This window comes from Chenopodium quinoa, unplaced genomic scaffold (assembly GCF_001683475.1).
Source record: "Chenopodium quinoa cultivar QQ74 unplaced genomic scaffold, ASM168347v1, whole genome shotgun sequence".
Classification (NCBI taxonomy): domain Eukaryota; kingdom Viridiplantae; phylum Streptophyta; class Magnoliopsida; order Caryophyllales; family Amaranthaceae; genus Chenopodium; species Chenopodium quinoa.
Window position 1 is genome coordinate 348,983 of NW_018744460.1, and position 284,815 is coordinate 633,797.

The 284,815-nt window shown below is 36.5% G+C and overlaps 31 protein-coding genes, 1 non-coding gene and 3 pseudogenes across 39 annotated transcripts; 19 read left to right on the forward strand and 16 right to left on the reverse strand.

Annotated features, from left to right (window-relative positions):
* Positions 1–17,082: 17,082 nt before the first annotated feature.
* On the forward strand, positions 17,083–21,454 carry LOC110697055 (oxalate--CoA ligase-like). The gene is made up of 4 exons (XM_021874391.1): positions 17,083–17,366; positions 17,980–19,030; positions 20,052–20,155; positions 20,895–21,454. The coding sequence occupies exons 1-4, from the start codon at positions 17,166–17,168 to the stop codon at positions 21,111–21,113; spliced, it is 1,575 nt and encodes a 524-aa protein (XP_021730083.1). The 5' UTR covers positions 17,083–17,165; the 3' UTR covers positions 21,114–21,454.
* A 1,567-nt stretch (positions 21,455–23,021) lies between these two features.
* On the forward strand, positions 23,022–31,003 carry LOC110697335. Its single transcript, XM_021874717.1, has 9 exons — positions 23,022–23,890; positions 24,196–24,337; positions 26,024–26,115; positions 26,246–26,336; positions 27,028–27,228; positions 27,332–27,408; positions 28,565–28,807; positions 30,010–30,269; positions 30,591–31,003. Exons 1-9 carry the CDS (start codon positions 23,579–23,581, stop codon positions 30,739–30,741), a joined length of 1,569 nt encoding a protein of 522 aa, XP_021730409.1. The 5' UTR covers positions 23,022–23,578; the 3' UTR covers positions 30,742–31,003.
* Positions 31,004–35,082: 4,079 nt separating this feature from the next.
* On the forward strand, positions 35,083–37,533 carry LOC110697403 (caffeic acid 3-O-methyltransferase-like). The gene is made up of 4 exons (XM_021874779.1): positions 35,083–35,568; positions 36,168–36,478; positions 36,609–36,673; positions 37,018–37,533. The coding sequence occupies exons 1-4, from the start codon at positions 35,150–35,152 to the stop codon at positions 37,321–37,323; spliced, it is 1,101 nt and encodes a 366-aa protein (XP_021730471.1). The 5' UTR covers positions 35,083–35,149; the 3' UTR covers positions 37,324–37,533.
* A 7,423-nt stretch (positions 37,534–44,956) lies between these two features.
* Positions 44,957–47,445, forward strand: LOC110697336 (MDIS1-interacting receptor like kinase 2-like; the record flags this gene model as incomplete). Its single annotated transcript, XM_021874719.1, has 2 exons — positions 44,957–45,073; positions 46,705–47,445. Coding segments are annotated over 2 exons (858 nt in total), but the record flags the coding sequence as incomplete, so codon positions are not given.
* A 49-nt stretch (positions 47,446–47,494) lies between these two features.
* Positions 47,495–49,138, forward strand: LOC110697337 (probable LRR receptor-like serine/threonine-protein kinase At4g36180). The gene has a single exon (XM_021874720.1). It carries the CDS (start codon positions 47,495–47,497, stop codon positions 49,136–49,138), a length of 1,644 nt encoding a protein of 547 aa, XP_021730412.1.
* A 3,010-nt stretch (positions 49,139–52,148) lies between these two features.
* Positions 52,149–55,197, forward strand: LOC110697056 (exocyst complex component EXO70A1-like). The gene has a single exon (XM_021874392.1). The coding sequence runs from the start codon at positions 52,703–52,705 to the stop codon at positions 54,716–54,718; it is 2,016 nt and encodes a 671-aa protein (XP_021730084.1). The 5' UTR covers positions 52,149–52,702; the 3' UTR covers positions 54,719–55,197.
* A 1,673-nt stretch (positions 55,198–56,870) lies between these two features.
* Positions 56,871–59,123, reverse strand: LOC110697338 (pentatricopeptide repeat-containing protein At3g54980, mitochondrial-like). The gene has a single exon (XM_021874721.1). It carries the CDS (start codon positions 59,121–59,123, stop codon positions 56,871–56,873), a length of 2,253 nt encoding a protein of 750 aa, XP_021730413.1.
* A 2,962-nt stretch (positions 59,124–62,085) lies between these two features.
* Positions 62,086–67,231, reverse strand: LOC110697057 (pentatricopeptide repeat-containing protein At3g54980, mitochondrial-like). Of its 3 annotated transcripts, none has more exons than XM_021874395.1 (3): positions 64,340–67,231; positions 63,051–63,238; positions 62,086–62,398 (listed from the first exon to the last, which is right to left on the reverse strand). In XM_021874395.1, the coding sequence occupies exon 1, from the start codon at positions 66,976–66,978 to the stop codon at positions 64,417–64,419; it is 2,562 nt and encodes an 853-aa protein (XP_021730087.1). In that variant the 5' UTR covers positions 66,979–67,231; the 3' UTR covers positions 62,086–62,398; positions 63,051–63,238; positions 64,340–64,416. The 3 variants fall into 3 exon arrangements, with proteins under 3 accessions (XP_021730087.1, XP_021730086.1, XP_021730085.1); XM_021874394.1 differs by having other exon boundaries at positions 62,485–63,238; XM_021874393.1 differs by having other exon boundaries at positions 62,086–63,238.
* Positions 67,232–67,815: 584 nt separating this feature from the next.
* LOC110697058 (O-glucosyltransferase rumi homolog) lies at positions 67,816–74,767 on the reverse strand. Its single transcript, XM_021874396.1, has 6 exons — positions 74,188–74,767; positions 70,961–71,577; positions 70,036–70,228; positions 69,740–69,804; positions 69,419–69,629; positions 67,816–68,489 (listed from the first exon to the last, which is right to left on the reverse strand). The coding sequence occupies exons 1-6, from the start codon at positions 74,359–74,361 to the stop codon at positions 68,127–68,129; spliced, it is 1,623 nt and encodes a 540-aa protein (XP_021730088.1). The 5' UTR covers positions 74,362–74,767; the 3' UTR covers positions 67,816–68,126.
* Positions 74,768–76,357: 1,590 nt separating this feature from the next.
* LOC110697060 lies at positions 76,358–80,513 on the reverse strand (annotated as a pseudogene).
* Positions 80,514–81,477: 964 nt separating this feature from the next.
* On the reverse strand, positions 81,478–84,883 carry LOC110697059 (probable proteasome inhibitor). Its single transcript, XM_021874397.1, has 9 exons — positions 84,582–84,883; positions 83,896–84,067; positions 83,629–83,775; positions 83,135–83,203; positions 82,414–82,491; positions 82,288–82,319; positions 82,142–82,211; positions 81,953–82,030; positions 81,478–81,804 (listed from the first exon to the last, which is right to left on the reverse strand). Exons 1-9 carry the CDS (start codon positions 84,757–84,759, stop codon positions 81,708–81,710), a joined length of 921 nt encoding a protein of 306 aa, XP_021730089.1. The 5' UTR covers positions 84,760–84,883; the 3' UTR covers positions 81,478–81,707.
* A 14,625-nt stretch (positions 84,884–99,508) lies between these two features.
* Positions 99,509–103,033, forward strand: LOC110697404 (heavy metal-associated isoprenylated plant protein 31-like). The gene is made up of 3 exons (XM_021874780.1): positions 99,509–99,890; positions 100,418–100,496; positions 102,421–103,033. Exons 1-3 carry the CDS (start codon positions 99,885–99,887, stop codon positions 102,744–102,746), a joined length of 411 nt encoding a protein of 136 aa, XP_021730472.1. The 5' UTR covers positions 99,509–99,884; the 3' UTR covers positions 102,747–103,033.
* Positions 103,034–105,404: 2,371 nt separating this feature from the next.
* On the forward strand, positions 105,405–106,449 carry LOC110697062 (heavy metal-associated isoprenylated plant protein 39-like). The gene is made up of 3 exons (XM_021874398.1): positions 105,405–105,547; positions 105,665–105,743; positions 105,879–106,449. The coding sequence occupies exons 1-3, from the start codon at positions 105,539–105,541 to the stop codon at positions 106,094–106,096; spliced, it is 306 nt and encodes a 101-aa protein (XP_021730090.1). The 5' UTR covers positions 105,405–105,538; the 3' UTR covers positions 106,097–106,449.
* Positions 106,450–107,928: 1,479 nt separating this feature from the next.
* Positions 107,929–112,991, reverse strand: LOC110697063 (pentatricopeptide repeat-containing protein At1g55630-like). Of its 2 annotated transcripts, none has more exons than XM_021874400.1 (2): positions 110,806–112,991; positions 107,929–108,496 (listed from the first exon to the last, which is right to left on the reverse strand). In XM_021874400.1, the coding sequence occupies exon 1, from the start codon at positions 112,370–112,372 to the stop codon at positions 110,900–110,902; it is 1,473 nt and encodes a 490-aa protein (XP_021730092.1). In that variant the 5' UTR covers positions 112,373–112,991; the 3' UTR covers positions 107,929–108,496; positions 110,806–110,899. The 2 variants fall into 2 exon arrangements, with proteins under 2 accessions (XP_021730092.1, XP_021730091.1); XM_021874399.1 differs by having other exon boundaries at positions 108,803–112,991.
* Positions 112,992–113,896: 905 nt separating this feature from the next.
* LOC110697064 (low-temperature-induced 65 kDa protein-like) lies at positions 113,897–129,692 on the reverse strand. Of its 5 annotated transcripts, none has more exons than XM_021874402.1 (10): positions 129,464–129,692; positions 119,338–119,517; positions 118,216–118,653; positions 117,377–117,619; positions 117,000–117,251; positions 116,562–116,822; positions 116,139–116,408; positions 115,493–115,927; positions 114,289–115,296; positions 113,897–114,177 (listed from the first exon to the last, which is right to left on the reverse strand). In XM_021874402.1, exons 1-10 carry the CDS (start codon positions 129,549–129,551, stop codon positions 114,092–114,094), a joined length of 3,261 nt encoding a protein of 1,086 aa, XP_021730094.1. In that variant the 5' UTR covers positions 129,552–129,692; the 3' UTR covers positions 113,897–114,091. The 5 variants fall into 5 exon arrangements, with proteins under 5 accessions (XP_021730094.1, XP_021730095.1, XP_021730098.1 ...); XM_021874403.1 differs by having other exon boundaries at positions 114,046–114,177; positions 116,139–116,393; XM_021874406.1 differs by having other exon boundaries at positions 114,046–114,177; positions 115,493–115,768.
* Positions 129,693–132,120: 2,428 nt separating this feature from the next.
* On the forward strand, positions 132,121–137,174 carry LOC110697339. Its single transcript, XM_021874722.1, has 4 exons — positions 132,121–132,196; positions 134,994–135,225; positions 135,609–136,581; positions 136,674–137,174. Exons 1-4 carry the CDS (start codon positions 132,121–132,123, stop codon positions 137,172–137,174), a joined length of 1,782 nt encoding a protein of 593 aa, XP_021730414.1.
* Positions 137,175–137,254: 80 nt separating this feature from the next.
* On the reverse strand, positions 137,255–138,385 carry LOC110697340 (protein FAR1-RELATED SEQUENCE 5-like). The gene is made up of 2 exons (XM_021874723.1): positions 137,828–138,385; positions 137,255–137,713 (listed from the first exon to the last, which is right to left on the reverse strand). Exons 1-2 carry the CDS (start codon positions 138,383–138,385, stop codon positions 137,255–137,257), a joined length of 1,017 nt encoding a protein of 338 aa, XP_021730415.1.
* A 1,279-nt stretch (positions 138,386–139,664) lies between these two features.
* LOC110697341 (protein SHORTAGE IN CHIASMATA 1-like) lies at positions 139,665–145,396 on the forward strand. Its single transcript, XM_021874724.1, has 5 exons — positions 139,665–140,253; positions 141,362–141,523; positions 141,620–141,688; positions 142,492–143,901; positions 144,891–145,396. Exons 1-5 carry the CDS (start codon positions 139,957–139,959, stop codon positions 145,371–145,373), a joined length of 2,421 nt encoding a protein of 806 aa, XP_021730416.1. The 5' UTR covers positions 139,665–139,956; the 3' UTR covers positions 145,374–145,396.
* A 2-nt stretch (positions 145,397–145,398) lies between these two features.
* On the forward strand, positions 145,399–147,941 carry LOC110697066 (protein SHORTAGE IN CHIASMATA 1-like). The gene is made up of 2 exons (XM_021874409.1): positions 145,399–147,487; positions 147,567–147,941. The coding sequence occupies exons 1-2, from the start codon at positions 145,895–145,897 to the stop codon at positions 147,660–147,662; spliced, it is 1,689 nt and encodes a 562-aa protein (XP_021730101.1). The 5' UTR covers positions 145,399–145,894; the 3' UTR covers positions 147,663–147,941.
* Positions 147,942–148,442: 501 nt separating this feature from the next.
* Positions 148,443–155,185, reverse strand: LOC110697065 (uncharacterized protein PFB0145c-like). The gene is made up of 8 exons (XM_021874408.1): positions 154,228–155,185; positions 153,730–153,927; positions 153,516–153,638; positions 153,288–153,325; positions 153,066–153,180; positions 150,655–152,742; positions 149,049–149,185; positions 148,443–148,948 (listed from the first exon to the last, which is right to left on the reverse strand). Exons 1-8 carry the CDS (start codon positions 154,297–154,299, stop codon positions 148,729–148,731), a joined length of 2,991 nt encoding a protein of 996 aa, XP_021730100.1. The 5' UTR covers positions 154,300–155,185; the 3' UTR covers positions 148,443–148,728.
* Positions 155,186–158,998: 3,813 nt separating this feature from the next.
* On the forward strand, positions 158,999–163,046 carry LOC110697067 (transmembrane ascorbate ferrireductase 1-like). The gene is made up of 4 exons (XM_021874410.1): positions 158,999–159,325; positions 161,455–161,503; positions 161,618–161,817; positions 162,436–163,046. Exons 1-4 carry the CDS (start codon positions 159,182–159,184, stop codon positions 162,742–162,744), a joined length of 702 nt encoding a protein of 233 aa, XP_021730102.1. The 5' UTR covers positions 158,999–159,181; the 3' UTR covers positions 162,745–163,046.
* Positions 163,047–164,717: 1,671 nt separating this feature from the next.
* LOC110697068 lies at positions 164,718–167,421 on the forward strand (annotated as a pseudogene).
* A 138-nt stretch (positions 167,422–167,559) lies between these two features.
* LOC110697343 (transcription factor MYB41-like) lies at positions 167,560–168,357 on the reverse strand. Its single transcript, XM_021874725.1, has 2 exons — positions 168,257–168,357; positions 167,560–168,202 (listed from the first exon to the last, which is right to left on the reverse strand). The coding sequence occupies exons 1-2, from the start codon at positions 168,355–168,357 to the stop codon at positions 167,755–167,757; spliced, it is 549 nt and encodes a 182-aa protein (XP_021730417.1). The 3' UTR covers positions 167,560–167,754.
* A 1,133-nt stretch (positions 168,358–169,490) lies between these two features.
* Positions 169,491–169,561, forward strand: TRNAG-GCC. Its single transcript has one exon. It is a non-coding gene; the product is annotated as a tRNA-Gly (tRNA).
* A 4,538-nt stretch (positions 169,562–174,099) lies between these two features.
* LOC110697069 (25.3 kDa vesicle transport protein-like) lies at positions 174,100–175,932 on the forward strand. The gene is made up of 5 exons (XM_021874411.1): positions 174,100–174,434; positions 174,562–174,725; positions 174,856–174,999; positions 175,090–175,157; positions 175,239–175,932. Exons 1-5 carry the CDS (start codon positions 174,241–174,243, stop codon positions 175,344–175,346), a joined length of 678 nt encoding a protein of 225 aa, XP_021730103.1. The 5' UTR covers positions 174,100–174,240; the 3' UTR covers positions 175,347–175,932.
* A 23,666-nt stretch (positions 175,933–199,598) lies between these two features.
* On the forward strand, positions 199,599–204,117 carry LOC110697405 (transcription factor LAF1-like). Its single transcript, XM_021874782.1, has 3 exons — positions 199,599–200,140; positions 202,084–202,213; positions 203,402–204,117. Exons 1-3 carry the CDS (start codon positions 199,999–200,001, stop codon positions 203,997–203,999), a joined length of 870 nt encoding a protein of 289 aa, XP_021730474.1. The 5' UTR covers positions 199,599–199,998; the 3' UTR covers positions 204,000–204,117.
* Positions 204,118–217,210: 13,093 nt separating this feature from the next.
* LOC110697406 (transcription factor LAF1-like) lies at positions 217,211–219,498 on the reverse strand. The gene is made up of 3 exons (XM_021874783.1): positions 219,204–219,498; positions 218,433–218,562; positions 217,211–218,005 (listed from the first exon to the last, which is right to left on the reverse strand). Exons 1-3 carry the CDS (start codon positions 219,337–219,339, stop codon positions 217,420–217,422), a joined length of 852 nt encoding a protein of 283 aa, XP_021730475.1. The 5' UTR covers positions 219,340–219,498; the 3' UTR covers positions 217,211–217,419.
* A 3,765-nt stretch (positions 219,499–223,263) lies between these two features.
* LOC110697070 (pre-mRNA cleavage factor Im 25 kDa subunit 2-like) lies at positions 223,264–227,608 on the reverse strand. The gene is made up of 7 exons (XM_021874412.1): positions 227,262–227,608; positions 226,841–226,886; positions 226,157–226,250; positions 225,973–226,046; positions 225,699–225,785; positions 225,474–225,584; positions 223,264–223,766 (listed from the first exon to the last, which is right to left on the reverse strand). Exons 1-7 carry the CDS (start codon positions 227,381–227,383, stop codon positions 223,695–223,697), a joined length of 606 nt encoding a protein of 201 aa, XP_021730104.1. The 5' UTR covers positions 227,384–227,608; the 3' UTR covers positions 223,264–223,694.
* Positions 227,609–229,230: 1,622 nt separating this feature from the next.
* LOC110697071 lies at positions 229,231–237,277 on the forward strand (annotated as a pseudogene).
* A 90-nt stretch (positions 237,278–237,367) lies between these two features.
* LOC110697072 (V-type proton ATPase subunit C-like) lies at positions 237,368–243,636 on the reverse strand. Its single transcript, XM_021874413.1, has 11 exons — positions 243,348–243,636; positions 243,178–243,246; positions 242,963–243,090; positions 242,767–242,866; positions 241,052–241,119; positions 240,825–240,966; positions 240,574–240,690; positions 240,250–240,375; positions 238,412–238,495; positions 238,252–238,331; positions 237,368–237,863 (listed from the first exon to the last, which is right to left on the reverse strand). Exons 1-11 carry the CDS (start codon positions 243,459–243,461, stop codon positions 237,764–237,766), a joined length of 1,128 nt encoding a protein of 375 aa, XP_021730105.1. The 5' UTR covers positions 243,462–243,636; the 3' UTR covers positions 237,368–237,763.
* An 854-nt stretch (positions 243,637–244,490) lies between these two features.
* LOC110697344 (uncharacterized mitochondrial protein AtMg00810-like) lies at positions 244,491–245,042 on the reverse strand. Its single transcript, XM_021874726.1, has one exon. The coding sequence runs from the start codon at positions 245,040–245,042 to the stop codon at positions 244,491–244,493; it is 552 nt and encodes a 183-aa protein (XP_021730418.1).
* Positions 245,043–247,800: 2,758 nt separating this feature from the next.
* On the forward strand, positions 247,801–250,010 carry LOC110697345. The gene is made up of 4 exons (XM_021874728.1): positions 247,801–248,423; positions 248,525–248,584; positions 248,952–249,891; positions 249,984–250,010. Exons 1-4 carry the CDS (start codon positions 247,801–247,803, stop codon positions 250,008–250,010), a joined length of 1,650 nt encoding a protein of 549 aa, XP_021730420.1.
* A 12,588-nt stretch (positions 250,011–262,598) lies between these two features.
* Positions 262,599–270,075, reverse strand: LOC110697073 (flap endonuclease GEN-like 2). The gene is made up of 14 exons (XM_021874414.1): positions 269,765–270,075; positions 269,131–269,288; positions 268,564–268,625; positions 268,342–268,469; positions 267,847–267,898; positions 267,695–267,767; positions 267,534–267,607; positions 267,397–267,456; positions 267,121–267,289; positions 266,286–266,385; positions 265,838–265,920; positions 264,640–264,740; positions 263,818–263,948; positions 262,599–263,700 (listed from the first exon to the last, which is right to left on the reverse strand). Exons 1-14 carry the CDS (start codon positions 269,830–269,832, stop codon positions 262,971–262,973), a joined length of 1,989 nt encoding a protein of 662 aa, XP_021730106.1. The 5' UTR covers positions 269,833–270,075; the 3' UTR covers positions 262,599–262,970.
* A 781-nt stretch (positions 270,076–270,856) lies between these two features.
* Positions 270,857–275,366, reverse strand: LOC110697074. The gene is made up of 4 exons (XM_021874415.1): positions 274,606–275,366; positions 273,525–273,703; positions 271,392–271,728; positions 270,857–271,099 (listed from the first exon to the last, which is right to left on the reverse strand). The coding sequence occupies exons 1-4, from the start codon at positions 275,014–275,016 to the stop codon at positions 271,019–271,021; spliced, it is 1,008 nt and encodes a 335-aa protein (XP_021730107.1). The 5' UTR covers positions 275,017–275,366; the 3' UTR covers positions 270,857–271,018.
* A 1,559-nt stretch (positions 275,367–276,925) lies between these two features.
* Positions 276,926–280,296, forward strand: LOC110697075 (membrane steroid-binding protein 2-like). Its single transcript, XM_021874416.1, has 2 exons — positions 276,926–277,494; positions 279,704–280,296. The coding sequence occupies exons 1-2, from the start codon at positions 277,187–277,189 to the stop codon at positions 280,047–280,049; spliced, it is 654 nt and encodes a 217-aa protein (XP_021730108.1). The 5' UTR covers positions 276,926–277,186; the 3' UTR covers positions 280,050–280,296.
* Positions 280,297–284,815: the final 4,519 nt, after the last annotated feature.

Here is a 284,815-nt window from a genome sequence, read left to right on the forward strand (position 1 = left end):
AATTTAGTTTATTATAGACTAAAAGTGGGATAAGGTAGTCAATTTTACAAGTCAATATACATATATTTCCATAAACATTCACAAGTAAAGTGAAAATCTAATGGTTTACAATAATATTTATTAAAAAATAAAAACAGAAGAAAAAAATCTAATGCGTGATGTTGACGAATTTCACCCATTCTACCGGAGTACTAGGTGCTTTCCTCTTTCATTATCATTTTTTCTGTTTAAAAAATTCAAGGGGTGGGTAGCCAGCAATTTGACTGAGAGACATAGATCATATTTTCACCGTTACTTCTGGCAATTGTGCGATACACTACTATTTTTCTCCTAATTCCGCGTAAAACATTCCTTCATTTTCTCCGTTATTACATGTTACATTTTCTTTGAACAATACATGTTGCAATTGTGACAACGATATTGGAGTGCATTTTTGGACTCCTACTTGTGAATCGCGGACCTGACTATCTATTGTTAAACTAATATGATACTAAAGGCAATAAAACAGTAAACTTATCTCTTGATGCCCGTGTCATGGTGAACCACTGACCTAAAAGACGATTCCGCGCTACCTCCCGGTGCAGTAGACAGGAAGCGGTTGCCCTCCAAGATAAGCACGGCGCCGAAGTTTATGTGCACTCACAAACCCGGATGGAATTCAAAATACTTGCCCAAAAAATTAAGAACAGTGATTTTGTAATTTTGAAGAGAGAAGAGAGAGCTGTGTTTTTGCTGTGTTGATCGAAGAAGCAAACATGGGTTTATATAGAGCATCACTAGTAGAAAAAAAGAAATAGGCAACCCCCCTATGGCAACGGTTCATAAAAACCGTTGCCAACTTAAGTGAGCGCCATTTAAAATATCAGAGTTGGCAACGGTTAACCGTTGCCAATTTTTTATTTTTTTTTAAAAAATATTGATTAACATTGGCAACGGTTAACCGTTGCCAATTTTTAAAAAAAAAAAATAAAAAAAAAATTGATTAACATTGGCAACGATTAACCGTTGCCAACTGCGTTTTTTTTAAAAAAAAAAATTGCGGGTTTAATTTTGTCACTGTTCATCAACGTCTTCAATTCAATTCATTCATTCATTCTAGCTGCGTTTTCCCTCCTCCTTCCTCATTCAACTTGCTCCCCTCTTTCTCCATTGAAGTGGCCTGGTGCGAGGTACGAACCTCCATTGAAGAGCTAGCTGTGCGAACTTGCTCATTCCTCATTCCTTCTGCGTTTTCCCTCCTCCTTCCTCGTTCCTTCAATTCTTGGTGTCTTCAACTCCCACGCAATCCCTCTTCTCTTCTCTTCTCCCTCCATCTCCATTGAAGGGTTGTGCGAGCTTTCTCACCTCCATTGAAGGGCTGTGTGAGCTTTCTCACCTCCATTGAAGCAGCTTCAAGGTAAGTAGCTAGCAAATTAGGTTTTTGTGTGTATTTTATTTGGGTTTCTTGTTTTTTGAATTACTATGCTGATTTGAGCTTGCATTGTGATATTCAATAATGTTTTGGGTTATTCTTTGTTGGCTTTTGCATAGATTGTTACCACCAAGGTTGAATTTACAATTAATTAAGTTCAAGTAAGTTTAGGTTAGTTTAGATAATTGAAGAATTATAGGTTAGTTAAGATAAGTGAAGAATTATAGTTTAGTTTAGGCTAATTTACAATTAATTATAGTCCCTTATTAGTTCAATTAATGGATGTATACATACTTACTAACTTTTAATGTGTTTTTTGTCTTTGTGTTTTTCTACCAATTGCAATACGTGGTATTTTGCCAAAGCACGTGAGGGAAGCTATTACAAGCCTCTGTTCGTTTTTCAATACAATATGTAGCAAAGTGCTTGATCCTTGTACCCTTGATGCTTTACAGGCGGATGTGGTTGTGACTTTGTGCAAATTTGAGATGTACTTCCCGCCCTCGTTTTTCGACATAATGGTGCATTTGATTCTTCATTTGGTGCGTGAGATTAAGTTGTGCGGTCCAGTGTTCTTGAGGTGGTGCTATCCTTTTGAAAGACACATGGGTACATTGCAAGATAAAGTTAGGAATCGGGCTCACCCGGAAGGAAGTATGATTCAAGGGACCGTGACCGAGGAGATTGGTAATTTTGTGGCCGACTATGTAGCCGTTTCTGAACCTATTGGTATTCCTACTTCTCGACATGAAGGTAGACTTGATGGTCATGGAACAATCGGGTCGAAACGAATGTCACCTGATCGAGAGAAGTTCTTACAAGCACACCTATATGTGTTGCACCATGTTGCAGATGTTCACCCATATTTAGATGAGCACATGGCTAGTTTGCGTGATGAGTTTCTGCCGAAAGGTGAAAGGGCACTGATGCAACTGCACAATAAGAAGTTTGTGAGTTGGTTTCGTGATCGAGTGATGGGTGGAATGGATGAGAGTGTCACAGCTACAGTAAGGTGGCTTGCTTATGGTCCTAGGGATGATGTTCGCTCATTTGAGGGATATGACATAAATGGGTACACATTTTGGACTGAGCGTCAAGATTTGAAATCGTCCTCGACCCAAAACAGTGGTGTAACGGTTGTGGCATCGTCAAGGGAGTTTGCAAGTGCTAAGGATAAATCACCCGTTGATGCAGAGTTGTCATACTACGGTCGAATTCAAGAAATATGGGAGCTTGATTATTGTGACTTCATGATTGCTCTTTTCCGGTGTAAGTGGGTTGATAATATCAGGCGTAACGTCAAATTTGATGACTTTACTCTTGTAGATCTTGGCAACCTGAATGATAGTGCGGAACCATTCATCCTTGCATCTCAAGCTAAGCAGGTGTTTTACGTATCTGACCCTGCCGACTCAAAATGGTCTATTGTGCTAGCCGGAAAAAGAAGAATCATTGGCGTTGGAGATGTCGAGGATGAGGAAGAATATGATGCCTTTTATGACTCGGCACCTTTCACTGTTCCTAGACCTGTTGTGCCAAATGAGATAGACGACCAAGCCAATTACATGATATCAGACCACGATGAAGGAATATTAGATTGAGGTACTGTATATTTTTTGTTAGTTTGAATTGCAGGCGTAGAAAGAATAAAAAAATCACATTTTAGGTGAAAGTGAATGAAAGTGTTGAATTACTTGCCCATTTTTCTTATATTCTTTTAAATAAATAAAGTTACTTGCATCACCATTTTCAGAGTTTATGTGTATTATAATTCAGCAATTTATATATGATTATAAGTTTACCTTACAATTCAGCAGCTAATAACGTGTTATGTTTGTAATGACAGGTTTTAACAGCTAATGGCGGACGATCGATTCCGTGTTCGAGTTGAGGATGTTGAATCTAACTCAGATGATTCATCTAATGATGGGGACCAGCCGTATGATGTGAACAAGGAAACTGATTTGGGTGAGCCATAAGATCACGCGCAAGATGTATTGGAGAGAATGATATATGACTTTGAAATTGCAGCTGAGCAAGCGCCTCCAATCGATAATGCCACTATGGAGTCGTTTCATGAGGATCAAAGTGGAGCGGGGATGCAGGCACCAGCGAAGAAAAAGCAGAGGGGTCCGACGACAACTTTCAAGAAACCTGTCGGTCCTATGGTCTTGGAGTATGACAGGGTAGGGCAACCCTCAGGTAAATGGCGTCGTCAGTATGCTGGTCAAGTTGGGATTTGTGCGCGCAAAATCCCCATTACGCTTCGTATGAGCGACGTACCTACAGGTTTGATTGACACGTTTTGGAATGATACCAGGGTAAGTTTGATTTGCTGTGATTATTTATAAACAATTTCAATTTATTGTTATGTTATGGGCAAACTAATAATGTTTGTTATTTGTGCTTGCAGAGTCTATTTAACATTCCAAATGAGTACGCCAAGCGAAGGGTGTTTGAATCCTTACTTGCGGCAAGATTCAGAAGCTTCAAGTGTAACTTAGTTCGTCGGTTTATCACAAAGAAACTTGTGAGGAAACCAAAGAACAAGAAAGGAGGTGGCAGTGATGATGATGTCATCGATGAAGAGAAACTCCCTTGGCAAATATGGCCTAGCATATCGAAGGATGATTGTGAGGCTTTCGTTCATCAAAAATGTAAAAAAGAAGAAATTGTAAGTTTAAAGAACTCTGATGAAAATTGTGTTGTAATTTATCGTCTTTTTTATTAGTAATGAAACTAACATATATATCTTTTTATGTAGGAATTGAGGGAGCAGAATTCCAGGAATGCATTGCAAAAGCAATACCACCATCATATGGGAGCAATGACATATGATGAATGGAGGGATACGTGGGTGAGTGAAGGAGTATACCCCACTGCGCTTCTAGGGTCCTCCACAGCGCCGTCTGACTCCACGACAAGTACTTTGGTGAGTCGTGCTGGGGATTTCTTTTGCTCTATGCATTCGCGGGACAAGAAGACCGGAAAATAGTCCATCAAGGCTCCGGAAACCAAAGAAATGACAGATAAGCTAGTAAGCAACTATGAACTAGTGAACTAACTTATTCATTTGCATGTTTATCACTTTATATAAACACTGACTTCATGTTGCCATTTTGTTTTTGCTACAGCTTGAGTACACTGGAGAGCTTGTTTAAGGCAAGCTCGTCCCGACGGTAGAGAATGACCCCTTCACCTTGGCTATGGGAAAGCCCTACCATCCGGGACGGGTATTAGGTGCTGGGGGGGCTTTCTAGGATGGGAGAAGGTAATGGGTCCCGAATATACCAAATCTGGAAGATCCCGAGCAAGTGTGAACTCACCACAGAACTTCGATGCCACAGTGGCTTCAATTAAAGAACAAGTGCGCAATGAGATGCGCGAAGAGTTCAATGCATGGGCGAAGCAAATGAATTTGCCGACCTTGCCCTTTTCCTCGACAACACCGGCCGAATCAAGTAGCCACCCACGAAGAGAAGGAAAACAGGAGGTAAATGATTAGAATTCAACACTATAAGGTTTGATATGTTGAGTTACGTGGGTACGGTTCTAATTAATGTTTCACTATCAATACACTGTTGCAGATTGGTACTCCTTCACATGCGAACTCAAGGGGGCTTGATACTCCGACACCTCATCATTTTCCTATTCTCAAGGTGATTTTGTGCTTACTTGTTTGGATAATGATATTTGTTTTTTTATTGTGTTGTGAAATGGTTAAGTTGGCTGTGAAATGGTCAAGTTCGCTGTGTTGTGTTGTCAGTATGCTTTGTTGATGTCATGTGTTGTTCTTGTTTGCTCTTCCTTCTCATTCTCCTCTTCCTTCTCCTCCTCCTTCTCTTTATCCTCCTCCTTCTTTTTCTCCTCCTCCTCCTCCTCCTCCTTGTCTTTCTTCTCCTTCTCCTTCTCCTTCTCCTCCTCCTCCTCCTTCTTTTTCTTCTCCTTCTCCTTCTCCTTCTCCTTCTCCTCCCCCTCCTTCTCTTTCTCCTTCTCCTTCTCCTCCTCCTCTTTCTCTTTCTTCTCCTTCTCCTCCTCTTTTTCCTTTTCCTTCTCTTTCTCATTGAGAAGGTAGGAGAGGCTGCCGGAAAGGCTGCAGCAGCTGCCCTTCGCGCTCGGGTTTTTTTTTTTTCTTTTTTTGGACTCGTTTTGTTTTTTTTTTTTCTTTTTTCCTATATTACACCTAAGATACTTAGTGATGAATATGTATGGCTTGAAACAACCTTTAAAAAGCAATGTCACAAGTTTGAGATTCATTTACAGTATTTACGGCTCGAAATGGCCTAAATCAGTTCTAACTTGCCCATTTTTCATGATTTTAGCTCAATGCTTGATTTAACTCATATATTACACCTAAGATACTTAGTTATGAATATTTATGCCTTGAAACGACCTAAAAAAAGCAATTTCACAAGTTTGAGGTTCATTTACAGTATTTACGGCTCGAAATAGCCTAAATCAGTTCTAACTTGCTCATTTTTCATGATTTTAGCTCAATTCTTGATTTAACTCCTATATTAAACCTAAGATACTTAGTTATGAATATTTATGCCTTGAAACGACCTAAAAAAAGCAATTTCACAAGTTTGAGGTTCATTTACAGTATTTACGGCTCGAAATGGCCTAAATCAGTTCTAACTTGCCCATTTTTCATAATTTTAGCTCAATGCTTGATTTAACTCCTATCTTACACCTAAGATACTTAGTTATGAATATTTATGCCTTGAAACGACCTAAAAAAGCAATTTCTCAAGTTTGAGGTTCATTTACAGTATTTACGGCTCGAAATGGCCTAAATCAGTTCTAACTTGCCCATTTTTCATGATTTTAGCTCAATGCTTGATTTAACTCCTATATTACACCTAAGATACTTAGTTATGAATATTTATGCCTTGAAACGACCTAAAAAAAGCAATTTCACAAGTTTGAGGTTCATTTACAGTATTTACGGCTCGAAATGGCCTAAATCAGTTCTAACTTGCCCATTTTTCATGATTTTAGCTCAATGCTTGATTTAACTCCTATATTACACCTAAGATACTTAGTTATGTATATGTAAATGAAGTATCTTCGTAATTGGTGCAGGAAGAGACCCGTTGTGAACTTTTTCACCCGGGCGAATCATATGATGGACCTTTGCATGTTGTTGCCTATGGTAGTGCACAACCGGCCGAACAAGGTACGTTCCATCTTCGACCTCTTCTGCCTGAGCATTATTCTGTCGGGATCCATTTTGTGGTTCCCGGGTCCGAGGACCTCTTAATACCTGTGCTCGTGGAGGATGAGGAGTTCACTACACTCTGGGCAGCAAAAGGTAGTTTTGTGCAATGGCCATCTGCTTGGATACGGTTGATGAACCAGGTAATATAGATTTAGATTTCACGCTTTAATCCTTTCTTCCCGAAAATTGTGATGAAAATCTTTTCTAACCATTTGTGTGATCATACTTATTAGCCATCGAGGAAAAGCCAAACGCCAAAGAAGAGGGTGGAGGGGCCAAAGAACAGAAGTGAACATGGCTCGGTGAGTGGAAAGGCGTCGATGAAGAGCCCTTCACTAGGTTCAGCTACGCAATCTACTCCATTAGTTGAAGACACGGTGCTTCAATCGCTGTCCCAGGAGCTAGCTTATTTGCACAACCGTGTTTGCGTGTTGCCTGATGACAGCCCCATCCAAATTCAACTTCCTAAGGAAATGTTCCACTACGATGATGATGCGGTAATTCAACTGGTACTCAATTTATGTGAAGGAATTTCTAAGCGGTGCAATGCTTAACATTTCCCTCATTCAAATATGCATGAGGTAATTCAACTGGTACTCAATTTATGTTATTCAGTTTAGTGTTATTCAATTTCTAAGCGGTGCAATGCTTAACATTTCCCTCATTTTTTTTATCATGCATGCAGAGCACTCCAGGAGCAAATATGGGAGCTTGAATCTCCTTGTCAAGTTGGGTGGTTATGCCCTGAGCAGTTGTCCACTGCTAGAATCTTAGGCAACTCCGTTGACGTGTTGTACTATGCTGAACGGGGTATCAGACAATCAGTGAATGCGGGAGCCAAGTTTATATTCGTCCCGTATTATGAGAAGTACGTCTGATTATGCTAGTCAAGTTCATTTGTTTTTCCAGTTTATTTGTTGTAATAGGCTAACTATTGATTTGTTTGTCTCGTGTGTAGTTATCATTGGACCCTACTTGTGATTTGTGTTTCCAGTAACACAATCTTCTACTTTGACTCTGCTCGGTTGCCTCAAGTAAGAAAGCGCCTCGTGAGGTCCATACTACAAAAGTAAGTATCTAGTTTGTTTCAATTCTTGTTATTGATTTTCATATCTTAACTCATATGTATTGATTATACTAGTCAAATTTGAACTTATTACTTTGATTTTTCGTAGTACCATGAAGAAGATAAATCCTCGATCTCCTCGAGGTCCTACATGGAAAGCACCCAAGGTAATTCACCCATGATGTTGTGATTTTCTTACTTTACAATGCTTAAGATGTCGCTTATTTGCTATGCATTTTGATTCATGTGCTTTGTTCCTCATGCTAGTGCGCACAACAGCAAAACGGAGTTGACTGTGGCCTATACGTGATGAGATTCATGTATGACATAGTGATGAGTCATTGTACAGACACACGTCAGCTTGAAGAGGTATGCCATTTTGGTTTAAATTGCGTCCCATAACCTCTTACTTGCTCTTTTCTTGTAATATCAAGCATTAGTCACCTATAACTAAGTGATAATGACATGTTTTAACTAGTTATGATTTCAATAGACATGAATTGTAGAAAATAGGCATCCTAGTAGCCAAAATGGCCTTACTTGAGCCATTTTGGTTGAAATTGCGTCCCATAACCTCTTACTTGCTCTTTTCTTGTAATATCAAGCATTAGTCACCTATAACTAAGTGATAATGACATGTTTTAACTAGTTATGAGTTCAATAGACATGAATTGTAGAAAATAGGCATCCTAGTAGCCAAAATGGCCTTACTTGAGCCATTTTGGTTGAAATTGCGTCCCAAAACCTCTTACTTGGTCTTTTTTTGTAATCTCAAGCATTAGTCACCTATAACTAACCCCAATTATTATTATTTCACTTCTACTAACTCACGTTTTGTGTATTCTAAGTTTTTCAAGGGGCAAACGGGACTTCCATACACGAGCAAGGAACTCCATGTAATTCGGGAGATGTTGGCGACCTACATCACATTTAATTTGTAAATATCGTCATACATTTTTGTACTATATCATCTCTTCATCAGTCCTAGGCTTAGCTTATTAATTATGTAGTATACATGAAACATTTTTCTAATTTATATCATCTCTTGCATGCGATTGTTATTATTAATTATTTATGTTTTGTTATTAATGTTACTAATTATTGTTACTATTATCATATATAATAATAATAGTAATTATTATTATTATTACTATTATAATATTAATAATAATAATAATTATTATTAATATAATAATAATATTGCAGCAAAAAAAAAAAAAAAAGGTCAATATTAGTGCAGCCAAAAAAAAAAAAAAAATACAGGTCATTGGCAACGGTTAACCGTTGCCACTGTTTAAAAAAAAAAAAAAAAGGCGCGCCATTGGCTTTGGCAACGGTTAACCGTTGCCAACTCAATTAATTGGCAACGGTTTTGAACCGTTGCCAATTTTTTTGGGATTTAGCAACCCTCAAATACTCAACGGTTCAAAACCGTTTCCTTTAGGGGGGTATGAACCGTTGCCAATTTGCTGGTTTCGTGTAGTGCATGGAATGGTAACGGGCAACAGGGTAAATGATGAAACCGCCATATGATTAAGGCCGAGAATCAGGTAACGTTCAGCGAAGATCAAGCAAAACGGCTGACCGTTATTCCCCACAATCAAAGGAAGAATGTTGGTCAATAATCAAGGTGTAACAGTTAGCTGTAATCAAGGGATCAACAGCTAAACAATCAGGGAATCCGAAGAGTAAAAAACGGCTAGAATAAACAAGGAATATTTTGTCAAATAAAATTCCTCCAAAAAGATAAAAGGACTCACGCCCGCGCATAGCATTCCCCAAGTCCCAAGGCCCAAGCCCGACCCGACCCGGCGCGCGAGCGCACGTGTGTGGTACAACACCCACCTCCAAGTCACTCAAATAAGTAGTATTAACATACTACAATATATAAACAAGGAAAATACCTTTCCCTCCACCAATGTGGGATTTTTCCCTTTTTCATTTGTGACTCTTACCCTCTCTTGATTTCTTTCCTTCACTCAACACTCTTTTTTTTTTTCTTTGTATATCAAGAACTTCCAACATCTATCTCATACCAAATCGACAAATCTACATCAAATAAATGTAGAAATCACAAGTAAAATATCAATATACACTTTTCTAAATGTATTTTTTAAAAAAAAATAAAAAATAACTAAAGAAAAGGAATGTCAAACTCTAGATTTATACATTGTGCAATGCATGAGGTTTGTTTTTGTATTTGACTTGTCAATTATTCTTAATAACTCATTTAATTTTGAGCATATATAAAATATTGATACTCCGTATGAAAGAGAATGTAAGATTGTAAGATTTCATTTACAATGAACATAAACCGTTTACAAGAGAGGCTTATTTGCTCTTACTTGATATGAACTTAAGGTATTTTGAAGTCAAGTTTTTGTTAGTGGCAATGCACCATACAATGAGCAAACTTCAAATAAATTGATGTTAGAACATTACAATATACGAAGTATTAAGGAGGTTCGAAAATGTAGGGAGGGGTTAAATTATTGTATTTTTTACAAAGAATTAAAACCAACCCTTTTTTTATTCCCTATTAATTAATTTGTAGCTTGTAGTGAAGTTATTACAAAAATGAAAATCATCACTTATGCAATCGACTTTATTGTCATATAAACTCAAATCACCAATTAACAAATTAAAAGTGTTAGATTTCACGGGGTTCATAGATTGGTAACTCCATTCTTTTAGTATGATAGAGATATTTTCCTAAAAAAAAAAAAGTATGATAGAGATATTGTCAAGTCTAAATTGTATGGCATATTGGCATTATTGCACATTTAATTTGCACCATATTAGATGTGACAACCTTTAATTAATTAGATGGACAAGGTAGGGTTAACATATGATGGACCATTGTTAAAAGTCAGACATTTTAAAAGAAATATACTCCGTATAAGCGTATACATGTAAAATATAGATGAAGAGGCTAAAGTATCCTATAATAGGGATGATAATTGAGTTTAAATAGATGCCAATTAAATCCAACTTGATTCAAAGAAAAAGAAATCATAGTACATGAGTATGAATATATAAGAACAACCTTCATTCCTTTCATTAATTAATTGAAGGGAAATGCATGAAAAATTTAAATTTTCTGATATTTTTTTTCATATATAGTCATTATATACTAAGCCAAGTCTTTATCAGTTATGATCCATGAAGGAGAAAAATGCGTTGAGGCATTAACTTAGCTAATGTGTATGGCGGGTCTTTCTACTAACAGCATGTTTGGTAGGGTAATTTTTTGTTGGAAGCGAATTCAATTACCAAGGGTTTGGTTATAAAATTTATGTATTAATCACCATTATCAAAGGTTAATAGTTTATACATGCATATTTGTTAGCTCTCTAAAACCTAAGGTAACAATTTCCCTTGCCTCCCTCAAACAACAAAGGAGGGGGGAGGAGGAGGAGGAGGAACGACTTGAGTTTTAGTGATTTATTTTCATGGTTAAACACTAAAACCAAACAAATAAATGGATACAAAGTTAAGAGTTAAATAATCCTTTTTCTCCTTTTTGTTTGTTTTTTTTTCATCCCGTTTTCAATATTTACATACCAAACGTCCTTTAAATAGTAATAAGTACACTCTCATAAATGTATACATACCTAAATGAAAGTAAACCCTAGGTGTATACCACTCCTTAATATTTATAATCCACTAAACTAGTTGATCAATAATAAAACTTCGTTATGCCTACTAATTACATCACGTACATGCATGTCATGAATCGAGTGCTCTAAAAGATTGGTGAACGAAAACTCTTAAAGACGTAGACCTAAACGAAATTAAACCCTAGATGAATACCACTCTTTAATATTTTTAACATGTTAAATAAACTAATTGATCATATACAAAACTTGGTTATATTTGCTAATTTCATCACGTACATGCATGTCATGAATCGAGTGCTCTAAAAGATTAGTGAACGAAACTCAATCTCAAATTTATGGACTATTTATGAATTGGGGCATGCATACCACTATCTATATAATTGAGCTACAACCCCATTGTCTCAACAAAAGAGAGATTGTTATATACATCTGGATGCACGGTATACCTATGAGCATTTTATTCTCATTTTGATGATTGTTTTTCATTTATTCAACAAATGAATAACAAAAACTAACTTAGGGTTAGTTAAGTACACGGTATACTCGAGTGTGTATAAAATATTTCATCAACAAAGTTCTGCGTAGATCAAACTAGTTATTAGAAAGGAGTAAAAATGAGAATAGTTCAATAAAGATATTTTCCAACCAACACTTATGAAGCTAATTAATATCTAAATAATTAATAGTAATGTGATTGACATATCCAGTATTTTGGGCCATAAAGCCATTTGCCCTTTCATTTCAACATACTTGAATTCTCAAAGTGAATAATTATCATTTCGATCTAATCTTAGAAATGTAGACGTTGGATTAAATCTAAGCCACGTTTCCATGATTCTCCCAAACACGTACACATCTATTGCATTAAATTAAAATCAGAAAGTACAAAAAAAAAAAAAAAAAAAAAAGAAATATGGCGGGAAGATAGACTATGGTGGAAGATGTTAAGTGGTGGTGTAATTTTCAAGGCCAGCGGCACTCGTGAGTTCCCCTACACCCAATCTCTTCAAATCAATGGCCTACACGTGGCATACCTCCCCCAATTCTCCCCTCCCCCTTGCAAAACCTTTAGAAATTGTTACTTTGGCTTCATCCCCTTTGTTTTCGTTTTTGTGATATATCACGCGCTCGATATAATTATATAATGTAATCTAGCGAAAAATAGACTCAAATAAAGGGAAAAAAATTTGAGTTTATTTACTTTACTCTCTATCTCTCTTTATTTTTCCTGTTTTATTTGATTAATAAAAAATTAAAAAATAATTGACAAAAATAATCCCCACTTTACTTAATTCGCTCAAAATAATCCTAACTTTCGATTATTTTTTAAATAATCGAACTTTAATGTAAAATTGCTTCTAATGGTCCCAACCAATTATATAACTTGTTATCACAAGTCACCTAACACGTGTCAGCATGTGACTGATTCAAATAAATAAAATAAAATAAAATTTAAAACAAAATATAATTAAAGGAAATTTTTTTAAAAAATAATTGTTAAGAGAATAAAACCACCACCCCTCCCTGACCAGCCATACCTCCCTTCTCGCCGCTACCCCTATTGGAGACCAACCACACCGGCGACCAGCCTCCCCAACCTCCAATGCCAGCTGAGACCCATTCCCACCATTTTTCAACGCCAGTTGAAATTATTCTTATCAATTTTTTCAAATATTAAATGCGACAAATAATTAAGAACAAAGTGAGTGATTATGAGTGATAGGGAAGGATTTGTCTATTTCTAATTTATATACCAAAGTGGTGAATCGACTCCCAACATAGATCATATGCTAATATGAAATTGCTACCTTTTTTAATTTTGTAGCTTTACTTTTGCCTTTTTTTAAAAAAAAAAATCTTGGTAATTCTTATCCATACTAGTTTATTGCCAATTAATAGCGGTGTTAGTCTTTTGTGAATTTATTATTTCAAATTTCCAACGTGCTCATATACAAGATTACAAGGAATATGTTCATTGAAAATTGGAGACGGTTTTAAACTTTTTAATATAATAATATGGAACAATTGAACAAGTTTTTAGCTCTTTATATGTAATGAAACTGTCTTTTAAACTCAAAGACATTGTAATTTTTTCTTGTAAGCAAAGGTAAACAAGAAGTTAGAGTAGGGTTGAAGTATACATCTTCCAAATAACACAAGTAAGTGTTCCACATTGTGAAAAGAAGAGAAACTTAAAACACTCCTCATATTGCTATATGGTTTTGGAATGGAGCCTCTTTTGATCTTGTGAAGTGGACTATCTTTTTAAAGTAAAATTGGATGAATGTAAGGGCTCCAATATATTAATACTCTTCTCTCACCGTCACGTCATACCCACTAAAAAGGAAACCAATAAGGTAATTACATCTTTAATCATCATCCAATCAAACTAAAAAGGGATGGTGAAATCTTATTTATTAATAGTAATTCATAATGCCACGTCATACACACTAGAAATGTAACTAAGATAATTATATCTTTAATCGTCATTCAGTCAAACTAAAAAGGGATGATTAAATCTCATTTTCTAATATAAATGGAAGAATTAATCTCTATCTAGATTAATACACATTTAAGTTATTAAGTTTATCATTATCTTATTACTATAAGGGTTAATCCCCCATCCCTAAGTTATACTCACATAATCTCTCTTTGTCAAAATTTAGTATACATTTATATAGTCAAATTACCAATAAGAGGAAGCATTTACTTCACATCTTCAATCGCCATCCAATCAAGCTACAAAAGGGAAGATTATGTCTTGATAAATCATACACACTAGAAAGGTAACCATGCAAGATAATTATATTTTCAATTTACATTATAAAGCACAATTGGATGAATGTGAGGGCTCCAAAACCTAAGCACGCTTCTCTTATATCGCCATGTCACACCTACAAATTAAAAAGAAACTAAGTTAATTACATCTTTAATCACCATCTAACCAAACTAAAAAGGGGTAATAAAGTCTTATATATTGATAATAAATTATACACGTCATACACACTCGAATGGTAAGATTGGTAACCAAACCAAGATAATTATATACTTCGTATTTGATTGTCATCCAGTCAAACTAATAAGGGATGATTAAGTCTCATTTTCTAATATAAATGAAAAATTAAATCTCTTTCTATATAGGGGATGATTAAATCTCATTTTCTAATACACATTTAAGTTATCATTATCTTAATTTTATAGGGGCTAATCATCATGTATCTCTAAGTTATACTTACATCATCATAGTGAATGCCACATCATCCCTAACCCCTCTCCCATCAATATTTGGTATACATGTATATAGTCAGATTTTAAAATAAAGAAATGTACTATAAAATATATTGACACAATAAATAACATGCTTGAAAATTTACTTCACGCAAGAATGAAAACATCGAGCACTATAAATGTCAAGATAAGAAACATTTCATGATACTAGCAAATAAGAAAATTCTAAGTATCATAATCTAAGAGAATAAAATACTCCAATATTTTTTTCTTTGACTATATACAGGGATTAAAAACTGAAGTCATGATATGATGAAGATAATGGTGATAGGAAAGAGTGAAGGCGGGAGTGTAATTATGTTGTAAAAAGGTAGTAATAAAATTAAAATATTATAATTTAAAGACAAAATCAACAGTTAATTTTAAGAAAATATATTCTAATTCTTTTTATGTTTAAAGACACGTACATTGCAAAAGCTTTAGTGCAATTTTTAAAACCTACTTTGTATTTTCTAATTTTAACCAAATGTTCACAATAAAAAGTCTTGAAAAGTCAATTCTTCTCATTCGCATCAAACTTCTAATTGTATGTGTATCTGATATCTCAAATCTCTTTCAAGTTTCAACTAAACACCTTATAAGACTTTGAGTTTAAGTAACTTATTTCCCTTAATATATTGTGGGTGCCCAATTAGTGAGGACTAAATTGAAACTTCTGAACCACATTCCTATATTTCATTTATACTGTGCTTCCTCAAATCCAAACTTTTTGCCTCATCAGGGCCCAAAAAAGGAAAGAAGAATCAACCTTTACGTTATTCGTGACCTCAAAAAAAAAAACATTATATATTTTATTTTATTGTTTTTATTATTATTATATCTATTTATTTATTTTATTTTTATTTTTTCTGGGTAAAAAAAAAAACCATTTTTTTTTTTCATTTATTTTCTTGCTCTTAAAAGTGGCTATAACAAGTCAACACTTCAATTTTGTTATTAATTAAAATACGGAGTATTAATTACTAATTAAAAAAAATACTAGTAATTTATACACCGTTTTATTTTATTTTTTTATTTTTTTTGGTCTTTGAGGTGATTGTAAAAAATAAAATAATTGAGATGAGGTAAAAAGTTGAGTATATGTAAGAAAAAAATATTAATACATTAAGTAAGAGAGATGAGGATAAATAGGTATAAATTATGTGGAGGAGTAAAATAGTAAGAAGAGTTTTCTAGGATTAAAATAAAAGTGGCTCAATTTTTTTTAAAACAATTCAAAATTAAAATTGAGTCGAATTTTTCAGAAACAGGGAGAGTACTTAAAATAAAAACTACTCTATGTTTGCTATACTACATTTGTTTTTTATTATCAATAAATAAAGAATTTTTTACTTCGTATATTTCATAAATAATACCCCTTATTGCAAATAATAATAAAAAAAAAGAAATAGTAAAATTATAATAAATTAATATTCATAAATTTTGTATTGAAATGATTGTAGTAAATACTCATGTGAATAACTTAAAATTTAAATAAGGAATTTACTACTGCCGTTTTATATTATGAGCAAATTTTACTAATAATGGATGGTACACATAACACATTAATAAATTATGTGCACTAAATGTTTTATTTTCTCTTTAAGTAATCATATCTCTTTATCTTTCTCATCATCACATGCATCTCTATCCTTTTCTTTTCATTTAAGACTCGCACACAAATTTTTCTTAGGAATCCGTGTCAAACTATTTACGGAGTATTACACATAGGGGCGTTTGGTTAGAACAATGGAAACGAAGTGGAAAGGAAACAAATAAAAGGGGAGAAAGGAAATACTTAACTATTATCTTTTTGTTTGTTTGGTTTAACTGTGGAAAGAAATCACTTTGTGTTTGAGGAAGGTAAGGGTATTTGTTACCTTAGGTTTTGGAGAAATAACTAATGGATGGAATCCCTTACCCTTAGGTAATGATATTTGTTACTAAACTTTCTAACCAAGTATTCGATAACAGTAATGATTTAACCGAATCCATTTTAACTCAAAATATACACTAACCAAATATGCTCATAATATGAAACGAAGTTACTCCCTCCGTGTTTTAATAAGTGTTACAGTTTGACTGACACATAGTTTTGGGCAATTTAATTGACTTAAATAAAATAAACGATAAGTGGAGTAGTTGGAGTATCAAAAAATTGTAAAAGAAAGGTAGTGGGGTTAATAGTTTATTGAAAAGTAATTGAATGTGAGAAGAAGTATATAATAAAAAAAGTAATAGTGGGTTTGGGCGGGGATCATAAAAGGAGAAAAATATAGTATTTAAAGGTAGTTTTTTGCAAAAAAAAAAAACAAAGTATTACACTTATTAAAACGGGCGAATTTAATAAGTGTACCATTTATTAAAACACAGAGATAGTAATATTTTAGAACGTAGTAACTCGAGGCACGGAGGAAGTAAGCAAATTGTCTTTACTCTTCGGGTGATGCTGTGACACCCACACGCACCATCGACCGCCTATATATTCGCTTCATTCTAACCAACTCTTCTCGTATCTTTCCAATACCATCACCCCACCCCAATTCACCATTTTTTTTCTCTGTTATCAAAATTCCTAATATGGAAAATCTAACTCTCACCGGACTTCTTAAGGACGTCGCCGGAAAATTTCCAAATCGGAACGCAATTTCTGTTTCCGGCAAGTTTGATATCACCCATTCTCGCTTACACCAATTGGTCGAACATGCCGCCTCTCGCCTCCTCGCCGCCGGGGTTATTCCCGGCGATGTTGTCGCCCTCACCTTTCCTAACACCATTGAGGTATACCATTTTCTTTGATTTATTTTTCCTTCATTTTTATTGGTTGGTAAACAAAACAGGGTTCTAGTTTCCTTAATTCTCTGTAAAATTCAATGGTTTTGCCTTTTATCTAATTTTGCTAAAATCAAATGATTTTTATATTTATTTTACTAAATAAATATACAATAGTTGTAATTTTAATTCTTTCATAATACGGTAATACCAATCCACTTTATGTAACATTAACATGAATATGTTCTTGTAAAAAAAACATATGTTTTACTTTTATGTAAGTTTTGCTTTTAAAATTTTCGTGAGTTTCTTTTCTCTTGATAATATTCGCAGTTCAAACGAATTGATTTTGATTAGTAATTCATTATGTTCTTTAATATTACCTTAATGCACATTATATTTTGAAACTACAAACCGAGACGAATAATAAGATTTCACACGCGTATATTTAATTTAACTCCGTACCCATTAATACTAGGGAATAAAGTTAGTAGGGAATAAAGCGAGTGGAAAGCAAATTTATAAGAAATTAGAGTAACAATCCATGAAAAATGACTTTTTTTTTTTTTTTTTTTTCTAAAAAATTCTTGACTAATATAAAGTTATGTTAATGAATGGACAGTTTGTGATTTTGTTCTTGGCGGTAATCCGAGTTCGAGCCACGGCAGCACCATTAAACGCAGCCTACACAACAGACGAGTTCGAATTCTACCTTTCGGACTCAGAGTCAAAACTCCTCCTTACTTCCCCTGAAGGCAACACCGCAGCCGAAACCGCTGCTGCGAAGCTCAGTATTCCTCATGCCGCCGCATCTCTCGCCTCATCTGACTCCGAACTTTCTCTGTCATTCACTCACCCTGAATCAAACCCCGACTACTCGGTGTCCTCACTTGTTAACGATCCTTCCGATGTCTCGCTCTTCCTCCACACCTCCGGGACCACCAGCCGTCCCAAGGGGGTCCCACTGAGTCAGCTTAACCTGTTCTCAACTGTTAGGAACATTAAAGCTGTCTATAAGATTACTGAGTCTGATTCGACTGTGATTGTATTACCGTTGTTTCATGTTCATGGATTGATGGCTGGACTGCTGAGCTCACTCGGTGCTGGCGCTGCAGTGACTCTCCCCGCCTCGGGGAGATTCTCTGCGTCGTCGTTTTGGAGTGACATGAAGACGTACAACGCTACTTGGTATACCGCTGTTCCAACGATTCACCAGATCATACTTGATCGCCACCTGAGTAAACCCGAGACGGATTACCCGAAGCTCCGGTTTATTCGGAGCTGCAGCGCTTCATTGGCCCCGACAATTCTTGACCGTCTTGAGGAGTCCTTCGGTGCGCCTGTTTTGGAAGCGTATGCAATGACGGAGGCAACCCATTTAATGTGTTCTAACCCGTTGCCTGAGGATGGGCCTCATAAAGCGAGTTCGGTTGGGCGACCTGTGGGTCAGGAGATGGCGATTTTGGATGAAAATGGTCAGGTTCAAGGGCCTAGGTCTAAAGGAGAGGTTTGTATTCGGGGCCCAAATGTTACAAAAGGGTATAAGAATAATCCGGAGGCAAATAAGGCGGCTTTTCAATTCGGGTGGTTTCATACCGGTGATGTCGGGTTTTTTGATGAAGATGGTTATTTGCATTTGGTGGGTCGGATCAAGGAGCTCATTAACCGTGGAGGTATATATCTCTTATTTTGGCTTCTACTTGTTTAAAACCATTAATCTATTAATTGTGATTTTTAAATTAATTAACAAGGGTGTTTGTTTTAACTTTTAAGAACACATTGGAGTAGATTGACAAAGTTTGTTATCTAGTTAGTTCGGAGTTTAACAAAATAAGTAATGCCTTGGGCTGTTGGGCGCTTGTTTGTGTTAAATTTCTTATTTTCTGTTAAATTACTAAGTTTGTGGTTAATTACTATCTTTGTCGAACTTGTTACGTGACAATACTTAACAGGCATAATTGTCAAGTCTTTCCAAATTTAAGTAGTGTTTAAACCTAGTCAACTAAATAAATATAGGAATCTTGATATAACTATATTCTTTAATGTGCAATGTACATATGTGGTTAAGGCTATCCTTAGACTATGACACAAACGCTTTACATGTCTTAGACTCTTGGTTCGTAAGAAAATCCAAGTGTTTATTTTAATGGAATGTGACCATGCAGAAAAGTTAATGGGATATGGGTTTCCTAATCCTCTACCTACCTGTGACTATTTAATTTAGACGTGTCTGGTAGCTCTAGTCTCTATATCCCTATTATTCGCCTTTGTTCCTAAATAAAAAATCACATTTTGAAGGGAGTCGTACATGAATTTAAAAAAAATCTATTAATAGTACTTTGTAGTTTGCAGCATGGTCTAGAAAGCAGATCGAAAGAGGTCTATTTTTTTAAGGATTTTGGGAGTGTAAAACTCGAATCATCTTATACTGGCCTATTTAAAATAACCGCACTTGGGTAGGTGAAACCGTGATAGAACGTAGCTTTTTATGGTTGGTAAACTAAGTTTTCTTGGTCAGCCAAGGTAGTAGTCACTGTCTTTTTGTTATTCAATGGACCTGCTTTTTCTTCACCTTCGTTGGTTTGTAAATAATGCACCACTTGGTATTCCATATGTGTGATCGTATACATTCAAGTTGAGTTAAAAGTTAAAATGTCTGATATGTGAAGTTGTTTTCTGCCCAATTTTTTTCAGGGGAAAAAATATCACCAATTGAGGTGGATGCAGTGCTCTTGTCCAATCCTGACCTTGCGCAAGCTGTTGCTTTCGGGGTCCCCGATGACAAGTATGGAGAGGAGGTGTGAACTAATTTCCATCTTTTCTTGAGTTTAGATTATAAGCAAGACTAGTTGTTAGTCTCGTCCTTTCATAATTAATCACGAAATGTTCATTCAAAGAAATGTCTTGCGTATCATGCCATACATATGACTTGTGGATGTGGTAAGCTTATTTACTTGGATGTTATGGATATTACTTTTCTACACCAAAAGACGAATACACGTGTAGTTGAGTCATTACATGCCTCATGATGTGGTTGAGAGGTAAAAGGCATGAGCTGGTAGTGTTTGATGTTTCTAGGATCGTGTGTGGTTCGGTTGGATTTCCAGAACTGAAATTGCCTGATCAATGCTTTCTATTACCATTCATGTACCTGATAATGACATATGCTTCAAGGGATTTGATACTTTTATTAATATGCTCTGTTAATGATGCTTTATGTGGATAAATAATCACGGTATGCTTTTTTCATGGATAATCAACCACTTGACTAAAAAAGGCGCTGCAAAAAACTAGGGGAGGAAAGAAATTCAGCTGTCTAATTACTTGTACATTTACCATTATACAACGTGTTATACTAGTGAAATCCATGGCTTTATATGAATATCCTCTCTTTGTTGTACGTCGTTGAAGTTTTTATCATTGAGAATCTGGAATTTGTTTGCTTAAGTTTACCTGATTATGTTTGTGTTATGCTGGTTCTTGCTATGAACTTGTGAGGATTGGATGGTCGTTGATCTATTTTTGCTACATGGACAGATAAATTGCGCAGTTATTCCAAGAGGCGGAGTGGAGATTGATGAGGAAGAGGTGACAAAATTCTGCAAGAAAAACCTGGCATCGTTCAAGGTTCCTAAGAAAGTTTTCATCACGGACTTCTTACCGAAAACTGCAAGTGGGAAAATCCAGCGAAGAATTGTGGCTGAGCACTTCCTAGCTCAGATCTCGACTGCTAAAGTTCCCAAGTTTGGGGCTTAGTGAACGAAGATGCAGCGCCTTGTTTTCTAGGTGCCCTGAATTTGACGATGTTCAATGCTGTTGACCGTTTTGAGTTTTAGCTAATCAGTGCTGTCCATTGGAATGAACATTGTAATGTTATCCCTTATCCTTGTATAGGTTATGGCTTATGGATATGGGGTACTAACTACCAAGTGATATATATATATATATATATGTATGTATCAGAGATAAAACTAAGTCATATTAGGATAGAAGTCGAACCATCATAAGATAATATGTGAAGACTTGGTTGATTAATACACTTATTTTGTATTTATATTTCATTTGTTTATTCCAGAAGCAGATCTTTAGTTCTTTAATTTAAAATATCTTGTACTTTGTATAATATTTTTTTAAAAATTCTGTGATTAAAACTTCTATGTTCAAAAATAATTATCACATCACACTGTTTTAACTTACTAGTCATAATAATTGAGTTGATTTTATTATATTAGGACGGACGAATCCAACATGTCCATGCCAGTCACAGGACTCACAGCTACACAACAACATAGAATAGAGAATGGACTAATGAATCGTGTGTGTGTGGTGTAGAGAGATGAAAAATGAAGTGGACCTCTATAATAAGAATTGGATCGGAGCACAGAAAAAGATATGCAAACATGTTGAACTGAGTTTAGACCACACAATTTTATGTGCTTTGCATTGCAAACAATCGCTAGCCGTGTAGTTAATTGGCTATTGGGTGTAATTCATTGATTTGAGTTTCATTTTCACGGGTGATTTGGAATTAGGGACACAATATTTTACTTTCATGGCAGATTGGCAGCTCATAGTTATTGTCCCACAGGAAGTACTGTACAAGAATTTCTGAAGTTTTTTTGAATTTCTATTTTCCGCATAACTTGTTTATTGTATTTTTGTTAACAATTGGCATGCATTATACTTGTGATGTTGCTGTTTTCTGTGGCGTATAAACTACAGAAACACATTTAAAATATTAACATCGAAATATTTTAAAAAGTCAAAATAACCCTAAAGAATAATAGTGATGAATATTGGGAGGTCGATTTAAAATATTAACATCAGAAACACATTTATTTGAGGTTAAAAGAAAAGCCATAAGCCAATGACAATATCTACATCGAAGGAGTGACTTGTTATTATCAACTAGTGTGTGATCCGGGCTTTGTTTCGAGTGATACTTTAAATAATTTTTTTTTTACATTAGACGCTTCAAAAGACTTTTTTTTTTTTTTTTGAGTAAATTAGAATACAATGATAACAATAACTTATTTTGGATTTTTTTTTTGATTTTTATTCTACTTTATAATACTTATTATATGTATTTATACATAAATGTGGATTATAGAACATGATTTATTTCTAGCTAAGATGGTAATACATGTGAAATGACAATGTAGCATGATGCTAGTGGAAGAAGAGGCACACATGACACATAGACAAATTTAGGAACACTTTTTTAAATTTTCACTTTCGATTCTCAAATGAAGTTTGTTGGGAACTTGGGACAAAATTCCAAAACTCAAAGTCAAATCTTCAATCTATAACTAATACTAAAGTAATTACCGTTGATATCATCACTTTCCATGTGTCAATTTCTTATAATAAATTTTCCCTCCAAAACTATTATTGACATCATTTTTTTCAAAAAAAACTTTTTCGAGATAAAACTAATATTTGAAAATGATTGATTAATTATGTTCCTCATTTTAGCTCAATTAATCTAATTAGAGGGATCACGGTTTGTAATGTTTTGCTTAAAATATTTATATTACACACTTACAAGAAATTTTTATAATTAAAACCGTGTATCGCACGGGACTGACCTAGTAACTAATACTAAAGTATAAACCGTTAACATCATTCCCTTCCTAAATTGTACACACGTCATGCTCTCATAAAAAAATTTCTCGCCTAAATATATTGATGACATCATTTTATTAATTTTTTTTTCTTTTGTGTTAAATCTTTCCATCTATTATGCCCAAAAATAATATATGGGACTAACATTATAAAATGGAGAGAGTATTAGATATTTACCAATCTCAAATTAAGGACTATTTCCCATTCCCCCAAATTATTGAAACCCTTATTGCTTTTCTTCTTCCTTAATTGTGTTGTTTTGTTGCCTCTTTTTTAATTTTTTATTCCTCCATCATTATTTTAATATTTAAATTTTTGCTTATTTTTCTTTAATGTGTGCAGATATTGATTCTTTTGTTTTATAATTTTGATATTTAAAGTAATTGGGCTTGGATCCTCTTTTCAACCCCCATTGTCTCATCAGTCCAAATCTCCAATATCATGTACATATGTTCTTATTAGCAGCCCACCCAAAGTGCCTCCTTTCTCAAATCTCACTTTCTCTCCTCCCATTTTCCAACCCCTAAAAATTCACTCTTCTTCTTCTTCAATCAACAAAAGCAGCAATCAATTCTGAGTTGATTTATTAGTGAAAAATGGTGAGTAAAAGACAGAAAGAAGCTCGAAAGAAGTTTAAACAAGAAAACCCAGGTTTATTCCCAACACCTGAACCAACTCCCCCTAAAGACCCCAACAAAAAGAAGAAGAAGAAGAAGAACAAAAAACCCAAATTTAAGCGCGATAAATCTGACCCCAAAACCCTAGATGATAAACCCCGTAAATCTTCTTTTGCTAGAAGACCCTTGAGAGTTCCTGGGTTGAAGCCTGGTGATTGTTGTTTTATTTGCAAGGATTTGCATCATATTGCTAAAAATTGCCCTGAAAAAGCTCAATGGGAAAGGAATAAGGTATTTTTCTTTCGTTTTCTGAGCATTTGTAATTATAATTTTGATGAAATTTGATTTTCTTAGTGACATTGAATGGAATATGCTATTGGGTATTTTGGTAGGTTGTAAATTTTTCATTTGATTGAAATTTTGTTGCAATTAAGACTCTGTATTGGCATAAGGGTAATAGGTGATTTTTATGTAACATTTTAATTATTAATACTCGAGGAAAGAATGCAAGTTTTATCAGTTAGAATGTGAAGATTGATTATTGAATTTCTGTTCTTGATATTGGTTTTTGGTGTATGTTTTATACTGTTTTGTAGATATGTTTGTGTTGTCGACAACGCGGTCATAGTCTGAAGAATTGCCCTAACAAGAGTGAAGAAGTTGTTGAACAAAAGTTATGTTACAATTGTGGTGAAACTGGGCATTCCTTGTCAATGTGCCCCCGACCACTGCAGGACGGTATGCTTATCTGTGTCATTTGATTCTCACTGTCGGAATTGTCTTAAATTGATTATTGATATGAAATGTTGTTAAAATAACTTTCATTTATGCTAGTTAGATTGATTTATTGATGTGGAAAATTGTTTGAAATTTGATTATAATATATTGGTACACATTTTGGGCTTTCGTTTCGCAGATATTTTAGTTTTAGATAGAACTTCCTTTGGTGTAACCTGGTAAGCTGTGTTTTGGCGAAAGGAGAATGTCTCTTAAGTTGTTTGACACTTAAAAACTCTTTCATATAATCTATATTCAATATCATAGATGAGACTTGGTCTCTTGTAGTTATATGATCTGAGAGAGCTAGTCATTCCGTGCTAGAAGTGCAAAATTAGAGTCAATATTCTGTCTTTTTCTTTCATACTTTTGGAACATTTATTCTCATTGGCCTGTGTTTGTAAATAGACCCATCATCAAAACCATTTTCTGCATGGTTGATATTGGGGGTTGATGTGCACCCTATTCAGCAAAGCTCAGCTCCCTATCTAATTTAGTTAATGATCAGGTATAGAGTGAACTTTTCAATCAGTTCAACCTGGTCTAGAATTTTATCACTCTTTTCTAAAACGATTTTTCGAACTGCCAATAAATGCTCGACCCAAGATTCTTTAGATCACTTCAAGCCATTGCTTTCCCTGGCTTTTGCTCTTTGTTTCTTCATTCCAAAGTAATAGAGTTTACATGCTTGATTGTTTTTATACCTTTACGTAATTTCCTTCTTTTGATGCTGTCTGGTTTGTGGTTTCTCTCCACACGTCAACTCATTACTAGTTACAAACAAATCACTTAGGCAGAATGCTTCATCGTGATTGCTGGCTCCTGTCGCATAACTTGGTATCTTCTTGCTTTTCATGTACACTCTCCATTGCAAATTGTTTGCATAGATTAAAATTTAGTATTTGTTTCGGATGGAAACAATGAGACCTCCAGCAGATCCCTTTTTAAGGAGAAGACTGATCTCGGTCCAAAGAACACTGGAGCAATAGATTTCCTGCACGGCAAATAACACGTAAACTAGCCTCGGGGTGTGGTTGCCGAGGAAAGCCCCTCCGATGCTAAAATCAGTTCAATTAAGAGAGAATGCTATGCAAGAGATTTTATGCTTGAGGCTTTAGTTGCATGTCCAATAAATGAGACAGTTGATGGCTTTTATACCTTTGCTTGAAAGAGGAGGTTTGGGCCCTTGAAATCAAGCGGGCTTGCCATGTTGACTGGGTTTTGTTGACTTTAACATGCTTTGGAAGGTTGAACCTTGCTTTGGGCTTTACATTGAGTTATTTGGACTGGCCAATTAGGATGACTGGATTGGACCCAAACAGTATTATTGAATATAGAAGTGATTTTACCCATATCTTTAATGGTTTGTAAATTAAACAAAGTATACATAGTCTTTTAATGGTTTGTAAAGTCTTCAGTACTCGTGTTGAATCTTACACCTGATATCAGTTGGAACTTGAGATTTTGGTCCAAAGCTTTCTCTTATTTATGTTCTTTAAACTTTTTTGCTTGTAATAGTCCACACCACCTTCCATGAACTTAAGGTCATCTATACTTATTATATAGCGGTGTTATTACATACATTTCTTCGGTTTATCTTCAAATTAATTCTGTTAATTTTATTCCCTTTTCTTGGGGTTTACGTAGGTGGAACAAAGTTTGCCCTATGCTTTATATGCAATGAACGTGGACATTTGAGTAAGAACTGTCCTAAAAATACACACGGGATATATGTGAAGGTAAAACTAGCTTTTGTACATTATTGCAAACCAACATATTTGTATTTTTTTTTATTTTTTATCTAGCTTATTTATATTACATTATATTCCTGGATTTTTCTTACAAGTGTAATGTTTAATTGATGGGCAGGGTGGGTGCTGTAAAATATGTGGTGGTGTAACTCATTTAGCTAGAGATTGCCCAGATAAAGGAAGTGCTCAAGCTGCTGGAAATAAAAGAGGTAATGATCAGATTCTTCTACATTTAAATTGCTTATGCAGGAGACTCGAGTTATGAACATCCAATTGAACACATATCCCGGACCTCGTAATTGAAAGGGATGATTTACCTAAGAACGTTTGAGAATATATTTGTATGTGTTGTTTTTCTCTTATTATACTCCGCAGGTCACTTTTGATTTGGCATCATTTCAAAAGAATTTAGCTTAGATACCATATTCCGTTATTATTTAAAAAATTTCATCACCACCCCACAATTCCAAATTTACAAAGAAGGATTTGTTTTTTTGGATATAGAAGTATTTTGTAATTCTTACAAGGGTATCAATGTATTATTTGTATCGTGAAAAGGAAATAAATATTAGAATTATGAAACACAGCTTGTGAAATTCATAGGGGTAATATGTGAAATTTCAAAGTTTGACTTACCAAATCATTATGGACTATCATTATAGAATGAATTAAAACAGAAATGTAGCCATTTTCGGATGGAGTGTTGTGCTTCTTGATCATCTGTATTACCATGATGGTAATTCTAAATGCATGTCCATTTCATCTAGTTGAATGTTATGAGATATCACTTGACACTTGTTAGTCATGATGCTATTGAGTCAAAAAAAAAAATTCATTTGTGCTGCTGTATGCAACATCCCACAGCGTCTGATGTTTGCTTATATAATGTTTCATTATCAGTATCTATACTAGAGCAGTCACAATCACGAGTTACAAAGCTCTATGGTGGGGATGATCTTGAGGACGACTTCATGTTGGAGGAAGACAAAAAAGTCAAGAATGACTTCAAGAACACTGAAGGTGATCTTGCATCTGAGGAAAACCATAATCATGCAAAGGTAAAGAAGAAACAAGGGCCAAAAGTGGTGAATTTTGTAGGTTGATATTGTTGATCAGAAGTTGAGGTAATTCATTATTTTGTAAGCAAAAGGCAGATATTTGTAAAATTTGATATAAAAGTTTTCTTGTTTTTGTATCATGCTAGATGTCTCTTTCTCTTCCTCTTTCTTGGAAAATTTTGTTTCGGTGTTGAGCATTTTTGCATATTCGGCCTGTAAGGCTGTATGAGTTTTGTATTTCTATGATTATTTCTTCACGGTCTGCTCTTGTCTTTTTTTTTTTTTTTTTTTTTTCGGTTTTTTAATTAATTTTTTTTTACTCGTCAATTAGGATTACAGTTAATGTGGTATCCATAGCTTGGTCTAGTGGTGGGAGTTTCATTTGGAAATCTTGAAGTCCCAAGTTAGAGTCCTTTCCCTAATGGGTGTGGGGACTCAGGAGCTTACCTTGATTGTGTTCGTAACAACAGTAGTTTGGAAAAGAGTGCTATACATAACAAAAAGCATTTAGACCAAAATTGATTTATCCACATTTGGAAGAAAATTTGTTAAAATTTTGAGATTAATTTATTGAAAACGTGGTTAAAACTTTTAATTTTCGAACTTAGAATTGTACGTATGACGTATATGTATCATGTATGTCAACTTAAATAACGAATCAAGTATGTTCTTCTGATTTAGTCCAGCCCATATCAAGTATTGCTAACCAATTTTGATACTGTCAACATTAACATCAAAGAAGAAAATGGAGACCATTAACATTTGGGCTTTGTAATTAGAGTATAATATATCAACTTATTTAGGAATTGTTGCATTTTTTATACTCTGTAACCCTTTTTTTTTATTTTTTTTTTTTTTTATAAATTATGTGATCTAATTCGTCTAAATCCTTGTTTTCTCTTGTAAAAGTTGTGAAATTATTTACTGTAATTATTTATACATTTTGTACTTAATTTTCATCTTAGCACACAAAATAATTTATTACTTGAACCTATCAAAAAATAAATAGAATACAATTTAAAAGAATAGTATAGTTTTTTTACTACATCATTGCAAAATATTATTAATGTTGCTAAAAACGATTTTAATTATAAATTAGACAACGTGTATAAAATAAGTCATATGTTAAATTTGTAAAATTCCTAAAAACTCCATAATTGAAAAATAAAAAGTGGATTAGTAGGACAAAAATGCAAAAATTATTATAATTAAAATAGTCAAAAGGTGGTGGGACGTGACTTGTTAGCTAGCTTAGACGTGGCAACAAGAACAGTTCGTCGTAGCCATGATCAGCCCTTCATTTGCTTATTTTTGGGTTGCACTTTGGTTTTCATTAGCTGGTCATTTTTCTACGTGATTAATTTCATTAATTTATTTCTTTCAATTTAATTTTATTAATATATTTTTATCAATTTCTCTTCATTGTCCGCACTTTTCTGCCCCCCCCTCAGAAACTCACCCATTCATGGTTGCCCTTTAATCAAGGATCTCTCTTCTCTTTCTCTATCTACATTCCTCATTCTCTCTCCCTTTCTCTCTCTTCCCTTTTCATCTTCATTTCTCTTAACTCTACCTTTGTTTCTTCCTCTCCAATTGTGTGTCAATCAAACTGCAACAAAATGGTACGTTTCTTGATTGCTTCTCTTGTTTTATTTAAATTCGTGCATATAATAATGGTATCATTTGATAATCTATAACGAAGGTTATTGTTATTACAAATTAAGATTTGCCAAAATATGAATACTTAGGGGACGTGTTTAAAAGCACATACGAAGACTTAACCATCAATTTGCATGGTTATGTCCACAAGTTGATGAATATTCTCTACATTTTTAATTTTAATTCTTTATGATCATTGCCATGCATGGTACAACATGATCATATATTTGTTTGAATTTTTTTTAAAAAAAACACAATCTTAAGATGTTATTATTGTATGTTGTTGGAACTTAGCGTTGATCAAATGTTGCCTACAAACTTTTTTTTTCTTCAACCATTTTCTAGGATAGAATTTCGATCAATGTAGAAGAATCATACGATTTCGCGATTGACAAATGTCATGTAGTACCATAATCTTGAATTGTTCTTTGCTACGTCTGACGGGAAACTTGTTTATGTAATTGACTAGATCAATTCCGATTTATATTCATCTAAAGTCAAATCATGATGATAAAATGCAAAGGAAAAAAAGAAAAAACAATTTTTGTACTTGTCTTTTAAAATAGAACCTTTTGATTCAATGAAATCACTTACTCTTTGTAACTTACCTTACAACCAAAATAATCACAAGTTGACTATCATTTGTCATGTTCTTGATACTATGTACTCCCACAAAATATAGTCCGGATTAACCTTTGTTAGTCACATAAATCATGAATGATTTCATTAAATGGACGTAAAATTAGGATTATTGGAATAAGGGAAAAAAAATAATTAGAAGTTGGTATTCTTTTGGTCTACCAACATTATAGATCACAATGAACAACATTGGTCTAGGTTCAATTTTTCATAGGTTTAGTAATAGACGTCTGTCGATACTGCATAAGTAACTCTTAATGTTGTTATAGTTAGTGTGAAGCACGTCACAAAGCGTTACTATACATTTTCTGTATAAATATTTGTTACATATTCTACATTTGTAACATGAATATATGATGAGGATATTTGAGTTACTTTGGGGGACTTTCGTATCTATCAAAAATGAAACACTTACATGATAATCAACAATAGCACTTGTTACATGTAACGTTATTCTATTTTGTTGTACTATATGTTAACCATATGGTTGTGATGAAATGGGAAATTTTCGGGGTCGAAAATATAGGCGAACGCTGCGTCTGGTATGGCTGTGGATGATGAATGTAAGCTCAAGTTTCATGAGCTAAAAGCAAAGAGAACATACCGCTTCATTACCTTTAAGATTGAAGGCCAACAAGTGGTGGTGGATAAGTTTGGGAGCCCTGAGGAGAGCTATGACGATTTTACTAACTCTTTACCTGCTGATGAATGTCGTTATGCCGTTTTCGACTTCGATTTCACTACTGATGAGAACTGCCAGAAGAGCAAGATTTTCTTCATTGCCTGGTACGTATGCCATCCTTTTCATGTTCTTGCATGTACAACTATAGACAAAAGTGCTAATCATTATTACGTATTCGTGTTTTAATATAAGTAAAAATCAAATGAATAGAACATACATGACCTTAATTAGTATGCATTATATGTACAGTACAATACTGATAAAATGTTGTATATATTGTTGTTATACATTGGTTGACATCATCAGTTGATCATACAAAGTATTAAGTTTATAATATCAATAGATGCATCATTTTGACTTTTTACGTCACTTAGGTACATATCACTATAATTAATATCGAGTGAAATACATGTAATTACATATAGGTCTCCAGACACATCAAGGGTGAGAATGAAGATGGTGTATGCAAGCTCAAAGGACAGGTTCAAGAGAGAACTTGATGGAATTCAAGTTGAATTACAGGCTACAGATCCAAGTGAGATGAGCTTCGACATCATTAAATCGCGAGCATTATGAGCAACGTAACACTTTTAATTTGTTTCGATGAAAATTACTCACTTAATCGTCGGTTTTATGCAGCAATTCTGCTTTGTTGCTGTTTATTTGTGATCAACATTTGTTGCTTCAAAAGTCCTTTATTCTTAGGGAAAAAGAAAGGGATCCAAAATGGTTTTTGATTATTTTTCAGAATCGAAATTCTAAGTGTAGTGCAGAGATGTAACATTGTGCACTTTTTAATCATTTTCAGTACTATGATCGGTTGGTTTTTTGTGTGCTACTATTATTTGTATTATTGGCAACCAATTACTTAGTTCCTGTTCACGAACATGAGTTTTTTAATACTTTATAAATAATAATTAATATGTGGATATTAACTAGCTTAGTTAGATAAAGATTGATTTTCAAAGGTAATTTTTAAATAATTTAGGAATGAATCATGTGTTATAGCATTCATCCTTAATGATTCTCTCTCAAAATTGTCATTCATTATGGTTAATTGGACAACTTAGCAAGGTTAATGAGTTGGCAACTGGACCATGTTTTAAGAAGTGGGCCGGCACTGTATTGGGCTGCACATTTTTTTTTTCAATTAGGTTCACTGAGGTCTAAGATCACATTAGAAATCCATGCTAGGTTTAAGAAGGAAAAGTGGAAAACCCTTCGATGTTAAAGTACAGTAACTATGTTGTGAGAAGAATTTGGAGATAGAATATTTTTATATAATTCTTCCGTTTTTTGTAGTTGCATCACTTTTATTTTTGAAGATTTCTAGACAATTTTTTGAATATAGAGAGGTAGAGAGAAAAAAAAATAAATGAGCCGTATGTGATAGGAGAGAGAAAGAGAATTTTTTTTTTTTTTTTTTTGAACTAGTAGGGCAACAAAGACAAAATGAACAACCTAAAGACAAACACACAAAAATAAACAGTAAAAACTAAACTACTAAGCAAAGCCATAGAGGGCATAATAGACTAGACTCCTGCTAAGCTCGGCACAAGTCTTGGTCTGGCAACTCCACACAAGTACTCCAATAAAATGACCTGAAAATCTCTCGGAATTGCTGAAAATTTATTAGTTAAAAAGGAAAGTGATGCAACTAATTTAAAAACTTTCTTTTTAGAAAAGTGATGCAACTAAAAAAAAACTAGAGAAATAAGATTTTCATTATTATGCACAAGGTACAACCTGTTATATACAGTAGTAAAAAGATAAAGAGTATAATTTATTAGCAAGTGCCCTACGATATATGGCTGCCTAAAAGGGTTTTTCTCCTAAAATGTTGCCGATCTTAGCTTCTTGAATGCCAATCGATAAAGTTTTATTTCAATAAAGGTTATGTTGGGACTTGAAGATGGTATAAGATAGAAGCGAGGGCTTATTTCCATAAAATTGATGTATATACAAGTACAACCGATTGTATAATAGGAAGGTACAGCTTAGCAAGTGCTTCATGATTATTTCAAGGATTTTTCTCCACCTAACGTTGCCGGTCTTCTTGAATGCCAATCGTTAAGGTAATAAATCAACTTGGCTTTTTGGGGAGATGGAATAAGAAGTAAGGGCTTCATCATTTCATAAAATTGATATATATATATATATATATATATATATATATATATATATATATATATATATATATATATATATATATATATATATATTCTCGTGAGTCGTGAGTGAGATTTCTTAATGATCATTTACTTATTGAAAAAAAAAAAAAAAATCGGTATCCAAAAATTCAATTAGGTCCTGTTCACTTTACCTTATTTTTGCTGAACTGAAATTATTTTTACTAAAATGAAATTATTTTTGTTGAACATAAATTATTTTTACTAAATTGAATTAATTTTACTGTACATAAATTATTTTTGTTGAACCTAAAATTATTTTTACTGATTTTTTATTATATATTTTTTTTAAAGTTATTGAATTTTACTGAACTGAACTTATTTTTACTGAATTGAAATTATTTTTACTGAACTAAACTTATTTTTAATGAACTGAAATTATTTTACTATATTAAAATTAGTTTTACTTAATATTATTTTAACTTAATCACTACGAGTAATTGAAATTTCTTTCGCTGGACTTGAAGGTGGTAGCCGTGCGTGGTACTCGAGGACGAGTCATAGATATTTGCGCACAACTTGCAAATAGTAAATTTGTAATCCTGCAACAGTTATCTGGGAATCCCAAACACAAGATTTGAAGCATTGTAAATGTGTATCATCATCAGCTCGCCAGCCTCGCCACCTTTTTAAGATGACATTAAGTTCCACCATATTAATTGACTTTTCTAAATATTAAAAAAATAAAAATAAAAAATTAATTCAAGATGATTGTGCAGGAGTTTTGAGTGACAACTTCAAACTTTTTTTTATTATACAACTGGTTGTACTTTGCTGTTTATAATCAGTTATCTTATTATATGGTTGATTAGTTTAGGACTTTTGGCTGCAAAATAATGTAATTACTACCATAAAGTTATCTCAATCATAAAGTTATCTTATTATATGGTTGATGGTGCAGTTTATGTGTTAATAATGTAATTACTACGAGGTAAGACATATTATTGCTAATAATGTCATTGTGGAGGAAGGTTTGTCTTTTTTTTGTTGATAGTGATAAATAAAACATATTTTTGGGCCTCAACCATCAATTTAACTTTATGATTGAGTTGGTCATTTAACATGATATCAGGTCACAGATTCAAATCTCATCCACCCCTCCACTTTCAAGTGAAATATTTTGTGTCAAGCTTTTGGTTGAGTTGGTCCTTTAACAAATAGTTTGATTTATTAAATATTTGAGTTAATTGAGTATTTGAGGACACTAAAAAGACAATTAATTGTAGGATGGGATAGGACACGGAAAAAATGATGGTTAATTGTACTGTAAGATAGTACGAATGTTTATAGAGTTTACAATGAAATGAGAGTTATTTTGTAGCAAATGATTAACAAAATATATACATAAAATCACAATGATATACTGATCACTACGACAACATCCAAGATAATACTAGCACGTAGTATCCAAGATAATCAAAGACAATATTCCTATAAAGTTATAGAGTTAAAGATACACAATCTTTTTAGGAACACTTTATTCTCAAATATTGTTTGATTTTTATGCAAGGCGTCATTCTTTTATTAATTTTTCGGTGCCAGGGCATCGTCTCTTTACTAAAAAAAAATTATATGCACTCAGGTGCTGAACCTTATTATTATTAACAATTGATTACTTTGTTCAATTAAACTAACCACCAACTGTTAAAGGATCATCTTAAGGTTCAGGAATATGTTTTATACTCTATCACGCCCCATCATATAAGAGCCCTTTGGGCTTGAAATGTGGATGCAGCATGAGCCTCCCGCATACCCTGCGCGAAATATTCCCCTTTGAAAGGAGGGGTGGATAAGATTCGAACTTGTGACTTTTGTGTCATGCTGGCTCCAATTCGATACCATGTTAAAAGACCATCTCAACCAAAGAATTCGTGACCTTTGTGTCATGTTGACTCCAATCTGATACCATGTTAAAAGACCATCTCAACCAAAAGCTTAAGCTGATGGTTGAGGCCCAAGAATATGTTTTATACTCTATCACCAACCAGTAGGTTAATTAAGTGTACCATTTTGTCCATTTATGTTTTTTTGTAAGAAAGCGGATAATGTCATTATTTAAAATTTTAATAGAAGGGTAATTAGACATAATTTTGTTCAACATTTTTTGACCTAATTGAATAAAAAAAAAATACTACGGAGTAATAAGTTAAGTTTACTAGAAAACAAAATTTAAGATAAGTTCAAAGAGATGTTAAATTCTAAAAACATCGGTAAATATTACATTTAGATAAGGTAAGTTCAAAGGGCGTTGATAGATGCTAGTTTGTCAAAAACTTCATTACTTTATTACCTTAATATGAACTTATGATGCAATCTCAAATCTATTATCTTAAAGGATGATTTAGAATCCTATTTTATTAGATGTGATGAAATAAAAATTGACATATTATACATCCATTAAGAAACTACCCCCCACGGCCACCATGTATCATGTACTTCGTATATGTTAAATTATATAGTACTCCGTAGTAATTAAGTACCTTGATATGTATCGTTTAACCAAAAAAAAAAAAAAAAACTCTACTAATGACGTGAGTCACGAGTTTTTGGACTACCATTCTTACTAAAGATTGGTATTAGCTGGCATTTATGGCGTCATAATTAACAAGATTACCTGTGCATATGTATAAATGTATAATACACTGTAGCTACTATAAATAATCTCGTTACCTTGTAACATTGCTTCAGTTCTCATCCTAGGTATTTGAAGCCATACAATATACTACAAAGTATTTTTTTTTATACTAAAGTATACAAATCATTAGCTTCTTTAAACATATTTCTATTTGTGCAAAATGAGCTCAATTATTGGTAGCAATGAAGCACAAATTCATCCAACTACCGAGGAGGAGGCCTCTTGTATGGCTATGTGCTTGGCTACGTGGTCCGTACCGTCCATGGTGTTCAAAACTGTGCTAGAGATGCATGTCCTCGACATCATCTATAACACCGGCCCTAAGGCCCAGCTCTCCGCGGAAGAGATTGTGGCTCAATTACCCACCACTAACCCTAATGCCGCGGTAGCCCTAGACCGTATGCTACGCCTTTTGGCTAGCTTTATACTCACTTGTACTCAAAAGGTTGGTCCTGATGGACAGCCTAAGAGGCTGTATGGGCTTGGCCCAGTTTGCCAGTTCTTGGCTAAGAATGATGATGAGGTTTCTTATGCTGCTTTTGCTAATCTTATGCATGATAAGATTATCATGGACACTTGGTGAGTTTGACTCGCCTTTCCTTCTATTTCTTTTCCTTTCCTTTCTAACCATTTTGAAAAGTTTATAGCTTCTATACTTTAGGAGATATGACAAAAAGAACTCGATTACTTAATGTCTATCTTGACTCGATCCTAATTATTTGGTATGATCCGGCCGGGTATGAATTTTAACCGTAACAAATAGTTTAATCTTGACCATATTTAAAAGAGATCAAAACTCGATATGTTTACTATTGATAAATTTCTCATAATCTATTACTTTTTTTTTGTAAGATGAAAAATCAATTCATTAATAAATAATCATTAATATCTATAATAGAATTATGAATTTCACAAATACATAATAATAATTCTCCCATAACTTGAACACGAATACCATGATCCTAGCAACATAGCCAAAAGTTAGACGTACGTGCCTTAATGGCTTAATCTTGTAGCATGCTCATAAGGGCTTATACTACTCGATACAAGAGGGACTTCACATCAGAAGCCATATATATTCATAGCCTAGTTTATTTTCGTAGTACTCATATTATTTTCGTGGTGTTGATAATCATATTTTGCAACAATATCTTCTAACTTACCTCAAAATATCGCAGGAAACATTTAAAAGACTCGGTATTAATAGGTGGAAATCCTTTCGAGAAGAATTATGGTATGGGCATATTCGACTATCTAGGAACAGATTCGCGATTTTACAAGGTTTTTTACGATGGAATGGACCATCATTCTACCATTGTTATGAAGAAATTTCTAGATATTTACAAAGGATTTGAGGGTATATCATCAATTGTTGATGTTGGTGGTGCTACCGGTCTTACTCTTAAAATTATCCTTTCTAAATACCCTTCAATTAAGGCTATTAATTTTGACCTACCTCATATTATAAGAGATGCACCATCAGTTCCTGGTACGAATCTTCTTAATTAAATTATTACGGAGTATCTTTTATTTTTTATTCCGTATTAGTTACATTTAATTTAATGTACTATGTACTCACTGTAATAATCTTGATTATTGATATATGTATGTACTTGCAGGTGTTGAACATGTTGGAGGGAACATGTATGACAGTGTTCCTAAGGCTGATGCTATATTTATGAAGGTACATTTTATTTATTGAGCTTTGCTCATTTTAATAGAGTGTAAAAATCATATCTAGTTTTTAACTATCAGCGTAAACTATTAGTTGGGTTAATCGTCTTTGATACATTTTTAACTTGCCAAAAGAAGGAAAAAAACAAAGTTGCCCGTTATCTATGCTTCTTTTTTGTTATTTCAGTTGTAACTTGTAACATTCATAATCTACTTTGACTATATTTGATTATTTGTACTTGAGAAAATATATATTCGATCATGTGAGATTTTATTTAATTTGACTTATTTGCACATACTTTAACCATATATTTAATTTGATGGAATCGTAATGAATTTCCTATATATTTTCAGTGGACTTTTCAATCAGGAACCGATGAACAATGTATGAAACTATTGAAAAATTGCCATGAGGCTTTACCAGAAGAAGGCAAAGTAATAATTTGCGAGTACGTTGTGCCCGAAACACCGAAAACTAGCTACCAAGCTCATACAGCCTTCATTTGGGACGCAATCATGTTAACATTTCCAGATGGTAAAGCAAGAACCAAACAAGAGTACGAGGCCTTAGGCAAAGAGGCTGGATTTGAAGCTTTTCGTTTGGTTTGTTTCGCTTGTGATACTTGGGTCATGGAATATCAAAAGAAGAGTGCAAATTAATCGAGTTAAATTATTGATATGATGAATCTACTTGAAGAAATTTCGTTTCTAATAATCTAGCTATTGTGTAGCCAGAGGATGTTAGTCGATCTTTTATCATTTGAATGTTTTTACACTTTGAGAATTTAATTTTATTGTCGTTTGCCCTTTTATTTGACATTATGTATGTCTTGCAAATTTCATTATGAGTTTTAATAATAATTTGGTTGTTCTGTGTGCAATTATAATACTGGGTCGTGAGCCCTTATTCGATCATGATCATTATCATTATTATGAGTACTACCTCCATTATATATTGGTAAATCCATGTTTCTCATAGTGAGAAACATAACAAGTATCCCACAGGGGTATTTGTGTCATTTTCAGTTTGTAAGTGGGGTTAATATTGTAATTGAACTAAATCTGGGCTTCTCCTCCTCCATCCCGTTCTTCTTCTTCCTCCATCCTCTCACCTCCATCAATGGCAATCAGAAACCTTCGAGGAAGATAAACTTTGTTCTTAAGGGTTACCCATGCCCAAATTTCTCCATTTTTGTTAGGGTTTTTCGTTTGATTAGGCGGCGAAGCCGCCGGAAAGGTGAAAGGGGGTGAAGAAGATAGGGGACGACGATGATGGTGGTGGTTTACAGGCGAAAGGATGACGAAGAAGCCGTCGGAATATCTCATTTGTTAATGATGTCGGTCTAGCCAACTACCAAGCTATAACCCTTCTTGTGGGTGTCGATCAAGCAACCATACATCTATCATTGTGAAGTAAAGGGGTATTAAGATACCTCAAAACTTTTGTATACATTTGATGTATAATATATCGAGCTAACTTTTGTTAAATTTAGGATAACTTTTGTTGAATTTAGGTTAACTTTTATTCATAAGTTTAAATAACTTTTATTTATATCAGGATAACTTATATATATATAGGGTAATACAAATAAACATACAATTATATGACTAAAGAATCAAATCAAAAATAAATAAAAAATATTTTTAAAAAAATGACTAAAGAAAAAGATAGCTGCAGTCACATGTAACTACGCAATATTTTAATTTAAAATTTAAAAGTATTGTTCCAAATTTGGGTGTAAAGCTTTTATTTGTGTCAAAGATAGGACCATCATTTTGATAGTAGAGCTAGATAAAGCCCGTGCCATAATGCTTGGTTTAATATACTCATAAATAAATAATAAAGTTTGTAGATAATTTAATGATTTGAAAAAAAAAGAAGGTAAAGTTAGGAGGGAAAATTCCCTCTAAAAAAGACTTTGTTTAGTATTTATAATAATAACTAAAATAAAAACCGCTGACATCATCCTTCTCCAAACATGTATACGTGTTACTTTTTTATGAAATTTTTTCCCGCCTAAACGCATTTATTTTATTATTTTTTTTAAAAAAAAAAATTTAAATTAAAGTAAGCTACTTCATTTAAATTCCTTTGAAAATTGGATTATAAATAATGACTACAACTGTTTACAAAAAAAATTACAAATACGGAGTGGATGTTTCTACAGACTATCATACAATTGTAAAAATTTGCTAATCATATATAAGAAACTGAAAAAAAATTTAATTGCTTGTCTTATTAATTAATGAGTTTCTCCTTTCATTATTTCATTTTTATGTTACGCAAAAAGCATTTTCCATTCTCTCATCTCTTTCCATTCTACAAATTATTCTGTTTTTCAACTCTGCTTCAGGTACATGTTACGGAGTATTTGTTAATATTATGTGCTACATGTTGATATTTTTCTACTGATCTTTCTTCTCTTTCATGATGATAGTGGAAATAACGTGTATGGTGTTCATGTCATGGGTTGATATGCTTAACTACTCATGATTTTGGTCAAATGACTCAAAGTTAATTAAACACACATGGTCATCAAATCAAAGTGGTGCTTAACATCAGCAATGTTTTTAGACGAATTTTCTCTTAATGATTTATGATTATTTTTAAAAAATGAGTACAAAGTTGTTTGCATTGGTTTTCAATATATGCTAAAGATAATATATACATCATTATATATTGTGATAACCTAGTAGTGTAATAGAAGATAAATGTGGATTTTATTCAGAGTTAAGGGTGACAAATAGGGACTAAATTTTTTTATCTTTCACCTTTTGGGACTTGAACTAAGCCATAGTAATTTGTAACATGGATATTATTCATTAATCATTATGAAAAGATTATTACAAGTAAAATATAGGATATACCTTGTTTGTAAGTCCCATTATTCTAAAAAAAAATCTTTCTTGTACTGTTCTTTATTGATTTTTATCCTTACAGGACGTGCAAGAAGTGCTATTTTGATCTACCTTTCCAATCAATTGATATTAAGGTACTAGTCTATGCTAGCCCTCAATCACGCTAAAAGAATAATCGTCTAGTCGAGAAAGACCCTAACGTATGCCACGGGGTGAAGTCCTTGAACAACGATGTGATTTTAGCAACTAGTGAGCAAGTGCATGGCCAGCATATATATGGTCCGTATACTTTATAATTGTAGGAAACTTCAACGAGTTTGCGATGCAAAATAAACAAATTCAATGCCACATGATCATGCTATCAATTACAAGCAGACATCATTCCATTCTAGCGTTGACGTTGAAGACTTGAAAAGTATATATGGCAATATGAATTGAGATGAAAATTTCAAAATCAACTATGCTAGTGTTTAAGACTTTAAGTACATACGTCCAACTACTCTTTGCTTATAATAAATGGGAATTATAATGAACTTTAATTCTACAAACACAAATTAAATCAAAACATTGATTTCTTTTCTTGTTTTTCTCCACGATAAAATAATCTCAAAATAAAATAAAATAAATAAATAAATAAAAAACAATCCATTTTTCTTACCATCAGGATCGATGGGAAAATCATATTCTTGGTTACACTACTTATGTGTTGTGGTATGGTTAGTAATCCACTTGGTGTGCCAATGCGGGCAGTTTGCAGCTGCTGCAGGAAACTCGAGCAGTATCTGGTGCAAACAGCACGAGCGAGAAGCTTAGCTTAAGATGAAGCAAATCCTCACAACCCATAAAGGCCATAATCAATCTGTACAAGTTGGTTTATGGGTTGGTGAAGACTGTTGTCAATGGCAAGGAGTGGGCTGTGATAATGTCACTGGCAACATTATTCTTCTCAACATCGTTATTGGTCCTAAACCTGGCGTTTGTACATCATATTTGTATAGGTAAATGCTTAAGTTGTATTGATATTTTTGGCAAGTATATATAGCCTAAAAAGATAGGCTAAACAATATAAAATTCCATTATATGTAAAATCACAAATTTTGTAAAATCACAAATTTTTATATGTGGCTGGCCACAGGACTACTTGAGTTACTTAGTCAGGGGTTAGTAGAGTTACTCGGTCAGGGTTACTTAAGGAATTCGATTAGGGGTTACTCGGTTAGGAGTTACTCGAGTTACTCGCTCAGGGTTACTTAAGGGATTCGATCAGGGGTTACTTCAGGGGTTCGATCAGGGGTTACTTGAGGGTTCGGTCAAGAGTTACTTGAAGGGTTACTCGATCAGAGGTCACTTGGTCAGGAGTAACTCAAGTAACCCCTGACCGAGTAACTTGAGTAACCCTGATAACTCGAGTAACCCCTGACCGAGTAACTCGAGTAACCCCGGCCACACGGTATGACCAGCCACACAAAAAAAATCCAATATGTAAAATATCTTATTCCTACATAATATCAAATTAACATAAATCTATCTTATCATAAGATGTATTATGATAAATATATCACAATAATATACTTTCCTACATTCTTAATACCCTCCTGCAATTGTAACGGTAGTATGTACGGAAATTGCGATTGGAAATCTATATGAACATAAGTTAATTTGGGTTTAGGAATTATGAATTTCAATTGGAATCTATACTATACTAAAGTGATATCTTTTTTTGGAGGGATTTTTTTCCTCCAAATCTCTTGTTTTTATTTTTTAATTTTTTTTTGTGGTTAATTAATTTTTAGTTGATTTTAAAAATAATAAATTTATTTATATTTTCTAAAAAGCATGTATAGAAACATTATATTATTCGTCTACTACTTCTCAATTATTAATTATCGAATACGTTATATTATATACTACATCTATATTCGTTATACTCATATGACTTTATTATACTTTTTTTTTTCTTTTTACAATTAAATAATTTTTTTTAACAAGTTTTGAAGACTAAACATTGAATTACATTAGAAAATAGAAATGGAAGACTGATATAATTAATATCAATATATTTAACATATACTATGTTCATTTCAAAGCCGAGCATGACTCGAGTATTTACTAGTTTGATATATATAAAATGAACATTTAATATATTTTAAAGGAAAAATTGCTTAAATAATCCAAACTTTGCCTCATTCGCTCAAAATAATCCCAAGTTTCGATTATTTTTTAATAATCCGAACTTTAATATGCATTCGCTTTAAATGGTTCTAACCGGTCATCTAACTTGTTATAGCAAGTTATCTGACACGTGTTGGCATATGATAGGTTAAAAAAATAAAAAAAAGTAAAAAAACCTTTTACAAAAATTAAAAACCCAAACCCAGCCGTTGCCACCGTCAGGAGGCTGTTGCCGCCGGCATCCCATCATCTTCCCTGTCCCATTTCCGGCCCCCCTCCCGTTTCCTCGCCTGGTTTCCGACACCTCTTTCTCTCCCTCTCCTGAAACCACCCTTATCCACCCAAACCCGAAACTCTAACCCCCATCAGAACCGCAACTACCCTCACCACTCAATTCTTTATCCTCCAATGTCTTCTGCTGGATGCCATGCCTTTCCTACTTCCCATTCCCAGAATTTCCAAAATTCCAATTTGCAACCTCAAATTTTGAAGATGAAGATGAAGAACAGGTAGTTGGGGATTGTTTGATTTTCGAAGAGGGGGTTTTTTAGGATAGGATGTGGGACTGGTTGGGAAGGGGTGGTGGTTTCGAGTCTAGGTGAGGGTGAGAGTGCTGGTTTTGGGTCTAGGTGGCGGTAGGAGTGGTGGTTCCGGGGTCTGGGTTTGGGTGGGGTGGAGATGTTGGTGGCTGAGGTAGTGTGGCTAAGGTGGTGGTGTGTTTTTTTTTCATTGATTTTACTTTTTTTTTGTTTAATTTTTGATTAATTTTCTTTTTAAATAAAATAAATATAAAAATAAAATTTGATTTGTTTAGCCGGTTTCAAGTCACTTGGGACTGTTTAAAATCAATAAGTATAAAGTTGGGATTATTAAAAAATAATCGAAAGTTGGACTATTTTGGGAGAATGGGGCAAAGTTCGGATTATTCTTGACAATTTTTCCTATTTCAAATGAACATTAGTTTATTATAATGAACATAAAAGAATTTATAATGAATTAATATGATCTACTTATCGTTAACAATTACTATTATATAAATAAAGTTTTAAACTATAGTTTTTGAAAATGAACATATAAAATATGAACATGACACTATTAGAATTCGAACATATAATTTTTAAAAATAAACATTGAAATTTTTAAATATAATCATTACATTATTTTATAATGAGCATCAATAAATATGAACATGACACTACTCGAATTTGAACATTTATTATTTGAAAATGAACATTGAAATTTTAAATATGAACACAATACATCTTTATAATGAACATCAAATTTTTTGAAAGAAGTTTGTCTTACACGGGATAATTCAATATAAACTGAACATTTAGTGCATATAAATGAACATTTCATTATATAATGTGAATATATAAAATTGGATGTTTATGTTCATTTTTTGTGACGTGTTCATATTTTTTTTTTACTAAATATTCATATTTTTTTTACTGAATGTTAATATTATAGACGTGGTACACCTATTTCTAACGAATGAGATTTGAACCCGTGACTTTTGTTTTTTTTTTTTTTTTTTTTTTGTCATGTTGGCTCGTATCATGTTAGCAACCAACCAATCAATCAATCAATCAAAGCCTCAATCCAATAAGTGGGGTCGGCTAACATGAACCAAATTTGATTATTCCGTGTATTCATCGACATAAATCTTCCTCCTCCATCCCTTACGATCCAATGCTTCATGCTCATGCAAATCTATATACTTCATATCCTTCCTAATTCCTTCCAACCAAGTCATTTTCGGTCTCCCTCTCCGTTGTTTAACCCCTCCATGGTCCCACTCTTTCACTCTTCGAACCGGTGTACCCTCGGGTCTCCGTCTTACATGCCCAAACCAATGCAGGCGGTTTCTCCTTAGTTTATCTACAATGCCTGTCACACCTACTGTCTTGCGAATAACCTCATCTCTAATTCTATCTCTTAGAGTGTTCCCACACATCCACCTTAACATTCCGTAACCTCCATCTTTTTAATGTGCTCCTTCTTAGAAGCCCAACATTCGGTACCATAGAGTAACACTGGTCTTATGGCAGTCCTATACAATTTCCCCCTAATTGTAAGGGAATGCTTTGGTCACATAACACTCCCGTGATAGCTCTCCATTTAAGCTACCCCGCCTAAATCCTGTGGACCACGTCTTGATCAATGTCACCATTCTTCTAGATGATCGACCCAAGATACTTAAAACATTCACTCATGGTCAAATCCTTTCCATCCAAACTCACCACTTCATTGCTTGTCCCCCTCTGAATACCAAAGCGACATATCAAATATTCAGTCTCACTCCGACTTAGCTTAAACCCTCTACATTCCATCATTTTCCACCATTGCTCCAACTTGGAAAAACATAGAGGTACTTTGGGTTATGTGACCGTAACAACATCCTAAGTACTTTGGGAGATCTCCTACCCTCCCCTCTAACTCAGGATGGTTTCCCATAATGGAAATCGATTCCACAACCTCATGGTTATGAAATATAATCCTTTACCACTAGACCAAGTACTACTTGGTGTATCATGTTAGCAACCAATTTAATCAAAAGCTTAAGTTGATGGTTGAGACCCATAAATATGTTTTATACTCTATCAAAAATATCAAATTAAAAATATAAATATTAAATACGAAAATCAACTGAGGCAATAGTATTTCTACTATCAATCAAATGTTACAATCAATATCCATCATAAAATAACAAACAATCAAATGTTACAACAGTAGCATGGGCTGTAGCACGCAATGCGCTATCCCTTAAAGAGAAAACACCCCACGCATTGGTAAAACGTATTTATACGCTCCTCTCCCCAAAATACAATTGTGTGTAGAAAAAGACCCCGAACCAAATAACACTAATTCATCGTAAAATTATAGTATTGCTTAATATTGTTTCTACCACTACAAGAAAACAATCATTTTCCCACGGAAATACCCCGAATTTCGTCGGAAAGCCCGTTTTCGACGGAAGTTCGTCAAAGATGGTTGTCGGAAAATTGTTTGTAGGAAAAACGACATTTTCCGTTAGAAATTCCGTCGAAAAACGGGTTTTCCGACAGAATTTCAGGCATCGGAGAAGAATTCTCCCCACCGGGAAAGTCCGTCGAAAATTTCCGACAGACTGTTTCCGCCGGAGATTTCTGACGGAAATTCTGTCGAAAAATCCCATTAAAAAAAATTAAAAAAAAAGCCCCACTAGACACCACCACCACTACCAGCCTCCACCGCCACTAACAAAAAAAATAAATAATAACCTAAAATTAAAACGACACCACCGTCATCACCCTCCACTACGCCACCTCCCACCTCCACTCCCTGTCCACCACCACCCACTACTCCACCCCCACCCACTACTCCACCCCCACCTAAAATCTAGATCTGCCCGCCACTAACTAACCCTAACCCAGCCCACCACCACAATCCTTACCTGAATTCACCACAATCATCGAAACCCTATATCTAATACACTAACCACAACAATTTGCTTAAAAAAAACAACAAATTCAAAAACAAAATTATAAGAAAGAAGATTTGAAAACAATATACCTTAAATTCCACCATAATCCATCGAATTCAGCCTGGAATTTGGTTATATAAGGTCAAATTCGACCATTATGAAAACTCTAGATCTAGAGTTTTTTATGGTCGAACTTGACCTTCAAACCATTAATTAAATACACAAAAAAAACGTCGATAGCATTGAGCGAGGCGGCAAAATAGTGACCGGAAGGGATGCCCGGGATTGCTCCGTGGGAAGAAGAGAGAAGAAGAGGGGAAGTGAGAGAAGAGAGAGCTGCGAGATGAATAAAAAGAGTGGCGAAGAAAGAGAGCGGAAGAGAGAGGGAACCGAGAGAAGAGAAAGAGAAGATAAGAAAAGGGAAATGAAGAATAGAGAAGAAGAGGGGAAGTGAGAGGAGAGAGATAAGACCGAAAGAAGAGAAAACAAGAGAAAAGAGGCTGGCACGCTGCTAGTTGAGTTAGGGTTAGTGTTTTAGAGAGCTTCGTTTTTTTTTTGTTTTTTTTTTTTAACTAAGGTGGTACTTCGTATTTTACAGTTAGGTTATTTTATGTGTTTTTCCAACGAAAAATCCATCAGAAATATCCGATGGATTTAAATTTTGTTGCAAATTATCTACTTTATAATGGATTTTTCCGTCAAAAATTAAATAAATTCCAACGGATTTTATCTGTAGGAAATTTTTGATGGATTTTTCCATCGGAAAATAATTTCCTACAGAAATTACGTCGGAATTGTTTGAAATCCGTCGAAAATTTCATACGGAATAAAAAAACCGTTAGAAATTTCCGACGGATTGAAAATAATTTCCTAATGAAATTATGATGTCGGAAATTTTCTATGGAAAAAATATCCGTTGGAAATTTCCGACGAATTTTCTTGTCCATCGGAAATTAGCCTATTTCTTGTAGTGTACTTTGGGAATTTTGTAATCACCATTTTTTGTAAAAATATTTTGCTTGTTTCTTCCGTAGTGTACTTAGGGAATTTTGTAATCACCATTTTTTGTAAAAATATTTTGCTTGTTTCTTCCGTATTTTTGCTTTGACAAAAACATCATATGTGGGAAAGAAAAAGATAACCGTTAAATATGTTGAGGTTGTTGCAAAGAACATGGAGATTTTACTTCTATAAATATTCCTACCCCATCTCATATGCCATGCAACGTTAATGTTGCTCCTTGATTGTATGTGGTTAACAAGCAGCTTAAGCAAAACCAAACACAATAACTAACAGCTAAGCCAAAGAAGCATCCAAAGTTTGTAAACATTTTTCTTTAAATTTTACATTATAAAAAAATAGAATTTATTTTCCAACAATATATAATATCATAAGATGGAAAATATAATCATTAACACCAGCTAAGCCTTCAATTTTGTGCTCATTCTTGCTATAATATTTTCAGATGCCAGCCAAGCGTGTTTGTGTACACAATTCGATAATCACAGTTTTGCTAGGACTGAAACACTTAACTCACCTGAAATTGTACGGCCTCATTTTCGGCGGAGAAGCAAGGAGCATCTCCTTTCCAAGTCATTGGAACCATGACTCAACTGAGATATCTCAATCTCTCTTATTCTGGGTTTGATGGGGAAATTACTCCTCAAATTGGTAATCTTACCAACCTTCAAGTCCTTGATCTCTCTTTTAATAAATTACAAGGGAATATTCCTCCTCAAATTGGTAATCTTATCAACCTTCAAGTCCTTAATCTCTCTTATAATAGTTTAGAACGGAATGTTCCTCCTCAAATTGGTAATCTTACCAACCTTCAAGTCCTTGATCTCTCTTATGATAATTTAGAAGGGAATGTTCCTCCTCAAATTGGTAACCTTACCAACCTTCAAGTCCTTGATCTCTCTTTTAATAAATTACAAGGGAATATTCCTCCTCAAATTGGTAATCTTATCAACCTTCAAGTCCTTAATCTCTCTTATAATAGTTTAGAACGGAATGTTCCTCCTCAAATTGGTAATCTTACCAACCTTCAAGTCCTTGATCTCTCTTATGATAATTTAGAAGGGAATGTTCCTCCTCAAATTGGTAACCTTACCAACCTTCAAGTCCTTGATCTCTCTTCTAATAAATTACAAGGGAATATTCCTCCTCAAATTGGTAATCTTACCAACCTTCAAGTCCTTGATCTCCTTAATAATTATTTACAAGGGAATGTTCCTCCTCAAATTGGTAATCTTACCAACCTTCAAGTCCTTGATCTCTCTTAATCTCTCTTATAATCATTTAAAAGGTTCAATCCCTTATTGGCTTAAGAACATGAAGAGTCTTCAAGTCCTTAATCTAGGCGGCAATGGATTTAGCCATGTAGAAAATGGAATTTGGGAAATTCTGGGGAATCTATGCAACTTCATACATTTGGATTTATCTTACAATCAAATCCGAGAGATTTTAGAGCTTCCTGTAAATATTTCCAGGTGCATTAGTTACAGTTTAGAGTCCCTTGATCTTAGTGGCAACAATATTATGGGCAATTTGCCGTCTATTTTAGGACAATTAACTAACCTGAAACAATTAGATTTTTCATATAATAAATTAAGTGGAGAGATCCCAGATTGCCTAGGACAATTGACTGAAATTGAGTATCTAGATATTTCATCCAATTTTATTCAAGGCCAAGTATCACTGTCACACTTAGGAAGCCTCTCTAAGTTGTCCTACTTGGACATGAGCTACAACAATGTGTCTCTTGACGTTAATTCTAATTGGCTACCTCCCTCCCAATTGAATAAATTTAGGATGGCTTCTTGTAATATCAACCACTCTCCACATTGGCTTCAAACACAAACTAGGATTCAAGATTTGGACCTCTCTAATACTGGCATCTCGGGCGAGCCACATGAATGGTTTATCAACACAAGTAGCTTCCTAAGATTGAATCTTGCCAACAACTTTCTCACTGGACCTCTCCCAAAACAACTTTCTCTAGGTCGGCTGGAGTATGATGAACATGCGTCGTTTATAGATTTGTCCTCAAACCAATTCTCAGGTTCCATCCCACTTACCTTCGAGCGAGATTGTGCAATTTATAGTTTACAATTGAACAACAATAGTCTTACGGGACATATTCCTTCATCTCTCATGAATTGCCCACTGGAAATTCTTGATCTTAGTAGTAATAGACTCTCCGGAGAAATACCACCTTGGACGAGTTATCAATTATTGGGTTTGCGTATCCTTAGGCTTCAAAATAATCAACTTGGTGAAGTCAATCCTAGAGATGATAGTGGCAATAGTACCACCATCTTAAAGTCTCTGTGTAAGCTCTCATTGCAAATATTAGATCTTCAGAAGAATAAGTTATCCGGCACAATTCCAAATTGTTGGGAATATTCTGAGTCGCTGCAGGTTATAAATCTTTCATCCAACAATCTTTCCAGTGTCATCCCTTGCTCTCTTGGAAATCTTTTCAGCTTGAAATATTTGCATTTGAGTGATAACAAACTGTATGGTCACATTCCTTCATGCTTGAGCAACCTCACACAATTGAAAATTCTCAATCTCGGTGGAAATGACTTATCAGGGGCTATACCGAAATGGTTTGACACAAGTTTTCCAAGCTTGGAAGTACTCAGGCTGCCACAAAACAAGTTCAATGGCCTCATTCCTAAGAAATTTTGCAACTTTTCTCATCTTCGTGTCATGGACCTTTCTAACAATCAATTGACTGGAAAAATTCCTCCCTGTTTTGGCAACCTTGTAGGTATGAATTTACCAGTTAACACTTCAGATGATGACCTTCTTGTTTCTTCAGATATGATTCCCGATAACAATATTAGAGAGACCGTGGCAGGAATTGCACGAGAATATAGCAGCGTCCTCAACTACTTGGTAAATATTGACCTTTCCAACAATAATCTTGTTGGAGTCGTACCTAAGGAGCTTACGAAGCTATTTGTGTAGTAACATTAAACTTGGCTAACAATAGTTTCACAGGCACAATCCCAGGGAATATTGGTGACATGAAAGCATTGGAGACACTTGATTTGTCAGGGAATAAACTATGTGGAGGATCCCGGCAAGCTTGGGTAAGATAGACTCCTTATCCTACCCCAACTTTTCTTTCAATAACCTGTCGGGGCCAATCCCAACCACAGGGCACTTTCAAACCTTTAATGACCCATCAATTTACGCGGGAAACCCATATCTTTGTGGAGATCCCTTACCCAAGTGCTTGGCCCATGACGAGCAGCCTAATCATTCTGACAATCAGGATTATAAGGAGAAGAAAAACAAGCTAGAGATGATGTGGTTCTACTTGTTTGTGATGTTAGGCTTTACAACCGAGTTTTGGGGTGTCGTTGGAACTTTGTTGCTGAATAAAAGGTGGAGATATGCTCTTTTTAGGCGGGTTGAGGATGCCTCGGACTGGCTATACGTGGCCATTGCTCTCAAGGTGTCCAAGCTCAAGAAAATGATGATCAAGCACGACAACTCGAATTAGTGAGATCTTGATAGTTGAGGATGTGGTTTGTTCTTTGTGATGATGGACCTATGTAATTGTAAGCCTTTCATGTATGGAATGGTAGATTATGTTAAGCTGTCTTCTTTCTTTGAGTGTGATATTGGGTTTACTGTCTTTGTACTTCCATTAGTGAAGAACAATGTAGACGTCTATCTTAATTGGTTAAATTCTTGTGGGCGGTACATCTAGGATTAAATCCCGCGCATCTAAAGTAATCGTTATCCTTTGTGGCTCTCTCTCTAAAAAAAAAATAAAAAAAAAATATATGAATGATGAATAACAGAGAAATATATTCTACATTGCAAAACTGATTGTTCCCTTCCGTCAACCTAAAAATCAACAAAACAAAGACCAAGGGATATTGAATTATTGATAATGGAAGACAAATATTTTTAAATTAGGCTAATTTATTACAGTAAAGATTATATTTTTCTGATTTTGCGCATCATTATTGATTAAACTGATATTGGACTGGCTAATTAGGCAATTAGACATTTTTTTTTTCTCAACAAAAATTCAAGCGCAGCAAAAACACTAATTACTCCACAAAAATAGCTTAAACACAATTACACAAGTAATGGAAAACCAGAAAACTATATAATAATCATGATAATATGAACGAATTTATCAATTAATTAGCAAAAAAATTTAAGTATATATAGCATAAGCTAATTGCAATTGCAATTGTAATGGGACTCCCCAGAAAGAAGAGAGAGAAAAAGAGGCAAGTTGGTACCTATAGGAAGCGATTTCCGGCCACTTGAGCTCCGGCAACTCCCAAAGACGGAATATTTTTATATTTTTAACTTTTGTGAAAGTATGAGAAATTTAGAAATGACTATACTTTTTGAGGAAAGAATGACGACCACACCTTGTTCTTTGCATACAAAAATGAAGTCTACAATACGACGTATTAAAATATACAAGTATTGATAATGAGGTATACCTTGTTCTTCGCATATTAAAATAAACTACTCCTTATAAAAATGAAGTATAAAAAGTGAATTCATACAAAGTATATAAATGTAGTATTTCCTCTATTTCTATTTGTTTACCACGTTATAAATATTTGGATCAAAATTTATAATTATGACCATAAGTTTTTATAAATTTATAAGATGTAATATGTAGTTTTATGCGTATAAAAGTGGTGTTATGGAGTACATACATTTTAAAATGCACATTGAATACCTTGATCAGTTGAAAAAAAAAATTGGGACAAATCTGTCATGTATCATGTTATGGCATGTTTTTTTGTTCAATTTGTATTTTGCATACATTCCAATGAAATATTTTTATCTATTTTACAAAAAAAAAAAAGTAAAAATTAAATTTTTGTAAACTGAAAATCAAGACTAATTTAGTAATGATTATGTTATGGAAAATGCTATACATAGCCCTAAGGGCTATATATAAGCATTTAATTTACTCTTGAAAATTGTTTAAATGTAGAAAATCATGACAAAAACACACTAATTACACCGATTTGCGCGTGTTTTTGTCATGAATTTCTAACTTTATATATTTTCCAAGAGTAAATTCAATGCTTATATATAGCCCTAAGGGCTATGTATAGCATTACCCTTATGTTATAAGTATAAAAAAATCAGGAATTTGTTAGCTTCCATTTTCCATAGAATTTCTCAAAATTCTAAATGTGACAAATTTGTAAGAATGGAATGAGTAAATAGTAGAAGTTCTTTTTGTTTTTTTTTTACCCTAAAATGAATGACCAAGAGATATGAGAAAGGATTGATAACTACGCACTTTTACAAAAAAAAAATGATCGACAACCACAAATGACCATAGAATAATAATCTCATATCATAAAAAAATACGTAGTATTTCTTTAGAAAAACGGTGATGTTGATTTTTGGTTACTCTGTTTCATTTCTTATAAAAATCAACAATATCTTTAAGACAACGCAATTCAAATTCAAGTTTTTAAACACTACCCTAAAAGTCAAAAACATATCGTAAAAAATATTCCTCCGTCCTTTTTTACTTGACTCATTTTGACTTTTACACCATTCACCATCTCTCCTTTGACCGTCTTTTGTGAATAATAGGTAAGGAAAAATATATTCATATGAGATCTTTTTGAATTCGTCTCAATAAGTAATATCATAATATATAACTTTTATAATTTTAACTTATAGAGAATTAAAGTTATTGATCGTTAAAAATTTTACATTAGCAAGCGTGATTAAAGAAACAGGTCAAGTAAAAAAAAAAGAGGAAATACAATATAATTGAGCAATAGAAGAGAAACTTCAAGTTTATAACAGCGATATGCATTCTCAAAATTACCCCATCTTATTTTTCAAAATCTACAAATTTAACCTCGATAAGTTCCCAAATGAGAAACTAGCTTTATGGCTTTACAAGATGCAAGTAGTGATAATCAGCCAAAAGTTGCAGCAACCCACATTTTAAGGCTCGTATGCATTTAATTTAAGACACAAAATAGAAAAATCAACGGTAAGTTGGAGCTAACTCATACCTAAATACGGAGAATTTTCAACAACAATTCAACAAAATTAAATAAAAATCCAAACTTTAAAATTCCCATTTTCACACACTCTCTTTCTCTCTCAAAACTCAAAAGAGTTTGTCCAAAAGATATCACCAGCTTTTGCCCAGATTCTCTTTAATAAAACCTTTCATTTTTGCTGTTTTTCTCTCTCATCGCCGCCGTTCAGTTCGCCTCCGCCGTCTCCGCCACCGTTGATTTGGTACTCTGTTTACTTTCTCTCTCTCTAGATTCTTTCTATTTTCGATGTTTTCGAGTTGTTTGTTGTACTGATTCTTAGCAACTGTAAAACCCATTAATTTTATGTAGAGTGTTGATTGTTTGAGCTGAATCTCAATAAATTTCAGTTTGGTTCTTGATTTTTTTGAGTTGGGGTTGAAATTTTTGAAAAAAGTAAAGAAATTAGAAGAATCCCATTTTGAATTTGATAGTTTCTGATGCAAGTAGGTTGGTCAATTGTGAATAATCTATGGGTAGTAATAGCAGTGAAAGATTGTTGTCAGCTAGGAAATCACTAAACCTAAGCTTAGAAAAGTCGAAATCTTTAGGGTTAGCTCTAGAGAAAGCTGGGCCTAGATTGGGGGAAATTAATCACAGGTTGCCTTCTCTTGAGGCTGCTGTTAGACCTATTAGGGCAAATGAGGAAGCCCTTGTTGCTGTTGTTGGCCACATTGACCGGGCTGTCGGCCCTGCTGCCGCGGTTTTGAAGGTGTTTGATGCTGTACATGGACTTGAGAAGTCGTTGTTGTCGAACCCCAGGAGTGATCTTCCGGGGTACCTGGCGGTTCTTAAGAGACTTGAGGAGGCATTGCGGTTTTTAGGGGATAATTGTGGGTTGGCCATTCAATGGTTAGAGGATATAGTAGAGTATTTGGAGGATAATGTGCTTGCTGATGAGCGGTATCTATCAGAATTGAAGAAATCGTTGAAGGGTCTTAGAGAAATTCAGAATGATGGGGGGAAGACATTTCTTGATGGTGGACTACTTGAGGCAGCCTTGGATAAGTTGGAGGAAGAGTTTCGAAATCTAATTACAGAAAATAGTGTTCCGCTTCCTATGTCTTCTGTTGAGGATCAAGCTTGTATTGCCCCGTCACCTCTTCCTGTAGCAGTGATTCAGAAGCTCCAAGCTATTCTTGGAAGGTTGATTGCTAATAACAGGCTTGATAAATGCATATCGATCTATGTTGAGGTCCGAAGTGCAAATGTACGGGCGAGTTTGCGGGCTCTTAACTTGGATTATCTTGAGATCTCAATAGCTGAATTCAATGATGTACAGAGCATTGAGGGGTACATAGCTAAGTGGGGGAAGCATTTAGAGTTTGCTGTGAAGCATTTGTTTGAAGCGGAGTACAAGCTATGCATTGATGTATTTGAGAGGATAGGATTAGATGTATGGATGGGTTGCTTTGCTAAAATTGCAGCTCAGGCTGGAATCCTGGCGTTTCTTCAATTTGGGAAGACTGTGACTGAGAGCAAGAAGGACCCCATCAAGCTTCTAAAGCTGTTGGACATTTTTGCATCATTGAATAAACTAAGGCTGGATTTCAACCGGCTGTTTGGTGGAGCAGCTTGTGCTGAAATCCAAAATTTGACTAGGGATCTTATCAGGAGGGTCATTGAGGGTGCATGCGAGATATTCTGGGAACTTCTGGTTCAAGTTGAATTGCAGAGGCAAACGCCACCCCCTATTGATGGGAGTGTTCCAAGGCTGGTTAGTTTTGTTACTGACTACTGTAATAGATTGCTTGGGGATGATTATAAACCACTTTTAACGCAGGTTTTAGTCATCCAGCGTAGTTGGAAAAATGAAAAATTTCAAGAGAAGCTCCTTATTAATGCCATCCTTGATATACTAAAAGCCATTGAGCTAAACTTAGATGCGTGGTCCAAGATGTATGAGGATCCCATCCTTTCATATCTTTTCTTGATGAATAACCACTGGCACTTGTATAAGCAATTAAAGGGAACAAAGCTGGGGGGTTTGCTGGGTGAGACCTGGTTGAAAGAACACGAACAGTATAAGGAATACTATGCTGCTATTTATTTGAGAGAAACATGGATGACGCTTCCAGCTTTGTTAAGCAGGGAAGGTCTGATCCTATTCTCTGGTGGTCGTGCTACTGCTCGTGACCTTGTTAAACGCCGTCTAAAGAAATTCAATGAGACTTTTGATGAAATGTATAAGAAGCAGTCCAGCTGGGTTGTGTCAGACAAGGAGTTGAGAGAGAAAACATGGCAGCTTATAGTACAGGCAATAGTGCCTGTATATCGTAGCTACATGCAGAACTATGGTCCTCTGGTAGAACAAGATTCAAGTTCTAGTAAGTATGCAAAGTATACAGCTCAGTCTCTGGAAAAAATGATTATGGCCCTATTTCTTCCTAAACCAAGCAGATATAGCAGCTTTAAAGGAAGGCAATATAGTGGAAAATTCAACAATGTCCCAACCGATCAACAACAACCATCTCCTACTGCTTCATAGTGATCTGAGTGCTTTGGTATTTGTGTCAGCTAGTCGTTCCTCAGGTGTCCAATCAAGTATGCAAAGGCTGATCTTTGTATATAATTTATATCCTTGGAGATCTTAATTTGCAGTCTGATATGGCCTTGAATTACTGCTAGACTTCAGTGGTTACTGAGAGTTGAGGCCAGATTTTGGCACACAATTGAGGGCTTTGAGGCGTTCAGAGGTGAGGCCAGGCAAGTAAAATTCTACCTCCACCTTCATCAGAGGTAGTATAATGTATAATTTTTGTCAAAGGTATTTAATGTTCCAACCGTAGCTAAATTATCATCTAGAGGAAGCGTCGATTCCAGGACCTTGATGTACACCCCTTCCCCCAGATAAAATCATTAAGTGTATTAGACAAGTGCGTTGATAGAAAACTAATAATAGAACATTCATTCTGTAATTTGTTAGATTTTTCATTTTTGTATGCTTTCTGATTGTGTTGTTTTGGATCCCTTTGTAGAAATATGCAGTTAGTCCATAAGTTTTGCTGATATCCAAAACCACTTGTAAAAATTGCTGAAATATGTAGTTTGGATCTCTTTGTAGAAATATGTCGTTAGTCCATAATTTTGCTGATATCCAAAACCACTAGTCTCGGGTCTTGCGTGCTTTTTTTCTGAAAACAAGTTAAACGACGTTAGTCTAGGTTAAGACCAATAACTTGGAATCAGGACTTCTGGGTTTGAAGAACAAATCCATAGATTGTGTATGCTATGTTACTAGATTTAAATGCTATTGATAAATCTTTAAATTGATCTGAAAAATCAGAATGGTTCTGATGTTGAATTCCCCTGTGATTAAGCAGTTATGTCTAAGATAGGGAAAATTGATCAAGTCCGCCTCAGTAAATTATCATTTATAAATCACGTGAAGCACCTATTAAGAGCAGCCATAACTAAAGTTGGTTCTCCAATTCAAGTGGTAATGAAATAGACTTATGTTCAGCAAGGCAAAATGAGATAAAAGAACATGTCAAAGGACTCCCGCAAAGTTTTAGTGCAGGAAGACAATGCAGTATCCCGGACACCTTCCTTGTAACTATTGTCTGTCAAGTGTCAACAATAAGATGTTAACTCACTGAAGCTCGTATAATACCTTGTCTGGTAGCCATCAAAATCCTCCGCCATCTTCCTTATCTGAAATAGTCAGCCATTTTTGCAGAATTCAAAAACGAGGATGTTGTATAATCCTTTAGTCCTTATTTGAATGTTGGTGTTAGTTTTAACGCTCCCACGACAGTCACAAGTTATCCCTGTATGCCACTGTCAGTCACAGCTCTGCAGCAGTAATCTCTTCCCTGCAATAAACAAGATACAGTGTTTATAAATCTGTATGTTCCAATCGGTTTGATCAAGCAGCTCAAGTCCTTTAATCTTTTGCCGGAAGTCCATCCTCTGATTATAGTAAAACCTAAAAATCTCAAATTACTACCCAGTCCTTGATCACACATTCACACAATACAGAGTGACACTTCAATGTGCATATTCAATTACCAAGTTCATATGATCCTCCCTCATCTCCATCAGCAGTTCACGAGCTTCACTCAAATTACATTTCTTGCAAACAACTTCAGAAAATAAATAAAACTTTTTTAACCCCAAATTTTCCCGTTTATAAACCATCACTCAACCTAATCAAGCTCCTCTCAAACGAGCATCCATCATGACGCGTATGGTTGCTATATCACCAGCAATCCCATTTGAAAACATCTTATTCAATTCCTTGCTGAGCAATCTACAGAGTACTATTGCAAGAACTAACATTCTTGCAATACAAATTTTTGTACTCCCTTCACCCCTAATAATAGTCTAGTTTGCTCAATATGACTTGCATCAAAGAGTTCCTGAATAACAAAGATTGTGAAATTCAGTTACTATAATAAATCAAAATTTTATTTAGAGATGGAAGAAGTAATTGGCTTTAATATGTCCAATTTAATAATATTTCATTGAAAAGTATTACTCCAAAAAATACCTGGAATTTATCATAAATCTAACAGTACAAAAATTATTAAAAAAAAAACAAAATCATCATATTTGACAGAAATTAATAATCAAAGCAAATTCTCAAATGCAGTGATTCATGGATCTTGTAAAAGAAATTACAAAAAAAGTGAAATCTATTAATCTAAGCAGAAAGAATTTTTTTCAGAATTACAGGTAATCATCTGCTCTATCCTTTTCTTTTTCCTATTCATATTCCTTTTCTTCGGAGGAAGAGCTATTTTCGGTAAAATATCGTTTTTTCCTTCTTTCTGATAACCTTCAACCATGCAATTCATAATATGTTGGCTAGGATACAATCCTTTTTCAAGAAGTTCTAAATAAAACATCAAGGCAAATTTCATCCATCTTCTACGGCATACACCACTGATAATTGGCTCGTATGCAGGAACTTCCAGTTCGTAACCCTTGTTTAACTTCTCCCTTACCATTTTCACAACACACTCAAGGCGTGTGCTGTTGCACAACATGTCAACTTGATATTTCTTCAACATAGTCTCCCGAAAAATTCCTTTTTCTCTCATCTCAGCTTCTACAGATAATGCAGATTCCATGTTACCTTCTCTGATAAATCCTTCGATGATAAAATTGTAAGTTGAGATAGATGGGATGAACTTTCCAACCGCTGTGAAACTCTCCAGCATCTTCCTCGCCTCAGAAGTTTGTCCATTGAGGCACAATCCATGAATGATGGTGTTGTATGTGTAAGCCTCACAAACAATCTTTCGGTTCATTATCTCATCAAACAATTTGAGGGCTTGTTCCACTTCGCCCTTCTTGAAATGCCCCCACATTATAGCAGTAAAGGTGGCAGCATTGGGTCTAAGCTTCTTGCCAACCATATCCTCTGAGTTACCAGCATTCCTTTTCTTTTTAGAACCAAAATATTGATCAGACATAATAGTTGGTAAGCTTTCGGTTTCCAGTATCTTATCCCACAACTGCCGAGCTTCATCAACCTTACCCTCAAAACAGAGCCATGTCATCAGAAACCTGTATTGGAAATAGTTGATAGAACCAGATTCCACAGCAATTTTGAGCTGTTCATAAGCTTTCTCCCATGATTGAACACCCAAGAGCCCTCTGATTAATGAAAAGGTTATATTGGGTCCTGGTTTGAAGCCCTTTTTAATCATTAGGTTGAACACCTCGATTGCTCCCTCCATATCACTCTTATTAAGGTATCCATGGAATAACACCGAGAAGGTAACCCTATGAAGAGAAAGTTCATCCTCAATGCTTTTTTTGAACAAACTCAAAGCACTCTCGAAATCACCCAATTCACAATACCCCGTTATCAAGCTAGTCATAACATTCAAATCCACCGGTATATTACACAAAACCATCTCATCCCTGATCCTCAGAGCTTCCTCCATGTTCCTTTGCTTCACACACGCGACTATAACATTCGAGAAGGCAGAAGCAGAGGGCACATATTTCATACCTCTCATCTCCTTTAACAGCTCATAAGCTGCATTCATGTCAGGTTTCATACAAACAGTTCCAATAACACAATTATATATATTTGCACCTAATACATACCCCAAATCCTTAAACATCCTAAACAATTGCTCAGCTTCCTCGAACTTTTTCATCACAACACAGTATTTTATCAGCACAATAGGGGTATTGACATCTTTAGTTACCCCATTCGAAATCATCTTATTAAGCAACTCCTCAACTAACTTCAAACGACCCATTTTAATCAACACTCTCAATAGAAAATTTGCATATGATGGTTTTAAATCAGCACCAAAATACTCAACCATAGCATCAAAACAAACAAGTGCATCATCTATTCTATGATTTTGAACATATTTACGCATTAACAACTCAAAAGTTGAAGGTTTAATACGATAATCGAACCTCTCGGCGGTTTCCACCAGACCTTGCACGACAATGGCAGCATCTTTGGGGCATTCCTGACTTGAAATCAACTCAATCATATTCCTCTTCCTAAAATTAAAATCAGCATCTGCCACAATTTGAAGTATAACACAAAAAGCTTGAAATCCAGAATCAAACCCAGGTATTTTCTGAACCCAATTGTAGTAATTTAAGGCATTCAAAGGCTTAACTTGTTTGATCACTAAAGTGTTGATTACTTGCGATTGAGTAAGAGTCTCGGGATCTTGACGAATTCGTAAATTGGGTATTGGTAAATTTGCAGATTCAAGATCATTTGAGTCATTTGAGATTGAAGAATCTGAAATGGGTTCTTGGGATTTCTGGGGATTTGAGGAAGGAAGGGTTTTCAGTTTAGAGTAAAGAATTGAAGTGAGAGAGGTTGAAGATGAACAGAAATGTTTATGGGTAGTTGTAGATTGATGAAGCAATGAAGAAATTGAGAGAGATTTTTTCAAAGTTTTCATTTTTCAGTGAACTCTCCCAATCGCAGCAACCATGGGAGCGACTTGTGCGAAGGAGCCGAAAGTAAAACCCTATTTCACTACTTGTTTTTTTTTTTTTTTTTTTTTTTTTTTTTTTTTTTTTTTTTTTTTTTTGAAGCCAATTTCACTACTTGTTTTTTTTTTTTTTTTTTTTAAAGCTAATTTGAGTACTTGTTTTTTTTAAGCCAATTTCACTACTTTTTTTTTTTTAAGCCAAATTCACTTGCACGGCTAGCCAAAACAAAAGCACTAAATGAATTGGCAAAAAATAGTACACATCCGATTGATCGATTAATTGAATCGGTATAAAGCTTTCATAGTGGCATATAAATTGCAAAAAAAGTATGCATTTGATTAGTCAATTAATCAAATCGGTATAAATTTAACATTCTGTCATATTGGTATTTAAGTTGTTAATTGTGACAAATGAGTATAAAATTTTGATTTGTATGAAATTATTCTTTATTTCTTGGATGAGGCGTTTAAGGTGCAAGTTAATTTTTATTTTATTTTTTTTTAAAAAAAATTGTTTCCTTTGTTATTATATATTCACAATTTGTTGTGCGCGGCCTGCTGTACCGTACGGTAGGGGTTACTTGACTTACTCGATTAGGGGTTACTCGAGTTTCCGGGGTTACTTGAGTTACTCGGTTAGGGGTTACTCGAGTTTCCGGGGTTACTCGAGTTTCTCGGTCATGGGTTACTCGAGTTGTTGGGTTACTCAAGTTACTCGGTCAAGGGTTACTCAAGTTGTCGGGGTTACTCAAGTTACTTGGTCAAGGGTTACTCAAGTTGTCGGGGTTACTCAAGTTACTCGGGCTTAAGTTACTCCTGACCGAGTAACCCCTCAAGTAACCCCTAACCGAGTAACCCCTCAAGTAACCCATGACCAAACCCCTCAAGTAACCCCTAACTGAGTAACCCCTCAAGTAACCCCTGACTGAACCCTTAAGTAACCCCTGACCGAACTCCTTAAGTAACCCCTGACCAAATTACTCGAGTAACCCCTGACCGAACTCCTTAAATAACCCCTAACCGAGTAACTCGAGTAACCCCTAACCGAGTAAATCGTGTAACTCATGACCGAGTAACCCCTGACCGAGTAACTCGAGTAACCCTTGACCGAGTAACTCGAGTAACCCCTGACCGAGTAACCCCTCAAGTAACCCTTGACCGAGTGAACCCCTCAAGTAACCCTTATCCGAACCTCTCAAGTAACCCCTGACCGAATAACTCGAGTAACCCTGACTGAATAACTCGAGTAACCCCTGCCACACGATGTGGCCTGTTGCACCAAAAATTTGCTGTTATATATTCTCTTTTGTATTGAATTCCTATTTGTTCTAACCTAGAAATAAAATGGCATAACTCTACTCTATAAATGAAGCTACAAGCTGCTACAACTATCATGATTTTTTTTTTTTTTTTTTTTTTTTTTTTTTGTGTGTGTGTGTTTGAAGAGCCACAAGGGCGGATGATGAGAATCGATCTAAGAAACCCTTAAAAACCAGGAAAGAAACTCTAATTACTTGAGTTATCCCTTCACTCTCACTATCATGATAATTTGACTTATGCGTTTGCTTCCTATAACAAGAAGGTAATGCAAATGAGGCCATATTACTTTATTTTATGACAGTGTAATTTATATTTGAGATCAACAAGGAAAATAAGATAGAGTTTAGAAGAGTGAATCACAAAAGGAACAACAATAAGATCAACTGATCAAATATATATAAAAAAAAATGTGACAAAAAAAGGAGGCAGAATGACAATTTGCAACCAAAGGATAGTGGTTAGTATTGAGGGTATGTGTATGATAGGTCACAAATTCAAAACTCTCCATCTCATTTGTAACTTACAAAAATTTATAATGCCTTGTAATTCATTTGCTCAAAAAAAAAAAAAAAAAAAAAAATCACAAAAGAGGAAGGAGTAGGAGAGAAATAGAACAGTGAATTAGAATGGTTTCTCACTAATTAATTTCCTATCCTAACTATGGTTGCAAATATAAAATGAGAAAGTTTCTCGTTGAGATAAACGAATACATTTATCTCAGTGGCAATATTGTAAATATTATTACATTCTATTTTTTTTTTTTTTCAAAAAAATATCATCTTCATCTTCCTCCTCCCTCAGATCCTGAATTCATGATCCACCATCATGGTTTCTTCCTCCTCTTTCCTTCCTTCCTCACCCAGCTATACCTTCGTTCATCTTCTTCTTTCTCCTCCAATCTCAACCCACCCTCATCTTCTTTGTTTCCTTCTTTAAGTTGCTTCAACGGAGAACACCAAATCCAACAAATTCTAAAGAAAAAAAAAAAAAAAAAAAAACCTAAGGGGAATAATAGCTAATCCTAAAGAGAAGGTGTTTGTCGTTTGTTTGTGATTTTCGTCCTTTATTGATTTCACCATTGACGGTGCTCATGAGCTTATTCATCTTCTTGCTCCAATCTCTATTGAAGCGGCTATGAAGCTTCAATTCCTTTCTTGAACATGGCTAAAGGGCCTTATTTTAAAGGTAAAATGACTAAAACACCCGCTAATATATTTTCAAGTTTATTACAGTGAGAAAGTTGGATTTCCTCATATAAAATAGAGTTAAATGACCTTTGAACCTAATGCTAAGCTTAATTTTGTACTTAACTGTTATAATCTTGACAATGTGACAAAGGGATGTTCAGTATTACACTTATCAATGCACAATTTTGACCATGAGTAAAAAATAAAGGACAAATTAACATATTTGTCTGAATTCCACCTCCTACAACATGTTTTAAATACCCCCCTTTTTTTTAATTTTTTTATTCCTTTTTTTTAATTTTTTTCTAATCAACTTTTTTATTATCTTAATTTTTATTATTAGCTTTGGTTTTTAATTCATCTATGATTCATATGTATCCTTTGTATAAGAAGAATGGACAAAATGACATACTAATTTATGATGGAAAAAAAAGTTTACTCAAAAATCAAACTTTATATGGAGTATGTGAAACAAGAAGTGAAGTGAACAGCAATACAGTAAAACAATTGAACACAACTTTGAAATTACAAATATCTCATATCATTTACATTGTACACTTTTCTGCGCAAGACTTGCAGATTTGCAGCAGGTAATTACAATAATATCTAACCAGCATTATCTAATAATCATTTTCTGGTGTAGAGAGAATCATATAGAGCCTGTAACACCTTCAGCTAATAGAGTATAGGATAATACCAGGCCAAACAGAAACGTCGTTTACCACCAGAAGAAACCTGAAACAAGTACACTTCATTTCATCAGCTTGTAATCGAGTATATTCACAGAATTAAGAATACTAGTAAAGCATAGTACCACTTACCATCTAAAATTAGCCAAATCCCTCCATTGTTGGAAAGATTTAGAAGGAAAATGGGAGAGTTCCTTTCCTTCCATAATATCAAACCAAAGTGAAAGTTTCCATAGTATTAAAATTGAATTGCAAAATCAGTGTGATTAACTATACCCCTGGAAGATGGTAAGATTCGATTGACCCCGCCATCCAGCATGATGACATACAATTGTTTTCAAGATGAATTTTGAGGTCTGTTAGCGTTTCTTTTGTGTGTCTATTTTGAGAAGGGTTGGTACCTACTAAATGACTAGTACTTCGGCAGAGCTAGTCAATAATTCAGCACAATCAACCAGATCAGGGTAGAAATTTGGAATTGAGATGGGGCAATTTATTTAACTATAGGTTTATGGATCCAAGTCAAGAACTACTTTATTCTGGTCATGTTATGTTTTTAGATAACCTTGACCAATGTTAACTCAAAGCTGAGGTAAAAATAGACCATATAGTAGCAGTCAAACTGTAAGGCAAATGCAGCAGCAAATATGTCTTGTGAAGAAAGTTCTTAAAAGGCAGACAAAACATAAACATCGCACCTCACTTAATGAAGATAGCTGTCTGCCAGACAAAACAAAGCATGCCCATATCTTTTTATAGTAGTCTGATTCTCCGGTTAGTCAATTACTTGTGCTTGATCAAGCTGATGGGAGTGTAAACTTCTGTGATATCTCTCCATCTTCATTCTTCTCGTACTTTGCTGATGTGAGTTTCCAATTTACTTTTCCTACAGAGTCAGCATACAGGTCATTAATTTTAATATTGTTAAGATGGTGCATCATATGTAAACTGGAAAGGAATTTAGCAAAAGACTTGCAGAATTTTTATAACAAGTGATTATGATTTCACATAAAAGCTCTGAAAACTTGGACATGAGGGAGCTACAAAAAGTGAGGAGGGGTGGAAGGTGATACTTCAACCAGGTAAATTTGCACACATATTCCAGGGTTAAGGACTCAAATTGTATAACATTCCGTGAATAACCCTTAACAGATGGGCTCAGAAAGATTCGACTGAAAGATTCTAGTACAGGATCCAGGCTGAACAATTATGCACTGAGCAACAAAATGGGAATTTGAGTCAGCAGCACCTGTGTATGCAAGCCTGACGAACAGCTTACTAAGCATGAATCTGGCATGTTATTTTTTAAATAAATCAATTCGTAGCTATTAGCTAAGAAATCGTACATGTAATTGTAGGGACTTAAAAATAACATGTCTAGATTTGTCTTCATAGTCTATGCAATTCAAGTAATTAATTCATTCATATGTAAGCAGATTAGACTAGCACACATAATAGAATTGCCTTTGATTACAATATACAGAAGTCAGCAGAGTAGTGAAGAATTAGTAATAGGAGCAGGAAACCTTTGAAAAAGTGAACACAATCTGCCTTAAAATTTGAATCAACACTATATCTTCATCATTATAATCAAATAAGATACGATGGAGATCCTAAATGACAGAGATAATCTAAGAGTTGCACAATCCTCACACCCATAAAAATATATAAAATGACACTTCCTAATAACCAGTAAAAAATCAACTCTAACCGCGAGGCTTTAGACTTTTCTAGAGCAGCTATGACACAGAGCTCGAAAAATGGCATTCCCTCCACCCATGGTGGAAAAGATATACCTGGGTAATTGTACAGTCTAGCATCAATATAATAATAGGATTTATTGAAACAATTGACAAACAGTAGCTATTTTGTTCAACCTCCTATTTAGTAATTTACCCTTATGCAAAATTTTTATTATTACACTAGTAATGCAATGATGCTAAAATGCAAGGCTAATAATAGTAAGCAGAATATTCAAGCACATTACCTGTCTGCAAAGTCTCCAAAAAGCTCATGCAAAGCAGACCACATGGCCTCTTTGCAGAATATAGGTATGTCTGACGGCTAAGAAATTGAAGTCTTTGATAATTGGTAACTTGGTTTGAAATTTGCGTTCATGAGAAAATCAAGAGTCATTCTATCTGGACTAAGACCTCTCTCGAGCATTTCATCGTACATTTTGAAAGCTTCAGGCAAATTACCCTCTTTAAAATACCCGGCAACCAAAGCATTATACATAAGGGAGTTAGGAGTCGCTCCCTTTTCTTCCATCTCTTTGAAAAATTCACGTGCATTTTCCAGCTTGCCTTTCTTACACAGGCCATTCACCAAAACTGTGTAAGTGATTTCATCAGGCATGATGCCTTCTGCTACCATCTCAGCATAGAATTCTAAAGCTGATTGCAATTTATCTTCCTTCAGAAGTCCATCTATTAAAGTGGTGTATGTTTTCAAATCACAAAATATCCCTTGTTCAGTCATTTTCTTATGAAACGAGAGAGCCGCTTCAATGTTATTTATATTTCTATAACCACTGATCATGGAAGTATAAATATATATGTTTGGAGACAACCCTGCTTCACAAAATTCATCAAAAAGTTTACACGCACTCTTCATGTCCCTTCTTTTGCAAAAAGCGTCAATAAGTGTGCCATATGCGGTAATATCCAATTTAAGACCCTTGCTTATCATCTCATTGAGCATTTTCAAAGCAAGATCAAAATTATTGCTCTTGCAGCATGCATTAATTAGAATTGTGTATGTGAAAACAGTTGGGTAGACTCCTTTCTCGCTCATCTCATTATAAACAGAAAATGCAGAATCCAGATCACCTTCCTTCAATAATCCATCAATAACCATATTGTAAGTCATGCAAGATGGTATGAAATTATCTTTCTTTATAAAATTCTCTAGTAGATTCCTCGCATACGATGTTTGGCCATGTTTGCACAATCCATCAATAACAGTATTGTAAGTGTAATCTGTACAATCAATCCTTAGGTGCACCCTCTCATCAAACAACTTCAAAGCTTTCTCTACCTCGCCTTTCTTGAAATACCAGCTTATTAATATTGTTAAGGTGATAGCATTGGGTTTCACACCCTTAGCAATCATCTCAACATACATGCTATGTGCCATAGCGGCGTTTCCTATCTTACAATAACCATAAATTAGGTTGTTATAATTAACTACATTAGGTCTGATTCCACATCTTATCATCTTATCCCAAATCTTTTGAGCTTCATCCACCTTGTCATCTCTACAAAGCCAAGATACTAATATGTTAAATGTGGATCCATCAGCCAAACCAGATTCAGCCGCCTTGTTAATCGTATCATAGGCTTTCTCCAATAACCGACCTTTCAGAAACCCTTTAATCAATGAATTAATATTATAGACACTGGGTTTGATACCCTTTTCAGTCATTTGATCAAAAAGCTCAGATGCTTTCTCCATATCCCCCTTCATACAACATCCATCAATTATAACTGAATAAGTGGCTATATTTGGTGTAAGTTCATGCTCAGCTAATTTAGCAAACAAGCCTAAAGCACTCTCCAAATCACCCGATAAACAATACCCCTTTATCAAGTTCGTAGCAACGACCAAATTCATCGGTTTTCCATCTGACATCATTTCATCTTTCAGTCTCAAAGCTTCCATCAAATTCTGCTGCTTCACACACGCGATAATAGCTTGGTTGTAGGTACCCGCAGAGGGCACAAAACCTTTCTCTTTCATCTTCATCAACAGCTCACAAGCTGCATTACAATCAGGTTTCTTACTAACAACTCCAACAGCACAACTAAACACGCCCGGATCTAATTCAACCCCCTTATCCTTTGCTAATCTAAAATATCGCTCCGCCTCACTCAGCTCCCCATCTTTCAAGCAAGCCCTCATCATCAAACGAACAGTAGCATTATTCCCAACAAAACCTCTACAACACAACTTATCATACAACTCCCTAGCTTCTTTCATCATATTCTTCTGAAACACTAACACTTGAATAATATCATTCACATATGACACCCACACATCAATGTTATTATCAAGCATCCAATTAAAACAACTAATTGCATCATCAAATCTATCAGTTGCAAGATATCCAAATAGCAAGTAATTAAAATCTCGCGAATCTAATTCGAAATCAAACCTTTTGGAGCAATCATTGAGGCCTTGAATCATAGTAGTAGCATCAGGAAATTTCGGGGCTGAAACCAATTCTTTCACCGCCGATTGCTGAAACTTTAAACCCCTCAAATTGTGCAGCAATAAACAGAAAGACTCAACCCCATCACCAAAACCAGGTTGATTTTCAGCCCATTTGTAGTATGACATTGCAGAGGGTTGGTCCTTTGAGCTCAATAATTCAGTTGCATCATCAGACTGAGAAAGATTTGTGGGATTTTGATGATTTTGTGAGATGGGTATTTGGGAATTAGCCTCGTTTAAATCATTTGAGATTTGGGATTGGTTTAATGATGAAGATTCTGAGACTGGTTCCTGGGTAATTAAGGGTTCTGAAGAAGATAAGAAGGTTGAAGATGAAGATAATGGTTTGTGGGTTATTGAAGAACGCCATAGATTTGATGAAATTTGCAGAGATTTTGCTAAATTTCTCATCTTTTTGCAGGATGTTGAGCAACGGAGAAAATTAGTGGTTTTTATGAACCCTACTCTTTTTCAGGGAAACAAAATTGAAGCAGTGCTGTTGTAGTGCTATTGTGAGAGTTGCGAGTGATGAAAAGTAATGGACCGGGTCTACCCGAAAAGGAAGTGATGGACCGATTCTGTTATCCTGCTTTACCTTTTTGGTTTTTATTCCCTATTTTTTACGAGCATATGTCATATGATACGAGTAGGTGTAATAAAGATGGTTGTGACTTGTCGACCTCGCATCAATTTAGCCTAATCAGCTATTCAACTAGCCACTTGACGTGTTGAATTACAGTATTAAAAAATGAATTAGGCACGATTGAGGTCCACTTATTATCGGGTCATGTAGTATTATATTTGCATGGTTAAGTCAAATTTCACTTGCCTTACTATAGTTTATCATGTATTCATGTTGGTCTATGTCTTACCAAGCATATCCAAAACAAATGTGGATTAGGCATGGGTTACAACCCTACATGCACAATACCATTCCTAACCTAGGCTTATGATGTGCCGAGTATTTTTCTTGTTAGGTTGTGTCATATTTAATTCATTTTTTTGGTGCAAGTGTCATGTTTAATGCATACCATGAACATCAATCTTTCTTTTATAGTGTGTGAATAACTAAAGGTTTACACCACAAAAAAGAAAATAACACAAATTAGTCATACAAGTATTAAACAAACTTCTTTACTTAGGCACTTTGAATATCAACTATTTCTGTATTATGTATTTATGTATGTCCATATAACTTTCTCATCTAAAACCTTCTGGCGTACCATCCAAATTTGAATACAAAAAAAATAAAAATAAAAATAAAATCATAATTTCTACTTTTATTTTACCTACATTTCGTAATAAGCTAAAGTTATGTACATCTGAGTGTATCATCTGATTCGTTGAATCATTTTATATAGGTAGGAAGAATAATATGGAGGAATAAAATTTCCAGTCTCACTAAAATCTCTACATATATCTATCTAGTGTCGTGTATAGTCTGTAAATACACTCCGATGATAATAATAACAAAAAATTTGAGCATAAAGCGCTTGGTCTAATAAATAACAAGAACTTTTATGATTTTCTTTTTACCTATCTAAAGCGTAAAGACCTATCTATTGCTGTTGAGTTCGATTAGACCAGTAATCTTTCTCCCACTTTTCTACCTGTTTCACTGCATTGGTTTTTTTCCTCAGAAAACCTTGAAGAGCAGCCAGGTCATAAGGGGGCGGCATGCTGCATGGAGCTGTATCTGAAGGACCCTTCACCAGAGATTGCATCATAAACTTCTTCTCTGATCCCACTGCAGGGCACGCCATAGTCTCTGAACAAAGCTCGACAGCATTTTTGGATATTGTGGGCTTGAATTTTAAGAGCTTAGAATATTCAGTAAGCAGATGCAACATGTAATCATATACATAGTCCATCTTCAAATCTTCTAGAATGAAATTGCTGGCAGTCTTCCCAATGGCCTGGGCCTGATAAATACATGAAACATTAATTAAACAGATTTCGAGGTTTAAACTAATGCATTTTCATCCAAATTCATTGCAGCACATGACAACCTCACTAAAGACTGATACATTAGTTTTTTTGGGGGGAGAACGTGATATCAGGATTAAGAAAGTAGCGAAGTCTGCTTAAGCAATTAGCAGTCTTTGCTCCTAGTTGAATTCTAGTAGTTAATAACAAAAGCTGAACTGTTAGTTGCAAGAATTACTCAGATGAGTATTTGATCCATGTTTAAGGTCTCAGTTTCATCAAGCAATGACAATTTCTGAATTTTGTGTAAGATACAATAGTTATGCTCCCTACATCAAGATGGAACACTAATGATAAAAAATAATAATAATAATAATAATAATAATAATAATAATAAATAATTAAAAATAATAAAAAGAATAAAAAAAAAAAAAAAAAAGTGGGGTTGCTAATGACCTTTGGTACATCATCTTGCATAGTGTAACAGGTACGTAAAGAGAATATATTGTGATTACAGATTTTCTAGTTGTATTATGAAACATTCTTTCCTATCTTTGTCAGCTCTAGCAGTTTTAGGTATCTTAGATGGTTAACGTAAGTCCCAGGTCTAGGGAGTAGTGTATATTGTTGCACAACTCTGCATAATAATCCAAGTCAATTGACAAACTTTCCTATGAGTTTACCAATATTGGAAATGAAAATTATGTTAAGACTGTTGTTCAAGGTTCTTTTAATATGCTTGGAGGACACGCACACATCTCCCCGACTCCACTATCTTTCTATCTAATTACTCTGCTCAACGAGATCCCCCTTGTGCAACATTTCTGACTCCTATCACATAGACACCAACTCTGCCATTTATATTAAGTTTGAAAGTCCACATCAAAGGCCAAGAAATTAATAGAACTTTGTATAGAAGGTTTACCTTTTGCATGTGATTATTCCCCCATTCAACAGCGAACTTAATAGACCTACACTTGTCGTCCACACTGATAGGCCAATAGTGCTCCAAAGGCATCAAACTTCTCGAGAAGAAGTCATAGTACAGTGGCTTCATTATCAAAGCAACAGAATCACATGCGAGGATATACTTCTCGCTGACTGACCATGCTGATCCTTCAATGTAGATCTTGTATCTAGTCAAGACATACAAGATATTCACCAAATTTGAAGATAGTAGATTCTAGTAAAGCAAGATCATTCTGAGAAGCTAGGAAATCACTCATGAAATATGCATGGCATGTACCTGTCTACGCATTGGCTTGCCAAGTCTGACTGTTTAAATCCTTGTTGTGCTTCTTTACCCCAATCCTGCACATTTGTTTTTATGGAAAATTGTCAGTAGGATGTTAATTCCCATTCTGACTGGTTGAGAAGTAAGATTAAAATCCTATTACCACTATAGAAAGCTATCCTATGATACAATTATCAAAACTAGCACTAGGCACCAAGAATCAGTAATAACTCGGAGTAATTGCTAGTGTGGAATAGTGAAAGAAACTTACAGCTCCTAGAAAGAACAAGACATTGGAAATGTTTTACCTGTATATACAAGCGAGCATTCCAGTCCTGCCTGTCAGTGACATTACACTTGAGAAGGTCCATCCTGTGTGGAGCAACAAAGGGATTTCCTTTCCAGAAAGCATAAGGCTCTCTCTCCTCAAACTTCATTCTCTTGTTTCCTTCTTCTAGGTCCTTCGATAAAAACTCCCATGGCTTCATGTGAATCTCGGCCCTACGTACAGATAATGTTCAGTACTAAATTTCATGTGAAATAATTAAGATATGAAATTGTTACTGCAATTCTGGATTTCTGGCTACCCACATTTCTTGTGTATCAGCAGCAAACTGGCAGCTGTTATGCTTATATGAGGATTGAAATATATTAGTGAAACTAGGATATGGCTAATCAGCCAGTATCACTCTAAAAAGCATTACTGCTAAGTTTCACCAAATACTAAGAAAATTTCTTGATGTTAGAACTGGATTGTACAAGAAAATTTCATCATCTATTTAATTTATCTTGAAAAATGAACATTGAACCAAATACTAATTGAACCAGAGGCAACCTAATTGGCCGCAGCAAAGTGTTGAGAAGGTAACAAGATAAATAATTGCATGATTGTAGACCTTACATAATGCAATATAGCTGTAAAAGAGTCTAATGAAAGTATGCAGCAGGTACCAACCTAAGGTGGTTTAAAATATAAAGATGTAATGACAAAGATATTAATGTTTGCCAAGGTGAAGCCATTAGGCTCTGGGAATGTGTTATTGAGCATCATAAATTAGGTCAAGGTCAAGTAATACAGCCATCCTGCCCAATCCCTCAGGAAGTGAAAAAGGTTTCCAACTCAAAATAAAAAGTCAGAGAACATATATTCACCACATGGAAAGTAACTTCTATATTGAATCGCAAGCTTGTATTATAGCAACATAAGCAGCTATGGAAAATTTGTAAACTTACCATCCCCAAAAGGACCAATCAGGGAATACGATGTCCCATGTTCTATCATCTCCGCAATAACGAAACAGCGGAGGAGGAGCCCCATTATTGGGATGATGAAAGCGTTTAGCTATTACTGGCCAGTCAACACAATCAAACATGAGCTCTAAATCTGGCACTCTACCAGGGTACCTCCTTAACAGCTGTAAAATTCCCCAGAGGGTGAAAACATCTCTGGTCTGCCATGACTTTTGATATCTCTCAACATAGGCCTTTCCACTAGATATCACCAATCTGAAATTGGCAGTTCTTTTAGCTGCCTCCACCATATCTCTTGTTATACCGTCCTTCTGCCAAGGCCGAAGATCTTCATATATCCATCGAAAGTATTCAGGGCATGTGGGAGGAGGAGGAGCATCAGGATCCAACTCTAGTTTTTCAGGATAACCTGCTGGGCAGGTTTGTGTCATGTTATCATCAGAACATTGAAGTGGAATTACAATTTTTTTGTGAGCCTTTTTGGGTGTCTCAGAGGTCGTGTTGTTAGAGTTGGTATATTGTGAAGTATCTGATGTTGCCATCTGACTACTTGAAATGACAGATGAAAAAGCTTGCTGCGTGGATCTTTCAACATTAGACTGCAATCAAAACCAAGATAAGATACATGTTAACAGTAAGATACTGGGTAAGTTCAGAATGAGAAAAATATCAACCATAATTAGATTAGAAAACCATCACCAAGCTAGTGCATATAGTAACATTAGCAGAACTTTCATTTACGAAGAAATATACACTAGTCACTGGACTCACTGCAACTAGTTTGATGAATTGGACATCAACAAATAATTTATCTTCAACAGGAGTGAAGGCTTTTCCATATGTTAGCTTAGGCCCTTAGGGGGCCTTGCACCATGGCACTTGAATTCAATATTCATACATTCCAAGTGGGAAAAATGAGGTTCATGAATAACTATAATATGCGAAATCTCCATCTTCAACACCAACTTTTAGTTTTACAGATTGACACTACAATTCTTGTTTATCAAAATATGTATAAAATGAAATGCAACTTGTACCATCAGACAATCAGTTACAGATTTACAGCCACTTAACATATTTCTAGTTTGTGATAGGGGATTCACAGCGGAAGCTAATTCGTGGCATTTATATCATATAAATGTGATGAAGTTACTGTTGGATGAAGATGATTAGGTACCATATGGTATGCACAAAAGGTAAGCTATGAACACTATTTATAATTCTAATTGACCTTTGCAAATATTAATTCTTTGAGTTCTTTTATCGCTTTTAGGTTTTTGGGAATGCAAGGAATCCAATCAATCCAGTCATGTTTAGAGCTCCAATCTTGGCTACTTATAGACTAGCAATAGAGTGAGTTAATTTGTATTTATTCAATTACTTGAATACGTTAAATAGTGTTGGTTTACCAGGACACAAACAAGGGACAATTCTAAATCAGAGCTTACATACATTTGCATTGATTTTGTCTTTTATATGTACTTCACACAAGAAGCATGAAACAATAGTCATACAGTACCATGTTCCAAATCTAGAAAGTGTTAACCATAAACCACCCCATGTTAAGTAAAGTTTAAAATACAAATTAATCAGAGTAAAATAAACCGACACTGTTTCAGACATCTTGTTTATGTGCTAATCATGCGTAAACTATTCCATTTTCTCTCAAAAATACGCTACTAATACTGGAAATTTCAAGATAATGTCGTTATGTATGAGTTCTAGAGTCAATGATCTGTGCACACTGCACAGTACATGGCCTCCATCGGTTCATGACATCACACTCTAACTAAGAAAATAATTGTCCAGATCTTTAGAGCACTAGATTATCAAATGTCATTACTATATTTGACTATCAAATATAGTTAAAAAAGATGTGGAAGCATTATTAATAATTGAGGGTCTTTTGGATCACTACTTTCACTAGATTGTCAGGAAATAATAAAAATACAAAACTTTGGGAATCTGTGAACAAGAAATCAATTAAGAAATGTAGGGAATAAAAAAAATAACCAACCACTGTACTTCCTAATACACCCTCATGAAATGCAATTTTTGCAAAATACACATGGGTGCTTTAGTATGTACTCATACTAACCAACAAGTAATTTAACTAATCTCATTTACGTCATTGCATTACATAACTTACACCAGTCCAATTTTCGTAGTGATTTAGATTGTACTCGTACTAACCTACGAGTAATGTTGTCTTAAAAAATATGGAGTAGGTAAGAAAAATTCAACTTTTATTAGTTTGCATTCACGCTAACATACGAGTAACTTTCATCAATCCCGTGATTCTCGTTTTAGAGGTGTTTGGTACCCGAAACAACCCAACCTAGACTAAAGTAACCCAATCCAAAATGCTTTAACCCAAACCTGATCGATGACCCAAATTAACACCTCGACCCGTCTACATCAATGCATTTAATAACTTCTACCCGTACTACAATGTTACGCATGCTAGTGTGTTGAGTGTTTGGTAGTTTGGTACTCCGTAATTGGTTTATTACCGTTTAACGCAGTACAAAACAACAAAGGGGTAATAACTATGAGTCCACGTGGAGTCAAACTAGCTAATTAAGTTTTTTAAAAAAAATTGGAAGATCCACACTATTTGTCCACGTGTTTCATTGAGTTCCTCATTGTGGACCCCAGTAACCTACTCCACGCAGCAGATCTCGGCCATCTTCTTCCCTCACCACATTCTTCTCTCTCTTCCCTAAAAAAAGTACTCCTTCCTATTTTTAAAATTAAAAAATTCTAAATTTTTATACGACGTCGTTTAACCTCTACAGTCACTAGTTCACACCGTTTTGGGTGCAACTTCTTTAAAACGCAACTCCAGATTCTTCTTCCAATCCAATTTCAGGTTTTTCCAACATTATGTTTACTAACACACTTGTACGAAAACTACAATTTTAATACAAAGTAAACAAATACGAAAACTACTCCCGTTTTTTATTAATTGCAACATTTACATGTTCGGGATTACATATTATAGTATTACTATTATCAAGTTTTTTTTTAAAGAAATATCAACTTTTCATAATATATCTTTCTACATTAAAAAAATAAATAAAAATCATACAGAGTAATTTAAATGTTTTTTGACAGAGTAATTTAATTAAAATTTCGCACTAAAATCCGCCAAACAAAAACGTTTTTAATCAAAACAGATAAAAATAAAAAGAAAAAGAAAGACTTACAGAGTAATCAAGGAGACGAGTAGAGAGGAAAGCACCGACGAGAAGAGAGAGAAACAAGAAAACAACGATCGAAGATCTAGCAGGAGAGTGGATCAATGGCCGAAAAAACATCTCGAATATCTGCCCAAAATACCCCGATTTACTCGATTTATTCACAAAATTGCCATTCATCATCTTACATTCGAGCTGAAGAGCATCAATCCCAGAAATCAAATTGAGATTCAATCAAATTACGATTAAGAAAATTATTTGAAAATAATCAACCAGATCAGAAGAAACACAAATAAAAATGAAAGTGATTGATTGATTGAAAGAAAGAGGAAGTCCGTGAAGAAAAGGGGTGGAGTGAAAGAGTGTAATATATTTGACGAAAAAATGGAAAGGAGAAAGAAACTGTACTAGAGTGGAAGAACGTGGAAGAGGAAAGAAAAGAAAGCAGAAGTAAAAAGACAAAAAAGAGTGAGAAATTGAAAAAAAATGTAAAGTGGGGTATAGTTTTTGTAATATGGTTTGTCTTTTTCCTTAGATGTTTTAGTATGGGTTGTTAGTGTCAATTATTCAAGTTATTTTGGGGTTAATCAATTTGGATACTAATGGGTTTGTTATTCACTCTTTTCACTTGTGTGCTAGTAGGAAATGTAATTTATATGATATGATTTTAGTTTAATTGATTGGACTTGTAATTTTATGTCTTGGTGATCACAATAAATATATGTGAATAGATACAAACGGAATTGATTTAAGCTTAACTTGCTTGATTTAATTGGAGATTAATTATGATTGGTATTATCTTATCTTCCCCTGCCACTAATCACTATCAAACATTTTCTTTGATAGCTTGACTGATTTGTGACTAAAAAAATGAATCTATCTCATTTAAAGTAAAAATGAAATCTCATGCGAAGTATTAAATTAAATAATAGAAAAATAAATAAAACACACTTATATACAAGGGTAATTATATAAGTTCAGTTCTTAGAGAAATAAAGTATACGCGTTAAATATATTTTAAATCGATATAACTTCAAAATCAATGTCAAAATCAAGTACTCTGATTAATGTTTGATTATTTTCATTTTTGGTTAGTTTTGTTATTTGCAAATTTATGAAATTTACATACAGAGTATCATTTTTCTAAATATAATTAAAGCCTTTAGTATAAATTTTATATAGTTTAGCTTGTTAAGATTGTTGTATAAAAGAAGTTGATGTAAATGCACAAAAGGTCAATCACCGCACCCCAATTCTACGAAGATATGTCATAACCATTAATGTTGGAAGCATTCTAACATGTTTTGTTACGTTACTAATGGAAGAAATTGATTTAAGTATGTGTTTTCTGGGTTTTTAGGGAGGTGTTAAATAGTTTAGTAGTAGTAGTAGTACATGACCTAACTACATGCTACATGTAGCCATGTAGTGGCATGTAACGGGTTTATTCTTAGTTTAAGAGCAGCATTAAATTCGATCGGTCAGTTGAATACTCGATCGATCAATCACAACCCCAAATTCTAAGGAGTTAAGTCAAACAATAAATCAATGTTATTTGTTGTGAGGGGAAGAAAGCTTTTAGGATTGAAGTTAATAATATGGTGTACAACTAGTCAATTATGGCTAATTGCCTAGTTGGACTACATTGGTCTATTGTGTGCTGCCAAAAAAGGATTTAATATGAGTTGGTTGTTGGGTTTGGCAATATAATGGAATTCTTCCCTTTCTTTGAATGTTTGATAATATTTCATTTTCATTCTTGTTGTTTATAAGTCTCTCTATTTATAAATACTTGTAAGTTGTAACATTTGAGTTTACAAATACTTCTGAATTTAGGAAGAATTCTGAGTTACAATAAATATAAATACGGGGTAATTAGGCATATCTTTATTGTTTATGTGATAGAAAAACAATAGAGAATCAGTTCAATTGGTGTTAGCGAAATAGAAACAATTCAATCATTTTGGTTTTATGCTAATAAGAAAAGTGTTGCAAGTATACGAAAACAATAAGCAAGTGTTGTATTAATTTGTATGTATAGTGTCAGTGGTGTTTGACAATGTGTATCTATCTGATATTGCAAGTATTTGGAATTTCAAGCACAAGGATCTATATCAATGTACTGTATAGTCTTCTATCAAATGAATAAGTATGAAAGTTTTTTAGTGATTATAAAGTTGAGCTTCATGTGAGAATCATGAGATGAATTAGACATTTAAGGAGTAGAAACCTTCCAGGTCTCTTTTAAATGCAACAACGTTTAAATCAAATAAAACAATTAACAATTAAATAAGTAAAGATTCAATACGATCACAATAAGTCAAATCTTATCAAATCAGTTAGAATAATGAAAACCAATAATATTCTTAATCCAACGGGCGGAGACAAATCAAAAGGCATGCAAGTTAGCACCGATTACCCTACAATTATCATCATTATATGTACTTTTTCTCTAATGATAGACCCACCCCAAAAAAAACAGGGACTTATCTTCGTAATATTCAAGCCCCACAACAGCAAATTGTCCTAAGTTACGTTCATTATACGTTTACATCACTACACCTCGTGCAAAGTGGCCCCTATAAATCACAAATTGACAATACAAATGACAAGCAACCTGTTTTAAATTCACTGGCTAAGCTAGTTTTATTTGGTCCTGCACCACTTAGCCATCTAGCTAGATGAGAGTCATGAGACTTCTATTGGAGAAACTGGTTTTGGAAGGAAGACGTAATGGTCTAGAACGTACGGGGACAAGCGTATTGTAGTGTTATGTCTCGGGCTTATATATCATGGCGACGTGGCTAAGGAGCCTAGTAGCTGATCAAAATGGGGTCAATCTATTTGTCCTCAGTTGGATGAAGCTCTCCTCACCAGATATTATCCCATTCTGACCAGCACAAATCATTCAGGGTGAACCATAAAGATAAAAAATGACCGTGCTCAAAACAAGGACTGGTGTACCACAAGGATTGAACCGAGCATCTGATGGCATACTGGCATACTAGTACCACTATCAGAAGACTCAGAGCATAAAAATATTGTTGTGATGATCATGAGAAAATACCTTAATATTAAGGTAAACAAGCTAAAGATGCATCAGGGAAACAGCCAGTCTACCTCCGCGCTTAACCATCTAGGATCATCAGGGCCTGCAAACACAATAATGCTTAAGTAGGAGATTCATACAAACTGCTACAAGGAAAAATAACTAAATATGTGTAGTCAGAAAAGTATACATGTATGTTTATCATGACTTTATGAGCATAAAAATAGGACCTGCCTATTGCAACTGAGTTTGATTAACCCAATAATCTTTCTCCCACCTTTCCACCTGTTTCACTGCACTGTTTTTAGTCCTCAGTAGGGCTTGGAGAGCAGTCTGGTCATAAGGAGGAGGCATGGTGCATGGACCTGTATCTGAAGGACTCTTCAGCAGTGATTCCATCATAAACTTTTTCTGTAAACCCACTGCAGGGCACCCCATGGTCTCCGAACAAAGCTCCACTGCATTTTTCGGTATCTTGGGCTTGAATTTTAAGAGTTTGGCATATTCTGTGAGCAGATGTAACATCTAATCAAATACATAGTCCATCTTCAAATCTTCCAAAATGAATTCACTGGCCGCATTCACAATGGCCTCAGCCTGATAAAATTATGAAATTGTATCAATTAAACAGCTTACTAGACTAAAACTAATGCAAATCACCAAATGTGAAGTTGTGAACCTCATTACTGATTACCCTGAAAAAGAACACCTTGAATAAATTTAATGAAAAAACTTTGAGAGTAACAACTCTTAAAACACTATAAACTACGAACAGCAAAAAGTTGCACTTCCTTCATCCCAATGTAAAATTTCAAAACTTGGGTATACAAGACTACCAGCAACAGATGTAATAGCTTTGGTTTGCAGGAGTTAAACACTTTCCACCAACAAGAACAAGATGTTTCAAATACTGAGAAGAACTAGGAAACTCTGTTACCTTATCCATGTGTTTATTCCCCCATTCTACAGCGAGCTTAATAGACCTACACTTGTCATCCCCCCTGACAGGCCAATAATGTTGCATAGGCATCAAACTTCTAGAGAAGAAATCGTAGTAAAGTGGCTTTACTAGCAGGGTAACAGAATCACATGAAAGGATGTAATTCTCGCTGACTGACCATGCTGATCCTTCAATGTAGATCTTATATCTAGTCCAAGCCATACAAGTAAGAATCTATCAGATATTGGTATAGCTTTAATAAGGCAAAGATCAATTGAAGAAACTAGGAAATCACTCCATGAAACATGCATGTCATGTACCTGTCTAAGCATTGGCTTGCCAAATCTGAATGCTTAAATCCTTCTTGTCTTTCTTTAGCCCAATCCTACATTTGTTTTTGGAGGACAACTATCAGTATATATTTTGGCTGTTACTTTCCTTTCTGATTGGTTGGAGAAGATCGGATGACTTCCACATCCTATCTAGCACCACCCTCTTGACACATTACCCCCAATCCAATCATGCCCATAGCAGCAGAATAGATATCAACTGGTATATTTCTACACATACTGAAATACTGGAAAGACTAATAATGTTGGAAATAACAAAGTAATGAAGAGCATTTTACCTGTTTATATAAGCGAGCATTCCAGTCCTGCGTGTCAGAGACATTACACTTAAGAAGGTCCCTCCTGTGTGGTGCAACATTGGGATTTCCTTTCCAGTAAGCATAAGGTTCTCTGTCTGCAAACTTCACTCTCTTGTTGCCTTCTTTAAGGTCCTTCGATAAAAACTCCCATGGCCTTATATTTACATCAGGCCTGTGAACAGATATTCTTCAGTGAGCAATTACATGTGAGGTGATATGACAGATGAATTGAAACATCTACTTCTCTTCTTGCTACCTACATTATATATGTACAAACATATAATTTTAACTTGCATCAAATCCAGGAGTTAATAGCAGCATAACCATATATGAAACCACTATAACCTTACCATCCCCAGAAAGACCAGTCAGGGGAAACGATATCCCATGTTTTATCATCTCCACAATAACAGAACAATGGAGGGGGAGCTGCAGTACTGAAGGGCCAATGATGGTTTTTTTCAATTCTCGGATAATCATTGCAGTCAAACATGAGCTCTAAATCAGGCACTCTACCAGGGTACAGCCTCAACAACTGTAAAATCCCCCAAAGAGTGAAAATATCTCTATCTTTTTGCCAATACTCATGGTTCTTCTCAACATAAGCCTTTCCATTAGAGATAACCAATCTAAAATTGGCAGTTGGTTTAGCTCCTACCACCATCTCTCTTGTAATACCATTCTTCTCCCAAAGCCGTAGATCTTCGTATATCAATCGAAAATACTCGGGACGTGTAGAAGGAGGTGGAGCATCAGGATCCAACTCTAGTGTTTCAGGGTAATCTGCTGGACAGGCTTGTGTGATGTTATGATTGTTATCATTAGAGCATTTAAGTGGAATTTCAATTTTTTTCTGAGCCTTTTTGGCAGTCTCAGTAGTTGTGTTGTTAGTGACAGTTAAAACTGTTTGCTGCCCGGACCCTTCTATAGGCTGAAACCACAAACAAGATAAAAGAATTTGTTAACAACAGTACAGTTTTGACTGTAAGGTACCATACCAAGCCTTATTTCAAACACTGTATGTGAAGTATGTGGACAAAAAGACAATGTAGTGATTCTTGTGAACACAGTATATTCATTCTATATGCTCTCCTTAGAATGTCTTTACTTTCTTTCTTATGGGGACAATAAGTCCTCTTACTAGGTATACTAGATTGTTTGGTTCATGCGCATTACATTATGGGACTATTATGTCTCGTAGGCTCATAGAGCCAACTAGCAAAATAAAGCCTCAATGACAATGATCCACACACGGTTCTTTTTGGACCTTCACTTCCTACTATACGCAGGCACACAGCAGATCTCATAATCTTTTCTCTGCCAGTTTTTCAAAATAAACAATTTCGGTTAACCTTTTTTTTTTTTTTTTTTTCCCACACAAACTCGTTTGGACCACAGCCTATTTTTTGTGTGTGTGCATAAGGAGATTTGAAAATAAGCTACTCATAATTGGCACTTGGCATCCAATTTGCTATTAGAGTTCACGTATATGAGTATCATTTTTCTTACATCAAACTTGTACTGAATAAACTGATGAAGTATTAATATTAATAAGAAAGAGGAGAAGGAAACAAAGAGCATCAGAAGGAAAACAGACTTACAGAGAAATTACGATAATGAGTAGAGAAGAAAGCACCAACAAGAAGCGAAAGAAAGAAGAAAACAACGATTGCAGAAGTACCAGGGAACTGTATCAATGGCCGCTAGATCATCTCATTAACTCGACGTAAACATCTGGAATTACTCACATAATTACAATTCATCATATTCTGTTAATCGGTATTCTCTCTCTCAAACGTACTTCAGCTCAAATGCTCAAAAACTATATACTACTACGCATGCAATATAATCAACCACTTAAACTTAACCTATTGAAAAAACAAGGATGTATTTAAAAAGAGGCCAAACAATAAACAAACAGATAAGTTGGTTCAACCATAAGATTTAAACCTTGTTTATTGGCTGACAATCTTACTTTTGGTTATACGAACAAAAGCACTCGATTATTAAAGTTTCATTCGGGTTTTAATTACGCTATTTTGTGTTCTTACCACTATTATTAGTGCTAGTCTAGTAAACTACTTCATATAATATTGCATCACTTTTGTTTTATCGAAATTTATACAGTATTACAGACTTACAGTATACGGAGTACTCGTGTTAGAGCAGTTACAATGTTATCATTATTGAATATTATCTCTATCTCGTTCCTCGTCAATTAGTCCTTTATATCTCTCTTCCTCACCCTGATAATTCACTTAAAGAGAAAAGTGTACATTTGAGCATAAAATATTTCTGATAGGCGGTGCTTTAAAACTCAAATGGCATTTTTCTTCATTCAGACTTCAGCGTTGTAGTACTTTGAAATTTTGGATAGTTGTAGACTTAATAGTGATGCACTCTTGTGGTGCTAATTCAAAAGGTGTTGGTAGCATTTCTATCAGTGGCTAGACCAATAGATCTATCACACTCTGATCTACCAGAAGCCCCTGATAAATTATAAAGTTACTGTGTTAAGAATGGGAGAATCGCACCCCTTCATATTAGACCATACCTGCCTGGCTGCCTGCAACACCTAGATTGGTATCTGACAGCAATCAAAACCACCTTCAACACAGATAATCTGTAATTCAAGAGAGCGAAATGGTGGTATGTGACATATTTACCAGATTAAAGAACACTATGATCCTGTCAAGTAAGTGCCAAACCAAAAAAAGTGGCAAGAAAATCCATCATACTTGCTATATACGAAGGAAATAAGTATGATCACTAAAAGCCTGACAGGAGTGAAACAGTTGAAGTATTTACAACATCGTTAGATCCACATACTCACATTTTGTTCGGCATCCCCCAAACTTCCTATTAAGAGTATTGTAAATATGAAAACTTTATTATATGTAATCAAAACCACCACTTCCAGGTTGCTCTATATCTGGGTGAATCCCTCCTCGGCGACCACCGCGTCCAGGGTTAGGTCCTCGTGGGAACCTGTACAAAAATGACAAAACAAGAGATAAATATAGAGTAACACAACAAAAATATGCTTAACACAAACCTCTGAACCAGAGTGGAAGAAAGGATGATATCTCTATCAACTATCACACAGATATATTAAGGAGAAAGATAAAATCTATACCTTCCAAAACGATCAGGCTCAAAACCAGGGACTCCTGGTGGACCATAAGGATCATATCGAGCCCCAGGTGGAATGCCACTGCCAAAATACAAAAATTGAGTTGTGAATTGTGACCAAGGGAAAATCTTGAAATTAAAAAAAAAAAAGGTAAGATGCATAAGATGGATCAGGCTTTATAATTATACTCACAGTCCTCCCGGTCCTCCCGAAATGCCAGGGAAACCACCTCTGTCGCCAAGCCATCTAGGATCTTCAGGACCTTCAAACACAATATTATGTCAATCACTACAGAACTTTCACAATAGCTATAAACAGAGTGGCCATATCTGACAAACCTATGAGCATGGATCCACTGCCAAAATCACCCCTGCAAAAGTGTAAATGAGACACAGGTTACTAATGGAGCAAAAACGGAGGTATTCAAGTATATAGGATGGTGTCAAAGAATGGGAGATACAAACCTAGAGGGATACATTCCAGCACCAGGCCCTGGATACAGATCACTACCCCCAAATGGACTGACTGGAGGAACCACAAACCTAAAAAGAAATCAAAGTATAAGATAAATTAAGAGAGAGAGAGAAGGGGGGGGGGGGAGTAGATGAAAATTAAGGAAACAGCCTATAGGGTAAGTTATATATCTTCAAGATTTTCATGACCATTTTAGAGGTGGTATCGACTATCGAGTGGCAGTATGCATACGAAGTACAATACATTTATGAAAAGAAAGGGGTACTTAGGGGAGGAGAACCAATTACCATGGACCTTCCTTTATAATGTTACAAAAACATTCAAGACCATTATCACTATTTGTCACAAGTCCACAAAACATTTGATCAGAGCAAACTTTTCATTACTGCATTAAATCATTGACCTTTAGATGAAACTTCAGGGTAAAGTTTTAACAATTACAGAGTAATGTTTAGTCATTTATCAGTTTAGACACTATATTATAAATTTGTTGGAAGTTGAAACCAATCAAACCATGTAGTTCATTGTGCTACCAATGATTATAAGTTTATGTATCAATCTTCCATACAGTATATGGCATAGTTCTTACATATAAACAAAAATGCCAACAAAAACTTTGAACCAACATGCTAGCAGCAGTAGATAAATCATCAAGCCTTACTTATACTTAGCTCAAATGAGATTTAAAAATTTTGAGTGTTTAATAGTTACCCTGTCTGTGGGTCCTGAGAGCCAGTAGATCCATCAGGATACCTGTTTGCTTCCTCATCGGCAGATAACCTACAAAGTAACAAAAGAAGCAGTATAAGGAAACCAGCCTCTTATCTGCAACAAAATGCAAATCCATAGCTCCCTTCTCTGACTTCAAATAAATTTTATTTTTCACTTATGTAATAATTTAGAATCCCAAGAATGGTAAACGATTCTCACATTAAGAGTAAAAAATCCAAACACATATCCTAAATATGACCTTTTATTTTTGGATTTTGTATAACATCAAAGGAGACTTAGTTGTACAACGTATTTTGCTCAGCATGAACAATCTGAGCAACACTGCATGCCAAGACTAGCATAAGTAAAATTCAAAAGTTTAAATGGCAGTCACTAAGGGTTAAGAGTTTTAGACATTGAACTATTGAAGCAATTTTCAGGACATGAATCCACAGAATCAGATATCAGCTATATGAAATAGACAAAGGCCTTACCTTGAGGGAGCAGTCACAGAACCTCCTGGTGAAGATCCATCCAATTTAGAAAGCACATTTGACTCTAAACTGCTTACAAGCTTCCCTAAATTCTTATACTGAGCAGGATAATCACTTGCTGCAGTCTCGGTAACATAATCGTCAACACTGCCACAAACACAGCATCCATCAATAATCAATAACGAAACAGCGGCACAATACTGACCTCCAATTCAAGTAATATATCCGATGAACAGAACAAAACTTGTAGTTAGAAGAAAAGTATACCTTATCCCAAGATGCACAGGCTCAGAAGCACCATCACTTAAAGCATCAACCATCAACTTATCACCAATCACCAAGCACTTTACCAAAACCTTCTTGTTACCCTTCTTAGGATTTTTATACACAAAAGCGTACCCAATTTCCACTTCATTCCAATGATCAATTCCAACCTCATCTGAACATTCAAAATACAACTATTTTATTATTCTACACAAATCTCTCAAATTGCTACAAAGTGAAGAATCCATTGTTCAACATCATCAATTTCAACCGTCAACGAGCAGCTAAAGCTCATGAAAGTTACATTCTAGTACAAGATAAACCTCCTAATCACAAAAATAAAAACAATTTCGTACATAATTTCATTAGCATGATCAATCCCAACCTTCAGTGAACAACCAAAACCCTTAAAGATTACTTTAAAGCATATAATACAAAAATGTAGAGTATAATCATAACGAACTTAATTCCAATGACCAATCCCAACCTCCTCTAACCCACTAAAACCCAGAAAAATTACCCCACTTCAAACAAAACAGAAAAAACCGCTCAATCACAAATATCAAAACAAATTAATACAGATAATCATATTAACCATCAACTTCATTCCAATAATCAATTCCAAATTCCTCCTAAAAACAACCAATAAAAAACCAAGAAAAATTTAAGAAAATAGATAAGAATAATACCATTTGAAGAGGAAGAAGAGAGAGAATTCTCGGCGAAAGCGGGGGGGCCGGTGGCAGTGAGGACGTAACCAGCCGCAAGAAACGAAGAGTGGACGGCAAAAGCTAATTTGTCGTGATTGTTTCGGAAATTAGGTCTAGATGCTCTTATTACCAACATTACTGATTCTTCAGTCACCATCTTTATCTGCTTCGATTAGGGTTTTTATTCCTGCAATTTTTTCGATCAATTCGATTTTCTGAAGAAAATGAGCTGAGTATTGTCGGTTTTTTATCTTGTTTGTCTAAATAATTTCTTGTAAAGGAAGGAAATAGAAGGTTTTCTGGGGGTTTATTGTCGTAAACTACTAACCATCGCCCGCAAATCTTCACATAAAGCCCACAAATTAAAAGTGAAATGACCCTTTTGCTCTCAAACTAAAAAACACACCTTTATCTTCTCTCTACTCTAGTCAAAAACACACTCTCATCTTCTCTTAACTTTGTAATCTCACTTTCTCTCTCTTAAATATTTTTTAAAATGTCGAGGCGGCAAGGCAAGGAAGTGGCGGCACCGGTGGTCGGAGCAAAGGGGTTTTGAGGTGGAAAGGTATTTTTTTTTTTATTTTAAAAAAAACAAAAAAACGGAAAAGGTGGCTGACACGGCGGCGGCGCCTAGCCCAGGCGCCACCACCGTGGCACTGGCGTCTGGGGCAGGCGCCACCCTCCTTTTTTTTTTTTAATTTTTTTTTCCAATTTTTTTTTTTTTGGGTATTTTTCATTTTTTTTTTGTCAATTTTTTTTTGTTTTTTTATTTATTAGATTGTTAATTTTTTGTAATGTTTTTAATTTATTTTCCATCATTTGTATATTGTTTTATTTATTTAATTTTAATTACTTTTTTTATGTTTATACTCTATGTTTATATTGCATGTTTTGTTATTTTTTTGTATGTTTATATTGCATGTTTTATATTGCATGTTTTGTTATTTATTTTTAATTACTTTTTGCATGTTTATATTGCATCATTTGTATGTTTATATTGCATGTTTTTTATTTTTATTTTGTTTTTGTGTGTATTTTCACTTCTTTTAATTTTTTTTTCGATATTGTGTACTTTTCTTTTTAATGTCAATTCGTTAGTATTTTTTTTTTGGGTATTTTTCATTTTTTTTTTGTCAATTTTTTTTTTTATTTATTAGGTTATTAATTTTTTTATTTATTAGGTTGTTAATTTTTTGTAATGTTTTTAATTTTTTTTCCATCATTTGTATATTGTTTTATTTATTTATTTTTAATTACTTTTTTTTATGTTTATATTGTATGTTTTGTTTTGTTTTTTTTTTTGTGTGTGTATTTTCAATTGTTTAATTTTGTTTTTCGATATTGTGTACTTTTCTTTTTAATGTCAATTTGTTAGTATTTTTTTTGTTTATTTGATATTTTTGTTGTTGATACTTTTGAAAATAGATTATTAATATAAATAATAATAATAACAATTGCTATTATTTCTCGTTATTTAAATTGAGTTAGGCATCGTATTTTCGTTCTAGGGCTGGGAAGAGTATGGACATTATGAGAAGTACGATCAACTCAATGGAGAGCTCGGAGCCCAGACACGTTAGATCTCGTGGTATTTCGGCCTCGGCTCGTAGAGAACGGGTGCACTATTCTGAGGATGATGATGATGGTGATGAGGAGGAGGAGGAGGAGGATGCGGTTGGGGATATGGACGATCAGAGTGGACCATATGATGATTACGGTCCATTTAGTCAGAGGCTTGATGATATGTATGAGATGCATAGGGTAGATGTGCGTAAGGGTAGAGATGGTAGATTTGTTAGTAGATCTGGCACATCATCTGCGTCCACTGTGTCTGCGATTAGCAGAAAACGGTCGAGGACCGTTAATGATTCTTGGGTGGTGAGGGGTGAGGTGGCTGGGGGACCTATAGACGGGAGTGTGATTTCTAGCTTTCTAGGACACATCGATACCCGTACCTGGGAGGACCAGGAGAGGGCTTTGGATAGCGGCATTTTAAAATTCCAAACCTGGGAAAAGACTTGTAACTTTTTGTGTAGTTGGGCTGGTGCTTGGTCGGAGGAGAGCGAGATGGTCGGCCGATTGAGGGCCACTGGAGTGAGTCACCTTCCTGCCACCATGCATGAAAGGATTGACTCGACGCTAATCACGGCTTTCGTTGAGCGATGGCAACCGGACACAAACTCTTTCCACCTTCCGTTCGGTGAAATGACGATCATGTTGCATGACGTCGAGGCCATCCCTTGGGATTCCCGTAGAGGAAAACCGAGCATCTGTTGTCACAGATGCGGATCAGGTAGACTTACTAGCGGAGCTGTTAACGGTGGATAGGGCTGCGTTGTACACAGCGGAACTTGGTCCTCCTTGGCTTTCTCCATCCTTTTCTTGAAAGAAAAGCAGTCCTTCTTGCGGTGACCAACTTTACCGCATTCCCAACAAGCAAACTTGTTATTGTTTGCTTGCTTCTTGGACTTTCCCTTGAAAGAGGTATTATTCTTCCTCTTTCCACTAGTGGAAGCACTAGTTTTTCCTTCCTCTACCAAATTAATGGTAGATGAGCTAGGATTCCCATCCTTAGCACTTTTCACGACTCTTATCCATTCTTCAACTTGAAGATGGGTGGCCAACTCGGACAAAGACATGTCCTCTTTCTTGTGTTTAAGCTCATGCTTAACACTTTTCCAACTAGCAGGCAACTTGTCAATTATACTTGAAACAACAAACAATTCATCCACAGAAATACCATGTTGTTTCAAGTTCCCATAGATTCGTTGTAATTCATGAAATTGGTCCATTATGGACCGACCATCAACAAACTTAAAATTATTAAAATTACTTACTAAAAACTTCTTACTTGAAGCATCTTCAGCCATATATTTGCCTTCTAAGGACTCCCAAAGCTCCTTAGCCGACTCCACATTTTGATACACATCAAAAAGATCATCTTCCATACCATTCAAAATATGACCACGACAAATAAAGTCATCGTTGTCCCATTTTGACATTTCCCGAACATTTTCCAAGGATTCTTTCTCATGTTCACTCGGCCTTGGAGTACTAATAACATAGGCTACTTTCAAAGATGTAAGAAGAAAGTACATCTTCTTCTTCCATCTTCGAAACTCCACACCGTCAAACTTCTTGAGTTTGACAAAATTTGTGGTCAATTCTTTCACTCTAGACATGCTTGCTAAGTATTAAACTCTTTAGATTGTTAGGTTTTCAAGTAATTCTAAAACAAGAACTACTATAACAATTGTGGGAACAAAACCTAACTATGTATAATTGATAATGAATTATACAAAAATCCAAATACAATTCAATGTATTACAACCAAACACCAATTTATCAAAGTAATACAGAAAAACACAAAGAAAACACTAGTTGTGAAAGATATTTTACTTGCCTCTACTCCAAGCTATTACATCCAACATGAACATGAGAATTCGGTGACCACTTGAGTCTCAATCCTTGATACACTGACTTAGGCGTATGAATACATTCCTAAAGAGTTTAATTTCCCCCACAATGGTGCTTGGGTTTGATCCGGAAATACTCTTTGAGATACAAAAGTCAGCCCAATTGTTCTTTGCACTAAGAAACAAATTGATGATGAATAATTCACAAAGAAGACTAAAATCAAGAAGATTTCTCACAAAAGTTTGCAAGATTTTTGAGAGGAAAATGGAGAATTACTTAGGGAGAATAACAGAGAAAAGTTCTGTCTATTTCTTTCGAAACAACTTTTTTCTAAAAATAGAATCAATCGTCGTATAAAACCGCAAAACGGCAAGAAGCGCGGGCGCGTGCGAAGAGGCGCGGGCGCGCCACCACAGCAGCGCGGGCGAGCCACCACAGCAGCGCGGGCGAGCCACCAGCTCGAGCAGGCGCGCCTCCTTCTTTGCCTAAAATCATTGAATTTCCAGGAAGTTAGCGCGGTTTAGGCGCGGGTCGCGCCATGCCATGGCGCGGGCGCGCCAACCGGAGGCGTGGGCGTGCCTCCAAACTTTTCCAGAAACTCATCGCGGTTTATGTGCGGTTTTGTCGCGGGTCGCGCCTAGCTGGCGCGAGCGCGATTCAGAAGCGCGAGCGCTCCTCCGACACTCTAAATTATCAACACTCCTCTCCGCCGGATATGCTGCAGAGACCTATCCAAGTCCTGTCCGTACACATGGCGATAAACAGCTCGGTTTGAGGCGATTTCACTGCACATCAACTAACGCACTAAACCGTAGTTGTCTTCACCAATCTGAAACACATCAGCCACAACCCGAAAACCGCAGTTACCATCTGCAACCACATCATTCCACCCGTCCAAGAATGGCATCATGATGTTAGGGATCCTGTCCTTATATGGAAAATGTTCAATGTCCATTTTACCTGTTATACACATCAATAAACACAGTTATCAAGTCAGCAGAAAACTAAACAAACACTCTAAAAAGTAAATTAAACTAAAGTACCGTACCGGTGCCGGGCATATTCACCGACGAAGAAGATTGGCTACCACTTGATGACGATGTACGACCACGGCCATGACCACGACCACGAATGTATTCAAACGCACTCCTGTTCCGCCGTGGTTGTCAACCCCTTGGTCGCTTGACCCCTTCAGGTTCCTCATGATCCAACACGACGAGTTGAACATGTCATGAAGTACGTGGGTAGCACTACGAATGATTGAAGGGTGGCTGGAGGACACTTGGTCAAACATCGAACGAAACTGCTCCAACTCCTCCTGTTCACGGTGGACCGTTTGTGGAACAACATGCTCTCCGATAACGAGCGTCCGCCAAAATGGATGAACCTGATCAACATGTAACGACGCCCTATCTTGCGTAATTACGCGGTGAATGGTGCACGCACAAGGTAGTCCATGAGTCACCGATATAGCACATCCGCACCGAATAGCCACTTCATCACCCAACTCCATTATCCTGTTGTGCTCGCTCAGAATCAACCCCAAGCAGTAGTGTGACACACGACCATGGAGAATCTTAAATATGAAATGGTTATACATCATGCCATGTCGCCGTCTGGAGTCCTCGAGAGAGTTCTTGATGCCGTTTTTCTGAGTATCAATAGCCTTGTTTATTCTCTCGAAAAGTGTATCCAGAGCAGAGGTGGAAGAATCAATCCAGTCCTTCAGAGCTCTATGAGCGCTCTCAACTTTACATGTGGTAGTGTTTCCAAAATGAAGAACTTGGTTTGTCCAACATTTGACAAACTTTTCCTCTGAGGCACCCACTGCTGCATAACATAGTCTACGATTGTCGGGCACCATTGGTACGCATCCTTGAAGTTATCCAAGGCTCGGTCGTACTCTGCCTCCGTGGTAGCTTGCAGGATCTTCCGCCATTTACCATTTACCAATCTCTCTGCTGAATCTAAGTTCTCGTTGAAAAGGTTGTAGGCTTTGACTTTCACGCAGTTGTTGATGTGCCATGTGCACAGTAAATGGCTCGACTCCGGAAACAGCTCCGCTATAGGGGCAAAGAGACCTCCCTCACAATCGCTGACGATGGCCGATGGCTGAACATTTGGGCCGATGTAATTTCTCAACTTCTCCAACACCCAACGGTAACTCGCAGCCGTCTCATCCTTCATGACTGCATAACCAATCAAAAAGTTCTGGTTCGTTGGAGTCATCCCAACCATCTCAACCAGTGGGAACTTGTACTTGTTTGTCTTGTACGTTGAATCAATCAGAATCACAGATGGCCAAGACGAAATCATATCAGCACAATCAGGATGCACAAGGAACAAATGAGTCACCTCCGATGTGTCTTCATCATATTCAAACCAGTACAGGTAACCACGTGCTTGTGCCTGGTGTAGAAGCTGTTGTATAGGGTTCCTTCCCTCTGACCGTTCAAACCTCAATTTCTGTCTGACGTTGTAGATGTGTCTTCGGTTTGGCTGGTCTTCAGGAAATTTCTACAACACAGATGCTAATATTTTAGCAAGTTTCACTTGAGCATCACTCATTTCTCTTACAACTAGTTTCGCAGCAGGACTTAGGTCGCTTAACTGTCGATGACCCACTTCATATATATCATCTCATGGTTGTGATACCCCCATTTACCGTAACCCTTCACTTCCCAACCGTCACGCCTTTGCTATTGTCGAACCTTTACTCTGAACTGACACCCACAACCTTTCCGCTTTGTATCAAACCGAATCGCTTGACTGAAATCTCGTTCCTCCTTTTGCGATAACAGTCGCATCTCAAAATGCGATCCATTCTACCATCCCGTTGAGATTTATGACTTGCTATTACTAAACAAAAACCTGATCTAATTGCAACCTGTTTCGCCCAATCAATCGCTTGTTGAGCATCTTCGAACAAACCATCGTGTACAAAAATCCCACTATAATCATTTCCGTCTCCACCATAATCCTGCAACAATAAAATATAAATATAATCACATAAGATTAGATTAAATTAATACATTTGACACAAAATTATTACAAAAGTAATTTCTAAACTTTAAATTTCTAAATATCATTTCCACTCTTAACGCATAATACATTTAACGTCTAAATTTACACATAATTAACACAAAACTAACACGTAATTATATATAAAAGTATTCACACACATACAAATTAAAACATACATTTGTTTATTAAAACGTGCAATATGAACTTGAAAAAGTAAATACAAAATAAATAAATAAAAGAATATACTAATAACGGAAAAAAAAAAATATAAACATAAAAAAAATTAACAAATTTGAAAAAAAAAAAATATACATAAACAAAACAATATATAAAGGGCAAAAAATATAACCAAAAACAATAAAATATAAACAACAAACAAAGAAATGAAAAACATAAACAAAAAGTATTCACACACATACAAATTAAAACATAAATTTGTTTATGTTTAGAAATAATTAACACATATTAAAACAAAATGTCAAATTAAACCATATTTTTGTTTTTTTTTTTAAATTATTCACACATTTTTCAAACATAATTTCAAATTAAATATTATTTTTTTTTAAAATAAATTATTAACCACATTTAATTCCAAATTTATCAAAATTAAAAAAAAAAACCAAAAAAAAAAACAAAAAAAAAAACACAAAAATCAAAAACATAAACAAAAATTTAAATTAAATTAAAAAAAATTAAAAAAAACACAAAAATCAAAAACATAAACAAAAGTTTAAATTAAATTAAAAAAAACAAAAAAAAAAAACAAAAAAAAAATACAAAAATAAAAAACATTAACAAAAGTTTATATTAAATTAAAAAAAAAAACAATTTTTTTTTTATTATAACGTGGCAGTGGCGCCTGGCCAGAACGCTGCCACCGTGGCGCCTGGCCAAGCGCCATAACCATGGCACTGGCTTCCCTGCCAGGCGCCACCGCCATGGTGGCGGCGTCCTGGCCAGGCGCCCCACCCAAGGTAGTGGCTTCCGGCAGGACGCCAGCCGCCACTTCGTGATTTTAAACGGCTTCGTACCTCATTTTTCGGCGGCGTCGGCGGCTCTCTGGTGCATCTAGCCGACGATGACGGCTCTTCGGTGTCCCTCGGGGATCCAATGCTGCTCCACATTTTTGGTGAGTGAAAATTTCGTTTTCGGTAAAAATTAAAAGAAGGGTAAGAATGTCATAAATTTTAGAAAATGTGGGCTTTATGTATAAAAACGTGGGCGATGAATAACAAGTTATTGTCGGGCTGATTATTCTTGGCCGGGCCGCGGGCCAATTTTCCGGGTCGATTAATCTAACTTATCTTAGGCTTTAATGAAATACAATCTTACCCTTCATTAAAACAGCGATAGAGAGATACGGAATAAAAAATATACAAGTATATACACCGTATATTGGTATTCCATACCTTTTACTCCGTATAAAGTACTTTTGTGTCCAAAAAAAAAAGAAGTACTTTGTATATTTCAATTTATCCTTGCATTTTATCAAAAAAGAAAATTATAAAAGTATATATAATTGAGATCGTGTGAGAACCTAACGTTAAAATGAAAATAAGGAATTAATCTAGACGTTTATGTTTATACATGCAAAAAAATACGAGTATTATGCTAACTGCTAAGTAAGGTTTCATAAATAATTGGAATGTTTTCTTATTATAGAAAAATTGAATATTAATTTACTAGTATTATAGTATATTATGAAAGGAATCGAGTCCATAATTGCATAATTGGTATACTTTATACGTCTTAGGTAAATTAAAGAGTTTTTACTCTTTATAAGGTAAAGTACTTGACTTCAATTGTTTATTTGTTGGTTTTAGATAAGGCTAGCTTGGATTACATGGATATTGGCCTTGTTTAGCAATTAGATGTTGGCTTTTAGCTACTGATTGTTTCTCTTAGCTGGTTTAATCAGATGTTTGTATTGGTTTATTATGTTGGTTGTCTGACTGTTGATTGTCAATAAATATATTTGATAAAGTTAGCTGTTGATTGTTTTATAAACCTTTAAGGGCATTGATATATTTTATTAATTTTATAATACATATTGCAAATAATAATAATAATAACAATAATAATAATAATAATAATAATAATTACTGCTTATTAATAAATAACAATTATTAAGTAATTTACTAATTATTTATTTTATTAATATATGAATTATTACTAACAAAAAAATAAATAGTTATTAATTATCATTGATTCGTTATTAATAATTAATAATTATTTATTAATTATTAATGAATATTTATTAATAATTAATTATTAATTATAGTAATTAACTATTAATAATTAATAATAATCAATAAATAGTTATTAATTATTAATGATTAGTTATTAATAATTAATAATTAATAATTAATTATTATTAATTATTAATAGTTAATTACTATAATTATTAATTAATATTTATTATTAATTATTCAATATTATAATTATATATTAATTAATAAATATAAATTATTAATAATTGATGATTAATTACTTTTTATTAATTATTATAATTGATAATTAATTACTTTTTATTAATTATTATAATTATATATTAAATAATAAATATAAATTATTAATAATTATTAGTTACTATTTATTATTAATTATTAATTATTCATTATTAATTATTAATTAATATTTATAAATTATTAATTATTGACTAAGTATTAATTATTAATTATCAATTACTTATTATTAATTATTAATTATTAATTAAAAATTATTAATTATTAATTATCAATTACTAATTACTAATTATCAGTTACTGACTATCAATACTAATTACTAATTATCAGTTACTAACTATCAATTACTAATTACTAATTATCAATTACTAATTACAAATTTTTAATTACTAATTTCTAATGATTAATTACTAATTAAAAATTATTAATTATTAATTATTTGGTAAAAAGCCAAAAGCCAATACCTAAAAGCTAGTAAGACTAGGTTTTTATTTTTGGCAAAAAAGCCAGCTTTTTAACCAACAAAAAAACCATTTACCAAATACTTTTTTTGGCTGTTTGACCAAGTTAAAAAGCCAAAAAGCCAAAAGCTAACCAAAAAGCCAAGCAAAAGTCATTTACCAAACAAGGCCATTGACTTCATAAATTTTGAATTATTAGGGTTTAATGACAATTGTTCACCATATAAAATCCTTGTTATACTGAGGAAATTTTTACGTATGCTAATCACTTTGTCTACATAGTGTGACAGTGGTGATGTTCCTTAGAAACATTGAAACCGCTATTAGTACCTTATTAGGATAAATGGAAACTTTATGGATAAATCTTCATTACTATGAAGCTATTACATGGTAAATTATTTCCTAGCTAACTTATAAAAAAAATATAAAAAATTATATGTTTATATTTTTATATCATTATAATAAAATATTTACGTTTTTTAAGAATAAATGTGTCTTTTTAACCTAACAAGCATAACAACAAAAAGTCGTCTTGGTAATATTATCCCGAATATTCTGTACCAAATTTCGAACACACGTAGAAATTATACTTCTACTCTGTGAACTTAGCAAACGAAGCAAGTATATATATATATATATATATATATATATATATATATATATATATATATATATATATATATATATATATATATATATATATATATATATATATATATATATATATATATATATATATATATATATATATATATATATATATATTTATTGAAGTCTGAACTCTTCAACTTTTTGAGAAAGTGGCACAAGGCCACGAGCACGGAGAACTCCTACAACAACACTGTGCATCATCCTCCTGTCTTTTATGTTCTGAAATGCACACTTGACTTGTTAGTTGTTACAAAAATAAATTACTGTACATAGTACGTATGTACTAGCTTCATCCATATCGTCCTACAAGTATGCTGTTTGTATGACTATGAAAGAGTCAACCAAACAAACGTTCATTTTGTAGGATGAATCCCATCAACATTAAGCGTGGATTTGACTTCATCATTACTTTCCACTTATTTAAATGACATCAGTAACAGTTTTTTTCGACACTAATCATTTGCAAATTTTACCATCTATGCATCAAGGATTATGTATGTCTACGTATTGAGGTGGTTAGACCTATACCCTGAAATGCTCTCAGCATAGGAGCCCTGTTGTACTGGAGTGCTTCATCGTCAAAAGAACAACAAAGACTGACGGAAAAAGAACTTCCGAAAGGCATGGGAAGACAGCCTGAGTCGCAGCATCAAGGTCTGACCCAATTTGAGCAAAGGCGCCATTCCCTGGGAGTTCCACCAGCGGCCTGGATCTCCGATTGGGAAACCGTATCCAAGCTCCGTGGCTAGTGAAAAGCTTGATTTACGTTATGCTGCTAATTTAATTACATTATCAATATGATTACTCCGTGTTACTCCTGTCACAATGTCATTTTTTAAATTTAGTTAGCTTGCTTCGTTTTTTATTATCTTTTTTTTTTTGAAAGAAATTTAGTTATGTCCATTACTTTATATTATATCGTACGAAAACTTATGACAATTCATGCATGTTAGCCGACCCCAAATTATTTTGTACTAAGGCTTTATTGTTGTTGTTGTTGGTATTACTAGAATACTAGCCAAGGAATTGAAAGATAAACTACTTTATTTGATAGCTATGTACTCCATATCTTTATAAATGTAGACGGTTGATTTACTTAAAAATGACCGTTAGATAAAAAAAATTACTTTTAAAATCACTGGGATATTGTTGAGACTTTTACAGAGGAATGACAAACCTTTTTTATTTTTATTTATTTACTCGTACATATGGACATTAAGGCATATGCCAGGACACACATTGGTACGAGACTCCTAAATTCTATGAAATTAATCAAATTTATATATAACAAAATGAGAGATATATTAAGCAGATTAGAGGGGAATATAAAACTTAGTCAACAAGTAAACGAGTGAGGCAAAATTCAAGCATCTAGACATCAATCCAGGTTGTCCCAAACTACAATGCATGGAATTAGAAAGCCATATTACACTCCGTATAATTTAATCAAAAAGAAAAGAAACCAGGAACCAGCTAACACTTTGCTGTTCTGAGAATACGAAGAGTGTGAAAACAATGACGCAACGTTCATAAAATGAAGTACATAAAATACAAAGAAGAGTTTAAGCAGTCGTAGTAAAACTATAGGTGGTGGGGAGGGTGGGTTCGGCGCTAGGTATATTGGGCTGGGCAGAGTGCATGGAAGAGGCTGGGGAAGAGTGCGCTGGTGGGGTTGAGATAGAGGAGGAATGCGGAGTTGGGCTGTGTGGTGAGGGGCTTGGGCTAGACATGTGGGGCTGGGTAGAGGGCGTGGAGTCAGCAACTTCGGTGACAGGTTGATGTATTGGGTTTTGTAGTATGGGCAGGGAGATTTGACACCATGTGCTTGGGCTAGGAATAGGGGTGGAAGAAGCATTGCTAGTGAGCTTGGAGATTGGAAATTCATCTTCAACAAAACGCACATGACGAGAGGTGTAGACACGGTTAGAAATGGGGTCTAGGCAATGATACGCGCTTTGTGTTTTAGAATAGCCTATGAAGATACAAGGTTTGGATTTTGGCTCTAATTTGTGAGAGGTGTACGGTTTTAGCCACGGGTAGCATAGACAACCGAAGGAACGTAATTTTAGGTAATTAGGAATTGAGCCAAACAGACAGTGATATGGAGATTTCATAGACAGAGTGGGTGTGGGGAGCCTATTTATCAGATAAGTGGCAGTGGAGAGGGCATAAGACCAGTAGGAGAGAGGGAGATGAGAGTGGGTTAGAAGAGATAAGCCTGTTTCAACAATATGACGATGTCGTCGTTCGGCAAAGCCGTTGTGTTCAGGAGTATGAGGAGGGGAAGTGAGATGAGAGACGCCATCGATAGTTAGGAAAGATGCTAGGGCTTCATATTCCCCACCATTGTCCGAGTATAGAATTCTGATTGTTTTAGAGAAAAAATTTTCAACTAGAGCCTTAAAGCGAATAAAAACATGTTTGGTATCGGATTTGTTTTTGAGAGGATAGAACCAAATGTACTTAGTGAAATGATCTACAAATATAACATAGTATTTGAAACCATCAAGAGAGTGAACCGGAGAGGTCCATAAATCGTATAAATAATATCAAGAGGGGGCGTTGGAAAGTAAGGTAGAATGAGCAAAGGAAAGTTTATGACTTTTATTGCATTGACAAGCATTACAACTGAAATTTAAAGTGCTAGAGACATGTAGATTAAAATCAGAAACAAGATGCTTGAAAATTGATGACGAAGGATGGCCTAGCCTATGATGCCAATTTATTGCCGGTGCTTTAAGGGTAGAGTAAGCTGAAATATTTGAGGAAGAGGGCCATTCGTAAACCCCATGATTAACTGGCCCCTTCAGGAGTTGTGCCCCCGTAAGTCGATCCTTCAAAACGAAGAAATCAGATGAGAATTCAATAGTAAGATTATTGTCAGAACACAATTGAGATATAGAAATAATATTGCGAGACATAGAAGGAGCACATAAGATGTTAGATAACATAATAGACTTTGATGAAGAAACAGGTAAGAAAAGAGACCCAGTGTGAGTGATAGGAACACCAAGACCGTTACCTATAACTATTTCTTCTGTGCCATCATATGGGTGATGAAGGGACAGTGTGGATAGGTCTTGTGTGACGTGGTGGGAAGCACCCGTGTCTAAAAGCCACGAGGGAGAGGAGTTTGATGGAGCAGCAGTGGCGACATGCGCCTGAGGAGAAGTTGAGCCACGGTTCTGGGGTGGCAGCGTGGGTTTTGCGGAGGGGAAGCGTTAGTGAAAAGTGGGGCATCTATATAACGAGTGCCCATGAGTGTGGCACCATTGGCAGCGACCTTTGTAGCCAGTGCTAGAAGGTTTATCACCGACTGGTTTCTTAGAGTGATAGGTAGCGTGATTATGGTAGGGTGGCTTGCGAGATGAATCATGAGGATGGGCTGGAGGGGGAGTGCTACGAGTGGAAGTAGCATGAGCAGAGGCAGGAAGTGGGGATGAAACAGGAGTATTTCGGAGACTAACTTCTTTGATGAGGAGTTTTTCATGGAGCTCATCAAAGGAGATCAAGGTGTCACGGTTGTTAGTGGCGTCAATGACAGATTGGTAAGCCGAGTCTTGAATTCCTTCAAGAACTCGTTCAATAAGATCATCCGGTTTGCAAGGGTCCCCTAAAACTACTAGTTGGTCAGCGCAAACACGGATAGCATTCATGTATTCTGTGATACTTTGGGTGCCTTTTGTAATGGACCTAAGATTGGCTTTGAGAAGTTTAGCATGACCACGAGTGTGACGTGCAAAGGTGTGGGCTAGAATGTCCCAAGCCTCTTTGGTAGTTGTGGCTCGAGAAACTAACGGAGAAATATTCGATTCTAGAGTACCTAGGAATGCACCAAAAAGGAGCTTGTCTTGACGAACCCAAGTGGTGTAGGCCGGGTTTGGGGAGGTATCATTGTCAGTGGTAAGGGTGGGTGGCGGTGCAGGGTGAGAACCATCAATGAAATGCGAAAGGCCGTGGCCAACAAGAATGGATTCAAGCTGGAGTTTCCATGATAAGTAGTTGAGGTTGGTGAGTTTGATTACATTGGTTAGGTTGACAATGATGAGTGGGTGCGATGGTTGGGCATCATTGGGAATAATGGAGTTGGAAGCCATGGGAAAGGAGTGAAGGGAAAGATGCGTTAAAAAAAAAATAAATTAGGAGGTTTGATCAACCTGCTTTGATACCATGAAGGAATTGTATATTCTTGATTAATTAACAAAGATGAGTATACAGCCTATATTATATACAAGAAGCTCTACGTACAGCTACAAGAAGATAAACATAAAGCTACAAAGAAGATAATAATACAATCCTATAAATAAGTGATAAGATAACTATCTTGCTAAGCATAGGATAATTATCTTGGTAACTAACGTGTGACTCTATCACTTAATACAATTGATATCGTCTTTTTTTTTTTTCCATACAGAGTACATGCAAGCATGAAAAAATTAACTTCAATAATTATTTTAAATACTAAGGATTTTATATTTGTAATATTAACTATTGATAAAAAATGGATATTCACGAGTCCATTCACGACAACAAAATAAAAGACACTCTAAATTATTCTACATTAACAATACATACGAGTAACATTATTACAATGTAATGATCCTTAATTACCTCGTAATTTTCTAGAGAGTAAAAGTGCTACTCTGTAAAAACACATGGGCTTAATAAAGCTAAGGATGTACTTTAGGCCTTTAGTTCTACACTCAACAATGTTCACCACCATTGCAACATATAGAATGGTGATACATAGACATGAATAGACAAAAGGTTTTATCAAAAGGGTTAGCACTTTGCAGTTTGCACCTTTGAGGCTTTGAGTTCCTTGACTTGAATATACATCTACACTCGATCATTTGATATGATAATACTCTAAAAATGGAACCCCCAAAAGAGATACTCTCACGGATTTTGAAAACACGCGTGCCTTGAAATATTTTGATATCTCTTTTTCCAAATTTCAAAACCCAATATTATTAATTCTCTCATACTAAGAAAGTACAGCTAGTCAGCTAGACTCTAGCTAGTGAACTTGTAATAACTTCATATTATTGTCTAACCCCAACTACCATACTACCTCCATAAATACTGGCCTATTTCTCTCTATAAAATAGCTACTCTTTTTGCTTCTTTCTTCAACTCTTTCTCTCTCTTAATTCTCTTATTAATCTCTCTTCATATTGTTGAATTAATTAAGCAACTAATTAACAAGGTTTTTATTTGGTGTTCTTAGCTTTTGTCTCTCTTACTCACATTATAATTTAAGGATGTCTGTAAGTTTGTTTCTGTCTCTCTCATTTTAGTTTTTGCATGCTCTAGTTTGCAAGCTCTTTCATTTATGCATCATGCATGAGCTTAAATTCCATGTATTTCAAACGTCATTGATTTGGAGAATAATCCCAAATTAGTTTTTTTTTTTTTTTTTTTTTTTTTTTTTTTGTGATTTAGAGATAGTTGCAGAGTATAATCATATAGACGAGATTTGATTTTAAGTCATTGATAGTCAAATATCATCTAAAAGACTTTAACTAACTAATTAATCCGTAATTATGTAGCTAATGAGGACGTGACACAATTTTGTATTTGCTTGTTCCAAGAAAATAAACTAAGCTCAGCTTTTTTAGCGTGGTCCAAATCTCTTCATTTTGTTCTCTTGCTAGTGTGTAGTGTCCACCTTTATACATTAATCAAATTTTTTACTTGTGACATAAATTAAACATGCAACTCATGAATATTAAAAATGGTTAGTTATTACATAATTGTCTTCTCATATTTCTAACATTGTTGTTTTGGTGAGCAGATGGTGGAAGTTTTAGTGCCAAACCTTGATTGTGAAGGATGTGCATCTAAATTAAAGAAGGCTCTTTACAAGCTCAAAGGTACTCCATTTTGTTTTTTCGTGAATTTCAATACAAAGATTTAATTATAATTGTAATTTCTATTACGCGTATAAATTTGTGAGATCTTTGTCTTGTACTGTACTTGGTATGAAACGTAAATTGGAGCACTAAAAACAGGTCATTATAGTAGGGGCCATTATTGCCATTTGCACATACATTTCCCTTCTTCCTGAATCCAGACTACATGATGGCCTCCTTTTTTTTTTGTTTGTCACCCTTATATTTCTAGAATTAGATCATAATTATGTTTGAGTAAGTATCCAACTTTTTTAATTAATCAAGTAATTAATATTAGCCCTGAGTTTTGTTTTCCCAAATATTATGTGCTTAGAGACTCTATTCACAATGTGGTCACATACTCACATTTGCATGTATTTTAAAATTAATACTGAAAAAAATACGAAATATCATTATATCTGATTAATTTATCACAGAGCAAATTAGTCTTAAATATTATTTTAGGATCGAGGGAGTATGTAATTAAGTATCATCTTCGATGTGGTGTTACTATTTCTTCATTCTATAGCTAGGATATATCTTTGATTAATATATTCAAATTATAGTAATGATTCATAAACTTAATTACATTATAAAAACTGAAATTATTTATATGAATGTGCACTAATAAATGGTCATAATTTTTTTGGCGCCGGAAAGAAAGTTTGACCAAGACCAAATGGAAATGTGTTGGGCTGATGGCCCCCCCTCTCGCAACGTAACAAATGGAAATGCATGACAGTTGAAGAGAAAAGCTGTAATTAGGTGACCAGCATTCTGTTGTTAACTGGCAATTTCTTTTTTCATTTTCTTGCTTTTATTTTTCCGTGTATTCGGAAATTTTAAAAATAAAAGGGGTACCAACATAATTATGATAATAAAAAAAAAGTATGGATTATAAATTAATATAGTGGTAATTATCCATGGTTCATGGACCATGTCAAATCATTGAGTTTACAAAGTCTATCTAGCTAAGTCATAACTTTCAACTCTTTTGAGACTTATTTTTTTCAAAATGAGAAAGCAAGATCATAATTCAATGTGTGTGTATGTTGCATATCATGTCAATGTGTGTGTATGTTGCAATAATGCCATGCTAATTAAATATGAAGTAATTAATAACCAAGTGTATAATGTATCACTTGTTAGAATTATAGATGGCAAATAATGAAAAGCACGGAAGATGTATTGGGTGTATTTTGTGACTTTGTGTAGATAAAAAACCCACACGAATTATGATATAGACGAGATTCAATCCCAAACATCTCACTTCATATGGGTTTTTCTAGGGCACATTTTCTATCTTTTCTATTGCCTATAAATCTTTCTTTTTTAAAGGTGACCAGATCTCAACCCTCACGGTTTTTTTTGATTCAATATTTACGGGCCAAATACTTGGGAGTAGAAGGGGGGTAAGGGAATCCCTACCCCTAATCCCAAATACCCTAACTTAGTAGAATTCGAATTCCAAACCTCTAGGACCTAAGGTAAGAGTTTTACTATTGATCATGAGTGGAGTCTTACTATTGCCCATAAATCTATAATCAATAATTTTCTGTTCATCTTGGATATGAAAAAGCTGACAAGTCATATTGTCATTGATTGGTTACGCATGTACTCATAATAGTGCGGTAACTATTACACACTCATGAAGACATGCAGTGGACAGTGGTTATGAGAGATTGTGTCATATTGATCATGTTACACTTATACAGTTATACCCTACTATTGTGCCTATGCTTTAGATTTAAAATCACAAGTCCACTAAGCCCATCTTGCTGGCCCGTGTGCTCAAGGCCCATATATTGTATTCTAAACTGGCCCAATTCACAGCCGTAAGCCCAACTATTTAGTCTTGTATGTGTTTAAAGGCAGTCCAATAACAAAGTACTCTCTATAATTGCAGGAGTTGAGGATATAGAAGTGGAAATGGACACACAAAAGGTAACGGTAAAAGGGTATAGACTAGAAGAAAGGAAAGTAATCAAGGCTATTAAAAGGGCAGGCAAAGCAGCTGAACCATGGCCTTTTCCTTCACATTCTCACTATGCTTCATTTTACAAGTACCCTTCCTACATTACCAACCATTACTATGACACTTCTAATGGCGCCGCCCCAAGTGTCCACGCATTCTTCCATACTCCGTCTGTGTACTCTGTGGCCGTGGCATCCGATGAGGCTGTGGCTTCCATTTTCAGTGATGATAATCCTCACGCATGTAGCATAATGTAATTTCATTTAATTAGTAGCATGGCCTAGATCACTTTTGCATATTGCACATTGTGTTCTTGTTAGTGTATGATCGATGTATTGATTGATTATTTTATGTTATATGAAAGTGTACTGTGACCATTTTTTTTATCTCTAAATTTTTTCTTTTCATCCAAAGTTTCAAGTGCATTATGAAGTATATGCATGCTTCCCCCAATTTAATCACCACGTTTTGAGTCTTTTGACTCATGTACAACTTTGACTATTAATGTATACTAGTCTATATTTATCGATCAATAAAATATAAGTAAGATTAATTAAAAGTTTACATTTTGAAATTTTACATTAAGGACCAGCATGTTACTCTACCATAATACATTAATACTTCATAACAAAGCTAAGATAGTATGGAGTATATACTTTCCGTCTCTTTTTATAAGACAATCATTGTCAAAATATAAAGAACTTGTAGAGACGAAGGCATAAAACCATGCAAAAGGCAAGAGAATAAAATCCAGTGTGGTATGCTTCCCTCCAAATCTCCAAATGAAGAGAATCTTTGAAATTGGTAGAAAAGAAAGGAGCCAATTCTCTCATAAATGGACCCCCAAAATCCTCCAAAAGTTTGATGGCCACCTCTCTTTTTCAGTTTTTCTCACGCTTGTGTTTGGACTATAGAATATACGGATCATGATGTCCAAAACTACAAGTCTTCACTCGATATGATTTACCCTCTCCATTTTAATCATTTATTTTTATACGAGTACTCGTTTATTTTTTTTGTTATACCATATATGGGTATGCCTAAATTAATCAAAGTATATTGAAAATTTATTAGGAAGGTGGTGAAATAGTGACATCGCTCCCTACCTTATATCGATGTAGGGATCAAACCTCATGAGAATCATTTGAGGGATTTCTCTTATCTCCTTCCACGAGTGAATCTCTTTTTAAAGGTGGATCGGTAATTAATGGAGAATATTTAATGTGAAAAAAAACTCTAATTTATGGTTATTCTACAATTATTTCTTTCTCGATTTTAACCTATTATATTGTAACTTATCTCATCTTATTTAAACCCATTAAACATTATAAGAACTTACTTTATTGTAAAAATGAACTTTGGCTAACCTTTATCAACTCTTAACTTGCTTTTTCTAAACTCATCATCTAATCTAACTAATTGAATAACTAGATAACATTTGAGATATTATTGATGTTTGAAAAGTAATTCACCTAATAATTTAAGCAAGTGGATGGAAAAAATTTCTGTAAAAATTCAAAGTTCATAATCTAGAGTAACAATGACCAAACTTCTTTTCTTAAAGATAAGTAGATAGCATAAGAAACTACTGAGCGTCTTCATTTGGACAAAGCAACACCTAATTAAGCTAAATGTGGAATTGCTGTGAAATCGGGGAATTTGTTACAAAAGTACAATTTTTTTTGAGAATACCCTACAAATACAATACTATTACACATTTTCAATTTTTAAATGGTAGGGTGATTCCATTTGTCTGTTTAATTTGTACACTTGCATATTTGGACTCTTCTCTCACACTTTAATAACTACTTCCTTTAATTTTTTTACTTGACCTGTTTATTTTATTACGTTTGTCAATGTAAAACTTTAACGATCAATAACGTTAATTCTTCATAAGTAAAAATTATAAAAGTTATACATTATAATAGTATTTATCGAGACGAATTCAAAAAGATCCTACGTAAATATGTTTTTCCTTATATATTATTCACAAATGACGATAAAAAAAAAAATGGTGAATAATGTAAAACTCAAAGCGGGTCAAGAAAAAAAAGAATGAAGGAAGTACAATGTACCTCAAGATTTTGTTACCTTCAATTAATTTTTTGCGTACTTGAGTTATTTTGTTGTTTTCTATATTTTCCAAACATGCGTGAGTTTTTTCTTTATTCACATTTTTTTTTGTATTTTTGATAAGTATTCCGTATCATATCTTTTTGAGTATTTTTTTTTTAATTACTCCCTTTATTTTTAAATGCTTGCTCTATTTTTTTATGCGCCGAGTTTTTGGAGAAATTGGAGAAAGTAATAAAATATGAAAATAGTGGGGTTGGTGGAAGAATAAAAATTGTAAAAAGAAAAAATAGTTGAGAGAATTAGAGGAGAGAGAATATGAAATCACGGAGTAATAAAATATGATTTATGTTGGGTCTACTAGTTGAGATAAATGAATCAAATATTGTAAAAGCTTTTTAAATAAGGAAATGTAGCAAGTATTTAAAAACGGCTGGAAATAAAAAGTGGAGCAATTATTTAAAAACGGAGGGAGTATATATTTTTGTTTCTAAATTATGATTACACTTACATTGTTTATATTTTGGTACGAGTATAATTTTAAAACATTGATTCATTTGTCATATTTTAATTTTCTTTTTCATATAACTTTTCATCTATTCAACACTATGACTTACATTATTATTCTATTCTTACGATATGAGGGAGTACATGTACGCAATAGTGGAATACTCGTAGAGTAGTAGTGTATAGACTATAGTAGAGTGTATGTGATTACTGATTGCCTGATTGGTACGAGCCTACGATTAACCATATTAGAGTTACAAAGTGGAGCACAGCGAGTGCACGTAACATCAGCAAAGAGACCCTACACACACGCCAACCTCTCGTTTCCCCACTTTATTTTTGTTGTTGTTTCGTTAGTTACTTAGTTTAAATGCTCAACTCTTAAATTCAACTCTCTTCATCTTCTTTCTCTTTCTTTTTCAACATTTTTTTCAAGGTGAAAGTTTCTTCAACTTCTCCTTTTTTCAAAATGGCACAGGTAAATTTCTCTCTCCTCTTCTCTTCTATCCAAATTGTTTTATACCATAAAAATTCATTCTTTTTCTTCTTTTTTTGACTGAATTTATATGATTTTTGGTTAATTTTTCATGGGCAGAAAGTTGTGTTAAAGGTGCTAACCATGACTGATGAGAAAACAAAGCAAAAAGCAATTGAAGCTGCTGCTGATATCTTTGGTACATAATTTCATACCTTTATATCATTTTCTTATTTGTTGTCGCTTTACTAGTTTAAATTATACTGTCAACGTGACAATTAATTCTGAACCGAACAGGGTAATTATAATTATAGTGTTGACATTTGATGAACAGGGGTGGATTCAATAGCAGCAGATCTTAAAGAGCAGAAATTGACAGTGATTGGGCTAATGGATGCAGTAGCAGTTGTGAAGAAATTGAAGAAAGTTGGAAAAGTTGATTTGATTTCAGTTGGTCCAGCCAAAGAAGAGAAGAAAGAAGAGAAAATAGAAGAGAAAAAAGAGGAGAAGAAAGAAGAGAAGAAGGAAGAAAAAAAAGAGGAGAAAAAATAATTCTCATTTTCCTAATTTTATTATTTACTCCAAATTATTAAAATACATACTAAATATTCATAATTCATCATATACAGAGTTGTTTATTTATATATAGTCATTTCTGCTGGTTAATATTAGTGTTTATTTTTGGTAGGTGATAGACTATTGAAACTTTTTTATGAAAAAAACAAGTTATGGAAAAATCATAATTTTAATCTAACTTTTGCAAATATTGGCATATGCTTTTGTATTTTCTTGGATGGTGAATATATGATGCAAAGACTCCACTATGAAATTGGAGATTGATTAGATATAAATATCTACATGGTGTAACTATACTTTGTAAATATAGTTTGTTCTCAATTGGGATAAGATCAATTAGCAAGGATTGTGTGTAATGTGTTCTCTCTTTTTATACCATGATTAAGCAAATTTCATGAATCATATGTATTTGCAAGTTTTTACTCATATATTAGTTGCACATTATTTAGGTTCAATTCCATACAAGATGAAGCTCGAACTTTTTTTATCATGATCAAATCCTCTTAAAGTTTAAAGTTTATCAAGAAGAGATTAAGATAGATTGTACGGAGTATTTAACTATTTATGCAATCTTATGTTAATTATATGAAACTTTGTTTTTAGTCATGACACCCCAATAGTGACCATTGACATATGTCAATAGCCATGCCATTGAAAAAAGAATAGTGGGATTCTTAGGTTTCACGCAAAATTAGTTTTAGAAGGGTCATTTTTCATCCATAGAAACGTCCACTAATCCACTATAAGTGGACAGAGTGTGGACAAATTTAGCAACTAAAAACAACAAAATCCGAACGGTTCCAAATATAATTAAGGCACAAAATACATTCACAGCATGAAAATGATATTCTACAGTGGAGATATGTTATGACTCAATCACGTATTGTATCATCATGAACAAGATTGTTCGATAATGACTTCATTTTGTCATCACATTAATTTTATAATAAGATCAACTTTGCCTAATTCATGCTTCACATATATGATTAATGGCTATCTGATGTCATTATATTCCCCTCATCATTTTATAAGGCATTCAGATTATTCTCCAAGCATTGAAATATTTTGGAATTAATGATTTATTTTCATTGACTCATTATAATTATATATCTACCTTTACGTGTGATCTATTAGATTCATCATAATTTCAATTTGCAATTTTGATTTTTTCAATATTTAAATCTAACTTTGATTCGGCGACTATTAAATTTAAACTTTAAACTTTTTGATTAAAATACTAATTCATACTCTGTAATGTATTAAATGGCAATAAATTAGTTAGTTAGCCGACTAGGCGACCATTGTCCAATTGTCCTTAAGTTTTGTCCCCTGCATTTGACGAACTTCATTCTGGCATCTTAATTCCATGATATATACTGTATATTCTATATGTCTATATAATCAAGCAAGTCGGCCAAAAGGAAGAAAAATCTAATATATGTACTGCATAAACTATAAACTCTACAATTTTGAACTCCCTATTAAGTTACCAGTTCACACGAAGCTAGCTAAATCACCTACCAATACTACTCAGAAGTTAGCAAGAGCGCCTACCACTCACGACTTTCATATACGACGTAGATAGCTTAGAAAGGCTGCCTTTCCATTTTAGGTGATGCTAAATTCAACATATTGATATCTAAAATATTAATTGGCAAGCCATCCTTTGGAGAAATCATTTTCATTGGGACCAAAATAATAAGCCACATTTGAACTTTTTAGTCGAACACTACTAAGATTGACGATTACAGAGTATTTCTGATCATTGTCAACATGTAAAACATATACGGAGACTATGGAAGCGTTAGTTGGACAAATCTATCAAAGCATTATTTGTATTGTTAATCAAAATGTAGTACATTATTGTAAACTTCAATTGTAGAAGCTAACAAGTTTTGACCTGGAAGGCTGGAATCAAATTATGGCTTTTGTTTTTGGCAACAGAGGGAAGATCAATTCTTCAAGGTTGCCAAAAATACTATCGACGGAGTGGCTCAAGAAGGAATCTGTTAGACCAGAAGTTCCCTAATTATCTTTCTATACGTACAACCTTTTGCCAATCTCCATGTGTACTATGGTTTACGACTTTACAAGTCCTCCATCACAATAAAGAAACCATCTCAGCAAGATGGTGCAGTCAATCTACAGGGAATGCCCAAAAATATTATGACGAGTAGGGAAAATCAAAACATGGAGGTTCTCGAAGTTCAATCGCTTCATCATTCTTAGCTATCAAGATTTCTACAGTGTTGGCTATGGGAAAAACAGAGATATTTTTTCACTGATGCACAAAACTTTAATTCTGAAACTCTATAATCAAATAACTCAGGAGTCAGGACTATGGAATAGGGATCTTCCAGTGGCTGAAAACCAAACCTGCAATTTAAAGCATAAACTGGTTTAGCGTTGCTTATCTTCATCTCTAAATCTTGCTAGATACATGTCAAAATCCTGAAACCGTCAAGCATTTAACATTTCCGGGCACCTCTAATTATGGTTTCATTTTTTAATCTAGGTGGGGGTGGGGGTGGGAGTGTAGGTTAAGGTGAATATGGTTAATGTTGTTTGATGCTCATGTTTATTGACAACAACGAAACTTGGACAGCACATTTGAAATTTATATTGAATACATATACCAAGAATTTTTAAATGTTAGCAATCGATTGAGTTGTAAAAGCATACCAAACAAGCATCTCTTCTTTTTAGGGATTGCGCCCACAAATGTGATGATGTAGGACATTGCAATACAGACTTTGCAGCACTCCAATAGAGGTAAGATTTAAATGGAGAGCTGCAAAACAGTTAGATACATGCTTCGCAACTATATACAAGACCAATCATGCAGAATGGCAAGTTCAATACTACAGTCATAAATCATAATACATTCTCCTAACAGAGAATACCAGACAGGGGAGCTTGGGGAAACTAGTGCATAAACCAATAGATACAGTGGAACATGCATGTGTAATAACGCACTTCATCGAATCTTCCAAATGAAAATTATGAATGATATCTAAAAAGGAGATAATTTCTTTAACAGTCTAATGGTTATTGCATAATGAATCTATATGCCGAATAACTGGGCGTCTAGCTTCTAAGATCTTGTACCTTCATGATCAATTATCATAAGACTCAAGAACAAGAAGCATTTATGTGCTCTAGCTGTTCTTCAGGGGGAACAAAGTAAGAAACAATCAGAAAAAGTTTAATAGCACAAAAGACACGCACCAGAACTTGGCATGTTGGCAGCAAGAGACAGTATTACATAAGTATAAAGTAGTAAGTACTTCATAATACATAAGACAAATCATGAACTTAATTCAAATTGGCGTTACTTTCAAACAGAGTGAAAGTGCATGAACACATCAAATTATCCATGAAGCCACTAAAAATCAACTGTTTGAGATTTGAGAACCTGTCACCATGTCACGTCCTGTTAAGTGTTAACATACATGTTTACACTATCTGACATTTATAACAAGTTTTGACCACAGAAAGGGGTAGTGTTGCCAATTTTATATGAAACAGAAGTACTAACCATAAGGTTTAATCTTAGTGAACAACATGACAGTGCAATTTCGCAATAAATACTTGTAATAATTACACTGAAACACTGGGAGGCACTCTTCATACTCCACATATTCATCCTTGTGAGTCCATTTTCTAACTCTGATGATATCAAAATCGAGGAAGAGGGAAACTGCAACTCCTACCTCATAGGGTGAGGGAAGATATATTATAGGCAGATCCACTAGGTGATAATACATGTTTTCCTTGCCCGCAAAAGAATTTCCTCTATAGAAATTGCAATTTCACTAGCATGGCAATGATAATTCAACAAATAGAGGTTACAAGATCTAGTCTCCTTACCTCAATTCTATCTTTACAGATAATAGCAACTGGCATGAATTAGAGGAAGAAGCAGAGACAGAAATGACTTTTCAGAATATAAAGGATAATTTTAATTTCCAGGCAAAGCTACAAGCTAGAGAGACTAGCTCTAATTGAGAAAAGAAAGGTTGGGCACTATACCAAACCACACTAGCAGATGTTCTCATAAACTCATCCTAGGCAGGTGAATGTGATTAACAAAATACTCGAGATCCCAGAAGAGTTGTGGCCATGATGGAAGTAAAAACATCTTCGGAATAGCAGCAAAATCAAGTGAGAGAGACCTAATATTGCTTAAGATGATCTTCTCAACTAGAAGATAAGTAGGCTCTAATTTTTGAACAGCATACATATTTGTCAAAAACCTTAAAGCATACACACCTTAGATGTCAACATCGTCAGCAAAAAATGAGGAAAAGAGCATACATAAATAACATAGAAAGGCACAAAACTGAACAACAATCACCAAATTCTGAAAGGAAACAACTTAAAAGCCATTGGAAAGATATTATTTTCCACGTGGAAGTAATTGCTTTATCAAAATGGTGATATTCACCCGACAAAGATGACATCGAATGTGGTGAAAGGCATGATGAAACTTGGACAAAAGGCATAAGCATATAAATTAACAAGGCAAAATGTGGTGATGAAAGTAATTGCTTTATCAAAATGGTGATGACCATCCGACAAAGATGACATCAAATGTGGTGAAAGGCATGATGAAATTTGGACAAAAGGCATAAGCATATAAATTAATAAGGCGCAAAATGTGGTAATGAAAGAATTTAGCATACCGTAACATCCAATACAAGCAGCAGCTACAAGCTGTGGTGTGTAAACAATCAATGAACTTTCTGGAATAAAGTTACAATGCCAAAATCCTGTAATTCAGTATCTCCTATATCTCTTATATCTTGAGATGCGATGAACATATTGTCCTTTCTCGATCATATCTTTCACTATTTCATGTGCTTCAGAAAGTTTCCCATTGCTTCGCAAGTTACTAATTAAGGTATTGTACACGAGAAAATTTGGGCTGCAATTTCTCTGTTCCATTTCCTTAAGCATAGAGCATGCATCCTCAAATTTCCCAGCCATACAAAGTCCCCGAATCATGGAGTTGTATGTAAATACATTTGGCAGCTTTCCATCTGCAATCATATCACTGAACAACTGCTGGGCCTTCTCTAGCTCTACTGCTGCTATATATCCACTGATCAAAACAGTGTAACTGACAACATCAGGGTTGAACCCATTCTTGCTCATTTCATCAAAGAAGTACTTGCAAGCATCCATATTTCCTGCCCGGCTCAAACCATCCATCAAGGAAGTGTAGTGGAGAGAGGATGGATTTATTCCAACTTCCCTCATATGATTCAAAAGATTAAGCGCAGCATATGGCTTATCCCCTTTTCCAAGAACATGAAGAAGAATGTTAAAAGTATGGCAATCTGGAGATAGTCCATTCCTACCCATTTCATCCAGCAACCGATGGACATTATCCATCTTTCCCAGCCTATAATGTGCACAGATGAGTATGTTATACGTTAGGATGTCAGGTAAATGATTATCAGCCACCATTTGTTGATAAACCCAATCAATTAACCTGTGCTGGTTTATTTTAAAAAGGCAGACCAAAATTGCATTGTAGGAATCCTTGAATGGGCGGTAGTTGAATGTCTTTGACCTAATGAATCTTTCAACGATTGTTCTTCGCAATCCTAATTCACGACAACTACCAATCAAAATATTAAATGTTCTTGCAGTAACCGGGTAACCCTTCTCAGTCATTTCATCAACTAACCGCCACATTGCTTTAAACTCCTCAGCAGCAGCAAAAATTTTCATAAGCAGATGGTATGCATTCAGTGGATGCCTATAGTATTCCTGCTCACTAGACCATACAAAAAACTTGTAAGCCAATTTGGCACACAAAGTCCTATTTTCATGGTTTACAATCTTCAAAATCTTCAAGAGGACTTCTCTAACAAGCAGGCCTGAAATCCTTATATCCAATTCAAGCAACGCCGGTTTCACATTAAAACCCGGACCATCTTGCCTTAGTACATCAAACATCCTATCTGCATCTCTCCACGTAGTCTCAAAGAACTTCTGCTTGAGATTACAGTTACCCTGAAATTGGATATCGTCATCATCCTCTTCACTTGCTCTATCTACTAAACCCGGATCAAAATCCAAACTTTTCCCAAATTCCCTAATCAATTTTTCAATAGGGCTAAACTCTTTGCTAGCATCATCCTCACCACAATCTAAACTACAATTACAAAATACCCGCGATACAGAACGTAAAAATGGGCCGGGATGTAAAACCCTTCGACCAAATTGAGCAACAGAGTTCATAATCAACAAGATTCAACAAATGGGCAGATCCCATTATCTCAATAAACTCGCAAAACCTAACGAATTCGAGAAACCCAGAAACAGATTCGAACATTCAAGTAAGTATATCACCAATTGCAGTGTTCCCATTAAAATTAAGAACCCCAATTCATAAATGTAAAACCATCTTCAAAAATCAAGATAAAAATATACCAATATTCTTATCAAATCAAACTAAAATTAGAAGCTTTCAAGCACCAATCATAACGAAGAGGGTTTAGGGTTTAAGATACGAACAATATAGAAGATGAAAAGGGTTTTGTAGCGCTTTCAAAAGGGATAGAGAGAGAGAAAGAAGCAGAGAAAGCTTACTTGGTTGGATGATTGATTATCGGAAGAACAGGAAATCGCAGTAGCAGTTAAGGAAATCACAAAAATGGGAGAAAACAAAAGATGAAGATGCAGTGTAGTGAAGATGCTGGTTCCCGAGTGGCGGCACAGCCCCAATGTGGAGGTCTCCACTATCCACCTCTTTTTTCTTTTTTTACAACGTCCTCCTCTGTAAGTTTTTTCTCTTAAGGAAACCAACGCAAAATGGCTAGCAGATCGCCGTTTTGTTTACCTTATTTTCATTTACGGGTATTTTAGATCACAAAAGTTTAGATGCAAAGTACTCCTAATAATATATGGGCTAAGTTTAGATGATACGAAATAATGCATAGACTAGCTAATAATATTTCATACGTAGTATAAGATAAGGGTTGATAAATTCCAATAAGGTCTAATAACACCAATTAGATAAAATAAATTAATAATGCTTGGTATAAGATGAAACTACCTGAGTCCGGGCAGTTAGCCATTAGTTGGTAGCCGTTAGCATGTGTTAATAAGTTATTAGGTAATGATCCATCTCCTATACTGAATTGTGATTTAGGGTTGTGAAGGAAGAATATTACTCCATGAAAACACTTTTAAATTTTTTAATCTTCATTAAATTTGCCAATTTATGTTGATCAGTTGGTTGTGCAATTAGGTTACTATGATTACAAAAATGGTACTAGAATATGATTATAATGAAAATAATTTGAAAACTTTTACTTACAAAAATAGTCTAGCTTATACAAAAGTTACAGATTTCACATGTAAACATAAGGAAGTAGTTATGCTACTATCAACCCTTGATAGAAACCAACATTATCAAATATCAAGTAGTATATTTCACTATTAAAACTTTTATGTACGTCCAATTTACAATAATATTAGATGATGATGAATCTTTAGCTTTTATGATGTTGAGCTCAGGTTCGGTGGCTTGCGGGGGTTTTCATAGAGATACCACTCAAGGTTTGTTTACTAATTAATCTGATTTTGTTTTGATTATGATCTTGCTTGCTCTAGTCAATGACCAAATAATATTTAGTTGGTAATATTGGAAGCAATTACCTGTTCCATCTTATAGATTGTTCAACTCCTGCAGCATATACAGATTAGAAGCACAATTTAGACTATACATACACATGTAGGAAGAGGTTCGACAAGCCTGTATATAACCAACATGACTATAAGATTTATAACATTCACAAACTCTGGAAAATGTCCAGTTCCTTATTTACAGCAGTTGCTAATTCAAGTACATGTCTAGTAGAGTACCATTATCCCAACACCTAAAGCAAACTATTGTGTAAAGAGGATTACAAACACAATATCCCAGAAGCAAGCATATCTAAGCACATTATATTATTACTGAAGCCCTGATCCCCCTTGTCTTTTCTGCTCTCTTTTCTGCTCACTTTCCATGCTAGAAATTACAGGAGATCCTTCATTACCTGTCACAAGAAAACACAGCGAAAGTTAACATTATTCGAGCTACTTCGCTTCCACATACAATTCCTTGTTTCAAACCAAATACCAAGTATATGCTATAAATGAGTTCTTACCTTCTACCATATCATCCTGTGATGGAACCTCAGTACCTTTCTGATACCAGAAAGTAGCAGCATCTCTGAGCCTGTCGAATACACCCTTCCCAGCACTAGCCATACCTGTACCAGCATTATCATAATTTGTCTCCTCACTTCTACCAAACTGTCGTGCCACCTCTTCTGACTCCGTTACTCGCCCTATAACTGTCACTTTATCTCCTTTCCCTTCCTCCCCAACTCTGCTTACATCCTCCTTACGCTTGTGCAAGGGAAATGCCTCAGTTATAACATCGGATAATGCCTTGTCTTCTTCCCCAGGCTTCAGTTTCTCGGCCAAATACTCCTTCATGGACACCCCCTTATCCATTTCAGTACTAGGCCCAGTCGTACTAGGGGAATGAACATCACGGCCTGAATCTTGCATCTTCAAGGCCACCGTTGCTACATTACCATACACAGGTGCCCCCACTCTGGATTCTCCTTCATTCACATGAGGCTGCTCTTCTTGATTCCCACCATAGCCTAGCGTAGTAGCTACAGCATTCTTAGCTTGTACAGCCTTATCGGTGATAGCAGCTGTAACATTCGATATTTTTTCCCCAAAACCCACTGGCTCCGACGATTTTTCATGCATTCCTGAAGATGCATCAGCTGAATGTTGATCAGAACTATCACCATACCCTAGCTTTGATGTAACAGAACTAGTGGCTTGCTTTGCTTTATCAGCCACCATTGCAGCTGTAGATGATATTTTTTCGGTGTAACTTTCTTGTTTCTGCTCTGACATTTCATGTGTTCTCCCACTTTCTGGACCAGTATCTTGAAGAAATATGCTCTCCTCAGAACTGACTGGCTCCGGAAAAAACTGATCATGGCTTCCAGTGAAGACATTCTCGTCTCGTGGACTATGTTTTGTTCTGTTCAGTTGAGCATCACCAAGTCTTGAATTTTGGTGTGGTTCATCATGAATATTCATCTTATCCAACTGATGCAGGATTGGACTAACACCTACTTCTTCACCACCTAAAGAGAGTAGAAGCATATCAGCAAAACATGCTCATGTCGTAGTAGCCTTCATTTATCAGCTCTTCTAAATACCACTATTGAATTTGTTAATAATTAATAAGAGATAGTTTAAAACAAAAAATTAAACAAGATAAAAAGAGTTCCATATTGTAGTGCCATCTTTTTAGCCAAAACAAGTGAAATTAAATCATACCCATGCCTGTTGGATCTCCAACTTTAGTCTCATAATTTCCAGCATAACGTCTTTCCCCTGGACCTCTAGGAGTATTAGGATCCTTATCCAACAATTCTCCTGAATTCTCAAGGAGGCCACCAAATTTCCCCGTGCCTCTCTCTTCATCAGCACCCATCCGATGATTTCTAACTGTATGAGCTGAAATGGGTGTATTCTTCGATGCATTGAACAGTTCTTCTAACCTATTTGGCCTTCCGGTATCAGTTCTAGACCAATCCAATGTCTCTTCTTGACCTGGAACATAATTTGTAGTATTAGGAACAAAGGTCTGACAATCGCCTTGCAACTTGCTTCCCGGGGCATCAGTCACCCCTTCCATTGCAGTGCCTTCACCCAATTTACTTCTTCTTTGATTACCTGGCATGAAGATTTGAGCGGCTGTAGGATCATATCCTATCAATAATAAGAATAAAGCTATGGCTGAACAATTTCACAAAAGCGCAGTAAGTTCTAATGCTAGCTAGTGGCTTAACCATTATTAACCTGAAGGGTCCTCAAAATAGTAATTCACATGTTACATTCTTCGAGTATCTTAGTTTTATAATGGTATCATTTTGCAAAATACTATAAAAATATATAGAGTTTAGGCAAACAAGATTTCTACCTGAGTGAGCTGCAACTGGTGTACTCTTCGATGCATTTGACAATTCCTCCGACTCATTTAGCCTTCCGGTATCAGGCCTAAACCAATCCAAGGTCTCCTCTTGCCCTGGGACATAACTTGTAGTAGTGTGAACAAAGGTCACATGATCACCTTGAAGCTTGTCTTCAGGGTCATCAAGCGCTCCTTCCATTGCAGTTCTTTCTCCCAGTATACTTCTATGTTGCCCTGGCATGAAGCTCTGAGGCATGTGAGTATCTGTGGAATCATATCCTATCAATTATAAAATTAATCATTGATTAAACAATAGGTTGACTATTTTAACTTACAGTAGAAGAAAAATAACAGTTTACATGTTAGATTCCATCTCAATTTTTTTTGTACCAAAAAAAAAAAAAAAAAAAGGCAGGCAAACAAGAATTCTACTTGAATGAGCTGCAATTGGTGAATTCTTCGACGCATTAGACTGTTCTTCTGACCCATTTAGCCTTCCTGTATCAGTTCTAGACCAACCCAAGGTCTCCTCTTGTCCTGAAACATGACTTGTAGTAGAGGGATCGAATGTATGAAAATCGTCTAGATATTTGCTTTTCGGGGAATGAGGAACCCCCTCCCTTTCAGTTCTTTCACCCAAATTACTTCTATGTTGCCCTGGCATGAAGCTCTGAGCAGCTGTAGAATCATATCCTATTTTTTATAAGAACAAATCAATAGTTAAAACGTTTTGCATATATCACTTATCAATAGGCACAAAGATAATTCAGTTTTATCATGAATTCATGATAATATGATATCTATTAACATGTTGCCATGTTGGACTCCATATCAGTAATTTCTGGGAAAATTAGGCAAACAAGATTCTACCTGCAATCGGTATATTCTTTGATGCATGGGACGGTTCCTCTGGCCTATGTGGCCTTCCAGTATCAGTTCTAGACCAACCCAAGGTCTCCTCTTGTCCTGGAATATAACTTGTAGTAGAGGGGTCAAATGTCTGAAAGTCGCCTTGAAACTTTCTTCTCGGGGAGTGGACAGCCCTCTCCCTTTCAGTTCTTTCATCCGCTTCACTTCTATGCAGCCCAGGCATGAAGCTATGAGCAGTTGCAGAATCATGTCCTGTAATTATAACAATGGGTTAAACAATTTAAGAATCCAAGTCTCAAAACTAGCTAGAGGCTAACATGTTAGATTCCATCTCGATTTTCTGTGCAAAAGAGAAAAAGGTCAAAAAAGAATCTTGCCTGCCTGAGCTGCAATCGCTGTATTCGTTGATGCATTGGTTAGTTCCTCCGACCTATGTTGCCTTCCGGTATCAGTTCTAGACCAATCCAAAGTCTCGTCTTGCCCTGGAACATATCTTGTAGTAGAGGGATCAAATGACTGAAAGTCGCCTTGAAACTTGCTTTTCGGGGATTGAATCATCTCCCCTCTTTCAGTTCTATGTGGCCCTGACATGAAGCCCTGACCAGCCTTGGAATCATTTCCTATCATAGTAATCACTTATCAGAACAACATGCAGAGAATTTTTCAAATTTTAACAACATAACATTTAAGCACCAAAGCAAGGTTAATAATTTTCGGGGCACAAAGTCTTTCTCAGGATACCAATTGGCAAATAAGACTATACCTTCAAATAAGCCGTGCAAGTTATGTGTGACAATTTTATTGTGTATTATTCAGAAAGTTTTGATCAAATCTATGTTCGCTCATCTTTACAATTGGCTCATGAAATAAGTTAAGGCGGAGGAACACAAAGATGATAAAGTATGTCATGTTTTCTGTTCCTTACACATAGGCAATTTAACCCCAACAAAAATTTATACACAAAAGCACAAGGATAGAAGGCCTTTGCTTAAACACTAACAAACAAATTAAGACTCCACTACTCGACATATGTCTAAGTGTCAGGCTCGTCTATTCTATAAAACAAAAAAACAAAAAAATCCGTTTTACAGTCCAAAACAAAGTGTCAAGTATCCACACCTATTACAGAGTATCCATACATTAAATACACTAAGAATTCAGAATAATACACTGTATGAGCTTATAAACATACATACAACTTGCAATACAAACTTACCAGTGCCTGTTGGGTCAATGACTCTGACCTGATAAGTAGCCGGATGATGATCTTCCTCTACATCTTTCGAAAACTGAGGATCTTCCTCAACGCCTGTTGATCCCCCAACAACGGTTCCAAGCTTTACAGGAGGTCCCTTCTTCCCCATATCCAAATCTCCAGTACTATGACCACCACCTAAAAGCGTACCAACAGGGGTGTTCTTTGGTGCATAAGGTTGCTCATGCTCATCGTACTCGTTCAACTTTCCAGCTTCTGTCTTCGACCAACCCAAGTTGTCTTCCTGTCCAGGAGTATGTCTTGCAGTAGTAGGATCAAATGTGTGATAAGAACTTTGTTTACTCCTAGCACCTTCACCTGCAGTTCCGAATTGTGGTTCGCGTGTATGCGTATGACGCCTTGCAGTTCCCTCTTGCCCTGGCATGAGGTGTTGAGCAGCTGCAAGATTATGCATTAGGGTGAATTGTATAAATCAAATTTACAAGAAATGTTTTTTTCTTGCTACATTTTTCATTCTAGTATTTTCAGTATATCCCCCCAATTACAGGTTTCTAAAAACATTATACTCTCTAATTAGCAAGTCCCTAGCTTTCCACTGAATCATAGATTTTATATTGGTGATCAGTTGATCATGAGATAAATTCCCTTTCAATTTTCCAAATCCAAAAAGAAAAACAAAATATGTATACTTCTGTTTCTAAAACACAACTAGATTTTACAGGGGTAACATACATTTTTGGGTTCATAATTTTATTTGGGAGTTAACAGGGAGGTTTAAAAAATAGAGAAGACCTCTTAGATATTGGGCCAAGTAAATGTAGGGGAAATAGGAAGACAGCCCAAACTAAAACAAACCCATAAATAAAATATTTTCCCCTCTTTACTAATACTTCTACTTTCATATAAAACACGACAACAAATACTCGTAATATCACTAATATAAAAAACACATGTCCATATATACTCCCTTCGACCCACTAGGATCGAGTAGAATAGGACAATCTTAATAGGTTGGAGAAAGTACATAATCTATTTAGAAATGGTGCAATATTTAAAGTGCGGTTGTATAATAAATGTATTATGCATGAGGGCTAAATAAGAAACAGGGAAAAAATGACATACTGTGAGTGCCGTGGATTTCAGGGTCCATATCCATCTCATCATCCTCGTCGTCATTCTCGTCATGATCATGATCATGACCATGTCCAACGTGCTCTTTAATGGAATCCTTAATCTTCTTCGCCTTCGCCTTTACTTTCTTCAACACCGATTTCTTTTCACCGTGATGCTCTTCATTATGACCTACATATACATCCATCACTCCATGATCAGAGCGCGAATACTAAAACCATATGATATGCTAATCAAACAGATAATACTATAATAGTTAGAATTATCCCATCTATACATACATTACCAGCAATATAATATACAGAAAACATAATTCTTTCTACCCCGGATTAATTCTCATACTTTACGTTGTACCTACAATATAGTTGTTTGGTTGCGTAATAGTTCTTAAATTAAATCATGGTAAGTTAAAATAAGTATATGAGTAGAAGATAAAAGTCATACACAATGTTTGGGTCCAATTTAGTCAAAATTGGGCCGGAGCACTAAATGATCCAATTAAAAGCCCAAGGTCAAGGTTCAACTCTCCAATTGCTCAAAAGTCAAAAGTCAGCCCACAAAGTAAGCCAATTGGGCTAAAGCCCAACCTCTCCAAGTATGACAAGGTATAAAAGCCATCATATTAACACATTCAAGGGGACATCACATATACATTGATATTCCATTTCATATGCTCATTCTTGCATTCAGGAATATTCCACAAAAGCCTCAAGCTACAAACTCTCTTGCATAGTGTCTTCCTTTTACACATTGTACTGACTTTAGCATCGGAGGGGCCTTCCTCGGAAACACCCCCGAGGCTAGTTTACGTGTGTTCACTGTGCAGGAAACCTTCGGCCCAACACAACTTGGACCGAATCCAGTCTTCTCCACTTCAGCGGACCTTCGGCAAGGTCCCATTGTTTTCAACCGAAACAATTTGGCGCCGTCTGTGGGGAAGACTTTCAAAAATCTTTAAGCCAAATTCCTAACCAAGATCATCTTGCAATTATCTTAGCAGCCATGGCTAAGAACCGCAAGAGCAAAAGCCTCCGTCAAGGAGCGGGCGAAAAGCCTAAAACCCCTACACCATCGCCCTCGCCGGACCGGAACTCTCCCAAGGGTGCCGGCTCGGGGGGAGGATCACACAAGGAGGATTCCCTATCTCCTATAATGCATGACTCTCAATATAGGCCGGACCACTCTCGGTCTAGCAGGGGTCAGTCTGATCATAGGACATATTCAGTGTCCCAAAGCCAACCATCGGCTGCACGGCCTCATTACCACACTCGGCCGGGGACCCCTTTGACGGGGCCCAGTTCGGAAGAGGTGGCAAGAGCGCTGGCAGTACTCATGGAGGCAATGAGGGCACAGAATATGCCACCGCCTCGTGATCAAACTCCTCCGCATACCCGGCATCAGCGGAGGAAGTTAGACCATGACGGTGGGAAGCTTCCTTCCTTCCGGGAGCTGGAAGAGTGGGAGGAGGATTCTTGGAAAAATGAAAAACAGAGGAAAAAGAACTCTCAATTATTTAAAGGATCCTCATCCTCAAGACCAGCAGCGCATAAGAGCAGCAGCTCAGCTTCTCGGCCAAAATCTACTCGCCGGGAACCCGAGACTGCTCGCAGAAGCGTCCTTGACCGACTCGGCGGCCAGGAACCGAGCGTGCGTAGTCGCCTCTCGTTCCCTGCAGCCGAGGCCCAGACTTCCCAGCCAGGGACGAAAACCACTCCTACCTCTCTAAGAGGGCGGAGCGCGGTCCCTTCGGCCAGGAACAAGGGCAAGGCCATTATGCTTCCCGCTAGTTCACCATTCGAGCAATGGATACTGGAAGAGCGCGTACCCACGGTTAAAATACCGTCGCATATCACATATGACGGGACCACGGATCCGAAGGACCACGTGGCCTCGTATGAGACTCATATGCATCTTTGCCCCAGATCCGAGGCGACTTGGTGCAAATATTTCCCAACCACTCTCAAGGGGGTCGCGCAAGCGTGGATCTCCAAGGGAGTAAGGCAAGGCTCCATAACAGGTTGGGATGATCTGTCCTCCAAGTTCAGGAGCAAGTTTTCCACGGCAAACCGCCGAGAGAAGACTACCGCAGAGCTCATGGGTCTGCAACAGGGGGAAACCGAAAGCCTCCGAGACTACCTGACCCGTTTCAGTAACGAGTCATCAAGCGTCTCTCAGCTGGACCAGGGGCTAGCTGTTTTTGCAATGCAGAATGGCCTTCAGCCAGGAAAATTCCTAGACTTCATGGTCATGCATACCCCTCAGACCTTGGAGGAAGTTCTTAGTGCTTCGGATAAGTTCATCCGAGCCGAAGAATGGAATAAAGCAAAAACCCAACCTCAATCCGGGGGAGGGAAACAGAGGCAAATACCTTTGTCTGAAGGCCAAGGCCATAAGGCAAAGGGAAAATCAAAGGCTCCGGAGCCATCTCCGGCCAGCGACCCAAAGAAGGACAGGTTTGCCTCATACACAGGCAGATATGAGTCCTACACTCCGCTCTCTCTTCCACGCGCCAAAATTTACAGTGTGACGAAGGAGGAGCAGAGTTACCGAAAGCCGAGACCACTCCCAGAGTGGTATCAGCGAAAAAATAAAAATCAGTGGTGTGAGTTCCACGAGTCTTCGGGCCACAACACTGAGGAGTGTATCCAGCTGAAGGACCAGATAGAGGACATGGTCCGGAAGGGATACTTGAAAAAATACATCGCGGATCACCGCGAGAAAAAAGAATCCGAGAGGTTAGCAAAGGACTCTCGGCAGGACCTTGATTTCCCCCGGAAAAACAGTAAAAAACAGGAGGGGAAATTCCCTCCGATCAATGTTATCTCGGGAGGAATATACTCTCGGAGGGAGCACAAGCGTCACCTTAGAGCTTTGACTCACCAGGTGAACAACGCTGACATTCAATCTCCCCAGTCGCCGGTGCCGAACATGACGTTCACAGCCGCCGACTGCCGGGGGATTACGTTCCCTCACGAGGATCCGTTGGTGATCATCGCCACGGTGGCCAACCACGACGTCAGTAAGGTCCTTGTTGACGGTGGCAGCGGAGCAAACATTCTGTTCCGAAAGGCCTACAACCAAATTAAGCTGAAGCCCAAGCACCTTACGCCGGTACCCTATCCGGTATCCGGGTTCAATGGGGCTTCAACTTATCCAGATGGGAAGGTGACGCTTCCTGTCACCATCGGTTGCGATGAGGCAGCCCGGAACGTCATGATTGAGTTTTTGGTCATCGACGCTCCTTCAGTGTACAACGTGATTTTGGGGAGACCCATAATTCACGAGATCCAAGGGGTCGTCTCAACTTATCATCAGCTGATGATTTACGTCTCAGACGCCGGCTTCCCCGAAAGGATACAGGGCAACCAAAAGGACGCCCGAAGGTGCAACTACCTCAAGCCATCCAGTAGTCGCCCAGATGACGACAGGGATGAGGAGGAAAAAGAAAGAGAGCCAAGCACAAAAAAGCCGAAAGGCCTAAGTGCTTCGGCCCAAGGATCCGTGCCCAGAGAAAAAGGTCCCGAAAGGGAAAAGGTTGACTCTTCAGCTGAGCCGAAAGACTCAGAGAGCCAGCCGAAGAACATAAAGACTGGGACACCTGCTGACATTGGCAGCAGACCAGATTCTGAAGAGTCCAGTCCATCGGCAATGGACATGGACCAACAGACTGAAACAGTTGAGTTGGCCGAAGGAGATGCTGAGAAATGTGTAACAATCGGGATGGACCTTGATCCTAACACCCGTTGTGAACTTATTCAGCTCCTGCGGGATAACAGAGATGTGTTTGCTTTCTCGGCAGCTGATATGCCCGGGATAAGTTCAGACCTCATCTCCCATAACCGAAGGGTCCATGCAAGGCCTCTCAAAATTGGAGATCTTGTCCTTCGGAATGCTGCTGCAGTTCAGAAAGGCCGAATCCATGGGAAGCTCTCAGCTACATGGGAGGGACCTTACGAAATATATGATGAGCTTCAGCCAGGGACATACCGACTTCGGCAGTTGGATGGAACTGAGTTGAAAAATCACTGGAACGCTGATGTACTGAAAAGATACCATGTGTAAACCCTTCGGGGCAGAACAATCTTTGTAAGTACATTTTGAACTAATGAAAGGCCTTGGAGCCGCCATTTATATAAATATTTACAACTTTTTATCCTTTCAAAATTTTCTTTGTTCTATCTACTCTTTAAGGGTTTTTTATTCAGCCTCGTCTGAAGCCTTCGCCTTCGGGTAACTGGGTTTCAGATTGCTGACAAAACCTGTCTTTTTAAAGAACACCGGTCTTTCAGCTGAAGTCAAACTTCAGTAAGACTTGTTCTCCAAAGACATGAGTCCATGGACAATTCTGGGATATTGCCTTAACTGAGCCTTGTATCCCAGAGAGCCATTATCCGAAACATTGCCTTAAGTTGGCCCTGTGTTTCGGGTATCCATTTTTCAAAGATAGACAGAAAATCAAGGATAACAGCAACAGTTGAAAATTTTTAAATCAGCCTCGTCTGAAACCTTCGCCTTCGGGTAACTGGGTTTCAGATGGCTTACAAAACTCAGTCTTTTTAAAGAACACTGGTCTTTCAGCTGAAATCAAAAATCAGTAAGACCTGTTCTCCAAAGACATGAGTCCATGGACAATTCTGGGATATTGCCTTAACTGAGCCTTGTATCCCAGAGAGCCATTATCCGAAACATTGCCTTAAGTTGGCCCTGTGTTTCGGGTATCCATTTTTCAAAGATAGACAGAAAATCAAGGATAACAGCCTTTTTAAATCAGCCTCGTCTGAAACCTTCGCCTTCGGGTAACTGGGTTTCAGATGGCTTATAAAACTCAGTCTTTTTAAAGAACACTGGTCTTTCAGCTGAAATCAAACATCAGTAAGACCTGTTCTCCAAAGACATGAGCATGGACAATTCTGGGGTATTGCCTTAACTGAGCCTTGTATCCCAGAGAGCCATTATCCGAAACATTGCCTTAAGTTGGCCCTGTGTTTCGGATACGCGTCTTCTTTAAGAACGGTGGTGTTTCAGCTGAAGTCAAACTTCAGTAAGACTTGTTCTAAAGAGGTTAGTCCCAGAAAGCTAATGTCCCAAGCATTGCCTTCAGTTGGCCCTGTGTTTCGGATATCCAGCTTTCAGACAGTCAATCTTCAGTAAGACTTGTATCCCAGAAGCATTGCCTCCAGTTGGCCCTGTGTTTCGGATACCCATTTTGAAGAAGTTCAGAAATTGCTTATTTAACTGAAGTCATACTTCAATTTCTGTGGGGGCAAGAAGCACTCAGTGCAACTATGTTCGGCAGAGTTGAAGAAAAGAAACAGTAAAGCATTCAAAAATAAAGCAACTGAAGAAAAGAGCATTAGATTAATATTTCTCAAAAATTGAGCTACAAGTTCAATAATTCAGTATCGGCAGCCGCCCACAAGCGGAAAATAACAGCTGCCGAAATACGTACATAAGCAAAAAAAAATAATAAAACTGCTGTACGACAAGGCAAGCTGAAGCAAAAAACAAGGCAAAAAACTCAGAAAGCGGCAAGTCTAAAGTTAAGCGCATGATGAACCGCAAGATTCTGAAGACGACTGCCCGAGTTCCTATGCTTCAGCCGGAGGATCAAACTGATCAGCGTTGAGCCCCATGGTGGCCTCAGCCCCAGCAGCAGAAGAAGCGGGCTTTGCACTTTGCCGAGCCTCCCTTTCCCTCTGCTCAGCTTCCAACTCCAGTCTTTCAGCTTCCTCTTCGGCTTCCTCAGCCTTAAGAATTTCAGCTTCAGCTGGAGTTGCATACTTCATGTGAGGGTCTTCGGGATTCTGAACCCACTCAGCACATTTAGACCAGTCCAGTTTCGGCTCAGCATGAAGGCAGACTCTTCGGCATACTCGGAATCCGTTTCTGAAACCCATCTCATATTCCTCTTGGGTGTAAACACGGACTTTGAGTAAAGCCTCAGCATCAGCCAGCTTCTTCTGGGTCTCCTCCAAGTCTTCCTTGGATTTCTTCAGCTCATCAGCGACTTTGGAGGAGGAACCCTTCAGCTCATTCAGCTCTTGCTGAATTTGGAAAGCCTTTGTCTGAGCCTGGGCCACTTCAACTTTCTGGATCAGCAGTTGATCCTCAGCCTCTTGAAATTTAGCTCTTTGGGCTTCAGCAGCAGCAGCAGCCTCTGAGAGTTGGACGTCTTTGGCCAGGAGCAACTCTTCAGCAGCCATTCGGCTGGTTTCAAGAGCCTCTAGACGCTGCTGCACTTCAGCTTGTGCAGCAGTTCCTTCTTGAATTCGGCTCTCAATAGCAGCCTTGAATTTGGAGACGTCCACTCCCATATGCTCCTGGAGGAATTTTTCCCCTTCCATCAGTGGGGGAAAAACCTCCTTCTCCATAGCATCGCAGAAGGTTTTCAGGGCTTCGGCAGCTTTTTTACCGTACTCCTCAACCTCCTGCTGCTTCTCTTCAGCTGCTGCTTGCTTCAGCTTAGCAAGCTTAACTTCCTCTTCAGCCACCTTCTTTTCGTGCACAGCAGCGTCTACCCTATCTTGTAGGGTATCAATCAGCTCTACAGTGAGAGTCTGATTGTGCACGAACTGAAAACAGGAAGACAAAAAAAAATATATATATATAATAAATAAAAAAAAAAATATATATATATGAAGAGCTGAATTTCGGAGGAAATGAAGGAAAATTACCTGCATCATCAGCAGTTGGTTAGACCTGGCTGGGTCAGGAACTGATCTGCTGGATTCGCCCATCCCAGCAGTGGCCTTCAGCGACCAGATCCTTGCCCTGTCTACTTCGGACATGCCAGCAAAATTGCCGAAGTAGGCTGCAGCTCCTTCTCGGTTTTGACCCCATATGAGGTCCCAGATGTGATCTGGGATTGGAATTCGGGGGCCGAGAAACCCATTTCTCCAGAATGCAGAGTCTGGAAAGAAGGGAAGGACGACGATGGAGCTTGATTAGCTTTGGTTACCTCAGCATCGTCCTTCTCAGAGGAGTCAATTACTATGACCTCCTCTTCTTCAGGGGTGAGGACGAAAGCCTCAACCTCTCTTGCGATATCTGCCGTGAAGCCCTCAGCACTGGACATCACGGCATCTTTATTTTCGTGCTCAGCAGCACTCTTCTTGATTTCTTCTTGGACCCCTCCCTTAGGTTCGGGAGTTCTCTGATCCACCTCCATCTCAGGAGGTGGCGGAGGGGTCTTTTGAGGAGATTGGGGTGTTGGCTGGGGAACCCTCGGCGATCCATTGCCTTCCTCAGGTTCCCTTATTGCGACGCCGATGGTCATCGGCCTCTGCTGAAAGTCATGAGGGCCGATGATGGCCATCCTTCAGCGCCTTTTCAGAAGGGGCTGCTCGTCCATATCTGAGTCTGAAGACTCTTGTATTTGATCTTCGGGACGAACAGGAGCTTTGCCTTCTCTGTGTCTGTTACTCTCTTCAGACTGTAACAGACAGGGGGGAAGAAGAGTGTGAGTAAAAAAAAAAAAAAAAAAAGAAAAGAAAAGTTTTCTGAAAGCTCACCGAGGTTTTCAGCAAAGCCTCGTCTTCTTCAGCTGCTCTAGCTGCAGCTTCGGCTTCAGCAGCTCTGGAGGACCCCTCTCCTCCTTCGCAAGCCTCAAGTACCCGTGCAACCTCTTCGGCTGTGCGGGCAGCTTCAGCTTCTTCGTTCAGCAGCTGAAACCAAGGGTCTCTCTTCTTCCACCAAGGCTTCTGCCTCTGATACAGAGCAACAGCCTCAATTTGGAAGTGGGAAGAATCCAGATGAACTTCCCTATGCCTCGGCTCAGTGATAGACGGGGCCCGTTCAGTTACAACTCGCTCTCGGTTAACACCAAGACGAGCGTAGTTAATACCAACGTTGGTCTCGTCCCGCTCTGAAAAAAGGAAAGGGAAAAAGTTTAGCTCAGATATGTTGGCACAGCATAAAAAAGCAAAGCGAGAGAAGAAAAAGAGGTAGTTAAAAGCCTCGGCCCCAGCCGAAGAAGCTTACCATCCTTAAACTTTCGGCTGAGGCCAACAGCTGCTAGCATATTCTCTTGGAAAACGTAATGCGTATCGGGGAGCCAAGTCTCCGGGATATGCTGCATTCGACCACTCCCCCCCGGGTTCGGCAGCTTGCCGAAGATATGTTGCTGATCCAGGTTCGGATCCGCCCCGTTATCTGCGGGGGGACCTAGACTTCCCATTTCGGGATCAGGCTCAGCTAAGTACCGGGGAGCGCTGAAGACGCAAGGGTGGCCCGGATCTGTGGGTGCCCTAACCCAAATCCATTGACCTCTCCAGTCCTTGTCTGAAGAGTCATTTGGCCACATGGTCAAGTATTGGGGCCGGGACTCAATCCGATACCACCCAGAACCATGGCTTCCGTGCCCACTCTGAATATTTGGCACTAGCCGATGGAGCTTTCTGAAGCAGTGCAGGTTCGGCACGTATTTGAAGAACTTGCAGACCCATAAGTATGTCATCACCCTTCGGATGCTGGTGGGGGTTAGCTGACATAGGGAAATGTTGTAATGGATCAGCAAGTCTCGGACGAAAACGTCCAAAGGGAACCTCAGCCCATACTGAAGCTGTCTCGTGTACACCCCCACATACCCCGGGGGTGGACGATGGATTCTATCGGATGCTGAGGGCATTCGGCACCAATATCCATCAGCTTCAAAAATGCCGTAGTGCAACTCAATCTGCTCGGCAAATCGATATTGATCGGCGTTCTCTACCCACCATGAGTAGGGGCGGTTCTTTATCATGGCCGAAGCGACTTCGGCATTCTCCCACTCTGAAAACCCAGGGAGGATATCCCAAAGGACAGCGGGAATTTCATCATCCCGTCCAGAAGCACTCGGCTCATCCGTTCTTTGAGGAGGAGCCGAGGAAAGGGGATTCGCCCTAATCCCTTCAGCAGGGTCAGACTCCGGCCTTTGACCATTCCAGGTCCCAATCCTGTTCCTAGGATCGGGAATCAGCCTTGCTCTTCTTGGAGCACGGGCTCTACCTCTAACTCCTCTTGCCATGGATTATTTCGAAGAGAAAAGTCGAAAGAAAAGGGGAAGGAGTTCGAATTCGAAGAAAAATAAACTGAAATCAAAGGAATTTACCTTAATCTGAAGCGAAAGTTGCCGATTTACGAGTTCGTAGTGGCAAGTCTCAGTTTCTAAGCTCAATGCTCGGGGAATTTGCGAAGTTTTGATGCGGGTTCTTGGTTTCTCTCTCGAAGAATTCTGGGTTCGTGTTGGTGAATAAGTGAGGAGAATGACGCGCCTCTGTTTATATCTCCAGGTACGGGATACGAAGAGTCTGTGCTTTAATTTCTCTTAAGTACCCACTAAGTAACCATTAAACACATGTCTTGTGATTAAACTGCCCATTATCCGTCCAACTTCCGCAAATCATTAACCGTTGTTATCTCATTAATTACGGTTTAAATTCAAATTTTTGGATCAATTAAATCATTTACTTCCCTCCTTTTCTGAGTTAAATCAAACCCGACCCGTCATTCTTCCAAATCGGGTCTGGGGGGCAAGTTGTTTGGGTCCAATTTAGTCAAAATTGGGCCGGAGCACTAAATGATCCAATTAAAAGCCCAAGGTCAAGGTTCAACTCTCCAATTGCTCAAAAGTCAAAAGTCAGCCCACAAAGTAAGCCAATTGGGCTAAAGCCCAACCTCTCCAAGTATGACAAGGTATAAAAGCCATCATATTAACACATTCAAGGGGACATCACATATACATTGATATTCCATTTCATATGCTCATTCTTGCATTCAGGAATATTCCACAAAAGCCTCAAGCTACAAACTCTCTTGCATAGTGTCTTCCTTTTACACATTGTACTGACTTTAGCATCGGAGGGGCCTTCCTCGGAAACACCCCCGAGACTAGTTTACGTGTGTTCACTGTGCAGGAAACCTTCGGCCCAACACAACTTGGACCGAATCCAGTCTTCTCCACTTCAGCGGACCTTCGGCAAGGTCCCATTGTTTTCAACCGAAACACACAATAAGATAGATATACAAGTATTTCTTAAAATCATGTCATATCCTTGATTACAATCTATATAGACGGTAAGTAAAAATCAAAATACGGCAAAAAAAAAAAAAAAAAAAAAAATGTAGAAGTAAATCATACCAATTTCAATGCCAACATTTTGATCATGCCTATGAGGATCATCATCATACTCGTAAGTGGTGGTATTATGACCTCTAGGGTGATCCATTATTGTGTTTTTTTTAGCAGTTTTTGTTTTAGAGATACAAATCAAATTGGGAAACAATGGAGAATTTAGCGAGCAACTTCAAAAGAAGACCAAGACCTTACTAATAAGGGTATGAAAAGGAAAGGTAGTAAAGAAGGAAGTTTGATTGGATTTGTGTAATTATACATTCAGCAGAATAAGACAATGCCACATTGCATGGTGTTGGCGCTATAGCTAAGAGACACGTAAGTGTATGAACCAACACGTCCTTGCTTGGTTAACGGTGATTTCACAAAAGAAAAGCTGATGCTATTGAGTTTGCCCTTTTACGTGGCGGTTACAACATGGATATTACAAGTACTCGTATTAATTTTTTTAACGACATTCAACTAATTAGGATAAGGTATGCTTTAATTCGTGATTGTGATTGTGATTGTCGGTCTCAAGTAATTTATTCAAGATTACCAACTTACATACTTCTCAAGTTCCCAGTATATAAGATAATAAGAGAATAATTTTTTTACTTTTTTTGTAAAACAATATTGTCTAGGACTCTAGGACAATAAACTCAAAAGATCGAGCCATTTATTGTGGAAACAAGGATAATTGTGTTGAATAATTGTGGAAATCCATCAAGGAAAGTACCTTTCATCGCATACTTTTGTAATTAGGTAAAGAGTAAGGGGTTTGAGGAAGATATAGAGTTATAAAGATAGTTATTGTTACTCTAGTGTTTAGAGAGGCAATAAAGAGGTGTATACGGCATACCATTACCCCAAATAATAATAATTGTTACCCAAATCTTTTAAACAAGCATTTAGTAAAATGGTAAGTACAATTAAATCTGCTTCAACCAAAAAACATCTTTATCAAATATGCTCTTATTTTTATTTGTCTTCCAATACATCACTAATGGGAATGAACTAGATAAAGTGTTTACAATCGAGCGTTTGGACCCTTGGTTCAGTTGGTTGTGCCATGCGTTTTTGCCTATACGATGGTAATAAGGCTGCAAGTTAGGCACATAAAGGGTGTTGCACAAGCGAACATCTAATTTAAGAAATGACATTCATGCTTATTGACAATGAATGATGCCCTATTTTCCGTAATCCTAACTTCGATAAGCAGACGATTTGCTACTCTTCTAGTTAGAGAAGGACCGTGTCATCCACGTTCAGACAAGAAAACTCATTTTAATGGGCTACAGACGCTACACGAGCCCTTAATAATTCAATCTTATCAAGTGCAAGGGAGGAGCTGACTATTGCGCTTGTGTTAACAGGATACAAACACAAGCGAGGTTAAATTTAGTGGATTAGGGATGGATGCTTTAGAATGAGTATTATGTTGCCAAGGTTTTGTTTTTTGAATGCTAAGTCGATAGTGTCTCAATTGAAAATGACACGAAACTATGTAGCACAATATGGGCACGGACACAGGGGCCATGGGCCATGTCTGGGTCACATTTTTTTTCTGTTAGCACATAGGCCGACATAACAGAACACAACTAAATTAATATACGAAGTAAGTGAAAATATACTGATACGACAATACGTGGACTTGGGTTGTGTCTAAGACACTAAGCTATGCTTTTGTAAACTTGGCATGATACAACATGATATGTAGTTGATGGATTTGGTTGCATCGCTGTCAAAAACCGATCTGACGAAACCAATCCGAAATAAATCACATTCAGATTTTGACTTGTATTGGTCGACACAATGATTTAACAGGACTTTTATTTAAATACTTTGTACTAAATAGAGCCGATCCGACCACACCAAACTAAGGATGGCAATATTAAGTGGATATACGCTAACCCGCTCCACCCGCTTTAAATAAATGGACGAAAAACCCGAATTAAATGGATGAGAAGCGAGTGACGGATGAAGCGGGTGATGGATGGATCAAATGTGGATGATACTTTACTTCACCCGCTAACCATCCACCCACCCGTTTAACATATATTAAATTCTTTATCTAAGAATTTTAATATTAAAATATGAAATGTGCAAGAAAATTACTTTTTTTTTGTTGCAAATTAATTTTTCATAATATGTTGTTATTGTTTCTTTTTTTTTATTAATAAAATAAAACCATTATTGTATAAATAACCGAAAATGAGAGTTTATGTGAGTTTTATTTTCTATTTTTTATTTATTTCACTCTAATATTCATCCATTAGTCATCCTGTGTCATCCGTGGATGATGGACGGACGGATATGGATGATGGGTGAAACAGGTGACGAATGGATGAGGATGAAGTGAATGGATTGATGCCGGTAAAGCTCCACCCAATCCGATTCCGATCCATTGCCATCTCTACATCAATACCAAAACTTAAATAAACCTGGTCCACAATAATTTTATTGTGAACCCGGTATTATCACGTGACTAGCTTTGTCTCCAACATCTTACTATTGCTTCTTCCTGCCTTCCACTATTCCCACCCAAAACGCATGCTCTTGATTTCTTTTCCCAAAAAAACGCAGCTACACACTTTCTCTCTCTTCCGACCTCCGTTCTTCCATTTTCTCTCTCTACAAAATCAGCACCGATTTTTCTGTAAAATTGCTCGAATTATTCTTCAATGGCAAGAACTAGAGGTGGTGGTACAGTTCAACCGAGAAGAGGCCTTCGTTCTTCAGCTACTCGACCACTTTCTGGTATAATTGTTGTTTATCATTTGATTTCTGCAATTTTGAGGTTATTCATTGTTGTTTTTCTTTAATTTAAACTATTTGCATGATTTTTGTTTGAATTTTGTTTCGTATTGAAGATTATTGAAGATCTAGGATTTTTTGATTTTTTTTTCATGATTTGTACTGTATTTCTGCAATTTTGAGGTTATTCATTGTTGTTTTTCTTTGATTTAAACTATTTGCATGATTTTTGTTGTAATTTTGTTTCGTATTGAAGATCTAGGGTTTTTCGATTTTTTTTCATGATTTGCACTGTATTTCTGCAATTTTGAGGTTATTCATTGTTGTTTTTCTTTAATTTAAACTATTTGCATGATTTTTGTTTGAATTTTGATTCGTATTGAAGATTATTGAAGATCTAGGGTTTTTTGATTTTTTTTTTTATGATTTTTCGAAGGTAATGTTTCAGATATTGTGTTTAGTTTGACATAAAAGAGAGCTGTTGAATAATGTTAATTCAATGTGTGTAGCTCTTTGCTCAACTCAATTTTATGTATAGCAACGATTTGAATAGAGAAGGCGAGATTCATATTGACGTATTCTGGAAGTGATGGTTTGCTTGAGGGTTTGTTTTCAGCATTCTGTATAGTTATTTAATTGCACAATTTCATACATATACTACAATTTAGTCAATAATGTTGAGCCACCTCGAGTGTGAATGCACCCGAACCTCACAGCTTTCTATATGTAAAGATATATATACAATGGATGCATACTTTCTAAATGTAAAGATGCACCATCCTTTTCTGACTCAACTAGAGCTGGAGATTAGGGAGGAGTTAAGTTAACTACTAAGTAATCGAAATTCTTAGTTGTGTACTTGCATAAAAGGAATGTAAGTTGTGCACTCTGCTTGCTGCCTATTCTGCAGTCCAATTGGGCTTCTGGCCAAAATTAGTATCCTGGCATATGCTAACAAATTAAACCCATGCATCAAGAAATTTACACCTAAAACATTTTTCTTATATATCTATGAAGTGAACATGAGAGGAACAAATCCTATGAGTATTCGGAATCAGATTCTAGAAACGATTATGGTCTTTTGCTGAAGATCACACAACAAATAATCTCAGCATTGAACCAGCACAAGGTTGTACACTTGTACTTGTGCCCGTGCCATTTATGGAAGAATAGTACAAATCCCCCTTAGTTTGCACTTTTAAACCTTGAGGTCCTTGCCCATCTTTATTTGATATTCATTTGGTTTTGACAAACGAGATTTGTTGGTGTATTTGACTCATGAAGTATCATGTTGACAAACTATGGGGGCAGGTTGCAACATACAACTTTAATGTGCTATTCCCCCACCCCACCCCACCCCCAGCATAAAGGTATTGAGATGGAGGAACAATATTGGTCTATGGCTATGTACTTGGATTTGTTCCTGTTTGTGATTCTCCCCAGCAGTTACAACTTGTGATGATCTTTCAGATTAGTCTTGCACGTGTTTGATAAGTGTTTGCTGACTTAGCTCGATAATTGATGAATTTTGTACAAGTTCTGATGATCCTTCAGATTAGTAGTCAACTACAAAAGTTTTTGTTTGTAATAATGATGATTTTCTGAAATTTGGATTTTGCCTTTTTCCAACGATGTTTACATATGCATTGCTAATAATTATTTAGTTAAGTAACTTCAAGCACCACAAAGTATATGTGAGTTTTTGTGTCAATGAATGTTTCGCTTGGTGTAACTTCTTGTTGAGAATTTGGCCAATTAATTGGTGATTGCTCTAGTGTAGTTTGAGGTGCTATGAGAACTCTTTGTAGATTTTGTTTGATCATTTGTGTCATATCTTTTGAGCTATATTACTCTTTGTTCCGAGAGAGCAAGATCCTTTTTTAGGCAAAATCATTGTTAATTTGTGATTATTAGTGATGGAGTCTGTTAATTTGTGAATGGAGTCTGTTAGTTTGGTAGTCTAACCTGCATAAGCTTCTTGACCCATGCTTTTTGGCAATGGTTATGAAAGTCGAGTACCAGGATTACATCTAGCTTCTCCTTAATGGCAATCATCGTAGGTCACTATATGTTAAAATAAAGTAACTATTTTATTAATAATGTTACTATTATAAATATAAAGGACTATGTGTTCATTAATGTTAAAAAATTGACAATACAAGGGTATGAAATAAAGATTACTATTTAGGAATAAAGATCGCTATATTATGAAAAAAGGTTATTATTCTAAAAAATTTAGCTAACAAAATTAAAGATTACTACATTAATCATAAAAGAAACTATATCATAATAATCAGTATTTAAAAGCCACTTCATTTGTTCTCTTAATCTCGATCTCGAGTTCTTTTCTAATGAAATCCCTCTTAGTTCTTTTTTTATATATTTAAATAAGAGTATAAGCAGCAGAGAAGTAACAATGACCTATGTTAGATATTTAGTACATTTAGTGCATATATCATTTTCAGTGTAAACTCATGTACGTTGTTTGTGAGTAGGTTAGTAGGTTCAGAATTTGTATTTTATTCACTGCTTAATTTGTATATTGTTCGATTACTTTCAGAATTTGTGTACTCAATGATGATCTCTGTCTCTGCTGTGTCTCTGCTATTTGAATTAATATTGCTGGATTTTTGAGTTTGGATACTTTGGTTACTGGCCTGCATTATGTAATTTGCAATGTTTCTGTTTTTTATGGTTTATTTATGTGATTCTCTAGTCTTAAATTTTCTGGTCATTATTGTTTCAGAAAGGTCACTATAATTTACATTTTGATTTCTTTTGTATCATAATGGTGCCAAAGGCTTGAAGAAGAAAACTAAATCTAACAAGAAAAAGAATATTGCTATTGAAGAGGTTCATGAAGGTGCTCTTGAGCATCAAGTTTCTGCAATTATATCACCATTATCTCGTCGTAAGAGAACTCATGATGAAGCTGAAGTTGAACCTGCTGCTCTTGTTCGTCCTAAGAAGCCAAGGACTAGAACGAAGAAACCAATAGTTGAAGCTACTGAATCTGGTGGTGATGTGCCTACGTAAGTAACTTAGCTATGAAAAAGAACAAGTCGACTTTTGGTGTTCAAGCATGCATGATTTCCTACTCTAATGTGAAATTTGGAAAGCCTACCAACAATAGTGCTTTGTTAGATTCTATAATATGCCCTGTTACCAACAATATTGCTTTGTTAAATTCTATAATCTGCCCTTGAATGCATTGAGCTTACAGTATTTGTGAACTTCTCTCTCTAATACTTCATTATCATCGTACATATTATGTGAAAAATTAGCTTCTCTTTTTTTTGGAAATTTTTTTGTCAGACTGCATTGATTTTTTGATTTGTTAACTTGATGTTGATTTAATGTTGATAGCATTATTATTTCTATTTTGCTGAATGCGGCCATTTAAAACTAAATGTAGGCCTTTGCATTTGGTTGACATGATGTCTAACTTTACTCTTGATCAAAAAAATTCTGTAAATGAAATTGGTTTTGGAGGGTTGTTATCATTGAAGTTGAAAAGGAATCCTACTAGTATGTACAGGTGGCTAATTGATTCTTTTGACTTTGGTAGCTGCATGTTTTCAATTGGTAATAATAAGGAGTTTGTGGTGAATGAGTATGATGTGTATGACGTGTTTTTCCTTCCTTTGAACCCCAAAAATGTTGAGGAGATACCTAGATCTGCTAATAAAAATAATCCAGACTTTGTTTTCAAACATAATTGGAGATTGCATTTTGGGTTAACAGATGAAAATGATCAAATTCCACTTAATTTGTTAGAAGCTAGGATACCTACTTTAGGCCAAGGTGGAGATGAGTTTAAGCAACTCTTTGTTATGCATGCTATATCCACGTTTTTAGCTCCTACTTCTAACAGAACTGCCGATCTTAGGATCGTCAAGGCACTTGATGATGTTGAACAAATTAAGAATTTGAATTGGTGTAAATATGTTCTTGAAAAACTATGTGAAGGTGTTAAAAGTTACAAAAAAGGAGAAATTCAGAACTGTTGTGGTTGTGTTTTGATGTTGGAGATTATTTACTTTCATAGGTTGAAATTTAGGAATGTTGAATTAAGTACTTCTTTACCCTTAATTCAACATTGGAATGATGAGTTGATTAGGGATAGAATTAAGAAGGAAAAATTGTCTAAAAGTTTTGGGTGTGGGATTTTACTGTCTGATGTGTATCCTGTTAGTGGTAAAATGAAGTTTCTGGATGGACATGTTGTGGGTATTGCAGGGGGAAGTATGGGGAATGCTGGGGGGAGTGATAATGTTGTGAGGAATGTCGGGAGGAGTGGTGATGTGCCTGATTCCCAGGGTACAATACAGTTCATTCTCCCGGCAGGTTCGATGTCAGATCAAGAGATCCATTCGGCTGCTATTGATGTAAGGAGTAGCTGACTTTTATTCTATATTATTATTTTTATTATTTGATATGATTTAAATGTTTATACATGTTTCTTTTAATGTTTTTGCAGCCCGTTCATGAGCAATTTTTGTTCATGAAAAGAGATATGCATGTGATCTCTTCTTTTTACAATGATAAGATAAGAGAGATTCTTCTTTCACGTGGTGAGGCCAACAACTCTTCTGGCTCTTCTGGTATTAATTTGTCCCAGGATGATTCGTTTCTTATGGATCCTCGAGTTCAATCTGTGATTGACGAGATCTCTGAACTTGCTATTTGGGTGACAAAATTACCTGAGGTGTTGGGTCAAATTTCTACATTTGACCACAACAAAACAAATGGAGGGAGGGAGGCAATTAGAGGCACTATCCCTGTGATTGGCTTTGAAAATATTCTTGCAAATGGAGGGTCCAGGTGTTCGTTTTCTTTGGATTGGAAATCTGATGAAAAGCTTATATTCATTTCACACTTTTTGAAGTCAAATAACAAGGAAATAAAACTATTGGATCCATTAGTCCTAGAGATTGTTGACTATTGCATTATCAATTATTCTTGTTTGGCTCCTAAGTAAGTAATCTTTTGTTTGATTACATTGATTTTCTCTTATTAATTTATTTATGAAACACCTTTTTAATTCTTATACTCTTTGACTCAGTGAACTGTTGGTATTTTTTCACCAAAAGCATTTGATTTTGTGCTATTGAACTCATAAAAATCCTCATTCCTTCTCCAAGTCTTCACTGTCTTTTGAAATATGTCGTAGAAATCTGTCAAACTTGTCTTCTTGTTTGCTTTAAATCCCACTGCATGATTTTTTCTCTCACTTCTCTGTGACGACAAGATTCCCGCGGAAAAAAAGTCCTTACTTTGAGTTGTTGACCACTTATGCTTTAGTGAGTATAACCTCTTGAACCAACTGTTGTTTTTCAGCTTGTACTTTGTCATCATTGAATCCCAACATACTTCAAATTGAGCTTCGTTTATACAACCACTCAAGCATTTTGTGAAAGCGGCTTTGAATGTGTCATCACTCTTCAAAATTCCAAATCTTGTTACAGCATTTTGAATCAAATTCCATAGACATAGTCTATGTCTAGTGTTTGGAAATACCTGTACATTTTGATACAGTTACTATGGTTTCATAAATGGTTACTACATTTAAAATAGAGGTAACTAAATATAATTCCAGTACAAACATATTTAGATGTAGTAGTAACTAATTACCTTGGGTATTGCTGCTGCCATGGCTGCATCTTGGTCTGTAAATAGTGAGACAGGACATTTACCACCCATTGCCTTTTTGAAGGTTTCAAATAGCCACACAAATGACTCTATGGTCTCATCACCAATAAAAGAACAAGCAAACATAGTGTTCTTCCAATGGTTGTTTATTCCTACAAAGGGTGCGCAAATGAGGTTGTAACGATTCGTCCTATATGTGGTGTCAAAAACAGTGACATCCCCATATATTTTGTAATCTTCAAGCATCATAGAATCCCTCCAAAACAAGTTACAAACCCTTCCATCTGCATCCAACCTTACTCTGAAAAAGAAGTTAGGGTCTTCAGAATAAGCTTCCTGTAATTTGTCACAAACTACTTGAGAATCTCCTGCTTCAATGGCCTTTATTTTCAGCTTATAACAATAATTCATGTGGTCTTTCACTGTATGACCAATAGCATCTTCTCCTCCAGCTTCATTTGACATGTAATTAAAGGATTCCATAGGTCTTAGTCCAGATTCTTGCATGGCCTCAATCACTTGCCCTTTAATTTCAGTCATTGCACGCTCTGAACGGTGGAAATGGTTCCATTGTGGTCTAGTGAGTGGATGATTGTGCACCAACACATGCTGAACTATCTCAAATTGCCCCTCCTCATTCAATTTGGCTACTATCAAAGCATTACAATTTTTCTTGTTATAGGAACTCTCCTACTTTGTCTTGTTTTTTTTTTTAACAAAGAACTTTCCTCTGTCAAGAGTTCTGGAATTTTTTCCTTCTTTTTACCAGAATTCCTCAGTCCAGCTGCAGAGCATACAAAGAACTTTTTGGTGATAATATCTTTAGTTCCGGTTTTGCTTGTCTGTTTTGCTTTTCTAACACTAAAACCAACTACAGCAGCATGTTGACAATACAATTCATGTATTTCTGCAAGTGTTGCTCGAGTTTCTCCTACTAACCAACCACTAATCTCTTCATTATTATTTTCACCTGTTATTTATTTACACCATCCATAATTATCATTTATATAAGTCAAATTGGGTATATTACAATAGCACTCTAAAGTCTACAGTACAACAGACATATCAGAAAAGCACTCTAAGATAGATCACTATACTATTAGTAAAGGCAACTATATTACTTAAAACTGGCTTTGCATGTCTCTAACTACTGTGAACCTAATTATTTTCAATCAATATAAATTACGTACTACTGTTGCAATTATACGAATTAATACCTAAATACCTAATTTGATTTTCCAAACAAACAATTGTAATTGCATAATTGCTTAATACCTTGAGCTTGCATTACATGTTGATTTTCCTGCTGAACTTCATTCTCATCCTCAGCTTCAATAATAGCTTGTTCTACATCTTCAATAGCGTCATCTTCTTGAATGGGATGATGATACAAGCTTCCTGCTATTTGACAAATCAAACAATGATCAGATCAATAACTATGCACAGTTTGATCAATCAAATAGATTATTAATAATTCTTACCTTCATAGTTGCTTTCAATTTGAGCTTCATCGTTCAGATCGAAATTGATGACATTAATATCGAACTTTTCTACGGTGTCCTGTATATTTCGATTTATATCAAATTCAAGTGAATGTATAGAAGAATTTTCCATGAATTTTGCAGAAATTGATTGATTATGGAGAAATTATTAACCCTAGAATTGATGAATGTATAGAATTGATTAGAAGGAGAGAGGAAAAACTTCGAGCTCGGCGTAGATGATGAAGTTGCAGAGGAACATAATTCATCGATTTTTTTACGGGAGTGTGTGGGCTGGGAAAGAAAATCACGTGATATTTTTTAGGTCCACAATAAGTTTATTGTGGACCAGGTCCACCCAAGATTTTTTGCTACACCAAACCCTGCCCCGGACACCTCGAATTTTGACACATCTGTTGCAAGCAGTCCAGCAAGAGCCATTTTGAAAGTTTGGAAAAAGGAAAACGAAAAAAAAAATAGCGCGCTATTGACATTGTCCACACCTCACCTTGTACTTAAATCTTGAAAATTCAAAATACTCTCACTCACATTCATCATCTCTGCAGACTCTGCTACAAACGGTTTCACTCTACTCCTCCATTACACCAAAGCAGAAGCAATCTGCAGAAAATGCGAACTCGATTTCTCACTCCCGACTACTTCATCTCCGATCAAACCCTAAAATTCCTTCGTCTTCCTCTCTCTCCTCTACCTTCTCCTCCCAAATCACTCTCATCTTCCGATGAATTTCTTCGTTGCTGCTCCACTTCTTCCGCCATTTCCGTTTCTCACCAGCTCCAAAACCTTCCGATCGACGGTGCTCTCTCCAAATTCTACTCCGATGTTCTTCCTCACACTATCGACACTTTTAATGGCGATTTGTCGTTCAATTCCGGAAGTAGTTATGACGATGTTCAAATTCCGAAGGTAATTTTGAATTTCTATCCATTTTTTACTTTTTCTCGTCAATTTTGTGTTCGCCTGTTATTTTTGAAATATGACAGGTGAATTGAGGGTTTCAGTGTGTTATCTATAGTTTTGTTTATCTCGAATTGTTTCTGGAGCTTAATACGGAAGACAGATGTGAGATTGTACGTTTTGATTTGATTTTTGGAGGTTGTTTTGATTTTCTAGAAGTTTTGAGCTCTGGTTGGTGAGTTTTAGGGTTTCTGACGAATTTTCATGTTATGTTGGATTTTAAGCTATTTTTGGTAGCAATGATGAATTTGTGCTTCAATAATCTCTATTATTTGGTTAGAAGTAGGATTTATTTACTCAGCAGATGATCTCGTCTCAATTAGCCTTTCTAATGATCATTTAAGAGAATTATGAAGTTTTTGGCACTGAGAGCTTAGTGTTTGGAGAAAACATGATCATTGTAAGGTTACCACATATAAATTAAAAGATATATCATCTTTAAAGAGTTCTATAATATGTGTGAGATTTCTGTGGTGCAATGTTGAAATTCTGTCCTATTATCTTGAAATCAGGCGTTTCCTTCCTGTTTTATGGAATCTAAGAAACTACCTATTAATGCTTTCCTATAATGGCAATGTGTATCATAAAAGTGAAGGGTGACCGAGTCACTATCTTCTTTGATTAATCATGTTTAGATATTTCTAACTCGTAAGTTTGATGCATGCTGTCTTAAAGTGCCAGGACTGCCAGCTGGTAAGTACTGGTCTACAATACTGGTTTTTGAAATTGTTTTGAGTTGTGATGCTAGACTGTATGTCTGTATTATTATCCAAAAATCACTGGTGGCCATTATAGATGAATATCCTTGTCAAAGAAGTAAATTCCATGCTTGATTAAACATTCTGTTTCACTTAAGCAGATAGACTGTTTGTTAGTCATGCTCATATCTGGCTCTGGCTTAGTTTTAGCATGATGCCTACTAAATATGCGGGACAACAAAACTTTAGTTTGTATATATATTTTTTTTAATTGTGTAGTGTACCTATAAAACATACAAATCGTGTTCAAGAGGCAAAATGAAATGAAATTCATGCACTCATCATATCTTCTGTTGCAGAAGGAAGCTGGCTTATATCATGAAGAAATGGAAGCTCACAGCTGTTCAGCTTCTGATTCCGTAACACTAGAGAATCAATATGCAAAGGACACTGTTGGTGAAAAGAATTACAATAAGGCTGAAATTATTCAGTTTGAAGCACCAGAACTTTCTCAATTTATGGTAAATAAACTTATCTTTTGCATTTGATGAAGAAAAATAGTTTGTAAGCCCTCTTAGTTTATTAACTACTGGGGTTTGTGTTTGTAATATTTTCAGGAGAATGTTTGCATGTACGAGAAAGAAGTTCAGTTATTGTCTGAAGTGCAAGATTGTGATGATGATTTGGTAAATGGAATAACATAGCATACTAATTGCTGCTTACACCTGCTCTGTTGAATGTGCATTAAATTGATTTTGTTCTCTGAGATGATCTTTATATGCAGATGAATGCATAACTACTGAATGGTTTTTTTACTCATGTAACACTTATAAGCTTTGTGTTACTGAAAAAAATTATATTGTTTCTGATTCAATCAAGGTCTTTGTCATTGAAAAGTAGGAAACTGTGATTGCTTTGTACAAAATTTTGTTTAAAAGTTTGACCTGACGTCCTGTCTCTCACTTAAGTTGGGTTTAAAGGTAGAGAACTACAAGAGTCTTTTATGGTAATTGCTAAGTAGCTCAAGGAGTTTTAGTTTTGGGATCAGATGATTTGGTAGCTATGATTTTTTTTTTGGAGCAAAAATATAAAATGTAACTCATCCAGTAGGATGCTGGAATATTATTTTCCCCTTTAGAAACCAGTGAGCTGCTTAAAATACCATAGGCAATTAAGATGCAATGTCAAGCCATGCATGAGGGAGCTATTGCTGTTGCTTTCCTTATTAAACGTTGTCTATAATGCACGCACAATGACCAGGGCATGTTGACTCAAAACTTGGGAGTCGAGCTGTAATTAGTTGATGTAAAGTTTAGTCCTCAACTAGATCCTTTATTGCTGATGTGTTGTTCCTTCTGATATCTGATTCATACCATAGCATAGAGATTTTTCTGATTTCAAATCTTTGTGATTAAGTTGTTTATGATACTAAGCAAATTAGGTTTGAATTTTTATATTTTTATTCTTATATTCTGATTGATGCATGCAGGGATTGCTAAATCTTGTGCCCACAGATCCATTTGGTTTTGATGTTAAAGATCCCGTGAAGTCAGTGGATTCTGTTTGTCTAGAATATGATATGACCCCAAAGCTTCCGGTACTAGATGACGTTGATCTCTTACCAGACAATATCGATCACTGTGGCACCTCCTTACCCTTGCTTGAAGTAGAAGAGGTTGGACCTGCCGATATTTCATACTTTTGCTTGGAACCTCTCTTTGCAACCATTGAAGAACAGCATTCTGCTTGTAGTGTTGACCTTGAACATAGTTGCCAAGATCTGCTTGTCTCTGTGGAAATCGATATTTTGGAGCATATTTCTGATAATCACTCATCAAAGCTCCCCCTTGAAATTTGTTTTACAAGCCTGAGTCTAGATATTGATCTCCTACAAGTTGTAGAAACTCCTTACAGAGAGGAAGACATTGGGTCGATGGATGCTGGACCTATTGCTTTTGTTGATACATTTTTATTTGAAGAATTTAAGATGCTTGATTCAGATTCCTTAGACATTTTTGAGGTGAATGCTGCATGTCAAACAACTGAAGCAACTAAATTGTGCAATATGTTCCCAGAAGACTTGCCCTTCAGAAGTTTTGATGAACTAATTGTCAATTGTGAACTAGCAATTATTGATGGCACTTTCACATCACTCTCTGTCCCAGATCTGGTTGATGATGAAAATATTTGGTCGTTACATGTTATTTTTGATAAAATGCTCACAGAATTGGAACCAGTGCCCCTCTTCACATCAGATGAAATTTATTTGGATTGGCACCTTCTGGGAAGGGACGAATGCAATGGAGATGTAAATGCTGCTATTGAGAAGCTGTTCAGTGACATTGATGATTATACAATGGGTTCATGTTTGAAATCTGATGATGGTAACATGGTAGTGCTTGATTTCGTTTTATCAAATGGTCCTTCAGATCGATTGAATATTAGGGAGAACAAGGTAATAATGCCATCTGGAGTGAGCTGCACAGAAAAACATCTGATCAATGAAGTCGTTTCAATGAAGTCACCAGATGAAGACTGCCAAATCATAGAAAATATTGGGAATCTTACTAATGCTGATTTTGAGAACATTTCATCCGGCAAGTTGTCTGATGATGATTGTCAAATCATAGAAAATGTTGGAATTTGTGATGGTGATTTGCATAAGGTAGATTCATCCGTCGAGTCAATGCCTCAGTTTAATGATCTGGATTTTTTCTTAAATCCTACAAGTGCTACTGGTGGTATGAGAACTGGTAACAAACTCAAGCCATTAGATGCAAAATCTGTGCTTTCTGCTAGGGGTCAGAAGAAAGAAACAGCCAGTGCAAGCAGCATTCATATGCAGCAGTTTGATGCCTGTGAAGGTGTCATTGCCACTTCAAGTGACAGAGATACAGCTGTGAGTCTGACCATATATGATCACTTTAGTGATTTTGTTTCCTTTGGTGGAAGTCCAATTCAGTTTGTTATTTCAATAGTTTTTGCTGTTCAGATAAGTGCATTGCTCTTCATGCTATTACGTAGGTTGTTTTGTGTATGAAGATACCCATTTCTATTCCGCACTTAGGTAACAGGATATTGCAGCTGTTTCATTGTTTTCTTATTAATGTCTGAAAGCTGAGAACTCTGTGTATGGTGATCTTGCAATTTGCAAGAGTAGATGCTGCAGGCCTGCAGCGATTCTTAAATAACCAGCTGGCGATTTTTATTATTCAAAAGTAAGGTCTGGATGCTTAGGTTAGCAAATTTAGATGGTTTTTTTTAGCCTTTGGTGAGACCTCTAGCAAGTTGGCTGTGTTATACTTCATTGATTTTCCTTGTTCTCTCTTTGTGGTTATTTTTATGTGTTACTCCTTTTTTCATTCCATTGTTACTTTTATTGACTTGTATGGAACAATTCCTAAGTCTGGCTTGGGTTAAGGGCCTTAAGGCTAAGGGTTGAAGATTCACATTGAAGAAGAGAGAGTTATTAAGAGACCCATCCAACAAATCTAGATTTAGCCGAATCCAATCCATTGGTCACCTTTTATTCTCCATAGCAATGCAATTATGCAAGTGAGGCCTTATATATCTGACCTTAAAATCCTATAGTTCTTTTGGAAAGTAACTCTTATACCACTTGAGCTTTCAGCTCTTTGGGATATAAGTAAATCTCAGGGTGGAAATCAGATAACCTATTCTTTATTTGATTGTGAATCAGATTAATTCTGTAAGATAGTTATTGGATGGGAAATAATGTTTTTATTAACTCTCTTAAAAAATGAAAATTCCACTTATTACTTTTTTATTTCTCGGCAGGCTGTGTTCTTATTTCTTAAGCTTATGTTTATGCTTAATAGTTCCCTCTTAGTGAGCTGACTGTTTTTAATTGTTACTCTAAACCACCAGAAGTTGGAAGCGCTACTGAACTATGGGCCTGTCGAGGGAAAATGCAATAAAGTGTCTTCCGGGGCTTCAGATGGTACAAATACATCCAGTTTCCCTATACCTGTTTGTAGCACAGCTCAGGAATCTGAACCAGCTCATCTCTGTGAATCTTCCCACGACATGCCTATCATTATTAACACTCAAGATTTTGATAAAGATATGATAATCTCTCGGAGAAGCACATATCAGAAGATCTTAACTATGGAGAAGAAAGGAGTACAAGTTGTAGAGAGGGATCTGATTCTACCTGTTGATATAATACTTAATTCTACAGCGTGCATAGTGTGGTATGACTGCAAGAATATTGGAAAGAAAACCACTGCTCAAGATGAGGGTGCTTCATGCGTTCCTCTCTGCATTGAGAATATAGCTGCAAATGTTCTGACATCTCTGAGTTTTGCATTCACTACCTGTGTTCTGGTAATTGACTTCATCTATGCTTAATGTATCCGGGTGCTTTTTCTTAAACTAGAGTTATCATTGTAGAAGTTGGGGGGAAAGATCATGCTATAATTTTCCGAGAGCATGGTGAATTAACTTGTTTTCATTGTGTAGTATTCTAGGCATTTGTTTAATTATTTATGTCTTGTAGCATGAAGCAATCCCTGGACACACTCAAAGGTTTTGTTATTCTTATAGACTTTATTACTTTCTCTTTGATCTGCCTCACTTGTGCTCTGACCTCTGCTTTCATATACAGGTTTTTGTGTGTTATGTGTGGTTAAATCTCTATAGTCTAGACATTTGTTTGAATGGATTAAATTATTGCTATGCTTTTCATGTTGGCTTGCTTGGTTTATTTGCAGTTCATCCATATTTTGCACTCTTTTTTTTTCTTTTTTTTTTTTTTGGGGGTTTGACTTACTAAGTATTGCAGCTTTGTATGAATTTCCTTTCTCACTGTGCTCTTTCTTTCCCCCTTAATAAAGATTTTCGAGGGAGATTGCAATTTCATTGGCCCTGTAATGGAGTCCGCAGATGAATTGTATGCAGCGGCAGCCAGTCTTGGCACGTATTTGCAGATTTTCTATTCATCATCATTTGAGCTGACAGATGAAACTATATTGAATTATATCAGACACTCCCAGAATATATATAAAGGGTTACTTTCTAGACTTCCGGATTCAGAGACACTTGCTGAATCATTTTTCACCAAGTTCCCTTCTATCAATCCACTCTCAGCACATGCAATTATTTCTAGTGGATGCATTCTCTTGGAGTTCCTTGAGTTGACAGTTGAAGGGAGGATCCAAATACTCAGAAAAAATCATGTGCCGGAGGAATGTATCTATCTTTTTAGTTTCTTGTGCAAATTCGGGGAGCGGGAGGAATCCAAGTCTGGACTAACTGACTGTTCATCCTCTGTATCATCTCCTCCTGATTCAGGAAAATTTGTCTGCAACATCAACTCAGATGATAGAAAAAGGAAATTTAATGCAAGCTCTTGTGATGCTATGTATGACTTCAGATGTTCTATGCCATCCAAACACTATGCAGATGATGAAACGACTGATCAGGGTTTGTTAAGGCCATCTGATCCTAAGGTGTCACAAAGTCCCAGAATATGTCTGCAGCAGAAAATGCCTGATTTCTTGTTGGATAGTGAACTGTTTCATGAAGGAGAAGCAGCTGATGCTGCCACAAACATGGGTCCTTCTAAAGCATGGTGTGAAACATATATCACCGGGGAACCAAAAATTCGCCGTAAGGATGATGGTTTTGCTCGATCTAGCTTAATTGTAAATGAAGGATTCTCCAGTCAACAGAAATCAAGTAGGATAAAAAGCAAACGAGAACAGAGTGCAAGGGACATACTTCAGGATTTGCATGAAGATTTTGTTGGTGAAGTTGTTAACTTTTATGACAAATCTTTATTTGACGGGGACTTTCAAATAGATGAGAAAACTCTAAAGTCCTCTCCAATGGCCTCTGAGATTGTAAAAGACCATGCTCCTAGATATAATAGGACAGCTAGAAGATTATCATTTGGTAACAGTCCTGACCGGAATGTAACGACAGCTGATGTGATGGATACTAGGTGTATCTTAGAAGATAGTAGACAGTTGAGGGACATTAATAGTTTTAATGGTGTAGAATATAACTGGAGCAATGACATATGCAAAGCTCCACAGAAGCAGCAGCAGACGGCTAAAATTACACAGGAAAAATCTATGCAAAATTTTAGTGGCCAACTCTCAAAGGGGAAAACTGTACCCCCCTATGGTGAAACACCACTCTCGAAAGCTGTTCATTCAGGAAAATTGCAACAAGGGTCACCTTGGACAATAGAGTTTCTCAACCGTATTAAGGAAAAGAGAAAATTACGTCAACAGAATCAGCCAAATGCTTCTGTTCCACGCACTGGCTATCATGGGGATATTACTAAATCCACTAAGAGAAGAAGCCCGTCCATTCTTGAATACTACAAATATCAAGGTGACAGCATGCCTAGGAAGATGGCAGGGCAGAAAATGCAAAAGCAACATGCTCAGCTGCGCAATGAGAGGTCTCAAGGATTTCGTCCAATTTGTACACCAATTGACAAGAGAGCTAGACGGGTTGGTTCTCATAATCATGGCTTTGTTCTAATATGTTTTTAATTTAAATCTTCTCAAGGTATAAATTTATGAACTGCAGAGTTTATCTTTTGCAACAAGTGGAACTGGGAGCCAAACTAAGCTTGTTTGGAGTGACAATCTCTTTTTCAGTCAGGACAGCAGGTTTTCAAGCTGAGTATAATATAGCTGGAGAGTTGCTGATTATGGCAATGTTTTTAGGTAACATCATTTTATAATCATAAGCAAAAAATCACTGGTTGGTTTTTTTTTTTTTTTTTTTTCCTTTTTATTAAATTAGAGTTACAGAAAGTAATCATTGAGCAGATTAGTTATTGTATGTGGATAGCTCTATCTTAAACTTGTACTAACCACCATTGATTGCAAGAGTTCTTCGTGCATGTCAGGATATATGTTATACTTTGTGTTTTCATTTGTAAGTTGTTATATCCCATATTATCTGCTTACAATGGTTCAGGTTTTCAACACTGCAGCTGAATGTTTGACAAAGAGACAGTTTTATTTTCAGTTAATCAGTTTTTGAATTATCTACTTTAGATGGGTAGGAATAGGAGTCTGGGTAGAACGCAAGTTTGATTAGATCTGTATCTGCATAAAAGTGTATGGTGGCATACATGTATGTTATTTTTGTGTTACTAACAACATCCATGCAGTGTTACCTTAATTTATGTTTACAACGACATGCATTGATGCCTTTTCCAATTAAATTTGTGCCTGACCTTAATTCTTGGAAACATTAGGCAACATGTTTTTTTTTTTTTTTTTTTGGTTTCAGGTGTGTACTTATAGAAGAAATTCTGATGTCATGTACAGTAATTACAAGCACAGATTAACTAGCATTACGTAATGGTGAAAGTTCAGTAGAAAAATTCTGCTCTAGCTTTTTTCTAAATTACATTTCTTATATAAACTCTAAATCTTATGCTTGCAAAATATATGATAAATTTTGAATTAAATGATTGAAGATAGCCGTGAACTCCACCTTCTCAAGGTGTGGTAGAAAAGGATGGAACATCAGAACTATATCAGTCATTAGACAGAGATTTGGCCTTTCCAAGAAGCTTAATCACCATTTAATATAATAGAAAAATATTAAACTTTACATTTGACTAAAGAATTTCAATAATGAATGTGGTCTTGCTTCTTGGTGCACAATCTGGATCATCATATCTATCAATTGTTTCTCTTCATTTTCTAACCTACATTCTCTCTGGTATAATAATTTATTTCTTTTGACTATTCCTTAAGTTGCGTATGGTCATTACAAGCTGTTGCCTTTCACCTTCAACCTCTGCAAACTTTAGGCTCACTTCTGAATACTTATCTTGCATTTCTCTGAGGTCATCTTCCATTATTTTGTTCTTCTCCTTCAGTGATGTAACTTCTGTCAGTAGATCACTGGTTTCAGAATCTGTGGCTTTCTTCTCCGAGCATGTTTCTCTTCTGCATTTGGAACGATAATTTTCTAGCTTAAGCAAAAAGCCTATATCACTCAAAAAGTAGATCAAAGGGAGTGTGAGTTAGAAGAGTTTGTTTACTACACCTTTCTCCTAATGCTCTGCTGGCCCCGTTTTGCAATGACCTGCCTGGAGTTACTGACTGCTGTGTTTTTTTCCCCATGTGTTTTCTTTCATCCACCCTGCTACCACTGTCCGCAGATATTCCAGAGGATTTGACTGCCTGTGGATTGACATAGTGTAATTGTTAAGCTCACATTCAAGAGTATGGATGGGTGATACTCTGTCTCACTTAAGAAGTCTGAAATTGGTTTTGTAAGCATGTTAAGGCAATGACAAAAAAGTTAACTAGTGAAATGACTTTCTGTTGTGAGGATGACTTTTCAAATTGAGGGGGTAAATTGAGACTCTTAATGTGGGACAAATAAAGTATAAGTCATTCTCTTTGGAAATCCTTAGAATACTCTGTTCATAAATATCTTAAGTGCTATAAGAAAACAACATACATGTAAACTGTGGTCTCATCATCTCATGGGGTTACAATAATTGGCGCTTCTAGTGTACTTACGAAGAATTTCTCTAGGTGAATGTAACATTGCAATTATGATTAAGCTAACAACAGGTAGAGATTTGCCTTCATATCATAGCAACTTGATACTGGAGATGTCATTCTGATGGGGCATGGGTGTGGGATATAGCTGAATTAGTGGATTGAGTTTCTGATTCAGTTGGGCCAATTAAGTGGTGTGGAGACTGGAGACCCATGGTATCATACCTTACTCTAGGTGCACTTTCTATAAGTTATGGTGCATAGGGGCTTTCAAAGGGTAAAATCATTTGTATCTGAGCATGTCTGTCCATTTTTAAGAATTCTGAGTGTCATCTAGCGGTAAAGTTTTAGTTTTGAAATAATGAACTAAATCTATGATATGGGTAAACAGAAATATTTTCACTAATAATAAAAATTTGTGTAAATATCCCCCATTCCCCCCAATACCTATTTGTGGACAGGAACCACGTGCCAGGAAATCATTTGTTAATATATGGGATTCAACTCCTTACACATATCTTACATTTTAGATTTGGTGCATTATGATATTTGCTTTTGAGCTAGCTCATTTCAAGGAGATGTTCAGGGTGATTGAACCAGGGAAAGGGTTTTCACATCTCCTTGCCTTTATGTGAAGGAGAAAGTTGAAATTGAGCTACAGAATATCTTTGTACCTTTTTTTGCTCTCCCTTTCTACATACTTTTACTAATGGACTATTATGCAATGCCTTGAAATTGATATGGCTTCAAGCAGTGTTGTTTCTAGCTAAAAAGATGTGGGTTTTAATTTTTTGCTTTTCTAGATTTTTTTTTTTCTCTGTATTATAAGACACATAATGCTTATTCTGCAGGAATTATGGTTTAGCTCTTTAATTAGGAAGCCATGTTTTTCTGAAACTGAAATAAAGTATCAGTATCGACATGCACTATTATTACTCAACCTATAAGAGTATTATTTCTAGGGCAGAAAGGGTGCAGGGATAGGGTTTAAGATGTTGGCACAACCTTACTTTTCCTATGGTATATGACCCTATTTTAATGCCATTGATTAGATTTCATAATATTGCTGTGAACTATGCAATGTATGGTCACAACACACTTCTAAATGTTGATTAGGCCTATAAAAAGTTAAGAAATATCACCTTGAGCTGCTTTACTTTCTCTTTAAGAGCAGATACTTCTTTGGAGCTGCTGTCCTTATACTTCTCTAAATGGGCTATCTCATGGTCCTTCTTCTGTAGATTTTCCCTCTGCCTGGTGAGTTGCTTTCTGAGGTTCTCATTCTCCAACTTCATTTCAGACAATTGGTTTTTCAAGTCATTGTGCTGAACTTGGAGCTTTTCTAATTCTGCTTGCGCTTCAGCCATAGCACTACCTTCCTTTTCTTTTAAGGAACTTAGGATTTTTATCTCCTCTTCCCCTCTTTTAATTTCTGTCATCGCCAAGGTATATTTAGTCTCTAGCTCTTCCATATCTCTCTTTATTTCCTGATGAGACTTCTTTGTCTCATCCACTAGTGTTGTCGTTTCTTCTAACTTCTTTGTGGAGTAATAATTTTCTTCTGTAAGCCTTTCTACTTCCATTCTGAGTGCTTGATTCTCCTTTGACAAGGCTTCACATCTGTCTTCTACTTTCTTTTTAATACTTTCAAGCTCCACAATCTTACTTTTGTGTGCAAGTAGTAGTTGCTCTTGTTCGTTCTCTTTCTCTTTCAACTGTCCTGAAAGCGTTTCCACCTCAGCTTTACGTCGATTTTGGACTAGCTCAAGCTCCTTGGTAGCTTTCTCGAGATGTTCTTCAAGAGTGCTAATATGAATGTGTAGTTCCCTGGCCTCAGCTTCTGCTGTTGCAGTCAACTCTTCATTTTCCTTAAACTTTTTTTCCAATTCTTCAGAAAGTTCTCGGAACTCCTCTTGTATCTTCTGTGCTGTAGCAACATTTTCTAGTTTTGTTCTTCTCAAGGTGTCCTCTGCTTGCAGAGCTCTTTGCTCGAGCTCAACATTGGCATCGTTAACTGCTTTGATCTCATCTTCAAATTCTGCCTCCTGCTTTTCCAATTCATACTTCAAATTGTTTACTTGGGTTTCAAGGTCATGCATTGTATCTGAAGATCCACAGAATTCTTCTGCTTGCTTTTTTATCACCTTCTCCAACCTTGCTATCTGAGATTCAAGCTCTTCCACATTTCGCATATTTTGTGTGCACTCTCTTTCTTTCTTAATCAATTCTAGCTGCTTTTGGTTAAACTTTGAAGAGAGATCATCGTTTTCCTTCTTTGCAATCTCACAATCTTGGGAAACCTTTTTAATATGCTCCTGAAGCTTTCTGTTCTCTTTCAAATTGTCCTCCAATTCACTTTGCAGGTTTGTAATCTGTTGTTGCAAATGATTTATTTCTCTAGAATCTCTGTTTGGGCTTTCTGCTTCTTCTATTTGTTTGTCACCAAACAGCTCATATTCAGAATCTGTTTTTTCAAATTCTTCTGGTTTCTTTTCACTTGTCATTTTTCTGGTAAGATTGGCTAGTTCCTTCTCTTTCTTACCTAGCTTTTCTTCAAGGTCCCTCACCACAAGAATTAATTCCGAATTTGAATCTTGTGTTTTCCTCAGCTGTGAACGAATGGCCCTGTTTAAATCCTTCACATGGCCTTCTTCACCTTCATTGTGGCGATGCCTCGACTGCTTACCCTGAGCTCCCATTTCCTTTGGATGTTCAGTGCCATTTTCTCCATTTTGCTTTGACCTGATTTTTTCAGATTCCCTTCTAAGTGCATCTCTTTCCTCTTTTAGCCTAACCACTTGCCCTGTTAATTCCTGTGCTCTTTTAGTTTCCTTCACAGCTTGCCTCCTTAATGAAAGCAGCTCAATGTCAGTTACCTCTGCCTGTCTCTTCAAAGCTAAATTCTCTCTATTGAGCTGTTCAATGAGACTTTTGGGAGGTTCTTGCTCTCTTTCTCTCAGACCATTATCACTAGTGTCCACATAGTTGATTATATCATCATCGTCATCAGTTGAACTCCAATCTAGCGTTAAGGGCTTTCTTGTTTGATGTGCCTTGTCTGCAGGACTGGGGTCTTTTGATACAGGTCTCTTTTCGTGATGTGATTGGTCACTGACATTCTCCTGCTGGGTTCTACTTTCTTTCTGTTCAAATGGAGCATTCAAGGTGTTTTCATTCCTTGTATCTTTTCTTCCTTCATTGTCTACAGAATCCATTTTGTTGTAGTACTCCTGCCACAAAAAAAGGAGGTACTTGAGTACTTAACTTTATACGAACAAGCAACGGACTTGAAAGTTCGGTCTGAAAATTTCTTTCATGCACTATAACTATATTTCGAATTGTAAGTCTAGACATCTTATGACATATAATTTAATTTTTTGTTTTTAATTATTTATTTAATACTAGTATTTAATTTGGGTGTAGAGAGCCACAAGGGTAGTGGTGTAGATGGGATTTGATCCCCAAATTTTGGGCATCATCCCAAAGACTTTCACCAACTAAGCTAGTTGACCTCCACACAATTTGAAATTGAGTAGTTGGAATGAAATTTTACTTCATGGGTATTATTATTTATGTTCCCTTCTGGTTGAGAGTAGCTGTCTCGACTTTGCAAGCTGCCTTCATGTGCAATTGATGCTCCATTTTCTTCAATATCCCTCTGAAGCTCCCTGAAAACAAAGTTATGTTACCCAGATACATTGTCATCTTTATCAAATTTCTGGGATGACAGAAGACTGGGAGCAAAAGATTTATATCATTATGCCTTTGACAGTACCTTTGATCATCAGCTCCTTGCATATTTTGAATTGTAACCTGTATAAAATTAACTACTGATCAGAAAAATACTGAATTAGCTATACTATGATTACTATCTTAGAATAACTACTGATCATAAAAATGATATTGCGAGGCTATAGTTCATTAGTTCTATACTGCTATATTACTAGAGAGTGAAGAGACTATCTGAAATTCTGAATGAACCAAAGAGATGTAGAGAGCTCACCAGCAGAAATGCTCCAGCATTTGAGGACTTAATTGGCAGGGAAATTGTGGATGGTGCAGTTGCCTCAACATAGTCTGCAAGGTTTACAAAAACTTCTCCTAAGAAGCCCGATTTTGATGATCCCTGGAAGTGTACAACACAAGAAGCAATGAATCAGATTGCAGAAAAAAGCCACAAATGATGAGAATGAGACAAAGATTGGCTGTTTTCTTACAGTTGAAATTATTAACTGGTAAATTTTGTCATGAATTTTTCCTGTTTTTGTCTCCCTTGTTAATTTCACTGTTTCATACACTGGATTTTCCCATATACAGATCCCATCTTGGACCGCAGCTTTTCCCAATCTAACTGTTGGTTGGCCGACATCCACGGGAACAACAGATATCATCAGCTTCAATTTGGAACATGGCACCTGAGAATTCAGAATGCATAACAATCAATATACCTGGTAAGCCACATCTTTACAAACCTCTTAATATATGATCACATATTCAAATCATCTGTTATTTGCATATGTGAAATCAAGTAATTGTGAAGTTGATAATGCATCTCGTGCCGTGTTATATACTTCTAATGTAATGTAATTAGAAAAATCAAAGAAACAATTCACTTTTATGATTGAAAGGAAGAACAGTGTGGTAGACTAGAATTTTTTCTTTTTCTTTTTCTTTGACTTCTCATAGTGTTCTTCATGACGGAGTTAGATTGATACCTGAGCTGCTTGGAACTGTAATTTGAATACAGCTTTGATCTTTTCATTCCTCCATCTTCCCACCTTGAACATCTTGGACTCTTAGATGACTCAATTCGAAACTTATGCCACTAGTGAAGTTCTTGAAACGTCAAATTTGCTGTTGATCTTTCCCCTTCTGTTTAGTATTCTCGTACATTGGTAGTAAAGCTCTGGTTTGCAGGGATGTAAAGGGACAGGGTACAATAGAATAAGAGTAAAGGGACGTTGTTGTCAGTGAACTTCCTTCTTAAGCTCTAGGTTTCTGGTGAGAAATTTTCTGCTGTATTGAACTACACAAGTACAACAATTTAGAAATTAGTTAGTAGGAGTTGAATTAATCTCTGTCTCTCTGTTTTCTCCTTTGATTTCAGAAAGGTGATCTGGCCCATTCACTTTTGATTTTTTTTTTTTTAATTTTTAATTTTCTACCCTTTTCAGTACATGTGGGCCCAGGATCTTCAGAGATTTTATATTTTTAATTTTTAATTATCCTTAGTAGAGTGCTTGAGGTAAAGCATCCAGAAGGTTAGGTGAATGGAAAGAAAACCAGGTTACCACCAGGACAAGAAAGAATAGGCAAGGAAAGAAACTTCTCTATCATTCTCTGATTAAAGTTTAATATTGGCTGTGAGAGCAGCAGCTGGAAATCATGTGAGTTCCGATGTTTGTTTAAAGTGGGCACGTGGGTAAGGACTAACGAGCCTTATGTTTTTTTTTTTTTTTTTGGCAGTGATAATTAAATGCTAAGGAGCCTTCTCAGTTACATTGGGTTACTATAAAATATTCGAAGTATATTGAAGTTTATATCTCACAAATCCTTAGAAGGCAATGATTTATATAAGATTTATATTATACAGATAGTCTGTCTAGTCAGTGTCCACATTTGCCTGTGGTTAGCATTTAATTATCACAAACCTTCTTTGCTGTTCTTGGAGTACATTAAAAGATCATTTTAATGTAACAATCAGATAACAGTATTTGGAAATCTAGAATTTAACCTATCCTCTTTTCTTTGAGACGTTTGGGGTGGAAGAGGGGGTGTACATTGGTGATTGGATGGTATTGGATTAAGATTTAAGAGTTTCATGTGAAGACAGTAATGATACTGATGGAAGGATCTGTTTATGCTAGATGGTGCCACCTTGCTGCATTATGCGAAATAGATAAGCTCCCAAATCGTTGACGGAACCTTGATGTCTGAAATATAGGGATATATTACGCCTGCAAATTGTCTTTATACAATTTAAGTCGAAAGTTAGCACTTTGTGGGGGTGGTAGCACATGGAATCATGTCTGTCACACACTAGTGCCAGATCATTTTTCTATTTCAAGTCCTCTTCTAGTCTACATTTTCCTCTTTGAAACAAAGGACACTAAGGCTAGAATTAAAGAGGAAAAGTCATTTAATTTCGTTGTCAATCTTTTTTCTTAGGATTTTAATGTTCTTTTTTTTGATCAATTTTGCGTAGTCATTTCGTGTTTCTATAGATCTTTTCTTTCTAGTTTCTTAATGACGAAGTGGATTCGTATTTTAGATGAATCTAGAGTCTATTTTGTCCATTCTTTTTTTTTCACTTATCTATGTTTGTTCTGTAAATTTTAGAGCACCAATTTATTAGGAGTATTAAAGGTTTTGAGGTGGAAATTTTTTTGGAGTTGGGACTTGAAATTATTTATGTGCAGAATTTGGTCATTTTGATCCTAACTCTTGAATTGTGGAGGAGTATTATTCATTCAATTTCTTATTATATCAATTTATTTTGGGGGACCAATTATATCTTTATCGTTACAGTGTTAAGCTATCGATTCATAACTATTCTTTTGATATTGCGTAGTATGTTTCATACTTTCATAGCTTCCGGTGATAATTTCTTAATTAAGATTCATTTTATTTGGAGACTTTCCAAAGTATAGCGTAGAGTATTATCTAAGGATAAAAAGATTAGATTTTCCTACTACTGATTTGAGTAGTTACGGGCAGTACTCAGTGGGCACATTTAATTCTTTTGCAGCAATAAATGCTAGAGCATGGACTAACCGAAGTTAAAAAGTAGAATTTTGTCGGTAAAAATCTTCTTTCCGTGTGCAGCGGCAGACAGTAATGCCCTTTACAAATTAGGAGTACAATTAGTCAACTTAATTATAATGCCATGCACAAGTAATAATCATTGACCTCTTTTAGGCTATTGTAATTAAGGAGTTTCCTAATCCTGCACTAAATGTCTAATGTAAAGCTTAATCAAGTGGTTTACAATTTTGTATTTCCCAATGAAGCTTTTGTTATTTCATTGAACTATGATGGGATAGAAATGTACTACACTTTATATGATTGGAGATACAAAAGTTTCTAGTTTTTCATACACTAGTTTAGCCTCCAGTCCTCCACTAGTTTAGCTGCTAAAATATATCTTCGTCCACTATTGCCCCCATTTCTAACCTTTATCTTTGCATAGTTGCATTCATGAGTCATTTGAATAAAGAAGCCACTTTTTTTTCTACAGTAATTTTTTGTTCGTCCCCACTTACTGGATGATGTTTGGTGTTGAATATTAGAGTAGATAGTTGCATCTGACAACTTGCTGGGGACGCAGCTATAATCAAGTATAAACTATGTTATTGGGACAGTCATGGAACATGTTTACAACTTTCAAGGTCATGCATTTTTCTTAATTAATTAATTGGTAGTGAAGTCAAGTTTTTATACTACGTACTTCATTGTTTTGTTGACAAGGGAATGGATCCCTTCTACGCTGAGAAAACAACTCAGTCACTTGATCTATATATAATAGGACACTAGCTCTCACAAAGAGGCTTAAGAGGTCCAAATGAGTCGCCGAGACATTATTGATTACAAATGAGGGATGAGGATTTCGAGGTGATAGAACCAAAAATCAATGTAAGTATTTGGAATGCTGAAGCTAGTATCCTCTATGTTTAATAATGCATTATGCTACATACATGATACATATGACAAGCTGTGGGGCTTGATTAAGTTGGGCCTTTCTCTATAGCCACATTTTTGCCCTTGTCACACATGATTTAGTGTTGTTGCACATAAAAGAGGATCTTAATTGTTGATTTGCAAATTGCAATTGTAAAGGAAGGAGGGTGTGAGGGAATGAGAGAAGTCAGAGAACATGGAAAGGAATTGAGTGGGCTAGGAATAAAACTTCTGAAGTTTTAACAATTTAAACAATAATGATTAAAAAAAAAAATGTTTTTAGAAGAGGAGAAATATATCAGTCCAATTAATTATTCATCCCCCCATTAACTATCCAAGCTAGGAAAATAAATCTTTTTTCTAATCAACATTCCAAATTTCATCTAATCACTATTAGTGTTCTAATTTTAGGCATAAGGTTGAAGGATTTTAATTTGGCTGTTTTGGGGGCTTCAAGATGTGTATGCTTGCTGCTTGCCTGTTTGCACCTTTGAGTAGGCATCAAGATATGCTTTATCAGCTTTAGACTTCGCAGGAAAAGTTAAAGGCAAGCAAAAGAGATGGGTCAGTGTAGCCTCATCAATTGGGCCCATCTAGATAAAGCCTTTAAGTTCTACTGGACTTACTGGGACAATATAGTGGGTTAAGTTGAGTAATTCTTTCGGTCCATGGCTAACTGTTATCCACAAATACCAGTCCAAAGCCTGTAAGTGTAAACTATAGAGATATACTGCTGATCAATATGGTTGAATATATGCATATTAGGAATGGAATGGATTGCTCTACTTTTATATGAACATAAAATTGATATAATACTCATTTTGCATTGTTTTATGAATGACTCCTGACTTTGTCTATAAATTTGGGAGCATGAAATGTGTTTTTCTGTTTTATGTAGGTTAAACCTGTATTTTTATTGTGCTTTGAAAGTTTGTTACATTATGTTCTGTGACTTGTGTCCATTTATATATTGAAAGAGTATCTTTTGGTGAGCTCATGAACTTGTAGTATTGTGGTAAGTGTTAGAAACATATTTTGGCTCTTAAATTACAGAAGTTAGGTCATAAAAGCAAAAATTTTAATTAATGTAAAGTTTAGTGGCATTTGTGACATCCTCCAAATTCCTTATCCATCCAACGTATACCTTGTTACCTACATTTGTGTTGAACTGGTGGGATAACGGGATTTAATTTTTTTTCACGTCCTTTTCAACTAGTAAAGTCTCAGTTTGGAAAACAAATATAGGTCTAAGGTGAGGTGGAGGCTAACAAATACTTATCTCGTGTAGTTATTTGTGTAAAGATACGAAATGTTAGATTCAATGTATACTACTTGATTTTAGCCTTTTAGGTGAATAGTATAGCATGTTTATAATTTCTTGTATGTTTGACTATGTTGCTCTTACAATTTTTTGTTCATATTATCTCTCGGTCTCTCCCTTCATAATTGACAATCTAATTAACAAAACATGTATTTCTAGAGCTGAATATTTTCACACATTTAAGGAAATCGCATAAATCTAGTGATGCTGAAATGAACACATAATCTCCCTCTTCACTAGCCATATGACCACCTCAACTCCATTCATATCTGCTTATGTAGACTGAAGTGGGCGGTAGTCCGTGAAAGACACACGAATTCTAGACCCTGTGGGCCCAAAACCAATAGGATCTTCAGGACCTTTCCTTGAATTTAAAATTGTAGGTCTTTCCACGTAGTCCAATTTAGTTTTTTTTCGTTTTTTTTTTCTCCATATTATCCTTTTTCTGTATACAGGTATCTGGATTCTGGAGTCTTAATCTGACGGCTAATATCGCAAGTTGCCAAAGATAAATAAAAGTCGAAATTTTCTCCGATAGAAGAAGATAAAAAACAATGCTTTAGCTACCAAATATAACGACTTTTAGCTTTTGTTTCATTTTGGAATACAACGAACTTTGGCATTACATAAGTAGATCAGAGATTATCTAGAGAGAGAAAGAGAGGCGAAGGATGGCTGTGGTAGTAAAGGCAACTCCGTTAACGTTTGTGGTACACGCGCTTGCGGTAGCATGCGCAGTAATGGTATTGGTTTGGTGCATCCACTTCCGAGGTGGTTTGGCCTGGGAAGCTACCAATAAAAGCCTCATCTTCAACGTATGTTCCCTAACTACCATTCCTCATATTTGATCTTGCCCTTTTTATTTTACTTTTTTTTTTCTTTACATTTGTAGTGCCATTTTACATTTTTAATTGTCCCAAGAATAGGACTGATGATTTTATTTTACTGAAATTGGGAATTTGATTAATGATTATAGTTCCCAATTTGGTGGGAACACCAAAAAATACTTTACAGGGAAAAAAAAATATATGAAGCAACTAATCTCGCAATAATTCTACTTTTGTATAAGGTTTTTTTTTAATCAGCTATAAGAACTAATGGGGGGCTGTGTAATTGGAGGGTGTGCTAGATCATAGTATCCTATTGTCTGCTTGTATCTCTCAGAAGATGATACTTTTGGACTTTTGGTTGGTTTAGGTCTGAGATAGGTGTGTACGTGACAATTAATTTTGCACATGTTTTTGACTTTCTAAATTTCTATATTTATTAGTATGTGAGCAGTTGGAAGCCCATTGGCTTTAGTGTCCAGATGATTGTCTTTAACAAATGATGAAGAGTAATTATTTGGAACTTGGAAGAATGTGTCTAGTCGTCTAGATGATACAAGTCTATTTAGCCGCTTCGTTGAATTTGATATGGTGCAACCAAGACTTTGTGTTTCTATTTTTTTTTTCTCGAGCCAAAAAAAATAAAATAAAATAAAAATTTAGAGGTGAAGTTATTCCTTGAACATCCTTGATGAAAAATGTTACTAGTACGAGAAACTCCAAGGTTAAATCTGTGATAATTGTCTGAAATAACTCAATATGATCCCCTTCCAAGCTTCAATATTCCTAAATTGTCCTATATAAGTCCTTCGGGATTTCCAAACCATTATGCAAGGAGAATATATACTCAGTATTTTGAAACTACATATGCTATGATAATATGATGTATCAAACCTCTTGCTAACGTAGATTGTTCATGTCAATATAAGATGAGGTGTTTTGTCCCGTTGTGGAAATGTTTTAGGATTGCAGATAGACTGAGATTGGTTACTTGAGAATAGATTTTGGTGAGCTGGATCTCCTTAGCCCTTTCTATCTGATTCATGTGGAACGTGTGAAACATGGTGTTATTTAAACAGTGAAAACAATTTCTGTAATAATATAGTCTTGCTTTTTTAATATGTGCTTTATTTAATTTGGCAGCTAGTGATTGACTCTGAAGCGCTTCTTTACCATGTTTGTTAACCTACCCGATTAAGATAAGGTTTATATTTAAATGTTAATGTATTACGGAGTAGAATTAAAAGGTGATGTTGGGAGTCTTGGGGCTTGAAGATCCATTAGAAGGAAGGTACTTGCTGGTCATTAAAAAGAAGAGGTTGCCTTAATACTCAAGTTTTCGGAACAGATGTAATTTTGAAGAGAAATTCATCATAGGTTAATCATTGAAGTTGGTTCTAGGAAATTAGCTAGTGAGCAAGTCACGGTGTGAGGTATGAATTTTTAATGATAGGTCAAGTGAAGTGAAGTGTGCGAGTCAATTTGAACTAATTCCCCATCCTTTATACTTTGAATTGCGTTTATAGTGGGTTATACTTGATCTTTGTTTACTGGACTAGTGCTTCTTTAGGTTTCATATTCCTTCTTTTTCAATTATTATCCGATGAATTAGTTGGTTGTCTCTATAAATGTGGCTATGAGACTTCAGAACATCAAGCTTTTAATTGATAAGGTAACATAATGCATGCTAGCTTACAGAAAGGTAAACACCTTCATTAGAATGATCTATTTTCTCTCTGGAGGGAGGATTAGGAATGTGTCTCTCTGTGATTTAGAACATCTGTATTAAACTTGAAGGTAGCTTGCATTGTTACAGGACATCTAGGCTATAAATGATTGCTTGCATTGTAACTTCTCTGAGATGATCTTGTTTTTCCTTCTTTTGTTCTATAACTTAATAAGCATATAATTCTGTATTACTTAAATCACTAATCCTCCCAAACTACAACATAAAGCTAGTTAGGCAATGTCATCCACTACCCATTTCATGTACCAAGGTAGCTGTGATGTAAACCTATATGGTGATGGCTTTATCAGCAATGTTGTTACTTTGATGGGATTTGTTGAACAGTCTGGATTTGCACTGAGCACTAACCATCAGCTATTTCTTTTGACAGATTCATCCTGTTTTGATGCTGATTGGTTTCATAATACTTGGAGGTGAAGGTAATAGATCAGACAAACTCTTAATCTATAACATATTGCAATTAGTATCCGTTTTTTAATTTAGCTGAAAATTCAGGTTGTCTTTGTAACATACTAATTACAATTCAATTGCAGCAATTGTAAGCTACAAATCTCTGCCCTTCAAGAAAGAAGTGAAGAAAGTGATTCATCTAGTGCTGCATGCTGTTGCACTAATTCTTGGTATTGTTGGTATATGGGCTGCATTCAAATTCCATAATGAGAGTTCAATCCTGAACTTGTACAGCTTGCACTCATGGCTTGGGATTGGCATCATTGTCCTCTATGGCCTTCAGGTAAACTCTTATACCTTACCAAAATTCATTAGAGGATGCAAATGTCAAGCTTCTGATTCAGGAAATACTGTTAAGTCTGTAACCTCATGAGTCATGATCAATAAACAGTGGAAAACTACCAAGCTTAATACTCATGGATGGAAAATGTGAATTCTTGATAGCTACTAATCATGATTTCAGAACTTATTGGCCGAGAGGGATTTGGCATACAAATGAATTTATATTAGTGTGATTGAGAATTGGCAACACATAAGCCACTGGGGCAAAATTTGTAATCGTGACTATTAATCCATCACTGCTCTGCTCCCCTTCTGTCCTTCACATAATTACATTAGTGATCTTCAGTAAGTTCTGTTGGTAAGTAGTGTCACACGATATCAGCCCAACAAGATAGAGCTGTTTACTGATCTCTGACTAACCTTTGTGTCATAATGAATTCTGAAGACGGTTTCTTTTACAGTTAACCAGCATAGAATATAAAAGTATTGTACAACTATATTGCTGGATTGTTGTCAATTGTTGTGGTTAACTGGTTATATTTCTTTAAAATATAGCCCTGTGAGTGTTTTTCCCCTCAACTTCTAATTACAGTACAAACTGGTGGGACAAATTTTGCAGTGGATATATGGATTTGTAACATTCTTCTATCCAGGAGGGAGCTCATCCCTGAGAGCTGATTCACTTCCATGGCATGTTCTCTTCGGGATATTTGTGTATTCATTAGCTATTGCAAATGCAGCAATAGGGTTTCTTGAGAAGCTTACCTTCCTTGAGAGTGCAGGCCTTGACAAAGTTGGTGCAGAGGCTTATCTTGTCAACTTCACTGCCATCGCCACTGTACTGTTTGGTGCATTTGTTTTGCTCACGGTGTATGCTCAGAAGGATCAGGAGCCAGAGGAGGACTATAGCAGCTATTCTGCTATTTAAAAGTCTAGATATAGTAGTATTCACTTATAGGAGATAGGGGAAGCAGGAACAAAGAATAGCATACCATTCTGAATGCTTGTTTCCCTGTATTATTATTTTCGAGGTTGATGTATAGGCATGTTGGTATCAGCTACGTAGTATATTTGTATGTAAGTGACAATCTTGTTGGTGGTCTTGTAAACTGAAAATAATACGTAGTAGTACCTTTGTTGCTAAGTACAGTGAACACCTTTAGTTACACTACATCTGGATTCTGGAATTGATTGTTATATTACTAATCCTAGTCAAGATTGTTTTGCTCATCTGTCATAGTATGGTTGTATTGCAGACAAGAGATATCCGTCTGTATAATTGACATCCTGAAACAAATAAAGACTAACGATAACTAGACCTGGCAATCCTGACCCATACCCGATGATCCGACCCGAATGACCCGATCCATGACCCGAAAATGACCAAATACAACGACCCGGAACCCGAAATTGAACTGACCCATACCCGACCCGAAAATAGAGTTGAACCGATCCTGACCCGACACCCGAAGTTGATCCGACTCGAAATTGACCCGAATTGTTTGACCCGATACCCAAAATTGACCCGAACAGACCTAATACTCAAAATGTCCCGAACTAAAATTACCTTATAATTTATCTAAAAATGTCTGGTGCCAAAAATAATTTAAATTGTTCATCTTCAACTATAGCCACACTCATAAACCGAATTGATAGTTCCTATTATAACAATTATAAAATATAAAATTATTGATTTGAGCTAAATCCACAAATTAAATGGAACAACCCGAACATGACCCGACCTGATTTTGACCTGACCCGAATATGACCCGAACATACTTGACCCGAAAATGACCCGACCCGATACCTGACCCGAGCCATACCCGAAACCCCAAATGACCCAACCCGACCCAAACCCGACCCGAATGTTAACAGACCCGAAATGACCCAACCCGAACAACCCATTTGCCAGGTCTAACGATAACTACGTTTATTTTTTAAAAATTGAAACATATTGAGCTTTTTTTTTTGAAAGATGAAACGTATTAAGCTATTATAATGATTTAACACTAATTGTCTACAGCTATACTTGTGAACTCTGTTAATATGATCTCATTATGGCCAAAATAGCATGATCTCACCAAATATCAGTTAACATCATGGGTCCCGAGTGGATTGTCTCGCCTGTATCATGATCATAAACATAAAGAGTATACAAATATATGAAATCATACTCAACATTTGATTATATAATTGATTGATTCAAGAATTAATACAATGGGCTGTATAATATGATTGGCTAACTTGTCAGCTTGGTTGGTGAGTATACTTTCCAATGATTTGTATTCAATCAACAAGCATTAGCAGTTGGAAACAATCTGGAATTTTTTCTAATGGGAAGTAACGGAACTACCGCGTCATCTTCTTATTGATTATTTTTATCGTATTCTTTTATCTATTTAACCTTAGTCAATCTGCTATGTACTATGTAATATTTAAATATTCAACAACTTTGTTAAGTAAAAAAAAGAGTCTCATTTATTGTTCAAGATATCATTCAAGAATAACTATTTTTATTTAGAATTAACAAAAAAGTATCCTCCAAAATAGGGATTTCTTTATTTTCGTTTGTTTAAGACAACCAGAACAGGATATTAAACAATCAGTAAACATAGAAAATAATAGGTGCAGTCAACATATCCCCTTTTTGTAACTTATGAAGCCAAATTCATAATGACTACAGACTAATATAGTAATTTACCTACTTTTACATCTCACTTTATTATCAACTTAATCATCATTAACAATTAAAATATTGAATATTGTTTACCAAATACAAGAAAATACTGTAAGATAAAATTAATTATACAGTAATATAATAACAAACGTAAAAAGAGGAGAAAAAGAGTGCAAAGTATGAAAAGGCCATTCTGGCTCATTTATTTTTGGGTTTGCTTGATTGCTTACACCAATAAATCATTCAACCTTAGTTTTCATTCCAGCTAATATAACAACTGCTGTCAAAAATACCCTAATATAAACTACTGTCTTCATCACAAACTTCCCTCAACTTCTTTCTAACCTCTTTCTTATCTTACTTCCTGTTTTTTTTGTTTTTGTTTTGTTGGATTTTTCTTGTACGAAAAAATAAAAATAAACTTGGTATTATTATCAATACCAAGTGATAAAGATGGCAACAACAGCAGAGGAAACAGCAAAGATGGTGGAGACTCAAACTGCGGTGCCGCCGCCACAGCAAACTCCTCCGCAAGAATCACCTGCGCCGGCCGTGGAGACGCAGGAAACTGTGGTTGTTGCTGAAGAGAAAGCTGTGGAAGAAACTCAACCACCTCCTCCTGCCACCACTGAGGAAGTTCCTGAAACTCCTGCTTCTGTTGAAAGTTAGTTATAAATATTTCCTCTGTTTTTTTTTTAATTTAATTTTTTAATATTTTTTGGGGTTTTTTTTTTAAAAAAATTATAATCTTTGTATGGTAATTTGTGCATGTCCTTTTTTAAATTTTTTTGTTATTTTGATGGGTGTTTTAATTCCCTTGAAATTTTGCATGTGTGAGTGATTGGTTTGAATTTTTGATACAAATGATTTTGTTCTTTTTTAAGAAAGGTGTTACCTATTTATTATGGTTTTGATTGATGCATAGGATTTCCAATATGATATCAAAGTGATGGTGAGATGATTAAAATGACCAAAACCATTTTAAAAAAAATTATGTAATATCCAATTATCCATAGATGAGTAGTATTCATGGATAAGTGATTTTAATTATGCTTTTTTTTTTTTTTTTTTTTTTTGGGGAGGGGGGAGGGGGGGGTTTCATGGACTCTCTTTTTTTTTTTTTCTTCTCAAAATCTATGGTATGGTTGATATGATTAAAAGTTGACATTTAGCAACCAATTTTTGTCTCTAGTTCTATTTTAGTTGAGTGATGCTTGAATTTTGATACCCCTGGAATGATATAGCTTACCAAAAGAAAAGTACACTTTGTAATATTTTTGTTTCTAGGCACTCAACCTTGAAATAGGTACTAAATCTTTAAAAAGAGTATGCTCCTAAAAAGGAAACTAAATCTTTAAGGTTTCATTATATTTTTTGTTTTTTGGTTCATAAAAGGCAACTAGACAATTTTGAGGAGTTTGAACCTATCTTGAGTATACTCCTTTACGGCTTTATCATCTGAGCGAGCTTACATAAAGGAATTTAATAGTCCACTCGGTCTTTATTCTAATTTGCGTAAAATATCTTCTAAGGGGGAGAAGAGATGAGGGTTTGCTGAATTTATTAATTTCTACTTAGTGACACTAAGAAGCAGTGTGCATACAAATGAAACCAAAGAGTGATTTCCATTCAGTTACCATGTTATTGACTTTCAATATGATATACTCGTAATTGATTTTTAGTAAATAATTTGAATCTAATGTGTTTTATGGACAGAGGTTACAGAATCATCCGAGGATAAGCCTAAAGAAGAGTCGCCTTCTGAGGAGAAGCCTGCAGAGGAGAAGCCTGTAGAGGAGAAGTCTTCAGAGGAAAAGCCTTTAGAGGGCTCAACTGGTAGAGGTAATATTTTCATTCATCTTATTGTAGATGAGGTCAGTAATTGTTATTGTGATTTTCAATATATTTTGATTGTTGTATTCAGATGCTCAGCTTTCAAGAGTTCAAACGGAGAAGAGGAACTCACTGATCAAAGCATGGGAAGAAAGTGAGAAGTGCAAAGTCGAAAACAAGTAAGAATACTTTCAGTCATGTCATCATTCCATTGTTATGTCTTGAAGTTGCTGAGGGACAGACTGAATTACTGAAACACAGTGTTTTGAATAAAGATTTGAGTGAACCAGTCCTCAGAATGTTCTCTAGAGCCGTTCTTGCACAGATTTTACATGTTACAAATCTAGTATAGTTTTAACCATGTTCTAGATTTAAGCCTTTGTCGTCTGAATAATGCATATAAATATAAACGATACTCTTTGATGGAAAACATGGGACACTTTTTCTTACTAAATGGATCGAGCAGGGCACAAAAGAGAATTGCTGATGTAGAGGCATGGGAGAACAGCAGGAAAGCAACTGCTGAGGCTGAGTTAAAAAAGATGGAGGTATAGTGCCATTGATTTTGTCTCTTTGAGTATATTGTGCTGCGCGATAGAAGGCTGTTTAGCTGATAAGGATTTCATGAGTGCAGGAAAAGTTGGAAAAGAAGAAAGCAGAATACGCGGAAAAAATGAAGAACAAAGTGGCAATGATTCACAAGGAAGCAGAGGAAAAAAAGGCGACAATTGAAGCCAAACGTGCTGAGGATATTGTCAAAACAGAAGAGTTGGCTGCTAAATATCGCACCACAGGAAAGCCCCCAAGAAAATTCTTGGTTTGTTCTAAGAAGAATTATTTGAATAAATTATACCGAGAAGGGACAAGTGAATCAAGTAAGCAATTAGATTGTGAAAAGGGTGAAAAGGAAAGAACAAAAAAGGTCTTAATTTATTTGTACAAGTGTTCCATGGTTTATTTATTTAATTAGCAGGTGTATAGTTTGGGCAGACTTATGAAATTTGTTACATGTTTGTTTTCATATGTGGATATGATTTGTTTTCGTACGTGGATATGATTTGTGATATGTACATAAGGTGTGTATTGGACCACAAATATGTCTGATATCGTTTAGATTTTCCTGTTTTCTGTTACAAATTGCAGCACATCTAATATCTAATATCAGTCAGGAATTAAGGATATACGGCTCTTGGATAGGCATTACACACTAACTGCTTAAGAAGCGCGATCTACATATACAAAATGATCTAATGTTTATTTTCAAACTAACCAGCACTGAACGAAGTTCTACTACACAAAAATCAGATCACTGTCTTTCTCTAATCCTTGCTACTAACTTTAAAATCCCTGACAAAATTTGGCAAGATCGTGTATCATGCGATTCATGCCTGCTAGTAAAAGTTCAGTGCACTAATCAGTTCTAATCGCTTATTCGCTTACTGGAGAATCCAGCAACATGTTCATTGCTATATCTGAAGGATCACCTAAATCATCAGACCCTGAGTATGTGCTCTCCTGCTGCTCTTTCTTCACGCTTACAGGCTGCCAAACTTGACCTGTCATACCTGAATGCTCCTTCCTTGTAATCATCTTCCGAAAGGACTCTCCGACTTCAGAGTTCCACAGACAAAGGAAGTGATCAGAGTTGTATCTAGGGTATCCTAAGGGGAAGCAGAGGGACTCATATGTTAACCGAGCCTCAGTCTCCACTCTGATACTCTCCCATTGTGCCATGTGCCGGGTTATATGCGACTTTTCAGATGGTGTAGTTCTTGAGTACAAGTTGATGGTTGTGTATTTCTTAATGTGGGCTTTCCAATGATTCTTTACATCATTGTCTGTTCTTCCTGGCAGTTTTGCTGCTATTGCAGCCCACCTGCAAATATGGTATGAATACTAATTAATACATCTTAAACATCGTTTAAACAACCAAGGTGTTGATAGCCTAAATGTATCGTGTTTCCTTAATTTGAAGTTAACCCGGTCTGGCGCGAGGTCAAAGTCCTTGACTTCTGTTAAAAAATTGTCCATGCTCCAAAGTCCAAATGTTAAAACTTATATAGTTGCTCCAAGCTTATACTTATAGAATAAGATATATATAACTTCGTTCTACAAATGTGGGACTTCCTTCTCAGCATCAAGAACTTACTTCTATTCTACTAATGTAGGACTTATTTCCCATCATTAAATAACATTTATTATGAAGACTACTCTAACGGTGGGTTTGATTAATTCTGAATCCAAAATCTATTTCCTACCTAGTGAAATGTTTGGAGGAAAACAAATTCTAATGTGAGTCTGTCTCATATAATCGATGATTTTATTGTAGGATTGACAGTCAATAGTCGTGCATTAAATGCACTTATATGAATAGCTGAACTATCAAATCCTTTAGTATTTAGCGATGATGCAAATGGTAATCTCTAAGATTGGTAGAATAGAAGAATGGATTTGCACATATTGATACCTATTGCCAAGAAGACCATGAAGTTGTATAAGAATCTTGTTTTCATGCTCGGAGAAAGGTTCTCGTTTTATATCAGGCCTTAGATAGTTTGCCCAACGAAGACGACAACTCTTTCCACATCGAAGTATGCCTAATACATAACAAACAATGTTACACACTTACACATTACACTTAAATAAATGCATACCTTCTCCGTTCTAGTAATATTACAACAACTGGAATTTTACACTATTTATCACACTTGTTTGACCACATATTATGATTTATATATGTCAAGTAAAATATAGTCATGTCTCATGTGGGGTCTTGTTAGATTCGTCTCGTAAAATACTTTCACAATATCAACTTTTTATAATTTTACTCTTATATAATTATAGATATTTAGCATATAAAATATGTTTTAGGATACGTAATTTCATCCTTGTTATAATATTTGTGCAACAGAGGAAGTATCATAATACTACATGAATGAATGAAAATCAATTATATTTCACCTTGTTGGATGTATATCCAAAAACGAAAAATCAAGACAACTGTAATATTACTAACATAGAATGGTGAGAACTTTAAAGAAAATAATGTTTGGAGGTCAATATTGAGCATGATTGAACAACTTTTGGAATTGATTAGGCCCATGATTAAAAAATATAATTCTAGTATAGTTCTATAAATTATTTAGAGAATTAGCATACAAGAAGCACCAGTGGTCTAGTGGTAGAATAGTACCCTGCCACGGTACAGACCCGGGTTCGATTCCCGGCTGGTGCACAAATTTTTTGTTACTACTCTGTAATTTTTATTTTCTTTTTTGAAGAACGTTGTTACTATTATTTCACGCTGAATAAGACATGGTTTTGTATAGAAGAGCTCAATCAAACAATTAAATAAATAATCCAAGGATTGTATGAAAAGAATTTACCCAAAGTTCGTTAGAAAAACAATACTTCCAACATCTGTAAATGGTATTCTTACTATGACTATTTTTGTAAGACAATCGCCATCCAAGTAAGAATAACCTTAAGATACACGATTATACTCCATATATTTCATACAAGTAATACGAAAAAGGAGAGAAAAAAGAAAAAACACAAACCTGCAAGCTTAGGGAGAGACTTCCAGTTACAAGGACGACCATTGTTGTTGCGCATGAAATCAATAAGCTTTTGATCTTCTTCAGGAGACCAACACCCTTTATTATTGAACATACTTTCATTATAATTCTTCTTCTTCTTATATTTTTTACAACTTATTGTAGATGAGCTTCTTGTGATGTCTTTTATAATTACCATAATAATATTTTTTTAAAGACGTACAGTTGTTGATGAGTTTGCGAAAAAAGGGTCTCTTATTTATAACATTAAAAAGGTTGAGTAAACTATACACTAAAAAAAAAAAAAAAGTATTTACATAATTACATCAATGAGTGATAAGACTTTACGAGGGGATGATGATGAAGAACCTGAATCTCGTAAGTTTTAAGTGCAACATCCAGGTTTCTGTACATTAGTACATACTGACATACATAGACATATATTTAATGTAGTGTGTGTCATTTAACCAATACCTAACTAAATAAAGTATTTTTCTTTTTTTCTTGTTTTTTTTTTTTAAAGAAAAAGGTAAAATAATGTTTTTTGGAAGCAATTTGTCGTTGTTTATGAGAAATGAAAAATCCTATAGACAAAATCATTCAATCTTGAGAGTTTATTTGTTTTTTTTAACCTTATTATGTACGTGCATTGGCGCGGAGCGGAGCCAGGAATTTCTAATCGGGGGACAACAAATAAACATCTTTTAGGATGACAAATAAAATTCTTTTAAAAAACCTTGAACACATAAGTTCAATAGCTAATGCCTTACAACTCAATAATAGTTCAATAACCATATTAGATCATACTTTGAAAGCAATCGATGATATATTCATTGAAAACTTTGAAGGTAGGCTTGTTCACGGATCGGATATCCGATCTGAAATGCGATTTTGGATAGGATATCCGAATGCTCGGATATCCGAAACTGATATCCAAATCCGATCCGAAAATTTCGAATATCCGAAATTTTCGAATCAGATGCTTCGAATATCCATTATCCAATATTAAGTAAAATTGATTATGATTACTTTCTAAATTTCACTAATTTTACCACTTTTTTATCGCTAAGTTGTACAATATATTTTAACAAAATAATAGTCCTTTTGCAATAAAAATTATCATCAAATATATTAAGAATATTATAATAAATTAATAATACAGGATCAGATTTATATGAACAATTTAAAAATTTTATATATATTTCACTATTTCAGCCTTTATATTTCGGATATCGGATATCCGAAATTTTGAAAATCAATATCCCAATCTGCATCCGATATTCGCTTTTTCGTTTTTTTAGATCGGATTTCCGATCCAAAATGAAAACTCGGATCAGATATTCAAAAATTCAAATCTGTTGCGGATCGGATTATCGGATTATCGGATTCTCGGATAGTTTTGTACGGGCCTACTTGAAGGAATACATCTTTCTCATTCTTGTAACACATGAATTGTCGATTTGTAAACATGAATTGTCGATTTGCCGATGATTGGGTAGTTTTTTTGTCTTGGCCTTATTTGAATTAGGTGGATCATTTGACATGTCCTAATTAAATTGAAAACTAAAAATTAAATAGTTCAATTATCATATCCTACAATCATAATTATTAAAAAATTTAACACACTTAACAAGTTAACAACCCTAACATTGAGATTTAAATAATTAACCGGTTAAAAAATTGGTTTTAACAATTAACAATTATAAAAATGGGATTCAAACAATTCAAAAATGAACTTTAAATAATCAACAATTAAAAAAATTAGGATTCAAACAACAAAAATCAGTTTTACACTTATGTTTGTCGATTTCATATTTCACATTTATTATGTTTTTCTTTCTCTCTCGTTTTTTTCATTTTTTTTTTTAAAAAAAATCCTAATTTTGTTTGGTTTTTTTTTTTTAAAAAAAGGGGGGGTGTCCCCATCGTACCCCCTCCCTCCACCTCTGTGACGTGTAACTGTGATATGGAGTATATTATTAGGTAATTACCAATCTATCACGAATGACATATGTACGTATTTAAATATTTATAGGGGGTGTTGAAAACATTTATGTAACCCATCAAGTTATTTTTATTGAATTTGCATAACATAAACACATATACATGAAATTAGAATTTTAAATTCCACTATGACTCTAGTCTTTTGGACTTTTTTTCAGTTCAATCCTATTCAACTAAAAAAAAAAAAAAAAGATATCGATAATGTTAATAATATGGACTTATGGAGTGCCCAACTGTCAAATCGGATCCTTTTAAGCTTTTATAGTTTCATTATTTCGTTATAAATTTTGAAATCAAATTTCATCTACGCCCAAACACTCAATATAATTCATGCTTCTTCTATACGCTAAATACTCGTAATTAAATATCCTATACTTGTATAAATGGAGAACAGTACTAAGGACAGCCAAGCTAGGTAAACTTAAATTATGTAATCTTGCAGGGATGCTGGAATTGCATTTAAGATTATCGCTCACATTTATTTGTTAAATTTAAGAACATGTACTTTCTTCCATTTTTTCTTATGAGAAAAACCCCAAAAATATTTAGTAAGACCACTTAGATATTAAATAGGCGAACAAAGGAATTAATGTCTTTTTAAGTCTTAGTCTTTTGTGTTTGACAAAGAGAGTGTGTGTCAGAGTTTTTGTGGACTAACTTCAGTTACTTGTAGTCTTGTTCGAATAGTAAGATTTTGTTTTAGGTGAGATTTAATAAAAATTTATTACTATAAATAATCTGACAAAAAAATTATCTGAATTTTTCTGAATGTATGAATTTAGTGATTGTCCTGAAAGTATGAAATTATCTAGATTTACGTGATTTTTTCATGACTATCTTCAGCTTTTTATATATATATATATATATATATATATATATATATATATATATATTTTGAATAATTCAGCTTTATATATTAGATATGAACTACCTCGATCATTCTCTCTATGCCCCTTGTTTTTATATTGTTGTAAAAGAAATCAAGAGAATGAAAACAAATAACTCTCTCTATCTCCAATCCTTTTGTTTGCCTCAATTTTATTTTTGATTGTTCTTTTGTTATGCTTCATATCGTGGTACTTCGTATGTACCGTGACTATGAATGTTTTAGAAAATCATTTCTTTATAACCCATTTACTAAATTTAGCCCTATTATGGAGTAATTTTTTTTCCTTATCTATTCCACTACTTAATTGACAATTTGTAACATAAAATTAACAAAATTCAAATATTTCAAAAGGAAAACTTTGACCAATAATATATATTTAATTATCAATAATTAAATTATAAAACAAATTGATATTTTAAAATTATATATCAAGACGATTCTAATAAGTAACTGTACAATTATGCTTTATATTAAATATAATAACAAAAATTGATTAAAATGATTAGGTGAATAATGCAAATGTTAAATTTAGCATTTATTTTGTATAAAAGTAGTAGTCTTATCTACTTTGTATGGTTTACTCCAATGTGACACATTATTAATTATGTAAGAAATTAATTGTGCTACTCTGCTATGTCTAGGACTCTAGATGTATCTTCAATGCATAAATAGTAAAGTTGAATTTCAAACCTTTGTAAATTTAAATTTTTGTCCAATTAGCTTTCTCTAAGAAAGCAATCCCAATGTACTCTATACTTTTAATATACGGAGTACTTTTCAAAATATATATACTCGCACAAAAATTGTAGACATCTATTTTTATTTCTGTACCTAGAAAATGCGGAATAACAGAGTAAGTTTAAGTACGTATATGTTATTTTCACATTTTTCACAAATTTATAAATCAATCAAAGTATAATTACACCAAATCATTATTTCAAAACATTCATTATATTGATAAAATTAGACAAGAACAACTTATTTTAGATGAAAAGAATTATCATTCATCTTTCTTTCTTTTTCTTCATGCTCAAGAAAGCTCAAAAATTAAATTGTTGCTTTTTCAAAAGTGGATTCACCTCATCATCAATGTGAACTAAAAAAGGATATTCATAAAAAGGAAAAATATCACCTCCTTCATAATGTAACATTTGGACAAAGTTATTAAGTAAAAGAAATGCTAAAAGCATAAAAGTGAGGCAAACTTCATACACGCAAGGCAAAGGCTATAAATACATCAAGGACAAGTATATCCGTATAATTTAATCATCTTCTTAGCTTGTTTAAAAATTGGCACAACATAGTATTAAGTCATAAAGAATTACTTGATCTCCAAGTTATCTTACCTTTATAATGACCCTTCTTTATTCCATTTTTTCCCCTAGTACGCTCTAATTATCTTTAGTTTATAATCTCAAATTTAAAGCAATCTTTAATTAAAGCATAATCACAAAACAAAATTAAATGGTTAAGCTAACAATAATTGGAAGAATTAGAGATGGCATGCCTATGTCACAAGGTCTAAGGTATGCTAATGAAGATTACAACATACCATACTACAAGCAACAAGCTGAATTCATTCTCAAAGAAATCTCAAGAGGTTCTTTAGCACCTAATCCAAAGATGACCATTCGCCTTGATCATCAACATTCTTTCAAGTATAATATTCCTCTCTTCCCCTTCCCCTTCCCCTTCCCCCGCACCCTAGCGAGTGCCCCTCTAAGTTTTGATTTGATTTACGCGAGTTTGTATTGCTAACATGGTTTTTCTAATGATCATTATAAGTTGTTTGGTAGCTTGTGGTGCTTGCTTCATCACATTGTGTGATTCTTCATATCCGAGAACACTAGCCTTTCATTACCTTGAGGATTTGAGACAGGAGTTAGAGAAATTTCAAAGCGATCAACTTATGGATAAAATTACTAGACCTTATAGTTTTGTCAAGTTTGGTAAGCATATCTTAATTGTATTGTTAATATTGTTTTCCTCTTTTGTTTGTTGATTTGATTATCTTGAAGATGTTTATAGCGCAAAATCCTATGATTTTTTTTTTTTTTTTTTGAACTTGTGTGATTATAGACAGTGTTATTATCAACATTGGGAAACAATATGTTGACACAAGAACACAAGCTAATCTAAAGAAGTTAAACGCTAATCGCGGACAAGAGTTAAGTATAACAATAGAAACCATGTCTGCAGTTATAGAAAATATAAAGCAAATAGGTAAAAATTCTCTTTCTCCAATCATTTAGCTAATATTTTCAATGAATTTTGTGAAAAGCTAAACTAAATTGTTTTCATTGCTTTTACTAGATTATATGGAAAGAGTTGTGATGGCTCCTCAAATTGTTTCACCAATATGGGGTTCTCGGCATCTTGAGGTAAACAATCTTAAATTCTGAAGAACAATTTTGAAGATTGAAAATGTCGTGAAAGTAAGCTTACATTTCAGCGTGTGGCAGATTATCGCGTTGAAATGGACACCAATTGGCATTATAATTAGTGTTGTGGTCGTTCTTCTGCTGTGGGCGTCACTGATCATGGCAGATTATGTTGTCTTGTGCTCGTGACACAACGTTGCAGAAATCTCAGTCATTCTTTTTCCTCTATAGTACTGCAATACAGAGGAATATACAACACAATTATTAAACAGGTTGTCCATTGTCCAAGCTTATGAACACACAATATAACTTCCTTGATGATCAAATAATACCAAAGTTAATATTTCTAACTGAGATGCAGAAGAATATGCTGTACAGCCATCAAACAACCTAGTCACTTAGAGACAGTAAATCAGTAATCAAACTACAATCTACATTTCCAACAAGCAAAGCGCCATACAGCTTTCAACAGGGAAATTCAAAACAGGGCTCGACTCTATTTGTATCGTACATCTCCAGCAAAGTCCCCAGATTTTTCTTAATGTCTTTAGTTCGTCCCCCATCTATGAACATGGTAATCTTCTACGTTATGCCACCAGAATTTATTGCAGAAAAGATCAGTACAACAGGATTCATCCCTGGAATTTGTTTCTAATCTTTCAAACAAGTACTTCAAATCAAAGAAAACAAAATTACTCAGCATGATAATTAGGCCTTAATAGACATTTCAAGTTGCTAATCAGTAATTGCTTAACTTTCTACTATTGGTCTCTCCCTTATTATCTAAGCACGTACTTACTAACTAGTCTCATTCCATATCATTTTTCTCATAAAAGTCTACCTGCACTATTTTTTTATTTGTCATATATATCAATGAAACTTTATTCGTTATATTAAAACTTCAAACCAATAAATTAAGTAGCACTTCCTAGAAACTAGTGCATAACCTTAAATAGAATAAAAGGAGTACCTTAATGGTATAATAAGAGCAATCAGTAGATTAGGTAGTCGGATGGGTGCTCCAAACTAGGCCATCCACAAGAGCTGCAAAATATATAGCATGTTGGCACTGTGCGTCCACACTTTTAGGTGAACATTATTCGGTTGAGAAGCTTGCATTATTCGTCCACAATTGCCTAGAACAAGTTCATCCTAGCAAAGTCAAACAAAAATCACAATAAGGAAAGTGTGACAGTAGTACATCAGCAAAGATGATAAGTCGGAAATTGCAAATAGCTCAATCTTGTACCCACCATGTGCATGAAAAAAGTCAAAAAATTGAAGAACAGCCTATTTGATTCAGAAATTCACTTAAGCTGATGAACCACGATGTGTTAATTTCAGTAATATCATACCAACTGTAGCTGATAGAGCACGTAGTTGGTACTACTTGTCGAATAAAAGTTGGAAACTTCGCTATCCAATACAACTTCCTTAGGTTGGGGCAGTTGACTTTCCCTTTCACAGCGATTACCAGTGAATATGAAAGTCCTCAAACTTGGACAATTAACAGTAATCTCCTTGAGAAATGAAAGAACTGATAAGTTTAATTCCCTCAGATGAACATTAGCTGCTTTGAACGAGTCTTTGAATCCTCCAATTGCGTGAATACGTGCTATCTCAATAAGTGGAAAAGCAGTTGTAAAGAGGAATGAAACCATATAAGGTGAGCTTCCTGATACTTTTGCCAGCAACTGGGCTAATCAAACACCTCGTATCAAGACTATTAGAATAATAACTCTCAAGATTAATGATTTCCCTAATGTCAACAATTTTGAACGAACCAAAATTTTTCTTGACTGAAGCTTTCTTTAGCATAGGAAAATCTGAAAGCTTAAAGGTTTCCATCGGTAAAGTGCAATATTTACACTTTATAAATTCAACTCTGGGACAACAGCAGGCCAAGTTGTTCAACACTTCCACATCCAACACCATAACATGCAAAAGCCTCAATCATCGCAGGGAAGTACACAACCTGATTGCCAGCAGCTGATGATAAACAACAGTTTTGTAAAGTGAGGGATTGCAACCATTGTGAAGCCAATAGCACGGAGTAGGGAAAATTGTAAAGTTTATCTTTCGGATGCATCTCTTCAAGATACATTTCGACCTTAGAATTACTGACATCTTCCGGCCTACACGAGTCAATTGTTTGCACAGCAATAAACAAATTCTCAACCTTAGTTTGGCTGAGCAACTCCATCAGCCGATCAACAGAAAAATCTTCAGTGTCAGTTACAGCCACATTCATATTAAGATCTCTCACTGGTAAAGATGTTTTCTTCATTCTTAACAACTGACTACTCGCATATTTAAGGAATTTGCCCCTCATTTCATGGATATCTAGCTCTTGCCCACTTTCAGCAGAAGGTAATGACTTCTTTATGTCCTCTTTAAACGTATTATAATCAATGTTATCAGATAACTTGATACTCTATGAACTGCATATCCCTTTCCAGGTCTTAGATAAAGTGCTAGTTCGAGCTGCATCTATTATAGGCACAAATGATAAAATGCGGTGGATGAGATCCTCAGGCAATTGTGATATTCAGTCCAAGTTCCCATCCTTGTTAAGCCTCTTGTTATCAGACATCTTTTCTTTCCAATAGTATTGCTCAATGATCTTGCCTAATCTGCAGTAGGAGTATCATTTTTCTTAGAAGAAGAAATACAAAGAGTTCTGCTATATAATTCAAACATGCCACGAATGTATCATAAACTAACACTAATAAGAATCTGAATATGGTGAAGTAAAAACTGAAAAGTGTAGATAAAATAAGATACTATACTACGAGTATTTACAATTGCCAGCAACGCCTTGCTCGTGCTAAAAACTAATCTAGATTTAATTCCAAGTATCCAATTTTTATCAAACGAAATGCTGCAAAAATTAATCACAGACCTTCGGCATGCATATGTTTTAGGCAGGGTATAGTAAAAAATAGTATTTTGCTCAAAATTCTAGACATGGAATCTTGAAATACACTTGATCTAACCTATGAATATAATATCAACAGTTTCCTTTAATTGCATTGCACTTGCACCCCGGGTTTTATACTTGTAGGAACGTTATGTTATCCCGACTTATGAACTCATATGAGACATGTACACGTGTCTAACTCGGCTATTTTTTATCCAAAATTAAGGGTCAACAACGAAATAAATAAGGAAATTATACCCAGAAATGATATCAAAGCACTAAACTGATCGACTTTTAACTTCTTGCATGCTTGCTAATTGCTTCCATGAATATAATACTCATGAATTTCATTAAACAACAACTACATTTACTTTCTTGTGATATTCAACTTCACATTTGAAAAACCAGAAGAAGAAAAAATCAAGAACTTGAGAAACGAAACAATTAGGAGATTAAAAACAGGTGATTCAACAAGCATAATAAGTTCTTCAAGGATCACAGAAACTCCATTAAAGTAAATCAAAGCCTGAATTCATTATAGTTACATAATCAAGGGTGCATCAATTCAATTCAGCAAGAAACTTAAAGAAAAGCAACAACATGAAAATTATAACAAATGAAAATGGTTCAGGAAATGAAAAATTAAAATTACCTAGAAAAGGGTGTTTGATGAATGATGAATTATTGTCTTTTGAGAATTGAAGAAAGAAGAAGAGTATGCTCTGTTTCTGGTTTAGCAATGGCACGGCCGTGTGAAGAGTGATTAAGTAAGCAAATAACTAACTTTCTGTTTTGGGTGCGTCATTTATAACAGTAGGAAATTGACTCATCCGACGTGGATTTTATGCTTACCCAAAATGGAAAATTAATTTAATTAAAGAAATTTCCATTTTTGGCCTTGGAAAAAAAGCGTTTTTTGAAAATAAAAATAAAAAGGACTTTTATTTGATTTACCTTTAATTACTCTTTAATTTACCCCCAAAATCCTTAATTGAACTTCTCTATGAGTAACAGCGCTGTAATTGACGACCCTCTACCAACGGAACGGCCGCATCGGCGGGAAAGTGCAACCCTACCAACCACAACACCGCTGTGACATCCGACGTGTGAGGTGGGCCAATTGGACCACCATGGTTCGAGATTTACAACCATGGTGGTCCAATTTGAACATTTTATGATCGGAAAAAAGTGCATGATTCTGAATTTTGGGGGTGAAATTGCTGAAATTGAGCGAATGTGAGTGGTGATTTGAAGAGATTTGTGAGGTGGGCTGATTTAATTGAGGAGCTAATAGTTCATTAGGGTAATTGAGATTTTTTTTTTTTTTTTCGGGTAGAGAGAGCTGTAGTGTTAGCTATTGGCTATTGCTAGGCCCGTTCATCGGTCCAAAATTGGACTGAAATGATCAATCATTTGGTTCAATCTAGTCCAATTTTCAGTTCGGACCGATTTTTTAATCTTAATCTCGAGTACCACCCAAAACTTAGCCAATTAAACTAATTGGTAGTCTAAATTCTGGTGTACTATTGATGTTGCGGGATTGTAGAGTAATCCTCTCATAAGAGGTGTATATATAATTAGAGCAAATTCTACTCTCTTTTAAATGTAGCTCATTCTGAATCTGTCATAAATTATTATTTATCTTATGGAGTGAATTAATTTCAAAGTAGATAAAGAATAACAATAAGATTGTTTGTGCAATAGAAGGAAATTTCATTATATGGTACATTATCATGTTAATGTTTGCCTCCCCTAAAACTTTCACATAGTGTTTCCAAAGTTAAAGGTCTTTAAGCCTGATATTAGAAAGAACACTATTTTTCTTAATTGGTTTAAGAATCAAGATATACTCCCTCTCCTCTAAAGTCTAAATGGTGAATTTGTTGATAACATTGTATTGTGAATCTTGTGATCATTATTTAGATCACTATCCGCTTGGGCCTCCTTGATCATGACATTGGTTTGTTGTATAGGATATAGGACCTCCTTCCAACCACCCAAAGTAATATCTTTATTGATTTTAGGTTTGATTAGTTGATTACCCACTAATAAAAAATAGTGCAAATCAATTACATGTACGCGGTTGATATGAGTAATTTTATTCGTAATTTGGTCAAAACACTCCTTTGTTCTTCAAAGTTAATCTAAGGTTTAAAAGCATACATAGTCATTTTAAATTATGATGTTGTAGACATGTAAGATTTGTTGTGTTTTTCAATATGAACCAATTAGAAATTTAAGACATCTAATGATTGTGGATCTGTAGTATTGACAATTCTAAGCCCAAGTGTGTATCCAAAATAAAGGTTCCAAAATAAATTGTATGTGTTCATCTCAAGTTTTAACTTAATGTTATAGCTAGTTTATTTCAAGATTTGTACATATCATTATTATTTTCCCATATAATTAAAAACATTATAAATTTATTGGGCCTCCTTCTCTAAGTTCCCACATCTCAAGTCCTCAACAACAACATTTTCTTTCTCTAAACGATTATTGTACTTACGATTTTTTGTTAAGTGATATAAAATCGATTCAACTAAGGAATAATTCGACCACATTTGAATTGATTCAAAAAGACTTGAACCTAAACCGAATTCCTATGTATATCTAAACAAAATTTTTATAAGAGTACTTGCTAAACTTTAAAGTTAACAAAAAAAAAAATATATTTTTTATATTTCTTTTGATGTTTGGAGAGCCACAAGGGCGAGTAATGAAAATAGATCTCAAAATCTCCTAGAATAAAAAAAAAGGAGTTCTAATCACTTGGGCTATCCTCATTCTTAAAATATTTGTTATGTAACTTAAATATAAACACGTTTTTTAGTTATGCATTGGTTGTCAACCTCCTAGGTTATCTCAATTAATGGGTCCCAAAGTTGGAGCCGCCAATGAAAAACAAAAACAGGTACTTGAAAATTAACAATTTCATACCATTGTCTCTATAATCAAGTATATAATACATTACCAAATACCAATATACAAGTACACATTTTTCAAGTCTTGGTCCTTATATCTTAATTAATGGGTATTACTGTTTCGGGGTTTTCTGATGTCCTGCGGGAGAGTTACAATTCCGAGACTGGTACCGGACGCCTGTACCTGCAAAACAAACGGAGACTCCTTGTGATGGGAGCTCCGCCTCCGACGGTCAAGTTAGTACTTGTTTGAGGAGTAATTAATGCGGAAATTAAAGTGATTGGGTCTCTCTAGGTGAGAGTGTTTAATGTGTGTAATCTGCGTGTTTGCATGTTCTCTCCCTTAATGAGGATTAAGGGAGGTATTTATAACCTCGGGAAACGTGTCAATCTAGGTTTAGGTTAACCTTGGGCTGATTGGGCTTCCCTCGGGAGTTGGGCCTAGGTGACCGGTTATCCCAGGTGTCATGGGAAGGACACGTGTCGTGTCGTAATTGGTCCATGGTGGACGGATCATTGCTTGACACGTGGCAGGCTCCTATTGGCCCATGTGACGGACACATGGCGGAACCTGATTGGTCCACTTGTCAGATGGTGATTGGTGGGGAAAAATCCCCTAATCATTTGCCCCTCACAGGTGGCACGTGACTGGTCACGTGTTACCTGTGACAGGTATCGCCCTGTAACAGGCGACGGCCTGCTACAAGTGTCACTCGGCGAGAGGCCGAGAGATTCTCCCGCCAAAATTTTGAATTCTGGAAGTGACCCTTCGCCTTCTCACTTCGCCTATATAAAGGAGTGTTGACTTCGGTCATTTTCACACTTGAAAACTTTGTGAGAGAACATTCGGACCCCTGAACTTGCTCTGACATTTTGGACCGTTTCTGCCTACCGCCTGCTCTGACAAGCCGATTGCAAAGGATTTTCAGAACTTCATCAATCGTCACTCGTTCAGGTAACCGTCGGTTCTCTTACTCTTAATTTTCTCTTTACTTTATTCTTTTTTGAAATGGCACTACGGAAGCACACGACACGACCTAGGTTAGTGATCAGCCGGTCACCGGGGACGGCTGAATCTAGGACTAGGAGTGCCGCCTGCCCTTTTCTGGACCCATCTTTGCCCTTTATACAAAGTCCGACTGTATCTGTGTCTATGCAGAGCATGATGGCCAGAACAAAAAAGACTGCCAGGATCTCAAACTCAGACGGCTCCTCCCACAGGGTGCCGATTAGTGAAACATCTGACCAGGCGCCAGATGTGGAAGTGAAACAAAGCGGCTTGAAAGCCGGCAGTTCTGAGGGAGGAGTCAAAGTGACCCATTCCCACTTTACAGTTGACAATTCTACATTCTCTCCTGCTCCTTTTAAAGGAGAGGAGGCGGGCCCCTCCGGGAGAGGGGAGGAGTCGTCCTCTTCGGACTCGTCAGAGGACGATTCCTAGTCTAGCTCTTCTGGACATGCTTCTCTGGACACAGAAGAGAAAAACAGTCGCCTACAAGAGGCGAGGCTTTCTCACGCAGTTGAGAAGGGGGACGATTGGGCGGAGCCATCCGCCTCTCACCGAGAGCAAAATACCCCCTACTACTCTACGGTACCTCGGGGTCGGATCACAGCCATGCAAGAGAAAGTGGAGAGCTTTATCGCAAACCACACAATGGGCCCCGACTTTTTAGTGTTCGTGTCGGATCCAGAAGACACAGTCGTCTGGCCGGCTGGTACCAGTTATGATGGCGCCTGTTTTGGCTGCTACGAGGCGGCCATCAAGGCTGGGCTGCGCTTCCAACTACATCCGGTTGTTCAGCGGATCTTGGATGGGTATGAGTTGGGGTTATGGCAGTTAGCCCCGAACTCCTGGGCCAACGTACTCGGCTATGTGGCCGGGTGCGAACTGCACGGGGTGGAGCCGAGCTTCGAGGCTTTCGCCCACATGAACTACCTCAGCCGGACCCCTAAGGCAGGCGGTACCGGCTGGTATCAATTGACGAGCCACAGGGGCTACCTCATGACGAGAGGTAAAACAAACAAATGGAAGGACTGGCGGAGCACCTTCCTCATCATTTAGAGTTCAGACACAGAGCTGAACAAGCGCTTCAACAGGTGGAACAGGAATCCGCCCCTTCTTGCAGGCGGCCGCAGCATGCCGCCTGTTCCCCCCAAGGCTAAGAAAGAGATCCTAGATAAAGGACTCTTCAAAGTAGAGTCGAAGGTGAACTCTACTTCAGGGGTACGAGAGCAAGTACCCCTGCACTGCGTCCCGAGCTTCAAATGGCTCTACGACGAGTACTTTTTGGCCGCCTGTGGCCTCAGCAGTCGGTGCTCAAGAGGTAGCCGGCCTGTCGAATACTCTGTTTTTCCGTGCATTTCTTGTTATGACTTTTATTAACTTTGCTATTTGTTTTTACAGCGGACGCCATGAGCAAAATAACCGCCTCCAAGACTGCGGCGGCCATGTTGCGGGCCTCCATCATGCAACAGTCTTCAACCGACTCCCCCAACAAGGGGGCACCCTTGGTGGGCTTCGAACCTTTCACCCTCTTTTTGGAGTTGTGTTTATGTATATACTGACTCTTTTCTTCTTTTTTAGACGGGCGCTCCAAGAGCTTCTTCTTCCCAACAGCCGGACCCCAAGGCCCGGAGGACGACTGTTGCGAGCTCTCCTGGTTCTGCCAGGAAACATGCGGCGGCTGAGAAACAGCCGGCCACTTCTTCTAAAACTCCAGCTGGGCCACCTAGAAGTATGAAATTGTCCTTGTAAATTTTAGACTTGCTCCCTTCTTTACTAGGTCTAATCCGTTTGTTTATGCTTAATGCAACCGGCCCTCAGGAGCCTGACTTGGTCGAGGTGGCCAAGTCTATGATGAAGGTCGTTCCTCCAGCTGAAAGGGAGGCGGTCAGGGGTGTCGGCACCCTTGACCTAGACGGGATTGCAGGGGTCCTTGCTGAGGTATACTTAGCATATTTTTGAGTATTTGAATTCCAGGACGCCTGTTTTCTTTTTGTTTGGAAACTGACGCCTGTTCCCCTTTTTACTTAGGCCCTGCTCCGAGTGAACGGCCTTCGCAAGCCGCTTGACCGGAAGAACAAAGAGGTAAAGGCTGCAAAAGCTATGGTCGCCTCTGACTGTGATAAGGCAATGTTTCAAATTGCCCAAAATGAAGTTCTGACAATTGATATTCTTTATTATCAGGCGCAGGCTACCGCCGCTATCCGGGCTCAGTTAGAGGCGGCCCAGAAGAGGAATAGCGAGCTGGAGGCGACCATCAACAACCTCAAGGCCGAGCTGAGACCTCTTCGCCAAAAGATGTCCTCATACGAAACCTTGGAGAAATCCTTGGCGAGCGTAAAGGTACGCCTGGTGACCCAGGAGAAGAGTCTTACTCAGGAGCTCTCGGAAAAGGCCGAGCAAGAAAAGAAAGAGCTGGTCCGGGAGATGATGGAAGACTCTGTCAAATCCAGCGCATGAATTGGGGCCGCCTCTTCCCCAATGCCGACTTTGCCTCATGGGAAAAAACGTACCGCCAATGTTCTGATAGATATAATCAAGAGATCCTGGCGGCTGCTGAGGAAGAGGCGTTGGAGGAGGCGTTGGAGGAGGAGGAGCAGCCGGTAGTGGCGCTCGTGCCGCTTGGGGGTAATGCATCAAAAAAGGATGCAGCTGAAGCCGAGTCCAGCAAGAAGAGTGTTGACCAGGCGGCAGCTGCTAATATTGAAGATCTGCCCCCTTCTTAAGCTTTATGTCTTCTTTCCACGGCCTGCGTGCCGTTTGTTTGTATTTATCCGGCCAGGGGGCCGGGGCTCTGAATATTTTGCCGGTCTTTAATGACCGGCTTCTTTTTAATGAATTTTTTTTTGTTTTGCTTCAAATTTGTTTATTGAATATTCTGATATCCAATTGTACACTATACCGACTGTTTTACATGGCCGATAGTTGCAGACAGGTACGGATAGTTAGTCACGACGCCTATGCCCCTGGACGACTGGTTGTCTGTTTCCAGGCTAGACGATCAGTCGGCCATTTATCCAATCGGTATTCGAACCATTTTAAAGACTGGATCCCCTTTAGGCAGGCGGTCCTGTCATTTGTAAAATTAACCAAGTAGGAAAGTGGTTTCCTACTTGTCTTGCTTTTAGGCTAGAGACTTTAGGCCGTCTAGGCCGACTGTTCCCCGCCATATTTAATCTAGTGTGAACGGGTGCTGTATGAACACCTTTTTAGTTTCATACTAAATTTTTAAGGAGTGACCAAGTAAACATGATTGTTACCTAGTCGCTAAGTAACTGAGTAGTAGAGGTATCAAGCGGTGGGTACCGGTTGTTCCCCTTTATTCGCCAATGTTTGTTGGCTTTTAACTCATAGGTTGTTAACCTAGCAGGAGTAGTGGTTGAGAGCCCCTGTTTGCTAAAAACAGGCGGACGACTCATACCTTTTAGGCTCCATACTAAGTTTGAGAGAGTGACTATGAGTTAACTTTGGTGTTACTCAATCGTCGTCACTCCTGCTTGAGTAGTAAAGGTACCAAGCGGCGGAGGCCGGCTGAACCTTTTGATTCGCCAATGTTTGTTGGCTATTAACTCAAGAGGTACCCCCTGCATTTATCCCAAGTAATACAGGCGGTCATCTGACTCAGATGTCAACTGCTACCACTGGTTTGGTTAGTGATAGAGTTATCCTTGTCTCAAAAACGGCTACGTGGTTGCCCTTGGGGACAGTCGTATAGGTGCCGTGTAATTAGTTTATAGAGCAATGTTCCACCCAAAAGGGAGCTGCTCTCTGCGACGAATTTCATCCGGAGGGATGCTGCCGGACGCTTGCTATAATGTTGGGACAGGTCGTATTAGTTTTGAAGATTGGATCAGTTGGCTTGGCGCCTGGTCTGATCATTCAACATGTGGCCTTGGTTAGTTCTTGGTGAACGTAGGTGCTAAGTAAAAGGAGGGTAGCCGCCTGTTTAGGCACAGGGTCGGCCAGGCCCTGATCATTTTTAGTTAAGTATAAGGGGGGTGGCTGTGTGTTTGGAACCAGTCGGCCCTCTTCAATGGAGAGTAGCCGACTATATGTCCAGACGGCATGCCCCTATGGTGAGAGTAAAATATTCAATGGAGAGTAGCCGACTGTAAAGGTACAGACGGCATGCCCCTCTGAAGATAGAGTAAAATACGCAATGGAGAGTAGCCGACTGTAAAGGTACAGACGGCATGCCCCTCTGAAGATGAGTAAAATACTCAATGGAGAGTAGCCGACTGTAAAGGTACAGGCGGCATGCCCCTCTGAAGATAGAGTAAAATACTCAATGGAGAGTAGCCGACTGTAAAGGTACAGGCGACATGCCCCTCTGAAGATAGAGTAAAATACTCAATGGAGAGTAGCCGACTGTAAATGTATAGGCGGCCTGCCCCTCTTAAGTAAGAATAAAAATTAAACATGGAGAGTAGCCGGCTGTTTGTTAGTAGGCGTGCCCCTCTTAGTACAAAATTGAATATTAAGTATGCAAACTTTTATTAAGTAGCCCTTGACTATTTACATCATTCAAAAGAAATATTTCTTAAGATTATCTACATTCCAAGTTCGAGGCAACGGTTGTCCGTCTGGTGTTACCAGACGGTAGGTACCGTCCCTGACCTCTTCACAGATTCGGTAGGGTCCTTCCCAGTTGGGAGTTAGTTTGCCAGACTCATTAGCCCACCAACTGCTTCCATTTTTCTAAGTACAAAATCCCCCACTTTGAGTGGACGCCTGTGTACTTTTTTGTTGTATGATCTAGTCATTCTCAGGCGGTAAATTTCATGGTGCAAGACAGCATTGCCCCTCCTTTCAGGAAGTGAGTCTAATGTCAGGCGCATGGCTTCCCAGTTTGCCTCTTCGTTATATAGCATTACTCGAAGAGTCGGCTCGTAGTGTTCTATTGGAAGAACAGCTTTCGCACCATAAGTTAGGAGGAATGGAGTTTCTCCAGTCGCCCCTTTTTCAGTCGTCCTAATGGCCCAGAGAACATGTGGTAATTCATCCGCCCATAGGCCGCCTGCTCGTTCAATCTTTTTCTTGAGACCGTCTGAGATGATTTTATTAAAGGCTTCTACCTGGCCGTTTTCTTGTGGACGGCCGACAGATGCAAAGTAGTGTGAAATTCCTTGGTCATCCAACCAGCTTTTGAGAACAGGCGTCTCAAATTGGGGACCATTATCAAAAACCATAGACATGGGAACCCCGAACCGAGTGATGACATTTTTCCAAATGAATGAAATTACATCCTTCGTCTTGATTCCCTTTACAGCCTCCGCCTCTACCCATTTAGTGAAGTAGTCGACGGCAACAAGTATGTACCTCCTTCTGCCTGTAGCAGGCGTATATGGACCCAGAATATCCATGCCCCACTTAGCAAACGGTAGTGGGCTATGAATGGTAGTGAGGTCAGTAGCCGGACGGTGAATTAGTTTGCCAAACCTTTGGCACTTGTCACATTTTTTCACCATCACCATTGCATCTGCTTCTAAAGTAGGCCAAAAGTAGCCCTGCCGCCTTGCCCGTTGAGCAAGCGTCCTACCGCCTATATGGGAAGCACAGTAACCAGAGTGAAGATCGTCTAGTATCTCTCGTCCCTTTTCTGGAGTAACACACTTTAAGAAGGGTTGAAGGTACCCCCTTTTGTGAAGTTCTCCCTTTATTATTTCAAAACTGGTTGCTCGTTTTTTCAGTGCTGCCGCCTGTTGATGATCATCCGGCAGGGTACCGTTTGTCAGATATGCCCTGATTGGATCCATCCAGGTTGAGCTTCTGTCTAGGATTCCAATAGGGTCTTCCTCGATGCTTCTCTTCTCCATTACTTCCCAAAAAACAGTTCGAGGAGTATCACAGGAGGCGGATGATGCTAATTTTGACAGTGCATCCGCCTGGTCGTTTTCTGATCTCGGCACTTGGGTCAGATGGAAATCCTCAAGGGAGCCGACTGCTTGTCGGACCGCCTGTAAATACTTGATCATGGCCGGATGGGTTGCTTCGTATTTGCCATTGTACTGACTCACTATCAATTGTGAATCGGAACAGGCGTCTATTTTTCTTGCCCCTGCCACCTTGCACATGCGGATTCCGGCTAGTAAAGCTTCATATTCTGCCTCATTGTTTGAGGCCTGAAAACTGAAGCGTAGAGCATACTCGTACCTGTCGCCCTCTGGCGACTGACATATGACACCTGCTCCACAACCATTTGAAGTAGAGCTTCCGTCCACATATACCTTCCAGACTTGGTCTGTAACTTGAGAGTCCGGAGGACGAGTCATCTCAACAATAAAGTCAGCAAAGGCTTGCCCCTTCACTGCTTTTCTAGGCTCGAAAGTAACTTCGAGGCTCTGAATTTCTATGGCCCATTTGATCATTCGGCCTGACGACTCCATAATGGTCAGTGGCCGCTTGATAGGTTGGTCTGTATACACGACGACTGCATGTGCCAAAAAGTAGGGCTTCAATTTTTTAACAGCCATGAAGAGTGCAAGACCAAATTTCTCCACTAAGGGATACCTCAACTCGGCATTTTTCAGTACATGACTGACAAAGTAGACCGGGAGCTGACAGCCGTCTCTTTCAGCAAGGAGAACAGCGCTTAACGCATGATCAGAGACGGCCAGGTACATGTAGAGTACTTCTTTGGGCAAAGGGCTGACCAGCCTCGGCAAGGAATGCAAGTGAACTTTCAATTTCTGGAAGGCCGCCTCAGCATCCGGCCCCCATTCAAACCTTGCCTTTTTCTTAATTGCCTGGAAAAGGTATAGGCATTTGTCGCCTGATCGGCTTAGAAATCTTCCCAAGGCCGCTAGACAACCTGTTAACTTCTGAACCTCTCGGATGGTACGTGGCGACTGCATGTCAATGACCGCCTGCACCTTCTCAGGGTTCGCCTCTATTCCTCTCTGATTGATAAGGAATCCGAGAAATTTCCCAAACTCAACTCCAAAGACACATTTCTTGGGATTGAGCATGACATGGTGCCGCCTGAGTGTGGCGAAAGTTTCTCGGAGGTCCGACAGATGATCTTTCTGAAGTTTTGACTTGACAATCATATCATCAATATATGCCTCGACATTTCTCCTAATTTGATCAAAGAACACAGTGTTTATCATTCGCTGGAAAGTGGCCGGGGCATTCTTAAGACCAAACGGCATGACCGTGTAACAGTATAACCCCTGATCAGTGACGAAGGCCGTCTTCTCCTGATCTTTCTTCCATAAAGGAATTTGATGGAAACCAGAGTAGGCGTCCATAAAGCTCATCAAAGCATGGCCGGCTGTTGAGTCGACCAGGTTATCAATTTTAGGCAGAGGGTAACTGTCTTTGGGGCACGCCTTGTTTAAGTCTGTGTAGTCTACACACATTCGCCAGGTGCTATTCGGCTTTTTAACAAGCACCACATTTGCAACCCAGTCTGGGAAGTAACATTGCCGAATGAACCCTGCATCAAGTAATTTTTTAACTTCGGCGGCTGCCGCCTGACTTCTTTCTTCGCCATGGTTCCGCTTCTTCTGCCTTACCGGCTTCTTTTTCGGATCCACAGCCAGTTTATGTACTGCCAGGTCAGGACTAATGCCTGGCATTTCGTGGACTTCGAATGCAAAGATGTCCTTGTATTCTTTCAATAGTTTGTGAAAGTCGTCACCTAGGACTCTCAGAGCAGTCGTCCCAACTTTGACTGTTCGGTCAGGACGCGAGTCGTCTAAGATCATGTCCGTATGCTCACCAGCCGGCTGAGGGCGGAATTCATCCGACCGCTCCTCTGCCAATGATTGCTATTTTCTGTCTTTTCTTACGGCCCCTTGCCTTTCTCTTCTTGCCACCTGCTTCTTGAACAGGCGCACTCTCCTTGACATAGTCAAGGTCTATTTTTCCACCACTCGACCCAGTGGCCATAACAGTGGGCTTGACATCCGAGAGATAGCACTCTCGGGCCATCCTCTGATCTCCCCTTAGGGACCCGACTGTTCCATTATCCCTCTCAAACTTGAGCAACATAAGAGATGGGATTATAACAGCCTTGGAATTATTCAGGGTTGGTCGTCCCAGAATCATGTTGTAGGCCGAGAGTTCTTTTACTACCAGGAACCGGACTACCATGTGTCGTCCTTCCCCTTTTTCGCCCAGGCGGATGGGTAAATCCACTCGTCCCACTGGGTGGACGACTCCTCCTCCAAACCCTACTAAAGGGTGGGATGCCGGATGTATGCAATCAGTCTGATATTTTAGTTTCGACAGACATTTGCTACTGATGAGATCTGAGGAGCTTCCGGTATCTATGAGGATTCGGTCAACTCTCTGGTTGGCCACTTTACATTCAATAACGATAGGGTCGTCATGCGGCCCTCTTACCCCTCCTAGATCTTCTTCAGTGATGACAATCTCAGGAAATGAATATTTGGAGGGTCGTTCTTGGTGAACAGAATTTACATCTAACCGCCTGATATTGTCTTTGTTGCCCCTAATAGTGGGGCCGCCTCCTGAGAAGCCGCCTGCAATGGTGTAGACGACTGCATCATCTGTATCGGAGCCATCGGCCTGTTGATTCTTTTTGGTCGACTGCTTTTTTGAGGAAGTGTTCCCCGTAGATTTCTTGACATAAGTGTCAAGATCACCTTGCTCAGCCAGGCGGTCCAGATACCGCATGAGACTGATGCATTCATTGGTGTGATGACCAACATCTTCATGATAAGCACATAATTTTTCTTGGTTCCGGTTGTTTGCAGAACCCTTCATGGGGACCGGCTTCTCAATTGAGATCCGTCCCTTGATTTCCTTTAGGATAAACTGGCTATCCTTGTTAAACGCATACTTTAGGGAGTATGGTTTGAATTCTTTTTTCTTTTTCTGGGCCGGCTGTTTAGAGGAATCAGCCGCCCAAACCTCTTTTCTCTTCTTGTCTTTGTTTGACGACTGTTTCTGTCGTCCTTCTATTTTGTCGGACCTTTTCCCGTCTGACTGTTTTACCGTACCACAAAGATCAGTCGCCTGTATATAGGCTTCCGCTTCAATCAAGGCCTCTTGAAGAGTCGCCACCCTCTTTCGGACCAAATCAAATTTGAAGGTCGAACCGTCTTTGAGACCTCTGAAAAAGTCAGTATAGGCTACTTCATCCGGTAACCCTTGAATCTGTATTCTCATCAGGTTAAACCGCCTGATGTAAGAACGAAGCCCCTCCTTCTCGCTCTGCTGAATTGTTCCTAAATCAAGGGTCGTCTTCTTCGCAGGAATGTTCATGGCGAAGTTGGAGGTGAATAAGTAAGCAAGCGTCTTGAAGTTATTTACACAACCAGTCGGCAGGTTGCCGAACCATTGTTGTGCGATTCCTTTTAGAGTCGCTGGGAAACACTTGCACTAAGTGGGATCATCCAACCCTTGAAGGTACATCAGGTTGGTGAATGCCATCAGATGGTCTTCTGGGTTAGTAGTGCCGTCATAGGCGCCTACTAATACATTTTTCACTTTGGCCGGCTGAGCGGCTTCAGTAATTTCCTTGGAGAAGGCCGACGGCTGTTCACCAAGTCTAAGCAACCGTAGCTGCCAGTCCATAGGTTGGACATTTTTTGCTGCATGTCCACCAAACGGAGGTGGCTGTAAAAAATACTGTTGTTGCGGTACAAACGGTAAGTTTGGTACCGCCTGGTCGCTATGAAAGCCGGACTGACGGGAGGTGCCACCTGACTGACTCTCATGATACAACTGAGTATGCCTCATCGAGGTATTTCGCAGACTGTCTTGGAAGTTTGAAGTAGAGGCCGACTCTGACAATCGATCACTCTTCTTCTTCTCTAGCAGTACCCGAGCGTCTGTGTATGTTTTCCTCGACCCGTCCGCCTAAATATGACGAACAGGTTTCCTATTTCCTGGAGTAGGGAAACGGTATTTTGTGAAATCAAGGGCAGGTGGCTCCCATTTCCTAGATTTAGGATGAGGGGTCGCCTCTCGCCCTTGAACTGGTTTCCTCTTCAGTGAAGTGGAGGGTTTCTTAGCTGACTGCTCCTTGTCCAGAGCAGGCGGCTTCTTGTTGATCAACTCTTGAATTTCTCCCTTGAAGTCCCTCATGAAGGTCATGAGTTCGTTCCTTGTGATGGGAGAAGACCCATCAGTCGGCTGCTGCCGAACAGGCGGTGCGCCTGCTGGCTCACTTCCAGTTTGAAGATGTTCCCGTTCCCTCCTTTCGGTATGACGGGTACGTCGGGCCCTTAGGGTCCCGTCTGAAGCTGTGTGAGTTTCAACCTCAAATTCATTCTCAGTATCGTGGTCCGACTGAACTTGAGGGTCGTCTAGGGGACGCCTCTCTTCAGGAGTCGGTACAAACGTGGATGCCATCTCAGAAGTACTCTCCCCACAGACGGCGCCAAATGTTTCGGGGTTTTCTGATGTCCTGCGGGAGAGTTACAATTCCGAGACTGGTACCGGACGCCTGTACCTGCAAAACAAACGGAGACTCCTTGTGATGGGAGCTCCGCCTCCGACGGTCAAGTTAGTACTTGTTTGAGGAGTAATTAATGCGGAAATTAAAGTGATTGGGTCTCTCTAGGTGAGAGTGTTTAATGTGTGTAATCTGCGTGTTTGCATGTTCTCTCCCTTAATGAGGATTAAGGGAGGTATTTATAACCTCGGGAAACGTGTCAATCTAGGTTTAGGTTAACCTTGGGCTGATTGGGCTTCCCTCGGGAGTTGGGCCTAGGTGACCGGTTATCCCAGGTGTCATGGGAAGGACACGTGTCGTGTCGTAATTGGTCCATGGTGGACGGATCATTGCTTGACACGTGGCAGGCTCCTATTGGCCCATGTGACGGACACATGGCGGAACCTGATTGGTCCATTTGTCAGATGGTGATTGGTGGGAAAAATCCCCTAATCAATTACAGTAGTAGTTTAATACGATCTTAGGACTCGGTATTTTTGTCGGATCTTTTTGGATCAGTATCTCACCAAATAAATATATGTAAAGTCTGGTATACGTATATGATATGTACACATTGGCGTAGCTAGGCTTAGTCATGGTTGGTCAAAGGACAAACCATTATTTTAAAAAAAAAAATTAAATTAGTTTTTTATTATAATTATTGGGGGAAAAAATGAAGTTAGGAGTTGATAAAAGGCTTAATTAATTTCAATAATATTATTTATATAAATTGCAAATATCTACTAATTTGACAATATTAGATAATTTGATTTATTTGGTTGTAATATGTACTTTTTCGTTCCTTTTTTTTAGGTGCATAATATTCCAAGTTTATTTTTAATTTTCTAAAAAAAATTGCCAATTATTTTTTGTTATATCCATCCATTATTTTTTGCTATTCACCAAGGCTACCATTTAATTAAAGTAAAATATCTCAACTCAAATTATTATTATTATTTAATCATCATGCATAATATCAAACAAATAAGGAAAAAATTACAACGGATGAATCAGTGTAGTAGTTATTATTGACTAATTCTCTATAGTGTATTGTGTTTTTTAATCAATGCATTGTTATCTTTGGTTTATCCACCCGGTTCACCCTTTGGGTTAATCCGGATTCGGGGCTCAGCTATGGGTGGTTAGGTTACAATTTCCTCCCAATTGTTGTTGCGGGGGTCGAACACGCGGTCCTGCCAACCAAGTGCAGTCTCAATCACCACTGCACCAACATCCAATTGGTAAATAAAGCATTTTTATTGATTGTTGTGTCGTATCGTCAGTGGTTAATAGTGACAAACCATCCATAAGATCCTGGGTCCGCCACTGTATGTACATATTATGACGGTATAAAACAAATGCATACATGGAATGAGATACGTATGTACAACTACTAAATATTTTCTCCCATTTTTCTCATTGGTTATTATTTCAAGTTGTCTCATGACTCTCATCATTGTATATAAGCTAAGGAAATTTACGAAATTAATTTTCTAAAGATATTTCCTCCATTCGTTCTATTTTACATTGCATGCATTATTTAGCTACTTCATTCATTTATTCACATAGTATTCTTTGACTATGATTTGTGATTTTAAACATAAGAAAAAACATTAATCATCATGTGAGATCTTACAAGATCGAGTCATTTCGATACATAATTTTAATATATCAATTTTTTTATTTTATTTTTAGTTTATTACTACGGATAATTAAAAATATTCATAGGTAAAGTTATACTCAGTATACTGTTAAGCGTGAAACTCTAACCTAAATGGTACATTAAAAAGTAATTTGGAGGAAGAATAATTTACACTAAGAAAAAACTAATGACACATTTCATGTAAACAAATATAGTATGTCATCATTCAAAGCTCACTAAGAATATATTTTAAGTTGATTTCCTTAATTGTGATTTGTGAATGGCTCGAGGAAAGCATCTATACCATTATTAACTCATATAATTGAGTCATTGATCATTGAAGGTTGAATTTTAATTAATAGCTTATATAGAGAACAAAATAACTTAGCTGATTCTTCATGAAAGTTATAGATAACAAACAAACAAATGAATTAATATTTTCCCACCAAACGAAAAGCTGTGATTAATTTGGTAATAATTAATGAAAAGGTGTTAAAAGATACTAGTAGTATAATTCACACATGTTACATATATATTACATATCGAGCCATCTGAAGATCTAATTAGATCTTTTTTTAATATTTTTTTAAAAAAATTTCTTATATCATTGCAAGGCTTTACTTAATGACGTAAAATTTCTAAGCATATTAGTCAGTGACAAGCATAGAACTAATATGAGTTAATATGCGAAGCTACAGTACTAGTTACTCGGAGCGACATAATCTAAACACATACAGAGTACTACATAAAATTATACTCGGTAATTTGTAACCATGTTAAGCTGGATTGCACTCATTATTTGTTAAGATTAGTCGTCCATTTGTTTCTTTATTATTACATTCTTACTTCGTATTTTACATTTGTTGTCTGGTTAAGATTGTCAAAGCACATCTCTAAACCGAAATACTTAATTACAAGTGAAAATTTTGAAAATATAATAAAATATATATGAGAAATTAAAAATAGACTCCAAACCAAATTCATCGTCAAGATCTGTCGTGATAATATATTTTTCTTGTATAGAGTATACATATAAATAACCAAATACAATTAGTGTCACACGCAAAAAGAAGCAAGGTATAGTATCAATACATAATTACATTATTTACATATAACAATAATTATTTGTCCTTTCAAAATTAAAAAATGAAAAAAAAAAATAGTACGGAGTAATTATTTGTAATATGATATAAGTAAATGCCAAATTGAAAAACCAGGAATTTTTCTATAAAGTAGTGGCTTGTTGTACCCGTCAAAAACACAATAGTGGCTAGTAGAAATAAAGAATCAAATTCAATCAATTTATAATCATCTTCTTAATTATTAGAAATATTTATTTGCCGACAATTATGTTGGAATATTATTTTATGTATACAAAGTTTTTCTTTTGCCTTGTTTAAACTACTAGTATAACAGATTACTGTTGCATTGATTAACACTACTTTGACAGCATATATTTACAATTACTACTGAGTAATATTACAAGACTTTCTCTTTCGTTCTAACGAATACTTTCCTATTTCTTGATTGTAAAAATAAATTAAAGGAACAATGAAAAGTTGTGTACAATTTTGTTGAGTGATTTTTTGTTTGTAATATTTAATTGGTTGATTAAGCTTATACTTCGCATTATACTGCCTCCACTTTCCAAAAGTTCTTAATTTTTAATTTTTGCACACAAATTAATTAACTTAATTGGAGAGACAATGTTAATGTGGTGAGTTGGTGACTGGTGAGTCATGTGTGGATTATTAATGTAAGAAATAGGCGAATTAAGTAAAAGAAATTGTGTAAAAATATAGATTGGTGTAATAAAAAAAGGTGGATAAAGTAAGTAAAAGTGAGTGAAAATGTGTAAATAATGTGGGATAAAAAAGGTAAAGACGTAAAGTAGTACTCTAAATAAGAAATTTACATATACATAGAATAAAATGAAAATATTACGGAGTAATAACTTTTAAAATGAAAGGAAGAATTTTCGTACAAAATTGCATGCATGGTGCCATGGTCGCATGGATGACGCTAGAGTGACGGCATATCACGTTATTCACGTATATTCAAATTTTTACATTATGGTTTGATTAAATCATTTTATATAAGCCTCCTCACATATGGGGGGTGCTGATAAATGATAAATTAACTCATAACCTCCCCCTCTTAGGGTTTCGTTTTTTACCGACTCTTGGATGTTTGATTGTGAAGGAAATGAGTTTATCTATGATTGATAAATTAATACTGGTCAGCATTACAAATAATATGATAAACTTAACTGTATTATAATTTATCAATTTGAACTTAAGCTTGATTCCTAGAAACATCAATTCAGTCAAATACTCATCAACCTGTATTCCAAATGGTTCAACAAAATGACACGACGAAATAACAATGTTGTTTCGATAAATAATATAGTTTCATCTTATATATTTGATTTGTCATGATGTGTTTTTTCTAATTATTATTATTTTATTTGAAGAATGTGTTTTTCTAACAATACTATGTAAGCTAACTTTTATAACAATGTTGTTGTTTTTTTTTTTTTTGCCATTTCTATCATTCCCTTTCTCCTTTGATTACCCAAAACCTTCTACTCCCATTCCCCACCCCACCCCCCCCCCCCCCCAAGCCTTTCCCATTCCCTTTCCCCAACCACCACCGTACCCACATCAGCCACCCTCACCCACTTCTCGCCGGAATGTCGCCGCCCCTCACTGGAATGTCGCCGCCATCCCCCGGCCCTCGCTGCCCCTCCTCTCACCCGAAAATCATTCCCTCACCCACGCATAACCCTCCCCTCCACTTAGATCCATCGATCGCACCTCGCCGATGAACGCATCACCTTCGTTGGGGTCCACAATGGCAGAGATCGGAACCTTCTAGGAGGTTCCGATCATGGGTTAGAGGTTCAGTGGTTGGTTGATTTAGCCACAGAAAATGGGTCCTCTTGTCAACCAACCCTCAGTGTTGTTGTTCGACGGACCTCACCAGGTCGGGAGATGGGCGGCAAAGGTCGGAGGAAGGACGACCGGTTCCAGTGTGGTGTTGGTTGGGCGGTGTGGTGGCTGGAGAAGGTGGAAACTAATGAAGGAAGGGGTGCAATGGTTGTGATGTGGTGGCTATACTGTGGTTTCATTATTCCATTCTCCTCCATTCTCACCAAACAACACCCTAAATTCTAAGGGTTTCATTCCATTCTCTTCCATTCCCTTTATGCATTCCATTCCGATTCTCTTGTGCGAACCAAACGGCCCCTAAGAATAGAAGATAAGATAATAAAAATGTTTTATAATATGCTTAAATGTGCACATTATTGACAATATCTTAAATTCTTATTTGCTTTTAACTAGCCTTGCTAAATTGTCGGCATTGACCAACATTTTGTTTTCAATGTGCATTGCCCTTCACTTCACTGCGTTCATTCCCCAAACCTCCACACCACCACATCAGCCCTGATCAAACACCAACTTTAAGTGCCATTGCTAGGTCGTCATTGTGCACCAAGGACAACCTTACACATGTAAAATATTAGAAACAACCCAACCAAAACCGCAAGGAAAAAAAAAAAAAAAAAAAAAAAAACAAATTTTTATGAATATTGCTATGTTACATAATTAAATTAAGTGAAAGAATATATGTTGAGAATAATCGAGTATTAAGTACACCAATTTATCTCCTCACAAAAAAAAAAAAAAAAAAAAAAATGATGTTTATCTCTGTACTAACATGCATAGTGGTATGTGCACCTTTGGCAATAAATATGCTGGTTAAAACAAATACATACGTACAACTTTACTTGGCAAACCAAAAAGTCTATTTTATGAAAAAACAATGAGCAAGAAGCAAAGTAAACGTCTTATCAACCAATTAACCAAGCAGCAACTAGAGTACATTAACAAAGCCTGCGTTTACCAGTTACAGGTATATAATAAACGTTCCAAAATTTCATTATTAATCCTTATAAAATTTACCTAACATAAACAAGAAAACAAGAGAGCAAATTTAATGAACTGTCTTTATTCTGATGAGTTAACAATTCATACGTTAACTACCTACGCTTATTAAAGTCCAACCTTGTTAGTTATTAGGAAAATATTTTTCTTTTTTTTTTCTAAAAAAGAAAAAAATTCATTTTACTGCGTTACTACTTGCACAAACTCAACAAAGAGAGCAATAACAATTATATTAAACTTCAACCTTTTTAGTTTAAGAAATTTTGATTTATTTAATTTATTTCAATTTATATATTTTACGACACAACTTGCACAAATTCAACAAAGAAAGTAAATACTTCCTTTGTTTTTTATTAGATGCATTACTTAATAGAAGTTTCAATTTCGATGCATCACTTTTCCTTGTACTTAATAAATTTTCTCTATTTCAATTCTCTCCTATCATATAGACTCTTTATTTTTCTCTCTATCACTCTCTACTCTAAAAATTGTCTAGTCTACAATTGCAAAATGGATGCATCTAAAAATAATGGAGGAAGTATAATAAACTTCAAACTTCTTAGTTATTAAGAAAATTTATTTTTATTACTACTTGCACAAACTCAGCATTTAACAATTCAACTTCATGGACATTTTCAGTGAAATTGTAATCAAATTATTGGTGGCAGAAGATTCTTACAATCATCAAATACGTATGATTGGTTTTGTAAGATTCAAAGGTCCTTTTTTTTTTTAAGTTTTTTTTTTGTTTTTTTTTCCCGCTAAATAATGATGCCAATTCAAATCAAAATGCATGATAATAATTTAATAAATTATTATGATAGACTTGTTTTTATGAGGCAGTCCAAGAACCACCAGGACTAAATCTCATTTTTAGATCTTAACCACCATCATGTATGTATAGTTATTAGTTATGGGAAAATCATTAATCAAAGTCTACAACAACCTTATTACTTTATTAATTAGTTTATTAACTAAAAGCTATGTCATCTAAGAAGTAGTAGTTTTCTTAATAATTTGCATGCATGAATCACATCATATATTTATTTATTTGCGTTACATTGAGAGTTTGATACCACCACAACTCATTTCTTTGAAATTAAGCATTGCACCATCATATGGTAAAATATTGAAATGAATATGTAACTATGTAAGGTGCTCTACATTAGATCGAGATGAGTACTGAGCTGAGGAAATTAAAAGACAAATACAAACTTTAAGCTTGGAAATAACTCCTTTCATCATTAGTTAATTAATTAATGGGTGTAATATATCTTAAGCTATGATCTTCTTCTCTTTTACATATTTTTTTTTTTTTGAAGAATTCTTCTCTTTTACATATTCTTCATTTGTATATAGGCCGCTTTTATACTTTTAACATGGTATATGAACGTACATTATAACAATCATGTTGCCCTTAACAACGTAACTAATATCATCTCTCAATAAATTAAAAAGTAATTCTTTATATATATGTCACCCATTGTAAATAATATACTTAAAAAGTCATCCATCAATATATAGGTCACCACATTTAATTTATAAATTGCACAAAACTTTGTGAAATAGTTAAGTGAACACACTACTTGTGCACTAATTTGTCTCTAGAAATGGTATATTAGAAAATATTGACAAGTCTTTATCATTTTCTTTTTATGTATAGTATATTTTATTCAAGTAAAAGTGCTAATAAGGCAAAAAAAATATTGAATAAAAAAAAAAAAAAGCATGACAACTGATCTAAGCTTTAAATAGGAAAGAAGGTCAATACATTGCTCACACATACATAACATCATCTTTCTCTTCCTTCTCTCATTGTCCTCCTAAACACTTTGATCATCTTAATATTAAGGCTCTCACTTAATCTAAGTTTCCTGAAATAAATTTCACTACTCTATTGATGATTTTCTTCAAATTTTGAGTAAATTATTTCTATTATTATTATTATTATTATTATTATTATTATTATTAGGGTTATCTAATTAGGCACCTTGCTAAAAATGGGTTACAAATCATTGAATAAAACAAAACCAAAAATAAAGCATAGGAAAGGTTTATGGTCACCTGAAGAAGATGATAGGCTAAGAAACTACATTCTTCATCATGGCCATGGATGTTGGAGCAATGTTCCCATTAATGCTGGTAACCCTTTTACTTTTTATTTATTTTTAAATATATAAAATTGTCGGTAAATGAAATATTATTTGACTTTTAGCTAAGTATTATTGTTATTATAATTTAAAACTGACGTACGTACTATTATAAAATTATAATTTAGATGGTCAATTTTTTTTTTTTTTACAGATCTTTTGTTCTCCATTTTCTGTATGAAATAAATGGCCTTAGCTTCACCTTATTTAAGCTTTGATTATTGAGCTTGTCAAGTGTCAAAATGTTTTATTGTATATTCTTGATTATAAATTAAGAAAAAAAAAATAATTAAGTCTGCCATTACAAATTTGCAGATGGCCTGGATCTCTAATAGACTTATACTTTATTGATGATAAGTAAAAGTATATAAGGAGCAACATAATTATAGAACTTATTTGATACTTTTGATGCGTAGTTTCCAAATATCAATTTTTTTGTTTCTTTTTTTATAATACAAATCCATCAAAAATATTTAAGCTTAAATGCATGCATTGGAATTTGTTTATATGGAATTTTGTTTACCAACTAATAAGGGCATCTTAATATGAATAAAATTAAGCTAAGCATAATATAATTAAGTGTTCATAAAAGGCTAGTTCTAGCTTTGCTTTATTAAGTCTTTGAACCATTAAAAGTAGTTTGGTGTTTAATAAATTAAAGTAGTTTCTTGATCATTGAAAAAAAGAAGAAGAAGATGATCAAGAAGAAGCCGAATCAAAGCTACATTATGAGTGATGTTTTTAATTTACTTTTTTTTTTTTTTTTTTTTTTTTTTTTTTTTTTGGTGAACATGAGAGCATGCATGTTTAAACATTTCTATTATTTGAGAAATACAAGAGCTTATAGCTTTATACAGATTTAATTAAATTACTCCGTATTACTTAAGAACATCTAGCTAGCTTCGTCCATCGATTGTTTACAGTAAGCTGTAAGCATCCCAATCATATGAAAGTACTAGTAAGAGTTTTAGGGTTTACATCATGCATGCAATATAGGGTGATACTTTTTGAATGTCCAAAAAAAAACTTATATATACTTTGTATCAGTTTATACGTAGTTAAAACCAAGCATAGCTTGGTCTAGTGGTAAGGTTTGCGTCTCATAACCATGAGGTTGTGGAATCAAACCCCACTAGAGGCACTTTGGGGTGGGGATTCCCTTACCCATCCCCCCCCCACTTCTAAAGTGCCTAGCCCGCTAACCCGGGTTAGGAGCACCTGTGAAAGGTTCTGGTCTGGTAGGGCCCTTTTCCTTACCAACCAAAAAAAAAAAATATACTGAGAAGTTAGAATTTATAATATGTCACTACCAAAAGTATGTGATACTTCATTTCTTCATGTTATATATGGTTGTTTTTTTATAATACTTCGTTTTAGTATTATGGAAGCTAGAGAACAAAAATAACCCAAATAAATGCGTAATACTCTTCGCTCATAGTCATAATTATGAAAGGTTAGGATCGGAGCATGTAGGGATTATGAGAAACCTATTCTGATCCGATCTGAACACATAATGAAAACCTTCGATGATCCGTACAAAAAATGTTGAAGCAAGAAGTTATGTTTTACTCCGTACATTATTTTGTAAATGAACCTTGGAAATGGTCTGTATCTTAAGGGCATAAAAAAGGACAATTAAAGAAATCTTTGCTTTGGCCAAAATAGGACATTGTAGAATTAGTATGCATGATAGGAGCTTGAGTCAAAAACAACAAGAATTTAAAAAGTGCAAGCAAAAGATAGTGACAATGACATCTATAATTTTAATAAAAGTTAAAAATTAAGTACTCCAATTGCTTTTTAGGTTGACTTTCTATTGAGAATAATCACCTCATCATTCTTTGTCTTTATATTTGTTTAATATGTACGGATTAATCACGGTGCTCTTACATTGGCCATTATAATTAGAAATTTACTAGCCAATTAATTTTTCAGGACTGCAAAGAAATGGAAAGAGTTGCAGATTAAGATGGATTAATTACTTAAGACCAGGGCTTAAGAGGGGCACGTTAAGTCCCCAAGAAGAGGAAACTATACTAGCCCTTCATTTTGCTTTCGGAAATAAGTAAGTTTAAATTATTCAATCGCGTATTTGATTTATTTTGATATGATGGTTATATATATATCTAAAGCAAAAACATATACTATAAGGTTAATCACCTCGAAAATGTGTAAAAATCAACTTTGCAAAGGGCCGGGGTGATAGCTTGTATGGGGTGATTAAAGATAGCGTATGTTTACAACCTACTCGTATTCATTTCCTTGGTTTAGTAAAGCTATAAAAAAAATGTGACAAAATTGTAAAAATATACCTACTCCGTACTTTTTTATTTTTTGCACATGTTAAAAATTACGAGTGCCTAATAATATAGCAAGACCCCACTTTATTAACAATATTTGTTGTTATATCATCAAAATATATATCGCACAAACACAATAATCAAATTTTAGTCGAATCAGACCAAACTAGTCCACATCAAATCCTTAAAAAATTAAGAATAAAACATTTTATTATCATCAAGTGAAGAGAAAATAGCTTAAATCATCACATCCCTCCCTATCTTTCTCCCTCTTTTTACATTGTAATTAAGTAATTTGGTCTTTGTGTAAGAAAGAACTAAGCTAGTACGTGAGTTTCATTGGATACTTCTATATCGGGCATAGTTTTACCAGTATATTGTCAATTTCATCATTAAAGTTGCTTCATCTTGGCAGTTTCCTCCTAGCTTAAGGTACTCTTGGCATCAAGCCATTGCTAAACATGCAGACAAAATTTACCACTATATTATAGTGCCGCAATAATCTAATGATTAAACGAACTACATTAGGCACAACATTAATTAGCTAGGTTGTCACTCAACCCTAAACTTTAACTTAATTAGAACTTTAATTTAATGCTATAAAAAATAATCATCAAGCAATATATAGTAATCTTAGCCAGAGAAAAGCAAAACATTGTCTAGGAAAATTATGTCTAATTGCGTAAATATTTTCATTTAAAGGTATGTTTTCTTTAAACATGCATGAAATGATCGATAATAATGATGATATGGGTACGTAAAACTTTGTATTAACTTCTCATTACTTTCGTCTAAGGTACTCAACCAAGGTGTTGTACCGGTTTTTTTAAAAGAAAATTTGTTCCTATAACCATCAAGTTCAAAATTTTATAGGAAGAGTATGTAACGCAATGATTTAGAACTTTAATTAACGTGTTACATACTTTGTATAACGTTTCATTCTTTGTTAACAGATGGTCACAAATAGCACAACATTTGCCTGGGAGGACTGATAATGAAATTAAGAATTTTTGGCACTCTTATCTCAAGAAGAAGGTAACAAGGAGAGAAAAAAATGAACCAATATCAAAAACGCAATTAACTAGCTCAACCCTTCAAGAAAAAATCGAGTCTCCCGTAAACTCGAACGCCACGACTTCAAGTTCCGATCAAGGTTCTACAATGAATAATGTTACTCAATTAACTAGCAACAATCAAAGTGCCTTACCAAAACTATTCTTTGCTGAATGGTTGAACTTGGATAGTACTTTAAACAATAATAATGGACATTATTTTGCCCAAGTTAATCAATTTCCTTGGTACAATAATTATTCCAGGAATATTGATCATGTTACATATAATTTGGATTTGGAGGATGGTCATACGCAAAGATTTACGTACAACGAAGGATCATGTAGCAATGATGAATTATATAATGAAGCAGAAAATGTTGTGTTTGATTCACAATTCAAGATTGAAGATCAGAATTCAGAGATTGTGCTGAATGATATTTTATATGGAAGTGAAATTCCAAACAATTATTTTGTGGGAAGTAATTTAATGTATATTTAAGAGGCTTTAGATTATGATTGATGTATATTTAAGTTAAGAAAAATTGTATAATATATGACTTGCTTTTATTTTGTTCTTTGGGTTAAAACTATATAGCTCGAGTGATAATAAAATCATATATATGATGAGACTATATTGAGTATATACTTCATGTCTTCGTTGGTTCACAAAATGGTCTTATGGTATAAGACGGTCTGACACAAATGTTTCTCATATCCTAATGGTTTCTTTTACTTTCTATCTTCCTTTTATATAGTCATATGGTAGATAAAATAACCTTGATTCAGCTTATAACAGCTTTAGTCATAAATGATTATAACGAAGACAAATAGTTAAAGGAGAGGACAAATTAGGTTGGGAGTTTGGGTAAACATGAGAATACGAGATCGAGAAAAAAAAGATAGACTGCATGATAGGGAAAGAGAAGGAAAAAGTAGTTACTAGTTACGGAGTATAGATTTACTTTCTCGGGTAACTATGGGCTACCCCTACCTTTTCTACTCAATCTTTGAACCTAATGAAAATACAACGAACATTATAACAACTCACCTCAAGATCAATTGGTCCCAACAAAGGATATAGGTGCGACCCTAATAGAGTATATAAAATGATTATGGAATTCAACCATCAGCTTAAGTTTTTGGTTGAGTTGGTCCACTAACATGGCATCAAGAGCCAGCGTGACACAAAGGTCACGGGTTTAGATCTCATCCACCCCTCCTTTCAAAGTGGAATATTAAACGCTTGGTATGGTGGGGCCCATCTACATCCACATTTCAAGTCCAACGGGCTTTTGGTTGAGTTGGTCCACTAACAGACGCAGCTATGCGTCTATGCACGTGTGTTTTATAGGAACTAGGGGTAATAGTTTTAACTAAAAAGCTTGCTTGTTAGCATGGGTCACTGCCATCTAATCAAACCCTGAGCAAATTATTTGGAGGGTTAATCATCCTTAAAATATAGAAAAGCAGCCACTTTATCCACCAGAATTTGCTGGCTTGTGTGAGAATATACAGACCAACCAAAGAAGAGACCTTCATCTTGTTAAAGGTGATTATTGATTGGTTTAATTCATATTTGGAACAACTTTACCTGCTCAATTAATAAGGTATTAGTACATTTCTTCTTTAATTATCTTATCTTTGCCATTTTAATCATTGACTTCTAATCATAAAGCAATGCACGCCAAAGTTGATGAGATATACTTTGTCCTGATCATATTATTGTTGGAATTATTTACATTAATGATCATTAATACATTTTCTTTCTTCAATTAAGCTCATTTCTTTTGCATAGCCATGCTGTAATTACTCTGTAACATGAGACCTGTTTCGGGTGAAAACAATGGGACCTTGCCGAAGGTCCGCTGAAACGGAGAAGACTGGATTCAGTCCAAGTTATGTTGGGCCGAAGGTTTCCTGCACAGTAAACACACGTAAACTAGCCTCGGGGGTGTTGCCGAGGAAGGCCCCTCCGATGCTAAAGTCAGTACAATGTGTAGAAAGAGAACACTATGCAAGAGAATTTGTTGCTTGAGGCTTTATTTGAGTATATGAGAAGATATGAATCTATGAATGAATCTATGAATAATGATGGCTTTTATACCTCTTCATACATGGAGAAGTTGGGCCTTAGCCCAATTGGCTTGCTTTGAGGGCTGACCTTTGACTTTAGCACAATTGGAGAGTTGAACCTTGACCTTGGGCTTTTAATTGGATCATTTAATGCCTAGGCCCAATTGGACTAAATTGGACCCAAACAACTTGCCCCCCAGACCCGATTTGGAAGGATGACGGGTCGGGTTTGATTTAATTCAGAAAAGGAGGGAAGTAAATGATTTAATTAATCCAAAAATTTGAATTTAAACCGTAATTAATGAGATAACAACGGTTAAGGCGGTTGATTGTGGAAGTTGGACGGATAATGGGCAGTTTAATCGCAAGGTCATGTGTTTAACGGTTACTTAGTGGGGTATTTAAGAGAAATTGAAACGCGGACTCCCCGTATTCCCATTCCTGGAGATATAAACAGAGGCGCGTCATCTCTCCTCACTTATTCACCAACACAAACCCAGAATTCTCGAGAGAAACCAAGAACCCTCATCAAAACTTCGCAAATTCCCCGAGCATTAAGCTTAGAAACTGAGGCTTGCCACTACGAACTCGTAAATCGGCAACTTTCGCTTCTGATTAAGGTAAATTCCTTTGATTTCAGTTTATTTTTCTTCGAATTCGAACTCCTTCCCCTTTTTTTTCTTCGACTTTTTTCTTCGAAATAATCTATGGCAAGAGGAGTTAGAGGTAGAGCCCGTGCTCCAAGAAGAGCAAGGCCAATTCCCGATCCTAGGAACAGGATTGGACCTGGAATAGACAAAGGCCAGAGTCTGACCCTGCTGAAGGGATTAGGGCGACTCCAATTTCCTCGGCTCCTCCTCAGAGAACGGAGGGGCCGAGCGCTTCTGGACTGGACGATGAAGTTCCCGCTGTCCTTTGGGATATCCTCCCCGGGTTTTCAGAGTGGGAGAATGCCGAAGTAGCTTCGGCCATGATAAAGAACCGCCCCTACTCATGGTGGGTGGAGAATGCCGAACAATATCGGTTTGCCGAGCAAATTGAGTTGCATTACGGCATTTTTGAAGCTGATGGGTATTGGTGCCGAATGCCCGCGGCATCCGATAGAATCCATCGTCCACCCCCGGGGTATGTGGGGGTGTACACAAGACAGCTTCAGTACGGGCTGAGGTTCCCTTTGGACGTATTTGTCCGAGACTTGCTGATCCATTACAACATCTCCCTATGTCAGCTGACTCCTACCAGCATCCGAAGGGTGATGACATACCTATGGGTCTGCAAGTTCTTCAAGTATGTGCCGAACCTGCACTGCTTCAAAAAGCTTCATCGGCTAGTGCCAAATATTCAAAGTGGGCACGGAAGCCATGGTTCTGGGTGGTACCGAATTGAGTCTCGACCCCAGTACCTGACCATGTGGTCGAACGACTCTTCAGACAAGGACTGGAGAGGTCAATGGATTTGGGTTAGGGCTCCCACAGATCCGGGCCACCCTTGCGTCTTCAGCGCTCCCCGGTACCTTGCTGAGCCTGATCCCGACATGGGAAGTCTAGGTCCCCCCGCAGATAACGGGCCGGATCCGAACCTTGATCAACAAAATATCTTCGGCAAGCTGCCGAACCGGGGGGGCAGCGGCCGAATGCAACATATCCCGGAGACTTGGCTCCCCGATACGCATTATGTTTTCCAAGAGAACATGCTAGCAGCTGTTGGCCTCAGCCGAAAGTTTAAGGATGGTAAGCTTCTTCGGCTGGGGCCGAGGCTTTTTAATTATCTCTTTTTCTCCTCACTTTGCTTTTTTTATGCTGTGCCAACCTAACTGAACTGACCTTTCCCCTTTTCTTTTTCAGAGCGAGACGAGATCAACGTTGGCATTAACTACGCTCGTCTTGGCGTCAACCGAGAACGAGTTGTAACTGATCGGGCCCCGTCTATCACTGAGCCGAGGCATAGGGAAGTTCATCTAAACTCTTCCCACTTCCAAATTGAGGCTATTGCTCTGTATCAGAGGCAGAAGCCTTGGTGGAAGAAGAGAGACCCCTGGTTTCAGCTGCTGGACGAAGAAGCTGAAGCTGCCCCTACAGCCGAAGAGGTTGCACGGGTTCTCGAAGCTTGCGAAGGAGGAGAAGGGTCCTCCAGAGCTGCTGAAGAGGAAGCTGCAGCTAGGGCAGCTGAAGAAGACGAGGCTTTGCTGAAGACCTCGGTGAGCTTTCAGACTTAACTTTGTCTTCTTCTCTTTTTTTTTTTTTTTTGTACTCACATTCCTCCTCCCCCCTGTCTATTACAGTCTGAAGAGAGTAACAGACACAGAGAAGGGAAAGCCCCTGTTTGTCCCGAAGACCAAATACAAGAAGAGTCTTCAGACTCAGACATGGACGAGCAGCCCCTTCAGAAAAGGCGCCGAAGGATGGCCATCATCGGGCCGCATGACTTTCAGCGGAGGCCGATGACCATCGGCGTTAAAATAAGGGAACCCGAGGAAGGCAATGGATCGCCAAGGGTTCCCCGGCCACAACCTCAATCACCTCAAAAGACCCCTCCGCCACCTTCTCAGATGGAGGTGGATCAAAAAACTCCTGAATCTAAGGGAGGGGTCCAAGAAGAAATTCAGGAGAGTGCTGCTGAGCACAAGAATAAGGATGCCGTGATGCCCAGTGCTGAGGGTTTCACGGCAGACATCGCAAGAGAGGTTGAGGCTTTCGTCCTCACCCCTGAAGAAGAGGAGGTCATAGTAATTGACTCCTCTGAGAAGGATGATGCTGAGCCATCCAAAGCTAAACAAGCTCCATCGTCATCCTTTCCCTCCTTCCAGACTCTGCAATCTGGAGAAATGGGTTTCTCGGCCCCCCGAATTCCAATCCCAGATCACATCTGGGACCTCATATGGGGTCAGAACCGAGAAGGAGCTGCAGCCTACTTCGGCGATTTTGCTGGCATGTCCGAAGTAGATAGGGCAAGAATCTGGTCGCTGAAGGCCACTGCTAGGATGGGCGAATCCAGCAGATCAGTTCCTGACCCAGCCAGGTCTAACCAACTGCTGATGATGCAGGTGATTTTCCTTGCCTTTATTTCCTCTAAAATTCAGCTCTATTTTTATTATTTTTTTTATTTTTTAACTTGTCTTCCTGTTTTCAGTTCGTGCACAATCAGACTCTCATTGTAGAGCTGATAGATACCCTACAAGATAGGGTAGACGCTGCTGAGCACGACAAGAAGGTAGCTGAAGAGGAATTAAAGCTTGCTAAGCTGAAGCAAGCAGCAGCTGAAGAGAAGCAGCAGAAGGGTGAGGAGTACGAGAAAAAAGCTGCTGAAGCCCTCAAAACCTTCTGCGACGCTATGGAGAAGGAAGTTTTTCCCCCACTGATGGAAGGGGAAAAATTCCTCCAGGAGCACATGGGAGTGGACGTCTCCAAATTCAAGGCTGCCGTTGAGAGCCGTATTCAGGAAGGAGCTGCTGCACAAGCTGAAGTGCAGCAACGGCTAGAAGCTCTTGAAGCCAGCAGAATGGCTGCTGAAGAGCTGCTCTAGGCCAGGGACGTCCAATTCTCAGAGGCTGCTGCTGAAGCTCAGAGAGCTAAGTTCCAAGAGGCTGAGGATCTGCTGATGGCCAAAAAGGAAGAAATGGCCCAGGCTCAGACAGAGGCTTCCCAAGTTCAGCAGGAGCTGAATGAGCTGAAAGGTTCCTCCTCCAAGCTCGCCGATGAGCTGAAGAAATCCAAGGAAGACTTGGAGGAGACCCAGAAGAAGCTAGCTGATGCTGAGGCTTTACTCAAAGTCCGTGTCTATACCCAGGAAGAATATGAAATGGGTTTCAGAAACGGGTTCAGAGTGTGCCGAAGAGTCTGCCTTCATGCTGAGCCGAAGCTGGACTGGTCCAAATGTGCTGAATGGGTCCAGAATCCCGAAGACCCTCATATGAAGTATGCAACTCCAGTCGAAGCTGAAATCCTTAAGGCTGAGGAAGCCGAAAAAGAAGCTGAGAGAATGGAGTTGGAAGCTGAACAGAGGGAAAGGGAGGCTCGGCAGAGTGCAAAGCCTGCTTTTTCTGCTGCTGGGGTTGAGGCCACCATGGGGCTCAACAATGCTGATCAGTCTGATCCTCGGGCTGAAGCATAGGAACTCGGGCAGTCGTCTTCAGAATCTTGCGGTTCATCATGCGCTTAACTTTAGACTTGCCGCTTTCTGAATTTTTTGCCTTGTTTTTTCTTCAGCTTGCCTTGTCGTACAACAGTTTATTTTTTTGCTTATGTACGTATTTCGGCAGCTGTTATTTTCCGCTTGTGGGCGGCTGCCGATACTGTTTAATTGAACTTGTAGCTCGATTTCTGAGCATAAATTATTAATTTGATGCTCTTTTCTTCAGCTGCTTTGTTTTTGAATGCTTTACTGTTTCTTCAATTCTGCTGAACATAAACTTGCACTGATAGTGCTTCTTGCCCCCCCAGAAATTGAAGTATGGCTTCAGCTGAATAAACAATTTCTTCACTTCTTAAAAATGGGTATCCAAAACACAGGGCCAATTAAAGGCAATGTTTCGGATAATGGCTTTCTGGGATACAAGGCTCAGTTAAGGCAATATCCCAGAATTGTCCATGGACTCGTCTTTGGAGAACAAGTCTTACTGAAGTTGGACTTCAGCTGAAAGACCAGTGTTCTTTAAAAAGACGAGTTTTGTCACCAATCTGAAACCCAGTTACCCGAAGGCGAAGGTTTCAGACGAGGCTGAATAAACAATTTTCAACTATTGCCGTTATCCTTGATTTTTTGTCTATCTTTGAAAAATGGATACCCGAAACACAGGGCCAACTTAAGGCAATGTTTCGGATAATGGCTCTCTGGGATACAAGGCTCAGTTAAGGCAATATCCCAGAATTGTCCATGGACTCATGTCTTTGGAGAACAAGTCTTACTGAAGTTTGACTTCAGCTGAAAGACCAGTGTTCTTTAAAAAGACGAGTTTTGTCAGCAATTAGAAACCCAGTTACCCGAAGGCGAAGGTTTCAGACGAGGCTGAATAAAAAACCCTTAAAGAGTAGATAGAACAAAGAAAACTTTGAAAGGATAAAAAGTTGTAAACATTTATATAAATGGCGGCTCCAAGTCCTTTCATTAGTTCAAAATGTACTTACAAAGATTGTTCTGCCCCGAAGGGTTCACACATGATATTTTTTCAGTACATCAGCGTTCCGGTGACTTTTCAACTCAGATCCATCCAACTGCCGAAGTCGGTATGTCCCTGGCTGAAGCTCATCATAAATTTCATAAGGTCCTTCCCATGTAGCTGAGAGTTTCCCATGGATTCGGCCTTTCTGAATTGCAGCAGCATTCCGAAGGACAAGGTCTCCAATTTTGAGAGGCCTTGCATGGACCCTTCGGTTATAAAATTTGCTGATTCTCTGCTTATAGGCGGCCATTCTGTCTCGGGTTGAGTCTCTTACTTCGTCGAGGAAATCGAGAGATTCCCTCATCAGTCGCTCATTCTCAGCCGAGAAGTGGTGCACTCGTAGGCTCTCAGAGCCAATTTCCACTGGAAGGACGGCTTCAGCACCATACACCAGTTCAAAAGGTGAATAGCCCGTTGCCTCTTTTTCAGTTGTCCGAAGGGACCAAAGGGTTCCTGGGAGCTCCTCCAGCCACTTGGACTTTTGATCTTCCACCCTCTTCTTGAGGGCATTTAAGATCTGTTTATTTGCAGCTTCGGCTTGTCCGTTGCTCTGCGGGTGGCATACCGCTGAATATGCCAGTTTGATGCCAAACTGATTTGTATACCGCTTCAGCGGCAAGTTATCAAATTGCCTCCCATGATCGAAGATAAATACTCTCGGGATGCCAAATCGAGTGATGATATTCTGCCAGATAAATTTTCTGACAGTTTGCTCTGTAATGTTCGAGGCTGCTTCGGCCTCGATCCATTTACTGAAGTAGTCGACACCAACTATCAGCCATTTTTTCTGGTACACAGCCTCTGGAAATGGTCCCAGTATATCCAGTCCCCATTGGGCGAACGGGAGTGGATTAAGGATCGGCTGAAGATCCCTTGCTGGCTGATGGATAACTGGAGCGTACTTTTGACATTTTTCGCATTTCCGAACCAGCTCCTTAGCATCTGCGATCATGGTGGGCCAGTAATATCCAGCCCTCAATGCCTTGTGGGCTAAGGTCCTTCCCCCAATGTGGTTCCCACAGATGCCGAGATGAATCTCCCGTAGGATATAATCTGCATCTGTAAGTCCCACGCATTTCAGCAATGGGGCTGAGAAGGATTTTTTCAGAAGTTCCCCCCTGAAGACAATGAACCTAGAGCTGGTTCTCTTTATCTTGGAGGCCAAAGCTTTATCTTCGGGAGTTTCTCCCCGAAGCTTGAAAGCTAGGATGGGGTCCATCCAACTAGGCTCTGGGTCAGCGCAGCACACTTCGGGTGCTTCGTCGACACTTCTCTCTCGGCGCACTTCTACATATACAGATCTGTTCAGCTCGGTAAGAGATGAACTGGCAAGTTTGGAAAGTGCATCGGCTTGAGTATTCTGACCCCTTGGGATCAGCTGAACCTCAAAAGTTTTCAGCTCTGCAATGACTGACTTGATCTTGGCAAGATAAGCTATCATGGAGGGCTCTTTGGCCTCGTAGCTGCCACTGATCTGATATGCAACTAGCTGAGAGTCTGTTTTCAGGCAGACATGATCGGCTTCCAGGGAGATGCACAATTCTAGGCCGGCGATTGCTGCCTCATATTCGGCTTCATTGTTCGAGGCCTTAAAAGAAAATTTTAGTGCATACTCAAAGGATTTTCCTTCGGGAGAAGTTATCACCACTCCTGCCCCCGAACCGTTTTCGGTGGAAGATCCATCCGTAAACACGGTCCAGACTTTCTTTTCACTGTCTAGCGCTTCTTGGTATGAGCATTCGGCCAAGAAATCCGCTAGAGCTTGAGCCTTAATGGAAGCCCTCGGACGGTAGCTGATGCTGAATTCGATGAGCTCAAAAGCCCACTTGGCTAGCCTACCAGATTTTTCAACCTTGCCGAGAACTTTTTCCAATGGCTGATCAGTTAAGACCACTATCTGATGGCAATCAAAATAGGGCCTTAGCTTCCGAGCAGCTACTACTACCGCGAAAGCGACTTTCTCGAGTAGAGGATAGCGAGTCTCGGCATCCGTCAGTGTATGACTGACAAAGTAGATCGGCTGCTGACTTTTACTTTCTTCCTTCAGCAATACTGCGCTGATGGTGGCTGGGCTAACGGCCACATATAGGTACAAAGTTTCTCCTTCAGCTGGACTAGACAGCGTTGGGAGTTGAGCCAGATGCTCCCGAAGCTGTTTAAAGGCGTCTTTTTGCTCTTCCTCCCAAACGAGCTCTTTTGTTTTCGGGAGTTTCAGGGCTTTGAAGAAAGGTAACCCCTTATCCGAAGCTCTGGAAATGAACCTCGAGAGGGCTGCCATTCTTCCGGTGAGCCGCTGAACATCCCGCTTCGTTTTCGGCTAAGGAAGGTCGAGCGCCGCTTTGACTTTAGAGGGATTGGCATCAATCCCCCTTTTGCTGACTATGAACCCAAGGAATTTCCCTGACTTCACGCCGAAGACACACTTCTTCGGATTCAGCTTCATTTGATGCTTTCTCAAGGTGGCGAAAGTTTCAGCCAGGTCCTTTACATGGTCCTCTGGTTTTTTTCTTTTGACGATCGAATCTTCAACATAGACTTCCATGTTTCGGCCCTTTTGATCGGCAAAAACTTGATCCACCAGCCTTTGATAGGTTTCCCCCGCATTTTTCAATCCGAAGGGCATCATTTTGTAATTGTACACCCCAGCGTTCGTGACGAATGCTGTCTTTGCTCGATCGTCGGGGTGCATAAAGATCTGATGATACCCCGAGAATGCGTCCATGAAACTAAGCAAGGCATGGCCACTTGTCGAATCGACTAGCTGATCGATCCTCGGCAAGGGATAGAAATCCTTTGGACAAGCCTTATTTAGGTCCGTGAAGTCAACGCACATCCTCCAGGTACCATTGGCCTTCTGAACCATCACCACATTTGCCAGCCATTCTGGATATTGGCAAGGTTCGATGAATCCTGCCTCCAGCAATTTTTTGACCTCGGCTGCGATGTCTCGGTTCTTATTGGCGGAGTAATTCCGCTTCTTTTGCTTAACTGGTCGACACGTTGGGTCAACATTAAGCTTATGGGAGATGAGGTCTGAACTTATCCCGGGCATATCAGCTGCCGAGAAAGCAAACACATCTCTGTTGTCCCGAAGGAGCTGAATAAGTTCACAACGGGTGTTCGGATCAAGGTCCATCCCGATTGTTACACATTTCTCTACGTCTCCTTCGGCCAACTCAACTGTTTCAGTCTGTTGGTCCATGTCCATTGCTGATGGACTGGACTCTTCATAATCTGGCCTGCTGCCAATGTCAGCAGGTGTCCCAGTCTTTTTGTTCTTCGGCTGGCTCTCTGAGTCTTGCGGCTCAGCTGAAGAGCTAGCCTTTTCCCTTTCGGGCCCTTTACCTCTGGGTACAGATCCTTGGGCCGAAGCACTTAGGCCTTTCGGCTTTTTTGTGCTTGGCTCTCTTTCTTTTTCTTTCTCCTCCTCATCCTTGTCGTCATCTAGGCGGCTACTGGATGGCTTGAGGTAGTTGCACCTTCGGGCATCCTTTTGGTTGCCCTGTATCCTTTCGGGGAAGCCGGCGTCTGAGACGTAAATCATCAGCTGATGATAAGTTGAGACGACCCCTTGGATCTCATGAATTATGGGTCTCCCCAAAATCACGTTGTACACTGAAGGAGCGTCAATTACCAAAAATTCAATCATGACGTTCCTGGCTGCCTCATCGCAGCCGATGGTGACAGGAAGTGTCACCTTCCCATCTAGATAAGTTGAAGCCCCGTTGAACCCGGATACCGGGTAGGGTACCGGCGTAAGGTGCTTGGGCTTCAGCTTAATTTGATTGTAGGCCTTTCGGAACAGAATGTTTGCTCCGCTGCCACCGTCAACAAGGACCTTACTGACGTCGTGGTTGGCCACCGTGGCGATGATCACCAACGGATCCTCGTGAGGGAACGTAATCCCCCGGCAGTCGGCGGCTGTGAACGTCATGTTCGGCACCGGCGACTGGGGAGATTGAATGTCAGCGTTGTTCACCTGGTGAGTCAAAGCTCTAAGGTGTCGCTTGTGCTCCCTCCGAGAGTATATTCCTCCCGAGATAACATTGATCGGAGGGAATTTCCCCTCCGGCTTTTTACTGTTTTTCCGGGGGAAGTCGAGGTCTTGCCGAGAGTCCTTTACTGACTTCTCGGATTCTTTTTTCTTGTGGTGATCCGCGATGTAATTTTTCAAGTATCCCTTCCGGACCATGTCCTCTATCTGGTCCTTCAGTTGGATACACTCCTCAGTGTTGTGTCCCGAAGACTCGTGGAACTCGCACCACTGATTTTTATTTTTTCGCTGATACCACTCTGGGAGTGGTCTCGGCTTTCGGTAACTCTGCTCTTCCTTCGTCACGCTGTAAATTTTGGCGCGTGGAAGAGAGAGCGGAGTGTAGGACTCGTATCTGCCTGTGTATGAGGCAGATCTTTCCTTCTTTGGGTCGCTGGCCGAAGATTGCCCCGAGGCCTTTGACTTTCCCTTTGCCTTATGGCTTTGGCCTTCAGACAAGGGTATTTGTCTTTGTTTCCCTCCCCCAAATTGAGGTTGGGTTTTCGCTTTGTTCCATTCTTCGGCTCGGATGAACTTATCCGAGGCACTCAGAGCTTCTTCCAGGGTCTGCGGGGTATGCATGACCATGAAGTCTAGGAACTTTCCGGGCTGAAGGCCATTTTGCATCGCAAAAAACGGCTAGCCCCTGGTCCAGCTGAGAGACGCTGGATGACTCGTTACTGAAACGGGTCAGATAGTCTCGGAGGCTTTCGGTTTCCCCCTGTTGCAGACTCATGAGTTCTGCAGTAGTCTTCTCTCGGCGGTTTGCCGTGGAAAACTTGCTCCTAAATTTGGAGGACAAATCATCCCACCCTGTTATGGAGCCTTGCTTTACTCCCTTGGAGATCCACGCTTGCGCGACCCCCTTGAGAGTGGTTGGGAAATATTTGCACCAAGTCGCTTCGGATCTGGGGCAAAGATGCATATGAGTCTCATACGAGGCCACATGATCCTTCGGATCCGAGGTCCCGTCATATGTGATGTGCGACGGTATTTTAACCGTGGGCACGCGCTCTTCCAGTATACATTGCTCGAATGGTGAACTGGCGGGTAGCATAACGGCCTTGCCCTTGTTCCTGGCCGAAGGGACCGCGCTCCGCCCTCTTAGAGAGGTAGGAGTGGTTTTCGTCCCTGGCTGGGAAGTCTAGGCCTCGGCTGCAGGGAACGAGAGGCGACTGCGCACGCTCGGTTCCTTGCCGCCGAGTCGGTCGTGGACGCTTCGGCGAACAGTCTCAGGTTCTCGGTGAGTAGATTCTGGCCGAGAAGCTGAGCTGCTGCTCTTATGCATTTCTGGTCATGAGGATGAGGATCCTTTAAAAAATTGAGGGTTCTTTTTCCTCTCTTTTTCATTCTTCCAGGTATCCTCTTCCCAGTCTTCCAGTTCCCGGAAGGAAGGAAGCTTCCCACCATCATGGTCTAATTTCCTCCGCTGATGTCGGGTATGCGGAGGAGTTCGATCACGAGGTGGTGGCATATTTTGTGCCCTCATCGCCTCCATGAGTATTGCCAGCGCTCTTGCCACCTCTTCCGAGCTGGGCCCCGTCAAAGGGGTCCTCGGCCGAGTATGGGAATGAGGGCGTACAGCCGATGGTTGGCTTTGGGGCACTGAATGTGTCCTATGATCGGACTCACCCCTGCTAGACCGAGAGTGACTCGGCCTATGATGAGAGTCATGAATTACAGGAGAAAGGGAATCCTCCTTGTATGATCCTCCCCCGAGCTGGCACCCTTGGGAGAGTTCCGGTCCGGCGAGGGTGATGGTGTAGGGATTTTAGGCTTTTCGCCCGCTCCTTGACGGAGGCTTTTGCTCTTGCGGTTCTTAGCCATTGCTACTAAGATAATTGCAAGATGATCTTGGTTAGAAATTGGGCTTAAAGATTTTTGAAAGTCTTCCCCACAGACGGCGCCAAATTGTTTCGGGTGAAAACAATGGGACCTTGCCGAAGGTCCGCTGAAACGGAGAAGACTGGATTCGGTCCAAGTTATGTTGGGCCGAAGGTTTCCTGCACAGTAAACACACGTAAACTAGCCTCGGGGGTGTTGCCGAGGAAGGCCCCTCCGATGCTAAAGTCAGTACAATGTGTAGAAAGAGAACACTATGCAAGAGAATTTGTTGCTTGAGGCTTTATTTGAGTATATGAGAAGATATGAATCTATGAATGAATCTATGAATAATGATGGCTTTTATACCTCTTCATACATGGAGAAGTTGGGCCTTAGCCCAATTGGCTTGCTTTGAGGGCTGACCTTTGACTTTAGAACAATTGGAGAGTTGAACCTTGACCTTGGGCTTTTAATTGGATCATTTAATGCCTAGGCCCAATTGGACTAAATTGGACCCAAACAAGACCAAGTGCTGATCGAATGAGATTTATACAATCAAAATGATAACTCCGTTCTTGCAGATTTATTAAGCATTTTAGAGGGCGAGCAAGAAATTAAGGTTGTGTCGAACTCTTAAAAGGCTTGTAATCTAATTAAAGAAAAATAATTAAGTTACATAATTCAGACTTATAACTTTGAAATATACTTAATATATATACTAAAGACATCATAATATTCCTGTACATAACAGAGAAACAGGTAAAATTCCTAGACAGTAATCCTTTGTACAGAAAAATGATATTTTGCTCATCTCCTCATTATATTGGTGGACTAAGAAAAAATCCCACTATTGGACATGTAATACCCACAATAAGAGCCATCACCGGCTGAATAATCCATGAAATTACTTCCTAATGCACTTTGATCTTGAAACTTAAATGGAAAATCCAGCATCCCCTTCTGCATAACATCTCCTACTTCCTGGCTGTACATGTCACTGCTCGATGTTGAAGCAACTTCATTATACCCGAAACCATGGATAAAATCACCCTGTTGTTTCTCTGCTGTGAAACCAAAACCATTCTTTACAGAAGTTGGTTGCTGATAACTTAGCCCATTTTGCCCTAGAGTGTAGTCATTTGAAAGCCAGTCAGCAAAAACAAGTCTAGGTAAGATGTTTTCGTGTCCTTGTACTTGTTCTCCACCATCAAGAAGTTCAAGTTCACCCCTTGAATCTTTGCTTGTTTGATTTATACAAGAACCATTTTCTTCTGTGTTACAGATTGCGAATTTATGTTTCGCAATATTAGTTTCAGTATCAGCAGATTTCCCTGCTCTTTTCTTCAAGTAAGAGTGCCAGTAATTCTTTATCTCATTGTCAGTTCTTCCAGGCAGGTGCTTTGCTATTTGAGACCATCTGCTCAATTGCATAGAAAACTTTACACTCAAAACGTAATAATGTATATAATACAGGCAAACATAGTTATGAAATTCTACCAAGTAGACCCTTTCTTTATGACATTCTAGGTTGTTGGTGCAACCATGACATATTCACAGTAAGTCTTGCTACAACACTTCAAACAGAATTACAAAAATGTCTTTTTCGGATATTCTTAGATATTTTCCATATGATAAGGACATATCCTAGGGAACCAATGAAAGATTACATCCTAATAATAAACTGCATTCAATTTTTAATCCCGCTTACATCCCTATAAAACTTTTTTGAGCAGTTGAAATGATCAAAAGTTAGACTAACACAATTGAATAATACTACATCATAACTTTAGTCTACTTGAAAAGCATCTTTTCAAAGATGAAATTGAGATGATTTCTGAACTTACTTGTTCCCTAAGGTTTGGTGAAGGGTCAGAATCATTCCTTCTTCTTGAGAGCTAAACATGCCTCGTTTTAATCCCGGTCTCAAGTAATTAATCCATCTTAGTCTGCAGCTCTTTCCATTCCTTTGCAGCCCTATATTAGAACAGCTAGTGATCAGTTCACATGGCTCAATTAACATAAGTAGTAAAATTATCATTAAATTCATGATAACGAACTTTTGAAAGAGAAATTAGGCCACCATCAGATGCATGCACCTTGATACTAGCTAGAAATTCTAAATTCACGAAAGTTGCTAAAAGATTGTAAGGTTTATAAAAATTGGAACACTTTGATTAATATTCCCATAAAAGTTATAAGGTTAAATAAATAGTTATTACACAGGGAAGTGTTTCATAAGAGAGTACTCTGCTTCATACCAACCAATCAATTCTAAAGTATGTTTCTCATCGGATTTTGCATTTCACTTCAAATACCTGTGTTTCACTTCATTTCACTTCACTTCATTCCATAACACAAAACAGTGTTTACTAGAAGAGTATACTATATTTTGGAAAAAAACCGGAAAATTTTCATCAAATTTGAGAACTTGGAAAGCTACCAGTGTCTCACAAGCACCCAAGTATGAATAACAGATTCTAAGCATGACAATTAGTATTACAAGAGCAATAACCATTAAAAAGGTTAACAGGTTGACAAATAAGAAAAAAGATATAATGAACTTCTATGAAGTCCATTCATGTTAGCAAGCTTTCGATAAACTGTAAAAAACATACCAGCATTAAGAGGCACAGAACTCCAGCAACCAATGCCATGCTGAAGAATGTAGTCTTTAAGCCTTTGATCTTCTTCAGGTGACCATAAACCTTTCTTGTGCTTCTTTGATAGCTTTTCCGAAGACTTTAACCCCATTTTCGCGAATAAAAAAGAACATACACAGGGATGAATGATGAGGAGAGTAGAAGACAGCCAACTCTTGGGTTGGAATATGAAGGAAATTAAAGCTGACTTACAGCCAACAATTCTCTATTATAAAAGAAAGGAAAAGAGGCAATGAGATTATTGTATCTTTAGTTGTCATTTAGCAAAAAGAATCATGTTTATACAATTTCATATTAAATTAGTAAGCAACAAAACAAATGCTACTTGTCTTTAGTTTGTTAAAATCATTTTTCTGGATACCTATTTTTAATAGAGGAATTTTACAGCAGAGTAATTTCTCATTAGCCTTTGGACCACCAAAAACAGTCTTTGCTTAAGATTCCTTACAAATTTCCAAACTTAACTAGAAAAACATTATAAATAATGAGAAATTAGGCTGCAGAAATCAGTTAACTATATGTTTTTCTCATTTAAGAATTAAGATTCTAATTAGCATCTTAACTATTGAAGAATCATAACATTATTTAGCCGCATACTTAGAGGTAGTTTTCAAGATTATGTCAGTGCAGCATTTTCATTACTATGTATAAAGGAATCAAATTCTTTAACAAATTTTATTAGATCAGAGACAGAGTTCCAGCTTATGTTACTCATGTATCATTATCAAAAATGGTCACAAGGATACCTATCTAACTGTCAAACTCGGCCATCTTACAAAGGGAAAATTAAACCATTTTTTTTGTCCAGGATGAGGTATGAAGTATTACTGGTTTTTTTTTTTTTTACCCATGTCAAAATCTGAAAGGTCTAACAAGGGTACTTATGGTGAAAAAAACGAGTCCGCGATGATGAAAAAAAAAAGTGCATGACTAAATAAGGGGTGTGATGATGAAATTTCATAGGATTATATAGATTTGTAACTCGAGAAATATAGTATTTAGGTAAACAAATACGTGATTTGTAGTTCAACAATTATTCAAAGATATCTCTCCTTGTAATGATTGTGATTAATCAGTAAAACAAAGACTTGATGCAATAATAAACATATAATCATTGTTGATAATTAACAAGAATCAATTAATCTGGTCTAAATTAATCATAGAAAGCCGACAATGATTACATAAAAGGCCCATACAAATGACACCTTTGGTTTTTAAAACAAACTTGCTGAATGAAAGGTCAAAACTTTATTTGCAGGATGACAACTGCACATTATTTTACTAATGGAAACTTGCTGACAGCCTAATTTTACATATAATTGTTTATAGAATTATTAATAAGAACACGATTTGTATTATCATACATTATTCTGATAATAAACCTGCTATATTCTGCATAATTTGTACTTGAAAAATTATCATACATTATTCTGCATAATTTGCTATATTATGCATAGCTACATAATCTGGTAAACTTCTACTAGTTCGCTCAAACTCTTCATATCACCTCAAATACCCTTGTCGGTCATACAAACTCTATCACGGATATGGAAAATTGGACTAAAAGCTTGCATATTTTTCATGAAATAGCCGAGTATAACACCTAAAATTGTAGTCTAAACTTTATTTTTCCAAGAACCAATATAATTTTTTTATCCTTCTCTTCGGCTTCATTTTATCACCCTTTATCTAAACTTATTCGGAGTACTCGAATTGTCAAGAGTTCTTGTTTCTTCCTATATGAAGGATATCAACAGCAGTGAGCTCTTAGTTCTATAAGTAGAGTCAGAAAATTAAAAATAAGAAAATTGGTTTACATCTTGAAGATATGAAAATCTTTCCTTCATATTCAATCAAAAAATATTAGACTTGTTTGTCCGTCATAACAAAACAGAAATCTCAATGATGTCATATATTGACAAAAAAAACTACAATCTGAAATTAAGATGATTAAGCCAAACAAGGTATAACATCACATAATAAAATAGGGAGTTGGTTATGACTTCAAATTGACTAGAGTATATCATAATGTGTCTTACCAAAATAAATAATATTGTGTATAATAATATAGATATAAAAAAATGCAAGTAAACCACATAACATTTTGATCAGGGTAAACTAAAGCATATGATAGTATAGCCAGATAAGGTATCTAAACGTTACATGAACTAATCAAGGCATTACCTACTTGATTATTGAAACTACTTTAGTACCAAAACAAACTAGATTACAAAATATACTCTCCGTCCGAAATAAATTAAACATAGCATAGTTTTAAAAATTACTGTTTGAGTTGTGTTATTTCTATTCCCGAAGACCCCTCCTTTCCCATCACTAGATTATGAGGACATATTAGGAACCATAATTATGAACCAATAGAATATTAAGAGAGGTGACAACTTTTTTCGCACTTTCTAAAGAAACTCAAGCTTCAAGCCTTCAATTTCTATTAAAATAATGGGTGGGTTGATAATTCCATCACCAGAAATCTAATTACATGCTGATTGGATAACATACTATTACTATATTACTAAAAATAAAATAGACATTTAATCCCACAAGCTGTAAATCAAGATTCTGTGATGTATTATCCTGTTTTCAGCTAAAATATTTTATCTATGCTCCCTACCAAAATACATATATCAAGTACAGGATTTGGTTTAACTTCCATACATTACAGAATTAATTACAGTACTTACAGAAGTACAGTAAGAACAATCATTATCTTGATGATCTTAATTAACGCAAAGGCATGATTAAGACTGATGAAGACGGCTCTAAATTATTAACATAATTCCACTGATTATAAATTAGACTTTATTAATGTTTTTTTTAACCATATTAGAGAATTATGGGTTTAACTTAAAAACAATTGATTTCATTAAGTCTATCTATTTAGCACCAGTAAAATTTATATAAACAGATTCTGCCGGCCCTTTCAATGAATTGAAGCATGGTTTTACAACTTTTCGGATAAAGTATGTGATAATACAGCTCAAATGTCAACTGAATGAATGAGCATAAGCAGGAATCATATTGTAGTTTGTACAGCCTGGACTGCTTTACTTCCCCCATATAAACCTCTTTATCTTCCTTAATATGTTCATGTATACTAATATACTTCGTACTATACATATTTTTAAGAAATAATTATAAAAAAAAAAAAAAAAAAAAAAAAAAAAAAAAAAAAAAAACTACTCATATATTCATAATATATTATTCCCTCCATTCTTTTTTGTTATTCATATTTGGACAGATAAAAGGCCAAAATATGAAGGGAAAAAAAAAATGGAAGGATTGTTTTCTTATCAGATATCATAAAGATCTTGGTTTTCATGAATGCCAATCAAGATGAACCCTTTAAATTTGATCCTAATTCCCAAGGAAATGCAAGTACTTATTGGATGATACATGTACCCAAATAGTTCAATGAAGCTAAATTAATGATATATTTGTTTATCAGTATGACTCTGTCTAAGATATAGACTTGTGTAGGCTTAGGCTAGCTACACCACTTGGACACAAGAACCCATGTGTTTAAGTGTCCAACTAGCCTATTTCATGATAATATCCTGATTTTGGTATAAAATGAAGTGTATGTTGGAGTTGAAGTGTCGAGGATTTAATGCAAGTTCGTGAGATTAAGCGAAGAGTATCAAATAGAACACATCATTACATCAGTAAATTCATCAAAGAGTAGGGGCGGTTGTATGACTGTATCCCCATAAAGTATGCAACGACATCCGTTCCTTCTATAAAAACCTTGTGCAAAAAGCTTGGTAGTATATTCCTCAAATTATACTTCGCTATAATTAAACCAGTTTATCTTTTGATCTGTGAGTGTGTTAAATTTCTTTGTTCATCCCCATGGCATTCACAATACCTTACATACTTCTGTTCATCTGATTCCTGACATACCAAAAGGATCCTGTAGCAAAGCATTTTCAGAATATTTTCATGATAACAAAACATGTTGAGCTAGAATTCTCACCCAGGATCAGGCATTGCCAGAATATAGAAAAATACCGGTAACAACAAAGATATCATCAATAAGCAAAACAGATATCCTCCCTACCTCATTCATGACCAGTCATTACAATAGCAGAACCATTTGATCTGCCAAAAAACAGCTACTGAAAAAGTCGCCACAGTTTCTGTAACATACTATGCAAATACTACCCTGCCTTAGTTGTATACTAATCTAACAACAGTTCAAGAATATGTCAGGAAATTAAAAATAACTACCTGACACAAGGAACAGGACCCAAATATTCCTGAGAACAGATGACGAATCTAATTAACAAGTCTCCAGTTAGTGATAAGTGAAGGTTAAGAGTAACTTCCGATATTTGAATGAGAATAAAGGCCTTTGTCTTTCGCAGTGAACTTATAATTTCTATCACAGGTAACTGTTGGAAGCAACAATTCCATAGATCCAGGCTAATCTCAGGGAGAGATCATTTTAAACTGGAATCTTGACAGCTGCTGTGGAATGGAGGATAAGACAGGTCCGTATCTCTGTCAACAAACAAAGAACTCATATCAGAACACTTTAAATTTCAATTATCAGATTTCATATGATGCTTTTTTAATGTTTCCAAACTTGGAAGGGCGAATGGGGTTTACGGGAATAGCCGAGTAGGGCAGAGGGTAGAGCACTAGAGCACCTTTGCAAAGGTCAAGAGCTATGATGGAGGAAATTCAGACTATGGCCCTGTCCTATTCATCTGACTAGTTATATTGGAATTATATTTACTGATTAAATAGAGTTTAGCTAACTGAAACTGATACTTGTTACAGATATGGACTTAAAAAGACTTTCTATCAAGGTTGAAGAGAACAATGCATACATGGTCAAATTGAAAAACACCAAGTATATGGCAAACCTAGGGTGGAGTGGTGGACTACTGACAGGGATCTCAATATCACAGGAATCAAGCCAAGACCATTTTTACAAGACTGCATGCCTATCAATTACTAACACACCACGACACATTAGGAGTACTTTATAAATTGATTATATTGAAACATAACAGATCCACATCATAGATAATTCAGCATACTAACTAATTAACTATCCCTTTTTCTTTCTATTTTATTTTTTATTTTTAAAGAAAAAGGTAACTGGAAACACAGGAGACACAACATATATGAACAAGAGCAAATTTACTTTAAGATATCTATATGGTCAAAATTTTACTCCTCGTCTAAAGCTCTATCCATCCAATGATGAATTGACAAAAGCACAAAGAGGCATATCTGTTAAATGAAGTACTGGATATTAATGTTACCCCTCAAGCCAATATTATACAAGGTTTCAGAGGCTCTCGCATTTTAGGCATGAAAAATTTAGAGAGTAGTTCCTTTGAATAAAATAAGATAAGACCAGAGGAGACTTATATTAGATTCCTGACATTGGTAAATGACTCAGCAAAGACCTCAGGATGGGTATTGAATGACATTTTATCCTCGCTTTTGCGCTAAATGCAGAATATGCACCTACTTTAGCCCAGCCTTGTTGAAGACGAGGCATAAGCCTTGCCTGGCATCAGATAATGCCTTAGCCTTATGCCTTATGGATAAACGTCAGTGTAGGATGATGCATGTGTCTTTGCTAACTTAGAAAGCTTTTCATTGATCTTCAACTTTCACAGGATCCAGTCTTTTAAGGTTCCAGAAGCATCTTACTATTCCCCAACCCCCTGACCTAAGCTGATAAATTTTGGTAGTTTGATTGATATTATGTCACAATATTCTTGAGGAAACGAGTAGAGAAAAGATGATGAGACATCCTCTACAAAAGAAAGGCACTTAAGGCTATGTTGAAAACGAGTAAAAAGGACCCACAGGTGCATAAAAGGAGCAAGATACACCATAAGATGGAGTGCAACATGAACTTCTAGCTCTCATCAACAGCATGTCCGGCTTCTTTGAGTAATTAAACATTATAACAATGCTCATCAAACATAGCATAAGGCCACAGTTTGTCAGGTATAACTTGACTCATAAAATGATGAAGTATAAAAGCAGCACTCGTTAAATCATGCACAAATAATTACATGTAATACATTGTCGCTTATAAGACTTATAATTTCAGCAGTAAGCTTCTTGTCCAATCAGTCTCATGCCTAATTGGACTCATAAAATTATAAATCAGAATTGGGAAAAAAAAAACGCAGATATACTTTAACGAGGAATATAATGAAAACAAAACTGGCCTCATACCTGGACATTGTCATAGAGTTCAAACAAAGGCACAGCAAGAAGTTTCAAGTTTTTCGGCACAGCAAAGTACTCTCTCTCGGATAGATGCACAATGTAGAGTTTTTTGCACTCCTGCATTATCAGATATATGAATGCCAAAATGTTCGATGAGCAAACCAGGATAACCTAAAATTGGTTCTCTTGCAGTTGACAGCATTACAAAAATTAACCTGAGAAGAGATTTACCTTTGGTTTTGTTATATGAGGAGGGCAGTAGGGATACATAATAGTTTCAAAGTTTGGCCGCCACCAAACACCCACACACTCCCCTATCTGAAGGAGAACAAAAAAAAAAAAAAAAAAAAAACCGAATATTGAGCAGTTAAGACCAAAAAGAGGAGGAAAAAAAAAAAACACTTTCCAATGACACCAGACTCAAACAATGACACAGCAAATACAATACACAGAACAAGTACAAAGGAATAACCCAAAAAAAAAAAATAACACACACACACACTACCTGCCATTCTGGATGTAGAGAAGGTGAGTTTGCAGCAAGCTTGCTGGATAATTTCCTTTTCAAACCCTCAATCTCTGCAGCATAAGTCATATTACCATACCTCAAATCTCAAACAGAAATAAAGCACAAGGCAAATGACATGCACTTTTTTCATCGGGGGTGGGGGATGAGGAGGGGAACATACCATTCTCGCCTGGCTTCAACCGACCACCAGGAAGTTTGCAGAACGTGTTTCCAATTTGGAGAAGAAGTATGTGCGGATGGTTGTGCTCCTGCACCTGCAATACCAAGCAACTTATGCCAGAATGAACAAGCTATACAGTCTTTTCTCGCATCCTTCTAATGGTTCTCCAAATTAATTCAGCAAGAAGATAACTTCAGAAGAATAAGCAAATTGATCCATTCCAATCATGCTTCATGCCAATTGGTACATTTCCTCAAAGAATTAAAATTTTTTGCTTTAACATTCATACCTCTTAATCTAATTAGTTTATTTAAATAAAAGCATGCAAACAAAACAAGAACACAAGCCCTTGTAGAGTGTACAATCGGAAGATCACCCCCCCCCCCCTCCCCCCAGCACACCCAACAGTCTGAACTCTGAACCCTCATAGCTTAGTAAGTAATGATCTGACAACACAGTGATACCCAATACAACATTTAATCGTAAAAAGGCGTTAATCAACATCGAACTTTGATTCCTATAGATGTGTGGACTGTAAAGGGTGATTAAATGATTTGACCTAAGGCAAACATCAATTGCTTTCATCACTAGAGTTCAAGAATTTAAACAACACATTCATTATGCCCCATCAATCCAAAAATGAAGAGAGAGGGAACTTGGAGCGAATAGGAGTTAGAATCTTACCAGTAGAATTGCCTCCACACTTGTTCTCATACCCTCCTTCATGTAACTACAAGAAAAGAGAAAAACAGCAAAATTTTCAGGCCAACCAACAAATAGCAACATCACAAACCTGAAATCTAAAGTTTCTACAAATAATCCAATTCACAATTCTGAATTCCAAGCCCTAAAAATGTGTCTAAATCTCCCAACTTTATCAACCCTTTGCAATGTGCAACCAGAAAAAACCTAATTCAAACCCCAAAAAAATACAACCTTTTTAACCAAATTAACAAAACACAAACGAAAACAGGAAATTGAAGAAACCCCAACAAAATTACAGCAAATTAACATATGGGTCAAGGTTTATGCAGGGTTTTAAACCTGAAATTTAAAATTACAGCCAAAAAAAAAACCCAAAAAAAAGAGGAGAGAGGAAACAAACTTGACTTTCATGCGAGCAAGGCGATCAGCAACAGAAGTATCTTTCTCCATCTTAGGCTCTTTGGTGCCGAAAGTGTAGCTTGATAATGGGTATGTGTTTACAACCGGAACTGGGTTCAACATCTTCTCTCTTTCTCAGTAATTCAAGCTACCTCTTTCGCCCAATTGCCCTTGATTTTCTCTCTGATTTGCAGAGAGAAATCGATTTGTTTTGGAGAAGAGAATGAGGGGGAAAGTAATAACTTATGCAAGATTTAAGGAAAAAGGGTTAATAGTAAAATTGATAAAAACCCAGAATTTATGGTGGTCTTTTAAAAAAGGGTGCTGGAAGGCCCTCGCAAATTTGGGAGTTGTTACCAAACCTTATATAGGGTGCTTCTGGACAAACTCTTAAATCTTAATGCACATGTAACAGTCTTGGACAGTTGGACCCTAATCACTTTCTAATTTAATTTGAATTTTTGGTTTTCAGGAAAAGCCATTAGTGTATTAATTAATTAAGAGACAAGTTGTCCATGAGTATATAAAAGGATATATCTTGAGAATAATGGTCTTTCCAAATCTGTTCGGTTTTAAACGGTACTAATCTAACAAGGGTAATGGCCAATGGGTAATAAAAGTACAATCTTTTTTTACATGAGACCAACTAATATAGTCTAAATTGGAGCTAACAACAAAGAGAGAAAATACAAGTCAATCAGCCTGATATATAAGTTGGTATATAAGGGAGTATATGGGTCATTTCGGTTATTTAATTGGGGGTAGCTTTGTATTTTCATTTCTTTCTTCCTCCCTTCTCCAATCCTCCATCATACTTCCTCCACGAGACCACAATTGCACACCTGTACACCACTGCCACCACCGCCTATGGTCCTACTTTACACTCTTTGCATATAGAATATCTTTTTGTTATCGTCACGAAGCGGCGTTAGGCCCGTTGTTGAGGAAGGAAAACGAGAAGAAGAGGGACATGTCTTAATTTTTGTTAATTTCATTAATTTGTTGGTAAACAATTAGTCCTTTCTAATAAAGATAGTTGTATGTTGAATCGCGACATGCTTTGTGTTCAGTTTGCGTGTCATGCATGGGTTTGACTAGGCCTAACTCACAATTAACCCCACAAGTCATGCAGTGCTTTTTTCATGCTGGCCTAGTCTAGCCCAATGTCATCTTTACTCCTTAGTCCTTAATAAACTGTTCTTGTTAGATAATATGACGAGTTTATTTAATTCGACCAGTTTAAGTTGAATAAAGATTTTTTTTTTTTTTACTCCCTTCGTGTTTTAATAAGTGTTACACTTTGACCAAACACGCATGCCGAGACACGACTTAGACCATTAAATTATCTAATTATATGTTAGTAAAATTGTAAGAAAATTGATATTATGAAAGTATATTATACATTATAACAAATCCAACATTGTATTATACAATAACATTTGTTTTTGATATATTAGTAAAATAATCATGTCAAAACCATTATGTGAATAGTGAAAAATTCAAAGTGTACACTTATTAAAACACGGATGGAGTATTAAAGATAAAGGCTTCTTTTGATATCATTTTTTGTTTTCAACTTTAAGTTACTTATACAAGTTAAATTCTATCTCTTGATAATTGAAAAAATGCTTTTATGAGATCACATTTGATAATGATTATTTTTATATATACAGTATATGTAAACTAGGCCATCTTTAAAATAATACACCTACTAGTTGAAGAGAAGCAGAAACTAAGTCGTATAAGACTTTGTTTAGTTCAACAATTTTCTGTCATAATCCAAGAAAAATTAGTTCAAATAAAAGTTAATAAGAGCTCTCGTGCATTTTAATAAAGACAATCCAAGTTTTCAAAAGAAGTTTATACGCAATATATATTTTTTTCTCACGGTTTTATGGATCTAGTATTTGCGGGTTAGAGACTTTGAGAGTGAGGGGAAAGGGTAAGGATAAGGGTAAGAGATTCCCAATCTTAAAGTATCTCTTGTCGGGATTAAACCCCCCAACCTTGAGATTGAAACTTAAAATGTACAATTAGCTTGGTATAACGTCAATTCAATATGAACCCCTAGACGAATACAACCGACTTGGAGATCACTTAGGCCATATTGCTTTAGCCATACGAGTATACGACCCATGTAAGGGATCGAAGATTGTGTTGTACAAAGCCAGCCCTTCCTAATACCTATTCCTAGATTGCATTTTCACTTCAATTTTGACATAAGACCAGCAGAAATGCGCGCCAAATAAACTTCAACAACCACCACCGTCAAAAAAACCCCACCATTTGTCTCTGATAATCTCTGCTAACAAATAAAACCCCAAATTTTGCCATTAAAATGGAGAAGAAGCAGAAGAAACAACAGGTAATTTCCCGCTTTTTTGCCCCTAAACCCAAACAAACCCCTTCATCTCCTTCGTCAAACAACGATAAACCCTCATCTTCTTCTTCTCCTTCCCCTAAAATCACTTCCACCGTTTCTTTCTCCCCTGCCAAACGCCTTAAATCCTCTGAATTTAGTAATTCTGTTAAAAAACCCAAGCTTTCCCCTCATACCCAGAATCCAATTCCGTCTTTTCCCGATTCTAATCCTACCCTTCATCAGCAATTCCTCCAGAAGCTTCTAGAACCTACTGACGATGTTCTAGAAGCTTCCATGAAAAAACCCCAACCCCATTTGAAGGAACAACAAACTAGTAAACCTAAGTATACCCCACTTGAGTTACAAGTAGTGGAGTTGAAGAATAAATACCCAGATATTTTGTTGATGATTGAAGTTGGTTATAAGTTTAGGTTTTTTGGTAAAGATGCTGAAATTGCTGCTAGGGTTTTAAGGATTTATGCTCATATTGATCATAATTTTTTGACTGCTAGTATTCCTACATTTAGATTGAATGTTCATGTTAGAAGGCTTGTTAGTGAAGGATATAAGGTGGGTGTTGTTAAACAGACTGAAACCGCGTCGATTAAGGCTCATGGGTCAAATCGTGCTGGCCCGTTTACTCGTGGGTTATCGGCATTGTACACTAAGGCCACCATCGAGGCGGCCGAGGACTTGGGAGGTGGTGAAGAGGGATGTGGGTCATTGAATAATTACTTGTTTTGTGTGGTTGAGAGGGATGTATTAGTGGAGAATGTGGATTGTGGTATTGAGGGTGGATTTGAGGTGAAAATTGGGGTTGTTGCTGTTGAAACATCAACTGGGGATGTTGTTTATGGGGAATTTAATGATAATTTTATGAGGGCTGGGCTTGAATCCATCCTTTTGAGTTTGTCTCCAGCTGAGTTGCTTCTTGGGGAGCCTCTATCGAAACGAACACAAAAGGTAATTGGCTAAATGCTACTTCTCTTCCTTGTTTGCTTCAGGCACCTGATTATGTTTGATTTCATGAGATAGTTTTAGCATTGTTCCTGTGATTTTCTTGTATGTTAAGATAGATAATTAATTGCTTAAAATGTTGAGATTCTATCAATGTAGTTCATTTTTTCCTTATTAGTATCTATTGTAATTGCAAGGACACATCCTGGAATTGGAAAATTGAATATGAAGAATTTTGCATTTGGTGAGAAATCACATTTTATCACCTATTTGACTTGTCTATCAAAGAATATTAGCATATACTTGATCCCAATACTAGGATAGGTTGATAATGCAAGGATACTGTTCAAAACTTTTATTGTTTGTCATAGACATAATTTTTGTGCAATGTATGTCAAACACTTTTAAATGGATCATGGATCATGTTTTCCTAATTTCTTTGACTTTTATCTTCATAGTTGTTATTGACATATGCCGGTCCTGCATCTAATGTGTGTGTGGAGCGTGCCTCATGTGATTGCTTCAAAGATGGTGGCGCACTGGCTGAATTGATGTCTTTGTTTGAGAACACTAGCAAAGGTGGTTTTGAGCATTTAGAAGATAATCATGGAGAAGTTGCTGGTGAAAGAAATGGACCAGCAATCAAGGTATCTTGCTGCTAAGCTGTCTTCAATGACCAAACTTTTTATGTATCTATTTTAAATTTTAGCTGCTCTGGTTGGTAATGGTATGAGTATGAGTATATGACTGTATGAATTTTTATAAATTGAATTTTCAATCTCTGATAGTTGATACAAGGTTAGCTGTTATGAGTACTTCACGTATGATTATATACTTATATTAGTACTGGTAATTGTTAACTCCAGTGAAATGGTGGACTGAAGTTTTTTCTTTCTATAACTTGTTTCTTTCTCATTCTATACATCACGCCTCTCGTCCTCAGCCTCCCTTTGATCTTCTCCTCATTAATTCACCAATTTCTGGAATTTGACCTTGTCTTATAGGGGATCATGGGTATGCCAGCATTGACTGCGCAGGTTTTGGCTGTTACTGTGCGACATCTGAAACAATTTGGTCTGGAGAGGATTTTGTCTCTTGGGGCTTCATTTCGGCCGTACACCAGCAATATTGAGATGAATCTCTCAGCTAACACACTCCAACAACTAGAGGTAAGTTGCAACTTTGATATGTCCTCTTATTATTCTAATATACTATTATGTGTGGGGTTTCTCTCCCTAATACTCTCTTTGCAGAATCAGTAACCTAAACTCATGAAAATTGAATAAGGAGTTGAGCAAATAAAAAATGTATCAAGGGAAAAAAAGTGGTATTGTACTCCGTATAATTTATGCTTGCAAAAATGTACTACGTAAATGAAGTTAGGGACTTCTGTTGCTAATTAGAATTGGAATCGGGAGCAGGATAAGGGTTGAGGAGATTGGCTAGTGGATTAATCTTTGGGGCTATGATTAAAGCTCCGATACACTTTGAGGTAGTAGTGTTTTGTTATAGAATATTAAACAAATGACCCAGAAGTAATAAGTATTAGTTTCATCAATTAATTGTTTGATTTTTAAATATCTTATTTTCTTCCCACTAATAACTTTTCTTATAAATATTCCCACTATGCCTTTCAAGGTTTTAAAGAACAGCAGCAATGGGTCAGACTCTGGTTCGTTGCTGCAGACTATGAATCATACTCTTACAATATTTGGCCAAAGGCTTCTAAGGCATTGGGTATGAGTAAAACTGAACTGTAGCTTTTTAGTAGTTTGAATTTCATTTTTGATCTGCAATTTTCATTCCCTTGTCCAGGTAACTCATCCGTTATGTGACAGAAATATGATTGCTGCCCGACTTGATGCTGTTGTTGAGATTGCAGAGTCTATGGGTGGCTGTAACACTTCTGTTGGATACCAGCATCTTGGTGAGGGCGACTCTGATGCTGCAGCTACTCCAAGTGAGATAAATTTTGTGATATCTTCAGTTTTGACTACATTGGGACAGTCCCCTGATGTGCAACGTGGGATAACAAGAATTTTTCACAAGACAGCCACCCCATCTGAGGTGATGAAGTTGTTTTAATCCTTCTTGAAAGCATTTGAAGATATTTGTTGAATCCATCTGATTAAAATATACTGCATAAATTGGGGTTTAGTGCAACTCTGTTTTATTCTGAGCAATTGGCTCATACAGTTTATATCATTTCGTCCTGGGTTTGTGGTCACTTTGAATTCATTATCTTGTTTCAATAACATATTTTACTGAACGCTGAATTGTGCAGTTCATTGCAGTTGTTAATGCCATTTTACTAGCTGCAAAGCAACTTCAACAACTTGAAGTAGTAACAGTTCAATCTGCATTGCTGAGAAACTTGATTCAGGCTGCTGCTTCATCCAGCTTGATAAGCTGTTCTGCCAAGTTTATGTCATCCTTGAATAAAGAGGCAGCTGAGAAGGGGGACCTTTTGAATCTCATTTGCATTGCTGATGGCCGGTTTTCTGAGGTCTGTATCAAGGACCCATCATCAGCTTCTTACATCAAATTTAAGTCCCTGATTTTTGTCCTTGTTTATAATATCATGCAGGTTGCTGAAGCCAGAAAGAAGGTAAAGGTGGCTAATGAAAAGTTGGAATCCCTTATCAATTTGTATCGCAAGCAGCTTAGGATGCATACCTTGGATTTTATAACTGTTTCTGGGACAACTCATCTGATAGAGGTATTTTGCCTGATGGCATCTATATATGCCATTTGCTGTATTTGTACTTAGGTTGTAGTTATTTTAAAGTTCTCCATTTACGCAATAGACAAATTGTATTTGCAGCTGCCTTCAGAGACTAGGGTACCTTCAAACTGGGTGAAGATTAATAGTAAAAAGAAAACGGTTCGCTATCATCCACCAGAAGTTTTAACTGCTTTGGACCAGTTATCATTGACAAATGAAGAACTAACTGTCATTTGCCGCTCTGTATGGGATAAGTTTTTGGGGGAATTTGCTAGGCATTATGCAGAGTATCAAGCTGCTATTCAAGCACTTGCCGCTTTAGATTGTTTGCATTCTCTCGCAGTTTTGTCAAGAACTAAGGTATGATTTGGAATAGTAAGATAACTTACTTTTTAAGTTTGCATTTTTGCTCCTCTCTCTTTCCCTTTGTCTTTCATATTGTATTACTTTGACCTTTATGCTCATCTTTTGATATATGATGGCTCTATTACCTATTTCAGAATTATGTACGTCCAGTTTTTATGGAAGATAAAGAACCTGTTCAGATGCAGATTGTCTCTGGTCGTCATCCGGTGTGTTGTGAATTATATATTTCTTTGTTTTTTGCATTCCTAGGCTTCTAGTAGTCGGGGGATAGCATCTTAAATTTGTTATTTTATATTTTTCTGGCTGGATAAAAATTGCTAGGCTATATGTTGCACAAATTATTTTGTGATTTATTTATTTACTTTTTTGTGTTGGGGGGGGGGGGGGGGGGGGGGTAGCTACACTAGGGTCCAGGAAAATGACATGGGGCTTTAAATACTGTGTTTAGACTTAAATTTAGATGAAACAAAGTGCTTTAAGGATCAAAGCTAGGGATTGAAGTTTTAATCTTATTGTCCACCCATTCAGAAAGTAGACAGGTCTGTTTAGTTGGAAGCTTGGGGACCTTGGTGGGTACTAGGTAGGGTGCTATGTTACTCCTGGTATTTGGATTTATTGGAAATTCTATTCCCTTACTTTCAATACTTTTAGCATTGTTGTTTATTTTGTTTCATTGAGTATGTCAGGATATGAACTAAATTTTCTTCTTACATGACTTAGTTGGTAATTAATGTGCAGCAAAAAAATTTAAATGTAGGTCACACGTATTGCTTATAAATGTATGCGAAAGCAAATATATTAAATCTTTGTTGTGCTTCTTTCTTATTAATGGAGCTTTGTAGGTTCTGGAGACTATTCTAGAAGACAATTTTGTCCCAAATGATACTTTCCTTCACGGAGATCAACAGTACTGTCAGATTGTTACGGGACCAAATATGGGTGGCAAGAGTTGCTATATTCGCCAAGTTGCCCTCATTACAATAATGGCCCAGGTACCTATAATCTAGTAATCGCAACTCATAAGTTCTTCTTAGTATAAGGCTGTTATCTTAGTAGACCATTTAATTGGCTACTTCCATTTGTACATCCTCTGTCTTAAATATTACTCAAACTTTTGCCTTAAGTTTGATTATTTGATGCCTATTCAAGTAACTTGGTCAGATGGTCTAATGTTAGTTGAGAGCTCCATGCCATGCAATATGTTCATTCTTAAAATAGTCAGTCCTCTTGAATCTAGTTTCCATTTGCATTGCGTGGATGATATTAAATCTGGTATGGATAATTAATATCCTCCTGCTGATTTCATTACAATGTACCATTCTTACGTCATTATGCTGTCTCACCACTTAGATATCTGTTTTAAACCTTTTGATATTTGAATATAATGTTAACATGAAATGATTTTCAGTAAAGACTAAGGTCTCTTGTCAAATGTTTTTAGGTTGGTTCTTTTGTACCAGCGTCCTCTGCTAAACTTCAGGTGCTAGATGCTATTTATACTTGAATGGGTGCTTCGGATAATATTCAGCAAGGAAGGAGCACCTTTCTGGAAGAACTTAGTGAGGCTTCTCACATACTCCACAACTGTACATCAAACTCTCTTGTAATTATGGATGAATTGGGGAGAGGCACAAGTACTCATGATGGTGTTGCTATTGCCTATGCTACTCTGCACTATCTTCTGAAGCAGAAGAAACGCATGGTGCTATTTGTCACTCACTACCCTAAAATTGCTGATATTCAGAAAGAATTCCCTGGTGCAGTTGGAGCGTACCATGTCTCATATCTGACTACAAGGAGAGATAATTTTAGCCCTAAATCTGGTGAAAGTGATGGAAAAATGGACCATGAAGATGTTACATACCTCTACAGGCTTGTGTCGGGTATCTCCCAGAGGAGTTTCGGTTTCAAGGTTGCTCAGCTTGCACAGGTCAGGTGTCATCCTTTCTACACATGCAACTATCTCTAACACCTACCTCACCCCAATCTACCCAACATACACCAGGGAATAAAAGTAGACTAGGCCTCACTTATTTCAAGAATAAGCACAACAAAGCTATAAAAAAATGAGTAGTTTATACTTTATTTCTATTTCTTTGGCGTGAAATTGAAAATGTTTATCTAATTCTTGCAGCTTCCACCATCATGTATTCAGCGAGCAATGGAGATGTCTTCAAAGTTGGAGACATTGATCCAAAGGAGAACCATAAATCGTCTACGAGAAACACTGTTGACAGATGGTGCAAGTAATGCATCAGATAATCTATCAGATCTTGCTGATTTGCTGAATAAAAATGACAACAGAGGCATGGTCCAATTGACTGATGCTTATATGAAGTTCTTTCGGAACCTATGGTTGATCTTGGGAAATAATGGCCTTGAAAAGCAACATGATACTTGGAAGTCTGCTAGGAGTGCTGCAGCTGAGTTGATTGCATGGTAAGCATGAATATGAGTTATTTCAACCCTCCTACCTCTTCCAAAACACCAACACTCGCTAGATAAAGGGATCATGTGAAAACTTCTTTTTCGATTACCTTCAAAACTTTTGCTCTCTGATAAAAGTAATCAAGAGTGTAAGAATTCACTGCCTGGAGCTTGGTTTTGTAAGGCAAAGCTTTTTGATCAGGCATAACTAAGCCTTACTCATCCTCACACCTCAGTCCTGCAGCTTGATTTTGTCCATTATTTTAATTTAAAGATACTTTCTCCAGAAGTAAAAAGACATTCCTATCGAAAGCTGTTTGCCTGAAAGAAGCTTGATAAACTGTTAGGTCATGGATATTTCTAATTTCTCCATTCATTGAGATGAATGGTGTGCACACCCTGGGCACTGCTATGGTGATAAGGGACAAACGAGTGAATGTTCATGACTCATGAGCTAGACTTGAAGCTTGTGTTAGCATGCTTTTTTTTTTTTTTTGAATGGATTTTAGATAAAAGATGGCAGCTCATTATGCCCTGTTTTTGATGACGTCAGGGTTTGACCATATGTGCCTTCCTGACTTTCCTGTTAGAACATGTTTGGACAATTGGATAATTTGATTAAGTTGATTGTAGTTAGGCATTTAGCCCCTTTTCTATGAAGTCCAAATTTCAGTTTCTCATAACTTGCAGCTCTTAATAGTTTGAAATCCGTCAGTTTTGCAGATGATTTATGCTAACACTTTGTTCTACGGCTTGTGGAAGTGGCAAGAATGACAGTTTGCAACGACAAAACAGAAGGTTTTCCAGATTTTCCCCAGCACTAACCCCTATGTATAGAAGTATTTCATGTACATTAATGTAACAATACTAGTGCACGTTATGCAGTGTCTTGTGATGCAAGTGTGTTTCTAATTACTATGATTTGTAACTTAAAGCAAATCAATTTTGTAAATCATGTTAGGCTGATTCTTCAGATGAGCGAGGTATGGCCAAGCATATATAATTAATGTTCCCGCTGATTGAGGTGGTTTTTTTTTATACAACTGTTCTTATCATAGAGTTGTTATAACAACTTAATACTCTAAAGAAATTATGGGTGTTCTCATCCATTTTAATGGTATATATACTCAATGAACATCTGCTATGCATTAGAATGCTTGTTAATTGTTAGAGTAGAGTACTGTTGAGATATCCCGAAGGGCAGGTTTCAGCTCCTATCAAATATACGCGTAAAAGTGTCATGTCACTCAATTATTAATTACAAATAGTATTAAAATATAAAAGATACATGTACTTTATTAAATAGCAACAATAAATTTATGATAAATTTGGAAATACATCTCCACTCCGCTTGTTACATACAAACCACAAGCAAAGGAATAGGGAGCTCTCTCAAAGAACCATTTCTTGCAAAGAATACCGCGCTGCAGCGGCTGCAGGATTATTATAAACATTAGATCAATATAAATAACAAAACATGTACTCTCCACAGTTTGGCTCCAATAGAATAATTTAAAATTTTTGGAGTGCTCCATGGATATCGAGGCACAAATCCCAAAACAGCAAGACCAAGTCATGGAATGCACAACCAGTTGTGTCTACAAGTACTCTACACCGACATTTAATCTCAACCCGCTTCAAGAAGACTAGTCTGATCATCATCAAACTAAACAAGATTGATTGTGAATGATACATATGGATGTGAATCTGCTTCACCTGCAAGCCCGACCATTGCTCCAACTTCTTCCTCAGCTTTCCAGTGAACACTGCAACCATAAGCATAACAAGAAAGAGGGGAAGAATCAGCAAAATTTCAAGAAAAGATTTGCCATGAACTTCCTTATCTAGAAAGTAGTCTTCACATTAGAATTTTTTAAAAAAGGGGGAGATAAAGGCCATGGTGTGAGGAGGTAAATTTTAGATGATGACAGGTTTGTGAGGCATCCACTAAAAGGAAAGCATGCCATTAATGTCCTAACCATCTATCATCAAAAGATGCAACACCATATACAATGAAACCATGACAAATTTGAAAAACTCGTATCACATCAATGTCACCCAATATTCATTTTTAGACAGTCAATGTTCTCCTGCATCATCTTTCAGAAGCCAACACCATAAACAGATGGTGAGATGCAGTCTATTGTTAGTTACCTGTTTCCAGCACTACAATGTTTTTCAAGAATTGAGCGTACTTTCTTCTCACTTTTCGTGGATGGAGCCAAAACGCAGGCCTGAAAACAATTAACCAAATTCAATAAAACAAGACCAATTAGATGCAATACAGTGAAATTTAGATCAAAGGCCTAGGTACCAAGAAATTCGGTGGCAATCCATATCTCAATATGCTCTCAGAAAAAACACGTACAGCACAGAAGTGCATCCATGAGCTGAACACCTGTAAAGACACTTCAAGTAAGATCCTGCAAACAGTCTATTTTTACTGACATAATAGTTTCTGTAAATAGAGGAAAATGTCTCAGCAATAGGTTGTAAACAAGCATGAACAGAAAAGCAATATTAATTTTGTTAGTAATCAGCATAACAGTATATAATGATGCTTTTACATAATTACATGGAAGGAGGACTACAGTACATAATAAAAAATAGCCAAAGCAATGGTGTACTCATTGCTTTGGCTTTAGGTGTTGAGAATCTATCAGCGTTTACAGTAAGTGTAATTGTTGAAATTTAAAGACTAGATAATTCAGACAGTACTTGAGGCTGATGCCATTAAACGTTCGGAATTATCTGACAGTAACTAAGTATTCAGTAATTAGAATTTACTATAAATGGGCCTTTCACAATAAGGCGGTACTATAAATGACCCCCTTTAACACATCACAGTTTAAAAAATGTCCAGCAATTATACAATACCCATTTGCACAGATGTTCCCCAAAACACTTAATGACAATGTTTTTTGGAACAAGAATCCCCCTTTATTTTCCTAATGAATTGTGAGTTTGTGACTGTTTCTGTCCTAATTTTCCATGTTTCAACACCCAACTCAACTCCCACCCCTGGCTCCTCCTGTTCTTGTCTCCCTCTTTTATCAGCATAGCAAGTACAAGTTAGAAAGCATTGTAAGACGTGAAATACAATAAGACACAAGCATGAGAAACAGAACAGCCCAATTAGAGCCAGGAAAAAGAAAGCTAAATTTTATGGTCTTATGCTGTAAAAACAGATGTTACGTAGTATAATAATTTTAGAAATTGAATTTTCCGTACCATCCAAGACATCCAAAGACACTCAAACTCACAGCTTTGTTTTCTTATTGTTTTCCCCAATTCTACTATTTGGAGATAGAAACATGATTAGGGCAGTATCTAGGTCAAGCGGTCTGACAGAACAGAAGGAAAAACAAGCCAAACTAGGCAGCTTTAAGAGAAACAATCTTCACAGCGTCTTACACTTAACAAGGCAAAAGAACCACTACTTAGATTGATACATCAACTGAGGAAAATAGCATTACAACCTCCACTAGGCCTCAATAATGGAATGATACTACCCCCCACCCACCCACAAAAAAAAAAAAAAAAAAAAAAAAAAAAAAAAAAAAAAAAAAAAAAACCACACCCACACAGCATAAAGTGTTCTCTTCTCTTTCCCTCCTAACAACTTAGTTCCAATAATATAAGGTTCAAGAAAACACAAATACACTAAAATTCACTGACTTTGGTCTCATTAGGATCTGTTCTGATAATCCAGAATTTAGATTTAATTCAGAATTCATTAATTGATGAGTAAATTCTGGAAATTCTACCCCTACCCCAGAGCTATGGGAGAAATAGGATGAGGGAAAAAGGAGGGGGAGGCGGTCCCATTATCATCCATTATTTATAGGGAGATGTTTCTGCAAATTCTATCCCTACCCCGGAGCTATGGGAAAAAAGGAGGGGGGGGGGGTCCCTTTATCATCCATTATTTATAGGGAGATGTGGCAGACTATTACAGAAATTAATATATGAAAATATAACATGAAATGTCCAAAAATTTTGTCACTTGAAATGGAACAGTTTCAGAAGAAAATCTACCTAAGACACAAGCCTCCTATAGCACATCAGAACAAGTTCTTTATACTCCATAAGCTATAGACTTAATATTAAGCATTCTCCTATGGAAAGATTATCCAGAACTCAGAAAGTTACCTCCCCATAACTGGAGTAGCACCATTGCAAAAGTGCACTTCTCATTGTTTCCTGGTCACGTGTCAACTTTTCCAACTCTTGCTTCCGTGAATCTTGTGTTTCTTGGTCATGTTCAAAATCTCGAATCTGGTTTGCATTTAAGTATAGAAGCAATGAGGAAACCTTTCAAGATTTATAATATATTTAAGGAAGGCTGTTTATAAAATCAGACTGCTCGGGGGAAATAAACAATAAAACTCAAGCCTTGACTGATTGATGGGAAATATCAATGAAGTTCAAACAAGTAAACCAGGTGATAAGGAAAAGTAGAGGAAAACGAAGAACCTGAAAACCTCTTTCGCGAGCTTTTATTCTGAAGTTATCAGCAACACGGTTAAACAAAGTAACAGTGTACAGAGCATATTCATTGTCCTCATACAGCTTTTTGGATGACCTGGGGACCTGAAAGATCGTAATATAGATAATGCACCAATCTGCAGATAAGATACTGTTTTTGGCATGAGCCACAATAGAAAAGTTTACCGAATCTCTTATTGATACTCGAGAGGACAAAAAATTATAAATGCGCTCCTTACCACATATTCTGTCAATGTCTCGTAGCTTGCTAACCAGTCCTTTTGTGAGAACTTGGAAACAACTGCCAGAAGAGTAACCATATGCTCTGATATAACAATATCCTCCGGCTTTACTAAGCTGGAAAGATCTCTCACCGCTAAGCTGATATGATAAGAAGCTTGTCAGCGGACAATATGGCAAGAAAGTCACTAAAGCCAGACAATAGTAAGCTTAACTGGACCTTTACCTTCCACTTTGTTTCCGGTGAATTGCATTAAGTTGGCTGCGCACATTGCTATACTCAGCAACACGGACCTAGCAAAAGTGATATGTTCCAAGTTAATCACTCATATATATATATATATATATATATATATATATATATATATATATATATATATATATATATATATATATATATATATATATAAAACAATAATAATAAAAATAATCATAGTAAAACTAGTAAATTGTATCATTCAATATGTTACAAGGTGTCCAAGGCTTACATTAAATAGCCATGAAAACCATAAGGATTTACTGTATTCATAAAGTGTTTATTATTTAAGTGTAAAACAAATGATTTAGTTCGTCAAGTTGTAATATCCCCATCGACACTAGTATCACCAGCAAATTAAGAGTTAATCCCAGTCTAACTTTATCAGGTTCACGTATACAACAACAAAGCCATATTAAGTTCACATATCCATTCACAAATACCTAATACCAGGTTAATCTCATTTGATTAACTACATATGTTGCAGAAGGTTTTACACAAACTAGAAGGTAAATATTAAGCTAATTTTACAAAAATGTTAAAATTTCAATTCCAAAATTGCTTTAGGAATGAAAAGAATTCTGAAATCCATTCAATTCAATTTTGCAACAAGTATTAAAAGCTGACAGATTTTAGTCTATTGAAAATTTTCTATGCAGGTTCAATTTGTTCGAATCTTGCATCTTCTCTTTGGAATGGTCCAATGAACAGAATCTGATACAATATTTATTTCAACTGGAGAAATGATCATAGAACCATAGAGTAATTCAAACAACTTTTTCTTAAATCATTCCAAATTGAAAGATCAGTCTAAATACTCGAGGGAGGGCTAATTGTCCTCTTTGTCGAATTAGATACTAATTATACAGCCATGAGGAAACAGCTTTTTATATTTACAGCTAACCAATCTTTGGCGTGAGGGAAGACCAACTCCCATGGGAGGCAGAATAATCAAGTAACATTTTTTCACAGGCCAAATAACCTGATAAGTGCATAACCCTGAACAAGTTCATTGGTTAAGTTGTTGTAAGATACTAAAGTATCTTAAGCCAAGCATTATGTTAAGAAAAACTAATTCTTCAAAGAGTGAAACATCAGTTTTGGAGAAATTATATGTTATGAGTAGACCCTATTGCGGAAGCATACATAGGCAAAAGGAAATAAAGTTGGACTCTTTAAGCATACGTACAAGTACTTGAAATCATATAAGAGGACGAAACAGCAGAATTCTCGGGCAGAGAAAGAGTTGTAGAGACTGTTATATATTTCAAAAAGTCCACCTACAGGATTGCAACAACTCTTAATACTTCACAATTAACCTGTTGTCAGACCTAAACTTTATGTTCAGCGTGTTTATATCTGTTCACAAAGATGCTGATTACAAAGCATGGCATTACAATTCTAATTACAAAGCGTAGCGCTGCAACCCTAAATTCTTCATCAACAGTTAAATTGCATATCCTAAGTTAAAATTCAATTAAACCACCTTAAGGATAGCTACAAATCAAACGCTAGTACTTTAACAGCTAGTAAATTGTTTTTAGACCTAAACTTTACGTGATCATGTTCATACGTATTCACAAAGATACTGATCACAAAACATAGTATAAAAATCCTAAATTTTTCATCAACAGCTTAGTTATACTCATACATAAAGCAAAACAAAATAAAGATAAACCCTGTACCTTAAGGTCATCTTCAACCTTAGCCACAAACCTATGAATGCCATCAACAACCTCTTTCAAAGGCGACATAGTCGGATACTTCGCTTCGTCCCAGACAAATCTACCACAAGAAATTCAAAACACCAACCAAAATCACAAACAAAACTCCAAATTCACAGCAAAACAGTCAAATTATAGATCCTTCAAAACACCTCACCTAGTAAGATAAGAATCAATAGGAACACCATCAACTGTCAAACCACCACCTTCAACACCCGAAGATCTCTCCAATTCTTCGATCTGACGCCTGATCTTATGCGTCACACCTTCCACAAATGCATTCGCCTTCAAAAATCACCAATCAATCAATCAAATTCAATTCAATTCAATTACACATTGTCGCTAAATTCAATTGCAATCGAACAATCATACCTTCAGAAGATCATCAGCAAGTGATAACAGCGAATCTAGGGTACCAACACGAAGATTAGGCACATTAAACTGCAAAATCGACAACAAATATCAAATTAAAAATCACAAATCTCGTCAAAATTAAACAAACAAAACTCATAAAAACTCAAGCGAAAAGGAGATTTATGTACTCGATAAAGAGGAGTGTCAAAGGATTGTTTGGAGATGGAATCCTGCAATTGAGACCATAAAGTAGAGGCAGATGGTTGTACGGGAAGAGACACCATCCAGTATCTCGTCGCCATTGTTGATAAACTCGAGCTTTCTCTCTCTAAGTGTGAGTTTCTCTCTCTAAGATGATGGATGTCGTTGTAGAAGGAAGAAGGGAGGAGAGAGAAAGAGAGATCAAAGAAGAGTGTGATGATGATAGGTAGATGACAGACTGCTGGAAATTCAGGAGATGCCTACACGACAATTTATTTTTCACCTATGATCAATCAATATTTTTTTTTTTTTTTTTTTTGTTTGAGGGGAATCAATATTATAATTTCATCTAGAGGAAAGTAATTTTTTTTTAAGGAGATGAGAAATTACATAAATTATGGATTTTTGGTACTTAATTTGTAAAAAAAAAAAAAAAGGTCTATATATAAAATAAATTCATTGATTTTTAAGCGAATTAGTATATTAACAAGAAAAAAAAATATAGTAATGAGATTTGTCTACGAGACTAAAATTGTCTAAGAGGGGTGATGTTGAAGGTGTGCAAGGTGAATTTCTATTGTTTTCAATAATTGCTATACATTCGCTTGGTGATAAGAAGTGATGGGCTCGAAAGTCGAAATTGATCAATACAGTATGAGTACATGTTGATTTTAAGTTCAAATGTTACTGAGTATATTAAATTATGAAACACAAATCCAATTTTAAGAAATTGTATAAGGTCCTGTCTATAGCTCTCATCTTGAATGTGCCCAACGCCTTTTTGTTGGTCCTTATCAAGCATGTGTGATACAAGAAATTTTCCACCTATTTACTCATTGTAGTATCTTTAAAAACTTGATGATAGATCATAGATGTTCAAGTAATTTGTATGACTCCTCGTCATAGACTTATCAAGCATGTGTGATACACGTATTAGTTGTTACTGAAGGAATTATATTCCGTGAGTATATTCATTGCTTCAATAGCATTATATACAATTTACAAGAGATATCAAATCTCTTAAACTAGGCTACAAAATAGGTAACTAAATTATACACTTTGACTAATCACAATATATACATATATATCTCAACACACCCCCTTAGTCAAAGCGGGAGGCGGACGGACGCTCAGACTATCTCTAAAATCCTTGAAGAGCACTCGTGGTAGTCCTTTCGTGAAGATGTTTGGTGCCTATGGGGAACATGGAGGACTCGAATTTCACCCCTAGCCACCTTCTCACAGACAAAAAGTATGTCCATCTCGATATGCTTGGTACGTTGATGTTGTACCGGATTACCAGAAAGGTAAATAGCACTCACATTGTCGCAATACACCAAATTCGCCTTTTTAATCGGACAATGTAACTTTAATAATAGATTTCGAATCCAACATGACTCGGAAACTACATTGGCAACACCCCTGTACTCTGCCTTAGCACTAGACTTGGAAAGAGTAGCCTGGCGTTTGGATGACCAAGAGATCAAATTATCACCCAAAAATACACAATATCCGGAAGTAGATCGCCTCATATCGGGACACCCACCCCAATCAGCATCAGTATAGGATATAAGTGTAGAAATAGATGATGGATAAAGATGCAAACCATGCTCAAGAGTAACTTGTATGTACCGAATTATTCGCTTAAGAGCGGACATATGACTATCTTTCGGATCATGCATGTGTAAGCATACCTGTTGCACGGCATAGGAAATATCTGGCCTCGTAAAAGTGAGGTACCGTAGTGCCCAAGAAATACTACGGTACAAGGTCGAATCATAATAAGGGGAACCCAAAGAACTGAACTTCGGCTTAGCCTCAACCGGAGTGGCCTAAGGTATGCATGAGCTCATCCCAGCCCTATCGATGATCTCCTCCGCATACTTCCGTTGTGACAAAAATAATCCACCCTTATGTCTTGTCACAACGATGCCAAGGAAATAATTAAGAGGACCCAAGTCCTTCATAGAAAACTCAGAGCCAAGAAGAGACTTAATAGAACACTGCAGAGCATCAGTAAAAGCAGTAAGAATTATGTCATCGACATATAAGAACAAATAAGCCACATTTGACCCCATACGATAAATATATAGAGAATTGTCACTCCTGCTATTAGTGAAACCAATAGAAGAAACAAAATCAGCAAATCTCTTATACCATGCCTGGGGTGCCTGCTTAAGACCATATAATATTTTCGTAACAAACACACATAATCAGGATGTGTTCGATCACGGAACCCAAGTGGTTGATGCATGTATACTGTTTCATTAAGCTCACCATGTAGAAAAGCGGTCTTAACATCAAGTTGATGAATTGGCCAAGCTTTAGACAAAGCCAAGCTAAGAACAGTTCGAATGGTAGTCGGTTTCACCACCGGACTAAAAGTCTCCCCACAATCAATGCCAACCTGTTGTGTTTTTCCATCACCTACAAGACGGGCTTTATGCCTCTAGTAAAATCCACATAGAACGTATGACATTAACATCAGGCGGACGGGGCACCAACTCCCACGTCTTATTTTTAATAAGAGCATTAAATTCATCATCCATAGCCATTTTCCAACTCAGGTCACGAAGAGCAGAAATTGGGTTACGAGGTATAGGGGACTTCGTAACATTAGACACCATGACATTGAAATTTTTATATTTCGGGTTAGGCTTTATGATTCCATTTCTGCTACGAGTGACAATAGATGGTGGAGGAGTAGGATGTTGAACTTGAATGTGTGGGCTTGGGGGAGAGGAAGAAGCACTTTGGCATGCTGTGTGGGTAGACAGCAAGTGGGTCGTGGCTGATTAAACAGGCCCACGGTCCATCTGTGATCTATTCTGCCCAACAGTAGCCTCGGTGCTAGGGACACTAGTAGAAAAAAAGTAATGGGAAGCCAGTAATTGGAAGCGGTTATTGGAATCCGCTTCCAATTTTGTACAAAATAACCCGCGTAAAAAAAAAAAAAAAAAAAAAAAAAAAAAAAAAAAGGAGAGAATTGGAAGCGGTTGAGTTGAACCGCTTCCAATAAGTAATTAGAAGCGGTTCAAACCGCTTCCTTTTTTTTAAAAAAAAAACCGGGTTAAAGGCTTCTTCTTTCCCTCGTATTCATTCCCTCCTTCTAGCTTGAATTGTGCGCTCCTTCTTTCACTGTCTCACCTCCTTCAACGTTCCTCTTTCACTTTCACACACCATCACAGCCCACAAGCAACCACCATTGTCGTGCATGTGTTACCCACCACAACTATAACCTTTGTCTTCGTTCCATTGAAGGGTTTGAACCACCGTTCTGCTTCACGGTGTTGGGTTCGAATACGGCTAGCTGCTCTTGCTCCGACCACCACAACCACCATAAGCTGCCGTCGTTCTATTGTCGGCGCCTCCACCACAATCGCCCTCCGCCCGTGCTGCTGCCCCTGCTGCCTAAGCTCCATTGCTAGCTGCAACCTAACCATAAGCTGCCTAAGCTCCATTGCTAGCTGCAACCTAACCATAAGCTGCCTAAGCTCCATTGCTAGCTGCAACCTAACCATAAGCTGCCTAAGCTCCATTGCTAGCTGCAACCTAACCATAAGCTGCCTAAGCTCCATTGCTAGCTGCAACCTAACCATAAGCTGCCTAAGCTCCTCTGCCAAGTGCGCCTAAGCCCACCACATCTCTCCCTCTTATCCCACATTCCATATTTTTGGGTGAGTTCATGCTTAATTTAAATTCATTACTTATATGTTGTTAATAATTTCCCAAATTTTAGGGTTTTAATTTTAGTTAATCAAATTTTATGTTTATTAATATATGAATTATTTGTATACAAAAAGTTAATTCTTACCTTAATTGTATAATGTTATAAGTTGTTTTAATTTGAATAGCTAAAAAGTAATGAATTAATGAATGGATTGAAAGTAAGATTAGTTTGCTTGTAGGTAGTCCAAATAGCATTGTATGAATGAATGAACTTGTGTTTTGTTAAATGTCAAACAAATGGAAATTTTTTAATGCTTGCATCATCATTTGCCTAGATACCCGTTCAAGTCTTTCTCATTAGGAGGAAGACTTGAATAGTCCCCGGTTGGGACTGTTCTTGGACGTTTAATCTCACTTAGGTAGTGAATGTATGTCTCTTTTTCGATTTTAAGGAATTTCTCGGCTTAGCTTTTCGTCTCCATGTTCTCCGGGTGCATATGTAGGTAATTATTTACCTATATTGTGTACTTGGAGAATTGGGGCGAAATGCTGCCGGATTTTCCTTAAAATTGGAAAGTTGACATACATTCACTAGTGAGATTAGACGTTCAAGGATGGGTTAGGTTGGAGTGATAAGGACCTTTTTGGGAGCATTCATTTTTACACTATATGCATGAACGATATAAATACAAACAATGTGCTTTGATTATATGTTGCAATTTTACATTATTTAAAATGTGTTGGTTTGCGTAAAGGAAATTTAAAACGTTGATGGATCGCGGTTGGATATATGGTAGACGTGATACGTTGGATTTCTTTAATGGGGTCCAAGAGTTTTGTGAGAGTGCTTCACAATATCAGATCAAAACGGGTGTGAATGACCTTTATTGTCCTTGTGTCAACTGTAATAATGTGACAATGGTCGACAGTGTTGATACAATAAGGGATCATGTGGTATGTCATGGGTTTAGGCCTCAATATCATGTGTGGGTTTGGCACGGTGAACATGGATCGTATAGGGAGAATGTTGTTGGGAATGATACTCACGATAACAAAGCCGAGATTCGTGCGGAAGATGATTATGGTAGTGATGGTGGTGGAGATGGAGATGGAGATGAGGATGGGGATGAGATCAAGGACAATGGTGGTGATCACTTGGATGAGATGATGCATAATGTTGAAGGTGAATTTGGTGACCGATGTGATGTATTTGAGTGGTTATCAGAGGCTGCCAAAAAGCCTTTGTATCCCGGGTCGAAAAAATACACCAAACTATCAGCCGTGCTAACACTTTTTAACATTAAGTCAAAGTATAACTGGAGTGACACTAGTTTTACTTCTTTGTTGTTTGTGTTATGTGACATGTTGCCTGATGAGAATGAACTTCCTAAGTCGTACTATTATGCAAAGAAACTCATGTGTCCATTTGGTTTGGAGTATAAGAAGATACATGCATGTCCTAATGACTGTGTTCTTTATCGAAATGAATATGAAGAGTTGGAGGAATGTCCACGTTGTGGTCAGTCGCGTTACAAGCGAAAGAGCTGCAATGCTGGTATGAAGGGACCTCCTGCCAAAGTGTTATGGTATCTTCCCATCATTCCAAGGTTCAAGCGTCTATTTTCAATACCAAAAGATGCTAAGAACATGAGATGACATGCAGAGGGAAGAAAGAAAAACGGTTTGCTGAAGCATCCGGCTGACTCTCCAGCTTAGAAGAACATCGATATGAAGTTCACGGCATTTGGTGATGAAGTCAGAAATTTGAGGCTTGGGTTGTGCACCGATGGTATGAATCCATTTGGCACTCTGAGTACCCAACATAGCACATGGACGGTACTTTTAGTGATCTACAACTTGCCTCCGTGGTTGTGTATGAAACGAAAATACGTAATGCTGTCTCTTTTAATAACTGGTCCAAGGCAACCTGAACACGACATTGATGTTTTCCTTGAGCCCCTTGTTGATGATTTGAGAAAGATGTGGGACGAAGGAGTTTCTGTTTATGATGCCCATAAGAACGAGATGTTCCTAATGCGTGCATCCCTGATGTGGACCATTAATGATTTTCCCGCATATGGCAACCTGTCCGGGTATAAGAACAAAGGGCATAAATCATGTCCTGTTTGTATCGATGACACACCAAACGTGTACCTTGAACACTACGGCAAAGATGTGTACGTGAGGACCCGACGATTGCTTCGGCGCGATCACCCATATCGTAGGCAGAAAAAGGCCTTCAATGGGAAAGTTGAAGAAGGGGTTGCGCCTAGGCCATTGAGTGGACATGAGGTGTATGGTCGAGTGAAGGGTATACCAACTTTTTTTGGTAAAACTTCGAAACCTTTAGACCCACATGCCTTATTTAAAAAGGAATCGATCTTTTGGAAGCTTGAGTACTGGAAAGAACATGATATTAGACATTGCCTCGATGTGATGCATATAGAGAAGAATGTTTGTGATGTAGTTGTTGGGACAATAATGGGTATTCATGGCAAGACAAAGAATGGGAAGAGCGCCCGATTAGATTTGGAAGCGTGGGGTGTTCGTCCGGAATTGTGGGTGCAACCAAAGGAAGGGAAGACAATGGTAATGGAAAAGGTAAGGGAAGATGGTGGCAATAAACGTAAGGGGGAGCGTAAAGGAAAGGGCATCGGTGTATCAAAGAAGAAAGATGAAAAGGTGTATTTACCTTCAGCTTGCTACACATTGTCAAAGGACAAAAAACGAAAGTTATGTGCTTGTTTGTATGACATTAAGGTTCCCTATGGTTTCTCGTCAAACATGAAAAGATTCGTTTCCTTGAATGGGGAATTGAAGTTGACTAGTATGAAATCGCATGATTGTCACATGATGATGCAAGTATTCCTACCGATTGCCATTCGTGGTATTTTACCAAAGCACGTGAGAGAAGCTATTACGAGCCTTTGTTCATTTTTCAACACTATATGCAGCAAAGTGCTCGATCCTTTTACACTTGATGCTCTCCAGGCGAATGTAGTTGTAACATTGTGCAAATATGAGATGTATTTTCCACCATCATTTTTTGACATCATGGTACATTTGGTCCTTCATTTGGTTCGTGAGATCAAGATGTGCGGTCCAGTCTTTATGAGGTGGTGCTATCCTTTTGAAAGACACATGGGCACATTACAACATAAAGTCAGGAATCCAGCCCATCCAGAAGGTAGTATGATTCAAGGGATTGTGGTGGAGGAGATTGGTAATTTCGTGGCGGAGTATGTTGCCGTTGCCGAACCAATTGGGCTTCCCACTTCCCGACATGAAGGGAGACTTGATGGTCATGGCACACTCGGGTCGAAAACGGATCTCACCTACTCATGATCAGTTCTTGCAAGCTCACTTATTTGTGCTTCATCATGTTGCGGAGGTTCACCCATATTTAGAAGAGCACATGGATAGTTTGCGTGCGGAATTTCCATCAAAAGGGGAAAGGGCACTAATGCAGTTGCATAATAAGATGTTTGTGACATGGTTCCATGATCGAGTCATGCGTCAATTGGATGAGATTGTCTCTGATACTATAAAGTGGCTAGCTTATGGTCCAAAGGAAGATGTTTATTCTTTTGAGGGATATGACATTAATGGGTATACATTCTGGACTGAGCATCGTGATCAGAAATCCTCATCGACTCAAAATAGTGGTGTCACGCTTGTGGCTTCATCAACAGAGTTTTCCAGTGCAAAGGATACATCACCGGTTGACGCACAATTATCCTACTACGGACGAATTCAGGAAATATGGGAACTAGATTATCGCGAGTTCAAGGTAGGTCTATTTAAATGTAAATGGGTCGATAATATTAGGCGCAACATCAGACACGATGACTTCACTCTTGTAGACCTTGGCCACCTACGGGATAGTTTGGAACCATTCATCCTTGCATCTCAAGCTAAGCAAGTGTTCTATGTCACCGACCCAGCCGATCCTAAATGATCCATCGTCCTTGCTAGCAAGAGAAGAATCTTAGGGGTTGGAGATGTCGAAGACGAGGACGAATATGATGCGTTTGATGATTCGCCCCCTTTCACTGCCCCTAGAGTTGACGTATCAAATGATGTAGACAAGGATGCAAATTATATTCGAGCAAACCACAATGAGGGAATACTCGAATGAGGTACATTTGTTTTTGCATCATAATGACAATCTTCTTTTTTGCCATTTTGTACATATTTTTCTACCTACGTTCTTGTATTAGCATGAAATCATTACCTTTATCGCATTTTCAACTAGTAAACATGTTTTGTATACCTAATGTGAGTTGTTAGAAGGATTAGATGTGAACTAGGAATGAAATTAACGAAGTTGGGAAAGGTAGAAGCCCTTTTTTGCCATTTTGTACATATTTTGTTCACTTCATTGTTGTATTAGCATGGAATCATTTCATTTATCGCATTTTCATATTTTAAACACTTATTATTATACCTAATGTGAGTTGTTACAAGGATAGTTGTGTGATAGGTATGAAAATAACGAAGTTGGGAATGGTAGAAGCTCAGTTTTGCCATTCTGTACATATTTTGTTCAATTCGTTCTTGTATTAGCATTTTCAGCTTGTAAACATGTTTTGTGTACTAATTATTTGCGTTGCTTGTGGTGGTAGGTGTGTACATAAAATGGGTCGTGATGAACACATTCACCACGTAGAGGATATGGATGATGAAGACCATGGTAGTTCTCAATCTGGTGACGAGTTGTATGATGTGAATAAGGAGCAAGATTTGGGCGAACCAGAAGACCAAGCTCATGATGAGTTGCAGCGCAGGTTTGACGCTTATGAGATGTCAGCTGAATCTGCCCCCCTATTGTGGATGATATTGTCTCCGAGTTTGTACAAGATTCAAACGGCCAAATGGACATGCAACGTCAACTGAAAACCAGCAGTGGTGGAAAGGCATCGGGAAAGAGAAAGGTTAGGGGTCCAACAAAAGCATTTAAGAAGCCTGGGGAACAGATGGTTCTAGAGTTTGACGAGTTGGGTCAACCTACTGGGCAATGGCGCAACAAATATTCCACACACATTGGCATCCTAACTCGTAAAATACCGATCACACTTGACTGGGCAGAGATTCCAAAAGGGTTGCTTAAAATGCTTTGGGATGATACAATGGTAAGTGTTTATTATTTCAGTTTTGTTCATGAAACTTTGAGTCAAAATCAATGCATTTGTGCGTAAAAACCAAACTTCGAGCCTAAAAACAAAATTTCGTGCCTTAAAACCAAACTTCGAGTTCAAAAAACAAAAAATCGTGCGTAAAAACCAAACTTCGAGCCTGCCTCGTTGTTGGTGCAGCATGACAGGCATGGCTGGGCTGCCGGCCTGGCTGGGCTGCCTGCCTGGCTGGGCAGGTGCCTGCCTGGCTGGGTAGGTGCCTGCCTGGCTGTGCAGGTGCCTGGCTGGCAATGTGTTTTTTTTTTTTTGGCTAATTCCTTTCTCCATTTTTTCCTCAATTTTTTTTCACTTTACTGACATGGAAGTTTGCGATTCTTACAGAGTGTGTTCAATATTCCCAATGACCCAGACAAGAGGAGATCGTTTGAAGGTTTTGTACAAGAGAGATTCTAAAACTTCAAAAGTTTGTTAAGAACAAGATGGATCCATAAGAAACAAAGGCATAAACCCAAGAAAACTTTGATGGGTAATGCAGGAGAGGATGAAGTTGAGAAGAAACCGTGGGATGTATATCCACAAATAACGAAGGAGGACTGGGAGAAGTTCGTGGCGAAATCAACAACTACTACTGCACTTGTATGTAATCTTATATAAATTACAGTTACTTTGAAAAAATTGCTCACTTCATATAATGATGCGAACAATTGCTAATGTGTAGGAAAGAAGTCAACAAGATACGCGCAATGCTGAGAAGAAAATGTATAACCATCATATGGGTTGTAAGACATTTGCGGAAAGTCGAGAAAAGTGGATCAAAGAGGGTTTGTACCCCACATCCAAAATATCTTCACCTGATACATCGATTCCCTCCACGGTGACATCTTTGGTGAGTCGTGCCAATTACTGGTGGTGTGCTATGCATGGGATCGACAAGAACACCGGGAAGTACGTCATGCACCCGGATACCAAAATAGTAGCAGATGCACTTGTAAGCACCCTAATCTATGACATTTATGATAATATTTCACTGTTATCATTATCTAATATTTCGATAACGACTACATCTAACTTAGAATGAACCAAAATTTTTGTGTTGTTGCAGCTCGAGCATACGTCAAAAGTAGTTGAAGGCAATCTCACTCCAAGCATTGAGAACGATCCTTTTACCTTGGCTTTGGGAAAACCATACCACCCTGGGCGAGTAATTGGAGCGGGCGGCAAGCAACTTGGGTGGGAAAAGGTTATGGGTTCAGATTACACTAGATCAGGAAGATCTAGATCAAGTGTTAATTCGCCCTACCGAATGGATGCCAAGGAAAAAGAATTAATAAAGGCGGAGATCCGCAAAGAGGTGCAAGAACAGTTACAAAGTCAATTCAATGCTATTTTTAAGCATATGAACTTGCCAACCTTGTCTATGCCCCTGGTAACCCCAGTTGACTCATGTAGTCAACCCAAAGATGCCATGGACGATCCACTTGTTGGCAGCGAGGTAATTGTTTTACAATTGAGTTCAATGGCCTCCATATCATCAAACGAGGCCTTAGCATGATTGTTTTGAACTTTTGCAGAATCCTAGTCCGACGCATGCAGACTCAAGAGGGATTGCAAACCAAAAACCTGATCCTTTTCCACATGTTCAGGTAATTTCCAAGTCTCACTAATATGTCCTTGTATTAGCATGACGCTGGTTAATTAGGTTATAACTTGTCCTAATAAAATGTGTAGGAAGAGACGCCATGTGAGCTCCTTCACCCCGAGAAAAACATGGATGGTGAGTTGGTGGGGTATGGTAGCGCACAACAGTTTGACGAGGTCCATTTCAAGTCTACTACTAATACCCACTACATCTCCGTCGGCATCAATTCCATAGTACCTGGGTTTGAGGACTTGCCACTACCGGTGCCTAGAGAGGAATATGACTTCATCACGCTACTTGATGTGAAAGGTAGCTTTGTGCAATGGCCACGTGATCGAGTGAGGTTGATAGGTAGGGTAAGTGTACACAACATTATTGGTTTTAAAACATGTCTCAAACAGCTTGTAATTTAACCATGTGCTTTTATGTTACAAATGAAAATCAGTCATCCAAAATGAAGAAGGTGGAGAAGCCAAAATCTAAGAATGTCCAACAAGGACAAGGGTTGACGAAGAGTTCGAGAGGTTCGGCTGCGAGTTGTACTCCACTAGTAGAAGCTGACATACTGAACTCGCTGTCCAAAGCATGTACTTTTCTTCACAACCATGTGAGCGAGTTGCCTAGGGGTAGATCTATTGAAGTGACTTTACCTAAGGCAATGTTCCACTATGATGACGATGGGATCGCACCAATTACAAAAGAGGATGTGAAGGAATTTCTATCGGGTGCCATGCTTAACATTTCCATAATTCAAGCTTTCATGAAGTAATTCACTACCACTAATCATAATCACCCTAGCTTTGCATTTTCGAATATAAACAATGTAATTAATAAGTAATCCCTACATTACTGTCGTGAAGGGCACTATGGGAGCACCTTGTTAGTGGATGCAACTCCGAGGCTCCAATTGGGTGGTTATGCCCCGAGCAAACCTCCATTACCAAATGCTTAAGAAACCCTCGTGAAGTGGAAGATTACCTAGAAAGGAGTATGAAGGAATCAACTCGTGGTGGAGATAAGTTCGTATTAGCCCTATGTTTTGAGGAGTACGTCACAAAATGTCATAATTTAGTTTTTTCCTTTTTTCCAAATTCTGAAATTGCAGTTAGCTGAGGCGTATAATATGTTCACGTTTATGTAAATACCTGCAGTTCTCATTGGACCTTTTTGGTGATTTGCGTATCCAGTAACACAATCTACCACTTTGATTCTATTCGACAGACTCCACCACGGAGGTTGCTAGTGAAGAACCTACTGAATAGGTACATATTGCTTCCCTTTGTTGATTGCCCTAAACATAATCATTGAGAATTTATGTTTCTAACTTAGAACTTATTTTCCTAAAATGTTATGAAGAAGTTAAATTGTCGTTCTATTGCGGGTCCTAAGTGGAAATATGCAAAGGTAATGCCTTGAGTTAGTGATTTGTTTAATATACTTGGCTTCGGTAATGGCTACGCATGATAACAGTACCTTTGTGGCATGTCAGTGTGCGCAACAAAACAACGGACTTGATTGTGCCCTATACGTGATGAGGTTTATGCTTGACATAGTCAACAATTGCTCGGAAGCACAACAAGTAGATGAGGTATGCTTTTATTGTATTCAATCTATACCTTGCTTCCATTATTGTACCGAACATAAAACAAGCGTAACACATGGGGGGGGGGTGCTACATACTGATGACAATGTTTGATTTTTTTTGTCATCTTTAGTTTTGCAAGGTTGAAAGTGTAGGTCCGTTGTCAAGCAAGGAAATCAATGAAGTTCGCGACATGTGGGCTTTTTTCGTCACGTTTGATTGCATCAAGGTAGAATCGGTGTAATGGTTATAATGGTTATATTGGTTATATTTGGGTAAGTAGGAAGCTCATTTGAGAAATTTTCACCTACTTACGCTCCTATAACCTCGTATTTACATGAAAATTAATACTTTTAAGAAATTTTAACCTATAAACATGTTAAATATACTAAATATGGTATGTTAGAGTAGTTGGATATTAGTTTATAAAAAAAATCAAAGAATTTGGGTAAGTAAGAAGCTAACTTATGCCATTTTCTCCTACTTATGCTCCTATAACATTGTATTTGCATGAAAATGAATACTTTTAAGCTATTTCAACCTATAAACATGTTAAATATACTAAATATGGTATGTTAGAGTAGTTGGATATTAGTTTATAAAGAAATCAAAGAATTTGGGTAAGTAAGAAGCTAACTTATGCCATTTTCTCCTACTTATGCTCCTATAACGTTGTATTTGCATGAAAATGAATACTTTTAAGCTATTTCAACCTATAAACATGTTAAATATACTAAATATGGTATGTTAGAGTAGTTGGATATTAGTTTATAAAGAAATCAAAGAATTTGGGAAAGTAAGAAGCTAACTTATGCCATTTTCTCCTACTTATGCTCCTATAACGTTGTATTTGCATGAAAATGAATACTTTTAAGCTATGTCAACCTATAAACATGTTAAATATACTAAATATGGTATGTTAGAATTAGTAGATGTCAGTTTATAAAGAAAACAAAGAATTTGGGTAAGTTAGTAGCTCACCCAGCCAGGCAGGTGCACAGCCCAGCCAGGCAGTGACCTGCCCAGCCAGCCAGGCACTGCCCAGCCAGGCAGGCAGCCCAGCCAGACAGGGACCTGCCCAGCCAGGCACCTGCCCAGCCAGGCAGGCAGCCCAACTAGGTAGGCACTGCCCAGCCAGGCACCTGCCCAGGCAGCCAGGCAGCAGCCCAGTCAGGCAGCCAGCTGCCCAGCAGCCTGCACACGCACGTGATGCATGTGATTTTTGTGCATTTCGGCCATTTTCGTGATTTTCGGTGAATTTTTGTGATATTGGTGCATTTCGGTGTTGTGATACTCATGACAATTTTGGTTTTTTATTTTTTTTTTCTCTAAAGTTTTGCAAGGTTCAAAGGGAAGGCCCGTTAACAAGGAATGAAATCGATCAATGAAGTTTGCGACATGTGGGCTTTCTTCGACACATTCGATGGCATGTAGAATTGCCGTAATGGTTATATTATTAGTTTGTTAGCTTGACTTTATTAATTACTTATTATTGTCAACATTATTTTAATTAAGTACGCATTAGTATGTACGTAGTATTTCTAATTGTAATCTTAATATATTTTGGTGTAATTAAATATTGTTGTTCATTAAATATATTAATGATGTTACTTTTTATATATATAATTATTTCGTGTTATATATATTATTGTATTATTTTGTAACTAATATTAATATTATTATTAATTAATAATATTAATTTTATTATTAATTAATAATATTAATTTTATTATTAATTAATAATAATAAATTTATATCGATTAATAATATTATTTTATTATTAATTAAAAATACTGAAATTATTGTAAAAGGTCACTAATAATATTATTATATTAATATTATTAGTAATAAATTATAAAAAATAAAAAATAAAATAAAATAAAAAAAAAACTACAATTGGAAGCGGTTTGGCGCCAAAACCGCTTCCAATTGTAGAATTTTTTGTTTTTGAAAAATGGGAATTGGAAGCGGTTTAGCGCCAAACCGCTTCCAATTCTCCACTATTTGAAGCGGTTTAAACCGCTTCCAATTCTAACTGACAATGGCAAGCCCCCTAAACCGAACCGGTTCAAAACCGCTTCCAATTAGGGGGTTTGAACCGCTTCTAAATTAGTTTTTTGTACTAGTGGGAGTTGGGTATAAATCGTTGGGCCTGGGCTATGAACTGGGCTGCATGGAGGAGAGGAAATTTGCGGCCCAGTTTGGTGAGAAGAAGCCGCAGCTTGGCTGGTAGGGGGAGCCTGCCCAGTCAGCTGTGGTCGGTGATTGGCTGCCCAGACGAGCTAGGTGAATACATATGGTGAATCACAAATGGAGTTAGTCCCTCGTCTAAAAAATCATAAGTGTGAGAGTAGGTATATGTAACCTAGCAAAGGGAAACATTGATTCATCAAACAAGACAAGTCGACTTATGAAAATCCGATTAGAAGACAAATCATAATATTTGTAACCCCTATGATTCGACGGATACCCCAAAAAAACACATGGTGTAGATCGAGGTTGAAGCTTATTGATAGCAGTGGACGGAAATAAGGGGTAAGACAAACACCCAAAGACACGTAAGTGAGAAGAAGACGGTTCCCTTTGGTAAAGAACTTGGAGAGGAGACTTATACTCTAGTAACTTACTCGGAAGAATATTATGAAGATAAGTTGTCATTTGCAATGCATGATGCCAAAAAGATGGATGTAATGATGCATGAGCAAGAAGACTGCGAATAATATTATTCAATGATCTAATTTTTCTCTCGGCCTTTCCATTTTGTGATGACGTATGTGGACAAGAAAGACGAAATTACATTCCATTTGACTCACACAAAGCCCAAAAAGGTCCGTTATCATACTCCCTCCCATTATCACATTGAAAAGTTTTAATAGGTCGTTCAAATTGGGTCCGAATAAAAGGTTGGAACGCTATGACTTTATCAAAAATATCCGATTTTTTTGGCTAACGGGAAAGTCCACAAATATTTAGAAAAATCATCCAATATAAGCATATAATATCGATGCCCCGATGAACTTAAAACGGGAGATGTCCAAAGATCACTATGAACAATGTCAAATGGCATAGAAGTAGTTGAATTAGAAGAAATAAAAGGCAACTTAATGTGTTTTCCGAGTACACAAGAATGACAAACGCTAGAGCTAGAAGAGTGATTACATGCAATGCTTTTATTAATACTAAGAGCCTTTAAAATAAAAGACCCCGGATGTCCCAAACGATCTTGCCAAAGAGAAGATGCTAAAGCTGTAAAGGTTGATGAAGAAGAACGTGAGAAAGTGGTAGTGAGTGTATAAAGGTCTCCTTGGATATCACATCTCATTATTGGCATCCCCATCCGATAATCCTTCACAGAAAAACCATAAGGGTCAAACTCAACAGACACACAGTTATCAGTTGTTAATTTTCGAACAGAAATCAAACTCTTAATGAGTTTAGGGGCATGTAGGACATTAGAAAGGGACAAAGGAGGGAACGAGGAAGGCAAAGTAGTATGACCCCAACCACGAATTGGAATTGTATGACCACTACCAACAACAATACCCTTATGATGAATGCTCAAATTAAAATAAGACGAGAGATTACCGTTGGAGGATGTCATGTGCGAGGTTGCACCGGTGTCCATGTACCACGAGGGATCGGGTTGGTTCAATGTCATGGTGTGCATAGCCGATTCAATATCCGTCGGAGCATAAGGCATGGATTATTGTGAAGCCGCATAAGCATGTTGTGGGCGTGGGCCTAAGAGGCCGGACTGCTGCTGCTTCTTTGGGCCCTGAGGATGAGCCTAACCTTGGTTGGGGTATGGGCAAGATGGGGTTGCCCATTGAAGAACCCAACCCCAAGGCTGGTACTACTGCTGCCATGGTGGGGGAGCAGACCAGCCCTGCTTGTAATACCCCGTATTTTTGAAATGTATTTTTCAATTAATTAATTAATTAGTATTTTCTAAAAAGGGTAATTTAGTAATTTATTTTACCACTTGAATTTTGGAACCAAAATGATATTTGAATTTTGGCGCCAACAACATTTTCAAAACTCAATGATTATTTTTTATTTTGGATAAGATTTATTATCTATTTATTTTAATAAAAACCGAATTATATATATATTTTTCGGATATTTTTATTAACAAAAATTATATTTCTTATTTATAAATTAAAGGGACGAAATTCCTAAATTAATTAATGAGATTTTCGGATTTTCTAAGTGTAGAAAAGCTGATTTTTATTAGTTAATTAAGTTAGTTTTAATTTAATATTTTCTAATTATTTATTTTCTACAAAATATATATATTATTTACACAATCGTTTTTAATCCTTATAACCTAGCAAATATTTTCCTAAAACTAGTAGTGGAGGTCCGAAAATATGAGCATGGAATGCTCAATATTTTCGGCCACCCTATGTATGTTAATTTTGGGTTAATTATTTTTTTAGTATTGTAATTTAATTATCTTCCTTAAATTCCTTAATTCCTATTCTCCATCTCACAAAGATTTGATCATACAATTTATTTGATTATTCCCCAAGCAAAGCCATTTAATATTTCATGACTACATACTTACTTTATTTCTTCATTTTCTTATTCACCATAACTAGACTTTCCTAAATTCTTTAACTCTCTTTTCCAAGTAATTCCTTAAACTAAGTTTACCATAATTCTTCCTACAAAATCTTACCTTAATTCTTTCATTTATGAGCCTATAATTACCCTCTAATATCTCTCATATTCTTCACACCAAAAACTCAATTCTTTTCTTCTCTCTTACTCTTCTTTTCCCTCAACCTTTTCCTACTTTTCTTCTCCTCTTTTCTACAAGAAAATAAGCCCGTATATCTTTGAAGCCAATATTCGGGTAATTCTGGTCATTTTTGGGATTTTTCTATTTCACAAAAAATGTTCCTATTGAAAAATACTTGAAGTTAGGATGAAGAATTACCCAATTCGGAGTTATATTGAAGAAGTTATAGCCTCTGCAAGTTCTGCCTATTCTTTCCAACGCAAATTCAATTCTCTTTAATCCTATTCCTTTATTTTCTTCATGGTTAGTTTTGTGAAATATAAAAACTTATTTCAAAGCTATAATTTTATATTAAAGTATTATTTTTAAAGAGTTTTATAGTCCACGTACATTAGATTTGGGTTTATATCTAAAGATGTTGTGATAACCTTATGGTTATATTAATTGCAAGGTGTATTCGTGACTGTACTTTGAAAGTGCAAAGTGTTGATTAAGATTCGGAATCAAGGTACGTTTAGGTGGCTAGATACCTTCGAAATTGTTGAATTAATAAGCATGTTTCTGTGATTTTAATTAAATTGTTTTGAATTATGATTTATAAATTAACCTTGAGAATTCATATTTTAATAAATATGTTTGATTATGGATTTCTATCTTGTTTTGAATGGTTTGAAATTATTTATTATGTTTAAAGGAATTTGGTTTTTAAAAGTATGTTGGATTGATTCAAAGAGTTTTTAAAAATGTTTGATTTTAAAAGCTTGTAGAATTAAATACAAAAGGAGTTTTTGAGTTAATCTATTATAAAGTTTGATTTTATTCAAAAGAGGGATTTCATGAGAATTATTGGATTATTTATTAAAAGTTTTACAAGCATTATTATTATATTAAACCCACTATGCGGATTCATTGAAGACTATGGACTTTGTATGACCTAGTCTTTCCTCAAGAATATCCTTTCAATACAAAGATACTAACTTGGGGGGTGTGCACACTTAGGAGAGGAATTGGATTTTTAAAAAGGAATTGGTTTTATCACTTGAATTATTATTCAAATTATTATTGAGTTTTTGGAATTGTTTGAGAATCTTGAGAATTGGTTTTGAATTTATGAGTTTGGAATTATTGGATTTATTATTGGAATTGGTTTTAAAAGCATATTTGCAAATAAATTGAGTTTACTTATCTTGCACTTATCGTACTTAGCATATTTTGCTACTTCGTATTTCCTATTTGTTTTGATTCGCCCTGTTTACCTTAATGGTAAGCAGTGTTAACTATTTTCAGGTGGAGTTAATAAATGAGCATTTGGGAAACCCGAGATATTCTTCACCTAGTTGGGAATGTTGGTCTTTGTTTCTATTTTTGAGTACTCTTGACAATGGTTATTACTATTTTATAAGTATTTATAAAAGAAGAGTTGAGTTTTCCTCTGCAAGTTTGTTATTGAGTTAAGTATTTTGAGTAGCCTTGCGTAATCACGCAGCAGTAATACGCCTAAGTTTATCTCTACGGTATAATTATACGTATTATACTAGTATTTCCGTAGAAGGAGATTTGGAGGTGTTACACTGCTGCTGCTGCAGGCCAGGGACACCGCGACCACCACCACTGGAATTCTGACCGCTAGTACCGGAGCCACGACCACCACCGCCTGACTGCTTACAACCCCCTGTTTTTTTTTTTTTTTTTTGCAACGAGAAGCCCGTGAATCACCCCCTGAATTAGCAGAATCTCGAGGAACACTCGCCACCATAGCCGAAGCCGACGTTGTAGCCGCCTGTTTTGCCAAGCCAGCTTCCTCCAATGTGAGCATTGAACGAGCTTGGTAAAATTGAGGAAGAGGGCTACTCTGCCTAATCAAAGTAGCAACACCGGTGTACGGTTCCGTGAGATCAGAAACCAATTGAATTGAAGGACAAGTCGGTTATTATCCACCGGTGCTCGACATTCTTCAACTGATCGGAGAGGCTCTTAAGCCGTTGACAGTACGCCGAAACATTAGGGAAATCCTCCATATTGGTGTTAGAAAACTCGTGTTCAAGAGTCACGACACGGGAGTTTTAATTGTCTTGGAAAATATCACGCAACCTATTCCAAGCCTCCATTGCCGTTGAGTTAGATTCAATGATGGTGTGCAAAAGGTCCTTAGAAATTGTGGCATAGATCCACGAAAGAACAGTTGCGTCCAATGTCGACCATAGCTCCTTTTCCTCATCGGTTGAAGGTGCGGCAACCTTCTTCTTTGAAGCAATAATATGGTTGAGAACCTTGTGAGATCGAGCGTGAATTTTGAATAATTCCGCCCAAGTAGAGTATTCAACATTCTCCATTTCAAGGGTTATGGGGATGTTGTTTTTGATATTAGAAACAGTAAAGGCCGGATGAAACGAATTCTTGGAGTCCGACATTGTTACTGTGCAAATAGAGAAGAAGAAGAAAAAAAGGTAGAAGAGAAAGGATGGCGGAACAACACTAGGGTGCAGCGGAAATTGCCCTAGACTGCTGATACCATGAAGGAATTATATTCCGTGATTATATTCATTGCTTCAATAGCATTATATACAATTTACAAGAGATATCAAATCCCTTAAACTAGGCTACAAAATAGGTAACTAAATTATACACTTTGACTAATCACAATATATACATATATATCTTAACAGTTACAGTAAGGAGCAGTGGTGCGAAAAAGCTTGTAAGAAAAATAGCCAAATGGCATATTAGCTTCACAACGAATATGCCCAAATTACAATTAATCAGAAGAAGCTAGCCTAAAGACTATTGAACAAAGCTCATATCGATACAAATATGGATACATAGAGCTAAGATAAATTGGTTTCAAGATAAATCTTCTCTGATGCTGCTCAGGAATTGTCTGAGCTCTTGTGCTTTCTGAGCATGATCAGGTGATATTTCCATGTCCGATGAGTCACTCAGATCAATAACATTAACTAGTTCTACATTACCTTGACATTTTGACACATAGCGTGTCATTGGTACCGGAGATGGGCTCAAGAGATCGATCACATCAGTTTCCATACTAGTTGGACGATCTGATTGGTGATCCACACTAGTATTATTATTAACAATGTTGCTCTCATATTCTTCATCCAAAATTGTTTCAGAAATCGTTAAGTCTTCAATGCTGCTTACTGATGTGGATGAGCTATTGCACGAGGTTAGTTTGTATCTTGCATTGTCCTCAGAATCAACGTCGATTAGCGGGCTTTCAGTTCTATGATCAACATTTCCAACGGTATTCAACTGGTGGATTAAAAGTTCCACACACGACCCACCCATTGAGTGGGCTGGATCTGACCCGGCCCACAGGCCACCTCCAGAAGCTATGTCTTCGGATCTCTTTGGTTTACAACTGTTATGATCTGAGATTGATTTGGATCCAGCATTGTCCTTAGACTCAATGTCGAGTAGCAGGCTTTGGAGTTTTGCATCAACTTTAGCCATAGAAGCCGTGTCATCTGATTTCTTTGGCCTTACTTTACGGCGATTCTGCTTCTTTGTTTGAGCTTTTCTTTCCTCAAATTCTGCAATCTTCTCAGGACAAGCACTGTAGGAGAAATGTGATGGTCATTACTAATTACTGCAGCAATGCAACTGAACCACGATGCAACAGACATATAAAATTAAAAAAGAACGAATAGATAAGCTAATATTTAATTACTACCTCCGTACAAGATCAGCTGGTACTACGGAAGTTTCAAGGCCATCAAAATCTTCCCATGAAACTTCAAAGCATTCTTTACCTTGTACTCTTCTGTGCTTGCGAACTTCAGAAATAGGACATTTTACAGGCATCTGTCAATGGGATAGGCAAAATAAAAAATAAATGAATAAATAAAGTTAAAACCAGAATTCTGAGAAGTGTTTCGAGGATTATGACTTTTTTCAACAAACACACGATCTTAATCACATCTTATCAGATTTGTCATGATGCGTATCTTATTAGTCCTCACTGGTGGAGTGGTGGTAACTACTGTCATTTGGTGCAAACCTAGATACTAGAAAGACTGTTGTACATAAAACTCTTCTGGTAAAGCAATGGCTGGCATCAAATAAATCATATCCTAAGGGTGGTGCATTCAAAGGTATAACTGCTAAAAGGTGCACACTGGAGACCGCGTAAATAAATGGTGCAATTAATAAAATATAGAGATAGTATTATTGAGCAATATTCCCAGATTTATCTTGCAATGTAGATAAAAAGAAGTCTTAACTTTTACAGTGTATCTCATTAAGGCTGGCAACTTTTTCGGTCCAAAGACCAAAGGGCAATTTTATCTGTGTATTCCAATGCTAAGATAAAGCAGAGTTGATCTATCATATCATCACAATGTATGTAGAAGACAAAATCATGGTCTCTCAATGACTAGTTTCTTACAGAGAGAATGACTATGTAACAAAAATTACCTATCCCCCCACCACACCCTTGGCACAAAAGAAAAAATGAGCAACAGATTATCAATATATCAGATAAAAGAACTCTTACTGTGTCCAATGGAAGTGCAGCTCCTAACCGTGAGGAAGACAACCTCAAATTAGCAAACTTCCGCAGTTCTCTTTCAGCAATCCTTGGAAGGATATACTCGTCTGAAATAGGTTCAACGAAAGAAGGATGATCTCAACAATGATATACCAATTATCTTGAAATAAAAAGGTAGAAGGTTTCATTTTGAAACTGCAAGATAATACTGAGAAGCTGCAATGGACCGAGCCAAGCAGCCTGTGAAGTTCACTTATGCAAGGAAGAGGCGTGGCCCAACTGATAACCGGGCCCATGAAGAAAGGAAGGCACAAGAAAACATCAGCAATCAAGAGCACAACAAGACAAATCACACTTGAAGACAAATTGCAATCATCAGCCACCAAATCAGTCTGGGGGCTTGTGTATATAAATGAAAGAGGGGGAAAGTTAAGGGCAGGCATTTTGTATTAAAGTTATCTCTGAGTGTTGTGGGCTAAACCCACTATTTGAGAGTTGTAGGCTAAACCTACTAGTGTTGAGAGTTGTAGGCTAAACCTATTAGTTTTGTGTTCTCTTGTTTACTGCCATTGTTGAATATAACCAAGCTTGACGCTTTCTCCCTCATTTGTTCTGTTTTTCTCTGTTTTGAGTAGCTGTTAGTAGAGTAGTGGTCTGAGTCCATTACAGAAGCTATTAATTAAGTGAAAACGATCAGTAAAATTCGTCAAACTTTATAAGAGTGAAAGACAAGAGAGCTGTTGGTAACTAGTTACTACATGATGATGAAGGACATCTCATTTGTTATTGGCCATGTTTTTTTAGAAGGAACCCTAGACTATGAAAAACTAATACTCCCAAGGGTTCCCACAAGGTTGTGACAATCTGAGTCAGGAAACCTGACGATCCATGACTGTAATTTTTCCAAATTTCATAGTCCAGAGTAGATTTAGCCAATTTAGATGAATAAAAACAATAGCTTCCAGCCACACCATTAGACACATGCTTGATTGACGATGATAGACATCTTTGAACACTAAATTTTAAAAAAGCTATAATTATAGTCATATCATCACTTTGACGGTGATATAACTTTGTAATGTGTAAATTTTCAACTGATTGTCTCCTCACATTACTAAAGTTACTAAAGTAGACAAAGAATTGTCACAAATATGATATTGCTAAACAGTAAACTTATTCGAGTATCTGCTGAAATAGCAAGAACCTGTTTTCTCAGGAGGCCATTCAAAGAACCTAGAACAAAGCTCCTGAAGCTCAGCACGATTAAAAGGATGCACAGCAAGGACCCTGAAACATATGAACAAAATAATTTATAAATAATAACGTCCAAACTCTAGTTGCTCCTCCCCTGGTAAAAGAAGCAAATACAATGAAAACTTTGCGTACAGGTACCCTTAACTTTGTCTTCAGATATCTCCCCTTTACAAACTTCAAATTTAAGTAAAAATGTGACACTTATGCATGAAATAGATTACAATTTCATACTTGGATCATTAAAAAAAAACAAAAAAAGTGAGAATATTTTACTTGTGCCTAACAATTGTAGAACCAACCAGACTGACCTAGTGGATAAATTAAGAATACAGAAAAACAAAAAACCGTACCACTGAGTCAATCAAATAAAAGCAGTATCAGGAATATATAGGCATTACCTGTACACAGAATCGGAGTCTGCTAAGTGACACTTTGGATTCATATATGCTTCGATCACCGGCAAAACTTCATAATCTTTTTCTAGAGGGAGCTGATCTCCTGAAGGAAAATGACGAAATAGCTATTCAAAGATTTCTCATAGATATATTGGTCGATAACTTATTTATTATGGAAAGCAACACAATGTGTGTCAAAATTTAAACTTTGAAACACACCCACGTCGAAAGTCCCAATAAAAAATGGCAATGACAATTCATGCAGCTGAAAGTAAGTTTGTCGGCTTGCATTTCGCACATTAAATTACAGATGAAGGGACAAGCATTGAATAACTAAATGACCTGAGAAAGAGGAAATAATATATAGAAAGTCTTGTTTGACCATGGAAAAACATCATGAAATTGAGAGATTTTCTCAATGAAGTACATGCCATTAACCATCATACCTTGGAACTGTGCTTGTGAAAGACTGTAACCATCCCCTCCCCATGAATAAGAAAAATCCTTAACTAGCTATTGCCAGTTTGCCACCCATACCTTTTTGCAAGTATGTCACCTTCCCCAGAACACCACCACCAACACCCGGAAAAATAATATAAGTAAAAAGAAAGCCAAGACTCCAAATTTGGAAAGCACTATCTGTAATCCAGTATTTATGTCTATCACTGTTTTATCCACTACTCCCATTTGCAAATATACTTTTTCTACAGGCACCAACATTTCTACTAAGTTTCAGGCTATTCAGTGTTTGCATCTTTTTGCTAAAATACTTAGTAATCCAGAACAACAGGTGCATAAAGCATGCAATGGTTAACTTTTAAATGTCAATTTGACCTACCAGTAGCCTTTATTTGGGAATCTGGAAAGTTCTCTTTCCCACGACGCTCAGATATTTTCCCTTGTTTCTTTGAGGTTTTTAACGATGTCAAGTAAGATATACCATCCGAAGTAATACGTTGAAGAACAACATCTTCGTTAATTGATCTAACAACCTGGCATGCCGATTCCTGTAGCCAAGTGAAAAATAATGAAACTCTAAGGCTTCATTAAATGAAACTGATGCACAGTTGCAAACTCCACCTTAAAGAAAGCTAACTTAGGTTTTCATACTTACAGGTCCAAACCCACGAACTCCATGAGAATAATCACTTCCTAAAAGAAGGGCAAGGGCAACCTGAAAGATAATTAAGTCGTCAACTAGAGCCATACTCCTCGACCAGATGAACTGATGTCCAAGCTAAGATTACTCACCAGTGAATGCCTTCCAAGTCCAAGTTTTTTCTCTATGTCATTCATTTCGTAGCAAACTACATATCCTCCTTTATCTATTCATTAATCAAACAAATTACATATGTTGTAAAGTACATCTTCTTATCAAACAAATCAGAGGCAGTTTAAATTTTACCACTCACCAAGGCATATTTCTCTATACACAGTTCTTGCACCAAAAAGGAAGACATCTGAATCTGAAGTGAAACATCCATCCTGAAATAAACATAGGAGACATCAAACTTATAGCAATTGAGATTGCCCTTCCTCCCCAGTAAAAGGGTTTACTACTTACACACAGTGATTCTGAGTTTAATAGAGCACATTGTGCTTCAGCTTCTTCAATCCTGAAATATATTTAAAAACAAATTTATAAAAAAGTCCAATACATTCACAACTGATAGCTGACATCATCCCATATTATTTCCATGAAACTAACAGTGTCATAAAAAGGTTGATTTCCATAATTTGGGGACGAAGGGGGGGGGGGGGATTCAAAAAGAGCTAGACATTTGGCATAATGTGACATATAGTTCCAAAAGAATTGCATCCATCTTTTTCTTATAATTTGGTGAATACTGGATATCATAATTATATAAAGACACATCTAAACATTGGTTTGATTTTAAAACATGAAGGAAAGAAGAAAACTAGGGGTAAACAAAGGAAGAAAAAATTCTCTGTAAGCCAGCTAGAAGCGACCTTAATATCTTTAGCTGAAATATTAACACTCAGTGTTAAAGCCAGATCTGATGTTGTCTAATAAAAACAAAAAAAGCAATAAACATACCCATCTAAGCAAGGGATACCAAGCGCCTTGCCCAGGATTTTTGCCTCTTTGATCATACATGAAAATTCAGAACCCATATTTCTTCGAAGGGATGTAACTTTGTGTCTGTCTACATCATCTTGTGTAACCTGTCTTGATTTAACATGTCAAGAATAATCAATGATAGTTTTATCCTCTTTTCTTTTCTTAAGAGAGAAAACAACATACAGCACAGATATCTACCTCATTTACTGAATTCAAGCGCCTTCTATATGTAGAAATTTTGATGGCTGGGATAGCTCCATCTATTATAAAACAAAGATGACATAAATAACGATAATGAAGATACACTGAAATTAGACTTCAAGGAGCTCTATTCTGATTGTAAATTTATGTAAGTCATACAATACAAAGACGAAAAAGGTCTCATTTTCACACAAACGCACAAAATCAACAATCACATAAGTAGTCTCAGTATTCTAAACCATCTAAATAAACATTTCTCATCAGACCAGCTAACTTGTTACGGTATACATATTTTTGCTCAACTTTAAACGATTTTGTTGTAACCTTTTTTCTTTTAGGAACTTCATTGATCACTAAAGGACTAACATTTTACCTAATTAAGTTGTGTAACTTCAATAGTAAATAGTTCAACTGACACCAGACCATTAGACTGTCTTTTACAAGAATTTGTAACAAACTCAATACAAAATCACTAAGCCTATCATTCCATCCACAATGAAAGCATGCATAGAAAGGCAACAAACCCGAATCGGCGAAAAGTATACAAGGATAAAGAGGGCATACCAGTAACAAAGATAACACTGCAATTCAAAGAAATGAGAGCTCTCAATCTGTGAAAAAGACCTCTGAGGTAAACCTTCTCTTTCATAGCACAGTGTGACCTATTCACACTCTGCAGCTGCACCATCCAACATGACAGATCTATGCACACCCTCTTATTCCTGCAACCCCCAATTTTCAAGAATCACATAAATACTTTACTCACAAATTAATTAAAACTTATTAATTCATCATCAAATAACAAACATATAACTAGTAAATCTGAACCCAAATGAAGAATAAAATTAACCCAATTAAATAAAAAAAAAAGACCTCAAATTTTTAGCAATACAAAATTTGAAGTGAAGTTAACCCAATTGAACACCAATCAAATAAAAATTGGTCACAATCCCTGAAAAAGAAATTATCTTTAGAGTTTAGAATTATACAACAATATTTCCGCAGTGTCCGAAATTAATAGTAGTGACATTGATAATGTAATTTAAACTAGCAATGATACAATTAAAACATAAACTCATAAAAATGGATAAATAACAAACAAAATTAAAAATTAGGAAGAAAATACAAATGGGTTCGAGAATTTGGCACAAAGAAATTAAAAGAGAGATGAAAATCTGGAATGTATGCAAAAACTTACTGAAGATGGTGAAGCGGTAAAGTTTTCTTGCAGGATTCCAAGATATCCCACAATTTAGTGACACCCATTTCCGCTTTCCGCTACAGTAAGTAAATTGTGCTTAGTGAAGACGAAATGGAGTAGAGGAGAGAAAAAGATGAAGAAAATTGGAGACGGAAAGCAAGAAATGAGGAAAGCTGCAATTTTGATTTTTGAAACATAAAAATGTGACGTTGAGAGTGGTGGGTTTGATTTGTTTCCGGTTTTTTATTTTTTTATATAAACCGGAAAATTTACTGAACCGTCCGGTTCACAATTTCATTTTTAAGATTGAGACTTGCATTACTTTGCAAGTGAGTTTGAGTGATTTTATTACAAAAACCTTAAAACAAAACTTTTTCTTTATGGGTCTTTGATGGAGTCTTAGAAAATCAATTAACATTTTAATTGCCTATTATTTGCTATGAAATCCGACAGTCACCTACAAAAGATCAGGCGCTTAATAAATCAAAGGTCCATTAAAGGCATTAAGGATAATGAAAAACGCACTTATAACTTATAAGCAGGTAAAGCAACCCTATTAAAACTTATTTTGTTGTCAAACATAGATATTTCCAATATTTCTTTTAGATTTAAGTTGAAGAGATCGTGAATATAGTTTTGCACACCCAAATTATTACTGCAGTGGAAATACCATACCCTCTGCCCATTTGGGTAGCCTAACTAAGCTTATTTCCTAAGAATAAATCAGGTAACCACTAATAAGAACTTGGATTACAATATACGAAGTATTTCGTATAAACTTTTGTATTTTAAGGCATGGTAAATAACTTGTTCACTTGTTGGGTTTAAAAATTGATATTAACTTCTTAAGTTCTAGTTTTGTTAGGCATTAAATTTTGACTCATTTGGCGATTTTTTTTATTTTTTATTTTTTCTATAATACTTGTAAGTTCAGTAGGTATGCAACTTTGTGTATTTTATTTCTTTGGTTTTGGAATTTAGCACATCAACTCCTGTCCTGCAAAAATCTCTTTCTAATGAATCTAATCTTTCAGAAGTCCTGCAGGCAAGACATTGTCAAATTCTGTTTAAGCTGCAATAATCAGAAATTCAGGATCAAGAGGATAATTGCATAGCTTGTACTTCCAGGAAATATATGTACTCGTGATACACATTCTCTTGTAATCTACATTCATTCATCTATATTTACTTTTACAAGAGAAAATAATACACAAGGTTACAAACCATATACCAATCACATTAGAAAGGGTGTTACACTGCCTCTTCTGCGATTTCTTTGAAATCTAAGTCAGCTATGGTCTCCTTGCCAAATAGCGTGAATCCGACAGTCACCTACAAAAGATCAGGCGCTTAATAAATCAAAGGTCCATTAAAGGCATTAAGGATAATGAAAAACGCACTTATAACTTATAAGCAGGTAAAGCAGCCCTATTAAAACTTATTTTGTTGTCAAACATAGATATTTCCAATATTTCTTTTAGATTTAAGTTGAAGAGATCATGAATAAAGTTTTGCACACCCAAATTATTACTGCAGTGGAAATACCATACCCTCTGCCCATTTGGGTAGCCTAACTAAGCTTTATTAGTTTCTGGATTTAAAAATAAAAAAAAAGGAACCATACCCTCTCATTCTTTTTGTCCACCTTCTTGAGGATGCCTGAAAACTCTGCAAAGGATCCAGAAACGACTCTAACAGTTGAACCAATTTTCGGAATCTTTTTCTTTTTTCCTTTTGGAGTAGACTCTGCAGTCTTTGTGGTTCGTCTTTTTGGACTTGAATCAATGAGTGTTTCCAAAGAACCAGACTCAGACTCAAGCTGAGGCACTTCAGAGCTAAGTACTGGTTTCTGACTATCTTCAAAGGCTTGATCAGCTTTCTCCTGCTCCTCTTTTGCTTGTCTAAATATTTTTTCCATGTCATCTTCAGACACTGGTCTGGGCTTGTTTATTTGTCGTTTCCTGAAAACACGGCATAACAGATTTAACTCCACTGATGTCTGGAAATGTACCCAGGAATGACCTGGCCACAAAAAAAACAAACGAGGTTTCCCTCACACTCAGCAAGAAAAATATGATCAAATTACCTAAAATCACTTGCTTCATGTAAAAAGCATATAAATGTTCCACTTCATGCATCATCCCAGATAAAAATTATTAGTGTTAATAACTAGCCATTCATGGCCCGTTTGTAGGCACTAGGCAGTATACATGGTGCTGATGGCGGTATATTTTAAGGAAAAAAACAGTATGTATGTGTCCATTGTAACGCAACTTTACTTTAAGATATGTATTTTCTTAAATTTTATTACCACTCATAACAGTAATAACCATTTCAGGTGTGTCATTGGTTGAGAATGGAAATCTACGAAAGGAAAACAAATACTTCCTCTGTTCTTTTTTACTTGACCTGTTTCTTTTATCACGTTTGTCGATGCACAACTTTAACCATCAATAACTTTATTTCTCTATAAGTAAAAATTATAAAAGTTAAATATTGTGATAGTACTTATTGAGACGATTCTAACAAGATCCCGCATGAATATATTTTTCCTTGCATATTATTCACAAAACACGGTCAAAGGAAGGATGGTGAATAGTGTAAAAGTCAAAGCGGGTCAAGCAAAAAAGAACGGAGGAAGTACAAGAATATGAACAATGTTAATATGGACATTGGCATGTGTCTTTCCATGCAACATTACACATAACTACAATACCACTACTGTCATTTATAACCATCTACCAAATAGACTGTTAAAGTCAACAGCTACAAGCCTACAACTTATAAAGAAGTGGTTCAAGAAAAGCGAGTTAATGCTGCCGAATTGAGCCTAGAAGTGCAACTTGTTTACTGAGGAGCGATACATGTCTGGAGAAAAAGAAATGGACAGAACATAGCAAAGTCAAAGCCTTAAAGGTTTGCCTCAGGTACAATACAGCATAGAAGATTCAAAGTTATACTTTGGATTAGGAAATAATAGCAAAGTTGTAATCCTGAATCCAAGGCCAGTTGAGTCATGTACTGATACCAATTTTTGTCATGAGGAAGTTTCTCTCTAATTAGAGCAGAATCAAACTGGTTCAATGGACGGTATGACATGATAACATGCCACATGCAGCATTTAACTGATCAAATTCTACAACCTTAAAATTCTACAACACAAATACTAATAACACCACTTACAGCATGCATTTTATTTATAAGTTATTCTAATTGTGAATAAACCTACCATTGTTCACAGACGCAAATTCAAGTATATGGCTAACCAAAGCAAAAGTTGGATAATAGTTGTTACATATGACATGGTTAGTAGTATGTATTGCTATTGTTTAGCTTTTTTTCCAAGATTTTCAACACAAAAATCATAATGGTAATACTTCTCTTCATGCCTTCATTAACTTTGGTGACACACAGCTTAGATGGTTGATAAGTGATTATAAATGCTGGAAACAAAAAGGCAAACACTTATAGTATACTTCTTTAAATAGCCTCATCTCTCATATAAATCACTTTCACCCTAATGGCCAACCCTTTTCACAACACAACCATATGAACTCAAAAAAAAAGCCTTACTGATCTCCATGCAATTGGGACATACTATTCATTCATCCATGTTTTGAGAAGCCAACAAACATCAAAACCAATGTCCCAGAAATAAAAAAAAAAAAAAAGAGCACCAGCATCACCACTGGCGTCAAACCAGTGAAAATTTTAATTATTGCAAACAAAGCAGGAAAAGGAGTTAATAATAGCTTACGTGTTTCCAACCTTGGATCCAACAAATCCTCCTATGCCATCATATTCTCTTATGAAGTCATGTATCTCTTTGTTCATCACACACTTCAAAAAGACACATCCAGGAAATAGCGGTTTTGGCTTGATGGAGTGAGTACCATTCTTCAACTTTCTTTTCACTTGTACTGCAGGCATATAAAGCTGAAATAATAGTAAGAATTGTTTAAAAAGTGAATATGGTCTACAGATATACTTCACTCTTCAATGTACTTTGCAGTAACAAAATCGACATCAAGTATCCTAGTTCAGTTCTTACAAAAGCATGCTGTTCATTTAAACAGAAAGAACGGTCACTTCTAGATTAGTTTCATGTTACACAAATCCAAATGGTTGACAACGAATTTTTGGTTATACATTTTCTTTTTCCTACTTTTACCCAACCCCACCACACAATCTTCCTCTTCCACATTCTCTCTCCTAATAACCACCCTTAATGGTTAACTGCTGGCTATGCTCTTATATTAAGGATTTTTCACAATATATCTAAAACCATGACTACTATTTTTGGACGGAGGAAGTAATTGAAGAATCCACAATGATGCACCATGACTCCATGAGTAAATTGCACTTCACAACCAAGCATAATGTCCACACCTCAAGTCACAAATTGCTATTGTTCAATCCCAAAATAACTCGAATTCGATCACTCAATTGACCTACAAGTATGTTCTTGATTGACCACTTCATTAGATAAGCATCCTCATCTAAAGAAAACCTCATATTTCTTTCCCTTAACCACATAACCTTATTTCCCTCAAAAAAAAAAAAAAAAAAAAAAAAAAAAAAAAAAAAACACATAGCCTTATTACACAGGAATGTCCTTAAATAACCAACAAACATTTGCCATAAAACAGCACTATAACTTATAAGTTATATAACAAACACATCACCAAAAAAAATTGCATTTGCAGAGAATTGCAACAAGAAAAAGACAGAGGGTTTGTGACAACAAACAACAACAACAACAAAAACAAAAACTTAAAATCATCACAAACCCATAAGCCAAAAACTCGGAAAAATCTCAAATTTCATCCCAAAATTACCTTAAAATCAATGTCAGGGTAATTATTAGCAAGAGAACGAGCAAGCTTTTCAGCAGTTTCATGACCATTGACCCGAGCAACCCGAGCGACCCACCATTGAGGGCCCAATTGGGCCAAAGTATCAAGATTAAGTTCTTCAGTCCAAGAGGCATATCTCTTCTTAGGCTTCTTAATAAGCCTCATCTCAACTTCCTCTTTCCAATCAAAAGCTTTACTTTCTCTCCTCTCATTCCTGAGCTTTCTTCTCTCTTTTGCGGGTAATTTTTGTTCTTCTTCAAGGGAATTCAGGGTTGCTGAGATTAGATTGAGGCGTTTGAATTTGGGGATGAATTGGATTGATGAGGGAAAGGAAGAGGAGAGAGAAAATGGGTTTGGTGAAGAGGGATTCCATTGTAGGATTCCTTGGTTCATTTTATCTTTCTGAGAAGAGAGATGGAGGGAAGGAGAACAAAGTGTTTCATAAAGAAAATTACGTCCACTCTATTTGTTTACCTTGACATCATATGCTTTTTAATCCTCTTACTCTTACAAATTAAAAATTGGCAACACGGCGTCGCGGCTTGATTACCAACAAGTGATTAGATCAATCGATGAGGAAGCGTTTTAATTTTTAACTTAACTAATGTCTCAGATTTGATATATTTGAAATCGTAGGAACATTTGTTGGGAGAGCTTTTCCTCGATTAAGGTATGGTTCGACTCAAATTCAGATTACTCAGAGTCTACTAGAGTCTGAATTATCGGGTATGATTTCATTGAAAAGAAAGCAGCACCACTCAAGATTAGTTGTTACTCATTAGTTAGTGGGTTATGTTGAGACTATGAGACTAGTCATTGTCCAATCACATGGCATTACTCAATTGCTCCGTTTGACAATTAGAAATCAGCTACTAGAAGTTCACTGTGTTGTGTGAGCTAATTTGACTATGGAATTTGATTATTGACTTGTGTTAGTTGTTTGTGTAAAAGTTAAGTAGTTGTTAGCTTTTATCAAAAATAAAAAAATAAATAATTGAATAAATTAAAGTTGTTGGATGATAGCTAATTAGCAACTTTATTGTATAAAAGGACTAATAAAGTGATGTTTGATTTTATAAATATGTATGAGTTTGATTAAGGTCCTATTTAGTTCAACTTATATTTACTTATTTTAAAAAAAATAAGTTTAGATCATATCAAATTAGAAAAAAATAAGTTCAGATTAGATCATTGTTTTATGTGCAATTTTTATCACTAAATATCTTTAATTTTGTAATGAAAAAAATTATGAAAATTACATATTAATAAAATACACATTATTACAAATCTAACAAGATCTCACTTGATATATTTTTTCTTACAGATTATCGTACACTTAAGGTCAAAGTTTGGTCAAATCAGACAATAAGATCATATTAAATCAAATTAGACCAGACCAGATCAGATAAGCAAAAATAAGGTGAACTATACAGGGCCTAAATTTGGTAAAGAGTATTAAACTTGATTAAATTTAGACCATGAGAATAGTTTCTCTTCAACTTTCACAAATAGGGATGTCAATGGGGCGAGAATGGGTCCCGATTTGGTGGGTGGTGGGGCGGGGATGGGGATGAAAACCATTCCCGTCATGGGTGATGGGGCAGGGGTGGATTTTAGGTTGTACCCGCCCCATCCTCGCCCCGCCCCACTTCGTACCCACCCCATCTCCACCCCATACCAACATCTATATATTTTTTAAAAATAAAATTGTATACTTTTATATTATTTTATATTTAAAAAATTTATGTAATATAAAGTATTAAATAACTAAATATAATATGTTGTAATAAACTTAATATTAACAATATTTTTTTTTTATTTTTTATTATTATTGTAATCTATATTAGTATATTACGTAATATATTGTTTGTATTTGGGAGGCGGGGATTAGGTGGGTTTTGGGTGGAGATTAGGTGGAGGTGGATATCCAAGTGGGTGTGGGCGCATGGATAGTTTTGGAATTGTACCCGTTGGGGTGGGGATGAAGATTAATTTTGGACCCGCCGCAGGGATGGGGATGGAGATGAGAATGTTAGGCGAGGATGGGGATGAGAATGAGAATGGGAAATCCAACATCCGCCCAGCCCCACCCCGCCCTGTTGACATCCCTATTCACAAACCTCGCTTATCTAAAAAAAATTCCTATAACATCGTACTCATGCTCATGCCCATGCATTGGACGCAAGCTGAAATTTAAATCGAATATTTTTCAGATCAGTTTCGGATTGGATCAGCCAGTCGTCCGATCATATTTTGACACCTCTCTCCACCGGTTACCATTAAAAAAAATTAAAAAAAAATGAAAAGAATAGAACATAGAAAAATGTGAAAATAGCCCAAGTACCAAAAATCTATCTACCTTTTCCTGAAAAATTTCTCATCCCAATCAAATATTATCACTCCCTTTCCAAATCTCGAAATTTCCCTTTAGTTTCTCTCTCCTCCTTCATAGGTCAGCCAAAGAGGGCGAAATTGAACATTCAAAGTTAAATTCAAGCACAAAAAACCACCCCCTTCAACAAAAACCTCTCAACAACTCCTCCATCTAAAACCCACATCAAAAATGGCGTTAGCATTATGGGAAACACTGAAAGAATCAATCACAGCATACACAGGATTATCTCCTGCAACTTTCTTCACTGTAATTGCAGTTAGTTTGGCTTTCTACCATATGATTTCTGGGTTGTTTGGATCATCAACTCCTCAGCATCAACGTCATAGGTCTATGGAAGAAGAGATGGAGCCTTTGCCTCCTCCTGTTCAACTTGGTGAGATTAATGAAGATGAATTGAAGCAGTATGATGGTACTGATCCTAAGAAGCCTTTGCTTATGGCTATTAAGGGTCAGATCTATGATGTTTCTCAGAGCAGGTTTGCTTCTAATTCTCTATTTTTTTCGTATTTTTTTTTTAATTTTCTTTGTTGGTACATCATTATTCATGTGTTGGGGTAATTGAATTTTTCTGGGGTTTGGATTTTGTTATTGTATAATTGGTTGTATACAATTATTCATGTGTTTGGGTTGTTGAATTTTCTGGGGTTTGGATTTTGTAATTATATTATTGGTTCAATTTAATTATTGGGGGATTTGTTTGATTTATTTAATTTGGAAGATTTTAGGGTTTTAGTTGCTTTTGTTAAAGGTATATGTTTTTGGTTAATTAAAGTTTTGAACTTTGATAAGGCTTTTATCTCATTATTTGGGTGTATCTTTGACTGAATTTTCTATTGATGCTAATTGAGATTATTTAGGATTTATTTGTGTTTTAGCATCGTTGTTTTGCATGTTTTTGATTAGATTATGGTGTTGGATTTGTATTTTTATGGTATAAAGCTTAAGCTTGCAGTTTATAGGATTTGGGGGTTTGGCATTTGTAGGCTGGGGAGTGTAATAAGGATTGTTTTCAGCATGCTGTTTGTGCTAATTATTTGTATGTGAGTATGTGGGTATGTCTTTTGAGTTGTGAGTATAATCCTCGACTAGTCGGTTGTGTATGACTTTAGGAGAGGGTGCTAATCAGTGTTTGCAATGACTATGGAGGTTTGATTGACAAATGACAATGGCAAGTGAATTTTAAAATGTAAAAGTATGGCTTTATTTAGTTGATTTTCACTTTGTTGTTCCTATCCTGCCTTTGATTGCTATGGTGGATATGTTTCTGTTTTGGAGTATAATATGCACTGGAAGAGTATCTGGTGGAAGCAGGATTGAAGTAGTCTTGGATTGTTCAATTGTGCGGCTCATCAGTCATCCTATTGATGTTTCTCATTATTTGGTTATTTGGCATCTCAGTTATGGAGGATTTGGTATTTGTGTCAATCAAATAACTTACAGAAAGTGTGATGGGTTTAAGTTCTCGTCCTTCTTTATTTTAGAGCTACAATAATGATAATGACATATTATGTGCTCTGAGTAAATCAGAAAGTAGAATAAGATTTGAACATTAATTTAAGCGGCGTGTGTAGTAATGGGTGGCTATAGTGATGGGTCATGTTGTCCAATTTGGTTCTGAAATAGCCTGCCTTCTTGTTTGAATGGTAGGGTAAGTTGCATGTACCCTCCTCCCCCCTCCATCCCCACACCATACACACTCCACCCGCCACCATCATTGGACTTTGTTATAATTGGTTGAACCAATACACTTCAAATTATAATCACTTTAAATTCTCATCTGTATTCCACTTTTCAACTGCTTTGTTTGTCACTGGAATTAATTCTGCTAAATTGTCAATTTGTCTTTATAGCATTCTATGACTAGACCATTATTGTTGTATAGGAAGTTGAAGGTTTGTTAAGCTCTCTGATAGTCATTTGGTCTCTAGACTGTTGAAAGTTAACGCCCCTCCTTATGCTAAAAGGAAACTTGTATACCCCTGTCACCACATTTTTTTTTAATTTTAATTTTTTATTTTGAAAGAACCTGGCACCACGAATTTTAATTCAACTAATTTCTTTTGGAGAACTCTTTGGAAGGAAAACAAAAAATCTAACTTCCCATGTTGCTTGTTTCCAACTTTTTATTTCCCAACCATGCATCTGTGCAACTGGAGTTTGTAGGCCTTCTGATAATACACCTGTTGTATTATTAAAAAATAAATTCGAACTTCCTGTGTTGCTTATTTCCAACTTTTCGTTTTCCTAACCATGCATCTGTGCAACTTGAGTTTGTAGACCTAATAATACAATTTGGATCATAAAAAACGTGTAAATTACAGATCTACCACTAGTAGTAGCTCTACTTTACTTTGATGCTTACTTGCTTGGTTTGTCTAGTCTTATTTTGATTTATTATCACCTTGCTGTCCAGTGTCCACTGTCTTATTTTTTTGCAAACCTTGTGTTTCTATATCCACTTTGATGCTCAAATGCCATCTTGTTCATCGTTTAATTTAGCCTGTGTTCATTGTGTAATTTGTATTTGTTTTTCGTTTGAATGAGGGAGTTGTCAATTCCTACAAAAAATCTTCTTACTGTATAGGCAAATTGGCATCCTGACAGTTCCATTGCATAGTGAAATACAGAGTAACAGTGGTGTTATGAAACCTATTCTGTGTGCTGACATTTGAAGTATTGTTTCAGGATGTTCTATGGTCCAGGTGGGCCCTATGCATTGTTTGCTGGTAAGGACGCTAGCAGAGCTCTAGCCAAGATGTCATTTGAAGAAAGTGATTTGACAGGGGATATTTCTGGCCTTGGTCCTTTCGAGCTAGATGCATTACAGGATTGGGAATACAAGTTCATGAGTAAATATGTGAAGGTCGGAACTATTAAGACGAAGGATGTTCCAGTAACTGACGGATCCATTCCTAGTGAAACCACCGAAGCAACTAAAGCTCCAAGGCAGGCGGAAGACATCCCATCAGAGGAGCCTGCAGCAGAGACTGTGGAGACATCAGCTACCGATGCTGAGAAAAAGGACGAGTAATGTACTTTGTTAGCTGTATACCGAGCTTTGGAAAACAAGTTTTCAAGTAACATGAAGGAAGTGAGGTGGGGAAAGAGTAGGTTTGGTGTTAAAATTGTGTGGAATATTGTGATAACTGAATCCTTTGCACAAGAACTTATTTCGGAGTATTTGAGATACTATTGTAAATAATCATGCTTGTATGTGGATTCCATTGAATAAATTTGATGGGAATGCAGCTGAAATTATTGCAATCTCATCTTTCATACTTGCGCATTCCATTTTTTTGGTTCGGGAAAGAATATCCCAAGTCAGGCCATTAAGTGTAGGCAGAATCTCCAATGGTACATTCTGATATAATTCTACATCCTCTAATAATCTCTTCACCCACACGCTCTTAAGAATTCGAAAATCAAAAGCGACTACCATATCAACAGTTGGCGAACCTCAAGTACGAGTACACATAGGTTTTTAACATCAATACATGTTTGATTACTAGAACCATGTGATTTATACCGAAATTGTGTGGCAAAAATGTTAGATATATGTGAATTGTAGATAAAACATAAATGTTGTGATAGTAACCAAAAAGGATCCAAGGAAATGCTGTTTGCCTAAATCTCCCGTAACTCATCCATTTGCTTCGTAGTACATTATGATTTGGGTTTGGCCCCTCTAAAGACTTTATTAGATGGTTGAGTTGTCATTCATAATTGAAAGGAACGTTCATACAAGAAATCAGGGTTCCTCCCCCGTCTCGCCTTGTGTTGTAAATATTTTCCGTCCTATCATAATCATATCATCAACTCAATACTATTTTACACTAGGTCTAGTATACAACAGTATTATATTGACGATTATATTTGTATTATCTTTCTCGCCATATATTTTTATGTTCTAATTGTAGCCTTATAGTGCAAAATCATAAAAGAAGCGTGAAAATAAATAAGAGAGCTCATTGTCAATTACTATCAACTACAAAACTTTTAGTCAATAACTCCATTATATGTGTCATACCAACATACCATGTACAAATTAAAGATTAAATGTTGTAGGATTCCACCAATGACCTAAATACCTAACATCATACAAAAGTATTAAAACCTGAGCAGCTAATCTAGCTCTAAAAGACACAAATTCTTGTATAAGACCCGATAAATAAACCGTTCACTTGATTCCATATTCCATAAATAAAAAAAAAAATTACACGTATAGCTCGGATAAAAATTTTACCGTCACCTAAATCGATCTTGACACGCAAAGTGACTAATTGTATAACATCACCAAATCCATGTAAAATCCTAAAAAGGGTCAAAATCAAGTAAAAGTCCTATTTGGGTTCTGAACTTTAGAAACTGGTAAAACTCTAATCATAGCTAAATTAGAAATTTCAAACCAGTAGTTTGATTATCTCATCACACATTGACACTTTCCCTGAAAAACCCAACATATAAACATCTAATTTCAAGCTTAAACTCATCCGATTTCGGATTAGCGTAAACTAATCATCTGATTAACCCTTACTAATATATTGTCAGAGTATACTAGCAACCTCAATCAATAACAAGATGGGACCATATGCATATGAAGTATGAAACCCGTGGTTGTCTCTTTCTTACACTAAATGACATACTTATATAACCTATAGTTTTGCCTTTTGATAATTCTTGGTTTATTAATCTCCTACTAAGCTTACAGAATACAAGAAAACAACATATATATTACCATATTCTTTTGCTGTTTTAACCAAATATATTGGTACTTAAACATGTCAACTCAAAGTTGTTCGTGTATAAAAAATTTGGTTCTTTTGATGATTCTTGGGAGTTCATTGATCTTCTGTACGCTCTTCTTCGATCAACCTGCTGCTTATCATCAAATCCAACAAAGATCTGCACGACGAGTTCTGCATCAGTCTGATACTCAGATTCATGTAAATTTTGGTACAGAGGAGGTTAGTGTCACAGAGGTAAAAACAGTTCATGCTGTCACACATATTTCTACTCCAACGGGGCCTAATCCGCTTCATAATTGATCCGGTTTTCTTCGATTTTGTGGCAGTTTTTATAGAAATTTTTATCAGCTCTAATTAAGTATGTTAATAGTGTATACAATACATGCCAATTTGTTATATGAATATATGGTTTAAAAATTTGGTGTTGAAATATATATTTGGTATTCTGACTTTTGGTTCTGTACTTTTGTATAGATGAAAAGTTCATTACTTGATCTGAGTTTATGTGTGAACATGAAATTGAGAGTTATACTATTGTCATTGGATTCAGAATAAGTTTTTAGGTGAATTCGGCCAGTGGCTAAAACAATCAATATAATTTTGATCGAATAGAATAAGTAGATTGATAGCGCGTTGACTGATTTGTTTGACAAAAAATAATGAACTATATATGTAATAAACATTAGTTGGAAATTGTTTGGTTGATATATAAAAATGGTGAGATATTTCGTTCTTCCAATAAATGTATAGTAGACAATTGTTCGATTGACAAGTACTTAAGTTCTGTATAACAAGTATAACTTCTTGAGAGGCCGTAAACTATTTTTCCAAAATAAAATATCTCATAAATTTTAATTCATTAAATCTTAGTAGCTTAGGGGTGTAAAAACCATGGATAACATTTTATTTTTCGCAATAAACCCATCATATTGTAACACGGATTTACAATTTCACACTTGTTTAACCATTAGTACTCTAACATTTTAAAATCGAAAAATTTATATATATATATAAAGCCAACTTCTTACAACCAACCAAAAAACTTTATTGTATGAAATTCAACAAGCAAGCTCTAGGTATGATATAGTTCATACAGTACTAAGTAGATAAGATGCCAATTTTAATGCTCAATCTTGTCGTTTAGCAAGATTTTTATGTTGATTAGACTTGATTTATAATATTACAAGGTTGTTATGGCAGTTTTCACGATTAATTCGGTGCTAATTTATGAATAGATTATTAGAATACTGAACAAGAAGTTATGCAAGATATACCAAACACTGCACGACTCTTAGCTTGACATTAATTAGCTAACTCTTAGCTTGACATTCATGAATCATCATATAATTCTTAACTAACCATGTTATTAAATTATCTACAACAACATACAGCCAGGCAACGACACGTATGTTCTCTTGACATTGTCAAATTAAACTGTCTGTTTTTTTGTTTTAGGGAAAAACTTTGTCTAAATTAGCATGCATGAACTTAATCATTTAATTTAACGGATAATTAGGATTAGCCAACTAATTAAGACCAATGCTTAAGATAGGATATACTCATATTATATACTTAAAAAATATGCTGAAAAGGGTATAGAAAGAACACTCATTCGTATATGGACTTGAGATGTCATCATCTTCATGTTCCTTTTTAATACGGTATGTTAATTGAAGTAGCATGATTAATGGTCCCAAATGTTTTTGTGTTTTAATACCACTACCCTCCCCCAACAAAAATAAAAAATCACTTTTTTTTGGCACATAATGTTTCGGGGTTTTTTGATGTGTCCTGCGGGAGAGTTACAACACCAAAACTGGTAGGTGACTGCCTATACCTGCAAAAACACGGAGACCCCGGTTGGTTGGAGTTTCCCCTCCGACGATCAAGTTAGAATACGTCTGAGTGAGTAAAAATGCGAAAAGTAAATAGTCTCTCGGACTCCGGGAGATTCTGCAATTAATATTGCTCGGTATTTGTATCTGTATTTATGATTCGTGCATGAATGTGCAATATATGAGGACTTTCCTCTATTTATAGTAGAAGGAGATCAGTTCCCCTAGTAGGGTTACGGTGCCACGTGTCAGTAGATGAGTGGATCCCATTGGGCCTCTATGAGACTGACACGTGTCAGCATACCATTGGGCCACGTGGCATAGGGTAATTTTACCCCAAACATTTGCCCCTCACAGGTGTGACGTGGCTTGCCACGTGGCACCTGTGACACGTGTCACGCTCTGGGAAGGTGACGGTTCGTCTCCTTCCCTCCTCTTTTTTAATTTTTTTTTTGAATTCGAATTTGAAATGAGGAGGCGACAGTTTTCCTTCTGAGTTTCTTTATAAGAAACCCCCCTCCTCTCATTTCACACTTTTGCAAATTTTTAGAAAACTTTTGAGAGAAAAAGAGAGAGCTTTGATTCCGGCTGTCATTGCTTATACAACCGTCTGTCTTCTCCCTACTCATCTGGTTTTCTTCTAAGATAGACGGTCAGCACCGCTTGAGGGGTTTGTGAGCAATCACCATTACTTCTAAAGGCACACACAAATTTACCGTTTGTGCACTAGCTAGTTTAGGTTTCAAAACACTTGCTTCTCAGAGGGTATATACGGTCAAACGCCTGTGCCTCTTGCAAGTCATTTACTGAATTCTGCCTGCTTTCCCAGCCGGTCAACACTTTTAGTCTTTCAGCTTACTTTTGAGGTACCGTCTCTACCCCCTTCAGCTCTTTCATGTATGTTGTTTGTCTCTTTCTCTTTTTTCTTTCTTTGGTTTTAAAAGTAAATAGGCTTACCAACCACACACCCGACACACTACAATTTAGAGATCAATCGGTCCCCTGGTACGGCTGAGTCTAGGACTGGGGGAGCCGCCTCTGGGTACTGAGATTCTCCTTGTTCATCTCCCAATCCGATCGTCTCTGTCTCTGTGCAGGACACAATGGCTCGTACTGGAAAAATGGTTGTAGATCCGGAGTATATAGGAGAAAGCTCCGAAGAATTGCCACCTGAAACAAACCAGGATGAGATGACAAGGGAATCCCCAAGAGGTACC

Excerpts from the sequence above, each read along its gene's own strand:
- LOC110697057 (XM_021874395.1), bottom strand. The coding sequence starts at position 66,978 with ATGAGAAATTTAGCAAAATCTCTGCAAATTTCATCAAATCTATGGCGT.
- LOC110697335 (XM_021874717.1), top strand. The coding sequence starts at position 23,579 with ATGGTGAGTAAAAGACAGAAAGAAGCTCGAAAGAAGTTTAAACAAGAA. Across the intron at positions 26,116-26,245 it reads CACACGGGATATATGTGAAG|GGTGGGTGCTGTAAAATATG; the intron begins GTAAAACTAGCT and ends ATTGATGGGCAG. Across the intron at positions 27,409-28,564 it reads CATATTCGGCCTGTAAGGCT|TTCAATTTAATTTTATTAAT; the intron begins GTATGAGTTTTG and ends TAATTTATTTCT.
- LOC110697338 (XM_021874721.1), bottom strand. The coding sequence starts at position 59,123 with ATGAAAACTTTGAAAAAATCTCTCTCAATTTCTTCATTGCTTCATCAA.
- LOC110697066 (XM_021874409.1), top strand. The coding sequence starts at position 145,895 with ATGGAGTCCGCAGATGAATTGTATGCAGCGGCAGCCAGTCTTGGCACG. Across the intron at positions 147,488-147,566 it reads TTGACAAGAGAGCTAGACGG|AGTTTATCTTTTGCAACAAG; the intron begins GTTGGTTCTCAT and ends TATGAACTGCAG.
- LOC110697344 (XM_021874726.1), bottom strand. The coding sequence starts at position 245,042 with ATGCATGATCCGAAAGATAGTCATATGTCCGCTCTTAAGCGAATAATT.
- LOC110697073 (XM_021874414.1), bottom strand. The coding sequence starts at position 269,832 with ATGGGTGTCACTAAATTGTGGGATATCTTGGAATCCTGCAAGAAAACT. Across the intron at positions 268,470-268,563 it reads GCTTGAATTCAGTAAATGAG|GTTACACAAGATGATGTAGA; the intron begins GTAGATATCTGT and ends AAATCAAGACAG. Across the intron at positions 263,701-263,817 it reads CCAGCTGATCTTGTACGGAG|TGCTTGTCCTGAGAAGATTG; the intron begins GTAGTAATTAAA and ends TTTCTCCTACAG.
- LOC110697405 (XM_021874782.1), top strand. The coding sequence starts at position 199,999 with ATGGGTTACAAATCATTGAATAAAACAAAACCAAAAATAAAGCATAGG. Across the intron at positions 200,141-202,083 it reads CAATGTTCCCATTAATGCTG|GACTGCAAAGAAATGGAAAG; the intron begins GTAACCCTTTTA and ends TTAATTTTTCAG. Across the intron at positions 202,214-203,401 it reads CATTTTGCTTTCGGAAATAA|ATGGTCACAAATAGCACAAC; the intron begins GTAAGTTTAAAT and ends CTTTGTTAACAG.
- LOC110697072 (XM_021874413.1), bottom strand. The coding sequence starts at position 243,461 with ATGGCGACGAGATACTGGATGGTGTCTCTTCCCGTACAACCATCTGCC. Across the intron at positions 241,120-242,766 it reads AGGTTGAAGATGACCTTAAG|GTCCGTGTTGCTGAGTATAG; the intron begins GTACAGGGTTTA and ends CACTTTTGCTAG. Across the intron at positions 240,967-241,051 it reads CACCGGAAACAAAGTGGAAG|CTTAGCGGTGAGAGATCTTT; the intron begins GTAAAGGTCCAG and ends TTATCATATCAG.
- LOC110697059 (XM_021874397.1), bottom strand. The coding sequence starts at position 84,759 with ATGGTGACTGAAGAATCAGTAATGTTGGTAATAAGAGCATCTAGACCT. Across the intron at positions 84,068-84,581 it reads CTCTTCTTCCTCTTCAAATG|ATGAGGTTGGAATTGATCAT; the intron begins GTATTATTCTTA and ends TTGAATGTTCAG. Across the intron at positions 83,204-83,628 it reads TCTGTGACTGCTCCCTCAAG|GTTATCTGCCGATGAGGAAG; the intron begins GTAAGGCCTTTG and ends GTTACTTTGTAG.
- LOC110697337 (XM_021874720.1), top strand. The coding sequence starts at position 47,495 with ATGAAGAGTCTTCAAGTCCTTAATCTAGGCGGCAATGGATTTAGCCAT.
- LOC110697404 (XM_021874780.1), top strand. Across the intron at positions 100,497-102,420 it reads GGCTCTTTACAAGCTCAAAG|GAGTTGAGGATATAGAAGTG; the intron begins GTACTCCATTTT and ends CTATAATTGCAG.
- LOC110697065 (XM_021874408.1), bottom strand. The coding sequence starts at position 154,299 with ATGTTCAAGGTGGGAAGATGGAGGAATGAAAAGATCAAAGCTGTATTC. Across the intron at positions 153,928-154,227 it reads TACAGTTCCAAGCAGCTCAG|GTGCCATGTTCCAAATTGAA; the intron begins GTATCAATCTAA and ends CTGAATTCTCAG. Across the intron at positions 148,949-149,048 it reads AGCAGAGCATTAGGAGAAAG|AAGAGAAACATGCTCGGAGA; the intron begins GTGTAGTAAACA and ends TTCCAAATGCAG.
- LOC110697062 (XM_021874398.1), top strand. Across the intron at positions 105,744-105,878 it reads AGCTGCTGCTGATATCTTTG|GGGTGGATTCAATAGCAGCA; the intron begins GTACATAATTTC and ends TTTGATGAACAG.
- LOC110697064 (XM_021874402.1), bottom strand. The coding sequence starts at position 129,551 with ATGGATCACCCTAGAGGTCATAATACCACCACTTACGAGTATGATGAT. Across the intron at positions 117,620-118,215 it reads CATTGACCCAACAGGCACTG|GAAATGATTCCAAGGCTGGT; the intron begins GTAAGTTTGTAT and ends TTACTATGATAG. Across the intron at positions 116,409-116,561 it reads ACCAATTGCAGCTCATTCAA|GATATGATTCCACAGATACT; the intron begins GTAGAATTCTTG and ends TATAATTGATAG.
- LOC110697345 (XM_021874728.1), top strand. The coding sequence starts at position 247,801 with ATGGATCGCGGTTGGATATATGGTAGACGTGATACGTTGGATTTCTTT. Across the intron at positions 248,585-248,951 it reads GCGAAAGAGCTGCAATGCTG|GCAACCTGAACACGACATTG; the intron begins GTATGAAGGGAC and ends AACTGGTCCAAG. Across the intron at positions 249,892-249,983 it reads ATTGTCACATGATGATGCAA|CAAAGTGCTCGATCCTTTTA; the intron begins GTATTCCTACCG and ends CACTATATGCAG.
- LOC110697075 (XM_021874416.1), top strand. The coding sequence starts at position 277,187 with ATGGCGTTAGCATTATGGGAAACACTGAAAGAATCAATCACAGCATAC. Across the intron at positions 277,495-279,703 it reads TATGATGTTTCTCAGAGCAG|GATGTTCTATGGTCCAGGTG; the intron begins GTTTGCTTCTAA and ends GTATTGTTTCAG.
- LOC110697406 (XM_021874783.1), bottom strand. The coding sequence starts at position 219,339 with ATGGGGTTAAAGTCTTCGGAAAAGCTATCAAAGAAGCACAAGAAAGGT. Across the intron at positions 218,563-219,203 it reads TTCTGTGCCTCTTAATGCTG|GGCTGCAAAGGAATGGAAAG; the intron begins GTATGTTTTTTA and ends GTTCTAATATAG. Across the intron at positions 218,006-218,432 it reads CACCAAACCTTAGGGAACAA|ATGGTCTCAAATAGCAAAGC; the intron begins GTAAGTTCAGAA and ends GCAATTGAGCAG.
- LOC110697058 (XM_021874396.1), bottom strand. The coding sequence starts at position 74,361 with ATGATGAATGGCAATTTTGTGAATAAATCGAGTAAATCGGGGTATTTT. Across the intron at positions 69,805-70,035 it reads ATGCTCGCTTGTATATACAG|GATTGGGGTAAAGAAGCACA; the intron begins GTAAAACATTTC and ends ACAAATGTGCAG. Across the intron at positions 69,630-69,739 it reads GCAAGCCAATGCGTAGACAG|ATACAAGATCTACATTGAAG; the intron begins GTACATGCCATG and ends TGTCTTGACTAG.
- LOC110697341 (XM_021874724.1), top strand. The coding sequence starts at position 139,957 with ATGCGAACTCGATTTCTCACTCCCGACTACTTCATCTCCGATCAAACC. Across the intron at positions 141,524-141,619 it reads CAGAACTTTCTCAATTTATG|GAGAATGTTTGCATGTACGA; the intron begins GTAAATAAACTT and ends TAATATTTTCAG. Across the intron at positions 141,689-142,491 it reads AAGATTGTGATGATGATTTG|GGATTGCTAAATCTTGTGCC; the intron begins GTAAATGGAATA and ends TGATGCATGCAG.
- LOC110697063 (XM_021874400.1), bottom strand. The coding sequence starts at position 112,372 with ATGAACTCTGTTGCTCAATTTGGTCGAAGGGTTTTACATCCCGGCCCA.
- LOC110697340 (XM_021874723.1), bottom strand. The coding sequence starts at position 138,385 with ATGACTGAAATTAAAGGGCAAGTGATTGAGGCCATGCAAGAATCTGGA. Across the intron at positions 137,714-137,827 it reads TGGCAGCAGCAATACCCAAG|GTATTTCCAAACACTAGACA; the intron begins GTAATTAGTTAC and ends CAAAATGTACAG.
- LOC110697074 (XM_021874415.1), bottom strand. The coding sequence starts at position 275,016 with ATGAACCAAGGAATCCTACAATGGAATCCCTCTTCACCAAACCCATTT. Across the intron at positions 271,729-273,524 it reads GGATCCAAGGTTGGAAACAC|GAAACGACAAATAAACAAGC; the intron begins GTAAGCTATTAT and ends CCGTGTTTTCAG. Across the intron at positions 271,100-271,391 it reads TGGACAAAAAGAATGAGAGG|GTGACTGTCGGATTCACGCT; the intron begins GTATGGTTCCTT and ends GATCTTTTGTAG.
- LOC110697067 (XM_021874410.1), top strand. The coding sequence starts at position 159,182 with ATGGCTGTGGTAGTAAAGGCAACTCCGTTAACGTTTGTGGTACACGCG. Across the intron at positions 161,504-161,617 it reads CATAATACTTGGAGGTGAAG|CAATTGTAAGCTACAAATCT; the intron begins GTAATAGATCAG and ends ATTCAATTGCAG. Across the intron at positions 161,818-162,435 it reads TTGTCCTCTATGGCCTTCAG|TGGATATATGGATTTGTAAC; the intron begins GTAAACTCTTAT and ends CAAATTTTGCAG.
- LOC110697403 (XM_021874779.1), top strand. The coding sequence starts at position 35,150 with ATGAGCTCAATTATTGGTAGCAATGAAGCACAAATTCATCCAACTACC. Across the intron at positions 35,569-36,167 it reads AAGATTATCATGGACACTTG|GAAACATTTAAAAGACTCGG; the intron begins GTGAGTTTGACT and ends AAAATATCGCAG. Across the intron at positions 36,674-37,017 it reads CTGATGCTATATTTATGAAG|TGGACTTTTCAATCAGGAAC; the intron begins GTACATTTTATT and ends ATATATTTTCAG.
- LOC110697070 (XM_021874412.1), bottom strand. The coding sequence starts at position 227,383 with ATGTTGAACCCAGTTCCGGTTGTAAACACATACCCATTATCAAGCTAC. Across the intron at positions 226,251-226,840 it reads GTGTGGAGGCAATTCTACTG|GTGCAGGAGCACAACCATCC; the intron begins GTAAGATTCTAA and ends TTGGTATTGCAG. Across the intron at positions 226,047-226,156 it reads GTTGAAGCCAGGCGAGAATG|AGATTGAGGGTTTGAAAAGG; the intron begins GTATGTTCCCCT and ends CTTATGCTGCAG.
- LOC110697056 (XM_021874392.1), top strand. The coding sequence starts at position 52,703 with ATGGGTAGTAATAGCAGTGAAAGATTGTTGTCAGCTAGGAAATCACTA.
- LOC110697343 (XM_021874725.1), bottom strand. The coding sequence starts at position 168,357 with ATGGACAATTTTTTAACAGAAGTCAAGGACTTTGACCTCGCGCCAGAC. Across the intron at positions 168,203-168,256 it reads TTTAGGCTATCAACACCTTG|GTGGGCTGCAATAGCAGCAA; the intron begins GTTGTTTAAACG and ends CCATATTTGCAG.
- LOC110697055 (XM_021874391.1), top strand. The coding sequence starts at position 17,166 with ATGGAAAATCTAACTCTCACCGGACTTCTTAAGGACGTCGCCGGAAAA. Across the intron at positions 19,031-20,051 it reads GGAGCTCATTAACCGTGGAG|GGGAAAAAATATCACCAATT; the intron begins GTATATATCTCT and ends AATTTTTTTCAG. Across the intron at positions 20,156-20,894 it reads ATGACAAGTATGGAGAGGAG|ATAAATTGCGCAGTTATTCC; the intron begins GTGTGAACTAAT and ends CTACATGGACAG.
- LOC110697069 (XM_021874411.1), top strand. The coding sequence starts at position 174,241 with ATGGTTAAGCTAACAATAATTGGAAGAATTAGAGATGGCATGCCTATG. Across the intron at positions 174,726-174,855 it reads TTATAGTTTTGTCAAGTTTG|ACAGTGTTATTATCAACATT; the intron begins GTAAGCATATCT and ends GTGTGATTATAG. Across the intron at positions 175,158-175,238 it reads GGGGTTCTCGGCATCTTGAG|ATTATCGCGTTGAAATGGAC; the intron begins GTAAACAATCTT and ends AGCGTGTGGCAG.
- LOC110697339 (XM_021874722.1), top strand. The coding sequence starts at position 132,121 with ATGGCAAGAACTAGAGGTGGTGGTACAGTTCAACCGAGAAGAGGCCTT. Across the intron at positions 135,226-135,608 it reads TCTGGTGGTGATGTGCCTAC|GCCTTTGCATTTGGTTGACA; the intron begins GTAAGTAACTTA and ends AACTAAATGTAG. Across the intron at positions 136,582-136,673 it reads TCCATTCGGCTGCTATTGAT|CCCGTTCATGAGCAATTTTT; the intron begins GTAAGGAGTAGC and ends ATGTTTTTGCAG.